Source organism: Andrographis paniculata, unplaced genomic scaffold (genome assembly GCF_009805555.1).
Source record: "Andrographis paniculata isolate CXL003 unplaced genomic scaffold, ASM980555v1 Contig9END, whole genome shotgun sequence".
Taxonomy (NCBI): domain Eukaryota; kingdom Viridiplantae; phylum Streptophyta; class Magnoliopsida; order Lamiales; family Acanthaceae; genus Andrographis; species Andrographis paniculata.
In genome coordinates, this window is record NW_026137639.1 from 724,899 (window position 1) to 983,523 (window position 258,625).

General features: G+C 34.0%; 39 protein-coding genes, 2 long non-coding RNA genes, 1 other non-coding gene and 1 pseudogene across 65 annotated transcripts; 24 read left to right on the plus strand and 19 right to left on the minus strand.

Annotated features, from left to right (window-relative positions):
• The first annotated feature begins 388 nt into the window (after nt 1-388).
• LOC127244092 (uncharacterized) lies at nt 389-9,130 on the plus strand. Of its 3 annotated transcripts, none has more exons than XR_007837089.1 (19): nt 389-1,182; nt 1,281-1,377; nt 1,488-1,541; nt 1,660-1,712; nt 1,903-1,936; nt 2,222-2,294; nt 2,638-2,729; nt 3,531-3,605; nt 4,023-4,114; nt 4,881-5,010; nt 5,104-5,193; nt 5,563-5,628; nt 5,954-6,045; nt 6,212-6,277; nt 6,379-6,445; nt 6,819-6,907; nt 7,081-7,204; nt 7,457-7,564; nt 8,369-9,130. XR_007837089.1 is itself a non-coding variant. In XM_051264415.1 (18 exons), the coding sequence occupies exons 1-18, from the start codon at nt 1,124-1,126 to the stop codon at nt 7,499-7,501; spliced, it is 1,395 nt and encodes a 464-aa protein (XP_051120372.1). In that variant the 5' UTR covers nt 389-1,123; the 3' UTR covers nt 7,502-7,561. The 3 variants fall into 3 exon arrangements, 1 of the variants encoding a protein (XP_051120372.1); XR_007837088.1 differs by lacking the exon at nt 8,369-9,130 and adding an exon at nt 7,781-7,893; XM_051264415.1 differs by lacking the exon at nt 8,369-9,130 and having other exon boundaries at nt 7,084-7,204; nt 7,457-7,561.
• Nucleotides 8,327-13,066, plus strand: LOC127244093 (LOB domain-containing protein 4-like). The gene is made up of 4 exons (XM_051264416.1): nt 8,327-8,444; nt 9,117-9,183; nt 10,803-10,996; nt 12,435-13,066. Exons 1-4 carry the CDS (start codon nt 8,394-8,396, stop codon nt 12,777-12,779), a joined length of 657 nt encoding a protein of 218 aa, XP_051120373.1. The 5' UTR covers nt 8,327-8,393; the 3' UTR covers nt 12,780-13,066.
• Nucleotides 13,067-13,424: 358 nt separating this feature from the next.
• On the minus strand, nt 13,425-16,974 carry LOC127244091 (uncharacterized). Of its 2 annotated transcripts, none has more exons than XM_051264413.1 (4): nt 16,253-16,974; nt 14,751-15,034; nt 14,435-14,662; nt 13,425-14,306 (listed from the first exon to the last, which is right to left on the minus strand). In XM_051264413.1, exons 1-4 carry the CDS (start codon nt 16,707-16,709, stop codon nt 13,845-13,847), a joined length of 1,431 nt encoding a protein of 476 aa, XP_051120370.1. In that variant the 5' UTR covers nt 16,710-16,974; the 3' UTR covers nt 13,425-13,844. The 2 variants fall into 2 exon arrangements, with proteins under 2 accessions (XP_051120370.1, XP_051120369.1); XM_051264412.1 differs by having other exon boundaries at nt 13,425-14,336; nt 16,253-16,972.
• Nucleotides 16,975-23,292: 6,318 nt separating this feature from the next.
• LOC127244009 (transcription factor bHLH122-like) lies at nt 23,293-25,597 on the minus strand. Its single transcript, XM_051264280.1, has 6 exons — nt 24,653-25,597; nt 24,240-24,394; nt 23,994-24,146; nt 23,835-23,900; nt 23,685-23,753; nt 23,293-23,598 (listed from the first exon to the last, which is right to left on the minus strand). The coding sequence occupies exons 1-6, from the start codon at nt 25,149-25,151 to the stop codon at nt 23,542-23,544; spliced, it is 999 nt and encodes a 332-aa protein (XP_051120237.1). The 5' UTR covers nt 25,152-25,597; the 3' UTR covers nt 23,293-23,541.
• An 8,839-nt stretch (nt 25,598-34,436) lies between these two features.
• On the plus strand, nt 34,437-39,167 carry LOC127244354 (uncharacterized). Its single transcript, XM_051264843.1, has 7 exons — nt 34,437-35,944; nt 36,032-36,221; nt 36,965-37,068; nt 37,191-37,293; nt 37,386-37,690; nt 38,130-38,435; nt 38,599-39,167. Exons 1-7 carry the CDS (start codon nt 34,715-34,717, stop codon nt 38,947-38,949), a joined length of 2,589 nt encoding a protein of 862 aa, XP_051120800.1. The 5' UTR covers nt 34,437-34,714; the 3' UTR covers nt 38,950-39,167.
• A 47-nt stretch (nt 39,168-39,214) lies between these two features.
• Nucleotides 39,215-39,925, minus strand: LOC127244359 (zinc finger A20 and AN1 domain-containing stress-associated protein 5-like). Its single transcript, XM_051264846.1, has one exon. The coding sequence runs from the start codon at nt 39,765-39,767 to the stop codon at nt 39,363-39,365; it is 405 nt and encodes a 134-aa protein (XP_051120803.1). The 5' UTR covers nt 39,768-39,925; the 3' UTR covers nt 39,215-39,362.
• An 864-nt stretch (nt 39,926-40,789) lies between these two features.
• LOC127244357 (AUGMIN subunit 7-like) lies at nt 40,790-46,257 on the minus strand (annotated as a pseudogene).
• Nucleotides 46,258-46,342: 85 nt separating this feature from the next.
• LOC127244356 (serine/threonine-protein kinase Nek6-like) lies at nt 46,343-49,244 on the plus strand. Its single transcript, XM_051264845.1, has 12 exons — nt 46,343-46,911; nt 47,012-47,078; nt 47,151-47,216; nt 47,332-47,378; nt 47,478-47,523; nt 47,603-47,683; nt 47,786-47,828; nt 47,900-47,949; nt 48,020-48,151; nt 48,227-48,300; nt 48,380-48,431; nt 48,499-49,244. Exons 1-12 carry the CDS (start codon nt 46,793-46,795, stop codon nt 49,108-49,110), a joined length of 1,389 nt encoding a protein of 462 aa, XP_051120802.1. The 5' UTR covers nt 46,343-46,792; the 3' UTR covers nt 49,111-49,244.
• A 46-nt stretch (nt 49,245-49,290) lies between these two features.
• LOC127244355 (pentatricopeptide repeat-containing protein At2g22410, mitochondrial) lies at nt 49,291-51,951 on the plus strand. The gene is made up of 2 exons (XM_051264844.1): nt 49,291-50,655; nt 51,213-51,951. Exons 1-2 carry the CDS (start codon nt 49,306-49,308, stop codon nt 51,921-51,923), a joined length of 2,061 nt encoding a protein of 686 aa, XP_051120801.1. The 5' UTR covers nt 49,291-49,305; the 3' UTR covers nt 51,924-51,951.
• Nucleotides 51,952-52,842: 891 nt separating this feature from the next.
• On the plus strand, nt 52,843-55,244 carry LOC127244057 (cycloeucalenol cycloisomerase). The gene is made up of 8 exons (XM_051264355.1): nt 52,843-53,041; nt 53,137-53,276; nt 53,897-53,980; nt 54,048-54,089; nt 54,185-54,295; nt 54,400-54,591; nt 54,672-54,769; nt 54,869-55,244. The coding sequence occupies exons 1-8, from the start codon at nt 53,035-53,037 to the stop codon at nt 55,053-55,055; spliced, it is 861 nt and encodes a 286-aa protein (XP_051120312.1). The 5' UTR covers nt 52,843-53,034; the 3' UTR covers nt 55,056-55,244.
• On the minus strand, nt 55,124-60,369 carry LOC127244053 (uncharacterized). Its single transcript, XM_051264351.1, has 12 exons — nt 60,000-60,369; nt 59,723-59,790; nt 59,125-59,208; nt 58,692-58,985; nt 58,178-58,317; nt 57,608-57,695; nt 56,911-57,090; nt 56,498-56,659; nt 56,001-56,194; nt 55,700-55,850; nt 55,458-55,623; nt 55,124-55,335 (listed from the first exon to the last, which is right to left on the minus strand). Exons 1-12 carry the CDS (start codon nt 60,367-60,369, stop codon nt 55,280-55,282), a joined length of 1,953 nt encoding a protein of 650 aa, XP_051120308.1. The 3' UTR covers nt 55,124-55,279.
• Nucleotides 60,370-60,503: 134 nt separating this feature from the next.
• On the plus strand, nt 60,504-64,920 carry LOC127244056 (uncharacterized protein At4g17910). Its single transcript, XM_051264354.1, has 16 exons — nt 60,504-60,606; nt 60,710-60,773; nt 60,860-60,911; nt 61,025-61,140; nt 61,826-61,899; nt 62,033-62,105; nt 62,194-62,283; nt 62,765-62,838; nt 63,026-63,113; nt 63,221-63,347; nt 63,450-63,554; nt 63,731-63,860; nt 63,941-63,992; nt 64,150-64,194; nt 64,345-64,443; nt 64,528-64,920. The coding sequence occupies exons 1-16, from the start codon at nt 60,560-60,562 to the stop codon at nt 64,678-64,680; spliced, it is 1,389 nt and encodes a 462-aa protein (XP_051120311.1). The 5' UTR covers nt 60,504-60,559; the 3' UTR covers nt 64,681-64,920.
• Nucleotides 64,921-65,134: 214 nt separating this feature from the next.
• LOC127244054 (uncharacterized) lies at nt 65,135-69,294 on the minus strand. 2 transcript variants are annotated; one of them, XM_051264353.1, is made up of 10 exons: nt 68,871-69,294; nt 68,493-68,567; nt 68,010-68,063; nt 67,598-67,676; nt 67,444-67,508; nt 66,761-66,844; nt 66,496-66,579; nt 66,158-66,309; nt 65,877-66,027; nt 65,135-65,707 (listed from the first exon to the last, which is right to left on the minus strand). In XM_051264353.1, exons 1-10 carry the CDS (start codon nt 69,258-69,260, stop codon nt 65,300-65,302), a joined length of 1,542 nt encoding a protein of 513 aa, XP_051120310.1. In that variant the 5' UTR covers nt 69,261-69,294; the 3' UTR covers nt 65,135-65,299. The 2 variants fall into 2 exon arrangements, with proteins under 2 accessions (XP_051120310.1, XP_051120309.1); XM_051264352.1 differs by having other exon boundaries at nt 65,136-65,707; nt 67,384-67,508.
• An 8,953-nt stretch (nt 69,295-78,247) lies between these two features.
• On the plus strand, nt 78,248-82,672 carry LOC127244259 (nuclear transcription factor Y subunit A-1-like). 2 transcript variants are annotated; one of them, XM_051264717.1, is made up of 6 exons: nt 78,248-78,554; nt 79,450-79,760; nt 81,300-81,406; nt 81,516-81,581; nt 81,754-81,906; nt 81,996-82,672. In XM_051264717.1, exons 2-6 carry the CDS (start codon nt 79,481-79,483, stop codon nt 82,338-82,340), a joined length of 951 nt encoding a protein of 316 aa, XP_051120674.1. In that variant the 5' UTR covers nt 78,248-78,554; nt 79,450-79,480; the 3' UTR covers nt 82,341-82,672. The 2 variants fall into 2 exon arrangements, with proteins under 2 accessions (XP_051120674.1, XP_051120673.1); XM_051264716.1 differs by having other exon boundaries at nt 78,250-78,554; nt 81,745-81,906.
• A 28-nt stretch (nt 82,673-82,700) lies between these two features.
• On the plus strand, nt 82,701-83,686 carry LOC127244260 (uncharacterized). Its single transcript, XM_051264718.1, has 2 exons — nt 82,701-83,081; nt 83,293-83,686. The coding sequence occupies exons 1-2, from the start codon at nt 82,820-82,822 to the stop codon at nt 83,526-83,528; spliced, it is 498 nt and encodes a 165-aa protein (XP_051120675.1). The 5' UTR covers nt 82,701-82,819; the 3' UTR covers nt 83,529-83,686.
• Nucleotides 83,687-87,217: 3,531 nt separating this feature from the next.
• LOC127244077 (calcium-dependent protein kinase 8-like) lies at nt 87,218-90,373 on the plus strand. 2 transcript variants are annotated; one of them, XM_051264391.1, is made up of 9 exons: nt 87,218-87,408; nt 87,790-88,340; nt 88,436-88,559; nt 88,658-88,801; nt 88,906-89,058; nt 89,146-89,261; nt 89,347-89,514; nt 89,601-89,834; nt 89,926-90,373. In XM_051264391.1, exons 2-9 carry the CDS (start codon nt 87,834-87,836, stop codon nt 90,061-90,063), a joined length of 1,584 nt encoding a protein of 527 aa, XP_051120348.1. In that variant the 5' UTR covers nt 87,218-87,408; nt 87,790-87,833; the 3' UTR covers nt 90,064-90,373. The 2 variants fall into 2 exon arrangements, with proteins under 2 accessions (XP_051120348.1, XP_051120349.1); XM_051264392.1 differs by lacking the exon at nt 87,218-87,408 and adding an exon at nt 87,428-87,490.
• Nucleotides 90,374-91,056: 683 nt separating this feature from the next.
• On the plus strand, nt 91,057-93,395 carry LOC127244076 (protein trichome birefringence-like 1). The gene is made up of 5 exons (XM_051264390.1): nt 91,057-91,808; nt 91,888-92,080; nt 92,375-92,568; nt 92,648-92,806; nt 92,890-93,395. The coding sequence occupies exons 1-5, from the start codon at nt 91,057-91,059 to the stop codon at nt 93,266-93,268; spliced, it is 1,677 nt and encodes a 558-aa protein (XP_051120347.1). The 3' UTR covers nt 93,269-93,395.
• A 354-nt stretch (nt 93,396-93,749) lies between these two features.
• On the minus strand, nt 93,750-93,852 carry LOC127244477 (U6 spliceosomal RNA). Its single transcript, XR_007837201.1, has one exon. It is a non-coding gene; the product is annotated as a U6 spliceosomal RNA (small nuclear RNA).
• Nucleotides 93,853-95,213: 1,361 nt separating this feature from the next.
• Nucleotides 95,214-98,652, plus strand: LOC127244075 (sulfite reductase 1 [ferredoxin], chloroplastic-like). The gene is made up of 8 exons (XM_051264389.1): nt 95,214-95,535; nt 95,958-96,740; nt 96,826-97,122; nt 97,229-97,426; nt 97,559-97,693; nt 97,801-97,917; nt 98,021-98,179; nt 98,272-98,652. The coding sequence occupies exons 1-8, from the start codon at nt 95,356-95,358 to the stop codon at nt 98,476-98,478; spliced, it is 2,076 nt and encodes a 691-aa protein (XP_051120346.1). The 5' UTR covers nt 95,214-95,355; the 3' UTR covers nt 98,479-98,652.
• Nucleotides 98,597-99,127, minus strand: LOC127244079 (photosystem II 5 kDa protein, chloroplastic). Its single transcript, XM_051264393.1, has one exon. It carries the CDS (start codon nt 99,050-99,052, stop codon nt 98,729-98,731), a length of 324 nt encoding a protein of 107 aa, XP_051120350.1. The 5' UTR covers nt 99,053-99,127; the 3' UTR covers nt 98,597-98,728.
• A 1,772-nt stretch (nt 99,128-100,899) lies between these two features.
• On the plus strand, nt 100,900-103,576 carry LOC127244218 (uncharacterized). The gene is made up of 5 exons (XM_051264656.1): nt 100,900-101,416; nt 101,502-101,813; nt 101,971-102,153; nt 102,639-102,857; nt 102,939-103,576. Exons 1-5 carry the CDS (start codon nt 100,964-100,966, stop codon nt 103,329-103,331), a joined length of 1,560 nt encoding a protein of 519 aa, XP_051120613.1. The 5' UTR covers nt 100,900-100,963; the 3' UTR covers nt 103,332-103,576.
• A 102-nt stretch (nt 103,577-103,678) lies between these two features.
• Nucleotides 103,679-106,812, minus strand: LOC127244220 (phenylacetaldehyde reductase-like). The gene is made up of 6 exons (XM_051264657.1): nt 106,557-106,812; nt 105,716-105,885; nt 105,114-105,305; nt 104,713-104,875; nt 104,154-104,340; nt 103,679-104,028 (listed from the first exon to the last, which is right to left on the minus strand). The coding sequence occupies exons 1-6, from the start codon at nt 106,666-106,668 to the stop codon at nt 103,872-103,874; spliced, it is 981 nt and encodes a 326-aa protein (XP_051120614.1). The 5' UTR covers nt 106,669-106,812; the 3' UTR covers nt 103,679-103,871.
• A 3,200-nt stretch (nt 106,813-110,012) lies between these two features.
• Nucleotides 110,013-112,289, minus strand: LOC127244187 (phenylacetaldehyde reductase-like). Its single transcript, XM_051264613.1, has 6 exons — nt 111,983-112,289; nt 111,384-111,553; nt 110,772-110,963; nt 110,524-110,686; nt 110,266-110,452; nt 110,013-110,194 (listed from the first exon to the last, which is right to left on the minus strand). Exons 1-6 carry the CDS (start codon nt 112,086-112,088, stop codon nt 110,044-110,046), a joined length of 969 nt encoding a protein of 322 aa, XP_051120570.1. The 5' UTR covers nt 112,089-112,289; the 3' UTR covers nt 110,013-110,043.
• Nucleotides 112,290-112,303: 14 nt separating this feature from the next.
• LOC127244185 (ABC transporter G family member 15-like) lies at nt 112,304-116,589 on the minus strand. 3 transcript variants are annotated; one of them, XM_051264608.1, is made up of 9 exons: nt 116,177-116,589; nt 115,657-115,736; nt 115,101-115,556; nt 114,894-115,016; nt 114,418-114,549; nt 113,942-114,226; nt 113,452-113,721; nt 113,250-113,357; nt 112,304-112,726 (listed from the first exon to the last, which is right to left on the minus strand). In XM_051264608.1, the coding sequence occupies exons 1-9, from the start codon at nt 116,469-116,471 to the stop codon at nt 112,364-112,366; spliced, it is 2,112 nt and encodes a 703-aa protein (XP_051120565.1). In that variant the 5' UTR covers nt 116,472-116,589; the 3' UTR covers nt 112,304-112,363. The 3 variants fall into 3 exon arrangements, with proteins under 3 accessions (XP_051120565.1, XP_051120563.1, XP_051120566.1); XM_051264606.1 differs by having other exon boundaries at nt 112,306-112,726; nt 115,095-115,556; XM_051264609.1 differs by having other exon boundaries at nt 112,307-112,726; nt 115,095-115,556; nt 115,657-115,740; nt 116,177-116,283.
• Nucleotides 116,590-118,164: 1,575 nt separating this feature from the next.
• LOC127244186 (exosome complex component RRP45A-like) lies at nt 118,165-121,856 on the minus strand. 3 transcript variants are annotated; one of them, XM_051264611.1, is made up of 11 exons: nt 121,726-121,856; nt 121,426-121,579; nt 120,875-121,084; nt 120,532-120,627; nt 120,326-120,440; nt 119,978-120,058; nt 119,704-119,892; nt 119,240-119,490; nt 119,088-119,146; nt 118,697-118,979; nt 118,165-118,526 (listed from the first exon to the last, which is right to left on the minus strand). In XM_051264611.1, the coding sequence occupies exons 2-10, from the start codon at nt 121,560-121,562 to the stop codon at nt 118,714-118,716; spliced, it is 1,404 nt and encodes a 467-aa protein (XP_051120568.1). In that variant the 5' UTR covers nt 121,563-121,579; nt 121,726-121,856; the 3' UTR covers nt 118,165-118,526; nt 118,697-118,713. The 3 variants fall into 3 exon arrangements, with proteins under 3 accessions (XP_051120568.1, XP_051120567.1, XP_051120569.1); XM_051264610.1 differs by lacking the exon at nt 121,726-121,856 and having other exon boundaries at nt 120,326-120,443; nt 121,426-121,717; XM_051264612.1 differs by lacking the exon at nt 121,726-121,856 and having other exon boundaries at nt 120,326-120,443; nt 121,430-121,573.
• A 497-nt stretch (nt 121,857-122,353) lies between these two features.
• LOC127244381 (RNA-binding protein Y14A) lies at nt 122,354-124,845 on the minus strand. The gene is made up of 4 exons (XM_051264887.1): nt 124,500-124,845; nt 123,886-124,022; nt 123,179-123,324; nt 122,354-122,685 (listed from the first exon to the last, which is right to left on the minus strand). The coding sequence occupies exons 1-4, from the start codon at nt 124,762-124,764 to the stop codon at nt 122,634-122,636; spliced, it is 600 nt and encodes a 199-aa protein (XP_051120844.1). The 5' UTR covers nt 124,765-124,845; the 3' UTR covers nt 122,354-122,633.
• Nucleotides 124,846-126,907: 2,062 nt separating this feature from the next.
• LOC127244034 (glucan endo-1,3-beta-glucosidase, acidic-like) lies at nt 126,908-128,750 on the minus strand. The gene is made up of 2 exons (XM_051264323.1): nt 128,583-128,750; nt 126,908-128,066 (listed from the first exon to the last, which is right to left on the minus strand). Exons 1-2 carry the CDS (start codon nt 128,677-128,679, stop codon nt 127,108-127,110), a joined length of 1,056 nt encoding a protein of 351 aa, XP_051120280.1. The 5' UTR covers nt 128,680-128,750; the 3' UTR covers nt 126,908-127,107.
• A 6,704-nt stretch (nt 128,751-135,454) lies between these two features.
• Nucleotides 135,455-140,806, plus strand: LOC127244182 (uncharacterized). Of its 2 annotated transcripts, XM_051264601.1 has the most exons (11): nt 135,456-137,482; nt 137,739-137,966; nt 138,048-138,168; nt 138,409-138,561; nt 138,669-138,901; nt 139,066-139,135; nt 139,219-139,425; nt 139,500-139,726; nt 139,828-139,906; nt 139,984-140,121; nt 140,199-140,806. In XM_051264601.1, exons 1-11 carry the CDS (start codon nt 136,074-136,076, stop codon nt 140,376-140,378), a joined length of 3,045 nt encoding a protein of 1,014 aa, XP_051120558.1. In that variant the 5' UTR covers nt 135,456-136,073; the 3' UTR covers nt 140,379-140,806. The 2 variants fall into 2 exon arrangements, with proteins under 2 accessions (XP_051120559.1, XP_051120558.1); XM_051264602.1 differs by lacking the exon at nt 140,199-140,806 and having other exon boundaries at nt 135,455-137,482; nt 140,004-140,127.
• Nucleotides 140,807-141,507: 701 nt separating this feature from the next.
• Nucleotides 141,508-149,452, plus strand: LOC127244052 (uncharacterized). 5 transcript variants are annotated; one of them, XR_007837087.1, is made up of 5 exons: nt 141,508-141,696; nt 141,831-142,345; nt 143,355-143,466; nt 145,380-145,608; nt 149,064-149,452. XR_007837087.1 is itself a non-coding variant. In XM_051264347.1 (4 exons), the coding sequence occupies exons 1-2, from the start codon at nt 141,588-141,590 to the stop codon at nt 142,292-142,294; spliced, it is 573 nt and encodes a 190-aa protein (XP_051120304.1). In that variant the 5' UTR covers nt 141,509-141,587; the 3' UTR covers nt 142,295-142,345; nt 143,355-143,466; nt 145,380-145,668. The 5 variants fall into 5 exon arrangements, 4 of the variants coding, with proteins under 4 accessions (XP_051120307.1, XP_051120304.1, XP_051120305.1 ...); XM_051264347.1 differs by lacking the exon at nt 149,064-149,452 and having other exon boundaries at nt 141,509-141,696; nt 145,380-145,668; XM_051264348.1 differs by lacking the exon at nt 149,064-149,452 and having other exon boundaries at nt 141,509-141,696; nt 145,419-145,668.
• A 342-nt stretch (nt 149,453-149,794) lies between these two features.
• LOC127244089 (hexokinase-3-like) lies at nt 149,795-154,709 on the plus strand. The gene is made up of 9 exons (XM_051264409.1): nt 149,795-150,440; nt 151,608-151,755; nt 151,840-152,022; nt 152,182-152,256; nt 153,086-153,241; nt 153,341-153,439; nt 153,526-153,653; nt 153,756-153,837; nt 153,956-154,709. The coding sequence occupies exons 1-9, from the start codon at nt 150,169-150,171 to the stop codon at nt 154,331-154,333; spliced, it is 1,521 nt and encodes a 506-aa protein (XP_051120366.1). The 5' UTR covers nt 149,795-150,168; the 3' UTR covers nt 154,334-154,709.
• Nucleotides 154,225-158,934, plus strand: LOC127244090 (metalloendoproteinase 1-like). Of its 2 annotated transcripts, XM_051264411.1 has the most exons (3): nt 154,225-154,340; nt 157,755-158,011; nt 158,522-158,934. In XM_051264411.1, exons 2-3 carry the CDS (start codon nt 157,793-157,795, stop codon nt 158,789-158,791), a joined length of 489 nt encoding a protein of 162 aa, XP_051120368.1. In that variant the 5' UTR covers nt 154,225-154,340; nt 157,755-157,792; the 3' UTR covers nt 158,792-158,934. The 2 variants fall into 2 exon arrangements, with proteins under 2 accessions (XP_051120368.1, XP_051120367.1); XM_051264410.1 differs by lacking the exon at nt 154,225-154,340 and having other exon boundaries at nt 157,434-158,011.
• Nucleotides 158,935-160,763: 1,829 nt separating this feature from the next.
• Nucleotides 160,764-163,497, minus strand: LOC127244292 (uncharacterized). The gene is made up of 7 exons (XM_051264764.1): nt 163,316-163,497; nt 163,082-163,198; nt 162,301-162,750; nt 161,838-161,977; nt 161,635-161,755; nt 161,262-161,402; nt 160,764-161,142 (listed from the first exon to the last, which is right to left on the minus strand). Exons 1-7 carry the CDS (start codon nt 163,373-163,375, stop codon nt 161,029-161,031), a joined length of 1,143 nt encoding a protein of 380 aa, XP_051120721.1. The 5' UTR covers nt 163,376-163,497; the 3' UTR covers nt 160,764-161,028.
• Nucleotides 163,498-163,518: 21 nt separating this feature from the next.
• LOC127244293 (uncharacterized) lies at nt 163,519-166,084 on the plus strand. Its single transcript, XM_051264765.1, has 4 exons — nt 163,519-163,827; nt 164,002-164,104; nt 165,410-165,578; nt 165,829-166,084. Exons 1-4 carry the CDS (start codon nt 163,759-163,761, stop codon nt 165,890-165,892), a joined length of 405 nt encoding a protein of 134 aa, XP_051120722.1. The 5' UTR covers nt 163,519-163,758; the 3' UTR covers nt 165,893-166,084.
• A 1,052-nt stretch (nt 166,085-167,136) lies between these two features.
• Nucleotides 167,137-168,502, plus strand: LOC127244011 (transcription factor BEE 3-like). The gene is made up of 6 exons (XM_051264282.1): nt 167,137-167,499; nt 167,578-167,694; nt 167,772-167,837; nt 167,927-167,995; nt 168,075-168,152; nt 168,245-168,502. The coding sequence occupies exons 1-6, from the start codon at nt 167,137-167,139 to the stop codon at nt 168,365-168,367; spliced, it is 816 nt and encodes a 271-aa protein (XP_051120239.1). The 3' UTR covers nt 168,368-168,502.
• A 9,704-nt stretch (nt 168,503-178,206) lies between these two features.
• LOC127244004 (uncharacterized) lies at nt 178,207-180,155 on the minus strand. Its single transcript, XR_007837080.1, has 2 exons — nt 179,299-180,155; nt 178,207-178,597 (listed from the first exon to the last, which is right to left on the minus strand). It is a non-coding gene; the product is annotated as an uncharacterized LOC127244004 (long non-coding RNA).
• A 4,045-nt stretch (nt 180,156-184,200) lies between these two features.
• LOC127244065 (protein CHROMATIN REMODELING 5) lies at nt 184,201-197,349 on the plus strand. 2 transcript variants are annotated; one of them, XM_051264373.1, is made up of 31 exons: nt 184,201-184,641; nt 184,980-185,707; nt 185,828-185,895; nt 186,381-186,821; nt 187,142-187,369; nt 187,474-187,557; nt 188,360-188,419; nt 188,506-188,609; nt 188,811-188,862; nt 188,943-189,006; nt 189,165-189,258; nt 189,369-189,456; nt 189,532-189,666; nt 189,836-190,027; nt 190,114-190,181; nt 190,502-190,595; nt 190,720-190,844; nt 190,926-190,989; nt 191,304-191,516; nt 192,156-192,398; nt 192,497-192,607; nt 192,830-192,916; nt 193,050-193,229; nt 193,424-193,504; nt 193,596-193,829; nt 194,659-194,814; nt 194,914-195,091; nt 195,278-195,459; nt 195,834-196,172; nt 196,249-196,342; nt 196,423-197,349. In XM_051264373.1, exons 2-31 carry the CDS (start codon nt 185,077-185,079, stop codon nt 196,842-196,844), a joined length of 5,112 nt encoding a protein of 1,703 aa, XP_051120330.1. In that variant the 5' UTR covers nt 184,201-184,641; nt 184,980-185,076; the 3' UTR covers nt 196,845-197,349. The 2 variants fall into 2 exon arrangements, with proteins under 2 accessions (XP_051120330.1, XP_051120331.1); XM_051264374.1 differs by having other exon boundaries at nt 187,145-187,369.
• Nucleotides 197,350-200,188: 2,839 nt separating this feature from the next.
• LOC127244022 (serine--glyoxylate aminotransferase) lies at nt 200,189-202,899 on the plus strand. Its single transcript, XM_051264298.1, has 6 exons — nt 200,189-200,306; nt 200,996-201,210; nt 201,383-201,667; nt 201,767-202,133; nt 202,221-202,431; nt 202,625-202,899. Exons 2-6 carry the CDS (start codon nt 201,006-201,008, stop codon nt 202,760-202,762), a joined length of 1,206 nt encoding a protein of 401 aa, XP_051120255.1. The 5' UTR covers nt 200,189-200,306; nt 200,996-201,005; the 3' UTR covers nt 202,763-202,899.
• Nucleotides 202,900-203,040: 141 nt separating this feature from the next.
• On the plus strand, nt 203,041-208,195 carry LOC127244020 (homeobox-DDT domain protein RLT1). Of its 4 annotated transcripts, none has more exons than XM_051264294.1 (9): nt 203,041-203,880; nt 204,716-204,823; nt 204,913-205,551; nt 205,723-205,802; nt 205,994-206,434; nt 206,514-206,576; nt 206,663-206,774; nt 206,984-207,063; nt 208,082-208,195. In XM_051264294.1, exons 1-9 carry the CDS (start codon nt 203,871-203,873, stop codon nt 208,172-208,174), a joined length of 1,626 nt encoding a protein of 541 aa, XP_051120251.1. In that variant the 5' UTR covers nt 203,041-203,870; the 3' UTR covers nt 208,175-208,195. The 4 variants fall into 4 exon arrangements, with proteins under 4 accessions (XP_051120251.1, XP_051120252.1, XP_051120254.1 ...); XM_051264295.1 differs by lacking the exon at nt 208,082-208,195 and adding an exon at nt 207,306-207,497; XM_051264297.1 differs by lacking the exon at nt 208,082-208,195 and adding an exon at nt 207,306-207,497 and having other exon boundaries at nt 206,663-206,769.
• Nucleotides 207,799-212,185, minus strand: LOC127244023 (signal peptide peptidase-like). Its single transcript, XM_051264300.1, has 12 exons — nt 212,030-212,185; nt 211,558-211,665; nt 210,839-210,954; nt 210,571-210,722; nt 210,369-210,454; nt 209,310-209,437; nt 209,107-209,157; nt 208,920-209,006; nt 208,751-208,820; nt 208,525-208,661; nt 208,349-208,426; nt 207,799-208,074 (listed from the first exon to the last, which is right to left on the minus strand). The coding sequence occupies exons 2-12, from the start codon at nt 211,595-211,597 to the stop codon at nt 207,997-207,999; spliced, it is 1,023 nt and encodes a 340-aa protein (XP_051120257.1). The 5' UTR covers nt 211,598-211,665; nt 212,030-212,185; the 3' UTR covers nt 207,799-207,996.
• Nucleotides 212,186-221,554: 9,369 nt separating this feature from the next.
• Nucleotides 221,555-224,329, plus strand: LOC127244409 (protein LATERAL ROOT PRIMORDIUM 1). Its single transcript, XM_051264940.1, is given in 3 exon segments — nt 221,555-222,632; nt 222,635-223,346; nt 223,457-224,329. Coding segments are annotated over 3 exon segments (1,161 nt in total). The 5' UTR covers nt 221,555-222,548; the 3' UTR covers nt 223,822-224,329.
• A 4,699-nt stretch (nt 224,330-229,028) lies between these two features.
• LOC127244407 (rho GTPase-activating protein 6-like) lies at nt 229,029-236,289 on the minus strand. Of its 3 annotated transcripts, none has more exons than XM_051264937.1 (23): nt 236,168-236,289; nt 235,893-236,085; nt 235,663-235,699; nt 234,832-234,908; nt 234,567-234,634; nt 234,406-234,484; nt 234,150-234,294; nt 233,941-234,057; nt 233,370-233,447; nt 232,818-232,873; nt 232,665-232,734; nt 232,457-232,544; nt 232,147-232,390; nt 231,792-232,004; nt 231,364-231,708; nt 230,886-230,932; nt 230,714-230,774; nt 230,550-230,633; nt 230,358-230,471; nt 230,126-230,277; nt 229,935-230,001; nt 229,639-229,851; nt 229,029-229,456 (listed from the first exon to the last, which is right to left on the minus strand). In XM_051264937.1, the coding sequence occupies exons 2-23, from the start codon at nt 235,944-235,946 to the stop codon at nt 229,259-229,261; spliced, it is 2,607 nt and encodes an 868-aa protein (XP_051120894.1). In that variant the 5' UTR covers nt 235,947-236,085; nt 236,168-236,289; the 3' UTR covers nt 229,029-229,258. The 3 variants fall into 3 exon arrangements, with proteins under 3 accessions (XP_051120894.1, XP_051120892.1, XP_051120893.1); XM_051264935.1 differs by having other exon boundaries at nt 232,457-232,547; XM_051264936.1 differs by having other exon boundaries at nt 232,457-232,547; nt 236,159-236,249.
• A 2,543-nt stretch (nt 236,290-238,832) lies between these two features.
• LOC127244434 (uncharacterized) lies at nt 238,833-245,833 on the plus strand. Of its 2 annotated transcripts, XR_007837195.1 has the most exons (6): nt 238,833-239,320; nt 239,398-239,494; nt 239,634-239,835; nt 242,423-242,678; nt 245,263-245,372; nt 245,563-245,833. It is a non-coding gene; the product is annotated as an uncharacterized LOC127244434 (long non-coding RNA). The 2 variants fall into 2 exon arrangements; XR_007837194.1 differs by lacking the exon at nt 238,833-239,320 and having other exon boundaries at nt 239,328-239,494.
• Nucleotides 240,916-242,561, minus strand: LOC127244433 (rust resistance kinase Lr10-like). The gene is made up of 2 exons (XM_051264982.1): nt 242,417-242,561; nt 240,916-242,298 (listed from the first exon to the last, which is right to left on the minus strand). The coding sequence occupies exons 1-2, from the start codon at nt 242,478-242,480 to the stop codon at nt 241,049-241,051; spliced, it is 1,314 nt and encodes a 437-aa protein (XP_051120939.1). The 5' UTR covers nt 242,481-242,561; the 3' UTR covers nt 240,916-241,048.
• Nucleotides 245,834-258,625: the final 12,792 nt, after the last annotated feature.

Genomic DNA, 258,625 nt, shown 5'->3' on the forward strand with positions numbered 1-258,625 from the left:
GGAAGTTTGAAAATGTGATTTAAAATAGTGTATTATTTGAGAAAAATATAGTATTTTCAAATAATCGTATAATTCAAAAAAAAAAAATTGAAAAGGAAACATATTTTAAGGTTTTTTCTTACTATTAGTGTAGTAGAGTAAAATCCTAATTTAAAACAATGTGTAGTAATTTAAAACATGCACATATATATATATATATACTTTAAACAATACAAATAGAATCGTATATGAATTTAAAACACATTAGTAATTTACATATATATATATATATATATCTTAGTCATTTTGTTAAATTTTTTATTATTCTAAAGTATATAGGGTATGTTTGTTTGAAGGATTGGTGTATATTTCTACTGTGTTTGTCATAAAATATCAAATCAAACACATATTTTTATTCTTTTATATTATATTCAAAATATCACACAAATCCATTTATCTCACATCGTACTGTTTAAATTTCAATTCAAAATTTAAATCCCCGAAACACACCCTTACATAATTTTTTAAGTAATTATTATTATTATTTTTTGGTATGGATCGTATCCGTATTTTTAATTAGCTTAATCAGCACTACGGATTATTAGAAGATTCTTCCAAAAGGAAAACTACTGCACTCCCTCGTTTTGTCCCTTTCCGTTGTTTCTTCTGTCAGAAACAAGATTCTTCACACACACATACGCACGTGTCTGTGTGTGCTTTTCATCTTCAGTTGAGAGAGCACTGCCCGTTGCAGGTCTACTTTATCTGCGTATGCAATAACCCACTGTACGCCACGCTTCCCATTTTGTACATCGGAGACCGTGCCCCATTCTCTGCCGCCCTTTTTTTTCTGTTATCACTACATTCTGGAAGCCTCGGAAAGCCCAGTGGAAGAATCACAATGCCAAACACGACTTTCCTCAATTTCTCAGCGACTTTATTTTGTTAAGTTTCAACAAAACACGATTTTAGTTTGAAGTCCAAAAATGAACAATATAATAGGCCCATCAAGGATGGACTCCCGTCTCGAACTATAATTTTGGCGGGAAGTTGATAAAAGGCCATTTTGGAGCCTATCGAATTCGTCGCTGGTTCGGGAGAGGAGAGGAGAGGAGGCTGGAAGCAAAGCTCTGTGATCGAATTCATGGAGAAGTATTTGGTTCCTGCGAGTGAATCGACGGAGAAACCGAAGTATGTTAGAAGGTAATGTTCAGGAATTGGAGAGATGGTTTGGCTTTACTTGTATTGTATTGTAGTGATTTTATTTATTTATTTTTTTGAACGGGTCGATGTAATTTTAGGCCTCGATGGAAGCGAAGCCTTGTGGAATTGAATGGAAGATTTGATCCGAGCTATAGACATCAGCTGTCTACCCTTATAATTCAATCGTATTCCGAGGTCGGTGTTGTTCGGTTATAATTTTGGAAGTTAGTTCTGTGAAGTCGTTAATATTTTGCGGTATAGTATTCACTGATGTTTGTTAAACATTTGGTGGTAACTACTTGTAGATTGGACTGTTCCCTCATAGATATCATGTCAATGGAGAGCCGTGCCCGACGCACGTATGATCTTCTGTCGACTAATCTGCTTGTATTTCTTATTAAATTTTTGTTTATATATATGTTATTGATTTATATTTCTGGGGAATATCTTAAGACTTGTGATTTTTGGTTCAAACAGGCAGAATGGTTTATGAATTCTGGAAGGAATGATAATTCAAGTGCAGTTAATAGGTTGTGTTCATCTTTATTTCTTATTGGCTTTTATGCACTGTTGAGAGCAATCACATCCACATCCACATCCACATTCACATTCAACAAATATATATATATGTATATTCGAGTGTTCTTCTGTGTCTGAATCTCTGTGTGTTAGTGTCAAACTGTTTGTGTCTTGCGCTAATCAAGTGTTTGGTTTTTTCAGGCAAGGTGTCTCATCTCTTGAATTTGATTCCAAGGTGACAAATGGATGTTTATTTCTTGAATATTTGATAATTGAAATACGAATTCACATAATATTATTTTAGCTAGCCATATCACTCTATTTTTTTCCCAGTAGCTTTATACATAAAAATATTGCTACTATCACTTGATTAGATAGCTGACGCTCTTGAGTTTGATGTCAAGAACTGGTATGTGTTACAAGGAATGTCTATAATGGCGGAGTTGTATCCACTCCCCATGTTAAAAAAATTCATTGCTACCAAGCAAATTGCTCACAAATTATTGCGTTGTTTTGATAGGGTGTGTACTTGGCATCTGTAACAAAATCAGGTTGCTTAACTGTGCATGACTTTGATAACATTCAAGCCTCAAGTAAGTTATTACTTTGCCCCGAATATATAAGTTGATGCGCAATAATTTAAATGGCATGTGATGATATTGTTATATTCAAATTCAATGGCTTTTACTCTGAAGCTAACCATCTAACAAAGTCATAGCACCACTATGCTGTATTTGTTCTAACCAACACACACTAATGGAACTTTTTGTATCGGAATATATAGTTTTAATACACTTTGGTAGAATATATTGGATATATATATATATATATATTTGCAGTTTCAGTTTTTTGCTTTTTAATTTTTTTACCTATGGCACCAAGAGAACTACGGAATCCTTCATAAACTAAATGTTTTATTGCTTATTTATCATTTAGGGTTGGTAGAAGATGAAACAAAGCAGGTGATGCACTTAGCTACTCATCAACAACTTGATGTTGTCCGGTGGAACCTTGCAAACCAAGATGAGGTCTGATTTTTTCTTGATTGTTTGTATGATGCACAAAAGTGCTTATGTGATTTTTTGTCATTTTCAATCAATTGCATTTGACTCCTGTATCATAGTTAGTAATGTAATTTTATCATACATCAATACTTTTGCAACTTAGTCCAAGTAAAACTTAGTTTGGAATCATTGAACTGCGTGTAATGTTCAGAAAGCTTTGGTCATAATCTGAATCTAGGATGCCTAATTTCTTAAGCATATGTTGAATCACGATAATTACACAGCCATGCAGTTTGAGTATAAACGGAGGCTTCTCTCTTTGAGAGTTGGAATTCTTTATACATGCAGAGAAGTGCGCTGTTTAGATGATTCTCTGTATGTTTCAGAAGTTTCTTTCATGTCATTTCTTATGGACAAAGCATTTAATATGCCCTGTTTGATTGTTATATCCTTCAAATTGATTTTTGTATCTCTCTCCAAAAAAATTCAGTTAGCTTATTGCCTGTTTTGGTGTTGTTTCTCTAGAAGCCTTTTACTTATCTATTTACTTGAAGATTTTGTATCATGTATGGATGTGGTTTGTGAAACACGTGTATCCATGAGTACCTTTGTCTTACGTTCCGATTATTTCTTTTAGTTTTTAGGGTTGATCTACTTTTTTCCCGGGCATGCAAAATCAGAAATCGTTTTTAATATATTACTACTTGAAGAGGAGGAGGGGGAGAGAGAGAGAGAGAGAGAGGCTGGTGCAAAATTTCAGTTTGTTATATCCAGAAACAACCCTTTAACCCCCGTGATGTCTTGTATTTAAATTTGTCATTGCAGATTGCGTGTACTTCAATGAAGAGCAGCGAAGTCCATATTTTTGACATTGGGTATATCTCACACGAACCGATTGAAGTGAGTAAATATTTCTTATGTCAGTGAAAATCCGGATATTGTTTTTTATGTAGTACTGTAATAATTCATTTCATTTTGATCCTTAATTGTGGGAATATAAAATCGAAATAATAAAGAAATAAAAATAAGAAAAGAAAATAAAAAGAAAGAAAAGAAAAGAAAGAAAAGGACAAAAATCGTTTTTTGATGTACTATTAAGGATAAACGCACAGCACATATGTGAACATGTGTATGTATTTGAGAACCGTGGTCTGATTTATTTCGATGAACAAGATGTATAAGTTATGCAGATCATCGAAAATGAAGAAGCTAATGTCTTGTATAAAATTGTGCAGGACTTACCATTAACCCCTAAATGGAAATCAGGATTGACCACTAAGTATAACAACTACATTCTCCTTTGATTTCTTTGTGCAGATCTTGAGAAAAAGACCTAGCATTACTGTTCATGGTTTCAATGTTCAGAAAGGCTTCTCCGACATTGCTTTTTCATCTGAGAACAATTCCAGGTCCATTGCACGTCTCAATCTTAATTATAAGTTCTATTTCTCAAATTTAGCACAATCTGTAAGCTAGGTAGAGCGTTCAGTATTATAACTATGAATGTTATAGCTTTTGAAGTATCAACGAGAGAAAATCTTGAATTAATAAATCCTTTGGACTTTATGGCATTTTACACATGCAAGTGGTAAGGGGTTGGATAGCTCGAGGTGTGTCAGGATATATAGTTAGAGGATTGTTTGTTCCTTTTGGGTTTATGGGTTTGAGTTTTGGTTTAACTAATGGCTTGTGATGTTTTGTATTTGAAAAAAATTGTAATTTTTATTGGGGTACATCAAGTCAAGGCACACAAGGATATTACTCAGTCTGCTATTTGACTAAATGAGGATATTGATCGTTCCATTTCATTTAAGCCTAATACAGTTCTCTTACAAAACCAAATATCACTTCCAATGAACAAACTCTACAAAGGATCTCTCTGTACTCGTTTTGGAGCAACTGCACTATATTAGGTTATTCACTCACCTTCGCTCTACTCCCAACTGTCAGAGTAGGCAATAACAAATTTTCTAGTGTCCTAATCCAGTAAAGAGATATGATGATCGATATCTTCTCAATTCAACACCCAGCTAGGCTAGTGCGGGGTGTATAGGTCTCTTGGCCATTATTCATATATTGGCTTAAAGATCAATTGACTTTTCTTATTGTACTTATTTTTATTTTTTAAATAAGCTTTCATGTGGATGAAGCTAAATATAATGTAAATCTTAACAGATTGTTCGCCTCTGATAGTAGTGGTACAATCAATATTTGGGATAGAAGACTGAGTGATCTTCCATGTTTGCAACTCAAGACGAATTCTTCTGGCTCACTTAATAGCATCAGATTAACTGCAGATAATGAAGTGAGGTTTTTTTGACAAAGCAATGTCGGTGAGACCAAAATAACAACCAGTCTTCATGTTTACCATCTGATGTAATGGGCTTCTTTGTATCAGATAATTTATGGAGCTAACAAGCAGGGGACTATATATATGTGGGATTTACGTGGAGGAAGATCACATACCACATTTACAAACCATAAGGAGGTATTGGTTAATAGTTCTATATTTTTGCTCCATAAATTTGCAGACTAACCTTCCATTGTGCAAAGAATATCTAACTAGATAAACCAACACATTTGCTCTCTACCCATGTCACTATTATGTAAATATGTTCTTAAAAAAACATGAAATATGAACTATTTAAGGTTCAAAATGTTCCAATAATATTTCTATGACAGTTGGATTGGATTAAATTGCAATGCATGATGCTTTTAGCATAGTACATAGTTTTATACCATGTCAAATTTTATTAATTGAGTCCTTTAACAAGCGGATGGTTTACAACCAAAATTACTTATCAAGCTTTTCAAAATTTATTTTGATTAAACTATGACTTGTTTGTTGTGAATCCAGGAATATTTGTTTCCTTTGATAACAGTTAAGTTGGCACATGAGCTGGAGAAAATATCTCATTTGAAGGTATGAAAGCTTGTATGTGTGAAATTACTATTTATACAAAGTCTATTAGAATTTTTTGTTTCATCTTAATTTCAATGTATTTTTAGTGTTTATAGCAGTTTTATCACACTGTTTCATATTATTTTTTGGAAGTGATGGATGTCCAAAAGCTCAATTTTCCCAGAGGGGAAAAAGTCTTTTGTTATGTTTACTTTTCTATTTTTCAAGTCTGCCTTGAGATAGTATATCATGTTTCAACATAATATTGGTTTCAAAATATTTAATTTATCTTTGTATGCTGGTACTTGTTGTAAGCCATTTCTTGTGCTCTCATTTTTGTTCCCAGGCTCAGTCAAATATTGTTCCAAAGGAAATACACTCTATTGATTTTGATCCATCCTGCCCTTACCAATTGGCTTTTCATCTCGATGATGGGTGGTATGTTGGATATGAGTGCATGTTCTATTCTTTTAATTTTTGTCAAGATAGAGTTGGTACCTTGATTATTTCAAAATTTCATTGTAAATATTTTAAATGCACCTTTATCTATTTATTTTTAATTTTAGAACTGTAGAATCTTCAATATGATGCTCCATGTTTCCAGGTCAGGTGTCCTGGACATCAACAAGTTACAAGTTACACACATTCATTGCCCTCCACCTGCATGGTTGTAAGTATACTCAATGTCTTTGAACTCGAAAATGGTTCAAAAAATAATTATCAACATATTGTTGGTTTCAACTCACCATCCATGTTTTTTTGAACAACAAGGGATGAGTCCAATGGTTTCACCAATCTCACTCACTTGAGAAGGCCATGTTGGCTTCATACGAACTCAGTAAGTCCTATAAATTATGTGCACTTTTTTTTTTTTTTTTAACACACACACACGGGACTGTCCAGATTCGTACCCCGGGTCTCAAGCCCCCTTAAGGGAGGATGCAACCACTTGGCTATAGCCAAGTTGGCTCTTAAATTGTGTACTTGACTGTACAAAGAATTATATACTATTTCCTATTGCTATCAGACTATTCATTCTACTGATTCTTAGGAAAAAGGAAACATGTAATCAACCAATCGGAATATTTAGTTATGAAAATCTTAAGCAAGCATTCAGTTGGATTAGAAAGATTTGGACTTGAAGATTTTTTGTTTTTCATTTTAGCTCTGGATTTTGCTTTGCCGGTGTTTATGTTGGAGTTTTTGGGCAGGTTTATGTTGTTGGTTCATCATCCAGTAATGGAATTTATCTTTTGGATTTCTATCCAGACAGCACTTCCCCCTGTCATGTGGATTACAAGTAAGAACCCCCTAAAAGCTTTAGGCTGTTTTTAGGGTAGCTTCATCCTTTGTGTTTAGTTTATCTGTGAACTCATTCTTACTCAGAATCTTTGTAGCCCTTTGGGTTTGCAAAGTGAGATATATAGTTTGCTGCATATCTTGAGGCTGTTGCTATTTTGAATTTGGTGCTAGTAGTGAAGAGAGCGCCAACCAAGCAACTAAACAGCATAAGCAAAACAGATTTTTGCCATTATCCGAAAGTGTTACTGCATGTGTAGCTCATCCCCTGAACAACACAATTTTAGCTGCAACCAAGGTACACCTGGTTAATTTTCATGCATGTTACTGACTTTGTGTCTGATATTCAAATGTTGTGATTTAGTTTTAAAATTTATGCATCTTATTAATTTACTGTCCCTCTTTTGATAATATAGTTGATTGTTTGTTGGAGACATGTTGAAAATTAGTAACAACTTGGCTAAAGTAAATAAGAAACTTCCCAACCAAATGCAAATGAGTTTTCTGCAAAATGGCATTTTATATTACCCAGGCAATTCTTTTCCTTCAGGCATCCTCACTGATCGTGATTTCTCAATCAAAAGTGTCATGCTAAGCTGCATAGTATGTAGGGCAACTACAAACCGAGGAGTCTAAGTTGGCATGCCAGAGTCATAAGGTAAATTTGCAAGTCATGGGAAGAAGTCTACCTTGTTCAACAGTTACTTTGAACACACCAAACAACATTATATGCAACTTTTCTCTCAATACCCCACTTTTTCTCAATTGAATATAAATAATCCAATTTGCAAGTAGTCTTGTATTATACTTGTACCTTTGGACATATTTTTGCTGATTCTGTATCGTACTTATTCGTCATATTTCTCTATTCCAGTGTTTTGCTTGATCATGAAGCAGATAATGTGCGTCAATGTAGGGCTAATTTCATGGAGCCCTTCCAAATATAAGCCAGTAAAGACGTTGAATGGATATCAATTGTAAATAATGGGATGAGTCTATATATGTACAACATATTCATTGTACTCTATTTGGCAATGTTTTGTCTGTGTGGTAGAGGTCAGTAACCTGCATCAATGATAGAGTATAGACACACTACATCATGTCAATAAGTGCCTTTTTACCAATTCATTTACCTCTGCACGAACTGTCTAGATGTCAACTCCTGATATATATATATATATATAGTGTATAAATTTATGGGAGAATGTGTTCAATGGAACACAATGGAAGTGGAAGGTTTGTTGTATCGACAACAACAGTATTGGCGCTAGTTAAAACACCTTTATGAACAAGTTGGCTTGGTCTGTACTAAATACATTTAAAAAAACCATCTTTATTAACCACCTGAAAACACCTTTAGTGCGCTGAAATATTCCAGCTATAGCAAAACTGTTGTAGATTTGTTTTTGCTTATATTATTTTGTATTCTTGCATCTGTTATTGTTTATTAATCTTTGCGTAGACAAGAAGTAAACAGGATTCGTGAAATGATTCTGAGTAGTGAATACACATGTTTTTGCTCTGGGCTCCATTATAAGGTATGCTTTCTCATCTTTTTATGTATTTAAATTCTAAACAAAGTACAGGTGTTTTGTGACATTGGCTTCGTATGAGAGCTTCTGATTAAACACTATTCTAGTTTTTGCTCATATTATCTATTTTCTTCATTTTATATTCTAAGCAATACTGTATTTTGATATATTATAAGTACCCTCCTGCCACCCCACCACCCATCTTCCACTTTGAGTTGCATCAGTTTGCTCAGATCTTGATAACAATTGACAACAGTGTTAGATGTGAATTTTGTAAATTTTGAAATATCATATACATTTAGAGGCAGGTGCATATAGTAATTTGTTGATCTTTTACTCAGAATCATAAAAGTAACAATATTTGATTTTAGTTGAAAGAAGCATCTCCCTCGTGTATGTGATCTTTTCTGCTTGTATAAGTTTCATAAATCTGCAGTGACATAATCATGTTGCACCAAATTTAACTTTTCATTTTCTTAGAATACATGATACTATGTAATTTTGTTTTCTTTTCATTTCTCATTTTACTTTAAAGCAAAATCTTATCCTGATCTTTGTGATGTCAGTACATAATATATTTAATATTCTTTAAATAATGCAAGAAAACAAATGCTTATTAATAATTAAATGTTAGTGATCCAACCGCCCCATAAATATTATTAATTGTTATTATCTCAGGGAGTTGCGCGTCACTTCAGTAGGATTAGGCAGATATTTATTTCTCATGGACTTGCTACTCTGACAGGTACAGTTTAGGTACTTGACCTCAAATTATCTTCTGTCTATAATATATATATATATATATGACTTTAATTCTTTTTGTATTTGAAGATTTTAGAAGTAGTTGCTCTATAATCTATTTACCTAGTACACGCTTGTGTGCGTGTGTAGATCATAAGAACCAATGACCCCATTTGCCAATTTTTGGTTTCTTTCATGTAAAGGAACAATGAACAAATCTTGGCATGCCAATGGGGACAAAATGGGATTCTTGTGTTGGTCGCATGTTTCCCACCTCTTGCATACAAAATGACTAAAAAATATGCATGGCAGGATAGAACAATGAAGCCCTTCACCATATTCAATACTTACGTTAGGAGTTAGGACACTTTTTATCAATTACACACAATATTTTATTTTTGAGATCATGGAGAATACAATCAAAAGCAACATGCTTAGTGGAGGAGGCATGCAGGTAATAATACTAAGGATCCTAAACAAATGGAACATGCAATCTCTACATGAACTTAGACCATGGCCCATTGCTGCACTAATTATTTAACTTTAAGAAAAGATAGTGAAATCAAAAGTGCACTAGAAATTTCAGTTTTTTCTTTTGTAAATGGAGTAGTCATTTCCTGTCTTACCAAATGGTCCCTGTAAATATTTTTGCTTTTTATTACTTTGTTTAAATATTCTATGTGGGGTTTTGATTATGTCATTGCATTTAGTGGGGCTTTAAGAATGGACAATATTGTATAGAAACAAGGGTTCGTGTTATAGAAACAAGTCCCTGGGAGTGCTTGCAAGTTGCAATTTCTTTTCATTGTTTTGGATATGGCTTTGGAATGAAAAGAGGAAGTAGAAGATCTCGGTTTGTTTGGGCTGACCATTTTAATTGATTTGAATGTAACTAACAAAAACATGCCATTTTAACTTTAGGAAAAAAGGGGTAGCATTATATGGATAGAATGGTTGCTATCTGTTTGCAAAATTGGTCAAAAGTCAAAAGTGATGAATATATAAACCCTAACTGCTGCAACTACCATAGGAATCCCATAAAGTGCTGCCTGCCTGCCTATTCGTCAACTGTTTTTATTTATTTTTTCTCATTTTTGAAATTACTGTATAAAAAATATAATGGTCAAGAAAAGAAATTAATTAGATGTTGATAATTGTTTGTAGAGTGTGCAATGAATTCCCAGGTTTTGGATTTGATTATATATATGGTTAGTTGGGAGACATGAGAAAGTAAATAAAGAATAGATTGATTAGAAAGATTAGTTAATTGTGTAAAGAAGGAACCCCCACAGGCACAGCACATTGGACGATGACCGCTTTAATTAATTGCAAGTTTCTGTTAAGACATCATTATTATAGCTCTCCTCTCCTAATGTGATTATTTTAGAGCAGCAGCAGGAGTCACCGTCACTAAACCATTCTCGCTACTTCACACAAACACACATGTAGCATATGTATATACATATATATATAGACACTGATGAGTGGCATCCCCAGATTGAGAAAATACACTTGTGTGTGTTTGTAGTACTACATATCTATAGGAAGAAATATTTGATCATATACATTCAATCTTCATATATATATATATATATATATATTGATTGGTTGGAATGAGGTCAGATGCAGGCGGCAGAAGTAGAGAAGCAGGTGGTGGAGGTGGAGGGGGTTCGTCCCCCTGCGCGGCCTGCAAGCTCCTCCGGCGAAGGTGTGCACATGACTGTGTGTTTGCACCTTACTTCCCTGCAGATCAACCCCATAAGTTCGCCAGCGTCCACAAGGTCTTCGGTGCTAGCAATGTCAACAAGATGCTCCAGGTCACTCTCTCTCCCTCTCTATTTGTTTATGATCAATTTGGTATGATAATAATAATAATACTAAATGAGCAGCCAGCTAAATTTGTCTCACTTAAAACGCCCAGATTAGAGTCTTATCTTATGTGTTACTGCTCTTTAATTAAGTTCTAATTCAACCAATATGTATCTATATATATATATATATATATTCAAAATTAAGCAAGTTTCAGAGCCATTTTCATATTCGACTGTGCGAGAACTAGCTGGTCTGATAAACTAAATTAAACTGAACTCAGTTCAGTTCATTTAGAGTCACTGCTCAAAATTGAGGACTTAAACACACACACACATATATAATATAAAATATTAAATGCATGATCTTAATAATTATGGTTGTAGCATAAATATTTGTTGGGGATTCTGACAATCTTTGAGTTGTTTTTTAGTCGTCTGGAGTCTAAGTCTGGTGGTTGTTACTACTAAAGCATGTTTTCCCTTTTATCTTTTTGGAGAGACAGACAGACAGACACAAAGGACTCAATCCACATATAATCTTGTTTGCTCTATAGTAGTGTAGTATTTGATTGATTAATTAATTAATTAGTTAATTGCTTTAGGCAGCACTAAAATATGTAGATGAACGTCAAAAAAGAATTAACAATGTCACCTCATTATGTCACTTTTCAAAATTCATAAATATAATTGCTGGGATGGGATGGGGTGTGATCATGTCCCATCCCAAGACTTTGGGTCTTTTCACCTCTATTTTTGTTCCTTTTAAAATATTTAATGTTCAAATATTATTTTTAATATTATTTTAAAATCAACACTATTCTATACAATCACAATTAGAATGTTGATTAAAACAAATACATTTTCTTAATTAATGATAATTTTAGTGTGATTTGGTGTTTTTAAAGTAGTAAAAATAATATGATTTGAAAGAAAAATGAAAAACCCCAAAGCTTATAACTACTATTAAAGTATTAGTATTGGTTGTGTTGCGTTGTGAGGAGAAATATCAATCCATTGAAAGCAAACGCTTTAGTTAATTATGGACATTGAGAAATAATAATAATAATAATAATAATAATAATAAAAGAGTGAGTGTTGGTTCCGTTCCGTTACTATCCTACCCTATCTTATGGACCATTTATGAGTTGAATTGAATTGAAGTGAAGTGATTATATACACATCCTTATTAATGCTTATGCTTCATTAAAAGAAGAGTTCCTTAGCTTGCTTCCTATGGACCATTCATTCATTCATTAATTTAAACGATTGTGATATTTCTCCCTCCTTCCATTATAACATCACCAAACCATAAGGACCATTTACACACATACACACACATATATATATATATATATGCTCAAGTAAGGCCTAATCATCATCATCATCATCATCATACCTCACATTTCCAGGCTGACATTAAGTAACACTATTATTTCTGCGGCAGGAACTGCCCGAGCATCAAAGAGGTGACGCGGTGAGCTCCATGGTGTATGAGGCGAATGCGAGGGTGAGGGATCCAGTCTACGGTTGTGTGGGAGCCATCTCATCTTTACAGCAGCAGATCGACATGCTGCAGGCGCAGCTCGCCCTTGCGCAGGCTGAAGTTGTGCGCATGCACGTCCGCGTGCGCCAATTCTCATTCTCAAATACTAACAATAACTATTCATCCTCTGACAAGGATGCCTCTCCTTCCTCCCTGTCTCATCATCAGCCCAAGTCCCTTTTTACCATCGACATGGACATGGATATGGACATGGACGAAGATCGTCACGCCATTTGGCATCATTGAAACTCCGGCTACGACTATTACTACTGCTACGACTACTATTGCTATAAAAAATGACATCTGGATTGTTTTTCCACCATTTGTCGCCGGGTCTTTTTCTTATATATATATTCTTCTTTTTTTAGCGCTTTTTGCCGCTTTTTGTTTTGTGTTAACGAGGGCGTCTTATAACCACCTGATCACCATTGCTGTTGTATAGCTATATGAGTAGTTTTTAGTTAGTGCATTTGGTGCTGAATGAATTAATGATTAATATGAATATGAATATGGCTTTGATTTATTGTAAACAAGAGGTTTGGTGTGACTTCCTTTGTTTTCCTGAAATTTTGGTGCCTTATTATTGCAAATTATGTTCAATCATAACACATACATGCATTGAGAATTGAGATTGACACAAACTTGTGAACCAAAAGCATCAAGATTTATGGATAGCCAGCCCCTTTCAAGTCTATGTGAAGTTTTTAAAAGTCGAATTAAACTTGCATGTTATTATATAAACAAAATTTATTAGTTATAGTCATAAGACATGTCTGTAAATTGTAATGCACATAATATTGTCGTTATCCAAGTTCACATCTACAAGCATCAATCAATCTCCAAATCTATTGAGGATAAATCAAGTTTGAAAGAAGTACTTGTACCAAATGATTTCCCTTTTTCAGGAATTGAACTTGAGTTTAAACTTCATCAATATCCTTTTGATTTAGCCCGCAGGAGTTGTCCAACACATCTTTTATCCATGTAAGTTCCCACAATCATAAATATAGATGACTCGATAACCCAATAGTACAACTTTTGGACATTACATACAACAGCTCCAGTGTTGTTCTATATTTACAACAAAAATGAAGTAAACAAAATCAGATAATAACAAGAAAGAGCACCAGCAGAGCAGCATACACACAACACATAAAATTAAACACACACACACACACACACATTCCCTAATAATCCCTAACAATTCTCTATAACTATATTCAAATTTTGATTCTGATTCCCTAATTATAAATAAAAACATAAGTAAATACTGAATTCGTGTGTGTACCTGTCCCTGTCTCTGTCTGTCAGTCAGACCCAATTGTTCTTAAGCTCAAAGTCATGGAAACGGAAAGAAGTCTCCCCCGCAGTATCTCTCGACATGTTCATACCTGAAGAAGAATCTCCATCACCATCTCCATCTCCATCCCCATGTCTATCTCTATCCAACTCCACTGAATCCATCTCCTTGTTCAAATGTGGCGGCCGAGTCGACATCGCCCGAGCCCTGATGCTCCCTACGTTCGCCAAATTCGCGTTCCGGTCCCACAGGAACACGTGCATGATGATCGGGACGCGCGTGTGCCGGTGCAGGGACAGCTTCTGGCTCAGAGAAACTGTGTCGAAGCACCGGATCGCGCCCGTTGTAGAGACCATCCACGGCAGCACCTTTTGGGTCGATATGCGCGATACCACCAGCAGCCTGGAGGTTCGGGATGCCTGTTCGTGGAGGCTGCTCAGCCCCGATCGGGTGGACGGCACGTCGTCCTTTCCCTGGATGACAGATGATATGTATATGAATCCCTGTTCGTTGAAACGCGACACGATTAATTCAGGATATCATATATATATATATATATATGTGTGTGTGTGTGGATGGATGTATGGGAGTTGTTAATTACCTCTTCGGTGCGGCTGATGGCGAAGCCGAGCTTTGTGTCGGTGTCTTTGATCCTGATCTCGATAGGAATCTCCCCTGCGAGAGGGGAGAACCACATTCGAACAGCTCTCACGACGCCGATGTCAACGCCATGGTAGTCCTCGAAGCCGTACAGGCTTGTGTTTGCGAGATTCGATAAGTCGGAGAGTGAACCAGCATTCACCGTGGAGGAGGCAGTGTCGCCGGATATCTGAAACCAAAACCAAACACTCGATAATTTAAAAAAGAAAATTGTTTGGGCAGTGAGTTTATGTGTAGCAAACTAGAGTTCCTTGCACCTTGGTGAGAAGGGATTCGGTCTGAATGTTCATAAAGACAACGGGAACTCCGGACTCCTGAGAAGCATTGATCCACGAGTGGGCTCGGGCAAGAGTGTCTTCTAGATCGTTGTACCGGGAAGCAACTTTGTCGGAAGCCTTGGGCAAGAAGAGAATGGAGTAAAAGCTGCTTGAGTTGGGAATGGACAGCATCTCATGCATTTTTCTTTCCCATGGATACGAAACGTATCCGTCCTGCAATGGAGTCCTTTCGAGGGCGCTGACCATTCTTACGGTTCTTGAAGCTAGAGGAAACAAGAAATTGAATCATCAATGCCTGATCAGTTCCCATCAAGTTCAAGTCATACATACAGTTAAATTCCATGTTACAGAGAGGAGAGGTCAAGACAGATATCCAAAAGTGCCAAAGTACTTGTGATAATAGAGATAAGATCATGTTGAAATAGGCAAGGGAGTTATGATTACCATCAAAATGGAGAAATATCAAAGCTGAAAATGACATCCACCATAGAAAAGAAACGTAGACCAAACCATAACAGCAGCAGACTGGAGCAGGTAATCGATAAGTTTATTGCATATAAACAAGACTAGCTTTCAATTCAGTGTGTACATACATATGTATATGCATAGAACAGATAGCATTCAATTTATAATCTAGCAATGATGGATTGATTAGAACATGCTTTTTGGACATTTTCCATAGGAAGCACAACAAAACAGACTATTCAAAGATAGTGCCCTTTCTCATACTCCTTTCATATCCAACCTTTTTTCCCAGTTAAAAAGTGGAGAGATATTATTCCTAGGTACTGTGGAGAATAATTTTTGGAAACAAGATAGATATATGACCCTGGTTCAGACAAACAGAGGACAACTTTATTTTGATCCTAATGCACTTGTAAACTAGATCAGAATATGCTATGTTATCTCTGTACCTCTCACAAATAGCTTTTGAATCAGATTACATACATGAAATGGTTGGTAAACCTAATGCATTATACTTGAATTCAAATTCGGACAATCTTTTCAAACTCAATAATCAAGCTTGAAAAGTATAAGTCAATAAGAACATGCATATATATATACTCAAAAACATCATACTGTAGTTTAGAAACTCACTAAAATTCTATATGAACAGCTAAACTAAAAGTACTGAGCGATCCAAATAAAGTTTTGCTTAAAACTGCACGTGAATTTGAGGTATATGATTGAATTCTGCAGTATTAACGTTCAGGCAGAATCATGATGTTTACTGAATTTATGAAGCAGGAAAGACGTGTAAACTCCAACCTAATTGCATTCAATTTCTAGGGAAATTTCGTCATGGCGTTCACAAGCACAGATAATTGACGACTACCTAACAGAAAAAGTTCCAACAAACACACGTGTTTTTATGCAAAGCGGCGTGGACTGTAAAGTCGCGTTTTACAATCACAAAAAGCGTGGTAGCAATTCGAAGAAGGAAAGGGAAAAGTCAACAGCTAATACCGTCTTCTAGATACCTTGCAAATTCAAGCACTCGCTCTCCGTCCGATCAATGAATCCGACGGCGTAATTCGGATCGTCGATGGCTCGCAAAACGTACAGTCTCCTCCCCAAAAACTGCTCGCCGCCGGGGACAATACACGCCTGAAGCTCGGCGTAGTCGTCGGAGCCGCGCCTGACCCTAACCTGAATCGAAGTCTCCTTGTTTTTGAAGGAAGTGTGGAGAATCTTCTGGACGCCGGATTTACCGTTCCTGAAAGGAGATCGTATTGTTAGGTTCCCGATTTTGATCTCCTCCACTATGTCGCCGGTCTGGAGCATGTCGCCTGTCCACTCCTCCGCCTTGGAACTTCCTTTTAAGCACTCAATCGACAAAACGACGGTGGATGAGCCCTTCGCCGGCGACGAACTGGATGAGGAAAATTGAGAGCTGTCAGATGAAGACGATGAGTACACCGATCCATCCATGGTCATTTTTTGCAGGAATGTTTCCAATGAGACAGTAATTTGTACGCGAACCAATCAATTTTTCAGGTCATCAGAAATTTCCGCCTTCTTTCGCGACGATTGGTGTGAAGTTTGAGCACCGGAGGAGGAGACCTTGTGTTGAGAAGGATTACGTAAAGCTGTACGTATGTATGTATGTAAATAGGCAGAGAGAATGAAAGGAGTGATTGGAGAAGAAGGAGCTGAAGTTAGTCAAAAATGGAGGAGATATGAAATGATTGACATTTGGACTCGCTGTATAGCACAGCACACCTATAGTCTTTTTCTTTTTTTTCTTTTTATAAATAATCATAATTAGAATTGTAAAATTATTTTCGAAATATTTAACCAAAAAATAACCGCTATACATTTTCATTCATTTTGATACTATTGAATTTTTCAAAAATATCAAATCAAATATTAATTTTTATTTTTTTTCAAATTTCCAAATTTTAAAAAACATGAAAAAAAAGGACTTGTAATTAAACAAACCCGCTCTACTTCTACATTGGACATTTATAATTTTATTTTTTCAATTTCTTTTTGTTACTATTTTTAATATATATTGTAATTATACAAAAATATTTAATGCGACAAAAAAGTAATACTAATATGTAATATAGATTTGAATTAAACAACGAAAAGATAAACAATAATAGTAATATATATTTATGTTTGGTACTTAAAAAATATATGAAGTCCCTAACAATGACTTCATTCACAACTTAACAATATTTATCCAACAACTGACTACGAAATTCCACAAATTATTGTAATACTATAATAATAAATATAAATAAAATAATATTTTTAGGGTTATTCAGACATACCTCATTCAAGGTATAATAATAATAATAATGCTAATAATAATAATTTATAAAATAAAATAATATATTTAATTAAAATAGTACAAAATAATTTTTTTTAAAAAATTGTCAAGTAAATGCACGCATTTTTGTTAAGTGTGTTGTTATGCCTTTTTTTTTTAAAAAAAAAAATTATATATATATTTCATGTAAAATATTTTTCTTCCTAGATAAATGTATTATATTTTGTTCATTTATGGTTTTGTTTTAATATTTTGGCGTGAAAACTAGTTCCTCAATGCGATATTTTAAGTAAAAGTATTTATTGAGTAAAAATATTATTGTATTCTTTAAAAGTTATATATTATTATAATAAATAATTTATTATTATTATTATTATTATTATTATTATCACGTGTTGTTTTCATGATTTTTCGGTAAAAATATATGTTTTTTTTTTTCATAAAATATCATCTCTAAATAATATTTAAATATATATAATAAAAAATAAAAAATAAAAACATATCAAGAAACCACAGCCTTAATTAAAATGTCAACTTGACAATTAATTTCCATATTTAAATACAGATGGGCTGGTTTTCATAACAGTCAAAAGTATGAGGAGTATAAAGAAAACATTGACCATGGCAATACACAAATATGGTGATAAAAATGTTGTAAATTTATACTCTTTTCATTCGGTAATGGAATGAAAAATCATATTTAAATATTTATCTATTATTATTTTTTAAAATTAAGAATAAGATAAATTTAACAAATAGATTTTAAAAGATAAAAAAAAGAAAGGTTTGACAAACGAAAGGGATATAATGTTGGCAATTTTTATATAAATTGATGACTGGAAAAGTCTGCACAAATGAGAAGTTGCTCAATAGTTTCATAAAATTGCTCGAAATATTAGTGCATGAGGTGTGTTTGTTTCTTGGATTTACATTATTCATCCAATTTTTTTTCCTAAAAAAATATCAAATTAAACACCTATTTTTTATTTTTTATATTATACTAAAAATCAATTTTACATTCAAAACATCAAATCAGTACCTATTTATATCACATAATACAACTATTCAAATTTAAAACTTTTACTAATTCACTCAAAATCCAAACCCCCAAACAAACACACCATATTTTAACGAATTAAATTTATAAAAATATTAATTATTGGATGCTTAGGAGTTTGTTTGTTTAAAAATTATATATAAAATAAATAGCGAACGAGAGAATAAAAATAATATTTATTTATATTTCTATTGTAGTACTCCATCTGTTTCAAATACCGTGTCTGCTACATTGTAGACACTGTATTTTACGAGGAGTGTAATTAGTAGATAATTAAGAATGTATCAGTGAAAATAATTATTCTGTAATATAAATAATTATAAATTAAGATTAAGGTAACTAATTAGTTTAATTAAAATAAAAAATAAAAATAAAAAATTTAAAATGAGATTAAAGTGTGTAATCATTTTCAAAAAAAAAAATAACATGATGTGTGGAATGGACAAAAACGGCAACATGAACATAATATTTGGGACGGAGAGAATAATTTATTACATACACTAATTATTATTATATTATTTACATAAATTTATATATTATATATAAAAAATATATTTTCAAATTATTTTACAAAACAAACAAAGCCAAAGTATCCTTAGTATATAGTATGTGTCCACAAAATTTTCCTTTGTTTAAGCTTTATTTTATTGCTATTTTAAATTTGCTAATATTTAAAAATTTCAAATTAAATAGTACCAATTTGATTTAACTAAGAAGATTTTTATTATATTAAACACGAGGGTTGACTTTACGACTATATATTTTTCTAGTCAATTCAAAAATATTATTATCTATCAAATTAATATTTTTTTTATATGACCTCTTCTTAAATCGAATTCTTTTATTATTATTTTATTATCAGCAATATAATAATATTTTATATTTTTTTATATATTTATATAGTACTATAACTTATAATAATAAATGCTTCATTTATTTTGCATTCTTTTAAATTTTTTAATATAATTATTATAAATTTTAATAGTAATACTTATAAAACAGCACCTCAAGCTTTTATTTAAATCAAAATTAGAAATATATATGGTAGAAATAATATTTTGATATAGTTATAAATTGAATAAAAAAATATTACTTACTCCGTCCCGTGTAATATGGGTGTTAATAAAAATAATTATTATATAGTAAAAATAATAATATATTAAAATAACTAAATAATTTAATTACAATTACAAAATTGTAAATTTTAAAATTTAAATGAAATTAAACGGTATAATTATATATTTTTTTAAAAAAAATAATAAATTATATGAGACGAAAAAAATAAAAAATAGAAACAAATTATATAGGACGTGTGAAGTAAAAAATAAATACAAATATAATACTTTCTAAGATACTCCCTCCGTCCCAATAGAGTTGTCTTGTTTCCTTATCTAGTAATTGTTATTTCCACTTTATAACAAAATTATTTTTTACTTTTCCAAACTACCTCTAATTATTACTCTAATATTCTTTTAAAATCATTCAAAATGTAAAAATATTTTAATCTTTTACCTTTATTTTATACTCACTTTTTACCCACTCCCAATAAGATTTTTTTTTTTTTTTTTTAAGGATATATTAGAATTTAAAAAAAAAAAATAAAAAAGAGACAGCCAAATATTATAATATTATAATAGCCAAATAAATGAAATCTTTTATTTTCTTGGGATAATGTGTGTGTGTGTATATACACATAGACGCACTAAAGTCATAAGAATTTGAGCACTTGTGATAACCATGTCCCAGTTCTGGAATGAAATAAAAGTCAATTTTTGGATAATATTAATTTAATCAATGAATATTATTATTATTATTATTTTATTTTATTTTTCTAGAACTCTCTTTCACCAAAATTGACACATAAATATGCACACAAAATTAATGTGATAGCGCAAAATAAAAATAAAAATAAAAGTTAAGCAAATAAAAACATATGATTACAGTAAGAAGAAGAAAAGGATTGAAGTTCAGCCCATTACTCTTTTTTTATTGTATTCAATATATAGACAATAATTATTTCTTTTATCATAGATTTGTACTAAATCTAAATATATATATATATATATATTCCCAATGTATTTAAATACTTCATCAATAAAAAAATCATTATATAATAATAAAAATTCAAATTTAATTGAACTGATGTATTTAAATCCAAAATCTTTGATTCAAATATCAAAAACTTTAAATATCTTGGTTAAGTCCTATCGTATTTAAGCATACTAACGTATTGACTCCGCAGTATAAGTAAAACCATATAAGATTGATGCATTTGATTTTGAATGTCTAATTCATCATTTATTTATATTTAAAATATATATATATATATGTATAAATTGACTGAATTGTATTATAGAGAATATAATGACAGGTCTAGCAGAGGGAATAATATGTTGAATTTAGTTTGGCATGCATTTGAAAATATTTCCAATATTTGACAAACATGTCTCTCTCTCTCTCTATGTCAACTTCGTTACATTATTTTCCCGTGTCTGCTATTATTATTATTATTATTATTATGAGCAAAAATTAAAATTGATCCCAACCAAATTCTATTTTTTCAGTCTCATTAAAAAAATAATTTGTTTTATATAGAAAAATAATAATAATTACTTCATTCGTCCACGAACTAATGTCCTACTTTCCTATTTGGGATTTCCAATAACTATTGTCCTATTTCTTTTTTTTTAAACACAAATTTTACATTTTTACCCTTAATTCATTTATTACTTTTAATATCGACAAATTTGTCCATTCATAACAAAAAACAATCACTTAAAAAATCGTACAAATATACTTTAGGACAATAGAAATTGGACGGAGGAAGTATTTTTTATGCAAATTGCAAAATTTTCAATGAAATATGCTTATGTGACCGCAACAGACATGTTTATATAGTCATCAAGTCTTGTTTATATTAGTGTTCAAATACAACTATATTCATTACGAACATACCCATATTTGAATATACAACACCCCATGTATCAATGGACGTGTCACAACACGACCATGTTTTCAACAGTGGCGGAGCCACATAGGGATTCGGGAGTCCTGAGCCCCCCGGCCGAGCCATTATTTTCGTTACTACGTCAATTATATTGTTGACTATATAGATATTTATTCGTTTAAATTCGTAAATTTTTTTATCAAGTTAACATTTTTATATTGTTTGAATACGTTAAAATACAACATATATTTATCATCAATTTCTCTTAAAATAATAAATATGTCTGATTTTTTTACCTCAACAAAACTTTCAGCCTTTCGGTATAATAACTTTGGCTCCGCCACTGGTCTCCAGTGAACAAGCCCGTGTTTGTATGTAGAGACAATACTCCTATATCAATGAATGTGTCGAAAAATGACTGTGTTTCATTTATAACACGCCCGTGTTTGATAATTAGCTCATTTTAGATTTAATTCTAAAACACGGCCCACGGCCGGTTTATATAATATGCATATGTGTTTCAATTAAAACAATTCCAATAAATATGAATTATTGTTACATTCGAATTATCTGATCATAATATAATTATAGTTACTTAAACACATTAAATATAATATTAAACTAATAACATATCATATTTAATGAAAAAAGCCATAATATTATGAAAATCGGTTTAAGTGTGTTACATTAAAGAAACTAACAATCCGTCACACCGAATAATTCAGGTATATGACGGCCGTGTACAATTAATACGGTTGTGTTATGTGATTCGGCCTGGTTGTATCCAGGTTAACAGTTATATCGATCCTGTTACTTTAACGATAGTGATTTTATTAATTTTTCAACGATAGACCTAATATTAATTATAACTATTTATAATAAAATTAAAATGGATGTATATTTTATATTTCGACTAATATTAATGAATTTAAATTTAAATTATATTGAAACTAATACCATAATAAATATAGTCGTTGGTGTTGGGTGGGATTGACAAGAAAAGACAGAAAGCATGTGTGAAATTACTGAAATATAGGTGGGGAGTTTCAAACAACCCCGCCTGCCAAAATTTAATTGAAGTTTGTTGGGGGATCTGATTTCAATTTCATATACATATTTAAAATAAAAATATTTACTTTGTATATATATATATATAAATAATTTTTTTGTCTATGCATTCAAACATAAATTATACATTGTGTTTTTTTTAACTATGCAACTCAATTTTCGCTTACAAAGTATTATATTTAAGTTATTATTTAGATAAAAATGAAAGATCAATACAAATTATATTATTCAACTTGATACTTTTTATTAAGGTATATTATTTGATAAGGGCGGAGAGAATATTTATTAAGTATAATAATATTGGTGTTAATTTTTTGAATCAAATATTGATATAGATTTCGATATCATAAGTGTATTAGCTTAAAAAATAGTTATATTTTATATAATAACAATGAAAAAATAAGGAAAAATAAAAAAATATGATAAACAAAGGAATAAATAAATAGTAAAATGAAATTAGACTATTTACACTTTTAAAATTCGATGCAAAGTATATATTGGATAAACTCTAGACCATACATAAATAAGGCTAATAAGATAAATCACATATGTAGGAGGTCATGTTAGAGAGTTTTGAAAATATTTGTGGAGTGGAGCCCTTAGTCTGACGAATGAATTTTGAAGAGAAGCAGGAAGGTTTTAAATAAAAATATACATAGTTTTATGTAATAAATTAAATAATATTAAAATATTTTATTTGATGAAACATTACACCCGCACAACCACAAACATTAACTCACTTACATGCATAAATACATACATACATATATACATAGGTAAGAGTTAGTTCAGCAGCTAAGAACATCTTCTTTAATGGAAAACACAAATATAATCGAATCGAAACGAATCGAACCGAACCGAACCGAGCTCGGAGACACAACACTCCCTCCATACATTCTTACCTTAATCATTAAGATCTCTACGGTTTCATTCTCGCCACCGGGCAAATGCACTTGGCGCGGTTATCAGACAACGTCTATAACAAGAGCAAAACCGCGTATTTTATAGTAAGCGCCGCAAATGAAAAATTAACAACGACGAATCTAGACTTAGAAAATGCACCTGCACTTGTTTCTGAAGATCCTTAATGTAATCCACAGCCAAATCCAACATATCCGCCGTGCTTGTTTGCTGAAAATCGCAAAAGTATCAGCAATCTAGCGTCGCAAAATCCATAGTAATGCAAAATGTGCTAAAGAAAAATGACCTCACCCTGTCCATATTCGGCACAAGTTCTTGCAGCTTCCTCGTGCGATCGCTGATCTTGTTTCTTCTTACCTAAAGGAGAAGATCTTATTACATCCAAAGCTCGAGCAATACTACTAATGCAAGAACAATGAAAGAATCAATCATTCATTCGATTGTACAAACCCTTTCAGCAATGCTACGAGGGTGAGTCGCGCAACCCCTCTTGGCCCGAAGTTTACAGGGCACCGAATCTTGCACCAATTTTTCCAAAGCAGATTTAGGTAAACTCAAGTGATGAGACAATGGAATTGGAGGTGGTTTTCCGAATTCGGTTTTCTGCTCATTACAGCTGAGGTTTCATCATTCATATCAAGTTTATCATATAAAGATCGAATGAAGCAACCGATAGGAATATACAGAATACGAAACCTGATCTTCCGAAGATATCACAGAGGTTTCTGCATCGCCCTCGGTTAGCCCTTTGATGAAGTCGTCGGACAGGATAGTCGATTCGTCCCATGGACTCATTGGAAAATCGGGGATGTAATTGCTATCGGTGCGATCTTCGCCGGGATGTCCTGTGCCTGTGGAATTGTAGGTCAGGAACATAAAGTGTGCATTCAATGTAAAGATTGGATTTAATGAACATCATAATTGCCAATGTTGTGTGTATATATGGAATTTGAATTTGATCACAAGAGTTCTATGATTTGAGCCATTTTTGGTGTGATTAAGATGATGTTCTTAGCTACTTTAATTGCAAATATGTATTAAGAGATAACAGAGAAGGGCAAAATGAAGTACTATAAATTGAAGGAACATGAGGAAGAAGAAGGTCTTACTGATTTCGATGTTGATGGTGTCGAAGAGTCCTGCAGGTAAGCTGCTATGGCGGACGAGGCCATGGTTTCCTCCGCTGCTGGCGGCGACGCTTTCCGATTTGATTGAGACTGGTAATCTATTGTAGGAACTTTCCGCGGCGGAGGTGAGAGGCTGATGAATTGCAGGGGAGGAATAATCGATGTTCTGTGGCCGACGCGGCGGTTTCTCGGCGGAAGCCTGTTTCTTCCGCGGCGGCGATGACGACGGATTCAGCTGCGAGGAGGTTTCCTCGATCGAGACGGTGCTGTTCATAAACCTAGCGAAGATTCGGTGCGCCTCAGGACTCGACGCCCTAGGGTTAAAAACCGTCGCGAAATCGTCGGCGCCAAATCCGCCGCCGCCGAGAGTATCGGCGGTGTTAAGAATACTTGCGAAGTAAGAGCTCGGCGCGGATCGGAATCGCGTCAAGCCGGACGCCATCGGCGGAATTTGTTGGTGCTGTTGCTGGTAGAAATCCATGGAAAAATGTTCAGAAATTCAAACCAGACGACTTACAGAACCGAAAGCTTCAGCAAATCAGTGAGGTGTTCCGATCTGTGATTCCGATCAAGCTTTTTGGATTGAAACGGAAAATGGAAACATCGAAGCAAACCAGAGCGGAGTAAACTGGAAAAAAGCAGAGGCCAGATTGAACATCAGCTTTTCGCCATGAAAAAAGCAGAGTCCAGAAAAAGAAGGTTTCCAAGGAGAGGTGAAAGTAGTAAAATGGAAAAGGACAGGTGGCGGCGCCGTGGTGGAGATGGCGGTGGCGTCGGCCGTTGATGACACTTCACTGTGAATCAATCCAACTTCTGGGAGATGTGGAGAGGGTTAGGAAAGCTACCGGGACTTTCTTGTTGACTTTTCTGTAGGACCCACAGCTCCATCAATGATGGAAAGGAGACCGGTCTCTGGATTGTTCGCCCAGGAGTTCGGGTCCCAGGAGTTTCCACAAATAACCTGCTTCTGGACAGGTATGCCTTTTCCTTTTATAGAGAAATTAAGGGTGTGTTTGCATGAGTTTGAATTTTGTTAAGAAATTTTGTTACTAGAAAATTCATATCCCAACAATTTTAAATTAAAATAATTATATACATATATATATATATTTTGCTTTCTTATTAAAGTAAAGTAAGTATTTTATAGATATATAATGTAATAATTAATAAAATAATGTAATATATATTTTAAAGTAAAAATATTAAAAAATATAAAAATAAGTATATTTTGTTATTAGTTAAAAAATAATTATTAAAAAGTAAAAAATTTTAATTTAAAATATATTAAATAGATAAAATAAAAAATTACTTTATCAGTCTTTTTAAGTATGTTTATTCGATCAGACACGAATTTAAAAAAAAATAGATAAAAATAAAAAATTTTAGTAAAAAATATAATATTTTGCTACTAAAAAAGAAACGAAAACATATCTGAAATAAATATTATGATTAAATAATTTTCGAGAAGGAGATGTAAAATTAGAATAAGATATTGATGATGGTGTGATGATCAATCAAATCCAATAGAACAGGTGTACGTGTAGTGTTAGGACGGGGCCCACATCGTAATTATTCTAGAATTATTGTAGGTACGCTATAATAAATTAACTGAAGTCAAATGTTCAAGTGTAGATATGGTGATCTTCAGGATGATTGTTTTCTAAATAAAAATACTCCTTCCTTGCCAACTTTTTTTTTTTTTTTTCATTAGAAATAATGATATTAAATTAATTAATAACAGTAAATTATAAAACTATTATTTTATTATTTTTATATAATATATAATATTAATAATTTTAAAATAAAATTTAATATATATAATTAAAAAAATAGAATATGTATCTAAATATTTTAAAATTTATATATATATAAAATATGCAATATAAATATTACTTTATAGAGAATAAAATTTTTTATAAGATAAAGTAAATAAAAATTTATTTATTTAATTATAATTAATCGTAAATTAATTATGTAAAAATATAGAGTTTTAAATATAAATAAATAAAAAAATTATTTGTATGAAAAGATATATAAAGAAAGAGATTTTGAATGGTATCTACATTTATATTCACTCCGTTATTTGATTTTTGCGTCATTGTACTTAATATTAAAAATATCTTTATATTTGAATGATTTACTTTTAAAATATCATTATATTGTCATTATAATAGACTAATAAATATATTCTTTTTTTTTGTTGATTTGTACTACATATGATAATTAATATTCAAATATCAACATGCAAAGAATCAATGGTAACCTTACAGCGGGGAACGGAGGGAGTATATTTATTTATATAGTTAATTAAATTAATTTATATTTATTAAATATATATTAATTTAACAATTTTTTTTTAAATAAAAATATATCAATTATTATAAAATAGAAAAAAATAAAAAAAAATGTCAATGGTTACTAGATATAGAGTATTGAATTTGTTTATTCAATAATTTTTCATTGGTATAATTCAGCGAGTATTAAATTTATTTATTCAATAATTTTTTATTTGGTATAATTTTAAAACATATTATACAAAAGTATTTTGTACATTTTATAATATTAATACGATTTTAGCATCTCACATAAATAAATAAATATATATTACCTAAAAACACAAATGAACCCACCCACTCTATGTATTCACATTATATTATAGGAAGCGATAAGATGTGACGTAAACATTATTTTACATTATATATATATATATTTATTATTATTAATTTTTTTTATGTATCATATGTTAATGTTGTCCATCTTTCCTTATCAACAGTTTCCATCATACTCGCCTTTAAATTTATTTTAAATCACAATTCAACTATAATACTCTCTTCGTTCACAAACTAATGTCCTACTTTACGTCTAACAACTGTTATCTTATTTATTTATTTTTGTTAAACACAAATTTTACATTACCCTTCATTCATTTATTACTTTTGATCTCTACCATACAATTAAGGACAAATTTGTCAATTCATAACAAAAGATAATCATCTAAAAAAATCGTGCAAATATACTTAAGACAATAAAAATTGGACGGAGGAAGTAATAAAAGAAAATATATTATATAAATATAAGTGACAAATAAAGTATATATTATTTATTTTATATATTTTCATAATATTAATTAAAAAATATCAACAAAAATTAGATGAACGAACTGAAAATACAATATTTATTTATTTATCTGTGAGGAGAGGGTAGTTGTTCAAATGTTGAGGTGGTTGGCACACAATTTATAGCACTTTAAATAATAATAATAATAATAATAATAAGTCCGATTAAGAGATATTTCGAAGAGCTTGTGTAAGCCATAACCGCGTCTAAGCATTTTTTTAATTAAGTATGGTGTATACAATTAAGATTTTATTGAATTTTAATAAGTTTATAAATTGATGTGAATTTAAAAATTTTATTAAACTTTGTGATTACTTTAGATGATATCATTCATAAATTTGAGTGGACTATCTATTTATTCTTATAGATTTCACAAAATTGATAAGATTGTGTAGTAATTTATTTTATTGATTTATATGATTTTCATTAAGTCATATTAAGCAATTTTGTATCTTCTTCTTCTTTTTCTTATTATTATTTTCATTGTCATCATCTCCATTTTCATAATGTTATATATTGACTTTTTACTTAGTATTAATAATACTCATTTTTTTAAAAATAAATTTACGATTATTTGAAAAACAAAAAATAGAAAAAAAATAAAAAAAAATTTAAATCGAAAGTTTCTAAACGCGACCCAAAAAAACGAAACTGAAACCTGCGAATACAAATCGAAAAATGTGACTTAAAAAGTTTGGTTTCGATTTGAACTTACTGCCTAATGTTATTTTTTTTACTAAAAAAAAAAAGTATTGGGTTTGTTCTTTCATCGAATTTATTGTGTTTGTTTGGCTCATTTTTTTTTTCTCAAAAAACATCAAATCAAACACCTATTTTTCATTTCTTATATTATACTAAAAATCAATTTTACATTCAAAACATCGCATCAACACCTATTTATATCACGTGATACAACTATTCAAATTTAAAATTTTTATTATTCAAATCTCAACTTAAAATCCAAACACCCAAACAAACACACCCTTGTGTTTCTCCGGATTGTTTTTTTTTTTTTTTTTCGTTCCCAAAGTATTAGTCGGTGGTGTCCAGCCCATGTGAGATTCTTTGAGGTTTTGTGTTACTTTAACAATGCTTCCGAGTCTACTGTGTTCTATTAATTTTTCCAATTATTTTTTGTTTTTTAAATTTTATATATTTGATTTGTAATATTTAAAATTTATCATTATATTATAATATATAACCTATAAAAAAAAATACATGTACACAAATATCTATATATACAAATATTTTATAAAAAATAAAACCAAACCCAACTAATTTAAAATAGGGCAAGTTATTATTTTAGCACATATGTTGAATAGCTTAAAACTTAATTATTTTAAATAATATAATTCAATATTATTTAAACTTAAGGATTGGGTGCTGAAATTGAAAATTCTAACATCTTATCCAAATTTAAGTTATAAGTTCTACAAAATTTGTCTTAAATGATCTCTTATGGTTGAGTTTGGGAAAAATTAGTTTGAATTTGATATTACAATAATATTTGGTGTGATATGTTGTGAGAGATAAAAATGTATTTTTTTTTGTGTCTAAATGATAAAATTTTTAAAAAATAGTTAAAAAAACATTATCCAAGATTCTGTTTAATAATTTTTTTAATATTTCAAAAATAATATAATACTTTATTAAATATATATTTTTTTTGTTTTCAGAATATATTACATAGATACTTAATTTTTTATTTCAAAAGCCAAAAACTTTCGAAACTTTTATTTAAGTCAACTCTAAATACTTAATTCATTGTGGATGGTTGTTATTAAATTGAATTTTGTTGATGCCACATTGTATATAAATAGATATAATATGATATAATTAAAAATATATACTATTTATATTAATAATATATGTTGATATATATTGTAGTATATATATATCTCTATATATATCTATATTTATGGTAATATATCAATATGTATATATACGACGATGTAACTCTAATTTTAAGAGAGAAATGATATTATTCCGTTAATTCTAACATAATATTAGAGCACTGATTTTTCCCCGTATAATTAAATCACACTGCCCGTTCTGTTACCTATCTTTCCGGCGATCCTCGATCTACACCGCCCCCACCATCCCACCATCAGATGCGCCATCGCGAGAATGGCCGGCACCCGAAATTTCATGGCGAACGGCGGCGTGTGGCGATCTCACGCGCGTGATGAAGTTTCGCCGTCGGATGCTTAGGCGGCGCGTGACAGCGCGTGCGGTCACTATAGGAGAAGTTGCGCCTACGGCTAAAGCTATTGAATCATATATTGAAAGATTGGAGGATTGGGACAGTAAGAACCATTAAATTCTTACCTGGTTGCGCAACACTTTCACTCCGACGATACATGTGCAACTTGCCCAATTTAAAACTGCTAAGGCAACGTGGGATTTCTTGGCAGTCCGCTTCTGTGCTATTGGTTTGGCGCACTATTATCAACTATGGAGTACACTTCATAATCTGAAACAGGAACTTGGACAATCTATCAACGACTTTCTTGCGCAAGTGCAACCTCATTGGCTTCGGTTGGATCAAGCTGAGATCAGTCCGAATCATCTTCGCCTCATTCAGGTCTTGGTGGCTTTGCGTCCAAAGTATGAGGCAGTTTGTGCCTCCTTGTTACATCGGCACCCACTTCCTACATTGGATGCAGCTATTTTGGAGATTTTTTTTTTTAGGAAACACGTATTCATGTCGCCAAGGCTCCTCCGCTTGATTCTGCTCTTGCGGTCACCGCCCGACCACCTACTCAGAGTCGTCAACTCCGTTTTGTAAAAGATGTCAGTCTTCTCATCACAACTTCGGTCACTGCCCCAAAGTGGAGTGCCACTACTGTCACGTTTTAGGTCATACTATACAGTATTGCCCAACTAGGCCGTATCGCTCTGGCAGTAGTAACTTCAAGGCTCGGCATGTTCGTGGACCTCCTCATTCTAGTACCTCATTTGTCACAACCTCTGCCACGTCTGCGTTTGCGCCTCCTACGATTCAGGACTTTGAGGCTCTCCTTAAACAGGTTCTGTCTTTCAATACTGTCATGTCTACCACATCAGGTACCTCTCTTTGGTATTTTGATTATTCTTGTAGTAATCATATGACCTCTGATATATGTCTTATGACCTCTACATCCACCGCACCATCTCTTCCACCTATCCTTACCGCAAATGGTACTCAAATGTGCAAAACCCATACTAGACACACATCCACCTCATCTTCATTTCTCCCTGACACCTATTGTATTCCCCAATTAACATTAAATTTGATCTCAGTTGGTCAATTAGTTGATCAAGGTCTCACAGTGATTTTCTCTTCTTCTGGTGTGCAGGTTCATGATGCGCAAACCGGGAGGACGCTCGGAATGGCCAGAAGACGGGCCGCTTATTTGAGCTTGAGTCACTTCAGCTCCCTCGTCCCTCTGTTTCTGCTGCCACCACCTCAACACCATCATGCCTTTAGTGGCACCATCGTTTCAGTCATGCGTCCTCAAATAAACTCAGGTCTTTGATAGTCAGGGTCTTTTGGGTTATGTCGGTTTTTAGTCTTTTAATTATGTGGATTGTTCATTGGGGAAACAACCTATTTTTATCATTCCCTCATAGTACTTCTGTTGTGGATACTCCGTTTTCATTAGTTCACTCTGATATTTGAGGACCTTCCCCCGCTGTCTCTATGAATGGTTCACGTTATTTCGTGTTTTTTTATCGATCACTACTCTCGCTTTACGTGGATTTACTTCATGCGACACCGTTCTGAACTCTCCTCTATTTATATGGACTTTGCTAAAATGATACATACCCAATTTTCCTCCACTATAAAAACTCTCCACAGAGATAATGCTCTTGAGTATACAGATTCTACATTCCTTCGTTTCCTATATGATCAGGGTACTGGTGTAGAGGGCTCTTGCTCGTACACCTCTCCAAAAAATGGTCGCGGCGAATGTAAACACCGCTATATCTTCGATACAGTCCGCACCATTCTCTTATCTGCCTCTTGTCCGGATTATTTTTGGGGGGAAGCCGCACTTACTGGTGTCTGAAATATAAATCGTCTCCCTTCTTCTATCATGGATAATGTTAGTCCATTTGAAAGACTATTTAATCGAGCCCCTGATTAAAGTCTTCTCCGCCCCTTTGGTTGTGTCAGCTTCGTCCTCCTCCCTCCTCATGAGCGCACCAAGTTAGAACCTCGCGCGCGTCTGTGTTCCTTCATGGGATACGGGGTAGAGCATAAGGGTTATCGTTGTTGGGATCCTATTTCCAATAGGTTACGTATTTCTCGTCATGTCACATTTTGGGAGAATACCATGTTTTCTACCTTGTCCCACTTTCGAGTTCCTTTGATCGTTCTTCTCCGTTCTTTACCTTGTCCAATCTACCTCTATTTCCTTCAGACGACGTGGCTCCATCTTCTGCTCCTAACGCTGTCCCGGTTGCGCCTCCTGAGCCGACGCTGATCCCTGAGCCCATTACTACTCCCGACTCTGATCCGTCACCACCACTAGATCCTGACACTACTTCGACTTCGGACCCTGATCCTGGCCCTCGCCGTTCCACTCGGGTTAGTCATCTCCCTACTCACTTACTCGATTATCACTGATTCTTTGCCACCTCTTCCCACCATGAGCCCAGGTCCTTTCGTGAGGCGTATGCGGATCCGTTGTGGCGGCATGCTATGTTTGAGAAGTTATAGGCTTTGGAGAAAACTCACACGTGGGATATGGTTGATCTTCCTCGAGGCAAGAAATCTATCGGTTGTAAGTGGGTATTCCGGATAAAAGCATACTATGATGGATCCATAGAGCGCTGCAAGGCTCCTTTTGTAGCTAAAGGCTACACTCAGGAGTACGGTATCGAATATAAGGAGACCTTTGGCCCCGTTGCTCGTCTCACCTCCGTCCGTTGTCTTATAGCTATCGCTGCCGCTCGTCAGTGGCCCCTACATCAGCTCGATGTCAAGAATGCATTCCTACATGGTGATCTATCCGAGGACATCTACATGTCTCATCCTCCTATTTTCCCACGTCCTTCAAGGTATGTAAACTTCGTCATGCTCTATACGGTTTGAAACAGGCACTTTGAGCTTGGTTTTCAAAATTTAGCTCTGCTCTGCTCCAGCTTGGATTTACTTCCAGTTATCATGATTGTTCTATTCACTCGACGCGGGTCCGCTGGTGTTACTATTCTATTACTTTATGTTGATGACATGATCATCACATGAGATGATCAGTTAGCGATCTCTGAACTACATGATCATCTCCACAACCACTTTGAAATAAAGAGCTTGTGGCCTCTTCGGTACTTTCTCGGTCTTGAGATCTCCGACACCTCCAACGGGTACTATCTTTCTCAAGCTAAGTATGCCTCCGACTTTCTGTCTAGAGCAAGTCTCACTGACTCTAAGATCGCGCCTACGCCTCTTGAGTCTGAATGTCGCCTTACTCCGATGGATGGTGCCCCTCTCCACGATCCTACCTTATATCGCCAGCTGGTGTGAAGCTTGATATATCTAACTGTTACTTGACCTAACATTGCCTATGTTGTTCATATTGTCAGTCAGTTCATGTCCGCTCCTCGGACGATTCATTACTCTGCTATTCTGCGGATTCTTTGGTATGTCAAAGGCACTATTCTCTATGGTATCCATTATTCAGCTCGCTCGTCCTTGGTTTTAACTGGGTACTCTGATGTTGATTGGGCGGGAGATCCCACCGATTATCGCCTTCTGGCTTTTGTTTCTATCTCGGTGATTTGTTTATTTCTTGGCGCAGCAAGAAACAGACATTCGTCTCCCGGTCCAGTGTGGAGTCTGAGTATCGAGCTCTTGCCGATACTACTGCCGAGCTTCTATGGCTTCGATGGCTATTGGCTGATCTCGGTGTGTCTCAGGCCTCTGCTACCACTATTCATTGTGACAGTCAGAGTGCCATGAAGATTTCGATGAATGATGTTTTTCATGAGCGTACGAAACACATTGAGATCGATTGTCACCTTGTCCGTCATTACTTTGCTAACGGCAACGTCTCCTTGTTCTCCACCTCTTCTACTGATCAGATTGCTGATGAATTTACCAAGCCTCATTTACCCAGCCGCTTTCAATCGTTCTTAAGCAAACTCAAGCTGGTTTCCACACTCCCACTTTGAGTTTGTGGGGATATTGATATACATTGTAATATATATATATATCTATATTTACGGTGTTGATATATATTGCAATATATATCTATATTTATAATAATATATCAATATGTATATATACGACGATGTAACCCTAATTTCAGAAGAAAAATAATATTATTTCGTTAATTCCAACTATATATAATATAGGTATAATACATGATACGTAGTATATACCATCATTGTTTTCAGTACAACGGCATTATTGTTGTGACGTGAAACAGTTTTAATTTAGGTGTCAAACAATTTTCGAGTGGGTCTTTATCTGCCTTAATTTCTAATTTGGGCTTATTGAGGCCCAATTTGTGATTTCGAGCTTTGATAAATGGACCAAGTTTTTAATTTGTTTAATAAAAGCCAACGTGGGCCCAAAAGTATGTGGCCCATTTAGATGGCCTAACCTCAGGAATTTTATTTTTAAATATTATACACTTCATCAAATGAAATAATGAATACTGAATAGATAATAAATTGCAGAAGGGGCATGTCACGTTAAGCAATTTCAAATTGATCCCTGCCCTAAATCTCAGCCCTTTTCGAAACTGGATTACGCCGTCGACGTCGATCGGAAGCTGCCCCCGCCCACCTCTGCGTTCTTCCGTCCCCAATCCGACGTCTTCCGGCTCCGGCGTATGTCCTGATTAATTTCAGCAGTGTCTCGTTTTCTAGGTCGGGCGGGGGAGGTTAGGTGAGGTGTGATCTTAGGGTTTTCTGTAATCTTTCGATTACATATCGATAATGGCTCGTAGGCATCACACTGATTCCAGTAGCGGAGAGGATGAGAGGCGCGTGAGTAGGCGTAGACGTAGCGAGAGTTTGGACGAGGACAAGAGAAAGAGGAGGGGTACGGATAGTGATTCAGAGAGCGAAGCATCGGAGCAAAGAGAAATCAGGCGCGACGATAGGGAGAGGAGGAGAGATAGGAATGATGACGAGAGGCGAGAGAAGGCGGAGAGAAGAAGGGGCGAAAATGGGGGCAACGGAAGTAGGGATTTGGATCGTGATAGGGATTCTGATGGAGATGGTAGGGGGCGGCGAGATGATGATAATCAACGGGGTCGGGAGAGCAGGAAAAACGAGAGGAAATTGAGGGATGGCGAGGATGACAATGGCGACTACAGACACGTTGAGCGAAGGAGGCGGAGAGATTACAGTGACAGCGATGAGGATGATAGAATTGGCATCAAAGATGGGAAGGGGGAGAGAAGTAGGGATAGGGAGAGGGAGAGGGAGAGAGACAGGGAGAAGAGGGATAATGAGAGAGACAGATATAGGGATAGGGATTCCAGGACTGATAGGTGGGAAAGAAGCCGGAGAAATGAAGGGAAGCATAAGGACGATGATGAAGAAGAGGAGGAGGAAGGGGAGTACAGAAGCAATAGGGATCATCGTAGAAACGAGCAGCAGCGGAGGGATAGAGATAGAGAACGAGAACGAGACAGAAGACGGGACAAGGATGGTGGGGATAAAGAAAAGAGGAGAAGAGATACAGAAAAGAATGAGAGTGATATGAAAGGAAATGGGAAGGAAGAAAATGGTGCTCCTGCAGTACGGAACGCCGGCGGGGATGTGCCAGTGGATCCAATTGCTAACAAGGGGAGGAGCGGCGGGGTGTATATTCCGCCATTTAAGTTGGCGAGAATGATGAAAGATATCCAGGACAAAAGTAGTGTTGAATATCAAAGAATGACTTGGGATGCTCTGAGGAAGAGTATCAACGGGCTGGTGAACAAAGTGAATGCTAACAATATCAAGAATATAATTCCGGAGCTGTTTGCGGAGAATCTGATTCGAGGAAGGGGTTTGTTCTGCAGATCATGTATGAAGTCTCAAATGGCTTCTCCTGCTTTTACAGATGTGTTTGCTGCATTGGTTTCTGTGGTGAACACTAAATTCCCGGAGATTGGCGATCTTCTGTTGCGGAGAATAATATTGCAGCTTCAGAGGGCATACAAGCGCAATGATAAGGTTTATTGTTGGTGAATTTTTCTTTGTGATAGTAATGCATATTAGTCTTGTCATTTAGCTTAATGGTCCCATTTTAATATTTTGCAGCATCAACTAATTGCTGCAGTCAAATTTATTGCTCACTTGGTGAACCAACAAGTAGTTCATGAGCTGATTGCTCTTGAGCTTTTGACATTGCTTTTAGAGAAACCGACTGATGATAGTGTTGAAGTGGCTGTTGAGTTTGTTACAGAATGTGGATCCATTCTCCAGGATCTTTCTCCTCGAGGATTGCATGGTGAGTCCGAATTCATACCAGTTTTCGTTATTTGTTATTTCTCCTTATGATGTTGGTACGATAGAGTTTTATAAGTTGTTATTCTTTCATGCAAATGTATGTGTGTGTATTATATTATATATATTAAAGTGACATTTACAGCTATGGGTGGATAACTTTTTGAGTTATGTATGCCACAACGAATCAGTTCTCTCTGCAATTTTGGTATTTAGTTTTTCTTTGTTTGAGTAAATGTATGACTTCTGCTGTTTCATTTTATTTTATTTGAAGCTACACCAAGAATCCATATATGGGGTAATGTCTATGTTATGTTTCAAATGACGCAAAGAAACTGTTTTATCCTTTGTCCACTCATGCTGTTCTTGTTTCCATGCCTTTTAATCAGCTACCGATTTCAGAATTGTATGTGATTTTACTGTTGGATGGCTTAATGATCGATGCCAATGAATTGCTGTATTGTCCCCAATAATGTTTTTGCTGCTTTGTTTAATGCTAGCTCGTCAATGAATGTATATATGAGTGGATACTTATCCGAATGATTTGCCATTTCAACATTGATTTCATATGAGTTGCACCTCTCACCAAATGTCCTTGTTACCACCTTTGTAATGGCTGCTTGCATGATAAAGATTTACCAAAGTAACATGCCTATGTAATTAATCCCTTACCGTACTCATAGTGTTAGTTCATACTTTATATTGAATAATCACTTCTTTTTCCTTTTCTTTTGGGGGACCCTACAGGTATATTCGAAAGATTTCGTGGAATTCTTCATGAAGGAGAAATTGATAAGCGTGTTCAGTTCTTAATTGAAGGCCTCTTTGCATTGCGGAAAGCAAAATTTCAGGTGAGTTTCAAACAGAATGATACCATTGGAAACATAATATATAATATCTGAAATGCATCTTGTTTGCACTGATTTGGAACATGTGTTAACTTTCAATCTCTCTGTGGATGCGATTTATGAAGGGGCGTGGTGCTGTTCGACCTGAGTTGGATCTAGTGGAACCAGAGGACCAATTAACCCATGAAGTCTCTCTTCTTGATGAGATAGATCCTGAGATCACGTTAGGTATATCTTGGCAATTACCCACTCTTCTTATTTTTGCTTTCATCTTTTTTCACAGTACGGTAATAACTGGTTTTCTTTTTACTGCTCTGCAGATATCTTTAAGGCAGATCCCCAATACCTAGAGAATGAGAAGCGGTATGAAGAATTGAAGAAGCAAATATTGGGTGAAGAATCTGATGATGAGGCAGATTCAGGGTCAGATGAGGATCAGGAGGACGAGGATGAGGATGATGAAGAATCCGATGAAGAGGATGAAGAACAGATGAAAATAAAGGATGAAACAGAGACAAATTTAGTCAATCTTCGAAGAACCATCTATTTGACAATCATGTCAAGTGTTGACTTTGAAGAAGCTGGTCATAAACTCTTGAAGATCAAACTGGAGCCAGGCCAGGAGGTTCGTATACTTTCGCTCTGTGAAATAAATTTCCATAGATTATTGGTTGAATGGACTGCGAAGTTTTTATTTGAGTATCTTTTATCTATTGGTGAAATAAACCAAAAGAAAATTGGGAAAATATGGTGTCAATTCTACCGTCCTACAGAAAAAAATTGCATTTCTAACCTGAAAATTGCCGCCTCTTAATCGCTTATTTCATGTCAATTTTGAGTGTACCTTTCTCTTCCCCAGCAATATGTTTTATGCGGATTATAAATTCCTGGAAAGTGATGCTGCCTTTTATTAGGGTAACTTCCGTGCACATAAACACTTTTCTGGTGATAAGTTGGCTAGTATTTTGTTAGTCAATATGTTACAGCTTTTATGTTTTTCATTTTCTAGCTATTCCATGTATATAATATATAGCTGTGTGATATTGTTTTGGTGATCGATGCAGATGGAGCTCTGCATCATGTTGTTGGAGTGTTGCTCTCAGGAGAGAACTTACCTTCGCTATTATGGGCTGCTTGGGCAGCGGTTTTGTATGATAAACAAAGTTCATCAGGAGAACTTTGAGAAATGTTTTGTCCAACAATATTCCATGATCCACCGACTCGAGACCAATAAACTGCGGAATGTGGCCAAGTTCTTTGCTCACTTACTTGGCACGGATGCATTGCCTTGGCATGTTTTGGCTTACATACGATTGACCGAAGAGGACACAACGTCTTCTTCCCGTATTTTCATTAAGATCCTCTTTCAGGTAAAATTCATCACTTTTTAATCTTGCGAATCTTAAAAAACTCTTACCTTGTTACTATGGTGCACACTATGTTTTTTTGCTTATGTACTACTATTATGTATTTGTTTAAATGAATCCTTTCCTAAAGATCATCGAATCCGAATTCATGTGATTTTAATTGCAGGAACTGTCCGAGCACCTGGGAATTCGCTTGCTCAATGAACGTCTCAGCGATCCTACGATGCAAGATTCTTTTGATTCTATTTTCCCCAAGGACAACCCGAAGAACACAAGGTTTGCTATTAACTTCTTCACTTCAATCGGGCTCGGTGGGATCACGGAAAACCTCCGGGAGTATCTCAAGAACATGCCGAGATTGATAATGCAGCAGCAGAAGGCTGTCCCCGAGTCTGATTCAGACAGTTCCGGTTCAGATTCCGATGGATCTGGATCGGAATCAGAATCTGAATCATCGAGCTCGAGCGACAGCGAGGATGACAAGAGGAGGAAGAAGAAAAAGAGGCGACAAAATTGAGGATGGGCAGCAACATTTGTATCCACAGCTTTGCATTCAATCTTGTGATTATAGTGCAATGTATTTCTTTATATGCTTAAATTTCCTTATCAAATGCACTTAAGGCTTTGTTCTAAGTTCTTATGCAGGTGTTGTTTCTTGTTGCTTTACTTTTTGATTTATTACCCAAATTTTGTGCCTTTTTGTTTTGTCTAATATATATAATTGCAATTCATATATACTGAAGTGGTGAATTTAATTTCTTATTTTGTGATTATTGGAAGTATTGTTGTAGAACTGTGAAAAAATTGCACTCATATCATATGTTATTGTTACAGCGTGAAATGACAGTAATAGCCCTATGCTTCAATCTGATTTACACAGCGAAGATAAGTCTCGCCCCCAAATGGCGTCGTCTTCCTTCCTTCCTTCCTTCATACTTTTAGGAGTTTCGCCGCCCTAACCACCGGATTCTCTCTGGCGATCGCCTCCCGACCGGCCGCCTTGTAATCGAAGCTACAGTCGTGGCGATCCGAGTATCTGTGCTCGGAGCAGAAAACGTCTCCGCATCTGCACCGGAAACCGATCAAGCCGATCCGCTTCCTGCAGCCGGAGCCGGAGCACCGCGTCGCCTCTCGCGGTCGCTTCCTCAGACCTTCGCCTCCCCCAGGCGGCGCAGGATCGCTTTTTGTAGGAGAAGCGGCGGAGGAGCAATTCCTGCGGTCGCACGCGCCTCGATCTGAGATGTCCGGCGACCTGGAGGCCGGAATCGGTGCGCAGACCGGTATGTTGTCTGGAAACTTGAGTTCGGTTTCTTCGATCTCTCGCTTCTGCGCCATATGCAATAGTTTAGATTTGGTTTGAGGGATGGGAGAATTGAGAAATCTGAGGAAAAAAGGAATCCGAGGGATTGATTTTGTTGTTTGTATAATAATATTATAAATGGATTGGTGGATGGATTTTTCAAAGCGTGGGGTGGGTTGGGGTGGGGGAGAATGAAATGAATAGTGTGTGTGTGTGTGTGTGTGACGAGGGGGGTATGGGCACCAGGAGTTGCTGGTTCGTGTAATGACCGAAATGCCCCTCTGACTACGTACATTGCAAATTGCATACAGCTAGCTAGAGCTCTATTCACTCTATTATGATCCTGGACAGATCTGCGCCTCTCATCTTTGGGATCATGATCAACGGCGTAGATTTATCTGGACTCCGGTCCCGGGGCTACCTTTATTTAAATGCGGCTTTGGATATCAGCCGCCCTGACCGACGTGGTTTCGCATGGGCAGAGATAAAGGTGAGGTTGCTTTTGTCTTTTACTGACTCACTAGATCAACATTTTTTTCTTAAAAAAATATATACATATATTTGGAAAATCTTTAGACAAAGCATTTTGCGTGTTATTTGTTTTTTTTTAAGCGAAAAAAATACTAGTATTAAATATAATATATTACTATAAATTGAATTGTTGTACTCTTCAACTACTAATAGTTAATAGTTTGTCTTCGAGTTAGGAAGAAGTCTTATATAAATTGCATACTACAATGTGAAAACAGAATATATTTTCTCTGCCAATTTCTACAACACAAGACAAGAAGATAGAGAGCAAAGTTCACAAGCCCAGCGCTCTGCTCACCAAACCTGTTAGATCATTCTCTGTCTGCTGAAAGGTTACATAGCTGTGTTTGTTTGGAAATTTGAATTTTGAGTTGAAATTTAAATTGTAAAAAATTTAAATTGGAATAGTTGTATATTTATGTGATATAATAGATATTAGATGTGATATTTTAAATGTAAAATTGATTTTTAGTATAATATAATAAATAAAAATAAATATTTGATTTAAAGATTTTTGGGTGAAAAAATTTAATGAATAATAAATTTCGGAGAAAATCCTCCAAACAAACCCACCGTTATAGTGCACTCGAAAAATAACAATCACAGCTAAACAATTAATAGGATGATATTACTAACAATATTACTGCCTGCCAGTACACTAATCCACAGCTACGATATAATACAACTAATCCAAGCAACAATTGAAATATAAGTTTAGACATAGACTTAAGGGTGTGTTTGTTTGAAGGATTTTGGAGGATTTCCACTATTCATCCAATTTTTTCCCCCCAAAAACATCAAATCAAATACCTATTTTTCATTTTTTATATTATACTAAAAATCAATTTTACATTCAAAACATCACATCAAACCCTATTTATATCACATCATATAACTATTCAAATTCAAAATTTTTACTATTCAAATCCCAATCCAAAATCCAAACCCCCAAACAAACACACCCTAATGTAGGTTTGAAATAAATTTATAATAGTAGTAAAAAGATCAGATATTTCATAAAAGAGAACAAGTATTTGATATATGTTGTCGAAAAAGTTGTTATCGATGAATAATGACAAAAGTTCCAAAAGCGTGTGCGCAAAGGTAGACTATTTTATCACTTGCCATCCATTACAAGTTACAACTACAACAAAGAGTCAATACGGGTGTGTTTCTTTAGCCCCAAAACTCCAATTTTTTACTATTTGATCTCTGTGTTCACGTAATATTCCATCTAAACATTATTTTAATATTAAATTCAAACCAAACTTTTTTCCAAACTTATTAAAAATTTCGACAAGACTGATAGTGTAGTGGTAATGGTAACTTGAACTTACCTTCAGCATTGAGCCACACATGGATATATCTCCCCCACTGTCCCTGTCCCTGCTCCCTGCTCCCGAGCAATAGATGCAGAAAGAATTCCAAGATCCCGATTCAAGAATGTCACTGCATTCTCACACATTGAAATTATTCTCATCACTGAAGAAGGCTCGCCTCCGACTGCTTCAGAAGACCCCACTGCTACTGCTGGCATGGGAATCCCGAAGATTCTTCAAATTTCCTAGAAACTGTCGCAAGAGATTATAGACAAATAAATAGTTTACCATCCTTCTGCAAAAAGGCATCGTTATATGTTTCATCGTGATGGATGGATGGATTTGTGCACTCATCATGGACTCTTGTCCGAGTATTCAACCAAATCGACACTTACAAAAAAAATGAGTAAGTGCAAAAAGTTTCATTCTTCTTCAAATACATCGTAGCCACAATATGACAACTTTGAACATTCAAGACACAAATGAAATGAAAAATTAAAGAAAAGGCGAGCGTATATATAAAAAAACTATTAAGAGTTTTTCCAAGTCGGAGATGGTAAAATGAACAAATGGCCAACATCGAAAAGGAAATTTACAAATACAAGAAAAGAAAATTTAAGTTTAAGGTAAGACAATAGCTCCAGCAAGTTGAGTCCTACCTCACAAGAGAATACATAAACAGTGGGTACCAAAATTCGTAAATCTTCATTTTGAGCAAAACTACATTCTCTACACCGAATAGCCTACTTATTTAGACAACATTAAAAAACAAATACTGAAGTACCTTCAAAAGCATCTTATGTGCCACCAATAATCGTTTTGCAGCTGGTCCAAATCCATGGAGTTGAGGAACCTCCATCATGTGTGTCCACGGGCGTAGGGCATATCTTAATATTAAGAAGCGACACTTACATACTACAAAAATAAAGTTACCCGTGTGGATCTTGCAATATTATGATTTGATCGTTTGAGACAAACCCTTAACAAAAAAATGGATAAAAACATCATAGAAGCCATGTGAGTAATAGGCACAAGAGCTAAGGTCAATAATAGTAATCTGTCTTGAAATCAGGACTTAGGCAATCAGCAGAACCACACAATGCAATATGGGGAAAATTAAATGAAAACAAACCATGGTATATATTGTATTAAAAGATTTTGCAGTTTCGAGAAAAGATTCCAGATGTGCACGTAATTTTGCTTCAACCTCGACATAATCTTCGTCAGGGTTATAAGGGTGCTACAAAAATCAATCATAATAACAATCAAATGCAGTTTATGACATCAGCATCTCTAAGAATAATTAATCAATTTTATGCTAGACAAATAGGGCCACAAATGTAAGCTTGACAAGAACCTTCAATGCTAGATCATCAACATTCAACCATCCCTTGAAGGTTCAAAAGTCTGTTTGATTAATCTGAAAGTTGTTTCTTCAAATCAGATATATCTGGCCTACAAATGAAATTCAATTGATAAAAGAAAAAAAATCATTAAATCAGCCAAGCACAAAACCTTCTTCTTGAAGTTTATCCTCGAAACACATACATAAAGCACATCACAAAGCATTACAATTATTGCATATAGCTGGCAACTCAGGCCATTTTGTCCAAGGAGCAATCATAGGAATATGAATCAAAGCCCTTGAGAACAATGATAAATATAAAAAGCATTTTAACTTGTTTGAATTGCTAAAGGGAAAACCTGCGGCAATATGCAAATCAAACAGTCCCAGAAACAACAACAAATTCAAATAATTTAACTGAAATGTCATAGTTGTATATCATAGCCAGCATCAAAGGTAATGGGATTTCTCTTGCATTTTATCAGTCATAAATATCTTCTACCCACGTACTGTCTGTGCACACATAAGTTTCATACGGAAAAAAAGAACCATAGCATATAACTTGTTGAATAACAAACTTATCACCATGTCCAGAATCATACTTCGTAGTGCAAAATCTTATTACACAAAAAACCAAATGAGAAATGACTTCACTAGCGGAAAACCGTCTATAAAGCCTGAATTTATACTAGTGTCTTTCACATCTGCGACTTTTGAAGATCAAAAACATTCTCCTCTATTTTAGTATAGGTTCGTGAGAGAATTCTTAACGATCCAATTTTGCAAGCATTGTGGAACATAAAAGTTAAATAGTTGAAATCAGTGCTGCTAAAGAACAGAAAAGGACAGAGGCAGCAAGCAATGAACTCATTCTTGCAAGACAATTAGAGCAAACTTAGTTGTAAAGATTTTTAAAAAGTATTCATGCAGCATCATTCTTCGGGAATGAGTTGAATATTCTTTTAAAAACAAATCTCAAACTAGTACTATTTCTTATGAATCAAGAAAAGAATCTAAACAAGAATTATATCTTACAACGGATATATCAAATGGATCTGCACATCAGCAGGAAACAATTTGCATTCTTCAGAAAAAATTTGAGCTTGTTTTTCAGCAATGGCATCAATTAAACTATATGTCTTTTGCCACCTGTTCATCAACACTAGAAAAGGTAAAATTGAGTAATATTAGTCACATAGTTAATCACAAGGACACAATAAAGAAATTGAAGATACCCTATATCAACATAATTGAAATATACCCTATATCAACATAATTGAAATACATATACACCTCCACTGAGGATTATCAGCATAAATGCTTGCCTCCACAAGATCTACAATTAGACAGAGCATTTCAGTACGATCTTCATAACTCCCTTGACCCTACAATAAAAGAAACAATGACTTATTGCCTGGGTTGGGAAAAATGGTAAAGTTAATATTTATTACCATCACAGTCCTACCAAGCTATTACGGATTTTTTTGTCACTAGAATAAAGGAGTTTTTTGTCGTAGAATATGGTTTCTAATTGGATTTTTCCTATTCATGCTCAAATGCAAGATACTGACCACCTAAGAAAGCCTAGATATCAAACAAAACAAATCAGTGTTATATGTGTATGCATTTACATAATTCACGTAACACGAACTCACTTGGATGGCTTCGGTATCAATAGTAGTTGCAATACCCAAAAACTTTGCAATCTCTGCCAAATCTACAAAGTTATACAGTATCAAAGTAAGGCCAATTACACAGAATTCAGACATTTTTTTTTTTCAATAAGAACAACAGCACACGGTGAACTGAAGGATTTCAATAACAGTTTTGAACTAGTATCAAATAAGCTGATTTTCAACATATATGGTTAAAACCCCAGAATACCCGTTTTATTCTGATCTAAATCACGCGTACTTTAATAAGGGGCACATGTTCGGATCCTACATTGTATCCTTGAGGTTTCTTCATCTCGATCCACAGTATCCCCTTGAAGATTCTGCTCCGAGAATGGAGACTTATCACCCAATAATCTGCATAACCAGACAACAATAAGCCATAAACAAAAACTCTCTATAAAATTGCAGCACAACATAAATTCCAGAGAGCAATGCCCCGAACTTGAAGAAGAGCCATTCAAGAAGGGCATGGCGTTCCATGCCGGCGGGGCATTTTTTTTCTGAACCAGTTCCATTTGCTTCGATGCCATACTTCAACTGAATTCAATCCTCCAATGAATGTAGAATCGAAATTTATTTATTACAATTCGAAATAATTCAAAACACACTAAATCACTACATAGATCCAACATTTATGAGATAGCAATTCCACAGTTCATGAGATTAAGAAGCATTAAAGCATTAATGACTTACAAAAAATCTAAAACCAGCAGATGGCCAACAATGAATTCAGACATTAAAAAACCTTAACCGCCATTCAGAATCCAAATGCTCTGCTACAATGGTAAACAAATGGATTTCAGTCCAAATAATTTAACCTGCAAAACGAAACCGCATATGGAAAAAGGGGAAGATCAAGATCCAAAATCGAAATAAAAATAATGCGCAACAGTCGAACGAAAATTAAAACCCTAAATCAACAACTGAAATATTAAACACGCATAAACATACAATAGGAACCAAAAGTACACACACGCATGCATCCAGTAATCAACACCCCAAATTCACCCCTACAACAATAAACAAACCGAAGAAACTTACCATGGAATTCACACGTTTTCCCACCAAAAACTGCCGAGTTTATCGACAATGCTGGAATCGAACGATGCACTCTGCAAAGCAAATGATTTCCACTGGCGTTGAATCCACGAGACCAGAATCGTTTCTTTGATTGATAACGATAATCACTGTTCTCTTCTGTAACAAAACTCCTTTCATAAACTCACCTAGTCACTACTATTTCTACTTTACCGATTTTACCCTTCGCCTTCGTTCTACTTCCGCCCGGGATCAGCAATGGCAATTCGGACAATTCTCTGATTCGTCATCTTCACTGTTCCTTTCCCACACAAAAAAAATTTGAATGTAGGAAAAACGTAAGAATCCAAAACCCTGGTCCAGCCAAATGCCGCCATCAATCTTTTCCACGTACAGCTATGATTACGAACCCACCAAAATTAGACTAATAACAGTGTTCAGATCAGAATTAATTACTCCAAGATTTGGTTTGGCTCTTTTAATTTCAAGATATTGCAGGAATGGCACTGGAATGCTCCAATAAAACATGATCTTGACAAAGAAAGAAATTCGAAATAAAAAAAGAGTACAGGTTGGTTTCAGTATTGAAGATGAAAATGACACACACCAACCACAGAGTGGGAGCATAATTACACGTATTTGTGATGTGTATATGTATATGTATATGTATCTGTAGAGACAAGCAAACCTTTGCCTTTTCATTCAAATTAGGTTTCCCTTGTTTAGTACTTTACTTTTCCATCAAATCTTCCCTCCCTTTTAATTCAATTAAAAATCCTCACAGTACAAATTTTTCTTGGTTCTTCTTCGCTGGTATGTCCACTATTTGCCAGGGGAATATTTGGATTTGTTTATTTTAATTTTTAGGTTTAGTTTTCTTCTTCTGCATTGAATGCTCAGCTCCTGTCATGGCCGTTTCATGATTCTTGAATTAAATGGCCAATTCTTGACTTTCTCTGTGATCTCATAATGCCAAATTGTCTGATTCAGACTGCATATAAATTCAGCTTTTATGGTTGCTGCTACTGCCATTGCAATCTGCAGTGAGTTACAGACACCAAGGAAGATAAAGCTGAGAAGATAACAGAAAACCTATACATATATATACACATAAATACATACATGTATCTATTTATATATGTTTAAGCTATATGGAGACGGAAAACAGCAAAAGAAAATCAACCATGGAAGAGTACCAAGTGGTGGAGCAGATTGGAAGAGGAGCTTTTGGAGCCACTTTTCTTGTTCTTCACAAGACTGAGAACAAGAGGTCATATATATGTATATCTTCATATATATATATATGTATATATTTATATTTGTAGTGTTGATTGTGATTCTGATACTGTAAGAATGTTTTTTGTTCATAGGTATGTGCTGAAGAAGATTCCTCTGGCGAAGCAAACTGAAAAATTCAAGCAAACTGCACATCAAGAGGTCGTCACCATCTCTCTTTTTCAATTTGATGATTAAGGAAGAACCACCTAATCTTTTTACCAATTCTCTCAGATGCTACTCATGGCAAAGCTTAGCAATCCTTACATCATTCGGTACAAGGATGCCTGGGTCGAAAAGGTATATTATATTATATACTAAGTTTCGAAAACAGATGACATTGTCTGAGAATCTTCGATTATTGCTACCTCTTATGTATGATGATGATCCCTGCCTGATTGGGATTGTGAATTAGGACTCCTTTGTCTGCATCGTTACGAGCTACTGCAAAGGCGGAGACATGTAAGTTTCCGGCAGGCAGCAAGCTTGTTTTGATTGATTACACCTTTTTTTAAACCTATCTGAATTCACGCTTGATGAAATTGTCGACTGTTTCCTAAGGGCGGAGCTGATCAGAAAGGCTCGAGGAGTGCATTTCTCCGAAGAGGTAAGAACCACGAAACAAAGCATTTCTGAAGCTCGAGACATGACTGATATTTCCGGACATGGTTTTGTTCTGTTTATAGACGATCTGCAGATGGCTGACTCAGTTGCTTTTGGCTTTGGATTACCTGCACTCGAATCGTGTCCTTCACCGCGACCTCAAGGTGTGTTTTTTTGTGTTTCTTTTCGTAACCAATTCGATCTTAATCCTCGGGCATGGCAGCCGTGTTTTTATACATATGTTGTCTTAACCGATTTGGCTTCAGTGCTCAAACATTTTCCTTACAAGAGACAACGACATCAGGCTCGGTAAGAAACTCGAAAGCCTCGCCTACTATGATGTGCTTATGCGGTCTTTCTTACACGATAAAAACTTGTAGGAGATTTTGGGCTAGCGAAGCTGCTCGACAAAGGCGACCTTGCTTCATCGGTACTATTGTTCGTTTGTTTCTGCTTCAATGCGACGACTGATGATATTCTGACAAAGTTTTCGTTTTTAGCTCGTGGGAACACCAAACTACATGTGTCCGGAGATCTTAGCAGACATCCCATATGGATACAAATCGGACATTTGGTCTTTAGGCTGCTGTATGTTCGAAATTGCCGCTCATTTACCTCCTTTTCGGGCATCGGTAAGCTCTAGTCTAGACGATGCTTGTCACAAGTTAACATAGTTATCGAGAGCTGTAAGAATTTCGATCAAACAGGACATCGATGGCCTCGTCAGCAAAATAAATCGATCAACCATTTCGCCTCTTCCAACATTGTATTCTTCGTCCCTGTGAGTCGCGGCCCTTCTCCTTACGCATTTTGTCTATCTTCGTAATTGCAAGAAGTAAGCGAGATCTTCGATGTTGTAGGAAGAGACTCATCAAAAGCATGCTTAGGAAAAGCCCGGAGCATCGCCCGACGGTGAGTTAAACTGAATGCCAAAAATGAAGAACCAAACTCATCTGATGATGTCTTAAAACTTGTTTAGGCTGCAGAGCTCTTGAGGCATCCACATTTGCAGCCATATCTCGCTCGGTACAGCAATTTGTCGCCGGTCTTCCTCCCAGTGAAGTCTGAAGCCGAGTCAAAGTCCAGGCCGTCGAACAGGGACAGCAAGCTGAACAAGAAAATGCAGATGATCAAGAAATCAGACGACGCCACGAAAGAGGACAAGATTCCATCAAAAAAACATCTGCCTATGGATTCAGGAACAGATTCCCTTTCGCCGGATGAAAGCAAGAGTAACGTAAGCCTTGGATCATTGTCGGAACAAGAAATGCAATCCAGGGACGAAAACCAGAACCTTAACGCGGCAGCATGTAATGGCGACGAAAATTCTCCCAAACTGAACCTGGCAAGAATGCCGACCCCTTTCCTGCCGAATGATCTCATCAAAAGCGAACATGTAGTCGAAGAAAAGGCGCAGGCGATGGAGTCGTTGCTCGAGCTCTGCGCGCAGCTTCTCAAGCACGAGAGGCTCGAGGAACTCGAGGGCGTGCTGAAGCCATTCGGAGATGAATCTGTCTCTTCTAGAGAAACTGCAATCTGGCTGACAAAAGGCCTGATGAACATTCAAAGATGTAATCAAGAATTAGCTTAGCTTAGCTTAGATTAACAAACAGTGGCACTTCTTGTGATCAAATTCTTACCATTTGATCCTGTGATATGTTCCTGTGATGACTCAAATGGAAGTTCTTGACGTAGCCATTATCCATTGATCATAGTTTTCTTCAATTCTTTCTATTTAGTTTCCAAGACTTCAAATTTAGCCTTTTTTCTGATTGCTGCTGGTCTGATGCTGTCTCTCTTGTCGCAACGACGTCGTATTCGCAAGCCATTTTCAAATCCTTTCCGATCGCGCCACACTCTCTCTGCGTTGCCACAAAGGAGAAAACGGCCGAAGAGAATTTGCGACGGCGCAGCAACGGAATGGAATACTACGCATATATTTGTGACTTCGAATCCCACGCTCTCAATTCTGGAGACCAAATGCAAATCCCTCTTCCATCTCAAGCAAATCCAGTCGCAAATGACGGTCACCGGACTGGCTTCCGACGGGCTGGCCTACAGCAGATTGGTAGCCTTCTGTGCGCTCTCTCCGGCGGCGGATCTTAATTACGCGAAGAGATTGTTGTTCGCGATGGAGAATCCGAATGCGTTTTCGTGGAATGTAGTGATTAGAGCCGTCGCTGATAGCCCCGCTCCATCGCATGTGTTTGTTATGTACAAACAAATGTTGGCTGCCGGCGCCGGCGCCGGCGGTGGTTTTGGTCTGAGGCCTGATCGTTATACTTATCCGTTGCTGTTCAAAGCCTGCGCGAATTTGGAGGTCTTTGATTTAGGGTTTGCGATTCTGGGGAATGTATTGAAAATGTGCTACGATAGTGATGTGTTCGTGAGGAATGCTTTGATTCATTTCCTGGTTTGCTGTGGAGAGCTCGAGGCTGCGCATAAGGTGTTCGACGAAAGTCCTGTGAGAGACTTAGTTTCTTGGAATTCTTTGATCAATGGCTACGTTAGGAGTGGGAGAGGGGAGGAAGCTCTGAGAATATACAGGCGAATGGAGCTCGATCCCGACGAGGTTACGATGATCGCTGCAGTCGCAGCTTGTGCGCAGCTGGAAAATTTGGAGCTCGGCCGCGAACTCCACCAGTTCGCCGGAGCTAAAGGGATGAACATAACTGTTCGATTAGGTAATGCTCTTGTTGACATGTATGCCAAATGCGGCGATCTTGATTCGGCGAGGGCATTGTTTGACGGGATGGAAGAGAAGACGGTGGTGAGCTGGACGACGATGGTCGTCGGGTATGCGAAATTCGGGTATTTGGATTTCGCTAGGAAGGTATTCGATGCGATGCCGGAGAAGGACATTGTTCCTTGGAACGCGTTGTTGAGCGGTTACATTAAAGCGCAGCGTGGGAAACAAGCGTTGCGATTGTTCCATGAAATGCAGGCAACGGGAGTCGAGCCGGACGAGGTGACAATGGTTTGCTGCTTATCTGCATGCGCGCAGCTGGGCGCACTCGATGCTGGAGTTTGGATTCACGGCTATATCGAAAAGCACGCACTCTCGTTGAACGTTGTTCTCGGAACGGCGCTAGTCGATATGTACGCGAAATGCGGGAACATAAAGAAAGCATTGCAGGTATTGTTACCGTAGAGCTGTTAACGAGCCGAATCGAACAAAATTTTAAGTGTTCATATTTGTTCGTTAACGTTCGCGAACAAGGCTCGTGTTCGTTTGTTTGTTAACGTTCATGAACAAAGCTCATGTTCGTTCGTTAAGCTTTCGAGCTCGACTCGTTAAGAATATTTATTGTTGGAGTCCGAGTTCCTATTCGATTCGATTATGTTCGATTAAGTTCGTTCGAGCTTATTTATCTCACTTTTTAAAATTTATATATAAATTAAAAAGGAAATTTGAATTTAATTATTTTAAATTGATATTTTATGTATTTATAAATTATAATTATATATATAATATTTATAATAAATATATTATTTTGACGAACTGCTAGTTTGTTAATCAAACGAGTCTGTTTATGTTGTTCGGCTTGGCTCGTTAACGTTCACAAACGAGCTTTAACCGAACTGAACCAAGCCAAGTTCACGAACGGCTCAGTTCGTTTAACAGCTCTGATTGTTAGATGATCGATCGATCGAGCATGAAAAGCCGTACATCTAAATCGTTTAATTCGACAGGTGTTCCGCGACATCCCGGGAAAGAACACGCACGCGTACACCGCGATAATCGGCGGGCTGGCGCTGCACGGGGTCGCGCAGGACGCGTTATCGCTCTTCTCCGACATGATCGACGCGGGCCTCGCCCCGGACGCGATAACGTTTCTCGGAGTACTCTCGGCATGCTGCCACGGAGGGTTAGTCGAGCGGGGGCAAGAGATATTCTCCGAAATGGTCTCCGGGTTCGGGATTCGTCCGCAGGCGAAGCACTATTCGTGCATGGTCGACCTTCTGGGCCGGGCCGGGCTATTGAAGGAGGCGATGGCGACGATCGAAAGCATGCCGATGGAGGCGGACGCGGTAATATGGGGGGCCATGTTTTTCGCGTGCCGGATGCACAAAAACATCGAGATCGGGGAGACGGCGGCGGCAAAGCTTATGGAGCTCGATCCGGGGGATAGCGCGATATACGTAGTGCTGGCGAGCATGTACCGGGAGGCGAATATGGGGGAGAAGGCAGACGAGGTGAGGAAGACGATGAAGATGAGGGGGGTCGAGAAAACGCCTGGATGTAGCGCGATCGAGGTCGACGGAAAAGTGTTCGAGTTTGTTGTGAAGGATGAGTCGCATCGGCGGCGTCGGGAGATCTACCAATGTTTGCTTAGCCTTTCGGGACAAATGGGTTCTGTCTCTTTGGGTTTGGTTTGGAAAGATTTAGATTTTGTATTTTAGTACTGTATTTTATAATATATTTTACGAGAGAGAAGAAAAATTTTGTTTTTAAAAATACATAGTCCAATTTGAGAAAATTTTATTAAAGAAATATACTTTTTGTCTAACCCAAAATAGTTTAAATAATAAAATTTAAAAAAATTTGTAAAATAATATATATTTTTAGATCATCAAATTATTATTATGATTTTTTTAGTAATTATAAATGGAATATTAAATAAAAGGTAATAATCTCTTTTCGTCTTACTTGTGTGTATTTTTCTATTTTTGTCCTATACATTTATTTTATTATTTTTTAATTTTAATTAAATTAATTGATTATTGTTATTATATACTCCTTCGTCCTACGTACCATGTCTAAGTTGCCGTTGTCGTTTCTGTCCGTCTCACCTACCACGTCACTTTTTTTTTAAACGATTATACACTTTAATCTTATTTTAAACTTTTTAATTTTATATTTTTTTAATTTTAATTAAACTAATTAGTTGTCTTAATTTTAATTTATAATTATTTATATTATACGATAATTATTTAATGATTTAGTAATTATATTCTACAGTAAGTAAAATAGAAGTAATAATTGAAACCGTAAAAATAATTATATATTAATTTTTTATCTTTAATTTATCAAAATTAATAATAAAATAAATTTAATAAGCAATAATTAAAATAAAACAAAAATAAAATTGACTGATAAGAGTAAAAAAGTACCTTTTATTATTATTTTTTCATTAAAAAAAATATTACTTTTATTATTATTCTTTTTGTTAATTTTTATGCAAATTTGGAGGAGGTGAGAATGTCCGCAGGAACAGCGCGTGCCTCGTAGAGCATAATCTATTAATTAATTAATTAATTATAAACCCTAATAATTTCACTCTAATCTAATTTAAACTAATATACTATAATCTCCTCTCTTTCTCCTTCTCTCTCTTAATTACGTCCACACTCTTCACTCTCCCCTTGATCTCGTAATTTTTTAGTCCTCTTGCATTCTCATCTCTCAGTTTCTTCATTTAAAATTTCCAATTGAAACTATCAAGATCGAATCTCGGTACTTAAATCAGTGCAGTACAGATCTCATTATACCCGCCCTCGGAATTGCAGAATTATGGGAGGTAGGATTTTGTGTAATTTCCGAATCGGAGTCTATTAAGACTTATAGTTTCTGTTGTTCTAATCCGAGTGCTGTGTGGATTCATTCAATCTGCAGGTACTGTAGATAGCTCAACCTCAAATCGATGGTTGGCCGAAAATCCTAGCAAAAGATGGGGCGAAATATTTTTTCTTCTCTATACACCATTTTGGCTCACCCTTTGCCTTGGCATTGTTGTTCCCTACAAACTCTATGAGGTAACTAAATATATACATACATATATGATGTATATGTATATGTATATGTATAGTTTACTTTGATTTTTTGGGGGAATTATTAGGATAATTGTATAATTACCTGTTGTATCGAGCATTGCTTCATTTGCTGTGGATGGTGAACTGCAATTCTGCAAATGTTCTATCTGATCTGATCCAATTTTTCGTAGAAGGATTTGAGCATGTTATCCTGCAATTTTGGGTAAAATTTTTGTTGTCTGTCAGACTTGGGAAGTTTCCAGAACTTGATGGCTGTTGAGATTATACCATTTGGTAATATACATCATAATTGAGCTTAGTTTAATTGCCAATGCAATGTTGATAATAATATGTTGTGCAATGTATTTGTTTAACTAAAGAAACCATTGTCACATATCTGTTAGCGCCATCGAAGAACTTGCTAGTCCGAGTGATTTATCGAACAATAGTCTAGCACTATTTATGTAATACAGTCTCGATTTGTTGATATGAAACTCGGGAACTTTATGCGCGCAATGTACTACACTATGTCTCAAGATTGGTATATTTCCGCGGTGTTTTAGTCGTTCTGATATTGCAACATTTGGTGAAAAACTGCACTGACGTATGTCGACTCATGTCAGAAATTCACCGAGTGGGAATACCTATTCTTGGGACTCCTATCGGCGCTTCCTGCTTTTCTTATTCCTATGATTCTGGTCGGGGAGGTAAGCTGAAGATCAATTATCATTTCTGTATTGTCAGACACTTGTGTAACAGTGCTCTTGTTTTCAGGCAGATCGAACATTACATTGGAAGGATCGTTATTGGGTGAAAGTCAGTATTCGCCGTTCTTGTCATTGTCTGTCAATAATTATCGCGCATCTTTGATAGCCTACCCTGCTGTAACTCGAAAACTGTTGCTCTGCCAGGCTAATCTGTGGATCATACTTTTCAGCTACGTCGGGAACTACTTTTGGACTCACTATTTCTTTACAGTTTTGGGTGCTTCGTACACATTCCCGTCGTGGAAGATGAATAATGTAAGCTAAAGATTTCTCCGTTCAGATACTTTTGAAACTTTTGACACTACCGTCGTATCAAATACTTTTTTTCCCTCTCACAACCGTAACACGGCTTTTTGTAGGTACCACACACGACTTTCCTTCTCACCCATGTATGCTTCTTGTTCTACCATGTCTCGTCAAATATGACGCTCCGTAGGCTCCAGCATTCCATCGCTCACTTGCCGGAGAGGACACAGTGGCTCTTCAAAGCCGCCTGGATTCTAGCTCTGTCGTATTTCGTAGCATATTTGGAGACCGTAGCCATTTCTAATGTAAGCAAACTTAATATTGAATTGCGTTTGTTCGATGTTCTCACCACAAGGAATCGGTTGTATGCTTTGTTTGAGTGCAGTTTCCTTATTACACATTTGTCGATCGGGATTCCATGTACAAAGTTGGCTCCTTGTTTTATGCGATCTACTTCTTTGTCAGCTTCCCGATGTTCTTGAGGTAACCATCTGTCTCTTATGTGAATGCATATATATATAGAGAGAGACACATTACCTGGTAGATCCCGATGGTAGTTGTTTGTTTTGCTATGCGGCTCAGGATCGATGAGAAGGCAGACGACAAGTGGGACTTACCGAGAGTGGCGATTGATGCTTTAGGTGCTGCAATGCTCGTGACCATCATACTCGACTTGTGGCGCATCTTTCTTGGCCCGATTGTGCCGGTTCTGGATCCCAAACAACACACTCAATCAGGGCTGCCCTGGTTCCCTGGAAATGCTGCTTAGATCCCTCTCTGTCCTGCTCAAGAACTCTACTCTTTTACATTTTCTTTAGTTTCTGGAACATCTCATGGTACCTTTGTTGATGAGTGATTCAATCCTTTTATGTACGTACGAGGTTAACGTTGCCAAAGTTTTCGAAATATTGTATAGGTCCTTATTACAATCCACACAACAAAGCCGATCCCTGACGAAGTTGCGCCTCTGTATGGATTCTATGTTTTGTGCATTTAAGCTGTTGCTGCCAACTTCCGGTCGACTAATGTCCTGGCGGAAGAATCCCTGCCTGGAAAAGAACGAAACAGCAGCGCACATTAAATGATAAAGCATCGGCTTTTACTATCCATGGCAGCATTTGTAATCAGCTACAGCAAAAACATAACCAACCGATGATGCCTTTAAACTTACCATCATCTTTTTCAGATTTTCTTCTGCTGCGCCATAGAAGTCGAATAGGTGTGCCAACAAAGCCGGCATTTGTTCTCAATTGCTTCTCCATGTATCGCCGGTATGTTTCAGGGAAGAGTTTTGAATCATTCACAAAGAAGACGAATGTGGGTGGCCTAATAGCTGCCTGCAAAGAGTATTAGAAGAAATCAATGTCCCTTGAGGTACTAATGGCTTACATTATCCTCGCCTAGCTTACGCACCTGAGTACAGTAGTAAACACGGCCCCTTTTGCCGCCTCTAGTCCGCGGAGGTGACTTGAATGCAACAGCCTCTCGTATCACTTGATTCAATATCGCTGTTGATAACCTCCTAGATCGCTCCTTTGCAACCATAGACGCAGCCACAACAATCCTATGTATTAAAGAGCGAAAAGGTAAAAATTGGTAAATTTTAAGGATTGACTGTGCTGGGATTCAAGGACGACGAATAAACTACACAGCTTGCAAAAGTTAGTAAGAGACCTTGTAGTTTGATCAGGCTACCAGTTAAGAAAAAACTCACTTTTCAACGCTTTGCCCTTGTATTGCAGTTGAGTACACAATGGGTGCCCAGTTAAGAATTCGGAGCTTGTTTCGAACATCTTCCTCGTAGTATGTAGCTGTTTGCTGATTCTTGTTGGGTATGGTGTCCCATTTGTTGACGACAATTAGGCACCCCTTGCCTTCCTTTTCTATTCTTTCAGCAATCTTGAAATCCTAGGAAGTAAGGAAGACGATGGAGAAGAAAAGTTAACAACTTCCAAAGAACACAAGTTCAAAAATAAGAGTGAAAATTTGAGATGACAGATAAGCCTAGTAGATCTGAAAGCTATTTTCGCAAACAATACTTGAAAAAGCAGAAGATGTGGAGACTGATTTTGTAGAGTGATATGGCGCTCCACCCCCTTTCTACTCCCGTAGCTACTTAAAATCCAAAAGCTAAAACATACCAAACATACGAACAAATAGCAAGCCAAATGTCGGATAACTGAAAAAGAAATGGTAAAATGTGGGCAGTACTTGCTCTGTTATACATGCCAGAGCTTCAATGACAAGGGCAACAACATCAGAACGGCGAATGGCACGAAATGCTCGATTCACAGACAGAGCTTCTGTGGTGCTACCTGACGAAGCTATAGCAGCCTTTTTTCTGATACCAGCTGTATCTATGAGGCGGAATTTCTGCAAAACAAGATAATCATACAATTTAATACTACATAGTTATTAAAGGGAGAATTAAACATTTTCGATTCTGACAATTTCCAAGAGTTCTGCCATAGCATGAAGGGAAAACAAGATGGCATAGGTCGAATGAGAAAGGGATAAATGGAATTCTCTTGGTAATTGAATCAAGACTGAAAATAAACGCATAACAAATATCATACTTACTGAGAGGTAGCAAGAAGACGACCTCACTGAAGAATTGGACTAACCTGACCATCCGAACCTGTGAACTCCATATCAATGGCGTCACGAGTGGTTCCACTGATTGGGCTGACAACTGTCCTATCCTCCCCAACCAGGGCATTCAAAATACTGCTTTTGCCCACATTTGGTCGGCCTACTATGGCCAGAGTCGGAACATATTCTTCAATTTCAAAATTTGCTGTTTCCTGAGTAATCAATAAAATAAAAATTTCAAGTTGATTCTATAACCTGGCATCTAAAAATAGGTATCTAGATTTTATTCCCATTTAAAATAGAATGTATTTCTGCACCGATGTGTCATACTATAAGACAATTTTTATCTTGGAAAAAGTATGATTTAAGCATATAATTGGAGAGTAGATGCAAGCTGACATAGACAGCAGGTAGTATTGGATTAGGAGCTGGCTTTCTAGACATTTATTTAAATACAATGAACATGTGAGCAAGAACCATACATCATGTTTCGTGATACTCAGTAACAAGACTTCACATATGAAAGCTGAAAACTAAGAACAATTTTTAGGTTAAGATCATTGGCAAGAAACAAAGACATCAGAAAAACTTTCGAAAGCACAGTGACATTGCATAACAGGCAGAGTTGAGCACACCTTAGCTTACATAGAAAATCATTTGGATCAAAATTTTCTAAACTCAGAAAAAGTAGAGTGGCGTGCATCACTTTCAATATGTAAAGAAAATCACCTCGATTTTCTTCAATTGAGAGCAGACCAAGTTAAGAAGCTCCCCAGTTCCACTTCCAGATATAGCGGATATAGGGAGCGGTGTGAACCTAATAGGTCACACAAGAAATTACATATTAAATTCCGCTTACGATGAAAATAGTAAAAAATAGTATGTGTATATAGTCAAGCTGAACCAACTTAAATTCTATAGATACTATAACACCAAATGTAACACAAGAAGCAATAACAGATGTATATATATCTTCAACAAGATCATGGACCTTTGATAAAGCATTCTAGAAGTTGATGTCATCCCACCCTAGTTTACTGTCTCTTCTTTCAGGGATGTTGAGAACCATGTGAAAGATGTAATGAGTGAACAAAATATATTCATTGACATCACTGGAATTTTTATACTTCAAATGTTAAAACCTAGACATTGATGTCATCATGGTCCTTCCTTTTCTTTGTTTATTCAAATATTGTTTGGAAGACTCCAATTTAATTGAAAGATCTGTATGACTAAAAAACCCAAGCATGACAAAAATAATCAAGATCACACACATAAAATTGACTAGTCACTGCTCACCCTAAAGCCCAGAATTCGGATGCTTGCATAATCCCTTTACGAGGTGATTCACATTTGTTGACAGCAAGAATAATGCATTTGTGTGAATAGTTCTTGCGTAGCCAATCCCCTATTTCAATGTCTGCCGCAATTAGACCTGCCTGTTAACTCCTTGTTATAGATTCTTCCCCAATGAACAATACTTATGCCCCAGCAAACCAATAAATCATAAAAAGGATAACACATAGTAAGAATATAAAAAGTGAAGTCCTTTTTGTTTCGAAACTCTTTCAAAAGGATATCCTGATATTAGATTTTATTCTCTCCCTCTCTTCTTCTTCTTTCTTTTTTAAAAACAAAAAAAATTAGAGAAGGTTTTTCACTTCACTATTCCAACAATGAAAAATGTCACGGAAATCAATAACCACAACAGAAATTTCAGGATAAGTGTGTACCTTAAGATCCACCCGTATACTAACATATGACAGAAAAAATGTAAATGAGATAAATACATCACCACCATAAAAAATCATACCTGACCATCGACAAGAAAAATGATGACAGATGCCTCTTCCACAGCAACAATAGCTTGCCGCTCAACCATGGAAGGCATTCTTGCAACAGCAGCCTCCCTGGAAGCAAGTGGAATCCCTTCCATGCCAATGGTTGTTGATATGGCTAGTTCTTCCATAACATCATCCTGGGACTTTGAAACTGTGAGTACACCCCCAGTATCAATTATCATAAATTCATGATCTCCCCAATATGATCTACCATATAGCCGATCCCTAGTAACACCTGGTTCATCAACCACAATGGCTTTGTTTCCCTAGAAAATAGGCAAGTCAACTAAGTGAATATCTACTCTCAAAGAAAAATAATAAATAACACTGAAATAATTTACCAGAAAGAGAATATTTAAGTTTCAGGTAAGTAAAGACAATTGTACCAGAGGCTCTGATGCATACCCCAACAAGACGATTAAAAAGTGCTGATTTACCAACATTTGGCCTCCCAACTATAGCAACCCTCGGAAGAAGATGATCAGGAATCTGTGGATGAATAAGCACATAGACAAGTAAATTACCAACACACCAAAATACAACAAATTATGAAAATGAATACAACTTGAAAGATTATTATATGCATTATTAAAATGTATGGTCATACAAAATGCCTGCAATCACTAGTTCCATATCATTGAACTAAATCTCCTACTTTCTTTTTAAAACTATGATACAAGTCAAGATCATGAAATTTCCACTTTTGCAGTGATAATAATGTGATATATCAGCCATGTCAGTGTGTAAATCAAGTAATAGGTGGAAAGCAAAGGAGGTTATGCTCCTAGAAACTTAACCTTAAAGTTTATACATTATCTGACCTAGGAATGCCATGAATTTGAACACATTAATTCTATAGAGGTAGTAACGAATCAAAGCATGTGCATCGGTGATCAATGAGTGGCGTGCAAGAGTTTTAATGTATTTTGAATCTCCTACCGAAGAAATGTAGAAAACATTAAAATAGAAGAAAATGTTATATAAAGAAAACAAATTTACTGACATTGCTGGTGGTACTCATCTGCCTCTTCTGCTTTCCCCGAGTTCGTCTTTGATTGGATATTTCATCTTCTGAAACCATCAATTAATTACATATGGATGACTATACTTAGACGTGATGAACAGAAAAGTCCATAAGATCTTGAAAGAAATCACAAATTATCCATGGCAATCCCCTTCGAAGGGTGTGCTCACTTCACGTATTCGAAACAAATGACATATAACACATTCTCCATTAAAGAAAAAAAAAAAAAAATGCAAAAGAACACACAGAAACCAACCAATGCTCAATTCTCGAGACAATGAATCAGAGAACTCCTTGACTGCTTGTTTGGCCTCTCGCTCAAACTCTTGAACATCAAAACTCTCCGCTTCCTCCTCGTCCTCGGGCAACCAGTCTTCTTCCACATCAAGTTCTTCACCAGCTTCCCTTGCTAACAACAAGTCTTCGTTTTCCGCTTTGCTGCAGCTGCAGAAGAAACAACAGCCCCCTCGCAAAGGAGCAAGAAATGGCCCCCGAAGGCTCAATTGGCGGCGGAAGCGAGAAGAGAGTGAGAAGGCAACTGAAGTTGGCAACGATTTAGGAAGAGGGGAGAGCAAAGAACAAGTGTTGGTGGAAAGCCCCAACGTCCAACAATCCACAGAAGCCATCAATGGAGGAGACCACCACCCAAGGTTTACGGTTTATCCTCCCCTCCACAGCTTCTCTGCGTTCCAGTACGGATGTGTACTTGAATTTACGATTTTACCCTCATACAAATTCGAATACGCGCGTAGCACCCACGCGAGGTCTATTTTACCCTCCGCTCTGCTTGCTTCGGCCATTCCAATTCCGATTCCCATGGAGATGACGGACTCCCTCAATCCCAACAGACATCTCAAAGAACTGTGAGTACAGCATCATATGATATCTACTCTACTCCTCATTTTCTGCATTTTATATTTCCTCTCTTTGTTTTGTCTCACATTGGAGATCAAAAATTCGTGTCAGATTTGTGAGCAACTTAACTGGTTCATCCAAGCTCGAAATTATCTTTCTCATCACAAACCTTTCTGTGAGTATTGATTATCATATATATATATATACTTGTTTTGTTTATGTTACCCTGTTATTTTTGTAACTTTGCTTCTGCTCTTTCAGATTTTGATTCCTATAAGGCATTGCATCGGATTTAATAATGGAATCAATTCGGGTATGTACGCCGCCATGAACGCTATCAAAATTTCTATCTTAGAATCCACACTAAAGTTAGTCCTATGCATGCCAAAATATCTGGTTTTGTTTATACCCTCTTTGTTTCATTAGGTTCTGTAAAGAAGGACGACAATGCAAATGGCATTGGGAAGAATCTACAAGCCTATGTTTTGGCTTTGATTGTTGACTTTCTCTTCATTGCTATTCCTTATATTTTATTCATGACTGTAAGTTTTTCCTTACCTAAAAAAAAAAAACGCAATCTTTCACTCTTGCTGGCAACTCAATTTGTTTTAGTAGCTTCTGTATCTCTATCAGATGATTGAGTTACAAGCACTTGCAGATGGAAAGTTTTTGGTTGTAGCTTAAGAAATAACATTTTATATACTTAACCTCGTCCAGAAGAAGGCTCCAAAGTTGACATATTGTCCAAGAGTTACAGTCCATGTGAGAAACTTATGAGTTATGTTCTGAAGTTTCCAAAAACAAATACTCTGGATGGTCAAAATAAGTAATAGTAGTATAGGCAAAGTTGCTGCTGTATGAGGAACAAGAGGACTCTGTATGTGTTTTAAAATATTAATTAAATTTGAAGAAATGATATAAACTGTTTATGCATATTAATGGTTTTCATGTATGAGATTTTAGCACTTAATAACCCTCAAGGGAATTCAGATGTGTTATCAGTAAATTTTAAATTGTTTGGGATATACACCAAGATAAGTCTTCTAATTTTGTCCACACTGTAGGCGAGTATATCATTAATCAGCAGTGGAGACATTTCTCTTTCAATTAGCAGCATATCAAAACAAGAATCTTAGCTTTCTTTTTCATAAGTAATTTATACTTGCTTTTAATTTTTTTAACGATCCTCTACACTTTGGGATATGATGATATTTAATCTGATGACAGGTTATGGCAGAATGGACTTATGGAAGCACAATCTTAGTAATTCTACTGCTGCTTTTCCTGAAAACATTTAATGGGTAAACTCGTGAGCTCTTTATGTATTTATCTGAAATTTGAAGTCTGACAGAGTTTTTAGACATTACTAGTTGTGCATAATGGGAAATTTATTAGATGGCATTTAGCTGGAAGTAATCTAATCTTCTGCAACAGAAACCAATTTTCATTGCAGGAAGGTGGTATGGACTCCATTAGGGCAAACATCTCATCTTACAGGGTTTCTGTGGTATGTTATTAAATGGACAATTTGCGGCAATTTCATCTTTGATTTTGGTGTTTGTTGATCTCTTTGATGTTGATGGTATCTATTGCAGATGCTTGTGACGTGCTTCTCTATTTTGGCTGTTGATTTTAAGATATTTCCCCGAAAATATGCTAAAACGGAGACTTATGGTACTAGCTTGGTGAGAACTGGAGCACTGAATTTTGGACATCTTTATCTAATTAATCGCTTGCGCTTATAGGTTCTCGTATGAAACTTCATTTCTTCTGTCATAAAATCAAATCTCCTTACTTGAGTGAACACAGTTTTAGTTCAAATTTAAATAATTGAAAGCTTTATGTTGTATGTTCATAATTCCAATAAAAACTGGTTATTGGTGTTTGTTTCAAATTATTTTGTACTTTGAAGTTGTAACTTCCCCAGGTAAGATTTTGGCAAAAAATTTGGAACAATTGCTGTAATTTGCTTAAAATGTTTTGGTTTTATTCTCTCTCTCTACACACTGAATATGTACCACGCATTAGATATCTTTTCTCAGACAATAGAATAAAAAATATTTATTCCAGGTTGCAATGATTTGGTTTTAAATTGAATTCTTGATCCAATCTTTCTTATTCTTCTATTTTTTATATATTTTATTTATTTATTTTTGTCCTGGACAGATGGATCTTGGTGTCGGGTCATTTGTAGTTGCAAATTCCTTGGTTTCACGGCAGGCTCGTGGCATCACAAACATGTAACTGTTTGTCATTTTCTCTGTCTTTTTTTATTTATATGGTTTCTTATTTAATAATACCACTAGTAAGAGTGATGGATACTTCTATCATTTTCCACTTTCTGCTACATTTTTGTCTAAATTATGATTTTTATCCTTGTGTTTTCTACATGTCTGATTAATTTGTTGTATGTCCATGTCTATACAGGTCAATAAGAAATGCTCTGAGTTCAACTGCTCCGTTAATCATTTTAGGAACTGCCCGACTTATTTCAACAACAAGTGTAAATTATCAGGTTCGATCCACATGTAGTATTTTCTTATTTCGAATATTTCTCATTTATTGTTTGTATCCTACCCTTACAAACTTTCCGGTAGCAGAATAAGTAGATTGTCTATACAGGTTCATGTTGGGGAATATGGAGTCCATTGGAATTTCTTTTTTACTCTAGCTGCTGTGACTCTTCTCACTTCAATTATCAATGTTCATCCAAGTAACTGCGGTGTTTTAGGTTCATTAATCCTCATTGGTAAGCTGCATTCTTTCCTTATATTAACCCTTTGAAAACTGTATAATTAATGTGATTTGTGCTTTAAAAATTAAACGTGGGATGAACCATGTGTTATACTAGGGTATCAAGCTCTACTGCTGTTTGGATTGAGTAGATACCTCCTCTCGGAGGAAAGGGGTAATGACATCATCAGCCAAAATAAGGAAGGAGTTTTTAGCATATTTGGTAAACATTTTCAAGTAAATTATAGCTTCTTTTTTTCAAAGACTAATGGAAACTGTTGTTTTTTTCAACCCCACATTTCAGGATAAGTATGTGAAATTTAAATCATACATTGTTTTCCTAAGATATTGATTTTATAAGTTTTTGTTTCATAATTTGTTATTTTTCATTGTCTTCAGGGTATTGGGGTATGTATCTTCTTGGAGTCAGAATAGGAAGATATCTTTTCTTCGAGGATAACATTGATGCAAGGCTAAAAACCACGAATTGGACGAGGACTAGGGCCTGGGCGCTTAGCCTTTTTTTCTGGTATGAGAAACTGGTTTTGCTCTTATAATTTTCTTATTCATATGCCGGATGAGTATTTAAATTTCTTAGTGTTCTCACAGGTCAATCACTTTACTTCTTGACTGGTTTGTCGAAAGAACATCTCGCCGAATGGTGAATACCATGCTGTGCCACTCTAAATGCATTTCTTATTGCACTGCAAACACGAACACCTTCTGTTGAGGCATTATCATTTAAACCCCCCATCCCCATCATCACCCACCCCAACCCATGCACTAGACGCTAAATGACAAAATTTACTTCTGTGCAGTGCAACTTGGCTTACGTTTCTTTCTCATTGGCTGTTTCCCTTCAGGTAATTGTTTCATTTTTGCTTTATGATCCAACTACTGTGTTAAGCCGTAGTAGTGTCGCAATAATAACGACAACTGCATGGAGGAAATTAACAATAAAGAAAGTCTTGTACCGTACTTTTTCATACAAGATATGCTGCCTTATCTGTCAGGTATTAGCTATTATGATGATGTCTGACTATGTATCTGGATGTAAAAGCTCTGTTCTAGAGGAGGCATTCAACCGAAATCTGCTGGCATCATTTCTTGTGGTACCTATGAGATCAATTTGCAGCTTTGGTTCTTCTCTGCCCATCCCCATTAGAGTGATGTGATTTTGTGTTTAATTGTTGCAGGCAAACATACTTACCGGATTGGTGAACTTGTCGGTTGATACGCTATCTGTATCCGAGGTTTCAGCACTGGCTATTTTATTTGCATATGCGTTTGTTTTGATTTTTGGTATAGGATTTGCTGGTTTTCTTGGTATTAGGTTGAAGTTCTGGTAATGGGACATAGTCATATATATATATATGATAAGATATATTTGGAGCTTTGGATTTAGGGGCTGAATATGAATGGATATTTTGGTATTATAGATAGATATCTACTCACTATTAATACACTTTCAATTAGGCCTACTGAAGAGGATGATTTGATTGGGCACATAATATGTAGTTTTTTCTGCAGATTTTTGCAGTTGTTTTGTAGGAGGTGAATGAATGAGTGATGGAATTTTATATTTATTATTATAGTATTTTTATGTGCTTGATTGGAACAATGAGGTGATGATAAATTTTCAATTAGCATTCTAATGGTATGGAACCGTTCAAAATTAATTTTTTTTGTTAGATTGTAATATTAAAATAACAAAAATATTTATAATAGTTTCATATAATTATTAGAAGATTTTGTACAAAATTTTCAAATACAGAAGAAATATAATTTTTATATATAAACAATAAAAAAATGTAAGAGAAATAATTTAAAAGCTATTTAAATTATCATACTTTACAAAAGTATAGCGCAAAAATAAATTACAAAAGATAAACATCACATTTCAACCTTTGTTTCTTCATTTCTCATATATATATATATATATATATAATTTGAAAATATGTAGAGAAGCTAGAAGATTTGTGTAAATTTATCCAGGAGCTGTTGGATCCATTTTAGAGGATAGGCCTTACCGGACACCATTGATTCATGCGAGGTGGATGCAGCAACAGTAAGCCCTGAATTTGCCTTGCCTCTGTCCCGACTCTCCGCCAGCATCACTTTAATCTTCACCGGCTTCCCGAGCATCAACTTGTCTTCCATTCTCGCCATCTCTTGTGCCTTGGCACAAACAGGAAAGCCATCTGAGTCCAAGATCACACCAGATCCGATGCAGGTCGACCCCTGGTAGAAGGCGGCAAACTGACCCGCAGCCAGACCTTGATCGTCTTCAGATAATTTGACAACTGCAGTCTCGACACCATCTTTGTCGACTTCTATTGATACGTCACAAGTGTAGAAACCAGGGCTGTGCCTCACCTGAGATCGAATAAGATTTGCTGGTTAGATGCCGTGATCCTACCTCCATAATCGTAAATGCATTGTTAGATCAGATCATTATAGTATTTCGATTCATTATCGCAGCTCAAAATGTGTCAGCAATGATATTGAACTTATTACGTGTTCGGATATTGACAGGGCATTGTACCTTGCATTGGAGATCTGTTATTTCTTGTGGAGCAGAACCGTTATACCATCGTAATGATCCAACGCGAAATGTACGTCGTCTCTTGTCTACTGAAAAATAGTTTCTTGACACAAACACAACATTATGTTCCACATCTTTCTCGACAACATACCTGTGTAATAAGCAAGCAATAAGATCAAAATCCCCGACTAGTCTCTGTGACTGGGGTGAAATACGAACATTTCTATTTATATTTAGCACAAATCAAGTTCAAGATGGGAAGATTCGAGGAGAAGTCGTACCAAGGTCCACCGGGAAGGCATAAACCTTGACGCTGGCCAATTGTATAGAACCAAAATCCTTTGTGTTTCCCAAGAAAATCGCCCGTCTCAGCTTCTAATATCACACCTTCTTCCTCACCAATGTGTCTAGCAATGAATTCACTGAACTTTATCTGTATACAAAACATGCAATAGGTAAAAGATGGGGAATCCTGGAATTAAGGAGGATCCAGCCTTGATTATGACAGCTAAATAAAGCAGTCCATGATCTGAAGCCATAATCGAACTCAACTGACAAACTCATATTGCAACAGTTTCGACTTAAATGAAATGTAATCGCCGTGGCAACTATACAATACCTTCCCAAGAAAGCATATTCCCTGTGAATCCTTCCTATCTTGGTTAGGTAATTCAAATATTTTAGCAAGTCTGCGAACCTCATCCTACAGATATGGGATATGAAAGAACAGAAAGTTAGCAGCCGAACAAAGAAATCCAAATTACACTTGGCAATGGAAGTGGAGAAGAACTATGGAAAGGTTCAAACAGAGAATTAAAAAAAATGGAAGAAGACAGGTTAATATGATGTGTGTGGAAATACCGAAATACAAAGTCCCACCTGACCTTTCGGAGACATCCAAGAGGGAAGATAAGTCTTTTAAGCTGCGACTGTGAAAGATGAGAAAGAAAATAGGTCTGATCCTTAACCTGAAACATTAGCCAATACTGGAGTAAGGCATCTAGAACACCATTTTTATTAGAACAAATTGCAATTGGACACACCAAGATTCTGCTAAATTTTTATTATCCCATTATTAGATCGAAATCCCTATCGGGCCCCTAGAATATAACAATGGTGATAATACAGCTACAATTTGAGAAGTTCTAATCAACATATGTATGTATGGTTTAGTACATACTTCCAGTGGGGTTGCTATCCCCCAAATCATCGCCATGTCTGCTACAACCAAGGTCCCCACCCCATTTTTTAGCTTCCCCTACATCCTAGTACTCCTGTTAATAGAATCTTCTTACTCATTAAAATGGGTAAAACTCCGACTAAAAGCCCCAGCAATTGTAATTGTAAGTCAACCATGGGAGTCTACCAGAAAATTTTAGTCTACCAAGGGGATCCCAATAAATTTAGCAACACCTCGCGGTTTCGATTTGCAATCTACCCACTTGATTTGAAGAGAACCATATTCAAACTACCAAAGATGTGTCCAAAGGCTCTATAGCTCACATACAGGATCTTTTGACAATTCCAAAGTAGAAGTCCCATTTTCGCTGTTGTCAGGGTGAACTACCTTTGCATAGTGTCCAGATGCAATGAAATCAAATTTCATACTACTTATTGCATCAACAAATGCACCTGTAACAATAAGCCAACCACCTTATATATTGATGTTAAGCCAGCAAGTTAGGAAAGTATAACTAATAGGACTACAGTATAAACCAAACCAAATTTTATTCTTGTATTGCAAAGGACATCTGGATTTGGAGTTCGGCCACATCGGTACTCATTAATGATATACGATACCTGAAAAACAAAAAAGAAATCATTATTCTGAAAAAGAAAGAAATTTATATCTACAAGCAATCAAATTAGCAGCCGAGTGCGATACTAAAACACACACAAACACCAGAAGCAAGGAAGCATTCATTTTCCCCCCACAAAACTACCCAGTACCGCAAAAACAGCAGGGGAGATTTGTTAGCAACGCCTAATTTCAAGCCAAAATGGCGTTGAACCAAATCTTGCACCGCTAAATGTTCTGAAGGATGGAGGATTTCATGCCAGGGATGTGTATACAATGAGAGAACAAACACATAAGGAAAACTAAAAACAGAAGAAAAAAGGATCGGCACTCACCACATTATTCCAGTATTCATCTGTCAAATGGACAACTTCCAAGGGTATATCAACCTGAAGCAAGATATCATTAAAATTAGCAAGTTTTAACCGGAAAGCATCCACTCCCACAGCCAGTGCTTGGGAAGATGCATCACACTTATTAAAGGATCACAACAGCCCACTAATCTAGAACATATCTAGGGTATGGCATCTTCACCACAACAAGGTCCAGCCATCATAACGCCAAAATTTTCATATTGATATTATTAGACAGCTATTATATTTTGATACATAACTCCATCCTGTCAACAAGCATAGCTACTGCATTTTGATTGCTTCAATTTTGGAAAACAAAGGAAATACAAATTGAAATGTGACTCATAATTATAAGGAATTTCACTCCAACCTATATGTATATATACTTACAAGAAGTCAGAATTTCCGCAAAACCCACCGAGCACATATGTATATTATAGAAATGAGGAATCAACAATCGGATACCTGATCACAAACAGATTTTGCGTATCTCAAATCTTCTTCCCATGGGCATTCTGACCAATAATTCTCAAAGTCTTCCTACAATAGCACCAATGTCCAAGAGTAAGTAGAGTTTCCAGTTTCACATAGTATTACAAGAAGACTTGCTACCACGATTCACGAATTTCATAACTTATGTATTTTATCCTTTCTCGGATTAATTTTTAATAAACACAAAAAAGCTAACCAAGAATTTCACGCACAGAACTCGTAGCCATTGCGACATAAAGAATCTCGTAGATATAGGAGCACACTACACTCGTACAACAAGCAAGAATAACACAACAGCACTCAGCAGAAAGCATCACTTTATTATTCAAACAAGAACGCGGAATGCCATACTTGGAACCAGATTTTGAGGTAGAAAGCAGTGCAAGAATGACCGGCGGCGTGGAGGAGGCGAAGGGCGACGCTGCTGTCCACTCCGCCGCTGACAAGAACCGCCACTTTGAGCGGCCTCTTTTCCGGTAAGGAACACGACAAGTACCCAGGGTCAATAGTTTTCCAGTTCTCCGCGGTGGAGGAAGCTGAGGTGGATTCTAATTCCACGGATGCACAAGAGATAGATGAAAAAGGCCTCGAGATCCGGAATTGAAGCTGAATTTTAGAAGAAAAGTGAGGAAGGCGGCGTCCGATACCGGCGGTGGCGGTAAAAGGGTTCTTGCGGCGGAGAAGGGATTTCGGGTGGAAGTAGAAGGCCAGCGACGCCATGGCCGTACGGACTAACGGCATTATCCGTCGCCGAATTTTTGCCTACCCCTATTTTAATTAAGCATTTAATTGAAGATTTTGTTTGAAACTATATAATGAGACAGGCCCAGTTATAGATAAGCCCATTTAATATCTAAATGATGGCCCAATAGTAATGTGTTTGTTTTAGAAGGTCTTTAATAAAATTGAGAATATGGACTGCTGATTTTGATTATTTATTTATTTTGAATATTTAGTTTGTGTTTGGTTATGATTTAGATTTTAATTTTTAATTAAGGTTGAGTTTAAATAATATTTTAATTTGATATTTTATATATATAAAAAAAAAAAAAAATACTCCTCCGTCCCATAAATATAGTCTTAATTGGGTTGGACACGTTGGTAATAACTTATGGATAAAAGACTTTTTTTTTTGCTAGTTTTACGGTGATATGGTTATTTATAAAAACAAAACTATTGTTTTGAAACGGACAAAAATGATAAATAAGACTATTGTATTAGGACGGAGGGAAGTAGTATACTTCTAGTTGAAATAGTATGAATTAAATATAAATTATTTAATTTAAAATAAAAAAACAAACAAATCCTTAGACTCTATCTACTTATGTTTTGACATGTTGGAAATTTCAAAATCAATCATTAAGGGTGTGTTTGTCGGGGTTTGGATTTAAGTTAGGATTTCAACAGTAAAAGGGGTTTGGATTTAAGTTAGGATTTCAACGGTAAAAATTTTGAATTTGAATAGTTGTATGATGTGATATAAATAGGTGTTGATGTTTTTTAATGTAAAATTAATTTTTAATATAATATAAAAAAATAAAAAAAATAAGTGTTTGATTTAATATTTTTAAGGGAAAAAAATTAAATGAATAATATATTTGGGGAAATCCCCAAACAAACACACCTTAAAAAGAAACATCACATATGTGTGTTATTTTGGCCATTATATGAAAATTTATTATATTAAGGATTTGTTTTTTCTAACTTTAAATTTAAAGTTTTTACTATTTGAATTATGCGTTTTTTGAATTTTTTTTTTTTTACAAAATATCTCTGTCACAAGTTATTTTAATATCAAACTAAATTCAAAATTTTTCAAACTACATCAAAAGAAACGTATCCTTAATTTTTATAATTTTTTATATCATACATTATTTTTTCTACATTTTCATATCACTATTTAGATTTAAAGTTAAAAATATTCCAATAAAACATACTCCCTCATTCCCGCGCCTACCATGTCCACGTTGTTGTTTATATCCGTCTCACATTCCATGTCACTTTTATTTTCTGAAAAATAATTATACACTTTAATCTCATTTTAAATTTTTAAATTTATTTTTTTAATTAAACTAATTAGTTATCTTAATCTTAATCTATAATTATTTATATTATAAGATAATTATTTTTACTAATATATTCTTAATTATCTACTAATTATATTTATCCTAGATTTCCGTATCTACAATGACCCAGACATCCAATCTGTGACGGAAAAAGTATCTATAAATTTAAAATATTTAAATATATTTTTAAAATTTAAGTATACATATTATATCACTAAGTTAAATACTCTTCTCATTCATAATAAATTGAAAATTAATAATACTATTTATTTGTCAAAAGGGTAAATTAATTTTGTATACTCCCTCTGTCCTATATAATATGGACAGTGTTACCGTAAACACAAGAATAAAAATAATTATTGTATATTAAAAATAATTATAAATTAAGATTAAAATACTTAAATAGTTTAATTAATATTAAAAAATTAAAAAATTTAAAATTTAAAATATGATTAATGTATATAATTATATTTTTAAAAAATGAAAGGACAAATTATGTAGGATAGAGGGAGGAGTATATAATAATATTTATAATTTATGTAAAAAATAAAAAATATTTTAATATTAATATATAATTTAATTATTTAAATAAATCTCTTCGCAATGCAAGCCCGCCTAAATTATGGACTATGGCAAATGCCTTCACACATTTATCCAATCAATCCATGCCACGTGTTCTTCCATTAACCGCAGCCCAACGCACTCGGTTCATGTTAGCAACCGCCAACCGCCCTCAAGTTTTTGAACTGAAATGCCGCCGCCGCCGCCGCCAGCCCTAATCAGCTAATCTTCACGTGGAACATTGCTGTGGGTGGCCGGCGTAACTTAGCACCAGTCCATCCCCCTTCATTCTCAATCCAAACTTGTATCCACCGCTCGATCAGAATCCGACGGCCCACATTTTTCGTCGTTGTACAATTTTTATTTTTTATTTTTCTTTAAAAACATTATAGGTAATAACTAATCACATTTGCGATTGATTAAAAAAAAAAAAAAGTCCTAAAAAACCTAAAAAGAATAACAACAAACAAAGAGTAAAAAAGGGCTTTGTTAAAACCAATGCCCTGTCCGATTTTGCATCAAATTTAGGGCAAAATGAAGAAATGCCCCTTTTAAAATTTGAATTCCAAAGTGGCACAAATAAATAAATAAATAAAATTCCACCAAAGCCCTTGGACCATATTTTGAATTTTGCCCAAATTAAATAAATGAAAATTTGATAATACTAATTTCGTACATACAAAAAGTACTAATTTTGAATTCTTAATTTTATTTATTAAATCAGCAAGTAACATTTATTTTTGACATGATCGAACTTTTGCTTAAATTAAGGATCCCTAATCATTATGTGCAGAAGCGGGCAGCCAGCCCGGGACTGCCCGCTGCCCGGAGCACTTCCTTTTCATATAAGTCATTTTAAGCTCGCGAAGCTTACCTCCAAATTTCAGGCCTTCAAATCGTTCCTTCCGTTTAATTCGTGTTCTGCTGAATCTTTCAATTTCTCATCAATTGTAGGTTCGCACCACTTGTTTGATCTCCGTTCTTGTTTTTATTTGTTCAATTTTGCTTTCACTGGTTCGAATGATCATATATGCTTCGATCCATTGTTTTTTGGTGAGTTAGGGTTTCTGGTTCGTCCAAATTAGGGTTTCTGAATTCGTCTCTGAGGATCTGTCCTTGGGGCATTTCATCAGTTATCTTTGTCCGTCAACAACTGTCATTACTTTATTTTCTTCAGTCAAAAATGGAGGATGCTTGATAAAGTATAACCACAAGTATCCTAGTAATGGCTATTCTGTTTCCCCCCTTTTCCATAGCCATCCAAAATTTCGCTTAAAGAATCCAGTTATCCGCAGGAATAAACCCTACCTCACTTTGGCATAATTCTCCCCCAAACGATGGGTCCATATTGTAAGAGAAGAGCAAAATCCACGAGGAAATCGTCGCGAAAGAAGAAACTTTCCAGAAACCAGTTTAAAAAATCAAGCAAGCAGGAAAGTTCAATTTCGCCAGCCAAATCCCCTGTTAGGCCATCCATTGATTGCTCCAATGATCCGAAAGATGCAGAGTTGTGTTCGAGGAGCGAATGCTCCACTCCGAAGGCCGAAAGATTCAGAATACCGGAGATCGAAACTTGTCCGCCAGCACCTAAGAAGAGGCGAGTGATGACAAGCTGTTCTTTGAGGAGGACCTCGATTGCATTCTTCACTCCACCAGATATCGACCTGTTCTTCAAATTGGCTCTGTTCGGTATCCCTGTTTGATAGCATACTTGCAACGTGCTTCCATTTATATATATGAAAATCGATATATATATATATATGTTAGGGTAGCTAGATTGTAGTGATCTGTTTTGGATTGGTTTTATCAGTTGTGCAGTTATCCTGTTTTTGTGTAGATATAGATCAGTGTGAGGATCTGCCTAACTTTTTTTCCAGAGTGATGATCGTAATTTTGTTGTAGCTTTTAGGCCTTTCTCAGCCCTGCGACTGAGCCGGCTTTCGCTCTGTAGAGGATTTACAGAGCTCGCCCCTTCTGTTTTAATGTCTTCCTGGTGTATTTCAAACTTTTGAAAATGAATGCACTTTTATCTATTTCCATCTATTGCAAGTTTTGGAAAGCTATTCGATTATGCTTAGATTAGATATGGAAATTTGGGGTTAAATTGATTGCATTGATAAGAACCCTAGATGAGCTGAGCTGAACTTGGCAGGAAGTTCTTGGATGATAGACTACACTAGTCCATCCATGGAAGACCCTTTCTTGCATAAATTTCTTTGGATCTGCTATTTTGACCTGGTTGCAATTAAATTGTAATGATCTGTTGTTTGTGGTAAGTAAACTAGGGAGGGGCTTGAAAGACATTATGGATTCATATAATGTGGTAGAATCTGATATTTGAAGTAATTCTTCCATGGAATAATACATACAAAACATTGATTTGATTTAATGGTGATGAAGAAAAGCTCTGGGGAAATTGCTGACAGGGTTCCTTACTTGGTTCTTTTTTTCTTTTGGACATAATTTGTTTGAATTGAATTGATGTTGTTTGTTACTTTTCTTGTTGTGGGGTGGGTGTCTACATGTCGGGCAGGGAATCCAATGTACAAAACCTCGTGCGGGTTGGGGTGGGGTGGGGTGGTCCAGCCTCTGTCAAAGTTAAATTGTCATCATAATTTATTTATGTATGTGTTGTACGTATGTATATGGTTAGAGATATGCATGTGATGTGGTGCATTGTATTAATTTATACCCGACTTACTGACAGGGACTGGATGATGGGTTTGTGTCATTTTACACAATTTTTTTTTTTAATTTTTTTTTATTTTAATGACGTGGGAACCCGCAGCCGCTATCCGTTGTCTTCAGTCAAATCTAATACCCTGCAAATTAGGCTGAACAGACAAATTTAGGCGAACCATGTGTGACAGATGATCTCACATGATCTCACGGTCACAAGTTCAATCCCGTGCCACCAGATCATCTAACACTACAAAATTACTAGAGTACTATGGGAGTATATTAACACTAAGCTTTGTGTTCTTTTTGCGGTATTTGCAAAAAAATTTCCTATTTAATTTTTCTTTATTCTAAAAAATATATATATTAAATCAATTAATTATTTTTTTATATTATAATATAAATTTATTTTATATTTAAAATTTTATATTAATATTTATTTATATTACGATTAAACAATTATTTAAATTTAATTTTTTTATATTAAAAAATTCAAACTAAAAAAACTCAAGCCCACGAACAAACACACCGTCACATGATATGATTGATTTCAAACATGACCAAGGTTGATCTTATTACATGTCATTTGTTAATACAACATGAATGCGCACACTCTCTTCTTTGATTTGTCATTGTTATTATTATTATTATTTTGTTTTTAAATTAACCCAATATGAATATGACATGAGATAATTAATTTGGGTCAATAATTTCGATATAATTATATATACTGGTCAATACAAATTCGATGCGTAATAAAATATAAATATACATTACGTTGTATACTTTTTCTGTCCCACTAATTTGTCCCTTTGACACCTAAGTATTATGTAACTAATAATAAGTAATTAAGAAATGTATTAGGATTAAAATGACCAAGTAATTTAATTTAAATAAAAAATTATAAATTATTAATTTTTAAATATAATTAAATTGTATAGCTACATTTTAACAAATAAAAAGGACAAATATGTGGGAACAAATAAAAAATAGAAATAGTATATAAATTAAGTGTGATATCTTTGACGGATTGTAGCGCAAGAAAAAATATAGAGTGAACAAATCATTTGTATATTAATATTTACTGTATTATCGTCCTGTAATAGATGGCCTGGTGGTACAGGGTTGAACTTATGATGGGTTCAAATCCCTGATGTTTCAAGTCATTCATCACACACATAGTTCCCCTACTGTGATTCGTCGTACTAATTATTAGGTTTGGTTTTTAAAAATATCTTTTACTGATTTATATTTTTTTAATATTTTTATAATAAAATATATATTTTTGTAATTCCCTTGTCAATTCCAAATAGACTAAATAGGATGAGGCTTAGAAATTTTCCAATTGATAATTAAAGCAATAACAAGAGTTTTTCATCATTTGAAGAATATTCAATCATGCACGAATAATTAAAAATATTAAATAAAAAAATATAATAAATAAATAAATAAATAAATAAAAGCATGTGCATAATGATGAGATGAATAAAAGAAAGAGGCAAAGGCAAGTTGCATTGAGTAAAGTTGATGGATGATTTAGGCAGACTGAACACAATTAATAATGTTGTTGACCCTTTCAATCTTGATGCCCCACTTCCGTCTCTATAATTGCCTCTTTAATTTATTTAACTATTTAAACAATTTTACATTTTAGTGCTTTAATTGTGGTTCAGAATTTAATTTGAAATAAATATTTTATTTAAATAGTATTTTTATTTTTATTTTGGTCAGTATCTAATATATTACAAAAATATCATTCAAGTATATTAATATTACTAAAACTTCGTAAAAAAATAAATGTATAGATAGATATGAGAGGGAGGAAATATATTTTTATTGAAATAAATCATTTATCCATAGGTTTGTTTGTTTTATTAAAAATATAATACTCTATCCGTCCACTTACAATGTTTACATATTTTTATTTTGGGACGTCCAATTACAAAGTTAACATTTCATTAAATACCTTATTTTTTTTTTACAAATACCCTTACTTTACATCACATTATTACTTTTACACAAAAAAGTAAGGACAAAAATATCATTACATTACTTTTAACTACTTACTATAATTAAAATACTATTATTTTTTAAACACTGTGCCAAAAGTTAATGTAAACATTGTAAGTGAACGGAGGGAGTAGGATAGGATGTGTTTACTTGTGAGATTTTGGTTTTGAATAGTAAAATTTTGAATTGAAATAATTGTTTGATGTGGTATAAATATATATTGATGTGATGTTTCAAAAGTAAAATTTAATTTTAGTGTAATATAATAAATAAAAAATAGATGTTTGATTTGATATTTTTTAGGAAAAAAAATTAAAATAGTAAAATAGAAAAACAAATATCACATCACTAAATTATTAAAAATAATAAAAATAAATATTTTAATAATATTTTCATAATTTACAAGAAGTACTAACAAAAATTCATAAATTTATATATATACACCCAATTTACCTATAATGAATTGTAGACAATTTATTTTGGCTTTGTGCTTGAGTTTTATATTTTAATTTTTTAATTAAATACTTGTCGAATGTAATACTAGCCATATTTTATCTTTTGCATTATTAAATACTTTTGTGTTTGTTCGGGGGATTGAATTTATTTTACACTATTCATTCCATTTTTTTTCTCCAAAAATATCAAATCAAACACCTATTTTTTAGTTTTTATATTATATTAAAAATCAATTTTACATTCAAAACATCACATCAACACCTATTTATATCCCATCATACAACTATTTAAATTCAAAATTTTTACTATTCAAATTCCGACTCAAAATCCAAACCCCCAAACAAACACATTATTTGTATATTTTGCATTTCTATTAATTTTTTTTATTATTATTTTATTGTATTTTTGTTTAAATGAACAGGGATTTAGTTTGAGTCAAACTTGTCGTACAAGTTGTATTCTTCTTTAGGTCCACCTTTTACACAGGTTGAACATCCCGACAACTCGTTTCACAATAACTTGATACATCAATAAATAATAAAAAAATATATTTGATTATATGAGTTTAATAAATAATACTCCCTCCTATTAATATTAGTCAACGAGAATTTTTAAAAAAATATCTTTTATTTAAAAATATTTCTGAAAATTTCGTTGAAAAATAAAGTAAATGAAAAAGAAATTGTAATAAAGTGAACGGTATTTGCTGTAAATAAGTGTTGAATTAAGGGCGTGTTTGGTACAGATAATAAAATTGGAAATGAGAGTAGAAAATAAAACTGAAGAGAAATGAAATTAAACAGGGAATAAGAATTAATTTTGTTGTTTAATAAAACAGAAAATTTAGTTAAGAAATATAAAAAAAAATGTAAATATATGAATGATTAAATAAGAATAAACGATGAATCGGATAAAAAGAGAGTTTTAACGAATGAGAATTTATGAAAAATATTTTTGATAATTTTTTTTTATTTTATAAATTATATACAATATTTTTTAAGATTATATTTTAGTACAATTTCTTAAAATATCGTAAAAATTAAATACTTTAAAAATAAATTAAATTTGTTTTTTGTAAAATAGGAATAATATAATTTAAAAAAAAAAATACAAAAATTAAATAGTAAAAAAAATTATAAAAATTAAAAAATATATATATACTAGAACCTCATTTCTCTCAATTTCTCTCTGCATATGGTGGGAGAAAAATAAAAATAAAGAAATAGAAATGATTTATTTCTCAAATTTTATTTCTCTGACTCAAACAAACAAGAGAAATGATACCATTTTTATTTGTCTGACCTTATTTCTCTGTACCAAACACAACCTAAAGTAATAATTAAATGTTATTTGTTGATTTTGTCAAAATTAGTAACGAGATAAATTTAGTGGACGGATTAAAAAAAAATTGAAATAAATTTGGCGGCCGGAACCAGTACTATTCTTCGAATAATTATATTATGTTAATTGTTCAATTATATTCTAAGAAACGATTATCAATTTCAACAATAATTAATTAGATTCAAGTGAAGTTTGGATTAGTCAAAACTTGCCATTAACACATGGCATGTTTTCTTTCTTAAATTTAATATATATATATAAATGTTTTAATAAATATTTTAAATTAATAAATGTATACAAACACAATGACTATTCAAACTAATGGGCCCGAATTAAACGGGCCTGTCAAAGCCCGCTCGTTTATTCAGTTTAACTTATAGCCAGTCCAGTACAATTGAAAATAATAAAATACTAATAAACACTAAATTTTAATATAAATAACAATAATAAAAAAATATTATCGCGAGACAACATTGGACTGGGGAGAGCAACGTGGCACAGAGTGGGGCCCACCACGGAAGACACGCGTCCACATATATCTCAAAAGTCCGGGAAATAATGATAAAGTCACCTCCAAGGGTACAGATATTTTATAACCCGCAGGTGACTAGAGAGGAAATCATCGTCATCATGCAAGGTCGGGTGACGCAGCATTCGTGCCACCACGGGTGACGTTATGGACCTCAGCTGAAACACCATCCCCATTCCGGCCCCTCAGTTGAGTTGACGCGCAGCTATTGTTATTTCTCTCCAATCTTTCCTACTACTACTGCAGTTTCAGTTTCTGCGCCTTCCGATTCTGCGATCTTCGTCCGCGTCAACGTAGGGGTCGGATTCTGGCTTTTCGGAGAAGTTCTGGTGGCTGCAGTTTTGTCGGGATATTGTGCTGATCGTAGTTGTTTGTTCGTCGTCGTCTGATTTGGTATTTAATTTTGTACTTTGATTTTCACTTTCCGTCGATTACGCTGTTAATGTTTGATTGTGATTGTGGAGACCTCTCTTTGTGTATTAACGTAGATGTATGTATGGGATTGGTTTTAGAGGAAATTAGGTTTGTGAGTGGAGTGTTCTTCCGGATTTGTGATACGCATTCTGTATTTTGTCCATGGCGGGTGTTTTGGTGCGTGAGGGAGAGTTCTGATTTTTTTTGTATTTCCATGAATTGGTGAGCGATTTAATGATTATTGAATTTTTTAATTATTGATTTTAATATTTTACGAGAAGGCGGATTTCACTATTTTAGTAGATAGGTTTGAAGGGGAGAGTTGAATTTGGAAGATATGAAGATTACTCGAAGTGTGAGAAAGGGAGAGAAACCGATTCAATGCATGTCAAATGGAGAGTTAGTTCATCTTTTTCCATTTAGGCATTAAAATGAAACTGAGATTTTACTGAAGTGATTCCTCTATCATATGAATACAGCTTTCCGACGACAAAGGCCATCATACCTAATTGAGTAGTTGGAATCAGATAATTGTGTTCTGAATCATATAATTGCCAGTGTTTGGAAATTTTAAATTGTAGACATTTGTACTTTTAATATATTTTAAGAGGACTTTCAAATACTTTACAAGTTTAAATCAATGTCATTTATGCTTGAAGATGTTGGATCTTGTTGTTTTGTGAAGTTATGGCCTTGCTAGGAGAGATTGTGATGTGATTTCCTTCATAAGTTATTTAGTTCAGAGTTAAATTTTGCATCCCTTTCTGGAGCTTTTTTATGTTTCACTTGGTCAAAATGGAGATGCTCCATTACTTGTAGTCCATTTCTACTGACTAGGCTTGTTTTCTGGTTTGCGAATTCTATGATGAACTAGGATTTTAATTTCTTTGGAAGAATAAGGGAGCATGCAATCCAAGTCTAACAGTGCCAATCAAGGAGAAGCTAGCCCTTATAATATAACAAATTTCAGTGCATGCACGGAGCCTTGGCGGAAGAGTAATAGATATAATTCCCTTTCCCATGCATTGATGAGCAGAAATGCATCTGAGTCATCATCACTCGAGCAATCTGCTGATGGTCAATCGCACTCTGAAGGCGGATTATATGAAGAAGATGAATATATTGTCAAAGAATCAAAGGATGATGGCAACAAACAATCTCCAAGAACTTTACCACTCCAACAAGGTACGCTTGGGAACTTTTCGACTGAATCCTCTGTCCATACTGTTTGATACCACTTATCTTCATAGATCCTGAAGGAAACAAACAAAGAAGCACAGCTGGTTAATAAAATAAACAAGATTCAGTTGTTAACTATCACAAACATGGAATTTCCATACAACCTGTATGTGTCAAGGATGTACAAGTTCTTTTCTTCTCAAAAGATGTTGGCACTACCTGAATTTCTCTGTTAAGCGGGTTTGTTCGTCGTGCGCAGCCATATAGGTTTAATGGTCTCACAATCCCTAAGAGCATGCATTATAGTAGTCTCGGCTTTCTTGCATCTTGGACAGGTGCTCGTATATCATCGTAACGCCCTTAATGCTAGGGTTTGGTTCTACTTATTGTCTACAGAGTTTGGGACAAAGAGCAAGTAGTCTTACAGTTGCCTGCCCTCATTCCCGAGTACTAGCGGGTACGAGGGCTTCCTCACGTACTGCTGTAGACGTAGTAGAATATGAGACTTCGGGGGTTTCTACTCTATCTACACTTTTTATTTGGATGTCAGCTTTATAGCTGAAAAAAATCCTCCTTTAAAAGACTTTATCTACTAAGATCTTGTTTATTATCCCTCACTGTCTTCATTTTATAATGTTTTTTTTATGAAGACTACATACCTCAAGAATTATAATACTATATACATGAAATATATCTAATCTACTAAATGATTTTTAGTGAGCTTTTGATTATAGTTAAATCCTGTCAAGCTAGGTACTGTCTCATTTGGGATGGCATTTAGCAATTAGCAGGTAGGACTGAATCTCCTTACCTGATATTTTATAATACTATCCTACCCAAACCTGATACGAATTTGGATTCAGTTCTGACCTTGCACCTTACATGAAAAACATTAGCATGTTATGTGCTGTCGAAACCGAGATAAATTAGATTGTGATACTACTTGGGAATTTTATTTTCTACAATTTAAAATGTATATTAAAGTATATGTATGCATGATTTTAATGTATGAATTCAGTTCAAGTTGGACTTGACACTACCCTGGGACCTAATTTGAACCCAATTCGATACTTGAATAATTAGATTTGACAACCGAGTGAGTTGGGTTCGGTTCAGACTTCAGGTATTAGATGTGTATGGATCCACTGGAATCACTACATTTCATCTTCAGTCAATGTTCCATTCTCCCTCCCTTTATTGTATCTTCTTGCACAACAGATTATACTCTAGATATAATAGGTCGACCCTTCCATGTTCCAACTTTCCATAGCAGATCTGATACATTTAAGTTCTTTTGTTATTATGCTTGTTATTGCACCTCACCGGATCTAATGGTTATGTGTATTGGGAGTCCAATAAACTGATGTTAACTCCCTTAGTGACAAACTAGTGGTTTTCTCATTAGAATGAAACTCTGCTCCTTTTATTTTTTGAAGTTCAAGGAGACAATTTCACTTTGGACTGGCTTGTCATGGCAGGATGGTATTGAGCATTTTTGTTGTCTTATTTTAACCGCATATATATACCGATTCATTTATTTGACAGGATCTGATAGAAATTATCATCCGGAAGTGACAAATCTCCAGCAAGATGGACATCCCTTACAACCTATGCCTGATGAGAATATTACACAGCCGGCGCAGCTTGATCTTGTGAGTCACTCAATTAAGTTGTCACATATCCAAACTCGTTGACTACCAGTCTTGAAAATTTTGACATATTACGGCACCATAATTATCTTGCCTTTGCAAAAATTTTCAGGCTTGTGCATCTAATCCATATGATCCGTATTATGGTGGGATGATGGCAGCTTATGGTCAACCTTTGGTACGTAATTGAGAGAAAATCATTTCACCTGATCAATATTTCTTACAGAACCTCTCATCCCTATTTACGACGAGTTTGCATTTTCGGGCACACCCTATCTGATCTCTGTTCAATGGACATTATTACAAGAGCCTCAATTAATGTATTTATTCCTTCAATCAAGGTTCCTCAGGTATATGATGTTCATCAAGTGAGGATGCCATTGCCCCTGGAGGTGGCACAGGAGCCGGTTTACGTCAATGCGAAGCAATACCATGGCATCCTACGAAGACGGCAGTCGCGTGCTAAAGCAACACTCGAAAAGAAGTTAACAACATCACGGAAGGTTAGACTTTCCTACTTTCTCAACCTATATTATGACATCTTATAGGGTTCCTCAAGTTTGGGCACTCAACATATTTTCCCATCTTACAGCCTTATCTCCATGAATCCCGACACCAACATGCCATGAGACGGGAAAGAGGTTCTGGAGGACGTTTCGCAAAGAAGTCCAATGCAGATGCTTCCTCCAAGGGAGCTGGCTCCAGCTCTGTAGCTTCACCACAATCCAATAATTCATCAGCTTCCAAACCAGCATTCTCGGGAGTCGAATTAACAGAAGCTCAAGACTTATACAGTTCAGATCCTGGAAGCTACAGAAAGCCAAACCCCCATCAAGAGCCAGTATATCACTCCCGGCAAGGCACCAACCAGGAAAGCCTTGCTTCAGGACAGCAGTGGGGTAACATTTCTTCGAACCATGCACTCGCTATGCAATAAAATCGGCACCGGTAAGAACAGGGAAGTCATTACTGCTGGTTACTTTGCTTAAATCCCAGCGCGGCAACTCATTCTTGGCTGTTTTTTAATCACTCCGGGGGATGGGAACTTTCTCTATAAATATTTGTTACATATTTCCATTTAGGATTAGAATCAGCCAGCACTAGTATAGTTATTATGATTTTAGTGAGTTAATAATGATGTTTCCAGTCACAAGTATAGTCTACTGTATAAATTTTCATGCTTGATTGTTGTCTTGTATGTCTAAAATGTATCTACAGCAGCTGGTTAGTCCTTTTTACAATAATAATAATTAATAATTTCATGTGACTTTTCTGGGCCTTATGTACCCTGGGCTGGGCTCATTGTAGTAAACAATAAGCCAAGCCCATAGGAAAAATCAACAAGTGTAGTTTTGTTTCTCTTGAGATAATTTGTTTGTGTTCTCCAGATTTTTATCTTTAATTTGTTTATTGGAAATGATTCTTCATCCTCTTGGCTGGAATTGTTCTTGTCCTCAGGGCATTATTCCCTTTGGTTCACCCATTTCCATTAGAAACAATGATAGTAATATTAGTAATAATGGATTGAAGAGAAGAGGTAGAGGAGAAGTGAATTGTGGGGTGGAGAAGGATTCGGAGTATGAAGTAGACCCTGAAAAGGCCAGGGAAGCTTTGAGGCAGCTTGATGAGCAGCTCCAGTCTCTGTCCAAGAAACAAATCTCTTCCCCAAAGATTAGAGGTAACTAAACTTAGTTTTTTTTTTTTTAATTTATTATATTATTATTGTTGTTGTTGGTTGATGGGTTATCTTTTTTGGTGATGAGGGGATGGGTAATTGTCTGTAATTTGAGTGAGTGATGATGGTTCTTGGATGGATAATGGATATTATGATATTATCCCTCCCAAGAGAAGCTATGAACATCTTCATCTTGATCTTTTGGTTTTGACAGCTGTGGACATTGAAGAAGGGAAGATTATTGGAGATAAAGTGAAAGGGGAGAGTGAAGAAGAAGGTGTGAATGTAATAGAAGAGATTCCGGATTCTTTGTTGTGGTCTGTAGCAACAGGTTTGATACTTTTTACCATCTTCTACAACATACTGTTTCTCACTGTTATAAAGCCATCCATAGATGGACCTCCTCCTCCTCCTCAGCAATTGCAGGAGGGCTTCTTGGATGAGCCATGACCATTATTTATTTTTTAATCATTTAATATTGTGAATTTCAGTACAAAGTTGTGGGCCTTTTAGGGCCCATTATGTGGCCCATTTAACCAAGAGCTAATATATTTTTATTTAAAATATTATGCCTAATATCATGTTAAATATATAGTATCTTCCATTCAGTATTTTACTATTTCCAAAACTTTTTATGTGTATGTATCTTGATATTGTTTAGAAAATTGGCAGTATTTATTTTACGGCAGTAATTCCAATTTGGGTATGAATTATGAATTAATTGTATGGAAGTAAGGTGGGGTTTTGTATTCGTTATTAAATGCGGCAATGCATTCCAAAGTTCAAACATTCAAACTCTAGGACACGAAATTCTTTATGAGACAACGAATACCAAACGTAGAAAGAGTCCTACAAATTGCCAACTCACTCACTCATTAAATTTCAACCCAATCAAATGAAGATGGAATACATACAATACACCCCTACCCCTCCCTCCGCAAGGGGCAGATAAGTTAATGCTGTAAAAAAATAAAATAATGTCAAAATATTATTTTAATTTAATAAAAAATAAATAAATTAATATTTAATTTCAAATCAACAATAAAAATAAATCAATAAAAAATTCTAAGGGTGTGTTTGAATTTTGAGTTGAGATTTGAATAATAAAAATTTTGAATTGTAATAATTGTATGATGTGATATAAATATATGTTGATGTAATGTTTCGAATATTGAAATATTTTTTAGTATAACATAAAATATGGGTGTGTTTGTTTGGGGGATTGGATTTTTAGTTAGGATTTGAATAGTAAAATTTTTTGAATTTAAACAGTCGTATGATATGATATAAATAGGTGTTGATGTGATATTTTGAATGTAAAATTGATTTATAGTATAATATAAAAAATGACAAATAGGTGTTTGATTTGATAGTTTTTGAAAAAAAAATAGAATGAATTGTGAAAATCTAATCTAATCCCCAAACAAAACACCCAAAAAAAAAAAAAAATGTAAAACACGCACTAAAAATGACCTAAATGAACACAGTAGTTGTGAAAGAATATTATAAGGTGTTTTTTAAACACTTTTGAAACATTTGTAAATATTCATCAATAATAATATTTTTTAAAAAATATCGAATCAAATTTATTTTATTATTTTACACAATATTTTATCAAATATTATTTCTTTTTTATTATTTAAAAAAGAATTAAATCAAATTTACGAACAATTATTTATATTACATTAAATAATTTTTTAAATTAAAAGTTTTATTATTCAAAATTTCGTACCCAACTCTACTGCCAAAAAAACAAACACAGGAAATTGTAAGTCATGGGTTCAAATCCCCCATACTTTAGGTCACCTGCCACACATGCCTCGCCGGGTTTCCACGTCAAAAAAAAAAAAAAAAAAAAAGAGGAAATTGTATGTAGTATTAATTAATTTTGTACGAAGGATGTTGCAAATTGTCAATATGCAGAGAATTTGTCAATAACATAAAGTATAAATGTACCCACATTATATATATATATATATACTATCTAATAAAATAATAATAAAAAAATGTCAATATCTAACATGACTTCATTCAAGTGCTTGAACAACTCAGCTTATTAATATAATAATAATAATAGTATCACTGTAGCATTTACTAAAATTGTTATGGTAAATTTATTAATAGTTGAATATAATATTTTCAATGAAACATAAATGTTAAATATAATCTTATTAAGCTATAATTCGATCCATTGATTCGTAAAAACTACAAATGTGTTCGTATTTTTATACTAAATATAAAAAATAATATATTATATTTAATTATTACTCTCTCCGTCCCATGTAATATGGATATATTACCGTAGACACGAGAATTTATGTAAAATATAATTAGTAAGTAATTAAAAAGTGTATTATTAAAAATAATTATAAATTAAAATTAAAAAAATTTATAAAATTTAAAATGCGATTAAAGTACATAATTATATTTTAAAAAATAGAAAGAACAAGTTATGTGGGACGAACAAAAATAGAAAATATGAAAAAATTACGTGGGACAAATGGAATATTTTTTATTAGTGAATATAATATATATTTTATTTATTGTGTTGGTATATATATATATATATATTAAAAAATTCAGGAATATATCACCAAATTAAAATTATATGTTTTTTTTCTTTTTTTTATATATATACTATTTGATTTGAAAATTTAATTTTGAATGTTTAAATATATGATGCTTTATATATAATGTATCTTTATTAAAAAATATGAAATAATAGTAATAAAAAAAGAACCAAATTTCAAAAGGATAGAGTCTTAAATTTCTTAATTTTTCTTTAACTATATAATTTTTGTGACATTTTACAAAAAATAGAAAATAAAATATTTTGTATGGTAAAATATTATATTGAAATTAAAGTTAAAAACCAAATTTAATACTCATCTCTCCCGTAACAAACTATCAATTTTTTATTTTAGTCTGTCTCATAACAAAATATTCAATTTTTTTTTTTATATCTATCTAACGTTACAAATACTCTGACACAATATATTATATTATACAAGTGTCATTTTGTGAAAACAAACGTAGTTATAAAAGGAATGGAGTACTATAATTTCACCATAAACCATGGACTTCATTTTTATGATTTACTATTTTAAAACTATATAATTTTAATAAAAATATATAAAATTTACATACAAACAAATTATTTTGTCTCATAAAATATTATAGATATGGTAAATAATAATAAAAAAAATATTTTGAATTGAAACGAAATAATTATTAAAGAAAACGAAAACTGAAATTTAATATTTCCTCTAAATTGTCATATTTAGCTTAGGTACGAAATTCTAAATATTGTGTAATTAATAAATAATTAAAAAATATATTAGTGAAAATAATTATGATTTAATAAAAATTAAAATTAAAATGATTAAATAATTTAATTAAAATAAAAAATATAAATGATGAATTTTAAAATATGATTAAAATATTTAATATTTTTTTAAAAAATTATAAATTATATAAAACGGACGAAAATAAAGAAAAAATTAAATGGGACAGTACTATCTAATTTCATTATAAACCATTAATCTCTTTTTTATGATTCACTATTCTTAATACTACTTCCGTCCCATGTAGCATGCTACACTGTATATACGGTATTTTAAGAGGGGTATAATTAGTAGATAATTAAGAATGTATTAGTGAAAATAATTATTCAATAATATAAATAATTATAAATTAATATTAAGATAACTAATTAGTTTAACTAAAATTAAAAAAAAAAACAAATTAAAAAATTTAAAATAAGATTAAAGTGTGTAATCATTTAAAAAAAAAGTGACATGATACGCGGGACGAACAGAAACGACAATATAGACATGGTATATGGGACGGAGGAATACTATATAATTTTATTATTTTAATAATATATAAAATTTGAGTGAAACATTGTTTAAAGTTTTCTTTCAATTTTAGTTTTTACTAAATAATTTACTATATTTATTTAAATTATTAAATTTAATATTCATTGTTAAAAAATAAAATACTATATTAAATAATTATTTTCAATTAATAAAAGAGCAGTTAACTATAAATAACGAAAATTTGTTATTAGTATTTTCTTTTGGGGGTTTCTATAGCTCCAAAAAGTAAATGAAATATATAAACGAAGAAGAGAAGGAAGTGAATGGGAAAAGGCTCTGTAAAGAAGCTTTTTCACTCTGTCTCTCTCTCTTCCCATGGCGGATTCACGCCTGCCTTCATGTGTCCTTCATTTTCACATCTTCTAATTTATTGTTTTCATGATTGCACCGGCTGCTTTTGACCGCCATTCTGTATTTATGCTGAAATTTTGAGGAACTGCTGTATGCTCAAGGTGACTGATTCATTTAATATTTAATGTTTTTGTTCTTGTTATAAACTCCATGGATTTGCTGGTTTCTCCGTATAGCTTGAATGTTCGTTGTTTTGAAGTTTTTGTTAGTTAATTGATCAGTGTGTTTATGTTTATTTTTTATTTTTTTGAAAAAAAAAAAAATCAATCGCGAAAATTATTGAAGTATTTAAAAAATCTTCGAGATTTTTGTTGCGTAGATTTAAGGAATAGTAGCTTTCGAGTGGGAAAAAATAAAACAGAGATTACATTTTCTTCTTCGAATCTGATAACAATGTGCAGTGAAATTTAGATGCTAGATTCAAATTTCAAGTAGCATTTTCCCTGATGTGTTTGACTGTACTATGAAAAAAATTATCTCAGGGAAAGGAATAAATTATAAGAAGGGAAAACACTTCTTCTGAGCCATGGGAAATTGCTGTGTGGTACCTGCTGCTTCTTCAGATCCCAAGAAGAACAGGAAGAAAAAACCAAATCCACATTCAATAGAATACGGTGCAAATCATGGATCTGTTGACAAAAACAAACTAGTTGTGTTGAAAGATCCAAATGGCCACCGCATATACGAGAGGTATGATTTAGGGCACGAGCTGGGGAGAGGCGAATTCGGAGTTACCTATTTGTGCACTGATGTGGAGACTGGGGAGAAGTTTGCGTGCAAGTCAATATCTAAGAAGAAGCTGAGGACTGCAGTGGATATTGAGGATGTCAGGAGGGAGGTGGAGATCATGAAGCATATGCCTAAGCACCCAAATATCGTGAGCTTGAAGGACACTTATGAAGACGACAGTGCAGTGCATATAGTAATGGAACTCTGTGAAGGCGGGGAACTGTTCGATCGGATCGTGGCCAGGGGGCATTACACTGAGAGAGCAGCTGCATATGTGTTGAAGACCGTTATGGAAGTGGTTCAGGTTAATGATCAAAGATCAATGTTCATTTGTTGCCTTCGACATTACAATGTTCAATTCTGTCAGAATTTTCTAATTACTGGTTAAATATTTTGCAGGTGTGCCATCAGAATGGAGTGATGCACCGTGATCTCAAACCGGAGAACTTTCTTTTCGCAAACAAGAAAGAGGCATCTCCACTAAAAGCAATTGATTTTGGCCTATCGATATTTTTCAAACCGGGTAAGAATCATCGATCTTGGTGTTGATTTCTTTTAACATTGAGGCTTGTTTTGGACAAACTGCATATCTTTAGTTTAATTTGTTGTTGTGACTTTTAGGCGAACGGTTCAATGAGATTGTTGGCAGCCCGTACTATATGGCCCCGGAAGTTCTAAAACGTAACTATGGTCCAGAGGTTGATGTTTGGAGCGCCGGAGTCATTCTTTATATACTACTTTGTGGGGTTCCTCCTTTCTGGGCAGGTTGGTTCGACTGTTTTTTTTATTGGCGTGTAATCACATTTAAATCGTTCTGCAATGCGATGTACATTCTACATTTGTTCGTTTAAGCTCCTGTAATGGTGCAGAAACCGAGCAAGGAGTCGCTCAAGCGATCATTCGATCTGTTATTGATTTTAAGAGAGATCCTTGGCCAAAGGTTTCTGACAATGCAAAGGATCTTGTGAAGAAAATGCTCCATCCTAATCCTAATCGGCGTCTTACAGCCCATCAAGTTCTCGGTAATGCTCGCCCGGCCTACATTGTAACATACTCGTCTGCGCGTGTTTTTGACTGCACAGAGGAAACTAATAGTACAACCATTGCAGATCATCCTTGGTTGCAAAATATAAAGAAGGCACCCAATGTCTCGTTGGGCGAGACAGTGAAGGCTCGGCTCAAACAATTCTCGGTGATGAATAAGCTCAAGAAAAGGGCTCTAAGGGTATGCGAACGATTCTTCACACATTTTCATATATCGAAACAAAATGTAATGATCTAAGAATGAAAGAACTGCTCACATTTTGTAGGTTGTGGCCGAGCATTTATCCACGGAGGAAGTCGCCGGAATCAAGGAAGCGTTCGATATGATGGACTCTGGAAAGAAGGGCAAAATCAACCGCGAAGAATTCGCTACCGGTCTCCACAAACTCGGCCATCAAATACCTGAAGCAGACATTCAGATTCTCATGGAAGCCGTAAATTTTGCTTTGTCGATCTCCATTTTATTCCTTGCGATGTCAACCTGCCTATTCCTGCTCGATCTTTACTTTCCTGTTTCCAGGCTGACGTTGATGGAGACGGGACATTGAACTACGGCGAGTTTGTTGCTGTTTCCGTGCACCTCAAAAAGATGGCCAACGACGAGCACCTACACAAAGCATTCGCCTTCTTCGATCAAAACCAGAGCGGATACATAGAGATGGACGAGCTTCGCGATGCATTGAGAGACGAGGAAGACGATGGGAACAGCGAGGAAGTCATCATTGCCATCATGCACGATGTCGACACAGATAAGGTCAGTCAATAAATCGTTGTTTCATTTAGTACTAAAATGCTTGCACGAAATGAGTTGTCGTTCGACCCCCAAATGGTTTGCGAAATTACAGGATGGGCGAATAAGCTACGACGAATTTGCAGCGATGATGAAGGCCGGAACCGACTGGCGGAAGGCTTCGAGACAGTACTCACGCGAGAGATTCAACAGTCTTAGCTTGAAGCTAATGAGGGATGGATCCATCAAGTAGGAGGAGGAGGAGGAGGTAAGCTCATATATAATATGCCATTGGTAGCCATACTCGTTTCCTTAAAGTCGCATTTTGTTGCTTTTAAAATCGCATTTCTAAGAGTGATATGTTTCTCTGTGGCGTTGCTACTATATATGTAGATCGTATGTTATTTCTTTTCATGTTTTTAAATATAGTATCTTTGATTATTTTCATTTTTATTGTTATCATTTTTTTGAGATTTGATTGAATTTTAATTCACTCTTGGGTGAGTTAGATTGAAGTTGAGATTTGTTATCAATAAATAATTTTATGGTGTATTTGGTAGTTTATCCTCTCAACTTTTTGTTTATGTTCAAATTTTTTGAAAATAAGATTGTGTTTGTATGCCTACTGTTTTAGTTATTTTTTGTTGTGAATCAGGGACAATTGTAACAATATTTATAAAAGTGGTATTTATTGTATCTCTGTATTAATTTGTACTATTAAACTATAATACTTCCTCTTCTCTTTTTTGGAAAATGATTAAATACTTTAATTTTATTTTAAATTTTTAAATTTTTTTAATTTTAATTAAATTAATTAGTTATTTCAATTTTAATTTATATTATAATTTAATTATTTTTATTAATATATTTTTAATTATCAATTAATTATACTTATCCTATAGTCGGAGGTAGTAGTATTTAAAATGTTTAAGTATGTATTTTAAATTTATTTTAGTTAAATATATATATTATGTAAATAACATGTTAAATTTCAACCAACCAACAATCTCAAGTACTATTTGATACTCAAAGAGACCCTTATATACAACACCATTAATGTCTACGTATATATATATAACTGTAACCATTTAATGTCGTTAATTTATGAGAATATCATTAACTAATCAATCCTACGAAAATGTAGTAGTAATTTCATTTCTATCTCTACTCTAACATCTGCAACAAATTCATCTTCCTCCTCCATTCCAATGTCTTCACAAAAGCTGTTGCATTTCTTCCCCCACCTATGATCGATCATCAATTCCTCCTGCAATTGCAATTGCTTAATTCAGAGACGCCGCCAATGGAGGACGGCACTTCTTCTTCTTCTTCATCATCATCCTCACCTACATTACCCACAAGCAAATACATCCCCAAGCGACCTTTCCCACCATTGAAGGTCCCCAGCAATGGCGTCGCTTCGGATCTCAAAAAGGCGCTCTTCTCGCCGACTTCCCTCATAATACGCACCCCCACCTTCCGACCTAATTATCGATCTCTATACTTCGCCTGTCTATTCACCACCGTTTTCCTCTTCTGCACCGTCCTCTTCCTCTTCGCAAATCCCCACCTCCACCATTCCTCTTCCCAGTGGTTCAAAAACATGCTCGCTCGACGCCCCCAATTACCTGCCTATCTCCCCGATTTCATCTTCTACGACGCCGGCGGCGGCGGAGAAGGAGGAGGAGGAGGAAAATACAAGATCTCCGCCGCGAAAAGCAACGAGACAGAATTGGAAGGGAACCGGAATGGCAAGGGTTCGGAATTGGGGAAAATTGGGGGAAACGATAGAGGCAGATTGAAAGACAAAGCCTGGCTGGAAATCATGAGCAGATGCGACATATACGACGGGAAATGGGTGAAGAATGACCTGGCTCCATTGTACGAGAGAGGTTCGTGTTCATTCATGGACGAGTCCTTCAATTGCCACAGAAATGGACGTCCCGAATACGCCTTCGAAAGGTACAGATGGCAGCCCCACCATTGCAACACCCCAAGGTAATTTAATTAATTATTACTTACTTCCATGGATGGATCTGTAAATCTGTTCTCAATGATTTTGTGGTCGATAGGGCAGATTGAAGGGGCGGAAAATGCTGAGACTACTGCGAGGGAAGAGAATGGTTTATGTGGGAGATTCGATGAACAGGAACATGTGGGAATCATTGGTTTGTTTACTTAGAAATTCCGTCAAGGATAAGAGCAGAGTGTTCGAGGCTTCTGGTAGGACTGACTTCAAGAAAGAAGGGGCTTACTCTTTTCTGTTCTTGGTACACTGCAGATTCTCTATGTATTTCTTGTTTGAATTGAGATGATGATCATCGATCATGGCTGCATTTAGTATTGATCTTCTTCTTGTTTGATTGCATTTAGTATTACAATTGTTCGATAGATTTGTTGTTTGAATTGAGATGATCATCGATCACGGCTGCATTTAGGATTGATCTTCTTCTTGTTTGGTTGCATTTAGGATTACAATTGTTCCATAGATTTGTTATTTGAATTGAGCTGATCATCGATCATGGCTGCATTTAGGATTGATCTTCTTGTTCAATTGCATTTAGGATTACAATTGTTCGATAGAGTACATAAGGTCTGCCTTTCTGGTTCAAGAATGGGAAACGACGCTAGCCAATGGTTCGAAGAAGGAGACGCTAAGGCTCGACCTGCCCGAGTCCTCTTACGATACGATAAAAGATGCAGACGTGCTCGTGTTCAACACGGGAAACTGGTGGACACATGAGAAAACATCGGAAGGGTATTTATTCGATTCATTTCAGTTTTCTCCATTTATCTATTGGATTTTCCCATTGTGAATTCTGTGTATGTCTTTCTAGAAAAGGATACTATCAAGAAGGCGACAATGTCCATGAGAAGCTTGAAGTCGAGGAAGCGTTTGCAAAAGCAATGGCGACGTGGGCGAGATGGATCGAAGCCAACGTAGACCTGAATAAAACTCACGTCTTCTTTCGAGGCTATTCGTTCCCACATTTCAGGTCATCTTATTACCGCGATTATCTCTTTATCCTCGATTGATATCTTGATGTCGTCGTGATTATGCTTTTCTTGTGTCTTTTAGTAAAGGGGAATGGAACACCGGGGGAAGGTGCGACGACAAAGAGCCAATAGAAGACGAGAAAGAGCTTTTAAGTGCGCACGAAATGAAACCTTCGATACCTTTGATGCTGGATCGGGCAATGGAGGGACTCAAAATCCCGGTGTACTATCAAAACGTGTCGCTGATGACGAATTACAGAAAGGACGCGCACCCTTCGCTTTTCCGGAAGCCAAACATGACGGAGGATGAGAAGAACTACTTTGCGACGCACCAAGATTGCAGCCATTGGTGTCTTCCGGGCGTTCCCGATACGTGGAACGAGCTCCTGTTTGCGCAACTCTTGATGATCTACAAGCAAAGAAGATTGCAACAGCATCAAGAACAGCAAGCACATTTGTAGATTAATTACAGAATCTGATCATTCAATGAAGAACTATTTGAAATCGAAGAAGAAGAAGAAGAAGAAGATAGCTAAATTTTCACATGTAGTCTGCTAATGTGCAAATACATAACATTTGATATCTGTAGGAGATTGATGATTGTCTTCTCAAAAATTAATTCTGTATGAATCGGAAAACAAAATGACAGATTTATATTTATGTAAATATATGTTCATACTCTTCGTTTCTTTGCAATGCAATGGATAGAAGATTCAAAATTATATTACTCCAACAACCTCAGAATCATATAAATCCGAAGAAATTTGGGAACCCTAATACTACAGTGAATCAAATCGAACTAATTGGAGGAAACAGCAAATCACAATCAGTCGACCAACAATGGAGCCGTAAACCCTAAAAATGAAGAACTCATTTACCGACAAGGGGAAGGGGAAGAACACACAAAAAAAAAAAAAAAAAAGAAAAAAAAAAAGGGAAAAAAAAAATTTGGACCATTTCTCGATTTATGCGTGTCATCCTTGCGCAGGGGCCATGCTAATCTTCTCTGTATCGTTCCAATTTTATCGGATGTCCCCGAAGGGACGAACTGTAATGTCCACAGCTATTTAATAAAGAAGCAGAATAACTTCTGTTTTAGCAGTGTGGGACAACGAGAAATAATTGGGCCTTTATTGGGCTTAGGAATTTATTTATGGCCCAACGTAATAATATTTATGTAAATCAGTTTAGTTAATTTAATACTGCTTTGCAAATTACAATTTAAACCTTGCTGCGTTGACCAATGAAATTCTATATGCTTGTTTGGTTTTATTTGGATTTAAATTGCTTATTATATTTTTTGATATAATATTTGATAAGATATTTTTTTAGAATTTTGGATGATTATTTTATCACATCACATAATTAATACATAGATTATATACCATAAATAATTTAATACTATTTTAATTACGGTTTTATTTATTTTGTAGGATTAATTAATTCAAGTGTCCTAAACTCCTAATAATCATGGTTATGAAATAATGAATTTAAAATAAAAATAATGACAATCTATATTATAGATCCTTTTTGTAATAAAGGTATAAAATTACATTTTCATTGTAAGTTTGATTTGAAAGAAAGAAGATAGAAATAACTTTTTGATGTATTTCTTTAGACTTTGAAATTGAATGTTGAAATATTAAAAATTTGAATAAAATTATATTATTTGATGTCATATAAATTAATATTTGATAGTATATTTTGAATTTAAAAATATTATTAATTGTTTTCAAGAAAACAATTTAATGAATACAAATTTTAAAATTAAAAGAAACAAACAATTATGTCATGAATATATATATTTTTTATTTTATTTAAACACACCAATTGTTATTTTCTTTTTTTTTTCAAAAAAAAAAATGTCTTGTATAGATTCTATTCAATTATTTAGTTTGATCTTTTGTAAGCCTATGTAGGGAGAGTGAGAGAAAGACCATTGCATCATTAGTAATTAATCTACATAAAATTGTACAAAACACAATTAAATTAATTCTTTGTGCCAAAATATTTATTAATTACACTATACTTCATTTAAATTAGTTCGTATTAACATTTTATTTTATTTTATTTTTGTATTACATTATAAGTAATATCAACAAATTAATTTGAAACAAAATATAGTATAATTAATTAATAGTGTTCATATTTAATAATAATAATATAAAAATTATGTTTGACCTTTGTTCGTCAATGAAGCAAAGATTGATCAACGAGCTACCGAATTTAAAAATAAAATATTTAGGTTGTATTATTTTAAAATATTAAAAGTTTATCTTGTAATTAAAAAAATTAAAAATAAAAAATCTACACTCCAAAAATTTCAATTTAAAACCTTAATTAAAAATAAGATCTCGTGCCAGACACGTGACTGTGCAAGCAGTGTAACTGTAAGCACTGATGGTCGCCCTTTGGCATTGTTCATCGGCCACCACCTCAAAAAAGTTCTCTCAGTCTCAGCCCCACAAATCCTGGAAGAAGATCCTTTGCTAATCTTCCGCCCGAAATTATCTTCTGCGAGCTCCCCTTTACCCAGGAATTCGGCTCCATGACGACGTCGTTCGCCACTGCTACCGCCGCCGCAATCGGCAGGGATCGGAAGGTTCGGCATCTCGGAAGCTTCAGTGAACTGAGGAGTGCTTCCAATTCTCTATTGCTTGTTAATCGCCCCTTTGTTTCCCATTCTTTTACTGCGGGATCCACCTTCCTTGTCCGAGCGGTCTCCACGGTATGGACAATTTTATTCTCCTGTTTTCGATTCCGTAATTTATCATCCATTTCTATTTGAATTCTGCATTTCACTGATTTTGTGATTATTGCTTGTGGTGTGTGGAAGTTGGATAATTAATTTCCTGTTGAATAAACGGCAGTTATTGAAGGAAACCTCGTGTGGCCTTGGTAGATTGTTAGTTAATGCTGTTATTAATGTATAGAAATTAGGTTTCCTGAGATGCTCGTCATTCTTAAATGAAGTCCTAATTGTTTGTCGTTCGAATTACTGGTATTGTTCCGTTAATGCTGTTACTAATGTGTAGAAATTAGGTTTTCTTAGATGTTCTTCATTCTTAAATGAAGTCCTAATTGGTTGTCATTAGCATTACTGGAATTGTCATTCATCTGCATTTTCTCTGTTGCTTTCATTTTCTGCAGCCTCTGAAGCCAGAAACATCAACGGACCAAAAGCGAAGCAAGGTCGAAATCTTCAAGGAGCAGAGTAACTTCATAAGATATCCTCTCAATGAGGAGATACTAAATGATGCTCCTAATATCAATGAGGCTGCAACACAATTGATCAAGTTCCATGGCAGCTATCAGCAGTATAATAGAGATGAGCGCGGCACCAGGAGTTACTCATTCATGCTCCGTACTAAAAACCCTTGCGGGAAGGTTTCGAACAAACTCTATCTGGTCATGGATGATCTTGCTGATCAGTTTGGGATTGGAACACTTCGTTTGACTACCAGGCAAACCTTCCAACTCCATGGTGTTTTGAAGAAAGACCTGAAGACGGTGATGAGTACCATCATCGAAAATATGGGGTCTACACTTGGTGCATGTGGTGATCTGAACAGGAATGTTCTTGCTCCAGCATGTCCAATTGATCGGAAGGATTATCTGTTTGCACAGGAAACTGCAGAAAATATTGCTGCATTGTTGACTCCTCAATCGGGGTTTTACTATGATATGTGGGTGGATGGAGAAAAGATTATGTCTTCAGAGCCTCTGGAAGTAGTGAAGGCCCGAAATGATAATTCCCATGGTACAAATTTCCCTGATTCACCCGAGCCCATCTATGGAACTCAGTTCTTGCCAAGGAAGTTCAAGATTGCTGTTACCGTACCAACGGATAACTCTGTGGATATATTTACGAACGATATTGGTGTTGTTGTTGTATCTGATGCTGATGGGGAGCCTCAGGGATTTAACATATATGTAAAATTTATACCTTTCTACAAGAACTTATTTCTTGTGTTTCATTGAGGATCGGTGAATTGACACTGGTTATGGTGCTGTGTAGGTCGGTGGTGGAATGGGAAGAACACACAGATTAGAGAGCACCTTTGCTCGGCTAGCAGAACCTCTGGGTTATGTGCCGAAACAAGACATTCTTTATGCAGTGAAGGCTATTGTTGTTACACAAAGAGAAAACGGGAGAAGAGATGACCGCAAGTATAGCAGAATGAAATATTTAATCAGTTCATGGGGGATTGAGAAGTTCAGGAATGTTGTTGAACAGTATTATGGAAAGACGTTTGAACCTTGCCGTGAATTACCCCAGTGGGAATTTAAAAGCTACTTGGGATGGCACGAGCAGGTCCCCTCGATGTTTACCTTTACTTTTTACAGAAAATTGTTTGCTTTTGTAACATTGTAATGTTTTTCCTGGCTTTTTTAGTTGACTTTGCTAATGGCTTTTGTAGGGAGACGGTGGGTTGTTCTGTGGTCTTCATGTTGATAATGGCAGGATCAAAGGGATAATGAAAGAGACTCTGAGGCAAATAATCGAGAAGTATAATCTGAATGTCCGCATCACGCCCAACCAGAATATCATCTTGTGCAATATTCGACAAGCATGGAAGCGCCCCATCACTACTGCTCTTGCTCAGGGTGGCCTGCTGGTGAGCTCCCAAACTATGATGAAAATCATCCATCTTTTGCTAAAATGTTGTATTCCTTTTAAACATTCGTGCTCGTTTGAGGTTCACCGGTGTTAAATGGATATTTATCTAACCATTCTCATGTTTGCGCAGCAACCTAGGCTTGTTGATCCTCTCAACTTGACAGCAATGGCATGCCCGGCCATGCCACTTTGCCCATTGGCAATCACCGAAGCTGAGCGTGGAATACCCGACATCCTCAAGAGAGTTAGAGCTGTATTCGAGAAGGTACTTCTCTCATTCTCAGAATACATTCTTCGACTCAAGATGAATCAAAGAATTGTGGCATTTTCAGATACGAGCTTTGATATGAAGATATTATCGTCTTATTCTAGGTCGGTCTGAAGTATAATGAATCCGTTGTTATTCGGATAACTGGTTGCCCTAATGGCTGCGCAAGACCATACATGGCTGAACTTGGACTCGTTGGTGACGGTCCAAATAGCTATCAGGTTAAATCATGCAGTTACATCTAATGTCTTATCATATAAAAAGTCGGGAGAGGAAATGAGAACCTACAATTTAACTGAAATAACTTCTCATGTTGCGTTGCAGGTTTGGCTCGGTGGAGTTCCCAACCAAACTGCATTGGCAAGAGTCTTCAAGGAAAAGGTTAAGCTACAAGATCTTGAGAGAGTTCTAGAACCTCTGTTTTATCACTGGAAACGCAAGCGAATTTCCAAAGAATCATTCGGCGACTTCACAAACCGTATGGTATGGCGTGCTCTTATTTGCAAATATGCCTATAATCTCTTAGGATTCTCTGCAAGTATGATTATATAAAATGAATCGATATCTCCGTCCAGGGCAATGAAAAGCTTCATGAACTGGTGGATAAATGGGAAGGGAAGCCATTGGGAGCTTCGAGGTACAATTTGAAGCTCTTTGCTGACAAAGAAACATTCGAAGCCATGGAGGCCATAGCAAGAGTCCAAGACAAGAGCGCGCACCAGTTGGCCATGGATATAATCCGAGAATACGTTGCATCCCACCAAACCGGCAACTCTGAGTGAACAAACTACTAAAGATTCATCTGCTCTTGCCCGAAGATTCTGCAATGCGCTGCACGCCATTTTGTGAGTAGCTTTCACGTGTTTCAATCATGTATCCTTTTTTTGCCTAAAGCCCGTATCGAATAAACATTTGCTTATTTCATTGCAATGGAAGAAGGAAAGATTGAGAAAGAACACACTGCTCATTTCACAGTTCATATTTGACATAACATGAAAAACCATCTCTAGTAAAGTACAGGTGCAAAGATGATCAGTTGTGACAAATCCGAGCCGTGGGCATTGTGACACAGATTGGCGCGTACTTCTTCCGAGCCTCCAGACTGCCGCGCTTTGGCTCATCATCCGCCATGGCAACTTTAGCCACCGAGCAAGCGGCTGCCATTGCCACTGCCAGCATGAGCTCCCTCCTACGGTTGCTGCTGCTGCTGCTGTGCTCTCTCTCCACCTCAGCCTCCGCCGCCGTCTTCTTTGCCCTCGCCGCCGCCGCTCCGCGGCAGGTGGTGGCAATGGGCATGGGGATGGGCATTTGCTTGGTACTACTCAAGAATGAACCAGGCATGGTCATGGAAGCCATTGTTACAGCTTCTTGTTTGGTAAGGATTTTTTTAGCAATGAAAATTTTGAATAAGGGCCTTTTTTGGATCAGTTCAGAAATAGTTCATTAGTGATGCACAAATCTTTGATATATTTTCTTATCCCAAAAGTTGGATCTTTTTCCAATTGTTTGCTGCCATGTGTTGACCTCTATCTCCCCCAAAATTGGTGGCTCTCTTACAACCTACACCTTTTTTTTTTTCCCTTAATGGGCTTCTCAAGAAACTATATGGGCCCAGGCTTTAGTGATATGGGCTAACCTCTTTAGGCCCAAATGAGTAAAACCCAACACAGTCTGGCCTTGACATGCCAAGCTAAATAAACACAACACACAGTATATTATCGTTCATTGGGAAGAAATTAAATTTGGCAATCTTGGACTTTGCCGTTATAAATACTAAACAGAAAGATTCCAGGGGCCCTTTGAAAGATCACATTTATTCATTGACTTTGAAAATTCTGACAGGGAAGTAAATACAAAATAAATAAATAGTAATAATAACAAGAAGAAATCCAACAATAACAGTTAACATGGTACAAAAGAACACAATCAACACAAAAATCAGAACATTTATTTATAGTAACCCCATTATGTCCATTTGATTGAATTGAATTGAATTGAATTGAATTGGCGTTATTCTGTGCTTATCTTGATGGTACAAATGCTTCTGCCTGCCTCAATTGGCATCAGACAGATACACCACTGCCTACACTTTCAAATCAATGTTTTTGTAGCCCAGTTGAGTACTGGACGAAAATAAAATCAAATAAAATAAATCAAATCATCTGACACTATATATATATATATATGTATATATTCTATCCAAATTATTGGTCCCCAAATCTCATTTTTTTTAAAATTTGAATTTCTCAACATGACTTTGCGAAATTAATCTCAGTGATGTTCTTGTGGCATTGGAACTTGTTTAGCTTAAATGAATTAAAAATAAAAATAAAATTGGGAGTTTCAGAATAATATGGATTAAAGAAATCCCTTTATGAATAATTAATTACAGTCATTTCTTCATAATGGCTCAATTAAGATATTAATAGTTGAGAAATCAAGGAGGGTTTTTTTTTAAAAATATATATAATATATATATATATATATATATTCAAGATTTGTATGGCCCACTTGAAATCACTTCCTTTGGAGTGAAGTGAATTGTGTTTTCACCTGGAAACATGATATGGAGCAGAATAAAATAATTATTAATTTTTAAAATATAAGCATAGTGTGATAGCAGGGAGTAAATAAAAATTAAATAGCCTGGGTTGGAAAGCAGGACATGCAGAACCTGAGGCATGAACAGTCATTGTATGGCTCAGCATTAAATTTCTTGTAGCATGCACCAGTTGTGACATTCAGAGATTTCTTCATTCTATATGATAATAATAATATATATAATATAAAAGTTAAATAATTAAAAAATGATTCTCGGGCATTGACTAAGACACACACACATATATATATATTAATTCTCTTTTTTATTTAAAAATAGAAGTAGAATAAGATTTCAAAATTATAGGTATGACATAAAACGTGTTTTCCTAAATACTAAAAAACGTCAGACAAACAGACAGAGAGAAGCTACCACTAAAGTCGCTATTCTGAATTTAGAAAGGGTATTTTAGACATTTCATTTATCTCAAAAGCGTGCTTAGAAGGCAAGGAGGGAGTAATGGTAGAGTCGCTGATTTGGAAGAATGTGCGGAAGGGTATTTCAGTCATTTCACAAATTACGGCATTATATATATGACAGTAATATGTGTAGTAGTGTCTGTGTCAACCGTTATACTCAACCCTCTTTCCGAAAGGGAAAGCTCACAGTTAAAAAAAAAAAGAGAGAGAGTATTGCCTGGAGGAGGAGAACCAGAGCTAGAGAGAGCCATGTCAACTGTCTCGAGAAGAGCCAAATGGCATCCAACGCCGCCTCCGCCTCCCAGTCCGAAGATTCTCCACTTCCCCCGCATCCGGAGGACCCGCCGCAAGCAGCCGTGCGCACCACGGAGCCACCGGATTAATCCTTTCATGGTTTTACACCGGAGGCACCTTGATTCAGGAGGAAACGTGAAAAATATATGCATTCAAGGAAACGAGAGTGATTTGCAGTCTCCTGTTGTTTTTATGAATCGGAGTGAGAGGAGGACTGGAGTGGAGGAAGGAGGAGATGGCGGAGTTGATAGTAGGCTCGAGGAGGAGAAATGGATGTTTCAAGCGGAGATACTCAGAGCGGAGTGCAATTTCCTGCGAATGGAAAGGCAATTTGCAATGAAGAAGCTCGAGAGAAATAGGATTAAGACGGAGAGGACTCTTCGATCGGCCGTCCAAACACTCATATCTGTTAGTTAGTTATTCGTTTTACGTTTCATTTTCTTCAATTTGCGAGTTTTTTTCACTTTGCTACAATTTCACTTTTGATTTTTAGGGGAGGAAGAAGATTTTCGAAGGTAGGAATGTGAGTACAGTTTTGGAGAAGGAGATCGAGGATTTATCAGAGAAATTGAAGGAACTGCACAGGAGCTCAAGAGCACGAGACGACGCAATTAGAAGCTGCAGCAATTTCGACAGAAAAGCCTGCCTTCTGCAGCGCCAAATAGGAAAGCTCGGGCAATCACCGGACGAAACTCCTCTGAATGAATTACAAGGATTCAGTGACTCAAACTCGTCCTTGAATGCATCTCATGAAACTGATAAACAGAGCACTGTTACTGTTTCCACTAGCCAAAAGTGCACAGAAGTAAGAATCACTTCTCTCCTCTATTATAACTACGCCGATGGAAAGATTAAAATTATTGTAGGATTAGGTCAGTTGAATGCATGCTAGGGTTTTGATAGTCTTCCCTAATTGTAGGATAATTGCATGAAAGGATTTTAAATAGAAGAACAATTTGCAGGTGGATGAGCTGAATAAGAAAATGGAGGAGGGACTGTCAAAGGGAATGATGTTAGAGAGAGCACTGGAAGAAGAACAGTATGGTTCCATGCTTAACAGTGCAACCAATGGCATTGTTGACAGCTCTGTTTCTGATTCCGAGGGAGTTGTGTGTCCCAATTTGTCCAATTTCTCAACCAGACAGGCAAAGTTCCAGTCTCTTCTTTCTCTTACCTATTTTAAAATGGCTTTTCTATTAAATGAGTTCTTGAATTATTAAACAACTTTGTGGTATCTATTATTACTGTACAGCTTTGAGGCTAATCTAGTATTATAATTGTACTAAGTATGTCTGGTTTGGTTGCCACACACTGCCCAAAATCCACTCTCTTTAATTATATTAATACTCCGAAATTTAGGTTTGGAGTTTGGACCACTCATATTGATTGTATTAATCTTGGTTTCAGTTCTCTTTGTGTTTTTCTATTCTTAATGTTACACTTCCAGAATGTGTACCTTTCCTCAGCCCTGACATGTTTAAAAAATATGCATTTCAAAGAAAGTGTCAAGGCACACATAGTATAGATTAAAACAAGCATTCAGCATCGTTAGTGTTATGTTGAGATTAAGGTTTTTAAGTTCTTTAATAACTCCAAGATCTTCTAAGAATTCCATACTTGGGCTTTGCAGGAATCGACAATACCCGATGACGGAAGATGCTCCGGGCACTGCAGGATGATTGTTCACCGGGTTGTTGAGCAAGTTCGAGCCGAGACAGAACAGTGGGCTCAAATGCAAGAAATGCTGGAGCGTGTGCGTGGAGAAATGGAGGAGCTGCAGGAATCCCATGATTTTTGGGAAAAACATGCACAAGGTTCAGCTCAAGAGATTCAGTGTCTTAAACTAGCTGTAAGGGAACCTTCAAATCATCCTACAAAACACATAAAATGGCACTCGAAAATGGTCTTAAATCCCTCTTTTGATCTGCAGGTGGAAGAATGGAAAGGCAAAGCTCTTAGTTATGAAATCAGAGCGAATGAACTCCATCTAGAACTATCCCTCCTTCAAGAGGAGCTTCGAAGGGCTAAAGCAGAACGAAAACCAACGCGCAACAAGGAGGCAAAGACAAACACAAAGATGAAGGAAAACCATCCCACGACCAACGCCAAAGAAGAAATTAAAGAGATGCAAATAGTTTCTTTAGGGAAACAAATTGCAAATGAGAGGAAAATGGTGCTTCTTCACTTAAAAGACGACCAAAAAGACACAGAACATTCGTTCGATGGAAGAAGAAGAAAAGCATACTCCAACAGGAGTGGAGTAGCCACCCTGCAACGCGCACCATTGCAGGATATCGGAAACTCGGCAGCACTCCTAAGGTAATTTCAGCAGTAAGTAATAAACTATCCAAATAAAAGTTTAGACAATGGTCAAGAGAAAATGAAGAATTGAAAGCATGCCTCAAATCTTTCTTTTCATTTGCCATTCTTTTTCTACTAAAGCTTTCTCACCAATAAAATAGCCTTTTAGAAATACAAACTTTAATAAGTCACCCTTTTTCAAATGTTAAACCTATGGTAGTCCCTGGGAATGGGCAGAGCCAAAAATAAATTAAACCTATAATTTGTTAGTACCAATAAAACACAACTTTTTACTGTAACATCATGCGCAAGTGCAGCAACTTGTTCTATAGTTCGAAAATTTTCAAATATTAAACCATAAATGCATAGTTGCACACACAAGCATTTGAAATCATAACGGGTACGCCAAAATTCCAATATCATAGATAATACCAGCACTACAAAGATCTGGGAGGCCAAGCCTTACTTATTCATGTGCTCTAAAGAGAGCTATATATAGGTTTGTAAAGATTGAGCTAATTAACTTACTCGAATATGGCTCCAACGGTTGGCAATAATGGATTCAAGCAGTCAATGTGGGGGCGAAGAAGTTCTTCTCTATCAAGCTCTCGACAGTCTCCTTGATCCCTTCTTTAAGAGGGGTGTATTCGACGCCTAGAGATTTAGTCCTCTCCTTTGAGACTTGGTATGTGGGCACAAATGGCTTGTCATCAGCACACCTGCAAATAGAGTGGATTTGTAAAAAATGATGAAGGAACTTGAAAGATTCGACATAGTGGCTTGAGTAAATAGTTATATTAATATTTACTATAGGTTCACATGTGAATTTGAGGTAAGGACTTACTTTTCCGGGAGTTTAAAGTTAGGATAAAGTTCGCGCAATATTTTAACAATTTCGTAGTAGTGTGCGACGCTCTCCACCAAGCAATATCTTCCATTGGCCGAGGGATTCTCATATGCTAGAATGTGTGCCTGCGCCACATCCTTGACATTCACCCACCCAAAGGTGTTGTTTGGGAAAGTTTCTGCGCCTGCAAAATTTCCGAGACAGCGGAGATAATCAAGCTAAAGATTTTAATATCACAATCCAGAAATCCAATATTAATTAAGAGAATAAAATCCAACAGAACAAGAGCTTTCAGCAAGAACTATTCTAGATATTTTGGGCATTTTAGCATATAAACTTTTGTTACAAGCATAAAGAAGGGCTTCCACAATTGATCTGCAAATTTTGACTATCTTGTTTTTAGTTTCATCAACTGATTATGTAATTTCATTTACTATACAGTTCCAACAAAAGAGAGTAACTATGGCGAGGACACATCAGAAAATGAATTGATAGCAGTAGTTAGGCATGTTCCGAAGTTTAGATTAAGTATAAGAACTTGATGCAAGGTAATTACCATTAATCAAGTTCAAAATTGTAGCTGCGCTTGTGTTAAGTGTTGGCTGCAACAGAGGGCCAATCACCATTGCCGGGTTTATAGCAACCATGTCTATACCCTTCTCTTTCACAAACTTCCAGGCGGCATCCTCGGCCAAGGTCTTCGACAGTACGTACCACATCTGGTAGAAGCAAAAGAACAAAAACCCATCTAGTAAAGCAATCAGTCAAGGGTTTACTAATCAAATCAGTGATTACTGATAACAAATCATTGATAGGGCAGAGTTAAGATTGTTGCTCGTCAATTTGTTTCAATAAAAAGATGTCCATTTAGTGGAAATGATCCAAATAAGTATTGATAATAGAGTGTGTGGTCACACTTTCTTTAACATTTTAGAGGAATAGGAATAGAACATGGACCTGCATCTGCTTGCAAACCTCTGGAACGGACCACCAAGTCTCATCGACTACCACTTCAGGTGTTCGAGGTTTACCGTTGTATGCAACTGCAGCTACTGAAGATGTCAATACAATCCTTTTGACGGATGGTGTTTTCGCACAAGAGCCGAGAACATTGAGCGTCCCCTTTAGAGCAGGATCGATCAATTCTGCCTGAAAGAAGTGAAAAATAAGTGACAAATGATTACGTTAACAGGATGAAACAAGCTATTCCAGAAATGTTGATGACACCGTAATAAGTTGAAAGATTAAATCCCCACTTCAAAATCATTAGAAGAAAACTACACATGCCAGCATTACAAAATCATATAATTAAACTTAGTTCTAACTCCCATTTCTCTTTCAAATCTGTCACTAACGGTCCAAATAGTAATACCCGAGACAGGCTTTGTGAATCATGTAAATAACAAATTAGTGGCTGTTACAAACAGCAACCTATTTCATGATCTTTTTGTAAGAGATTCTCAGTTTCTCTGTAGAGCCCTAAAAGCATTGATTCGATGACTATAACAATGGAAACATGTTAGGGAGGGAGGGGGAGAGAGAGAGTGAAGATCAGAAACCTGTGGATCAGTGACTGCATGATAAAAAGGAGAGGCAGTATGAAAAACACCTTCACAACCCTCAACCAAGGCATCGAAGGATCCTTCATCTAGCAGATTTGCTTTCATTAAGTGAAGCCTTTCCTTGGCTCCATCAAGTGCAAGCAGGTGCTGTGTCTTCTTTGCATCGTCTGCACATTATTTGATATTTTTAATATCAGGACATTCAGGAAGAGAAGTAAGTCTTCATCACCGTTAAATGTATCAACATGTTAGATCCAATTTCTTCTCATGAAGGATAACATAGAATATATCAAACAGATGAAAAATGCACAAACTGATTTCCCGCCCCCTAGAGAAATTTCTACACAAACTATGGCAACTATCACCCCAAAAAAACTCTCCTGTAGATCAAGAAGTAACCTGAATATTATGTTTCCTACATTTTTTCACCGTGTTTCAGTAATTCAAGTATCATTTGCAATATATGGTACTTGTCCAGAAGCAACACAAAATTGAATGCCAGAGAAGATAACGAGAGATGATCTTCAATTCTGGAAGAAAAAAAATTCATATAATAATCCGTTTGTTTAGAAATTGACAATTCATCACACCCAAATGTGGACCAACATAAACTCTAACTACCTACCTAGCTAGTTTCTAGGACTGTTTCTCTATAGGATGTATTCGAACATCTACTTATGGAAAATAAAATCAATGAATTAAATGAATCGAACAAGGGAAGCGAGACAATCAATCTTCCATATCCATGTCTGTAGCAAATAGCGGTTCATTGAAGCAGCAGAAAAAGCATAAAGAAGTAAGAAAACAAAATTGGAGTGATTGGCAAGGGTTTACTGACTGGGATCACGAACAGATGCTTTGACGGTGTAGCCTCGCTGGAGCAAAAATTTGACGATCCAGGACGCTATGTAGCCCGATGCGCCGGTCACACAAACGGTCTTCGTCGCCATGCTCGTTCTGCTGCTGCCGCTGCTCTTCTGGCCGACGGATATTTATAGCGGGGGAGAAAATATCACGCCACACCGAGCTGGTTTTTTCTTACACTATTTGGAGTGATTGGAAAGGATTGTTTGATTGTGTGTTTGCAGTGTTTTAGTTTGAATATTTTATTTCGCGAGGAATGGTATTAAATTAAATAAATAAGACTCTCCTCATCCCTAAACAATATATTCTCCGTCCATAACAAAATACTATATTATATATATATATATATTCTAATTTATAATATATTAAACAAATATTATTATTTGTATATAATACAATACTTAATAAGAGTAGTTTAATCTTTTTACTTTTTACTACTGTATCTATAGATATGGGACAGAGGGAGTACTATTCATTTTTATATTACATTTAAAAAAATTATATTCTGTCAATTTGTATATAAATATTTAAATATTAATTATTATATTAACATATAATATAAATAAATAAAAAAAAACTTTCTTATGAAGATGGAGATGATATTACCATATATTTATATTATATTAAATAATTATTTAAAAATTTAAATTCAAAACTTAAGATTAGTATAAGTACTACAAGTAATTACTTAATAGTAACATTATGAGAAAATAAATTTCAATTAAATAAATATATAACACATGAACTTTCTTTATTTTTATATCATCATAGATATTCTTTTATTTTAAATAAAATTTATTAAATTAAAATATACTTAAAAAATATAAATAAATTTAATTAACTACATAATAATATACTAATTTAAAACTCTTTATTTCTATCTCTCTTTAAAAGTAAGTATTTTAATCTATATTTAAAATTTTACATAAATAAAATTAGTTTATACTAACTATAAATAAATAAAAGTATTTTTTATTTATAAAAATGTACTTATTAAATATTTAAATACATATTTTAATTTTTTTAATTATATATATTAAAATTTATTTTAAAATGATTAATATTATTAATTATATAAAAAATAATAAAATAATATTATAATTTAGTATTATTAACTAATTAAATATTATTTATCAATAAAATAATTCAATTATTTTGAAATGAAGAAAATATATTTTTAAATATTATTTAAATACAAAATAATATTTATGAACTTGGCTTTGTCCTTTTATAATTTAAATTAATTTAAAATAAAAATATTAATTTAAAAATTTATTTAAATAATATTTCAATATAATATTTTATATAAAAAACAATATACACTTTTTATTAAAAATCATGTAGAAATCATATTTTTCATTTAAAATAATAATAATAAAAAAAAAAACACATCCATAGTATTTAAATATTTATGCAGTAGAGATGTTCTCGATGCCGCCGGCCGATGCGTGGGGAACTTTTCCTCTTCTTTCTTAATATTATTATTATTATTATTATTTCAAACAATTTGATAACTATAGTCAATTGTTTTTAATAATATTTAATTATTATTATTATTATTATTATTATTTTAAAGTAATCAGTTTTTGAAAAAACAATAAATATTAAATAACTATATCTTATAATTAGCTATTAATAGTAAAAATTGAGAAGACAATCATAAAAATAATAAAAAAGATGACTACAAGAAATGCTCTATAAAAATATTACATTCAATAAATAATCGATTAAAAAAAATAATAATAAAAATATTGCACGTTTTTTAATTCTTAAATCTTTCTTGCATGTAAATAAGGAAAGATTACAGCCTACATATACTCGAACGTTACTTTCTTAAATATTTCATCCGTGTAGATAAGGAAACATTACAGGCTATATATAGTGAACGTTAATCTATCTTCTTACTTGGTTAAGATAAACTTGTGACAAAATCTCCATGGCGCAGTTCCACCGTCGTACTTCTCTGCAAAGCCACTTCTTCTTTCTTCAACAGCTTACTCATGCCCATGGCTCTGACTACGCCCATCAGAATCACTTCTCCCGACGTCCCGCCGCCGGCTTCTATAACAGGGTCGAAGATGAAACTGTGATCCTTGATGCTGACGATGTCTGGAATGGGCATGCAGACTTTTCGAGAGGCCGGACGAGATTTGAGCAGGTGGACGAAACTGCAATCCTTTCGGGAGGATCACGTAGAAACTGGGGTCGGCGAGAATATGTGTGCAGTATGTCAAGATAATTTGTGATCGGAGTATCACATTGGCTGTATTGCGGAATGGCTGCAACGGAAGAACACTTGCCCTCTCTGCAACGCCATTGCCGTCACTGTCGCCGGAGAAGAAGCTAGGGCAGACTAGTAGCTTTGATGTTCTTAGTACGTGATATTAGATAGGATTTGATGAATTTTGATATGGATGTCAATCGAATTAATTGTTCTATAAAATGGTTAATTTTCCAATGCATTTTATAACAGCAACATCAGCACAAGTGATGTTTCTTCAATTTCAATTCACAGAGCTGCTTCAGAAAATCAGCATAAGTCCATACTCGAGTACAACAATGAGCCTGGAAAAGTGTGGACTATCATTTACCTCATCTTCACTTTCTTCAATTTCAATTCAAGTTTTTTCTTGATAGACTCAAACTTAAAATTAAAACCTTTATTATTCATGTGTCTGTTTTTAAATTTCTATTTCAAATAAAAACACGCTATTATTAAATATTATTTTCCACTCCATTTACTCGTAAAATTATAATACTTAGTTAGTCTGTCTCACTTACTATGTCCATCTTTTCATTCTCGTCAGTCTTACTTATTTTGTCATTTTGAAAAAATTTATTTACTTGAATCTTATTTTAAAAATTTTAATTTATATTTTTTTAATTTTAATTAAAAAAATTAGTTATATTAATTTTAACGTATAATTATTTTTATTATATGATAATTATTTTAACTAATAAAAAATTATTTACTTATTAATTATACTCTTATAAATTTTTGTATCTACGGTAGAATAGACATATATCTTAGACAAATAGAGTATTATTTAAATTAAAAATAAAAAAATAATATCAAGACCCAAATTAAAAAAATAAAATAAAATATGATGGATTTGAAAAAAATTAGTTTAAATTTAATATTAAAATAGTATACGACGTAATATTTTGTTTGGAGAAAAAGTGACGGCAAACCTTTCAAATTACATACCCTTAAATAAAATAACGAATGATGAAATATTTTTTGAAATTATAGAATCCAAATAGTAAAATATTTTTAAAATTACATACTACAATAAAATACAATACAAAGAATCCCAAAACAAGAACTCAAAAAAGATCTCAAATTTGACGAATTCTTCCTTCTACAATTTCCCTTAATTTCATTTAATTTCATTCACCTAATTCTAATTCAAGTTATATATAATTGAAAATTGGTGACATTATACAACAGCAGAGCAGACTTACTTGGTGGATTTGAAGAATTTCTTGTCCTTAAGGCTCTCGACAGTCTCCCTGATACCTTCTTCCAAAGGACTGAACTCAACTCCCAACCTCTCTGCCTTCTCTCTCGACACCTTGAATTTCGCCTCATACGCCTCATCATTTGCACACCTGATGATCATCATGGCCCAAGAAATCATCATCAAGATTCATCATTAATTGAAGAAGAATTGGATACTCACCTGGAAGGGAGCTCAAGCGTGGGGTAGAGATCCCGCAATATGCTCACCACTTCCGAGTAATGCGACACTCTCTCCAGCAAGCAATATCTCCCGTTAGCCGAAGGATTTTCGAATGCTAGGATATGTGCATTCGCCACGTCCTTTACGTTTATCCATCCTACCATTGTGTTTGGGTACGTCTCTGCACCTGCATATAAGTATATCAGATTTTAGACGAATCGTGGAAAGATTTCCGAGCTTGTGGCAGCATTGGTTCACCGTTTATCAAGCTCAAGATTGCTGCGGAACTTGTGTTGAGAGTTGGCTGCAGTAATGGTCCGATCACCATTGCCGGGTTGATGCTGATCATGTCTATGCCCTTTTCTTTCACAAACTGCCAGGCTGCATCCTCTGCCAACATCTTCGAAAGAATGTACCATAGCTGCTTCAAACAACAATATTCAATCTAATCCAGCATAATTGATCAATCTGCAACAAAGCCTTTAATTGTAGAAATTGAAATGGACCTGCATCTGTTTGCAGTAGTTGGGATCTGACCACCAAGTCTCATCAACTACCACATCCGGCGTTCGAGGTTTGCCATTGAAGTAAACTGCAGCCATGGAAGATGTCAACACTACCCTTTTAACCGAGGGCGTTTTCGCGCACGACCTAAGAACATTGAGAGTCCCCTTTAAGGCAGGATCAATCAATTCCCCCTGAGTGAAGTGGACAGCCAAATGTTAGAAGAATTTGTCCCACAACATATAAACAAAATCATTTCCTATCGAAAACAAATGAACATAGGAAACAAGTTGTTAAACTATCAGGGAAACTACTGCAGCAAAGCCATTGTAGAAAGAAGGATGCATATCAAATCCTTCCGAAAAAATACAGACTAAGTAGTAGCCATTCGATGAGTTTAACAATAGGAAACAAGTTTTTGAACCATCAGGGAAACTACTGCAGTAAAGCCATTGTAGAAAGAAGAATGCGTATCAAATCCTTCAGAAAAATTACAGACTGAATAGTAGCAGTTTGATGAGTTCAACAATGGCGTGCATGTATCATTGCTGCCGCTAATTCTTAGACGATTCGTAAAGGAACACCTTAACAATGGAAAGAGAGACAGCAACAACCTGAGGATTTGTGACTGAACTGTAGAAAGGGGAAGCAGTATGAAAAACACCGACACAACCATCGACCAGGGCGTCGAAGGAGCCTTCTTCCAGTAAAGTTGCTTTGATCAAGTGAAGCCTCTCCTTGGCTCCATCAAGTTCAAGTAAGTGCTGTGTTTTCTTTGGATCATCTGCAGATACCATTGAATCAAAACCTAAAATTATTAGCTTCTGAAGCATTCGATGGACTCCTCGTGCGAACAACAATACCTACAATTCATCGTAAAAATAGACACTAGAGGAGCAGCAAAGTTATCAATTCTGCAGAAAATTTTGCAGTAATTTGTGCATCTTCTCAACGCCTCAAATCCATCAACAGTACCGAAAACAGCGATCGTGTACAGGAAAATCACCAAACAGAACCGAAAAAACGTGAAAAGTAGACGTATTATTCAAAACTCCTGCGCACGATCGCGAAAGCAAAAAAAAATATCTCGTGTTGTAGAACAGAATTGCATCAATCAAACTCACATCGCTAAAAAAAAACGAACAACAAGAGGATGATGGATCGGATCGACAAAAATCAACTCGAAATTAAATCAAACGGTCGTCGAACTGACTGAGATCGCGAACCGATGCCTTCACATTGTACCCACGCAACAGCAAGAACTTGACAATCCAGGAAGCAATGTATCCCGAAGCTCCCGTCACACACACAGTCTGCATCGCCAAAATCCCGTCCGCAAACGAAGAACCGCTTCCCCTTTCTGATCGCAGCGTTCGTTGTTCTCACCTGTCGTCTTTCAATGTCCATCGTACACAATCCAATCCAGGCCCCCCGCCTAGTGACGTGGCATCCCAAAAGATGACGTGTCAACTCCCCGGCCCCCCAGATCCCGATCTTCCACCCCACCCCACCCCAAAAAAAGAAAAAGAAAACAGAAACATGTATAAATACATATATAAAGAACAGGGTATATTATCCATTACAGTTTCTTGATCTATTTATGTTGCAAGAGGGCTTGAGCAGAAGGTGAGGAGGCAGCATTGTTAATATTATTTGCAAGAAAATTGTGGTCCTTGTTCAAGGAAGGTTGTTCTTGTTTGTTGAGCCGACGCAAGGTGGTGGTGTGATAGAGCGAATGGAGGAGCACCATGGCTCTGGTTTCCCTGAGCTTGAGGAAGATGCAGAAGATGGTTCTGTAAATAAGAACAAGAGTATATATTGCCACCAAATCCCACCACTTTGAATGATTCAATGAGATCCCCAGCATCTCTTCCAGCACATGTTCACCTGTCACATTCTGCCCGCCGGGAAACATCGGCCCGAACCTCATTCCGACCATGTCGTTCTTGTACCCTCCCTGCAATTACAGCATTTATTATACTAAACATCATTAATTATTATATACTCAGTTAAAGTTCCTTTAAATTAAATAATCTATTAATTTATTTCACTTAAATATATTTAATAAATGTGGACTTTTAGATGCATAAATTTCAATAACTTATTAATCCCGATGATGATGATGAAGCAATTATAACAAAGAGAGACTACATCCCTCGGACTCTTAAGTCTTATTACTTGTAACATTAATTATTATATGAAAATGTATTATAAATTAAAAAAAATGACAAAAATATTTATATTGTAACGATATTTGTGCAAATTTCTTTTATAAATACAAAGGTTAAGTACAATGCAAAACATAAATAAGACTATGAGCGTCAAACACGGAAGGAATATATATTATGGTCCCAAGTCTAATGTAGTATCCATTAACTTGTATATTTAAATCCGACAACCTAAATAGAATTATCTCAATTATTTCAATACAATTTATAATTTAATTCTTGATAAGTTCTAACAGATCGATGAATGGGTACCTGCAATGCCCAAGCACCGTATCCGATGAAGGAAATCGGGTACCGCCACACCGGCTTCGGGAGGTCCGGCAAGAGTCGGAAGAAACCGGCGGTGAGCATCATGATCCCCTGCCATATTCGAAGCTATTAGGATTACCTCGACTTTAACAAATAATGCAAAACGAATATGGTAAAAGAACAAAAAGATGGTATTTTTTTTTACAAGAACTCCTGCGCCGGTCATGATCCCCATCAAGAAGTTGGGAACCAAGGCAGCAACGATCATCATAACGCTCTCGACCATCGCGATGGATCCGAATATGTTGAGACAAAAGAAGACATATCGAGACACCCCTGCATCGTACACCATGAAATAAGTGATCGTCCCGGTGGCCATCGACACTGCCACGAGGAACGGAAAGGATGCGAGGAAGTTCGACAGTATGAACACCGCCACGCCGTAGTAGCCATTCAACCTTTCCCGCGAAAACACCTGTTTGCCGACACACATTTTGCTATAAACATTGTCAAGTCACTCCAAGAAAATAATATTTTTGTAATGAATTTTTTTTTGTCTTAAAATCCACTTTTTTAGTTTCTAATGATATTTTCACATAGCTAACAATAGCTGTTTCTAATTTTTATTACAAATATGTTTTTTTTATTTTTTGTAGTGAGTCGAGCTAAATTGTTAGTAGGAGCTTTTTGCATACCTTCATTTCTTCGACAAAAGATGGGAATCCGCCGATGGACATGAAAGTCATGAACCCTGTAATGAATCCGCCGCAAGCTCCCCTAGCAAAGATCGATGTATAGCTCGTGCCCACATCGTAGAAGATTGTCCCCACACATATTGCCAGAACAGTGTAGATGGCTATTCGGCACCAGTAGTATCCGACATCTCTATACATGTTCTTGAACGACCTTTTCGTCAGCGTCGAAAGCTGATACAGCCACTTTGCTTGGCTTCCTTTAACACCTTTAATCTCTTTCCCTTGCTACATACAATTTGCAAGAATTCAGCAAATCTCGTATGTGAAAATATTTTATGAAAATTTAAAAATTGCACTATTTTGATTATCATCTCAAATCTAAATAATGCAAAGGCCAAATCTAAATCTAAACTTGAGTAGCTAAAATATCTCAACATCGAACTCTACAGGTGAAGCTAAAATGTCGAAGAACTTACAATGGAAGACATTTTTCGAAGCTGCAGCCCGGCCTTCTTCGCATAATCCGAATTCTTGTATTTCTCGACAAGAAGAGCTTTTATATCAGCCGTCGCCAAATTCTCCAACGGCTTCGACGATTCCTCTGTTTCCTATCATTACATACAGTGTTTCCTTTGATGTAGTTTGGAAAATTTCGGTTTAGGTTTGGTATTAAAATAATACTATATGATGTGATGTTTTGTAAGAGGAAAAAATATACTCCCTCCGTCCTATAACTATATACCCGTTTGTTTTTTTGTTGTAGTTTTAGAAATACTTGTGATATAAAAGTAACGACATTTGTGTAATATATTGTAAATTGTAAGGGCATTTGTAATATTAGATAGATAACAGAACAATTACTAAAAAATAAATGAATACTTTGTTATAGGACGAACTAAAATGAAAAAAAATGAATAGTTTGACAATCCACATTGGATGACATGATTCTTACATGGAGTCTCTGCGAGCCTCTCAACGTCGCCGTCACAAGGTCGAAGTCGGCGTTGATGCATCGCAGAAAATGATCCGAAGGATTTCGCTTCGTCGGACAAGGGAATCCGGCCTCGGCAAAGAACTGATCACGGCGGCAATTACAATGTCCGATTTAGAACTATGTAAACATACTAAATTTAAATCTTAAAAACAAACACACCTTTACCGCCATTTTCGCTTCGCCAAAATAGACTGTCTCGCCTCCGGACAGCAGGAAAAGGTCATCAAACAGCGCGAAAACTTCGCTGCTAGGCTGATGAATGGATGAAACCACAGTTCTTCCATCGCGGGCGAGATTCTTGATGGCTTGAACGACGAAGAACGAGGCTGCGCTGTCGAGGCCAGTCGTGGGCTCGTCGAGAAACAGCATGCGAGGGCGGACGAGTATTTCGAGAGCGATGCTTAATCGTTTCTTCTCGCCGCCGCTTATCCCTCTCGACTGCCATGTTCCGACCTGACTGTTTGCGCATTCTTGAAGCCCGACTTCCGACATAGTGTCCTCTATAATACTTTTAATCTCTTGTGTGGACATCCACGATGGAAGCCTTAAATGAGCAGAGTATGTTAGAGTTTCTTTAACTGTTAGAGTTCCCAGTAAGACATCTTCTTGCGTCACATAAGCCTGAATCAGTCCAGACAATAAGAAGATGTAAAGATCAGACATGCTACAATCTTGTTAGGATTATAAGGATCAAAGCATATATCGATTTTTTTGTACTTACAACGCGGCCATAATCCAGCCTCTGCTTCTTCCCGTTGAGGAGAATGTTCCCTGTCATTACAACGTTTTTCGACAATCGACCTGTCTTCCCAAGAGTAAGCTCATTAGAGAAATTTTTTTACCATCAGCAAATACAGGTTACTACGTCATTTAAAAAAAAAAAAAAAAAAAAGAATAAAAAATGCATTGAATAAGGCACCGCCGGCTACACTAAACAGCAATAAATTTTGACTTCATTGATCAGCTGTCCTATTCAACCACTTCTCCCAGCTAAAGATTAAAATTAAGGCACATTGATTTCACGAAGAACAAAATCAAACTTACATATATATATATATATATATTTCATCCCTAATAGACAATAAGTAAAACAATTCACCATCAAAACAATTGATCAGAACACAACCTAATGAGTAAATCCAATCATATTACAAAACAGCAACTGTTTTAAGACTAAGTAAAACACTACAAAGTAGCAATCAAGTTATGAAGGAATACTTTATACTATACAATATACCTACCTGCTAATGAATCAAGAAGGGTGGATTTTCCGGAACCAGAAGGGCCCATGATGGCGAGTATCCGGCCAGGCATGGCGAAGCCGTTTAGTCCATGAAGCAACTTCTTCATAGATCCCTTCCTAAGATTCGGGAGCACCACTGTCAAGTTCTGCCAAACTAAATAAGCTTCGACAACACCGTTAGACTGATTTCCTGTCTCAATATCGTCGCCATCATCACCACCATCGTCATACTCACAACGACTAGTAGTGCAGGCGGCACCGCCACTTTTCACCACCTCAATTTCCAGAGCCATTAAAGAACACACAAACCTCAAACCAATGGATCCAATCAAGAAGATGAGTTAGAGAAGAAAAGTTTTTAAGTTAGGGCCACTTTCTCTTTAATATCTAACTAATTCTGATAGTTGAACCAGAAATTTCTTTCTGTTTGGATTGCATTTATAGAAAGGGATTCTTCCAACTGTTAAGGAGAGTAATAGGGGCTGCATGGCTACTTTCATGTGTAATAAAAATCAATCATAAATAGGGCTAAAGCATTTAAAGACAACTGGCCCCAAAACCATATGAATGTAAAGTTAATATGTGGAAGTTCCACATGCATGAATCATTGAAGCTATATGTATTTTAATGGCTACTCTTTATGAATACACAACAAACTTACTTTCAAAGAAGTTAAGATTTCAGAGCTCTGTAAAGGGTACTTTCTTTTTTATGGAAGTGGCAAAATGAAGAGACTGGTTCAGTTCTTGAGGGCATTTATTGAGACAGCAAGTTGTATGTTCATTATTTCAGTACAAGTACTTTTCTTGATCATCTTATTGAGTGCCCATAAACTTGCAGTGGCGATGATGATGATGATTCACAGAGCCTAATCTATAGAATAGAGTATAGGATTTTTGGTATTGTACCAACCATATAACTTAGTTGGGAGTGAAATAATTATTGTTGGGAAGTTAGGACAAGGCATGTTGAATGTATTGATACCTCTTAGGATACATAATATATATATATATATATTCTTGCCGACTAATCTATAGAAATATAGACTTACTTTACAATTGGGTATGTGCAAACTAACTAACCATACCTATCATCTATGAAGCCACTTTGAGTTAATATTTTTACTGTTTTCTACTTTTGATAAATCATTAATTTTTCTTGTAGGAGAGAATTTAGTTATAATTTCTTACCTACAAAAATAACAATGACCAAGAAACTTTGGGCCTGTTTTGCTGGCTTTCATTATGATTTAATAAATAATTATAAAAGGTTAGTTTTGTGATGTGTCGTGTTTGTGGCTTGGAATTGGGAAATGAAATGAGAGAGCGTGTTCTATGTACGCACGCTTCTTATAAAATCGTATTTTAAAATCTGCCCTTACAGATATCCCACATCGGAAACTGAGTCTTTCTAAGACATGATTATATATCACTTTGGCAACTAAAGATGTCGCCGAGCTTTGTAACGGGGGCTTGTAACCCAAGTGGGGGCTATAGGATGTTGGGACATTGGACCTGCCTACTGGATCGGGTCTGACTGGGCTTTAACGGCCCGCCCGCTCCAAGCGAGGAGTTGGGCTTTGTGGATTGGGCGAAGGCTCGGGCCACGTTGCCTTTAGAGTGGAGGGCACCGCGTCAGGCTGGTTTCACAGAGCAGCGATCACCTCCCACTCTTGGCAGTGGAGGGATAACGGGTTGTGTCCATCAGGCCCAACAGAATCCATTGGGCTGGCCCAAATCTGACCAACGTCTTTTTTAAAAATTTATTAATTTTTTTGCAGGCTGCTTTTGAGTTTGTACCTTCTTCATCTGACGCGTGGAAAGTAGGGCGATTCGGGTCAAAGGTTTACAGTGATGCATGCATGTTCGATCTTTTCAAACTCAATGATAACACTTTGTATTAGCTCGTAATGTAAATTATCGTACATTAATTGCATTGAAATATTAAAACTGTCAGTGGCGATCCAAACATTAGAGTATCTTAACATCAGAAGTCGAGATCGTCGAATTTTATAAATAAATTTAAACAATAAATTCAAAACTAACCAAAAATGATTATAACAATCTACACAAAGTAACAGTTCAGTACAAACAACGTTTAGATTCCCATAACACTTCTTTACATCACGAATCGATCATCCTAAACTGTTCCATGCAACTCTTTTTACCTCCTTAAATTCGGGTTCAACCTTGATCTACATGCCTGATCTCCGTCATAGTTGTCTGCAAGAATTGCAACGTGATCGATGAAAATATCCAATTCCCGTGGCCTCTACCGAGCTATTGCAACTATAGTCAGTTACAGACATTTCAAACTGGGACAATCAAGAATTCGCAAATGCGCTGTTCCTGCACCGCAAGAAATTTAAGTAACACGACAGAGACTTCGAGAGAACACTATGTTGGAACTTCTCATGATCGATATATAATGAATTAAAGATTATCAAAATCAAACTTTGATTAGTAGGAAGCAACATTTTACCATTAGGTACTTGACATACATATATGTATTTAAGTACCTTAAAAACGGATGATGCTACTTGATAAAAGTTTTCTTCTTCCTAAGAGATTTGGGCTTGACGGCATCCTTCAATGTTTTGGCCTTAGATTGTACATCACCTGCAGCTGGTGGCTCTTGCGGTAATGAAGTTATAGATTGTACATCACCTGCAGCTGGTGGCTCTTGCGGTAATGAAGTTATTGTATCTGCATCTTTGATAGGTCGATCCATGGTTGTGTCTTTTGGCTTCATGGGTGGTGTTGAAGATACTGATACATCCATTGTATAGGGAGTCGAAGAAACTGCAGAATGTGAGGTAATTTATTTTTCCTTATGACGACTAAAATGATAAGGTAATAGGTATAGAGACTGCACGACAATGACGGATGACGATAATAACATCAACATACCTCGTGACGCCAGGGACGCCTTCAATTCTTCAGCATTGACACCTCTAGAATACGGATCCCTGCAGAGGATATTTTCATATCGAGTAACTTATGGAACACTTGGTAAACCAATAAAAGTTCTGAAAATAATAAAAAGATAGAAAACACTATACCAGCTAGACGGGCCGATAATGGAAGAGCTCGGTCTCTTATCAGCTAGACTGGTTGCATCTTTCTCTGATGAGTGAATTTTAATGTCCTTTCCATCACTTTGACTAATAATTCCATCGGTTGTTTCCAATCTAAGTTTGTCCATCTCCTTCTGTATGTTTTCATCTCCTTTCCAAACAGCTGCGCTTACATCAACAGAATCAGTGTACCGTTCGATCTTTCTCAAAGCTCTTCCTGTGTTGTACAACTCAACCTACGAGGAAAAGGACAACTTTCAAGAGCAAGAAGTACCCGAACATTTGAAATCTCATCATACATGACATCTGGTGCACCCCCGACCACATGATTTACTCTCATAACAGATTTATACAATCACCAAGTCTCAATAATAGAAGAAAGGATTGTCATTGGTTGGAGAAACAAGTAATTCAAATAGCTACTCAAAACATTCTTGCAAAGTACTGACAGCGTTCTTTATTTTGCCTGTTATATCAGCAGCTTTAACAGATGCAATCCGCAAGCATTGCACGATAACACTCTGTATGACACCTTCTCCTCCAGCTTTTTGGATAGCGCACACATCTCCATTTGCATTCAGTGTAGCAGTCAGTTTCCCACCCATAACAGCTTCTTCAAAGTGCGTAGGGTCAAGAACCTAGTTTGATGCAAAACACAGATGTGATGCAACCGGGAAGAAATCCCAGTTAAGGTCGATAAGTACACAAAAGGCGCTAACTTACCAATCTAATTTCGCTACCAATAAATGCAAAGGTTACTGCTATAGGAAGGTGGTGCAAAATCAATGGAACTGGTTCTCTCTCCTGACAGAAAACAAAATGTATTTGAAGCTGAAATCAAATTCACAGGCATTCCACACCACAAAAGCCACTAAAATGGCAAGCAAATGACTAAGACCTGTCAATTATAAAAGAAAAATCTTATGTCTTCGATAATTAAAGGGTGAATATCATATTGTACATACAAAAACAATTATTACCATTCCAGAAATAAAGAACCATGACAGGTTACGAAATAAATATAAGTAATAATTTCAATTGCACCAAAATTGACATCTCATGGGAACTGACCTCTGGGGGAAGTATTTTAACTTCTTGACCATCTTCTCCTTCTAAGGTGCACTCGGGCCGTCTGAATGTTAACAGTGCAGCCAGAGCAGCAATATTGGCAGCATCAACAAGATTTCTGCTATCAGGCCAAAACGGATGAATAAGCCGGCTTGTAGAAAGTCTACTATTTTTATGCAAAACATAACAGCATAAGTGAGAATCCCAACCCGCCATTGTCTATGATGTGGAGATCAATTCGAATAGACCACACCCATTTTCCTGCAAAAACACAAAGAGATTCCATGTCCACAGCTTGGCTTTCCCTGCACCATTACTTCCCATGATTCAATAAAAGTTAAAACATAACTTCTCAGCTATTTACTTTTCCAACAAGAAATATAGTTGTTCTTAAAAAAAGGCCTGAACAAAATCAGGCAGTCAAGATATTTCCATATTTCAAAATAGTAGTAAAAGTGCAAAGACTACCAATTTGAGGCTGAACAAAACCTCCAAATAATTTAACAATCAGGCTATAAAACAAGAATAGGATAGTATCATATCATGCATTACCTCAATCCACGATCAATTATTCGTCCCAACTCCACAGCATGTTCACCAGGACGACCTGATTCGAATGAGGGATCAGCCATGGGAGAGAACTCAGTAAAAATTGCAAGAGTCCCTTCATTGGGACGATCCCGATAAGGTTGTACCAATTGGGAAGTTACAAACCCCATTACACGAGTCTGACCGAGCTGCACCTCGGATGAGCCATCTTCGCTGTACATACACCGACATTCCAATACCATATGAGCACACAAAGATTGAAAACAAAATGATAATATAAAATTCTATGACCACCTCTTCTTAAATCTTACTCTTCTACAAAGTTCAGGGCTTAAATGCCAACAGATATCAGAAATTCAAATGTAATAGCTTTCCACATGAAAAATCTAGACCACGCATCTAACATGGATTCCAAATGCTACCATGAATCACAAAAGCGGCATTCGTGCGAGTTTTCCAACACATTACTACCACAAGAAGCTTAGGGTAACCAAATCAGAACTACTATAAAGCTCGGAAAACTGTGGCACAATCAGTGCGTCGGGAATGCTCACCTACCAAACTGGATGGTCACGTTTCTGTAATCAAAAGGTCCACGTCCATCGATTCTGACGTCCGAAAGCAGCGCCGTCTCTATAAATTTCTTCTCATTCACAGTCATCCGCCACGTATTCGCCGATCGCTGCTCCATGTCTATACCCTTCAATTCTGCAGAGCAAAGAACACTCTATTTCCAGCGACCAACGTATGATTACTAAAAGAAAATCAAACAAAATGGCTATCCAGGCACAATCAATTCAATTGCTTCCTTGAAGTGACCAACCAACAATTGCAAAGAAACGCAAATTGATTACCCGGCGTGTGTGAAATCCCGTATACAGTCTGACGGAGTACCTCGATAGAAATCCTGTGTATCCGGACGTCTTGATTTAGGGTTTTTGATTGGAAATTTGGGGGCGCGTAGGCGCAACTCTCTCTCTCTCTCTTTTTTCATATATAATAAATAAATTTACCACTGTTAATTGTGTTGGGATTTGAATTTTAAATTTGTTTTTTAATAATAAAAAATGTAAATATGAATAATTATGTAATTGAAGTAAAAACCTATTAATATAAAATTAATTTTTAATATAATATAATAATAATAATAAAATATTTATTTTGAAATTTTTAAAAGAAAAAATATATATATATGAATAATAAACGTTCTTAAAAGAAACAAACGCCACCTAACGTAAATTTTACACACGCAAGCAATTGAATAGAGCACTGCATTTCGTCGGAACTTAAAAGTTAAATGTGGATACGTAAAAAATATTATATTAAGTATGAATATATTATGCTTTTTTATACAAGTCATGCCACCAAAAAGCACAAAATATATAAAATATCAGACTAATTTAGGAGTATATCTAACACATCTTTATCACATCATACATACATTTTCCTTAATATTTTACTATTACCAAAACTATCTAAAACTCTTGCAAAAATCCTATATAAACACAACTTTTTGCAAAATATGTCACACACAGTATTAAAAGGTAGGTCTGCAGAGTATTCAGCTTAAAACTGTAGACTACAAATAAACACCATCCAAGTGATATAATAATAATACTTGATGAAAACATCTATGGATGAGAACACACAACAAACTCCCAGAAAAAACAAAAATCATACAAATGTCAATAATACGAAATCGATGCAGAGTCATGTCTTCACTCTAAAACCAAATACGAAATCCACACCAACTCATGGCATGCTACCCCCGTAATCCCCTCCTCGGACTCCTGGAACGATGCCCGCGCGGCGATCTGCATAAACATTAAGCAAAAAGCATGAAATACAAATCAAGCACCGGAATGATGCAGGTATTTCATGTTGGGTCTTTGATTTCCCTGCAAATTCTTCAGTGGAGCCTAAAAATCACACTGATGTGCTATCCCACCAGGTCATTATCATTTCATTTTTAGATAAGAAATAACCATCAAAATGCAATGACTTCAGCAATATTGTAAATAGTATATGATATCTGTTGGTAAAATATTCAGCAAGATTACTTGTTCACTTGCTATTCCTTGAGTTAATGACTTTCAATGTTCAGTTTTTACCATTTACCATATATCTAATGCTCCGCTCCAACTACAATGAATTAGGATAGATGCCCCCCCACATTAGAGTATACGAGTCTATACGAAAATTCAACTCCTCTTATATTTACAGAATTTTAAATCTCTAGCTTTTTTTGTTTGAACAACTGAAATGAAAACAATCTAATTTTAAACATGCAATTTCGAAAGAGAATACCTTCTCCTCATGTTCCTCCTTCTGAATGGACCCTTGCTGAATGCCCAATCAACATTTATGATCTGGGTAAGCAGTTCAGTTCCATTTGTCTCCCTTATAGCTCGCTGTGCTTCTTCATACTTCTCATACTCAATTAGTGCATAGCCCTGGTAAACATCAAACATTAAGATCCAGCTATAGATAATTGTGAACAGAGATACGAGTTTTTCCAAAAGTATGAGAAACAAACATAGATGAAAAGAAGAGCTTACACCGTAGCATGTTATGCTATTCCACTTCCAGAAACAATACTTTTAATTAACTATATAGGACATAATCTACCGAACAACGGAGCTGCTCAGGAAAGTTCAGTTAAATTTGGGCTAGTCATAGTATAACATATTCAAATCAGTCTTATATGATTCCTATATGAAGCCATTTTGCACTTGCACCTAAAGAAGTGAAAGGAGTTTCAGCTGCTTTGTCATAGGGAAAAGTGCATTAGAATCCATGCGTGAAAAATGACTGTAGGTTCAGAATAATCTCTACTCTAAATCATTCAATAAATCTGAAAGATCGCAAGATTCAAGGAAACTATAATGCTAAATGAAATTGCCAAGATGAAGATTAACATAAATATAAATGTAGGGCTAAAATATTAAGATATATTCACAGCAGAAGCAGAAGCATCGTAAAAACAAAAAAAAACAAAAAAACAACTAAAGTACCTTCACATAGCCCGTCCTACGGTCAAGATTCAGGTGTAAATTCTTCATTTCTCCAAATTCACCAAATGCATTTAGCAGGTCCTCCTCTTGGGCCTCTTCATGAACTCCAGCGACAAGAATAATCCATCCTTCAATAGCTACAAGAGTGCAATTATAATTAGAAGCCACATCTACTGATCTACATCCAGAAATGATGCTATCAAGTCCAAAGTTCTTCTCAAGTAAATAAACTACCAGATTGCAGTAAGAAAGCAACATTACAATGAATTCCCAACATTCTATATTTGTATAAAGCTTAGGATTGCAACTTTCTCTATGCTAACTACTTGTAACACTCGAACTTTCCAAAAACACACAATACTGCAAATTTCGCACACCCCATCACGGCCAATTAAAATCCAAGATTCTCAACTACATTAGGTTTCTCATCACAGCACAGCAGCGTCACAACTCTAAAATATGTACCCACCCAAGGACACAAGCACGATGCAAATATATGATATCACAAGAAATTTGTGTAAATCAGTACTCCCTCAAGAAATGTATATATAATAACATTACGAAAACAAGGGAAAACAAACAACGACGGCTTAAATTAGGGTTTAGGAACCGACATCTTTCTGGACCAGGGCCCCCTCCTTCTGAGTCGAGAGTATCGAAGCGGGCCGACATGCGAGCCTTGCGGTCGTCTTCAGCAGCCGCCTCATCTCGGAACCCTCGCCCCTTCGTCTTCTTCGGAGCGGTCGACGAGCCACCACCAGTGATGGCTGACCTCAGCCGAGGGGCACTTCGACCGGGGGAGCCATCCCCGACGTCCTCGTCCATGAGATCATCCTCCTCTGGCTCGAAATCAACTGCCTCTGCATCCGCGTTTGCCATTAACGCTTATCGTCAAGGATCCCTGCGATTTCTTCTCGATTTAGGGATTTACAAGAACGTGCGAGGGTTTTCTGTGTAGAAGTTTTCTCCACGTTTTGGGTCGGGTCGTATTTATGGGTCACGACCATTTTAAGTTACGGGCCCAAAATTAAACATAGGCCCAGTACAAAATTATTTATATGCACAGTTTAATAAAGTTTATTATACTCACTTTGTCTGCGATATTTATTTTCACAGCATAAATTTAGGTGAATGGTATTAAGTGGGTGTTTGCAAATAATTTTTTGAATAGCTTTTAGCTTATTGAATAGTTTTTAGCCGTTTGACCAATCAAAAAGCTAATTTAGATGTTTGGTAAATTAGCTTTTTGGAATAGTTTTTTGGACCCAAAAAACTAATTTTTGAAAAGCTAACTTACCCAACTTTTTGAAATATGTAAAAAAATTTTATTCCTTATATGCCGTTAAAAATTTATTATGGATTTTACACAAATAAATATATTTTGATTATTTATTAATTATATTAGAATATTTTATTATAATATAGTTTTACTTTTATAAATTTAAAATAATAAATTTTTATATAAAAATTATTTTAATTGTAAAATATATAAATTTATTAAAATCAACATAAAATAGAAAATATAAATATTAATGATTTATTTTTATATTAAAATTACATTATATAAATTTTATACTAAAAATAAATTAAATAAATTAAATTTATTGAAAATTATAAATATAATGAAAAAATCGATAATTAACATAATAAATATATACACGAAAAATTTATTATTTTATATTATTGCATCATTTTCAATAGAAAAAGTATTTATATATTTTAATAAAATATATTATTTTTTAAAATTTAACTATAATAAAAATAAATATTTTTATAACATTTTTACAATTTTCAATAACTAATAACAAAAAATTTTAGACAATTCTAAACTCAAAAGAACGTAATTGAATATATTAGAAATAAAAATAAAATAAAAATATCTTCAATTGTCATTTTACGTATAAACAGCTAATATCAAACAGTTGTTTTACCAAACATTTTAATACAAACAGCTAATCGAATCAGCTAGTCAAACCAGCTAATTGAATCAGCTAACAGCTATCAGCTAGTTGAATCAGGTAACAGCTAACAACTATCAGCTAATTGTCAAACAAGCACTAAATATAATAATTTGATAATTAAATAATAATACTCTATAAAAGAAAAAAATATATATTTATTTAAATAATATAATAAGATGAAAAATAAAATAAAAATAAAATATATTTACTTATAAGAATATACTAAAAAGAAAATGCAGACTATAAAAAATATATTTATATCATATGGATATATATTATTTTTTTTATTAATATTAAATGAAAATTATATAGATGATAACTTGTCGGGTGAACAAGTGTTTACGCAATAAAATTTAACAACTTGATTTTCAATAAATATTACTCTTTTTCGTTTGATCTAAGAGTGAATATATATTTTTATTAGTTTGCTTGGATAAGGAGATATATACATACCATAAAATAAAAACATTTAGGGTGTGTTTGTTTGAAGGATTTGTAAAGATTTCTAATATTCATTCAATTTTTTTCCTTCAAAAATATCAAATCAAACACTTGTTATTTATTTTCTATATTATACTAAAAATCAATTTTACATTGAAAACATCACATCAATACCTATTTATATCACATCATACAACTATTTAAATTCAAAATTTTTACTATTCAAATCCCAACTCAAAATTCAAACCCTAAAACAATCACACCCTAAAATAATCAACGAGCTTATTCACTATTTTTTTATAGTACGATTTTTTATAAATATTGTTAAAAAAAATATATAATTCTTTCGTTCCTTAACAATTTATTTTGATTCGTCTTGTATCTATATATTTTTTTAAGTAACTATATCAACTATCTAATATTACAAATATTTTTTTAATTTATAATATATTACACAAATATTATTTAATTTATATCATATAATACTAATAAAATTAGTTTAGTCAATATAATATTAATATTTATAAATTTCGTATAAAAAATAAATAGATAGATATGAGACTTGAGGAATTATATTGTATACATAGTAACCTAATATAAATTAATGAACAACATAATAATACGGTAAAAAAGAAAAAAGTTTAATATAAACCCAAACCTCACCACGATCATCCATTCAAAATAACAGGCCCGAAAGCCCAAACAAATCTGGGCCCGGCCCATTTCTCATCTTCTCCATCCTCTCCATTCAAACAATCTCTCTCCCTCAACACAAATCAATACATACACATACATACACACATACATAGATATATATAGTCTAAACATTGAAGAAGGAGACTTGATACTTGATCTGCTTGGATGGATAAAAGAGCCCGAAATGCTGCTCAGTTAGGGCTCCGGGCTTCAGATTCTCATCAAACATGGCGAACAGGTACGTCTCGATCGCCTTCCCTGGCCTCTTCGGCGTCCCATTCCTCACATGTGCAATCAAATTCCTGTAATAAGCGTCGGCGTTCTCCATCGTCGCCGCCGGCCCGCCGGCCGACGGCCACCCGCTCTCCGACACCACGACCTCCACTCCGGGAGCTCCGGCCTTCTCCGTCGCCGAGTACATGGAGTCCACCATGGCGTCGAAGAGGTTGCGGTAGACCAGAGGGCCGTCCCGGACCACGGAACCGGGACCTCCGGCGAACAGCGCGTAGGCCAGAGGCACGTTGACGGGATCGCCGATGTGGGCGAAGTAAGGGTAGATGTTGGCGAGGAGGGGGGAGTTCGTCTCCGCGAGGAATTGTGCGATCGGGTGCATGAAAGCCGGGTGTTTGAAGGTGGCGTTGGACGGCGGGTAGGAGTCCCGGACCAAGGCGGAGAAGGTGGCGGTGGAGACCTTGATTTGGCGGTGGAGGTTGAGGAGGGTGAGCTGGCGGTGGAGGGCGCGCATGGCGGGGAGGAGGAGGGGGGCGTAGCGAGAGGTGTCGGGGCTGTCGGGGTCGATTTCGTTGCCGACGGCGATGTATTTGACGGTGGTGGCGGGGTGGTGGGGGAGGAGGTGGGTGTGGAGCCAGTGGGCGGCGCCGCGGTCGGATTGGAGGGATTGGAGGTCGGAGTTGGGAACGCCGAGGATGACGTGGATGTTGGAGGCGCGTAGGGCGGCGAGGGTTGCCGGGTTCGGGTCGTAGATGCGCATTCGGGTAATCCGGTGGGCTTTGTAGAGTTCCACCACCTCTTGTTCCGCCGGGAGGTTGGACCCCACGCGGCCGTTGCATACCCCAATAGATCCTAAACAAAAAAATAATAATAATAACAAAATTGAGTATTTGATAAATTGATAATAAGTCCGTTCACTCAATTTAAACCATTTTTTTATAAATGTTATTAAAAAAATATGCATATAAAAACAAATTTTGCTTATCATTTTTGTTCGTCGTAAAACAATAATTTTATTTTCATAAATACTAGTGTTATCAAAAAATTATCTATATTTTTTCATTATTATTACATATATGCCACTATTTTTTACTCTAATACACCTTTACTCATTTTTTTTACCGATTATTCATATAATATCAATATTTTTTAAATTTAATGTCCAACCCAAATAAAATTATATTCAAGAAAAAAATATTAATTTTTATATTACTAACACAATTCACTGTACCACACACACAAAATTAATTTATTTTAAAAACGTCGAATGAACATACTAATTATATAAATAATGAAATTAATTTAGATGATTTAGCAATACTCGCACATATAATTTTAAAATTAAACCCTAGATTTAGAGAGAGAGACCTTGGTTGGGCGGCGGCAGCTGAGACATGGCGGCGTCGGCGAAGAAAAGGATTAAAGTGTGGAGGAGGAGGCGGCGGCAACGGCGGCAAGGCTCCATAGAGACAGAGAGATAGAGAGGACAACAACGTATAATTAAGGTTGTAGGAAGGTGGGAAGTGAATCGAGTAATATATATATATATATATAGGGTGAGATGGAAATGAGAAAGTGTATGCATGTAATTATTTATGGAAAAATAAATTAATTAATTAGTTGATTAAGTAAGGCAGTGAAATCAAATCAAATTAAATTAAATTAATGAATTGAGATATAGTGGGAGGATTGGTGGATGGAGTGTGCCGGGTCTAGAGCTGGCAACGAGTCGATTCGTGTCGGGTTGAATACTTTAAACATGTTAAATTACTTGATCCTAATTCGATTCGTTTATTATCGTGTCGACCCGTTTATTATTGTATCGGGTTCGGGTTGACTCGTGTTGACCCGTATAAATAATTAAGTCGAATTTTTTTGACTCAAATTAAATAATTTTTTATTATGTTGTCGTTTTATGTTAGTTTTTATTGGTTTTGAAATTAAACTTAGTTTAAATTAATTTATGAGAAAATTATTAAATTATGATTATTTTACATATATATATAAATAAATATATTAATAAATATTAATATATTATAATCTGGTTGTCGTGTCGGGTTCGAGTTGAGAGTCTCAACCCTAATCCGACCCGTTTGCTATCGTGTTGTCAATCCGTATACATAATCGGATTGAAATTTTTGACCAAAACCCATTTATTTCGTGTCGGGTCAGTTTTTGCCAATTCTAGGCTGGCCCTCCTACATATTCTCTTCTGTATCATTTGCTGACTAAATCAATTGAATTCATAACATTACATATTCCATCTGCCGCGTCAACCACGAAGATGATATCATACATATGTATATAAATAAATATATTTGATATATTCTTTCAAATTAAATAAAGATAAATCTTATTTTAATAAAAAAAATATATAAATAATATAATATTTTTAATATATATTCAAGTCGATATTAATAGAGGTTGGAAAAAAACAATGTATGTAATTAATGTTATGGAAACAAGCTTCAAAACACAACGAAAATATTGAGCGACGGTTACCTAATAGTTGAATATAAGGTTTTATGGGGAAAAAAATAAGTTTTTTTTTATATATATATATATAAATAATTACTAAAATTTTATTTTTATTTTTAGTTTTTTCATTTCTTATCATGTAAATTTTCAAATTTTCTTTGAACATATTACAATATATATTTTTTTTAATAAAATATCATGTTTAACAAATATGTCAATTAAAAATAAATAAAACCCAAAATATATGGCTATGTAGAAATTTTAAAAGTTTGTATTTTTTATATCTTTTTTTTATCTACTCAATAAAAAATCAACAATTTAATAAAAAAAATATTATTTATTATATTAGAAACACAATTCACCTTCATGAAAAATACATTCATCCCGAAATAAAAGTGAACAAACTCCTGATTTTTTTTAATACCTTTTATTTATTTCTATTATACAATATTTCTTTATTTGTCTATGTAATTTTTTTTTTATCATATAATTTGTATTTTATTTTATTTTTTGTTTTATTAATCTTTTCAAATGAAATTAATGTTGAATTTGATGTCTGAATAATATTTTTTGTAACCAAACAAAGAATTAAAATAAGTTTAAAAAAATCATCCATGCACAATAACAAATTATGGATTGGTTTTATTACAGGTTTGTATTTGTATTTTAAATATTCCCTCTACTTTTGCACTTTAGTTTAACAAATAATAGTATTTTAATTATAGTGAAAATTTTAAAATAATGTTAAAAAAAATTGTCTTTATTTTTTTAGTGTAAAAATAATAATATGATAGTAAAATAGAATTATTTTTTTAAAAAAAAATTAATAAAATAGACAATTCAAAATAGAAATATATGCATTTTCTCTAGACGAAGGGAATATATATAATCGTTGCATACAATATTATCTAGAAAAATGATACATTTTAATAAGAATATGTAAAGTTTGTATGGTAATTTGAAATTAATTAAAGTAAAAGTATTGATTTAAAAAAATAATATATTTTTATTGAAAATCATGTCAAACAAATAATAATAACCGGAGACTCAAATCATAACCAAAACAAAATAAGTAAAGATTGTATGATAAATACTCCCTCCGTCCCACATAATTTGTCCATATTTTTTATTTTCGTCCGTCCCACGTAATTTGTCCTTTTCTTTTTTGAAAAATTGATTATACACTTTAATCGTATCTTAAAATTTTAAATTTTAATTTTTTTTTTAAACTTTAATTAAACTATTTAGTTACCTTAATCTTAATCTATAATTATTTTTAATATATAATAATTATTTTTACTAATATAATTCTTAATTACTTACTAATTATATTTTACCTAAATTATGATATATACAGTAATAGGTCCATATTATCTGGGAAAGGGAGTGTAAAACAAAATTCAAAACATATATAGCCCTTGTTTTGAAAGTTTCATAGTTATATTTTCATTTGGGGCAAGAGGGGATAAAATGACAAAGACTTGACCACTTCATGGCAAATTGGTAATGTACATATTGAAATACTTATTATATGTATATTGGAGTATGTCTTCTTCTACTAATATACTAATATATATGCTCAACTTGGGTGAAAATTTAAGTTTCAATTTACAATGCTATATAAAAATAACCTATTAAATGTTTAAATTTCAATAACTTTTCCAAAATTTTAAAATTTATATCAAAACATAATTTTAAAAATAACCTCAATCAACTAACCGATAATGATAATAATAATAAAAGGTAACCAGAGCGCACTCGAATAATAGCATTTGCGAATTTTCATATTATAAAATAATAATAATAATAATAATAATAATAATAATAATAATAAATAAATAAATAACTTAATGATATGGGGTGAATTCGTGACCGTAAATTCATGAGTTCAAACCGCGAACAATTCCGAGTCTGACCGTGCATTATTGGTTTTGATGGCACTTCCAACTGTCCTGTATTTTACTATTTATGGTCATGTTCTTTTGGTATTTTTAGATTTTGTGGAATTTTATGATTAATTGTTGAAACTTATATAAGTATTTAGTGAAATAGATTTTTTTTTTCTTTCCCTTTTATTGATGTTTAAATATTTTATTAAATAAAATGATATATTTTATATATAAGGAGTATTTATTTATTTATTTATTGAAATTTATATAAAATATTTAGAAAAAAAAAAAGAAAAAAACTTTGGACATCTATGACTCTATTAATTTGTATGTGGGGTTTGAATGTTAAGGTTGAATTTTGTAAAATGTGTTGGTCTTTGGGATTTATGTTTTGTATGGATTATTTGGTAGTAAATAATGATAAGAGTGTGATACGATTAAATAGAATCGTTGTTTTGTAGTATTTAGTAGTAAATAATTAGTAGTGAAATTTAAAATAAATTGTAAAAAAAAAATATTGATGTATTGTATAATAATATAATTTAAATCAAGTATAAGTTAAAAAAAAAATAATAATAATAATAATAAGAATTAAAAATTTAACATTAAATAGAAATATACAAAGATAAGCATTTGTGTTTTGTAGGTATAAGTTCATAGATTTTATAATAGTAAGTGTAGGTTTAAACTATATATATATATATATATATATAGATAATAGCATATAAATTCTACGTGGTTCGAAAATTCCATAAAATCTATTTGTGATTTCTAAAATGTTGCAAAAAATACTCTCATCGTTAATATTTACAGGAGATTGTATTGTACACGCGATCACTGCGTGTGTTATTGAAAGTTACAAAATTACCTTTTTCCTTCTCCAATAATTTACTTAATTATTTTTCTTCTCATCCTGTGCTTGAATTTGGGGATTTCCAGTCTCATTGGATTTTCTCTTCCGATGATAAGTCAGACTTCACTCTTCCCTATTCTAGTCGCTGCCTCAGCCTCTTCTCTCCACCGCCCGCGCCGAGTCCGACCGCTACGACCATATTCTTGTTTTTCGCCCAGACCCAAAAATCAAACCTGTCATGCTGCCCATCTAGATTTGGTTCTGCGTTGCTATTAGACGAATTACGGGTCGGGTCAAGTACGATTTTTTCGAAATTGGGTTGGTAAGATCGCGCCTAAAAAGAATTGGAAATATGAGACGAGATATTTTTTGGGTGATTTTCATTACTTTTATTTTGAAGAAATTTATTTGATTTAATATTAAAAATTTATTGTTTCAATTCTATTTATTTTATCCACATTTCTGATTCTTCATTCCCAAATTCTATTTTTGTGTGTGTTTTGAATTGAAGATTTATGATATGGTTTTTTTTATTTAGATTACACTCAAATTTGATGTTACAATGCAATTAGAACAATGAGTGTTGTTGCAAAATGTATTTTATACACAAAGATAGAAAAATATATAGAGAGAGATGGTGGAAAGGAAGAAGAAGAATTATGTAAATAGAGAAAGAAGAAAAAGATGCATAAGGAGGGAAGAAGAAGATAAGGGAAAGACGGAAGATAGAAAAAAAAAAAATGAACGGAGAAGAAGAAGATGGCGCAGGGACGAACAGGCCAGGAAGAAGAATGTAATTTAAACAGGGGTATAAAAGGAGTGGACGAACGTGCAACATTTTAGAAACCACAAATAGGTTTTATGAAATTTTCGGGCAACAAAGTTTTCAGCAAATTCACCAAATCTATATATTCTTTCAGTCTCATATTTATCTATCTATTTATTTTTTATACAAAATTTTAAAAATATTAATATTATATTATGATTTAGTAAAAATAAAAGTAAAAAATACTAAACTAACCTTATTAGTACTGCTGTATGATATAAAAATAATGACATTTATGTAATATATTGTAAACTGTAAGAGTATTTGTAATGTTAGTAGATAGTACAATTACTTAAAAAGAAAATAAATATCTTGTTATGACACGGACTAAAATGAAAAAAATAGATAGATTGTTAAAGAACGGAGCGAATATATTTTTTATTCATTCATAAATCATAATAAATCAATTATTCAATACAAAAAGTTATTTTTTATATTACTAATATAATTCCAGGTACCTAACTTAAAAATTATATCCATATAAAATTACAGCTCGAACAAATCCGTATTCTCTATGCCATTCAATTTTATTTTTACTACAATATTTTTTTAGATTGTCATAAAATAATGTTATTTTTTTTAAATAAAAAGATATATTCCTTCGATCATAAAAAAAATAAACTTATTTACTTTTAATACAAATTATAATATTTTTTAATTTTATAATAAAAAATAGTAGTATTATGATTTTTTACTTGAAAAAATTAAACAAATTTATTTTTTATGACATATGGAATATTATTTTTTGATATTTTTATACTATAAAACACAAAAAAATATATATTCACACTAAAAATAATTTTCCAAAAATATGAAAATACCAATATAGTAAAACTCCTACCAAATCCTACAGACAAATAGAATGTATAGAGCAGTAGAACAATAATCCGCCTGCTAAATGAATTTTTATACTTTTTATTTAAATCAATTGAAAAATAGTGTGGTCCATTTCACTATATAATCTTTAAATAAATTCTATTTAAATAACAATATACTCTATTATGTTTTCAAAAATTTCAATTTTACGAGTAGAATTAGGGTGTGTTCGTTCGGGGGTTTGGATTTTGAGTTGGGATTTGAACAGTAAAGATTTTGAATTTGAATAGTTGTATGATGTGATATAAATAGGCGTTGATTTGATATTTTGAATGTAAAATTGATTTTTAGTATAATATAAAAAATAAAAAATAGGTGTTTGATTTAATATTTTTTTAAAAAAAAATTGAATAAATAGTATAAATCCAATCAAATCCCCAAAACAAACACACCCCTGAGCAAAATTGAAGTGGCTTGCGCACAGCACATATTCAAATATAGGCCCAAAATTAAATTGGCCCTGTTTGAAATACTCTCTGGTAGCATATATTATGTCAAAATTTTCATTTTTGTTCTCTCACATATTATATCATTTTATATTCTGATAAAATATTTATATTTATATTTTAAATTTTATACTCCTTCTCTCCAGATATAAAGTATATATATTTCTATTTTGGGACATCAAATTACAAATTAAATATTTCATTAAATATCTTTTTTTTTCACAAATACTTTTACTTTACATCACATCCTTACTTTTACACCAAAAAAGAAGGGCAAAAATGTCATTTTACTACTTTTAATTACCCACTATAATTAAAATACTATTATTTCTTAAAAGTGTGTAGGGGTATATTTTTTCAAATTTTGTATTAAACTAATTAGTTATCTTAATATATAATTATTTATACTATATTGTATATTTTTAAGTATTTATTAATCATACTATTTTTAAATTTTTGTATCCACAATAAATATGACATTATAATTGAGACAAAGGGTGTATTGTTTATTATTACTTCCATTCGACTCGAACGGTCTTATTTCTTTTTTGGATATTTGAATATTAATTATTATATAAAAACGTACTACAAATTAAGATAAAATGACAAAATACTTCTACTATATCTTATAATACTACTATTATAATGATATTTGTGCAAAAACTTATATAAATATAAAGATATTTTTAATGTTATATACAATAACGCAAAAGATAAAGGATATTCTTAGACTCGGGCGTATAGACTATTTTTTATAATACTCCGTATAATTTTTTTATTTAAAATAAAGGAAAAAAGAAAAGACACATACTGAACACAGTTATATATCAGTTGCATTTATTTGGAGACAACCTTATTTGATGGGAAGAGAAAGATTGAAGGTGGAGGAAGACAAGACAGACAGCCCACCTCCATCTTCCTTGATTCAAGGAGAACTAATTTGCCACTTGTTTCTTTCTCCCCCAATTTTCAATTTAGGGTTTAAATCACATTTGACGGACAACACCCTTCTTCCAAAAAAGATCAAATCAAGACTCCTCTTTTTCTAACCAACAATCCACCTAAACCCACCCCAATGTCGTCCAAAATGTTCAATCATTCTCAGTAATTTCGTCGATTCTTAATTAATCGACTTTGTTCTTTCGTTTGACCATTCGTTTGATTTTTACTGCTGGTTCGAAATCCAGAGTGTTGGTCTGACGTGTCCGTTGATCCCTTCAAATTCAATAATTAATCTAATCAAGAACGAGAGGGATATGCCGGTCGTGATTCGTGCGAAAGGACGCTTTTCCATTTCCCACTCATCTGATCTTAGATCTTCCTTCCCGCGGAAGTAATCGAAATTAATTTCCCCCATTTCTGCATCTATCTCTTCTCGATTCTGCGAAGAACAAATTATGATCCAGGAATACCTCCGATGCTGTTGCCGATCTTCCGGAGATAGATAGATGATCGGGATCGGGATCCATCCGGCGCCGGAGTTGATGACTTATGTCGCCGGCCATCGTTGACTTCCACCCACCGCCGTCGCCGTCGCCGTCGCCGTCGTCTCGTAGCCGTCAGGTTTATAATTCGAATTTCTATTCGTTGAACGGCGATTGTTTTGAGCCGTCGGATCGAATGGATCCGAATTTCGGGTTCAGCTCGCCGTCATTGGGCGGCTCTCCAAAGCCCCCCGCCGCCGCCGGACTTTCCCGTCCGCCGCGGTTCGCGAAGGTTCGGAAACCCTCGGCGGGTCACCGCCCCAATTTGTTGAGGTCCGTGGTGCCCGTAATCGGGTCGAGTTTCAACGATTCGGGCCGCGGCGATGCTTCTAGACCTAATTTGGAATCGAATCAACAGAATGTAGGCTGTGGATTTGTGTTTGGTGCAAACAACGGTAATCGGACTGATAAGAGCGATTCAGCTAGCAATCAGACCGACGCCATTGACGATGAGAAGAAGACGAGCGATGCTATGGGGAAATTGGAAATTAATTCAGTCCAATTCGATGGTGGTAATGTGGATGAGCTCCCAACCGACACGAAGAATTCGAACATGGAAGAAGAGCAGGGTAAAGACGACAGAAAATTCGAATTCAGTTTCGGTTCCAAGCTGGAAGGGGGTACATTGCCGCAAAGCATCGAATTCAAGACGCCTGATTTGAAGACACGACCATTGTTCGGTCCATTGATGAAAATCGAGGCGAAGAAGGAATCGAGTAAGGACAGTGGATCAAGGAGAAACAAAGGAAAGGGGAAGGTGAAGGGGAAGAAGAAGACTGCCATGAATTTCCAGCAAGGATTTGTGTTTCAGGAAACTTTGCAGGAATCGCACACAGAATCGTATGGATTCTTCACGCCGATGGAGCTTTCGCCGCGCGACGAGGTGTGGGGAAATGGTAGTTTTTCGAGGGAGAATTCGGTGGGATCGGAGGAGTCCTCAAGTGTTGTCAATGGAGGTGCTAACCCCGATAGTCCGGAGGAAGACTCTGTTTCCGTGGCCGAGAGTGAAAGCTTCAAGTCTGCAGCCGATGAGTTAGATTGCAGCACGGCTGATTTGTTTGTTTTCGGAGCAGAGACAGGGGGAAGCTTGAAAGTCGAGGAACAGAACGGTGATGGTGAGTCAGGATTGATGAAAGATGCGACGCTGCAGAGTTGTTTCACTTTTTCTGCTCCGTCCTGTTCTTTAGCGAATAGTTCGGTGTTGATGAAGAAGAGAAATCAAGCAAAAACTAGTCCTGATTCATCTATTACAGTAGCAGGTTATGAAGATCCGCACGCTTTATTGCAGCTCCGGTCGTTTCAAGTTTCGGGATCATCATCATCATCTCGAGAGCATAATGAATTGATTGCCAAGCAATGCTCTGATGCAGCATTCAGCATTGCAGGGCAGGAATCTTGCGAAACTTGGCGGTTGAGGTGTGTATTCATTTACGCCTCGATTATTTCGTTCTTTTAATTTATGGAATCGAATATAGGTAATATAATAGTGTTTCAATTTCATGAAATATCTATCAGCTCATTCGACATTAAAGAAGTCTTTGCGACAAATCTATTCCTTCCCTATTGAGAAAAACATTTCACTTGCAAAAATCTTAGTGTAAACAAATCCAAGTTGTGTTTACCGATATGAATCTTTGTCGTATTTATCAATCATCGGTTCATTCCATGTTAGGGGGAATCAAGCGTATGCGAAGGGGGATTTCTTAAGAGCCGAAGATTGCTACACTCAAGGAATTCGCTGTGTGTCTCCGAACGACGAATCTAAGGCTCTAATGTTGTGCTACAGTAATCGTGCTGCGACGCGCATATCGCTTGGAAGGATCAGAGAAGCATTAGAAGACTGCATCAGAGCTTCTAAATTAGACTCAAGTTTCCTGAAGGTGCAAGTTCGAGCTGCCAAGTAAGACATTTTCCTTTTTACCTTTCGGCTGTGTTAGAAAATTATTTCTATTCCTTCGTGACTTGTTTTTCAATTTTGAAGCTGTTACCTTTCCCTAGGGGAAGTTGAGAATGCAACTCTGCATTTTACCAAGTGCTTGCAAGATGGTCGTGCGGAGAATAAAGTTTTTATTGAAGCTTTGGAGGGACTTGAGAATGCAAAGGTGGATGAACTTTATATCGATGAGATTAGGAGTATTTTATGATCATGCGCGGTCAAGTATATCTCGTAAATACTATCATTTAAGTACAAGAGTTTGTAGTTAGTTTTTACATGTGGCCTGTTTCTTCGATGCATAACTCATCAATACCGTAAATGTCATCTCCATGTCCAAAATCTGGGTTTCACCCTAACAAAAAGTACGAGTCACTTATTTTCTGTTCTTCATTAAACTGGCTTGCAGAAAGTTGCAGAATGCATAAAACAGGCTGCCGATCTTTTGGGACGGAGATCATCTGGTGATGTAGATTGTGCTGTAAGTGCCATTTCTGATGGATTGAGGATAAGCCCTTATTCGTATAAATTGTTTCAGATGAAAGTCGATGCTCTTCTTTCGGTAAGGACTCATGTCTAGAAAACATCCTACTTGCTGGCCTCTTTCAAGTTGTTAATACACGTATGTCTTAAAGGCGGCATTGTTCCACTCTCTTAATAAAATTACAGCTGAAAAAATACGAAGAGCTGATACAATTCTGCCAGCAGACTCTTGGTTTGGCAGATTCAAATTTTCAGTGTGGTGTTGACGGCGTCAAAAGTTCTGATGTAAAGGGGCCTTCCTCATTCAGGATCTGGTGTGTATCGTTGATCGTAAAGGCCTATTTCTACCAGGGAAAACTCGAGGAAGCAAACAGTTACGTGAAAAAGCAAGAGGTATCTGCTGCATCACTCGTGCAACGGTAATGTCAATATGGTTTGTCTTTAAGAGCACTTTTAACTTTTCTTTCATCGAATTTTGTTGATCTCTATTGAATCCTCAGTGGAGATGACATTTGGTTTGTCTTTAAGAGCACTTTTAACTTTTCTTATCATCGAATTTTGTTGATCTCTATTGAATCCTCAGTGGAGAAAGCCGGTCCCTTGAATCTGAGATTCCTTTGGTTGGCACCATAGACAAGTTATTAAAGCTTAAGGTAAAAATTTGATGATTGTAAAAATTTGATCTTGGCGGATGAATGCCGAATATTTTGACGATGAAAAAACCTTCGCTTTCTAGGCTGCAGGAAACGAAGCCTACAAATCAGGAAAGCATGCCGAAGCCATCGAACATTACACTGCCGCAATATCACAGTCTGTCGAGTCACGTCCTTTTGCAGCAATATGTTTCTGCAACCGTGCGGCTGCAAATCGCTCGTTGGGTCAGATCATCGACGCCATTGCAGATTGCTGCATTGCAATCGCCCTCGATGGGAGTTATTACAAGGTTTACAAAAAGTTCTCCGGTCGTTATATAACCCTGTTTGAAAAACATTCTCACGGGACTTTGTACCGTTGCAGGCCCTGTCTAGACGAGCCGCGCTTTATGAGATGATCAGAGATTACAGTCAGGCCGTTGCAGATCTCCGAAAACTTGTTTCTCTCCTCACCAATGAACTAGATAAGAAAATAAATCAATCCGGTAACAAAACGGAGTGCGCCAACGAGCTCAGACAAGCTGGTTTCAAACTTTCGGAAATGGAAGAAGCATCTAGAAGCGAGATTCCCTTGAATATGTACCGCATTTTGTAAGTACTTTTTTAATCCTCATCCGCCATTTTAAGACATTTTGTTCGTCGACATTGTTGAATTGTCAGAATAGTGTATTTAACTTCCTGCGTCGTTACAGGGGAGTTGATCCGGCAGCTTCAGCATCCGACATTAAGAAGGCTTATCGCAAAGCCGCGTTAAAGTATCATCCGGATAAGGTTTGAAATATATACGCATATACATACATATAGCTTCATTGATCAATTCTTTATTTACGAGACATTTATCGATGTAGGCTGTTCAATCCTTGATTAGAAATGAAAACACGGACGACGTCATGTGGAAGGAAATAGCCAAAGAGGTACATAAAGACGCAGACAGGCTCTTCAAAATGATCGGAGAAGCCTACGCAGTGCTTTCAGACAGCGCAAAGGTAATCACAATCGTACAATACATACACGATTCGCATCAATTCCTCGCATGGCACACAATCCTTGTTTCTTTTAACAGCGGTCGAGGTATGATTTGGAAGAAGAGACACGAAATGCGGCAAACCGAGGCAACGGAAACAATCCGATGAAGCACCATTCGGATATCCATTACAGCAGCAGCAGCCGGCGAAACTGGCACGACCCTTGGAGGTCATTCGGAAACTCCTCAGAAAGAAGCCACTACAATTGGTACTCGTAAAAACTACTTGTGCATATTTCTTGCACGGCATTTTTAATCATCGCGGCTACAGATGAATCTTGACGAGGCCATGCATATCATGTTGCCTTTTCAACCGGCTGGAACTGGCTTCGGCGTCCGTTCATCGTGCTTGCAGCCTCTGATGCGAAGAACAGGTGAAAGTGTGGGAGACTGACCCCAAAGGAGGTAGAGGAGAGACAAGGATTAGGTCTGGCATATACATATATATATAGAGAGAGAGAGAAGAAGAAGAAGAAGAAGAAGAAGAGGCATTTGATGTGTTCGATGTAGCTAATAATAATGATAAGTTGTAACTAAATTTTTTGTGTTTGTATTATGGAACAGAGTGAGTGTTACAGCGACACTGATATATGTTGTATGTTTGTATCTGTGAGTTATTAAGTAATAAAGTGGAAATTTTTAATGTATGTATTCGGTTTATTATTATTATTATATTTTTATTATTTCTATGATACGAGAATTTGCAATCACTATTTGAAAGTGCGGTGACTGTGTTTCTTTCTTTCTTTTTATTTTTTTGAATTAAAATAATACTATTTAATATGATATAAATAAATATTTGAGTTTGAGTTTAAATTTGAATTTTAAATAATAAAATTTTGAATTAAAATAATTAATTGATTTTATATAAATATGTATTAATATAATATTTTGAATATAAAAAATTGATTTTAATATAATATAATAAATAAAAAATAATATATGTTTAATTTGATTCGAGGGAAAAAAATTATTTAGAATAGCAAAATAAAAACCCCACAAACAAATACACTATTTTTTATAAAGATAAAAGATAATAAAAATGTAGCTCTACAAGATATGACCGGTTGGTGTGATGGTTGAATTTGTGAGCATGAGGTCAAAGTCTAGTAACTAATTAATCTTCACAATTAATGACAAAAATTAATTTCACCATCCATGATCATTTTGATTTTGGTATTTACTTAATTAGGAAATTAATATTAGACGCAAGGAAGGAAAGAGATAAACTCGTGCTTTGGAAGAATGATTCATCAGCCGCAAAAGAAACATTCAAATGTGAGCTAACGTACAATCAAACCGACCTATCATCAACACATGTATGTATGTATGTATATATATATATATCTGATTCCTAATTCGAAACGTCTCTAGCCACTGGATTCATCTCTATCGCTCAATTAAACGATCCTGTTCTTCAATCAAGCTATGGGGAAGAAGATGAGGATATTCGGCGACGGCAAGATCAGGACGCCATCGCCATCGCCATCGCCATGCATGCACCGCCGATCGAGAAAACACCAGAAATCGCACAAAAGTACGCGCTCCATTCGATTCGATTCGATTTGGCTTCTTTCTTCGTTGATTAATTGTGTTTTCGAATTATGATTTGATGAATTTGGGATGGATGAATTCGGCGATTTCTGATAATTAGGGTTTCGTCATTGGCAGCAATTTGGGTGCCGGCGGTTCCGTCGTGGGAGAAGGAATTCTGCTACGAAATCGGGCGATTCAATTGGGCGAATTTTGTGCAAGCGAAGAAGCAAACCGAACTCGCGCCGAAGATCTTCGACTGGAACGACTCCGCCGCCGAGGAGGCGTTCCGCCGCGCGAAGGCGGCGTACTTCGCGCGAATTCACGGCCAGCCAGTCGATTTTCCCCAATTAGGGTTCATTCCCAGCCCTGATATGTACATCGATGAGATCAATTGGGATAACAATGGCGACGGTGAAGATTATTCGGATTTGAACGCGGATGAATTGACGGAATTCGACAAAATTGCGGATCCGAAACAGGAAATTTTCTTGGATTGGCGCTGCATTCCGATCGAGGACATTAAGCCTACTGGTTGGGTTGTCAACGTTGAAAAAAACTCCAGAGGCAGAGACTTGACAGGGATGATCGTCGGGGGATGATGAATCAATTGAAATCCTTACAGATTCGATCATGATCATCCATAAATAAAGGTTAGTTGCTAAATATGATTACTCCAATAATTGCATGCCTCCCATTCTTGAAATTTTATATTAAACCAATTCTTGCTTCTTTATGCTTAAGGGTTGAAAGGGATTCTTTAACATTCCCGTTCAAGATGCTATATATAATCTCGACTGTCTAACTTTGGCTTTGTTGTTATTTAAGAATAGATACCAAGTTTTATCTTAAAAAAATCAACTAGTAATAAGTGAAGTTGTCAATTTTATAATCTAGAAAGACTAACTATGGCTTTGTTATTAAGAATGGATACCAAGTTTTATTTTAAAATCAATTAGCAATAAATAAAGTTGTCGATTTTATAATCTAAAAGGACTAACTATAACTTTGTTGTTATATTAAGAATGGATTCCAAGTTTTATTTAAAATCAATTAGTAATAAATGAAGTTGTGAAAGACTTACAACTTATAAGCAAGAGCAGCTTCCAACCATTAGTAATGTGAGATTCTTCAACAAAAATTTGTTCTTAATGAAAATATGTTTAAAAACTATACCTTATGAGAGGTTAGAATGAAATTTTATTAGTTAGTAAAGATGTGTAAAAATTTTTATATTTTTGCTTTATGATTTTATGTATAAAATTATTATATGTATAAATCAATATTTCATTTGTCCAGTAAAAATGGAACGATTTTTTTTTAAAAAAAAAATGTTTTTTTTAAAAAATAAGAAAAGAAAATTAGTGGAGAGTATATTTGAAATTTTAATTAGTAATTAAAAAATAAAAATAATAAAAATAGTGACATTGATTGTATATAAAATATTAAATTGAAGGTAATGGTTAAATATAGATTCATTATTATTATTATTATTATTCATTTACTTTTGTGATAAATTTATGGGACTACCCTAAATTCTCATTTTCTCTAAAATAATCTTGTGATAATATAGTTTAAGGTAATAATAATCATATTTGTGACAGTGAAAATTAATTACATGTTATTTTATATTTAATCATATTTTATTTTCTTTTGTGTAAGGAGTTACTCATTGATTTTTGACATGGCCATATTTGAATATGGTTCAAATGTTTTGCAACGGAATGAGGATGACAATGTAAAGGAGCTAGAGCAGAGCGGCACATGGATCAATGTAAGTTCCACAACTCCTATATATATATATATCAATATAATCACAAATAAATAAATAATACAAAAAACTAGCATACATATGAAGAAGACAAGTCTAGTACTTTGATTATGGAAATACTAGTATTAGAATCCAGCTTTCTCATGTCATTGATAAAAAATTTGCACTTTTTTTTTTTTTTTTTTAATGACGTGAAAACCCGCAGTCGCTACCGAAAATGCAAAATTTGTACTTTGATTTATGGCCCTTTTGACTTATAATTTTTTTTTAATTAGTTACGTTGTATAATATGTTGTGGGGCCACCTTTTATATATATATATATTTATTTATTTATTGCTAATGCAAAAAATTGACCACCACTAAGCAGCAGTTTAAACATCAAAATCAACCAAAGCCGGGAGTTAAACACAAGTATTCTCATGCATGTTTTTTTTAGTACATGAGCCTTTTTGACTTCTCTAGTCTTAGGGTGTGTTTGTTTGAGATTGAGATTTGAATAGTAAAAATTTTGAATTAGAATAGTTGTATGATGTGATATAAATAGACGTTGATGTGATGTTTTGAATGTAAAATTGATTTTAGTATAATACAACAAATAAAAAATAAGTGTTTGATTTGATATTTTTGGAAGAGAAAAAATTGATGAATAGTGAAAATCTTTGAGAATCCTCCAAACAAACACACCCAAATTAATTTATCTATGTAACATACATGATATTATCTATATATATATATATATATATTATCTTTATATGTTTTCGAAGAATTTTATCTTTCAAATTTTACTGTTGGGGGATGGTATATTTTTTTTATTTAAAAAAAATACATATTTTTAAATATTATTTAGATAAAATCAAACTAAGTATTTTCAATTAAAATCCAAAGAAACACACATTTACACATTACTTTAATCTTTTATATTTTTCATTATGTGAATTCTATTAATTTGTAGAATATTTCAACTAAATATATAAAAATGATTTAAATTATCCTATTAAAATTTCACGTAATTAACAATATATGCATGCAGAATGGACAAGATAGAAGTACTGCTGTAACTTACTGTAAATATTGGCGTATTATTATTATTATTATTATTATTATTATAGATACAAGAATTTATGTAAAATATAATTAATGATTAATTAATATTTATATTAGTAAAAATAATTATTATAAAATAAAAATAATTATAGATTAAAATTAAAATAACTAAATATTTTATTAAAATTTTTAAAAAAATATAAAAATTAAAATGTATAATTATTTTTCCAAAAAAAAATGACAAATTACGTGAGAACGAACGAAAATAAAAAATAAAAACAAATTATGTGGGAAGAAGAGAGTAATAATATTAATAATCTAGTCTAGTACAATCAATTTGAGGTAAGGTGTGTTGGGTTTTTAATTTATTTTTATAATTTTATATAAATATATGTTTTTTAAAAATCAAAATCAAAATCAAAATTCAATATATAAAGCATACAATAAATACTAAAAAAATCCTAAGATATTATTGTTCTAATTTCAATTTAATTTATAAATTTTCATACATATATATGCAACGGTAGAACTAAAAAAATGACATAGGCATACTGTGAGATGAAATTAGCAAAAAAACTTGTACTCTCCCTGTTTAATTACAGTGGATAGTTAAAAATAGTGTAATAATATTTTTGTCTTTAGTTTTTGATATAAAAATAATGATGCGATGTAACGTAAAAATATTTGAAAAAAAAATTAAAATATTTAATAAAATATTTACTTTGTTATTGAATATTTCAAAATAAAAATATATATATTTTCTAACTGGCTGAGCGAGTACAAAGGCTCAAACATCATTTTCACTAAATTTTCATATTAATTTGTTTTTTTCACCAAACGGCGCCTTTCCGTGGGAACCAAATAAACAAAGACCGTTCAGAGTGACTCAAATTGGGGCCCACTCTGTCAGGTGATGCAGCAGATGACGTGTCCAGTCTCACGTGATAGGAGTGACGGACGAAATGCTACGCGGCGGCTCGGAGCAGGGGCAAAATCGGCACACAAATGATTACAGCTGTCCGAATGGGGAACCGGACACGTGTCGACTGATGGAGAGCTTTGCACAACGGCTCGTGCCGACACCAGACTCTACGCCCAATGTAATGCCACACCTAAAATAACCTACTTTTATTTTTTTTAATTATATTATTTTTCTTACACTTGCATGCCTTATTGCATCATTTAAAAATTTTACTCTCTCCGCATTGGGTGTCCTAATTACGATAAAGACGGGAATTTATAATAAATATAATTAGTTTATACTTAAAAATATATTATTATAAATAATTAACTTATAATATCAATTATTATAGATTAAAATTAAGATGACTAATTTATTTAATTAAAATTTAAAAAAATTATGGTTAGAAAATATAAAATGATCATTTTCTATAAAATGAAAGTGATATGAACAGACAAAAATGGCAACATGGACATGTTAAATGAGACGGATAGAGTAAAAAATAGTACTACTTTCGTCCCACATTGGATGTCGTGGTCACTGTAAACCGATAATTTATGATAAATATAATTACTAGATAATTAAGAATGCATTATTGAAAATAATTAACTTATAATATAAATTATTATAGATTAAGATTAAGATAACGAATTATTTTAATTAAAATAAAAAAAAATTAGAAAATTTAAAATAAGATTAAAATGAATAATTATTTTTTGAAAAAAAAAAAAGTGAAAATGAAATATAAGACGGACAAAAATGACAATATGAACATGATAAGTGAGTCGGATGGAGTATTAATTTAATCAAAATACATATGTGGCAATGTGATAAGAATTATTGTAAATTTGACTTTTTGACCAACGATATAATTCTGTTCACCAATCATGATGCGACATGTGTGCACGCCTTGCTTTTTTCGTATTTTACTTTTACCTATTATATATACATATATTTTTTTAGTGGAAAAAATATCTAATTAAAATATTGTAGTATTGAAAATGTAGAATAAATTTTCGTGAGTGAATAAATAAAACGACACTTTCTCAGGCCAAATTTTGACAATTTTGAGAATCTTTTTTATTTAATAATGCAGAGTTTTGTCTGTCTTTTATTTCCTGTTTGGTCACGTTTCATTTTCCTTTTATTTTTGTTTTTAGCATTGTGAGGATGGCTTAAAACAAATTACTTACATAGTTACATGAAATAATAATATATATATATATTTAGAAATTGATTCTATATATATATATAGATGAAATGTTTAGGTATTTCAAAATTTATAATTCAATTATAATCAATATATTTATAGATAATAAAACTATATATAATATCAATCAATAAATAAATATATCTATGTAGTATTAGCATACATAAAATTTAAAAAATGTAAGGAATTTTTAAATATAATATGTATTTTTTAAAAAATGTGTAGAAATACAATATTACAAGTAATTTTTTAAAATAATTTTTACAATATTTATACAAAATCTTTCCGTAAGGAATGACTTGTGGTATGGGAGTGAACTTGTGACCGTGAAATCATGAATATAATTATTATATTAATTTTGCTCCGATCAAAATTTAATACATTGATAACTACGTCGAAGGGAATATTAATTTATTTAATGTTTATAGTTTGCATTTTTCATAATTTGTTATGTTCAATTATTTTTTATTTTTATATTACCGTAATTATGTTGTATTCGTGTACACTATAGATATGATATTATAAAACTCGTATAATTAAGAAATAATAAAAAAAAAGAAGCATATTAATAAAAATAATTATGATATAATATAAATAATTATAAATTACGGAACTATTTAGTTTAAATTAAAGTCAATAGAATTGTAGATTAGAAAATAAAAAATTATAATTAATTTGTGTTTTTGTTTTTTTAGATAATAGTAAAATATGATATGTAGGACAAATAACAATATGAATACAAGATGTGAGAGATATGGAGTATAATATACTGTATGTATTAATTATTTTAATTTCACATTCTTTTATAAAAATATTAAAACAAAAAATATACTTCTTTCATTTCAATACAATAGTCTTATATATTATTTTTGTTCATTCCAAAACAATAGTATTGTTTCCATAAATAACCATATCACCGTAAAATGACCCTTACTTTTTTATTTTTATTACACAATTGCCATTATTTTTTACACTAAAACACTCACAAGAGCAAAAAAGTTTTTTATCCATATTTTTACTAACTACTACTAATATAATATTAATATTTTTTAAATCTCGTGTTCAGTCAAATTAAGACTATATTTATGGGAGGTCGGAAGTATAGTTTTACAAAGGAACATTCTAGATATCCAAGGAGGTTTGTGATTTGAAATTTGAAGAAAGCAATGATTACCATGAAGACAACACACATACAGAGAGAGCTCAAATGCAAATCAACAACAGCCAATCATCAACTCTATGCATGTGTATTTCTCTATTTTTATCTTTCTTTAATTTTATCTCATGGCTTCGTTTAAATATATATAAGTTTTTGAAAGTTTCAATATTTTGCAAGTAGTGTGATATATTTTATGTGTTATTTTATTAAAAAAATATATTTAATATGATATATATTGTTTTTTTGAAAAAATATAATTGTCATAAATTGGGTTAAAATTAAGTTGGAAACATATTCTCACACAAACAGAATACTGTATGTATATTTCAAATACCACATATTAATATTTATTTTAATTTACAATATATATTTTAATTTTAAATATCTTTTCAATATACTTTATTCGTCCCACATAATTTGTCTTTATTTTCTATTTTCGTTCGTCTCACATAACTTGTCATTTTCTTTTCTCTGAAAATATTATTATCCACTTTAATTAAACTATTTACTTTATTTTAATTTTAATATATAATTATTTTTACTAATATATTTATTAATTACTTACTAATTATATTTTACATAAACTCTCGTATCTACAGTAATATGTCCAAAATATATGGGACGAAGGGAGTACATCACACTATATATCTATTTCTTTAAATAAAACTCAAAATTACAAAAAAAAAAAAAAAAACTCTCTTAATTACAAAACAGTCTTAAGACATATATGTAAGTGCTAATATGATCTAATGGCTTTCATGACACCACAATATTTATCATCACCCACACCCTGTAAACATATAATAATAATAAAAAAAAATTATATTATTATTATTATTATTATTATTATTATTATTATGGAATTCAACCAATTTAGTTTGCACATTATTGAATTGAAGAATGAGCGCTAATATTAAATACTCCCATCACCTTTCTTTAAATAGAGTTGGCAAGAATCAAATGTAGCATCAAAATATCAATGCTGCAATAATATTAATAATACCATTAATAATTGTGTGTGCATATATGTATTTATTACTATTATATTTATATTTATATTCATATTTATGTTTGCATATGGGCATTCAATTTCAATATTGTGTGTGTGTGTGTGTGAATGCATTTGCCACACTCTTTTTTTAGAGCCCAAATCTAATTCGAAATAAAGTATATAAATAAATAAATATTAATATTTTATTATTATTTTTATTTCTGTTATGTGCAGAGAGACAGGGTGAGAGGGAAATTTATGGCGCCAGGAAATCAACGGTTGGATGCAGATACCTTTTTCTGATCTAACAGCTGGGAGTTAGCGGATCACAGCTGGCGCCACGTACGGTGCGCTGCACCGGATTACGCACGCAGCTAATACGTCGCCGTTTTGCCTCTCGTGCCTGTCCCCCTTTACTTTTTGTCTCAACGGCCTCGATTATCTCGGGACTTCAACTCCCTGGACTGCCTGCCAATAACTCTGGACTGGGACTACTAATGGAGCACCGCAGCTGATATGTCCATTTTGGGAAGAAGTTTGAAATTAATTTGACATTAGAAAAATCTTGGGAAGACATTGATCGATGAAATATATATTAGGGAAAAGTGAATTAAAAAAATAGTTATAGAATAATAATGTTTGTAATATGAATAAACACGCGGACAATCTTGTCACATCATTTCAATTTGAAAGGTGTACAAATAAAATCCATGTAATGTAATGGAGGAGGGTTCAAACTTCTAGAAGCAAATCAAAAATAATAACAACCCTATTTGACCACCAAAAGGCAGGGGTAAGAAGGTCTTTTCATTTTACTAGGGGAGGGATCCTATGTGGCAGCTAGTTTTTTTCAAATTTCCACGCTCGACGGTCAAAGCGGTATCCACAAATCAGGAATTTCATTTTTGTTCGAGGGTAAATCTGTCATTTCGGATCCCTTATAAGTACCCAATGGTTCGCTTTCCAAGTTCTTCGTATGAACTTTCGCCATTAATTCCTCTCTCTCCTTCCATCTCTGCGTATCGGAAAGATTTCGCTTTTGGCAGCGGTTCGATTCTGCGCTGGCGAAGGAGGGGGAGAAATCAGTAGCTGATAGACGCTGTTTGAATCCTCTGGCTGATTTTGTAGGGCTTGGATTCAGGTTCGTTTGATTCGGATGCTGATAAGTGATACGCCGTCGTATTGTGTTCGGCGGAGCTCGTCGGGGAATCCGATCGTCGAGGCGTGTTTTTGGATAGATGTTGTGGTCTGGTTTGTGGCGAGTATGGTTGATTGAATTTTATTTCGTTTTTTTGAGTTTGGGAAGTTAGGAGGGGAGTGGTGCGGCGGCGGAGGAGGCATGGGGAAGTTGGCGGCTGCTTTGGCGGCGGGGTGTGCGGTTGCGGCATGCGTTGTGGCTGCAGTTGTGGTCGGGAGGAGTGTGAGGCGGCGGAGGGCGTGGACTAGGGCGGTGAGGGTAGTGGAGGAGCTTGAAGAAGACTGCGTTACCTCCGTCGTGCGGCTGAGGCAGGTCGTCGATGCTATGGCGGTTGAGATGCACGCTGGTCTCGCGTCGGAGGGCGGGTCGAAGCTTAAGATGCTTCTCACATATGTGCATAGCCTCCCCACTGGGTACAGCTGACATGCTTCACTGTATACTTGCGGTTTTGTTTCTTTATTATGTATTATTTATGCATATGTGTGGCCATCTGTTGCATGTGTCTGGTAGTCGGCGTCTTGTTGATTTTGTCGAACTCCGAATTCGATCCTTCCGCTATATGATTGTGAGTGAGGTTTTTTATGTGGCAACGATTCCACATGGTGAATGGTGGGTATAAGTTTCAGTCTTTTGTAAATTAGGGTTATTGTCGTGTTCTGCTGCTTCCTCTGTTGTGTCTAGTAAATATTTTTTTTTTCCTTAATTTGTATACAGGTGTTAGCATTTTCAAATTGCTGTTTTCCTCGGCATTTTACGTTTTGTTAAAAGCTTTATCTTCATTTATGTCCTTACATTTTTTCTATACTGTTTAGATGTTATTTATCCAGCATGAGCAATACTTAATGAAACTGTTCATCTGTATTATCTCTCTGACATCTCAAATGTTGTGTATTTATTTTGTCAGCAGCCCCTAGGTTTGTTACGTTTGTATGCTATTTTGTAACACTCATCAATTCGGGAACAGATTCAGTGTTTGCCAGCTGGTTCCTTCATTTGTGTTTTATTGAGTTTAGCTAAATTTATATCATTTGCAGCATAGTTAATGAGTTGGTTCCCAGATATTTGACAACATCCACTTACCTGATTTCAATGCAACAACATATGTGCATTTTTTACTGGTTTATGTTTTTGTTTGTATATTAGCCTTCCTATTGCGCTATTCCTTTGTTGGAGTTTCACAATGAAGATAATGAATCCCCTCTCATATACTCATTCAAGTCTTACCTCATTTTTATGTTGAACAATAACCATTTTCATATTCTTTATCTGCAAGTTACAAAGTACTGTGGACATTCATATGATGATTGAAATTAACTTATGCTATCTTGTCTTAGTTAATGTGCCTTTTACCACTTTGATTTTTCTAAATTACTTTGTCATTCTATTGAACAATTTTTCTATTTCTTTTTATTTGCTTCCATACAAATTACGCTGGCTACTTATTCTTAAATTGATGCAAACTAGCTTATGATTGTTATTTCGGCATGCTTGGTTAAAGTTGTAACTTAATCTTGGATGGGAACTTCTTGACTTTGATGTTTCATCATCACCTCCTGCAACTAATTGCTACTTATTTCTAGGAATGAAAAAGGAACCTATTATGCTCTAGATCTTGGAGGAACAAATTTTCGAGTATTGCGGGTTCAGTTAGGAGGCGACGGATCTATTATCAAACATGATATTGAGCTCCAGCCCATTCCACAAGATCTAATGACCAGCACAAGCGAGGTGGCTGGGAACTTTTTTGGATTAATGGAATATTTGGATTTGGAGACTTAAAATACTGATGTCATTCTTGTTCTCTCTATACAGGAGCTTTTTGATTTTATCGCAACCACCTTAAAGGACTTCATTGAAAGGGAAGATGAGATTTCTGCTACTTCACAACAAGAACGGAGGGAACTTGGCTTCACTTTCTCATTTCCCGTGAAACAAACATCATCAGTTTCAGGTTATCTGATCAACTGGACGAAAGGATTTTCTGTTGAAGACTTGGTTAGTGGCATTCTGTTTAGTTTTAAAGGCCTTACATGTGTGAATGGTGATGTATTCTGTTAGTTAGCTGATGAAACACTAAAATTGATTTACTAAATTTGTGTAGCTAATAAGATGAGTGAAGTTGCTGAGCTAAGTATAACATTACTATTTGGACAGGTTGGGAGAGATATTTCTGAGTTTCTGCAGCAAGCAATAAATCGGAAAGGCCTGGATATGCGAGTGGCTGTTCTTGTATGTACTTAAATTTACTTTTAGATATTGATATTTAAATGCCTATTCATATATATATATATATATGGCTATACAGAATGGAACAAAGCCACTTTCATAGAGGATAGATTGCTAGCTAGGAGGTATCAACTGTGTCATAGCTCTTAATAGGGAGCCAATAGCAGTTTTTGTTCTTATAACTTGTTCTGTATTGCAGTAAAGGAGATGCAGCCAATGTCACTTTTACTAGAGAATAGTGATCTTGCAATAATTTGAAAATTGCCAATTCCTCATGTTATTTTTTTCTGTTTCGATTTGAGTTTGACATGTATTTTATTCTATTTTCTCACATTGATGAGCATTTATGTGATATTATTATGTGATTCCTTAGCAGGGATCTTCTTTTTAACTCACCATTGTCTTTAGGTGGATGGCTATGTCCAAGTGATGGTATATGGTGGATAGATGTTGTTGACTCTTTTCTATGTCCAAGTGTTAGTATATGGTGGATAGATGTTGTTGACTCTTTTTTTTAATCGTCGTTCTAGTCTAGTTGTGGGCTAGTTGATCTGACCACTACTACTGATTTAGGTTCATTATATGTTGTCAGTAGAAGAGCTGAGAGAGCATGCCTGACTTTTAGGTTCAGTAGGCAGTAGCTTTATAGATTTGCTTGCTTGGCTCCAGCTGGAAAGTTTTGTCCTCTTATGTAAGTAATATTGTAGCTGTGAGTCATGTGTTTTTTTTACAGTAGTAGAAGCAGACATAGAATTTCTGTTTGCATTTTGTGTTAACAATGTAAGTTCTGGTGTACTATTTTAATGCTTAAGCTGATACTTACTTTAAGCAGATAAATGATACTGTGGGGACTTTGGCTCTCGGTCATTTTCATGATGAAGACACAGTTGCAGCTGTAGTTTTTGGCACAGGTACAAACGCCTGTTATTTGGAGCGTGCAGATGCAATCATTAAGTGCCAAGGTCTAGTTACACCTTCAGGAGCAATGGTATTATTTCTATGGTGATCACCAACATTAACAAGATTATGATTTTTTTAGGTTTTCTTGATAATTTCCAAGATTCATGATATTTTAAAATGCTGTTAGGTAGTCAACATGGAGTGGGGTAATTTTTGGTCATCTCATTTGCCAAGAACATCATATGATATAGACCTGGATAGTGAGAGTCCTAATCCAAATGATCAGGTTAGATTGGGTTCTATATAGCTTGATTTCCGGATCAAAATTTCTTCATGCTACATGGGAACTGACGGGTTAGAACTTCACTGCAGGGTTTTGAGAAAATGATATCAGGAATGTATTTGGGAGATATTGTACGAAGAGTGATTCTTCAGATGTTACAGGAGTCGGATGTTTTTGGACCCGTTTCATCTGCATTACACGTGCCCTTCATTTTGAGGTGCGTTGTTAACCATTTCCTATATCTGTTACAACATAGTTCTTCAGCTGTCTTTGCTTCTATAGAATATGCATATCATTTGCTATGTTATGGAATTTTCAGGACTCCTTCGATAGCTTCCATGCACGAGGATGAATCTCCAGACTTAAGCGAGGTTGCCCGAATATTAAAGGATATCCTTGAGGTCAATCATCATCGAAATTCCATATTGACTGTTACACTTGAAATACGGAAAATAGTAGAGTAGTAATTTACACCTACACTAATAATCAAATCATTTTTATTACTTTCTTGTACTTCAGATCCCCAATGTCCCTCTCAATGCTAGGAAGCTCATTGTCAAGATATGTGATGTCGTAACCCGAAGAGCTGCCCGGTTAGCAGCTGCAGGGATTGTAGGAATACTAAAGAAAATGGGCCGTGACGGTAGTGGTGGAATTGCTAGTGGGAAAACCAAAGGCGGAGGACACAACAAGGTGAGGCGAACGGTGGTGGCTGTTGAGGGGAGTTTATACACAAACTATGCAATGTTCAGAGAATACCTAAACGAAGCTGTAAAAGAAATACTAGGTGATGACATTGCACAGCATGTCATAATTAAGGCAACCGAAGATGGGCCTGGCATCGGGGCAGCTCTTGTGGCAGCATCTCATACATCGTCGTCTTCCTCAACAGTGTAAAAAAAAGGTACACACTATTACTACTACTACTACAGCCGGGTTACACGAATACTGCATATACATCATATATATGTATGTATTATGTGTGTGTGTGTATATATATATGTGTGTGTGTGTGTGTGTGTGTTTTGTCTACTGAAATTTTTAAGATTTCTTGAATGAAAGGGTCTGTTGATATGGTCATCGTAGGTGCAATTTTCTTGATTCCATCTTAGAAAAATCTAAGATGTCTGGAAATTGTGAAGATGTCTGTTGTTGTCTGTGTGTGTGTGTGTCTTGATATGATCATGTTTAGTGGTCCCTGTAGGTTGGAAATATTCAGCTTCTATTTTATTCTATTCATTTATTTATTAAATGCAGTTGTAATTTCTGAGTATTGGAGTTTGCCTTTCTTATGAAATTTGGCTTTGCATGTAATGTAAAAAGCTTATTTTGATAATTAGAGTCAAGTTAAGTCATGTGTAAATAGACCGAGTCCATCCATCCATATCCATATAATATTTTATTATTAGCGCAAAACACCGCGGGGTTTGCATTATATATATATATATATAGATTTTGTAAATAGTACTTCCTATCAGCCAAGCTCTAAGGTTTCATTTATTTTTGTGACATATTAAAAATATTTTTATATTTTTTTTGTATAATGTTATTGTAATATTATAAGATTTCATGTACTATGTTTCAATATAATAATTAATATTCAAATATCAATCCAAATTGGACCTTAAAGTCGAACATAGGTAGCATATAGAAGGGCAAAAGGAAATGTCGTGTGGCACATAACATTGCGAGTGACTTAACAAAATTGCAAGTCGTCTACTTTTGGCTGGCACCCAACTGGTCCCGTTACCATTAGCTTTTTTTTAAAAAAAAAATATAAAATAAAAATATTGTACTATTATATATTTATTTATTTTTACAAAATATTATATTAATATTAATTGTATTATTTTTAAAGGCTTAAAAATTCAATGATCTTTAGAGCAGTAAACTGCAGAGTTTGTATTCTTAGATTTCACATTCACGAGTTTATCAAACTATTCTTTATGGACTCATACAAAAGTAGGGGGAGAGGCAAATTGATATCTATAAAAAAATGACCAGGCAAATTAATAAACTAACTACTTTTCAGGTATGTTTGACTCTGGGAGTTTTTTATTTTAAATTTTTTTACTTAAAAAATAAAATAAAATATATATTTTTTATTTTTTAAATGGCATGATTTAAAACTTCTAAGATCTAATGTAGTGATCATCCAATTCTTCAAAACTCTTTCTTTTTTTTTTTCTTTTTTCTTGGCAAAAGTTGCTAGTTGTATGTTCATTTTTTAATTTATTTTTTGTTCAATATATATTTTAAATTAAAAATATTATGCTCTTAAAAGTATATCAAAATCAAAGTCATTTTCCTTTCATTTTCTTGATTCTTACATTGCCCTGTAAAGATGGAAAACCATTCATAGATTATTTAGACAGAACTTTATTTATTTATTTACTTTGTAATTTTCAAATATTTATAAAATTAAATAAATTTAATATAACAATTAAATTTAATTATAATAATATTGTGCATAGCACGGGTTTAAACACTAGTTTTCAATATATATATATAATAAAATACTACTACATCCAATTATTATTTAAAGTAAAAAATAAAAAATCCTAAAGTGTTACTTCACAACTAACAAATATAATATTTTATATATAAAAAATATATTTTTTTTATTAAATGATCATACATATTAAATAGTTACAAATTTTGATTAAAATCAAAACTAAACAAAAGAAAAACATAAAAAATCTCAAGTCAGTCATCATATATAATGGGTCTACTATATTTGTCATATACTTTAGAGGTGTTTAGACAAAGGCCCAAGTGTGAAAGGCATAAAAAATATCATGAAAACAATACGGTGTGTTTGTTTTGTAGTTTGAGTTTGAATTTTGAATAGTAAAATTTAAATATATATTTTAAATATAAAATTAAATTTTAATATAGTATAATAAATAAAAAATAAATATTTAATTTTATATTTTCAATTTTTATTTTTTTTATTTTTTTTAAAAAAAATAGAAATCCCATGACCAAACACACTCTGTGTGCTTGTTTTATTTTAAATTTTTAATAAGATTATATCATGTTTTTTATAATATCAAATTAATAATTTATAATATTTAAATTGAAAAAAATAGTTTTATTTTAAGTTTCTAATAGGATTATATCATGTTTTATTATAATATCAAATTAAATAATTATTTAATAGAATGTTTAAATTGCAAAATACTAAATCAAATATCTGTTTAGATAATCAAATTTTTGATTATTTGATGTAAGAATTTTTATTTTTTTTTTTGTCAAAAAATTAAGGTGAATAATGACAGTTTGCAAAAATATCTTATATCTTATACGTAAACAAAGTCAATTGTCTATGATTAGAAATTTTGTTTACTCAGTATTTTCAAGATACATTGATTTTTTGTAATGAGTATTTGAATTTTTTTTACCTTTTGATTTTTGTAAAAAGTATTTTGGATTATTTATTTATTTATTTTTTTATGAATAGTAATTCAAAAGTTTGGCTTGGGTGAAGATATTTAGTAAAAAAGTAAATTAATTATTTAAAACTTGGCTAGACATGTAGGGTGTGTTTTTTAGTAAAAATTACAATTCCTCACAAATATATATATTAAAAAAATTAATATATTACATATATTTATTAATTTTATATTAGTTATATAAAGTCATAAAATGAATACTTCAGTCTTATAAATCCTCACCTATTAATTTTTTCATCAATATTTTTTATTTTTCTTTTATATCAATTTTACTTTAATAAAAAAGTTACATTATTAACTTTATAAAAATTTTAAATTCCACTCTTATAAAAATATAAGTCTTAATATTTTTGTTAAAAAATTTTGAGTATATTTTCGTATAAGACACAGATAGATGGCTTTGTTCTTTCAAAGTGTTCTTTTCAACATATTTTTTTAAAAAAATTAATACATTATATACATTCATTATTTTTATATTTTATACACAATTTTTTATACCTCACATAATATATATTTTTTTTTACCAAAAATCTCACAGAACAAACACACGTAATAAAAAAATCTCTCTAACCATATATATATATATATAACTAACTTTTTAAATTAAATATATTTTTAAAAATAATACCGTTGACCTGACCCAGTCTACAGCAGGGGCAGGGTGTCGTGCAGTCATTTGAAGGAACAAAATTAATAAACATCAAACAATATTTTTAGTATAAATATACTTATCTTGTGAGCCAATTATTTAATAATTTCTCTCTTTTTCTTTTCTTATCTTATGAAATTTATTGTGTGTCTGAAAATGGCACCAAAGCTGCTGCTGTTATTGTTTTCGGGGCTTCTTATTTTGTCATCATCAGCAACAGCAGCAGCAGCTCCTTTAGACAACATTCATGGTATGATTGGAGCCCAGAAAGGCGATCATGTCCCCGGCCTTAGCCGCCTCAAGAACTACCTTTCCAACCTCGGATATGCTAAAACCGTCAAAACTGAAATCGAAACTGACATAGCCGATGATCCTGGTACCAACCACTTTGATGACCAATTAGAGTCGGCTCTCAAATCGTATCAGTCATTCTTCCGTCTCCCCGTCACCGGAATCTTGGATCCCCACACGGTACGGTACATACATATATGTATCCTATGGCCATCATATGACACATTTATAGTAAGAAAATAAACATATCTACTCAACTATAGGTTCCTACTGTAATTACAAATATAATAAATGAATTTAGTAACTTTCATTTGTATATTTTGAGTCGAGTCATTGGTGCAATAAATGAATTATAATTATTATTATTATAAAAAATTTATATAATATTACTCATTTTATTTTATATTAGATGTCTTAGTTATTGTAGATGCGGAAATTAATTTATGATAAGTATAATTTATAGATAATTATGAATGTAATAGTGAAAATAATTAATCTATAATATAAATTATTATAGATTAAGATAGCTAATTCGGTTAATTAAAATAAAAAAAATTAAATTAAAATATTTAAAATGAAATGTGGATAGACAGAAACTGCATATGCAGAAATGGAATGAAGGGTATATTATTTCTTTATTACAAAATACTAATACCACATTCGAACTTATAAACTTAAATTTGAGTATAGGTGCGAAAGCTGAAGGAGCCGAGATGCAGCGTGCCGGACCTCACCCACGACACGAACTCAAGCACCAACACGGGGCGTTTCGAAATTCCAATTCTTCCCGAACGCTCCGCGGTGGCCGGCGACGAAGACGGCGCTGACGTACTCGTTCCCGGCGGGGACGCGGGAGGACGTGGCGGGGCCCATCCAAGTGGCGACGGGAGAATGGGCGAAGGTCTCGCCATTCACGTTCGCCTACACGTCGGACTACGACAACGCCGACATCAAGATTAGTTTCCAGGTCGGCGATCATGGCGACTGGCTGCCGTTCGACGGTCCGATGGGGATAGTGGCGCACGCGTTTCCTCCGACGTCGGGAGTGCTCCACCTGGACGGCGACGAGAATTGGATCGACGGGGTGGCGCAGGGACAGATGGATTTGCAGACGGTAGGGATGCACGAATTGGGGCATGTTCTAGGGTTAGGGCACAGCAGAGAGGAGGATGCGATCATGTATCCCACCATTTCGGATGGAGTGAGGAAGGGGATTGGGCAGGACGACATTGATGGAATCACAGCCCTCTACAGTCAGTAACTGATTAATAGGAGTGAGATGGCATGTAATATGTATAGCCTATTGTTTATTTATAATTATGGAGTAATTAAAAAATGTATTAATGAAAATGATAATAATTAGATAAAAATAATTATAAATTAAAATTTAAAAATATATAATCATATTTCCAAAAGAATAAAAGGATAAATGATGTGGACAAAAACATTATATGGGAGAGAAGGAGTAAGACACAATTAATTATGTAGTATAATCGGTTAGTATAGGGTCAACTTGTGACCATGAAGTCATATAGTTCCAAAAACCATATAATGCATTCCAAATGACCAAAGAAGTACAACCTTTCGTTTGTGGTTGATAATTGAATATTAATTATTATATAAAAATGTAACACAAATTAAGAAAAAATGAAAAAAAATACTTTTAACAGTGTCTTATAATACTATTATAATGATATTTTTATAAAAAATTATATAAATATAAGAATATTTTTAATATAAAATTAATTTCATTATGGGTGTGTTTGTTTGGGAGTTTGAATAATAAAAAATTTAAAATAGTTGTATAATGCTATATAAATTGGTATTGATGTAATACTTTTAATATAAAATTAATTTTTAGAATAATATAAAAAGATGAAAAATAGACGTTTGATTTGATATTTTTGGAAAAAAAAAATTAAATGAATAATTAAAATCTTTACAAATCCTCAAGACAAACACATCCGAATATATATATATATATATTTTTAATATCACCTCAACTTACATATATTTATGAGATATCTGAAAGTATAATTCAAATAAAGTTACGAGAGGTTGAATTTTATCTAATTCATTGGTTTGAATTATAATTTAAATTATATTTTAATATTATAAAAAATATATTATAATAGAAAATTATACCAACTATAAAACCAAAACAAACAAACCCTAATATCTTTGATAGTAGATTGTATTTTTTAATTTTAGTTGATAATGTTCATATCACAAGATGTGATCAAGATAATGGTTTGAATGGTGATCTAATAATAATAATAATAATAATAATAATAGAACATCCAATTGACTCTTAGGTCAACTTTGGTCTTTCAATTACTTTCACACAATACCTATCTATATATCCATCTATACATACTATAATATCAGTAATAAATAGACATAATATATTCACACCCATAATAACATATCCGTTTATTTTTATTTTTAAATATTTAGTATTACATTTATATATAAATGTAATATAAATATAATAGTATTTATATAATACATTATAAATTCTAAAAATATTTATAATATTATAGAAAGCAGTACAATTATTTTTTTAAAAATATTTTATTTTAGAACGGATAGAGGAGTATTATATTTCAATAATGGGTTCAAATTTCTATTATATTAAAATTCAAATCAATCTGAAAATCTTAAATTTATAAGAAATTTAATCATAAGAAACCCAAACCAAACCATTTGATTTTGATTGAATGACAGAATTTTGGATATTTTGCTGACTCAATATGTTTTCTTTAAGTTTCTACTTGTTTTTCGCATTATTCATGAAAAAAGAAAAAGAACAAGAAAAAGAAAAATCTTCTAAAAACCCACCTCCAAAATACATCTAAGAACAACCTAAATTACAAGAAAAAGGGGAAGGGAAAGAAAAAGGAACAAGTTTTGGTGCAGGCAAGATCACAAAAACACAAAACTGTTCATCACTCACTCGATGATCATATAGAAACATCAAAACTATGACTAAGTTTACAAGATCACAAAAGTTTCAACACAAAACTGTTCATGGCTCGCTCGATGATCGTAAAGAAACATCAAAACTATGATTAAGTTTAAGCAAGTAGTGATAATTAACGGCAGCTGAAGTGCAAAACTAAATTATAGAATACAAAAGCTTCCATGTGAGGTCCATCATGCATTTTGAACAGGAAAGAAAATTACCTGTAAGAAGCTCAGTTACTGCTTTGATGTGTAGATTTAGGTGCAGCTGAGGATGCCGTGACCTGCCTCAAATTGTATTTCGACAATTCCTTGTACTTCTCCACGACACCGATCAAGCACACGGTCTGTAAATCAAGTGCAGATAGACTTTTAAAAATTAAAAATCTCATATGAAATGGTAAAACTGGACCAGAAATTGAATCTATAGGTTAGGTTCAGATTCCATGGAATCCAAATTTCTTACCTTGACAATTTGGACCATTATAGTTAAATCCGGCTTGGCCAGATCGACTTTGTGGATGGATGGAACAGATTTGGCTACTGCATCAATGACTTTCATTCTATCAATGCCGGTATTTGCACGAGCATCGTATAAAACTGCAAACTAGAATAACATATAATGTTTGTGTTAGCCTTGTTTGCATACGTGATTTGCTTTTAAAGATCAATATTGAGCGTCAGATCATCTTCAAATGTTATTCTCCTCTTTCCCGTTCATGGAACTAGCCATCGGAATTTTTTAAATTCATACAAATTTTCGTATAGAATTTGAATAACAGACCAAGAATGCTTACTCAAATGATAAAAATTATGTCATGAACAAGAAATGTGCTTACCTTGCGAGGCGTCTGAGTTTCAACAGGGAAATACTTCTCAATTAGAGGTTTAATTGCTCGTTTGATTTCATCATCTGAAGTGTAGCATGTTACCTCAACTGGAAGCACTCTCAACAGAAATCTGGCGAATAACATCATATTTTAAGGTCAATCCAAATTCAGGACTCATTTGCAAGCACAATCTTTATGTAATAATAGGAAACCTTGATGAATGCTTCTTGGATGAAGCAAGAGAAGTCATCATATGTTGGACGATAGCTTTTGGGTCGGGATCTCCAGCTTTTCTCCTCATTTGAATAAATATGACACCATTGCAGCCTGAGTCGAGTTTACTGAAACGCCTCTGCCCAAGAAGAAGCATGATTACAGCTATAAGAGCATTAATATACACAGCAAAAAGAAGAGCAAAAAAAAATATATATGCTTTAAGTTTCAAAATCACTAGATGTTAATGCAGTTAATCAAGATGAATTTAAGATAAATTATCCGATGATATTAACCAACTTCTTTGTCCAAATTCCAAAAGTTTTATACATGCTCCATGAATGTAAGAGATGCAAGATCTTGATATCAATCATAGAGACATGTGCAGTTTTAGATGAACATTTAGGTATGGAAGTAAAATTCTGTTTAAGGGGCAAATTCAGGATTAATTGTCTAACTTACCTTGCTCTTATCGCCCAATTCGGCAAGCTCCTCTTCAATTAGCTTATCAATAGATTTATTCTCCACCTTCTTGGGCACATTTCCATCAATCAATTGCGATTCTTCCACGCATTGTTTCTTAAGTGGTGGCTCTACAGCTTCGGCTTCTTGATTCTCAGATTCCTCCTTTTTGTCTTGACCTTGCTTCTCATCAAGCTCACCATCCTTAGTTTCAAGCCCTGATTTATCACTTGTTTTTGCACCATCATTGGAGACATCAACATTCCCAATGTCGCCCTCTTCTTTCTTACCATCAGCATTGCCATTTTCGTCATCCTCACCATCATCATCCTCATCATCATCACTGGAAGAATCAGAGTAGGTGAATTTGGTTATCTTGTTCAAGGGCTTCACAGGTATTTCTGCCTCTACCAATTTTGAATTTGCACCATCCACAAGTTCTTCATAAAACTGTTATACAGTTTCATCAATCAGAAAACAATATTAACAAATAAAAAATTCAGCATCAAACTAGGAAGAAATCAACAGCAGATTAGTCACTAATTAAACCCTGAGCCCTAAACCCCAGAACCTACAAAAATTAGGAACTGATCAGAATCACGGCACAATACAAACCAAAAACTCCAATGGTTAAACCAGTTAAGTAGATCACCGTAAAATTCACCCAAAAAATTGCTCACAAACATAATCAGCAATCACTCAACCAAAGGCACAATCTTTACTACAAAAAGTAATTGCTTTTTCCCCTTTCTTCATTAGTGTATTTTGTTGACGAACTTACAGAGTCGATAACATTGATAGCTTCATGAGAAGCTTGGCGTTCCCTTCCACCATCACACGTTATGAAAAAACCCTCAACTCCTGGACACAAAGGATAAGCGCCCTTCCTCACCGGCTTCTGGAAAAACCAATCAAAAGTACACGCACAAAATCACAAAATCAGTTGGAAGCTTTCCATAAACAGACAAAAGAGAAACGTATCTACATAAGAAGACGTAGACATAAATATACTTACATTGTGGGGAAGGTAGTGCCTTCTCCTCTTGTTTGAGTTGGCTTTGCTCTCAGGCGCCATTGAATAACTGCACAGAAGAGCACCGGAGACACGTCGGGGAGGTTTATTAAGAGATTGGCTTATTTGGGCCTATAATATTGGGCCTTTGTTGGGCCAAATTAAAAGCGCATATATAATATATATGCGTGTGTATGGATATGTCAAGCGTGTGCCGGCCGACCAGTCGCCGCCGTCGCAGCCGCCGCGGGTTTTTTGCGAAGCTGCGTTAATCGGCTGCTGCTATCAGCGCGCTTTGTGTGGTTCTCTTCATTGATTTCTTTTCCACGTGCGTCGGATTCTCTATCTTCTCTTTGTAGCGATCGGATAATCAATTGGTTTTTGCCGTTTCGGCTGATTTGGGGATAAACAATAGCGGCGGAGGAGTTAGTTTAGTGATAGCGGAAATGGATGTTTTGGGTAATAACGACATTGATGATGTCCGGTGGCTCTGTTCGCTAACTGATTCTGAACTCGTAAGTTTAGATTTTTTGAGTGGTCCGCTCCTTCGGAAAAGTATATTCTTGTTACAAATTCTTGTGCGATATCTTATTGAATTAACTTCTCATTCTCATTGATGTATTGTTTCATCGAGAAATCCAAGTCACGAATTTTGTTCCTGGTGAGTGCTGATCTCTTTTGTTCATTAGGATTTGCTGATGGGATTGAAAACTATGATGAACATGCGAGCCAAGCAGATCGGTCACGAATATTTGGCAAAGAAATTCGACTTGAAAATGCTGCGAGCCCTAAGTATGTTTTTATTATTGCTTTGTTCGATGTTCTTGTTGGTAAAACTTGGGAATTAAGTTTACATGTTTTTTTTTTTCATCCATGGGTGAGATCTAGACTTCAACTATGTTTTTCAACGTTATTATTGTTTGGTGTGAATTATCATAGTGAATGTGATTATTTCATAAGAGCAAGAGAATAATGTAGTTTGATTTTAGGTGCATTGGCTAGGGATGAGTAATTCTTCCATTATCTGTTTCTACATAGACAGGAATTGGTCTACTTACAATGGATGTTCGAATTCGATAAACTCGTTTTTATAATATGATATCATCATTTATCAAGTTTTATGGCTTTTTGGGACAAAGTGCTTTATTATGTCTACCATGAATGTTTATTTATATTCTTAGTAATAAGCAGTGGTTAGCAATCTGAACCTGAAAAACTTCTTATCAAGAAGTCGATCAAAATTAACCCCAGATCACCGGATATGCCATAATGTTACTTAGTAGAAAAAAAACATCACGAATTTCAGGAATAGCACCTGAGGTGACACTGGTATTTCTTAGCAAAATAGGAAACTTTATTTTTTATATGTGGCGGGGTCATCAACCTTAAAGCCTAGTTTAGATTCTTGGATGGGAAATAATCCTTTTTGAAAATTTGAACATGCAAGGCGGACTTAAGTCAAAATAGGAAGATATCTAATGGAGTGTTGAGAGTGCTGCATTGAGGTCTTCAGAGCTGTACATGTTTCTTGGTGTGCCATTGACATTGGTTAGATTTGACAGGCTCGAAGCATAGGAAAGGAGGAATATTGGTCTCTATCTCAAATGTTGGATGGAAAATTTGCTTCGACAATTAATTAGCAGCTTCTAGGGGTTTCTGGATGGATAAATACATGACCACAAACATTGACAAGTTCACACATTAATCTGAGTTCTGCCTTATCTTCTGTGTTTTCTCTTTCTCATTTGTTCTAATGTGGAGAGAAACATTGCATCTAGAGCTTATCAAGATTCTTCCATTTCTGGAACTACTCTCAACATTTTATTCCTGTTGAATTGGGGAGCTCGAAACCATGAGGTCTAGAGTTATCTCTTTCACAAAACTAGCCCACAGAAATCTTTTATATAAAGCCAAATAGAGCTAAATGCAAGTGTGCAATGAAAGTGGATGAAAATTCATTTACGAAAATTCCACGATGAAGGTTAAATTCAGATTAGTTGACAGTTGGCATTCATGACTTGTTTGCTGTTTTCCCTGATAGATTGTGCTTGGTTAATTTCGTCAACATCATATTTGAATTGTTCCTTGTATTCACAGGTTTCATCTTCATGGAACATTTAAAGGGGCTGCTGAAAGATGTTCCGGCAGCTGCTGACTTTCACTGCAACTTATTGAAGGAAAGTCCATCTGATAGCTTCAGCAGCATGACCGTTGAGGATTTATACCCATACATCCATTCTGACCAAAAGAAGAGAATAGCAGACATGTAAGTTAATTCTTTAATATACCTACGCATCAGCGACACCGGGGAATTGTTTCTGTTGAAGTAAGAGAAGTATCATTTCAGATACTTAGATAAAACTTTTCTTTTTGTTTCTGTGTTTTTTTACCCTTCCTTTTTGTTTTGATTATCACAAATATTTATTGAATAACATCAAAAAGTTCCATTTTTTATTCACCTTCTGAGAAATCTTTTTTGGCCCGCGACTTTCTAAGTAATTGCATTTCTGTGGCAGGTTCCTGCAGGACATGCCTCCCTCCCGGAGATCGAAATCCGTAAAGCGAGATTCTAGTAATTGATCACCGTGGTTGGATGATATATATAAGGTATTTTTGCGATTTGCATATGGAAATCAAAATCAAAATCAAAATCCAAATCCAAATTACATATGAGATGTACCAAACGGTATACATTTGGTTGTATTGGATATTAAATGAAATTTGGGCGTCTAATATCTGACCAAGCTCAATAGAAATAAATTTTATATATAATTTATGTTGAAAATTCGAACTATATCTATTATCTAGGAGTAGTGCTATTTATATCTCTAGTCATTAAATTGTAACTTAAAGAACTCGTTTCATTTTTTTTTTCTTTTGAATATATCAATATTGATATATAAACTGTCTGATTTTTTTTAGGTAAGAGCGTAGATGTTTGTTTATAATTAATTTTTTTGGTAATTTTCTGATATATTGGGTTAGATTTGTATATAGTCAAGTTCAATTTGAGTCTTGGATTTATTGTAGAGAGAACCTGCAAAATCAAGTAGACAATACCCAGATGAAAATTAGATAACCAAGGCTCCATTATTATTATTATTATTTATTTTATTTTATTTTGTTTTATAGATATTAGGCTTAATTACTATTTAGATACAAAATATAAATACAAACCATAAGTATATGCCTAAGATCGATCAACTCACCTGGCTAATAATAAAATGACTCAACAGAAAAGGCTTTGCCCACTACTTTCTAATCAAAACCAAAATAAAAATAAATAAATAAATAAAATACCAATTAAACATATCCAAAGTTTAACAGAAAAAGGAAAAGCAAGATTCAAGAACAAGACTCCTCTATGCAGCAGCAGAAGCTGATAAAAACAATTTGCAAATTGCAAGCAATTGGCTATACAAATACAATACAATTGGTTGGTGTGGGGCCAGCAGCAGACACAACCATAAGATGGCCAAGTGCCACGTGGCACCCTATAATACATCACACATATATATATATATATTTATATAATTTTCGCAATATTTTAATCTACAACACTTAACAAATAGCAGCCAACAACTGCAAAAGCAAAGGCCAAACCAAACCAGTTCCCAAACAAACAGTACATGTAATCCTGTCTTTTTTCCTACGCACAATAGAATAGATACATACATTGCATTTACACACACACACTCACATATATATACAAAGGTTTTGGGTAATAAAGCCATCATTATTTCTCACACAACAGAAAAACACACAAACACTAATAAGCACAGGCAGCATTTACTTACCTGAGAGCACCGAAATCCAATCCCCGAATGGCTGATCACTTCTTGCAGGGCCTGGAGAGCTTGAAGCACTCTTTCTCCATACCAGACATTCAGTTGAGCCCGAGCCCTTTTCCGGGGATGATGCATCCATATCCATCCAACATCCATAGCCAGACAGGTTTCCCACCCGACAATCTTTTCCCTCATTTACAAGTATCCCCTGCAAACTCAGGACACTTTCCAAGATTGTTCAACCATGAAAACACCTCCCCTGTCCCTATTGCTTCCGAGCACGTTGCTTCCACTGATGATGGGCATGCAGACAGGAAGAGGAAAGCAATGGAATTCCCCAGTCCAGCCAACTCATCACCTCAAGGCTCTGACAATGGCATTAGGAAGAAGAATAAGAAGGTAATGTTGAGCTGAGCTCATTTTCTTCAATTCACTGTAAATTATTTGAAGTGAATTCATTTTCGGATGGGATCACAGTGCTCAGGGAGAGGGAAGAGAGGTAAAAGCGATGAGAATGAAGAGAAGCCAAGGGAAGTGGTTCATGTAAGGGCGAAAAGAGGTCAAGCCACTGATAGTCACAGCTTAGCTGAAAGAGTGAGCCCATAATCTCATCATCATTTCAAGTGAATTCGATTATGAACATATCATTAAACTGTTAGCTGTATTCTCAGGTCAGACGAGAAAAAATCAATGAGCGGTTAAGATGCTTGCAGGACATTGTTCCAGGATGCTACAAGGTGAGTACTAACTACTATGATATCAATCTTTCAAACTTTGATCTTCAAAGATTATAATTTAGTTCAGAATACCTTCTTCAAATGGGCAGACGATGGGAATGGCAGTAATGTTGGATGAAATCATCAACTACGTGCAATCCCTGCAAAATCAAGTAGAGGTAGGAAATTGATCAGCAAAATCAGAATTCAATAATATGAAACACATGGAATCTGACATAAATATGTTTTCCAATTCAGTTCCTGTCCATGAAACTCACGGCAGCCAGCACTTTTTACGACTTTAACTCAGAAACGGATGCCCTGGAGACACTACAGGTGAATCTCATAACATATCAATGAGCAGAAATAAGAGACCTGCTTCATCTGTTTATTGATCTTTCTCTTGAATTTGATGTATTTTTTTGCAGAGAGCCAAGGCAGTCGAAGCATCAAAGTTTCAGAGTGGAGCAAGCCCCGGAATTCCCTCTGTTGTGTTTGGCTCTTTAGAATCCAATCTTAGCTATTATCCTCAGCTACCACACAACAGATGAAGATTCATTCGAGTGTTTCAATCCTTTTGTCTCAATCCAAACTACATCATTCAAGGCTTGCTATGCCAAAGAAAAAAAAAAGAACAGAATTACAGATTAAAAAATATAAACAGAAATACATAGTTCAACACATAAGCTTGAAACTCGACCAATTCTTTACAGCAAAGTGTATAATCTATTGATGAAATGCATGAGTTAGTTGCGAATATTGTAATAGTATCTGTGCAAGTATCGCAATCAGTTACTAATTAATGTATAATCAAATGTGTAGTCTTAACATACATTTTGGTCCTATAGCCTCAAGATCATGAGTTTTTCTTGCGTCATCATCACTCACAATTATTAGCAGATGCCTGGTTGGAATTTTCCTAGCATTCTGCCCTCAATTATTATCATCATCATCTTTCTGTTGCTATTTGAAGAACCTGTTTCTATTTTTCATTTCATTTCAATTCTTTGGGGGGTCTTTTCTTGAGTGGATATCTTGTCTTGTCTTGTTTTGGTTTGTCCTGTGCCATTATCTTCAGTAGCAATCACCAAAGAGACAATACCATTAATATATTGAAAGAAGTAGGGCCATCTACAACCATTCCATTAGCAACCACTTTGGAAGGAATCATATAATAAAAACTATGGAATTAAAATACATAGTTTAATTAACAGTCACTCTTGGCATAAAAATTAAGACTCTATTTACATACACACTTTTGAAAGTTTTGTTACTGTCATGGATGGTAATTTTTTCAAAACATATCACATCATATACCAAATCTTTTACTATTTGCAAAGTTTTCAAAACTTCAAAACTCCAAAAACTTGTATCTAAAATGAGCTTAATTTACTAAATTTCTTGGCTAGCAAACATAGGCTATGTTCTTTTGCAATAATTTTTTTATATTTTGTTAATGTGCAATCTTCGCGCTTAAAATAATATATTTATATATTATTTCTCACAAAATATAAAGTCAAACCACTATGCAAATACAAAACACAAACATAAACACAAAACAAGTTTGTTTTAGTCACTCTAAGCACAAGTGTAGTCTGATTATAGTCTCACATCACCAACAAATATATTAATATACATTTAAAATTCTGTTTAAAAAATCGATTTATGTTAATTACATATATATATATATATATTTATTTGTATTATATAGAATTTGATTTTATTAAAAGTTTTTAAAATATTTCAACACACATTTTAAATTTATATTTTATCGAATATATATTACTTTATAACCCAAACAATATCTCATTCCAAACAGTAAACCGAACTTGAAGCTATAATATGAAACAATGACCAGACAACCAAATGCACCCTAAGTTTTTGTGCGTGGATGACCCCTTGAAAAGTATATCAACTTTTGCCAAAAATTATTCGATAACCACCTCACCTAAATGTTCTTAGGTGTCAATTAGGCATGTCATTTTATGGTTAACTTATTTTTAATTCCCTCAGCATGGGAAAATTGCTGACAAGCATCTTACATACCTATGGTGTGGACACAAGTGCAGGGCTAATGAATCTCCTTAATAATCAATTCTAGGAATGAAGACAGATAGTGTCAAAGGTTAAGTGCATCAGTAATGTAATAAGTAGAGAAAGAGATTTGTTTTTTCAAAAGTAAACAAGATTTTGAATATGGAAGACAGATGTAAAAATCCCTGTGATGAATCAGATATATTAGGAACTGTAAGTTCACTTCTGAGACATTCCCTCGTGCAGATATCTTATTTCGATTGATTAATTCTACCTTACACATGCATCAAACAATGTATCCTCCCCAGCTGTTAGGTCATTATTCAGTGGCATCTATGCACTCAATCATAATGACAAAACATTTACTCTTATCCCTTCACAGCACTTAAACTGAAAAAGATTGGGAAAAGGATTGAATAGGAGGAAATAACACATCCTTCCAACAAACAAACAAGCAGCTGGGGCCTAGAAAATAATGCACACACTAAATCTCATGGATGTAGCCAATTCATTATAGAAATGATTGAAAAGAGTCTATAATGTATTTCTCAAATAATAAAAACAATGAAAATCTGTTATCTGTGCCATACAAGGCAGATGCAATGCACTCAAGAGAAGACAGCCTAGAATGGGCCCTAGGTTGTCCTAAAGAGAATGAGCAAAGTGGGATCTCCCAATTCTCAAACTGATAAGAGCTTACAAACCTTTAGGGCCTCATTGAATTCATTCTCTCACATTGACTTTCTTTTGACTTCTTCCTTGGAGCATGTGCATGCACAAGGAGGAGAAAACCAAGATCAATGGGCCCCACACCAACAAATTGGATAGTGCCGGATTAGCAATATGGAATAAGGGTCACAGTTGAGAGTATGTATCAGGTGGGAGATGGGGACAGTGTGTTGTGGGCAAGTTCAAGGATCCAAGTTATGCTGTCAATTCCGTGGTAAGAGTGAGTCAAGTTGTGTAACGGGTTTAGAATGTTGTTACCGACATCATTTGATTTCTAGTACGTGGTGTGAAGCTGAAGATTAATAAAGGTTGATAAGCTTTCTGGTGAACAACAGACAGGTATTTTCTAGGAGTGCTTTTCATCTGTCATAAAACTATTTGTCCCTTCTCATCAGTAACAATGATACACACAAACACACACATAAATTAGTACCTGAACACCATATCTTGGATGGACTCGAGCCGACTTTCTGTCACTTGAAACCATTATTCCAAGGGAAAGAAAACATGCAGGAGATTAGAACTAATGGCGTCTAGTGTCAAAATTAACTTTCATGAGATGAATTCTTGGACGGGCATCCATGTATGACTCAAGTCGACCTAAAAGAAAGTATGCTACTTGCACAAGTGGAGCAAACCAGGCTTCCTACACTGAATAGGGAGAAACTCAGAAACAAGACTTATTTAACTAGCTAATATTTTGTTTTGATTATCCAATTTACAACCAATTTTATCAAATTGCCCCTTATAAAATTCTACATAAACTTCACTATTGCTTCTCTCCCAACTTTCTTTGTATTCTGCCTTTTTTTCCATGTGATCTCAAAAGTCTCCCCATATTTTGGCTCTCCTTCAACGAAAAATCAATATGGCGCTTCCATCTTGCACATGTGGTGACACGACTCCACTTACACTATACTACTAACGCCAATTCACATATAAGTAAACGATAAGCATGCTATAATCCCTCTTAATTACTTACATATATAACAAACCTGTTAACCTGCTATAAATTTTTTTCTCACCAAAACATAACATAATTCAACAGTAACGTGTTAACATTCACCAAAAGGATCTCAAACCATATCAAAAACTACACAATCGACATACTATTTATAACAACACTATACCACTTCTAAAACAGACGTAATATAGAACAACGGAAGCAAAACAAGCCACGGTCCTGCCCACAGGTCGTCATCTATGTACACGGTAACTCAAAATGCCTGTAAGAGCACCATGACTACTCCAGTCTGACCATCACGTCATATATCATCAGGATTACCTACAAGGCATAAACTGAGTGAGATTTATAAATCTCCGTAAGTAGAAATTATGCATGATGTGAAGTTTATCTCAAAATTCTTAATATGCAGAATGTGCTCTCGTTTGAAATCACCAATTTATTTATGAAATACTCTCCAGGGCCCCTAGACACACTGTTATACACCGGAAAGAGCTCAATATCCACGTATTCAAATCAAACGGTGGCCTACACCAGGTAGCCTACACTAGGTTTCCTTGCAAGGTTTCCCCGGGTCGCTTCTTTCCAGGTCGCCTCTTCCGAATGCATTGTTTGTGCATTGTATGTAAAGTCACAATAGACGGTGGCCTACACCAGGTAGCCTACACCAGGTTTCCCCAGGTCGCCTCTCCCGCCCTCGGTGTATAATCCGCGGTCTAACATAGTAAAACAATCTTATTCCACTTTAATGCATGATGTGCATGCTTAATGAAAGTGCGATGCAACATATTTCACAATATACAGATATTATTGAACTCACTGGTTCAAACCACATCAATTTTGGAGCTCACAAACTCTTTCAACATCAAATATAGAGTTCACAGGCTCAACCATATCACATACAAAGTTCACAGGCTCAACCATATCACATACAAAGTTCACAGGCTTAAACCAATTTATATACGGAGCTCGCAGGCTCAAACCACATAATCACATATTACAGTTTTCTGATATTCACATATTATCAATCAAACATAAATAACTCACAAAATAATATATTTATGCATTGTAGTTGCAAATAAATTTCTACTTACCTGAAATTCACCAAAAACGTCAATAACTTTAACTCTAACTCTTACAGTCATTTTCACGATTCCAGTATCGTATCTAACAACAATTAATTACAAATATTACCCCAATTTACTAAATAATTATTTCTACTAAAAAATTCCTCTACTTAGTAAAATAGCAATAATTTGTGAACACAAAGAAATACCTAAACTAGGCTTTTAACGAATTCGGCCTAAAAATATTTTTTTTTTTTCTTCTTGTTGCCTCAGCTCTGCCTTCTCCCTCACTTCTGCTATTGAAGATAGAATTGATTGAGGTGGGGGCTGGGGATTATTACCCCCCACAGCCTTAATTTTATTTTTTTTATTATTATTATTATTATTTTATTTAGTTTACTTTTTATTTAATTACTACAATTAATTTTAAAGTGATCTAAATTTAACTTACATCATTAATATCCAAATAATTTACCCAACCTATTTGTATCCTTTAAAACAGGTAAAACATATATCAAATTATAAACAATTTAACATATAAGTAGTTTACCAGCACCTAAAATATGAAATATGTATTGGCCAATACATGTGGTTTCAAGGCATAATCTTCAAATTATATTATCTTCTTTCATCTTTAAATATATATTTGGTCCAGTTCTCATTTATCAAATTGATAGGTTCATTTTCACTTTTAATAGTATAAACTTTTCGCATAACTATTCATTCTTCCACTCTTCTTACAAGTGTAAAGAAAATTAATTTCACAACCTCAACTATCATTCCTTTGCTAGATCTTGGATCTGTTTATCAATCTTCATACAGCAAAGCTTTCTGCTGGTGAATAAATCCTACTAATAATATAGCAGTAACAGCCAGTGCCCGTGTCATGACATTCCCATCAAAACTCAATTCACAAAAGTATTCCTAAAAACAGAATGAGCAGAAAATTGATTTCATCCTATCAAATTATCACTTAAACAAGAGATTCAGACAACTAGAAAACTCAGATTTAGCAGATTGGTGAGATTCAACCACAATTTTTTCCAGGCTCTGCTACTGAATCATTAAAATCTTGATCATAACAGTCATGTCACAAACTTTATCCTCCTAAGCTTAAACGAACACAAGTTGGATCCAAGCGTACTAACTAATTCATCCTATGTTTTCAATGACAATGGCAGGTGGTCCCTCTCCCTCTAGTTGGAATATCTGTGAATCAAAGCCATCAAAAAGTAACAACTGCAGCCCAAAGTCATTATTTTACCCGAATATGGTATCTTAGATACATTTCTTGATGGCTGGTCACAGTTTTCTGAAGGTTGGTGCTGACATCTTCATCAAAATGTATATGTGAATGCTTGACCCTCTAATTTACAGGTGAGGAAACTAATCCAATCTTGCATTGAGCAATGTTTTCCCTTAGAACGCAAGTAAAAAAATAAGAATCACGCAAGTAACACAATCAGGAATGCAACATTAGAGCAAATATGAAGTGAGAAAGGAAACTCAAAACTGAAAGTGTTTAGTAGATACTAGATACTGCCCGTATAAGCAGTACTTTTACAGGTAGATAGGAGAAAGCACTACATATGCCCCCCTAACCCTTTTTCCACTTTCTAATATTCTTTAGTCTCGCTCTTTTCAATTTCAGAAACTTTTGTCATGACACAATTCAATAGTTTGAAGGAGAAGGCCTGATTGTGATTGAATTCTGTTAGGTCTTTTGTTCCAAAATTTTTATAATGTAATCTCACATTGCTCCTTTCAATTTATGTTACCATGTTTTATAAGGGAGGAAGGGGAACAGTTAGCAATTCCAGAAATAGGAGGCCTCAAAAAAAAAAAAAAAAAACACTACAAAAGGATTCAAGACTTAGAACATGATGAATTTGCTTAGAATTTGTATGACTAAAATCCTCTCTCGTTTCATTTTTCAACTCATCCCAATAAAACCTGATACTAAATATTCAGGAGAACCCACAATTGACAATTGGAATGTGTGGTCGTTGAAATATATCTGAAAAATATAAACTTTAAACTATTTCAAGAATTTTGGCATTGGATTAACGACTATAAATCTTAAATGCAACACCAGCAAAGGTAATGAATGATGATGAAGACTGAAGCAGAAAAAAAATAGAAGACCGATTACATACATAAGTTTAAAAACTGTATTATGTTACAATAACATTTGAATCTGCATTTGAGATTAATTACATATAATAGAACTTTCATTTGAATGTTGTGTTGATACTTATTTTTTCAACATCGCCTGAATTCATCTTCAAATCTTTATTATGAGACTGTATTCAAAGATTTCAAACTCCAGTATATGGAATCAACAGGTATGCCCAAAAACTCCACGGTTCAGAATAAACAACTAATTAGACCGTAACTCACTATAAACAAGAATTCATGGAAACTAATAATTTGAGAGATATCATTGGTTTTGGTTTGTTTGATGTAAACTGCGCCGCATTATAATGTTTCACTTTCATGTCCCCTATTTTACCATTTTGAAAATACGAAGCAACTCATTGAACTAAGTGTATCTCTAGTTATTCAGTGAGTTGTCAAATGCCAGAAAAGCCACCAAATCGCAGCCTTGAAAAACAAAAGTTACAAAACTTTCAATATTAGCATGAAAATTGAACATATAAACATTAATTATATAGGACAATATAATAATCATTATAAAATAACTTGAAATTGAACATGATAAAACTATGAGTATGAAATTGAACATGATAATTGTTTAGGAAAGTAAGAAAAGAGAAATGTACGAGATTGTAAGCATATCTTGCAAAACCACTGTGAGCTCAGCTACAACCTCTTCAATCAATATCAAGTTTGAGATTACAATAGCTGAACTTCTAAGTATAATATTATTCCTCCCTAGAACCAATGAAGCTAAACAAATTATGAATTTGAAAGTAGAGAATGTTCACTCCTATTACAGAGGGCATATATGTATATTGATACCAATGATAAAGGTTGGTGCAAAGATTCATCATACTGAGACAATTTAATTAAGACAAAAGAAAACAACTAACAACACAAATAGAATTGAGAAACCTAACTCATGTACAAGGCAAGATCTTATCGATGAATTATAAGCATAAACAGGGATGCATACCATCAATAAATAGATAAATATATATATATATATGTGTGTATGTATTAGTAGAGAAGTGGACAAATCATGTATATCAGGGTACTTTCTTGATTGCGCATGATCGTACACTCTCACTAAGAACTACAGCCATAACAAGAGCCTAGCCTTCAGAGGAGACACCAGTACTGAATTTTAATGCAATGCCCTGGCAATAATGCAAAGGATCAACTCACAGGCTTGTTTGCATTCACAACTTCGGTTGAGAATTTCTGCATAGCAACCTTTTTTCACTAAAAGATCTGAATACAAATAGATGGAAAGAATGGTGTAATGAAACAAAGAATAATGAAAGACAATTGAAAACAAAAAAACGAAGAAAAAAAAAAAAAAAAAGAGGAAAGAAAAGAGCAGCTCAAGCTTCAAATGGCTACTGTTTGCCTTAGAGGCCTGGAGCATTATTTTTACCTAAATAATTATAATACTGAAATTAAAAGCAAACAAACAAAATGCTACAATTTGAACCCCTCGGGAAGAAACAAAAGTAAAGGACATCGCTCTTACATGAATTTGTTTGCATTTACAGCGTCATTCATTTAGCAGAAACAGAAGAAATAATTTTGAGATGGACATAAAACTTTATCAAATCTCACCACTCTTAAAGATAATACTGCAGAAAATAGGAAAGATCAAGCATATTAGCCAATAGGGAGCGATTAGAGCAAATTACACATAAAGAGAATGGCAGCCCAAATATCCCATCAAAGAACATTTCATAGAAACAAAACCATAGTATACAAAGTTTCATCCATAATATCCTGCAACAGACATATTCTGCTACCCATATTTTGCAACACTATATGAAAGAACATTTCTTGCTTGAAAAGCTTGCTACAGTTTACAGTCTGCATGCAATCCACACGTGTCCACATTCTACAATGACAACATTTCATAGAAAAAAAACCATAACATGAAAGTTTCGCACGTCATAAAAAAAAAAAAAAAAAAAAAAAAAAAAAAAAAAAATAACATGAAAGATTTAATAAGTAATATAGCTATAACATTATAAATTATTCAATGAAGATGACACAAAAACATGTAAAATACTCACTTGTTTGGGATTCCCTTCAATTCAAACTCCAGAGAACATTGCTTTCTAGTTCAACATTGATGTGAAGCCAGAGCCAGCATCACAAAAGCAGCCAAAGTCACTTCAATCCAATTGTTTATGTCCTTGCTCTAGAGATTTATCTCTATTACAATTGGCCCTTATATCACTGATAGCATCAAATTGCCTATCTATCTTTCTATGCATTATTGTTTTTAATCAAGCTATATTTGATGTGAAGACGACACTTGGTGGTCATGTTACATTTTTAAATTGTGTTTTAGCTAACTTGTGGACTTTTTTGGGCAAAGCAAGTCAGAGCTACAGCAAAAATCTCAAGTACCATTATCATTGTGAATCTTTCAAGTTGAAAGTTGCATTTATTGGTGAAATATCTATCCAAGAAGGAACTGCAAGTAGTGTTCACCACAGCAACCATTTGCTAACTGTGATAGTTGTAATCCTACATAGTTTGATAATCTTTGTTGATTTTCATGCATGCAATACTATATTGGAAAGACCTGGGTAGTTTAGTCTAGAACTATCTTTTAGTGTTCTTTCACAGAACCTAATTAACGACCCCCATAAATTATATAAAAGTCTTTCATATTTTTCACAATTCAGGAATAGAGCTATTTCCCCTATCCCACGTTAACTTCAAGTTAAAGCATATATTTTACAAAAATCGATAACCAAATAGTTTATTATAAAAAAATGAGTCATGTAGTGCTCCTTTAGTTAAAGGGTTAAACTAAATTCTCAAAAGTATGTACCACAAAGGTGATATAATTTGTAGTCCACTAGAAGAAGAAAAAATAAATAAATAAATAAATTTACATGCCTGGCCCAAAGCAATGCAACATCAAAAACCCTGCATTCCAGGCAATACTAATATTCGAATCTAATTGCAAGAGCAAACCTTTTTGTTCTTTCTATTTTGCCTTCATCGAGATACTCTCTCCCATCACTCTCAACATAGGTAACGTCATGCACAACATGACCTGAGGTTTGCATTTCCCTTTTCCTACAGAAAGCATAAACAGAAGCAGATTGACCACCATTCTTCCTTTGAACTAGTGCTTCACTCTGTGTACTTCTAAAATCTTACATCTTCCAAATCTTCAGAAATGATGATTCTTCTTAATCCTCAAAAGAAGTTATGGTTTTCTTCTCACAAGTAGCTGATGCAATTGATTTGAGTTCCCTGTTCCGGTTAATATTACAACCAGATTGTTTAGGCTTATTTTTCTTAGAGATCCATCTTCAACTGAGATATCCAACCCAACATCATCAGGATTATCTTCTACAAAAGAGCTATAATGCACCTAACATTACATCACTTAGCAAAAAAAACAACCAAGATAGTGCCACTTGCCAAAACCAAAATAAGGGTAACAAGTGTAAAACAAGGAGGCAAGCATTAATTTATAACTGTGCCAACTACGCATTGGTGATAGGCCACAGAATGAATGTTCACAAAAGCTTCATTCACCTGTGCCTGCTTGTTGCCCCATTATCAGGACTAGAATATCATCAGGGTCATCTTCCACAGTGAATAAAAGTGTATAACTTTGAAAATGAATGATATTTATATCAAAAAACAAGTAGGTCAACCCAAAAAAACTGCACTGATCACAAAATACAAATGAAATAACACATCTACAATCTTCATCTTAGTCGTACTCCTCATGGTCAACAGACTCAACACCTTCATCATATTTCCCACCTTTCAATGTGCTTGATTTCCTGGATATATGCATTTTGGAGCTGCAGGGTGAAGCAGAAGATGCAAGTTAAACTCACTAAAGTTGTTTGCAGTTCTAAAAAGATCCAAAGCCCATTTTGATCATTCCATAACACATCAGACAATGTGTCATTTATTAGTCATCGATTTGATTTTTTTTAAAAAAGAAATTATTAACATTTAACACTCCCTATTAGCCATGTCAATATCTAGCTAATTTGCTATCAGTTGTACAATTGATCTTTACAATTGAATGTTTAACCATGGCTGTTCCTGCTTCCTTGGTCTTGAATCTATAACAGGTACAAACAAATAACTAAAAGAAGAGTTGTAAAAATTATATATTTGGCACCACATACATTATATAAGATAAAGAAAAAGCAAAATTTCCACAGAACTAGCTGTAATAAAGCAGATAGCAACCAAAATATAATAAGAACAAGCTGCACAGGGATACCCAGTTATCCACCATGAAAAAACCTAGACCACGCTAGATAATTAGCCTGCAAGTCATCCAAGTTTCTACTTTACTGCTGGGACAATATTTAGAGAAGGAACATGCTGTGAGGTCATATTCACAATATATCCGTATTTGAGAACCTAAACCACCCTACATAATCAGCTTACAAGTAATCCTCCTAATTCATTGCTTGGGCAAAACAAAAGAGTGTTAATCCTCTTTAGCAAACTACCCCAAAAATAACAGACATGTCCATGAACTCACAGATCCGATGACTTGCAGTTGCAGACGCCCACCACCAGCTTTGTCCCGGCATAAATCAGCTCGAGCTTCTTTCGGTAACGTCCATTTCCTGGATATTTCAGCTCCCGCCACCAGTCAATCCCTTTCAAACAACTGTGTCCCAATCCTCACCGCCATCTCCTCCACATTCGTGGGAAACTATGATAGCCTTATCCATACAGCCATTCGCCAGTTCCACATCCTCGGACTCATTGATAACCATTTTCGATTTTCCACGTTACCTTTTCGGCTCCCGAGCCATTTTTCGCCCACAGGACCATACTTTCCCCACTTTATTAATCATTTGGAAGTTCATTATTTTTGCAGTAGCGGTGGTGCTTAAAAAAGCCCTTGATTTTTGTATCGGCTTGTCTTTCCTCCATTGTTCTTGTCGTCTCAAACTTCCTTTCTTAGCCTCCAATCATATGCTACAACAGACTCCTGGTTGGTTCCACACGTAATTCACCATTAACAAAGTCCCTCCGGGAAAGCGCACTGTTGGCTTAGCTGTTGTCTTTCTTCACTGAATTGTTCACCTCAAGGCAGCACTTGCCGCATCAGTCAGAAGTTATAGGGCTCGATCTTGGGTTTTTACTACTGGACGCTAAGGCTCTTGAAGCGGGATTGACAATTCAGGGCTCGTCTGCTTCAAAATCGGAATAAGGTGAAGTCGCTTCCGCTTCCACCTCCTGTCTGGAGTTGTTGTCTCCGGCGGGATTCTGCTTCCCTTCTCGGGATCGAGATTCGTCGAAGAATGGTTGAGAAAATCGACTCAACTGTTAAAAGAAAAAACCACCAAAGAAGAAAATTATCTGGCCTTCGTACTAAGTACTTCCTAGTTCCTACTCCGTCCGTCCAGTCAGATGACGGTCTCTTTATCTGTATTTTAGATAATATTTATATATTTATATTTTAAACCATATAAATTAAAAAATTATTAATAATAAATTATAATATTTTATATATTTTTGTTTAAGATATTATGGCACAGTTAATTAAAAATATATTAATATAATTAAAAAATTTAAAATATAATTAAAATATATAAACTTTTTTAAAAAAAATAAAAATTTTAAAAAATAAAAATAACATAATACGTATGATAAATAATAATGAAAAATATAATATAATATACGGAAAAGTGGAGTATTATTTTATTATTTTTTAAATAAATAGTATTATTAATATTTAAAATTTTTCTCTCATTATATTTTAATAAAATATATATAATATATATATTATTTTATAGATAATGAAAATTTATATTCATCTGACTTAATTTGTCCATTATTTTTTATATTCATTTGTCCTTACTCATATCCGCTCATTACTTTCATAATTTTATAAATTCATAATAACTATTTATTTTTATATATTTTTATTGTCTAATAATATATAAATAATGTGTATTATATAATATTATATTTCCTTTGTCCAATGAGAATGGTACCATAAGTTTTGTGCAACTTGATGTTTAAATATTAATTATTATATTAATATGTAGTATAAATAAAAAAAATTGAAATAAAATATTTTTATTAGTCTCTTGTAATACAAATACAACAACATTTGTGAAATTAATTATATAAATATAATGATATTTTTAATATTAAGTACAATGAGACAAAAGATAAATGGTGTATTTACTATGGAACGGATATAGTATTTTAATTTAAAAATATTAGTCTATATAAATTGTAATAATATTATATAATTTTTAATATTATTTTGAAATACTAAAATTATTCGAATTCGTGAAATTAATGACATTTAAAAACTTGAATGATTTAAATGAACTTGGATTGATATATTGTTCAAAGTTGAATATACACAAAAAATATATATATATATAATTAAAAAATATATAGATGAATGTGATATTTTAGAATAAATTTGAATTGTATTTGTATAAATAATTGTTGATAATTAAAAATTTTAAAATTTAAATTTAAAATTTGGGTAATGATTAATTAAATAATACTTTTTTATTTTTTTTTAAAGGTAATGAGTCTTTTGCGAATGTAATAATTATGTGTTATTGTATTTTTTAATAGAGGGAATAAATATTGTTATAAGAGCCTCCGTTATAAAATTAATTAGTTAATAAGAGTATCTATTACAGTCCATGTCTTTACTGCATTAACATTTTTATCTATTTCATTTACCTCATATCTACATCAATATTCAAATTACTTCTTTTAACATCCCTTAACATCATCATTTTTATCTATTATCTTTACAATTTTATAAGATTAATAATAATTATTGATTTTTATATATTTTAACTATCTTATAATATATAGATAATATTAATTTATATAGACTATAATAATATTATATCATTTTTTATATTATGAAATATTAAAATTATTTGAATTTGTAAATTTGTGGCATTTTAAAACATGAATAATTAAAATAAATTTAGATTAATATATTGTCAGAATAAATTTTTGTTTTCAATAATTTTGTTAAAGAGTTGGTTGAAAATATATTGAATATGAAATTTAAAAAACTTTAAATGTTGAAATTTGATATATAAAAAATATATATATATATTAAAAAATATGTAGGTGATTCATGATCTTTTAAAATAAATTTAAATTTGTATTTGTATTTGTAATAATAAATTATTGATAAATTAAAATTTTTTAATTTCAAAAAAATAACCGACTTGTATGAAAAATAAATTTTAAATTAGTAAACATGCAAAACAAGTAGGGTGTTAGTAGATTTATAACTTTGAGCGCATCATTCATACCCGAACGTCAGGTCATGCCTTGTCGACCTAGTTTATAAGGGCTTTTCTTTTGAATGATTTTTTTATAAATATTATTAAAAAATATATTATATTTATATTAATATAATATAGTTTTTTTAATAACAAATTAATAATTCAATATTTTTATATACTAAACTAATTTTTCATATCTAACTTAAAAAATACATGCATAAAAAATACAAAATAAACAAACTCTAACACTCCACTAAAGTTGGCGGGTAAATTTTATGCCAAATACAAAAGTAGCTTAACCTAAGGAGAATTGTGTAAGTTATAATACTAACCAAAATATTGTATTCATATAAATAAACAAGATTTGGTGTAAAGATCAAATAGGAGAAGTGGTGGTTTGACTTATCACAAAAATATAAACAAATAAATAAATAATGTGTATTTATAAATTTAAACTTTTCGATAAGACGGTCATTTAATATTATTTAATATGATATCAGAATTGAGACCATCTAACGTAATATTAGAGTTGGAAAATTCATGTGTTAAAATTCCATTAGTGAGGGGCAATGAGATGACCGTTAGAAAAACCGTTACATCAAATCACTAATTTGTATTATTATCAAATTTTTATAAATATGAAGCATGAAATCAATATTGTTTATTCCGTATAACTTTTAATAAAAATATATTAATTTTTCTGACAAAATATCATAAAATACTATTTTAATACAAATTCAAATTAATATTTTATTGTAAATCAATTTAAAATAACAACCAAACAAATGCATACTCTATAATTAGTTGTAAATTGTATAGTACTTGGCCCTTAATTTAAGGGGGAGTTTGGTATATGAAAATTGTGATAGATTAATAGAAACAATTTTATTTTCCTTATTTGTTTGTTATTTTAAATTAAATTTTGATAAATAATTTATTCCTCATAATTTTTTTTTTCCATACACGAATAAATATAAAGAATTGAAATTGATGAAGAAAAAAAAAATTGTCTCAGATTATTTTCATTCAATATTTAAAATTAAATTTTTTATTATTTCTTCTATCAAATATTCTTTCGTCTTTGTATATATACACACATGAATAAATGAAGATTAATTTTATGTTATATCTATCCATCTATCTATATATATATATATATTTTAATTGATTTTGGATTTAGTTGTTTAGTATTTTGATTTGGACATTTTTTTTTTAAATGTAAAGTATAAAAAATTGTGTCGATAATATAAAAAATAATATTTTCTTTTAAATATTAATTTTTGTGAAATGATAATATATATATTAAGAATTTTATATAAAAAATAATTTAGACAAACAAACCCAAATTTATTTTATCAAATATAATAATTAATTCTTATTTATAATTCTATTTTCATTTGTTGTTATTTATTATCTATATCAAAATACATCTTAGTACCCAAATCTATTACTCCTTCCCTTCCTAATAATTAATTTATGTAAGTTTGCTTGAATACACAAACTAAAAGATAATACTAATATTTTTTAAAATTAAAATAAAGGTAGTTAAAAATTAAAGTGAATTATTGTGATATAATGTGATGATATAAGTAGAAGAAATATTAATGAATTATTTACTACTATTGTTAAAATAATAATAATAAAATTATTTATTACAAATAAATTATGTATAAATTTAGAGAATATTAAAAAAATAGTAATATAATTATAGTGAACAAAATAAAAATATATATATATCATAAAAATTTATAATACCTTACACACTCGAATCTTATTACATTAAGAAGTAAATTTAGGCTGTGAATATTTTTTGAAAAATAATTTTATATTACTATTCATTTTTTGACAGTTTCAAAATCAAAACACACAATTCATTTTATAAAATTTATATTATATAAAAACAAAAATCTAAACAAGTTTCTCCAAAATGCGAAATCGCGATTGGCCCGACCCCTTCATCGCACGCTTATTCACTTTCCCAAAAAGCGCGTTTTCGGATCGACGCAATGCACCACCCGCTAATAGAAGTGGTACCGGACGCTTTGATGGTGGTACCCTGGCAGTAAGAAATCCCCCATTCTTAAACGCAGCCCCTAATTTTCTGCCTGTCTATATATATATAACTCTTAAGATTGCCCTCTTTCTTTCTGATTATCCCTTTCTCTCTCTAGAAATAACGCGAGACGCTATACGCTTACACGCCCACCATCTCTCAAGATTTCCCTCTCTCTCTCTCTGTCTCTCTCTCTCCCCCAAAATTGTTTTTCTCCTGTTTGTGGGCATCATCGGCTACCACTGGTGGAACAGACGAATCTAATCGAATTCGTCGATTGTGATATTCGCGGCGCGTGTGAGGGGAGATTGCGAATTAGCGCTTTCCAACCCGCGACCCAAATCTCGTTTCTCACACAAAAACCTGTCAAACGGTATCGTTTTTTAAACCTATCTTTCCCGCCGCCGGCTCGACAGTGGTCGACAGCAGCCTGTCCCCCGGTGATCCGGGAGTTCGAACCACGAGCCCCAACTGGATTTACGGAAATACCCTTGATTGAATTGTGTTTCTTCGCGTCGCTCCTTGTTCTGTGGGCGTAGAGGTTAGTTTCCTGGAAGGAAATTGAGCAATCAGCTTGCCTGTTAGGTCTCCGTGTGTAATCTCGAGTCCGATTAGGGTTTTCCCGAATGCCGATTTAGGGTTTTTTTTTTTTTTTTGGTAATTGATTGCGCTTTTGAGAAATTTTTGGTTTCTTCTCGGATTTTGAGTTCCGGGGTGCCGATCCATATGTTTTGATGTGGAGTTTGTACAACTGTTGACGCTAATCAATTTTTTGTCGGATTAACCACTTTCCTAATCGATTACGGAATTGCTGTATTTGTTTCTTGTTTCTTGGCTACCCAACTTACCGTATGCTGTCTCGTTTGGTTTTTATAACAGAGCTTCTTGGAGGGACCATTATATATAAGTCTACATATCTTTCTGGAGATCAATTGGTTGTTTTTCTCTTCAATCAATTCCATGCGAAGAATTGAGCATGGCCTTCTTTAGAAAATTTACAGATGGAGGTGCGGAACAAATTGAAATGAGTGAGAGAAATCATCCGCATCCGCCATCCGTGAGAAACAGTAACTTTCATGACAATGCAGCAACCAACAATAAGGAAATCACTGAGAATGCCAGTCAAATTACGGGAGAAGATACAAGCAGTAACATTAGGCTAGGAAACGTACAGCCTCCTGCCAGAGGAATTGGTGTGGGAGGGAAGTGGGGTTCGACATTTTGGAAGGATTGTGATCCCGCTAGACATACTGGAGCCTCAGAATCAGGGGAGGAGTCCAAGAGTGGGACAGATAAAGGGTCTGAAGGAGAAGAGTCTGATGGGGCAGAGGATAGGATGGTATCTGAAAATGAAGTGACAAGAAAAGGTCATCAGATCGTTACAGAGGATGACATGTTGTCCGATGAGTATTATGAGCAGGATGGGAATGATCAGAATGAGTCTTTGAATCACCATAGAGCAATGAATCACTCCAGTGGGTTTAACTTGAAGGCCCCAATGCAGGCTGCGGCTCCCAAAAATATCTCCAGGAAATCAAAGGCATTGAAAGGCAAAAAATATGATAATGAAGATGTTGACTATGAGGACTCCGATGATGATGAAGATGGTAAATGCTGCTATATATCATTTGTATTTTGTCTGATCTATGGATTTTTTTGTTTATGGCCTACCTTTCTGTAGACAAATTTTTTCATTTTCAAAGTTATGCCGTCTTTTTTACCTGCAGAAGATGACCCTGATGATGCTGACTTTGATCCTGACTTTGGGGCAACAAGCGGTCGCAGGGGAACAAAGGTTCTCATAATTTTATGCTTTGGCCAATGCATAGTTGGGATAGATTTAAATTGATGTGTGGCTTACACTAGTTACTAGTGTTTGGATTTTGGCAAGTGACATCATCTTGGTTATCTCTTTGCTAGGTGCTATGACTGTGTATGCTTTGTGTGATAGTTTGGGATATTCCATGCAAACTGTCTTTGATAGACCAACTTGCTGGCAGGCCACTGTTTAGATTTTTCCTTTATTTATTTATATTTACATGTGTTAGAGAAATGAGAAATTGTTCTGCTTCCTATGAACTGGTGCTCGTTTCAAAGTTGGATATGGTTTGTTTGATGGAAGAAAGACTTAAACTTCCTTATATATTTTGCAACTGCTATGATATGGTCCATTTCTGTCTCACTGCTAGTGCTGCTTAATGAATTGATGTAAAGAGCACATATATTTTTATGTGTACTGTTTTGTATGTGATCTAAGTTAAATTCCTTTTCCATTGCCAGGAAAAATACCAAGATTGGGATGCTGAAGAATCTGATGATGAGGATAATATTGATGATGAGTTGGATATCTCGGATGAAGACGATCTCTACTTTAAAAAAAATAAGGCTAAACAATCTGGTAGGCATGCTCGAAATTTGAAGTCTAGCAGGGAATTTAAACCGGTTGCATCATCCACTCGTCCAAGAAAAGCCAGAACTTATTTTGAGGATTATGAAGAATCATCACTAGCTGAAGACTCGGAAAATGGAAGTGATGAAGATTTCAGACGTCCAAAGAATGGAGCACAATTTCAGCGGAAGACTGGTGGTCGATCAACTTCTGTTAAAGTTCCCTCTAGAAACAATGAACTGCGAACTTCTGGTCGTTCTGTGCGGAAAGTTTCTTATGTTGAGAGCGATGAAAGTGAAGATCTGGATGAAGGCAAAAAAAGGAACCAAAAGGTTTGTCCTTGCCATTGGATACTTGTATTAATATTGCCTGGAATGCTGGGTTTATCATTGTATACTTATTTTTGGCCAGTCATGAATGTTTATATTTTTCTCCCAATGGATTATAAATTTATTTTAGTTTGTGTTAAAGATTTTGACAATTTTAGTTTTTCATTTATCTCAAGGAGCATAAATGTGATAGTTTTTTCTTTCCTTTCTAGTGATATAGATTCATTAATTAATTGATGTTGTAACCTTCGTGAGTTATTATTTATTTTGTTGCAATGAACTAGTTCCTCCCTGTTTTGATGTTTGTTAATACTATTGTTAAGAAGGAAGAAACAGAAGAAGAAGACAGTGACACCATAGAGAAGGTATTGTGGCATCAACCCAAAGGCACTGCTGATGAAGCTTTAAGGAATAATAAATCTGCGGAACCTGTGCTGTTGAGCTATTTGTTTGACTCAGAGCCAGATTGGACTGAGATGGAGTTTTTAATTAAATGGAAAGGGCAGTCACATTTACATTGCAGATGGAAGTCATTTTCTGAACTGCAGAATGTGAGCTGTTCATCTTGTAGCTTATCATTATCATGTTTACAGTATTCTTTAGACCATTATTTTTTCACCCTTAAAGGAGGCCTAATATTTTGTGTGATTTGCAGCTCAGTGGTTTTAAGAAGGTTATAAATTATACCAAAAAGGTTGGGGAAGATATAAGGTATCGGAGGATGGTTTCTCGAGAAGAGGTAACAATGATTGTAATATTGTCATATCCTGAATATTTGCTTTCGTCTGCCTATGTGTTTTCCTTGAGAGCGTGTAGGTAATATGCTGGATTCATGGCGGCCATATACAAAAACTAATATTATGTTTACTTGAATATATACAGTTTTTGCTGTATCTTTTATTTGTCTTAAGTACGACCTTTTTAATTCAATTAGAAGATAATCACTTGATGATAGGTGAGTTGCGATTATTAAATGTGACATGGTGTTTAGAATGTGCTGCATCTGAGATGCTTAATGCCAGGGATGTGCATTCCTATTGTGATTGATAGCCTTAACCAAACAAGACGTAGCTTTTTACTGCTAGTTTTAAAGATATGTAGGGCTATTGCAAATTTTAAAATTTAATTTATTTACAAATTGTGATTATAATTTTTTTTTTTTGTAATACCTGTTGAGCTATTCATCCAATTTATTGCATTGTGAAGGGTCTCAATCAGAAAATGTTTTTAAAATTTCCCATGTGTATGCTAAAAATGGTCCTGTATGCATCATTTCCAGCACATAGAATGTGATGCCCTATATAATCACCTTTTCTCTTGGACCAAAGGAAATAACCTACACTCGCTGCTGGCTTAGATTTTTATCTGTATCCATCATCGCGTGTGTCTTTTGTTGAAATTTATGCCTTCTGATTCTATGTTGATGGCGAGATGTGTTCTTGATCTAAAAATTTCCTATTCATGAGATTCATCTCCCTCTCAATCGTTCCTGTGATAAATATCCTGTCTTTCTGAATTTTCCTTCCTATAACCTGCGCTAGATTGAGGTGAATGATGTCAGCAAGGAAATGGACCTGGATATCATTAAACAAAACAGCCAGGTGTGTTTCTTATGTCCCAGGATCCATGTCTTTATGTTTATATAGATGTTTTTAGTTGTTGATGCATTTTCGTTATTTGTACTCAGGTGGAGCGAGTGATTTCAGACAGAATTATTAAAGATAGTTCGGGTAATGTAGTGCCAGAGTATTTGGTCAAGTGGCAAGGATTGTCCTATGCTGAAGCTACATGGTAATAGAAGAATATTTTTATTTTTCTTTGATATGCTTTCTTTCAGCAGAGTATTGCTTAATTGGATAGACTGCAGAATCTTTGGCATGGATGTTATTTCTGTCTATGTTTCCTTTCCATATAATGGAATTGAAATCTAATTAGGGACTGCATCTCAGATTATGATCATTATTAAATGTTTCCAATTTATATATCTTGTAGGGAGAAGGACACTGATATAGCATTCGCCCAAGATGCTATTGATGAGTACAAGGTATTATTGTGTGTTGTGAATTTATGAATCTACTTACGGCTATAGCATGCTTGATTAATCATCATGGTTGTTGGATGCAGGCTCGAGAGGCTGCAATAATGGTACAAGGGAAGACTGTTGATATTCAAAGAAAGAAAAGTAGAGGTTTGTATCCCCAGAATGAACTATGATTCATGATCAACTGGTTCACTTGGTTTCTTTTATTTTGTTGAAGTTTCATAAGGCCTTTAAATTTTAGCTATACTCTCCTTCACAGGTGTCTCATTTTTCTAATGTGATTATCATATGATTATTTTCCCCAGGAAGCCTCAGGAAGCTTGATGAGCAGCCCGAGTGGTTGAAAGGAGGCAAGCTTAGGGATTATCAGCTTGAAGGTCTGAACTTTTTAGTTAACAGGTGGGGACTTGGTTTTTGTTGCCTCTGATAAAACAAGCTTCATCCAAATTTTATTTACTCACTTCCAACACCGATGGCAGTGCCTGATCAATGAATCTTTTGCAGCGCAGCTGGAGAAATGATACCAATGTTATTTTGGCAGATGAAATGGGACTTGGTAAAACTGTTCAGTCAGTGTCTATGCTTGGTTTCTTGCAGGTACTTTATGCTGCTGATCTTCCTATTATTTTATTTCCAATTTTTGTGGATTCTCATGTAAAGGCTCCTCTACAGAATACTCAGCAGATTCAAGGACCATTTCTTGTTGTTGTTCCTTTATCAACTTTGTCAAACTGGGCAAAGGAATTCAGAAAGTGGTTACCTGAAATGAATGTCATTGTATATGTTGGAACACGGGCTAGCCGGGAGGTAGGTTCATATGTTTTTCCCCTTTTTGTTGTTTTGCATTTGAAATATAAATCATTTATTTAGGAATTTGTAGATGTACTAGTTTTGATATCTTTTTTTAGAAGTTTAGCTACACCTTATCTCCCTTTATTCCATCTCTGCAAATATACTTATCTGTATCTGGTTGCAGGTCTGCCAGAAATATGAGTTTTACAGTGATAAGAAACCTGGCAGGAGTATAAGGTTTGATAGCCTTCTAACCACGTATGAGGTATTACTGAAGGATAAGGCAGTTCTCTCCAAAATCAAGTGGAACTATCTTATGGTTGATGAGGCACATAGGTTGAAGAACAGTGAGGCATCATTGTACACAACATTAGCGGTATGGCACTTTAGTTGGTTTGCGGATTTTTTTGGCTGTACTTCTAGAGTTTCTTGACTTTTGAGTAAATGACTTTCCCTTACCAGGAATTTAGCACAAAGAACAAATTGCTAATTACTGGCACTCCTCTGCAAAACAGTGTTGAAGAGCTGTGGTAATATGTTTATCCTCTCATAATTCTTTTTTGGTTTGACTGTCTTCTGTTCTAAAAGGTATTTTGATTTGGATGCAATTAAATAATTTAGGCAAATATCTTTCTCTGTAAACAGTAAATTGTGCATGTAAGTGTTTCTTTCCAAATGGGAATTACTGTGATTGATTCATTGCAACAAATCCGATTATTTGTATTGTTTATCCGTTGATTGGTTCTGATTATCTTTTTAGTCTTACTCTTGGTTCTTCTTGGTACGATTATAATTTGGTTTTTGGGACATTGATTTGTGAAGGCGCACTGATCTGCCATATAAATTGCAGGGCTTTGCTTCACTTTCTTGATTCGGATAAGTTTAGGAGCAGGGATGACTTTGTTCAGAGGTACAAGAATCTAAGTTCGTTCAATGAATTGGAGGTATGCTTTCTTTCGCTCTTAATTTTATCTTATCGTCAAGCTCTACCACATTGATTTATTTTTGTGCAATGACTAGCTTTTGTAGTTCAGTGATAAATTTAAGCCTTTTTTTGCCTTGATGTAGCTTGCTAATCTTCATATGGAATTGCGGCCTCACATTCTTAGAAGAGTTATTAAAGATGTTGAGAAGTCATTGCCTCCTAAGATTGAACGTATACTGAGGGTTGAGATGTCACCACTTCAGAAACAGTGGGTGGATTTGAACTAAAACAAATTGTTGTCTTGAGTTATTAAACGCACTTGTTTGATTCCACATTCGTGAACTTACAGGTATTATAAGTGGATTTTGGAACGCAACTTCCATGATTTGAACAAAGGTGTCCGTGGGAATCAGGTTATTACTCTTCTGTTTCTTTGAGTTCTTCAACACGTTGCAATGCTTAAGCTTCACATATGAGTTTTAAGTGATCCCTCAGTGTTTTTTTTTTTTTTGGTATTCTCAACCTCCCATGAGTTTTCATGGTTTTTCATACTTTACTTGCACCATGGTCTTAATGGCAAACTAAATTACTTTTCCATCTTTATGTAATTACATGGAGCATTCATACCTCAAAATGGATCATGAATGATGTGCTTATAAGTTTGTATTTACTGGATATGAAGAAAAAAGAGGTATTGCTTTTAAATTATCACTGCTAAATTATGCAGGTTTCACTTCTGAATATTGTTGTGGAGTTGAAGAAGTGCTGCAATCATCCATTTCTGTTTGAAAGTGCAGACCATGGTTATGGTGGTGACACAAATTCTCTAGGTAGCAGTAAGCTTGAAAGAATTATACTTAGCAGTGGGAAGCTGGTCTTACTTGATAAGCTGCTCACGAGATTGCATGAGACAAATCACCGTGTCTTGATATTTTCTCAGGTTTGCACACTTCAAATCTATTAATACTGTATTGCATCTTCTACCTGAGCATCTTCTGTTTTGAAGCTTCTATTTTTTGCCAATAGGACTTGTGATGACTCCGTGAAAAGGTTTCTGGATAAGCTTGTGAAAAATAATGTTTTTGACTGTTTCGCACTTTGTGATAATAATGTTTTTGTTTTTTTTCTTCTGTACCCTCAATTCTTTTTGCATAGTTTGCCTAATTCTCATGTATGTATGGAAACATTGACTTTGTAGCAAACTCTTGGTAAGTTCTTTTACATTTCATGTGGTAATTTATATTAATCTATTTTTGTTATGGTATGACAATCAATTTAAGGTGGGAAGGAGAATAAAATCAAGTTTTGCCTGCGATTTCCTCCATTCCCTTTGGCTTTCATATTCCACTGTCCATCATAGCCTTGTTATCAACATACTAGTACTTATCAATAGGTTTTATTTCTTACTGTTGAACGGATTGAAGCTTGTAGAAAGTAGTGTGGAAAGAGGACTACTCTGCTAGGTTGAAGTAGATCAATAACAGTGGCTTGCTAGTCTAGTTTTAACCTTTTCAATCTTACCTGATTTTCCTTCCATTATAGGACACATAAAAAAAATTATCCTATTGTGTGACCGCAGATGGTCAGGATGTTGGATATATTGGCAGATTATCTATCGATAAAAGGATTCCAATTTCAAAGACTTGATGGTAGCACCAAGTCTGAATTACGGCAGCAGGCTATGGATCATTTTAATGCTCCGGGTAGTGATGATTTCTGCTTTCTTCTCTCTACTCGTGCTGGTGGTTTGGGTATCAATCTTGCAACTGCAGATACAGTTATAATATTTGATTCAGATTGGAATCCTCAAAATGACTTACAGGTTTGTGGCAAATGATCCTGGTTCCACACATCTCATGTTTCATTGAAGTCCAATTTCTCGCATCACTTGTTCTTAACAATTATTATCTTGTTAATTAGGCAATGAGCCGAGCTCATAGGATTGGACAGCAAGAAGTAGTTAATATTTACCGATTTGTGACCAGTAAAAGTGTTGAGGAGGATATCTTGGAGCGTGCTAAAAAGAAGATGGTATGCAGTATTTAAGTGCCTAGCACTTTGCAGTCTGATACTCATTTTCATACATAATTTTACTTTTATATATTATGTAAGCTGGTTGATTGTGATGTGCTATTGCAACATTTACAATGGTCACTTGTTTCACATCTCATTTATATTTCAAAGTAGTCTTTGTTAGATGTTGGTGCCTGTTTCTTGTTATAACCCCTCTCATATGATATTTTTTTATTTTAGGTATTGGATCATTTAGTTATTCAGAAGCTGAATGCTGAGGGTAGACTGGAGAAAAAGGAAGCAAAGAAAGGGAGCACTTTTGATAAGGTATGTTACTGAAGTTAGCTTAGGCTGCTTTCATGATATTTGTGCCTTCTCTATTTTTACTTCTATTAATGAACCGTGCCATATTTTTCTTAGACTTACAGCTAAGTTCATCTTTTACTTTCTGTTGGAATAGAATGAGCTTTCTGCAATTCTGCGGTTTGGGGCAGAAGAGCTTTTTAAAGAGGATAAAAATGATGAGGAAAGCAAGAAAAGGCTTCTCAGCATGGATATTGATGAAATTCTTGAAAGGGCTGAGAAGGTTGAAGACAAAGTAACGGAAGAGGAAGGGCATGAATTATTGAGTGCCTTTAAGGTTAGCATACTGCATCGGTATCGTCAAATACTTGTACCATGTTTTCTTTTGGAGTTTTAAGTTGTCCAATTATTATGTTGTAGAATTTTGGGTTAGTGGTGTCTCGGTATTTTATAAATGCAGACTGTTATCTGTCTTCATAATAAATTTTTAATTGATTTGGTTCTTTGTGCTCATTGTTGCACCATATGTAGGTTGCCAATTTCTGTAGTGCTGAAGATGATGGATCTTTCTGGAGTAGAATGATAAAGCCAGAAGCTGTCTCACAAGCTGAGGTCGGCAAATTAACTTTGTAGATGCTTGCTGTGGTTTATAATAATCTCATTTGGAGTAGTAATTCTTTATGGTTTCCTATATATCATTTAGGATGCTTTAGCTCCCCGAGCTGCACGAAATATCCGAAGTTATGCAGAGGTTAATCCAACTGAAAGGACTAATAAAAGGAAAAAGAAGGGAGTGGAATCTCAGGACAGATTGTCCAAACGACGGAGAGCAGATTCTAGTTACTCTACCCCTGTGCTTGAGGGTGCTACTGCACAAGTGAGACACTGGTCTTATGGGAACTTACCGAAAAGAGATGCTACTCGGTTTTTTCGTGCGGTAAGGTTATTTTATTAATAAGTTCTCTAAATAATTTCTACTAATATGATTAGAAACATTTTTTCTGTAGCTAATATCTTTTAGTGGAATTTAATATTCTTGAAACTTGAACAATACTATAGAATTTCATTTGAGTATATTTTTTGAGAAGATTTCACTGTTTCTCATTTGTCTGATTATGTGTTGAATGAATAGTGGAAAATAAAAATGATGAAACTAAGGTTCTGGACATCCCACATTCCCATGAGGTGAAGTGCATCTTAATGCTGATGCAGTTTCTATCTTGGATGTGATACTATAAGATTTTGATTTGAAGTACTTGTTATTGTTTGGAAGAAAAATTACTGTTCTGTGGCTATGGTAAAAATATCTTATATTTAGAGAGTATGGAAGGGAGAAAAGTAAGAATCTAGCAAGCTCCATCTCTCTTCTATGACAATGACCAAATTACTAGGAATGAGGTTCTATTTGAACTTAGACTATATGAATAACATAATTAGATCTAAATGGAGGAGTAATGCTTTTTTTTTAAACATTTATCTCATTTTTTAAAAGGACTGTTAGAACTTCTGATATGGTGAGATTACTAAAAGTTGATGCTAGCCTATTTGAATAATTATTGGGCTCATATATTTACACAATAGACCAATGCAACACATAAATTAGCACCACTCCCTTCAGCTTCAGAAATTTGGTTCTGGTGTAAAATGAAATTTATAAAGGTATATATGAGAAATTTGAAGCAGAATAGAAACATTACGATGCTTCAATTTCATCTCATAAATTTGTTCCTTGTTAACGTTTCCTTTCTTGTTGTGGACGTACACAGGTTAAGAAGTTTGGGAATGATAGTCAAATCAGCTTGATAGCTTCTGAAGTTGGTGGAATAGTGGAATCAGCGCCTACTGATGCTCAAATTGAACTTTATGATGCTTTACTTGATGGTTGTAAAGAAGCAGTTAAAGGAGAAAGCTTTGATGCAAAGGTTCATCATAATTTTTATATTATTTGTAATGTAGAGTTGGATAAAGAAGAAAAAAAATCTCCACATATGTTTCCTAAAACCTGTTTAATTATTTTTTAGGGTCCGCTTTTGGATTTTTTTGGTGTACCTGTTAAGGCTGATGAAATGTTAAGCCGAGTAGAAGAACTTCAGCTCCTTGCCAAGCGGATTAGCAGATACGAAGATCCTGTCTCTCAATTCAGAGCCCTTGCTTATCTCAAACCATCTACATGGTCTAAAGGCTGTGGCTGGAACCAGAGTAAGAAATAAAATTTCTTTGTTTGCTTTTATTTCCTCCCCAATGTTGTCATATAACTGGCTGTTTATATTTTTATTTTCCTCCTCTTTGGGAGTGGTGGTATCTTGAGTTGCATTGTGGTGAATATATGTAACTTTGCTGTATTAATACGGTTGGTTACATAACATTTTCTCTTGGTACGATCAGAGGATGATGCAAGGCTGCTGCTTGGAATATATTATCATGGATTTGGCAATTGGGAAAAGATAAGGTTGGATGAAACGCTTGGTCTTACGAAGAAGGTAGCACCTGCAGAACTTCAACATCATGAAACTTTCTTACCTCGAGCACCCCAACTGAAAGAACGTGCATCACAGCTTTTGGAAATGGTACACTGATTATAATCTTATTTTAATCTATCTTATCCCATGAATTTGATGTTAGAACTTAAATTTTATGTTTTAAAACATTACTTGTTCATTGATCTGATAAGGTTACATCAGAACCAAATCTTTGGTGACAGACATTTTAAAAAAGGCAGCAGCATCTATGTGTGCTTCTTTTGCATCTTAGGCATTACGATCTTGGGATAATTAGTGTGATTTCTGGAGTTCTGTGTAGCCTAAGTCCCCAAAGTTCACTTGAATATTACTGGACCTGTTTGCAGTCACTCCTTAGTGCAAATTTAGTCCAACTTGTTTGGTGGAATAATTGTTGTTTTAAATTGTGGATTGAAATGTCACGTCCTACCTCATATTCTCAGGAGATTGTAGCAGTTGGTGGGAAGAATACAAATGGGAAACCTGGTCGAAAGAATACAAAGAAACAGAAAGAAATGATTGTAGCTGCCCGCGGAAAAGGCAGGCAAGAGAAGTCTGCTTCTCCTAGTCTTCAAACAACACGGAAAAGAGCTGCAAAATCCCAGAAAAGTGAACCTTTAGTTAAAGAGGAAGGGGAAATGTCTGATAATGATGAAGTGTATGAGCAGTTCAAAGAAGTGAAGTGGAGGGAGTGGTGTGAAGATGTCATGACAGATGAGTTAAAGACTCTGAAACGTCTTCAGAAACTACAGTCTACCAGTGCGAATCTCCCCAAGGAAAAGGTAGGTTGCAATATGGACAACCAATTAGTTTTATCAATGCTTTTGAAATATAGGTTCTAAATAGCTATGATGCCAGGTTCTCTCCAAGATTCGAAATTACTTGCAGCTCATTGGTCGAAGGATTGACCAAGTTGTTTCAGAGTATGATCAGGAGTCCTATAGGCAAGAAAGTACGTCTTCATTTGAACACTTGTTTCAGAAATCTTAATATTATGTGAGACTGCTACAAATGTAAATATTTTGTTTTCAGGGATGACCACACGATTATGGAACTATGTATCCTCGTTCTCAAATATGTCAGGGGAGAGGCTTCAACAAATTTACACGAAACTTAAGCAGGAGCAACAGGTTGGCGGCGTTGGACCATCTCACCTCAACGGTTCTGCTGCTGGAACTGCAGCATTCATGCATAGGGATCTAGATATCGGTAAATTTGAAGCTTGGAAACGTAGGAAAAGAGCTGAGGCTGATGCTTCTCATATGCAGCAGCATCCTTATCATCGTAGACCACCTCCTCCGAGTAATGGGACCTGGCTACCAGACCCAAATGCCTCTGGTATTCTTGGACCACCTCCGTCTGCTGATGGTAGACAATACAATAACGGGAGGCCTTACAGAATGCAACAGCCTGGCTTTCCTCCTAGACAGGGTTTCTCATCCGGCATAAAGTAGCTCTTCCATACATCAATGAATGGCCAAGGACTATGCGACTGTGGTGCAAAGCCTACAGGTTCTAGTTCATCGGCCATAACTGCTCCCTAGCAATTTGTGTTCTCATGATTTTAGACCATGAGAATACCTATTTTGCTATATGCCTTCCTTTCAGAGTCTTATCTGAAGCTGCCCTATAGTACTGAGACTGCAACTTTCGAAACATTTGAATGAAGAAGATTCTGGAGAAACTACCCCCTGATCTTTGTAGGCTGAAATGAAGAGAACATACATGGAAATCCTCGACAAATTCTTTTTGCTTCAGTTTCCCATTAATTTAGTGACAACAACTTTCTTTTAAGGATATAGCAGATAGTCCACAGGGTGCTGTGGTCATTTCTGATGACGCCACCGCGCACAGACATTTTTGTATGTATAATGGTGCTTTATACAGTGTAAATGACACAATTTTGCCCAGTGAACTGCTGAAATCTTACCAAGGCAATTCCAGATTTACATTTATTTACCCTTCTGTTTCTTTTCTCCCTCCCCCCAACTATTGCATTGCTATGGATCATTCAAATTTGCATTAGTAAAGAAATACTAATAGTTTGTGTTGCAGATTTTGATATTGCAGGTATCAAAATCGTTCGATATCCAGCCCTGATGATGGTGAATCATTTCTTCACTCCAATTCACTAAATTGCACTGTAAGTTCCTCGGCACATAAATAAATACATACATAAATAGAGGAGATATGTTATCTTTTTGAATATTCTTTTTTATGCACTGAATCTTGGTGTGCCCCTTATGTGTTTTTGCCATGGATGTTTGCTTGTGCAATCACTGTCAGGTTTGTGTTTTGTAAATTTCTTCCATTGTAGCTGTGATCAACTTGGGTTGTGATTTCTCTCTGTTCTCTCTCTCTCATTGAAGGTTGTTTGGATGTATTATAGGTAGAATTTAGGTTCTGTTTTGGCCTCACAAAGTAAAGAAAGGAGTAGGGACAAGATGATAAGTTTGTTGCGTGGCTTGTGTTTCCATCAGCCAGCCATGGGTGTGGTTGAAACCCCCTTTATCACATTATCCCTCTTCCCTTCTTCTCCACCTCTCACTTTCTACCTCTTTTCTATGGCCCCTGTTAGCTTTCTCCTATTTCGGATTTTTTGTTGATTTTTTTTTTTTTTTTTTTTATGTATTCTGTTCATCGTATATCTAGGGTGTGTTTGTTTGAGGTTTGGATTTTGAGTTGGGATTTGAATATTAAAAATTTTGAATTTGAATAGTTATATGATGTGATATAAATAGGTGTTCATGTGATGTTTTGAATGTAAAATTGATTCTAGTATAATATAAAAAATGAAAAATAGGTGTTTGATTTAATGTTTTTGGGGGAAAAAATAGGGTGAATAGTGTATTTAAAATTCAATCCCCCGAACAAACACATACCTAATATTTCACTTCATATGTTTGAAAAAAATCTTACAATTAAGGTGTGTTTGGTTTGTCCAATGATCTTACCTCATGTTTTGTAAGAAAAGTTACTATTTTTTTGAGAGCATGAGGGGTTTGCTTTGTTTGGTTTCGAATTTTAGTTAAATGATTGTTTTATAATTTTGTTAAGAAATGATTTTTTTTATTTTTTTTTGTTGGACATTGAGTTGAATAATATTGGTTTTGATTTCAAATCAAAATTAAATATAATTTGTACAGTAATAAAACATAAAAAGGGTTATTATTTAAAAGAGCATAGCTTTGTTATTTTATTTATTTGACTGTAGTTTGAAATTGATTTGAAATGAAATATTAATTTGAGTTTTTTTTAAATAATATTTTAATTTGTTATATTGTGAAATAATAAATATATTTTTATTAAAATTGTGTGGTAAATAATGCTATTTGATTTAAAAATTATAAAAGAACAAAAATTAATATTGGCTTGAGTTTACTGAAAATTAGTATTTTGATGTTCATGCATTTTGTTAATTAGTGTTAATAAGTACTTTGTAGGTTTTTGTTTTTATTTATGTGATTAGGTGTGTAAAAGTTGAAAGGGAAAAAATAAAATTAAAAGAATTGTTTAATAATGAATTTTTTATTGAAATAAAATATGGTGACCGTTTGTATTTATGTTTGTATTTTTATTATTGATATTAAATTTCTCAATTTAGTTTAATATGGTAAAGTTGGCTCTGATATTTTTATGTTCAAACACCAATCTAAAGTAGTGTTGGCACACTTGACGTGACATACACCAAAAGTCAATTGTATTTTACAAAGTTGTTGCTATTTCTGGAATCCACACATTTTTATTTTACTTTTATATTTAACAAGTTTTTTTGAATGACCGAATTAATAATATTGGCTTATTTTTTATATACTTTAAATTTTATAAAGTTTAAATTATTAATTACAATGACTATAATAATGATAATAATTTTTCAACACTTAAATAACTTAATATAAAATATTTTCAATTTTATTATGTTACACTAAATTATGCATTAATAATTTAAAATTTAAAATACTATCACGTCGTCTTGTAAAAAAGTATTTTTTTTTACTTTCACTATTGCATATAAAATGTCTATTTTTTGTTTTACATAATTTATTTGTTTTTAAATATTATTATATATTTTAAATATTATAATTTATAATTTTTTAAATTTTAATTAGCTATTTAGTTATCTTAATTTTAATTTATAATTATTTTTATTAATATATTTTTAAATATATACTAATTATAATAAAAATAAATATATATTACAATTAAAATAGCTAAATAATAGTATAATTAAAATTATATATTATAAATAGCAAACCAAACCGAAGGAAACATACCCTTAATTTATAAAAGATGTATAGATTCCACAATTTGGTCTCTTTTGTTTATAAGCTTCATTTAAAATTTTATTATTATTATAATCATTTAAATTCTAATATTCTAAATTATTTTACTATTATGTCACTTTCTTTATAAACGAGGGAATATTAATTTTTAAATAACATCATTGTTAAATGTAAATTTTTATATAATAAATAAGTATTTTAATTAATAACTCAAAGTTTATGTAATATAAATATCAAAAGAAAAGTTTTTACTATTGACAAAAAGTAGTGCTAAGATTTTAAAATATCTGTGTAAAAAAATCTTAAAATATTAAAAAAGAAATATTAAAATATATTTAAGGGAGAGTTCCTGTAAAATGGGATAGAAATTCTTCTAATTTTATGTATATGACGCCGTGTTATAATTTTAATTTATAATTATTTTTAATTTTAAAATGACGTCATGCCTTTTGCAAGCACTTATCTGCCACGTTAGATGGGCGCGTGGGGGCCACGCAAGAGCCGTGGTTGGCTTCTCCCGCGCTCTTATAAAATTTTCCTCAGATTTCCTTCGCCATATTCATCCGTTCACTCCTTTCCACTGCGTGGGGCGAAGCAGAGGCCGCCGGCGAACTCCTGCTTCCACCGATCGAGGTATCCCACGCCTTTTATGCTCTATCTCACCTCCAATTTCTACACTTCAATATATATATATATATATATATTCGTTAGATGTATGTTGTTTCTAGGCATGCATGTGGTATGTCGAGAGAGAGAGAAAGGAATATATGGATAGATGGTTGGAAGCATGTTTTGGTCGTAGTATTGAATCAATTGGAAATAATCTGTAGTCTGAGTATGTGAGTGAGAGTATTATCAGAAGTTGAGCTATGAACAGGTATAAGAATAAAAATATGAATCTGATATGTTTTGATGACGGTTATTTTTTACGGTGTGAAAAATCGTAACCAAACATGGTAAAAATTTCTCGCGAGGGGGTGGGTGGGTTGGAGATAAGGAAATATAGTAAAGAATCAAAGCGTGTGCAACTGTGCATGCTGTTTTCCCCTGTATCGCTCTCGTGTTCAAATTTGTTAGACGTTATGGTGGATCTGTTGTCTGCAATCTCTCTAATAGAAAGATCCGTAGATGAACAGATTTGGTATGCTAGAGAACTGAATAAAAAGAGCTTGAAATGAATTCTTAACTGTAGTACTTCCTAGTCTAGTCCAGCGACTGGGTGGGTCAATAATCTATTGTCAATATTTGTGTTGTCTTCTCAAGTTAGGTGCTCTAAGAAGTTTGTGTTTATATGAGCTTGTGTTCTGTGCTTTCATTTTCAGCCAAGGGAAGATGGACTACTTCAATGGACCGGGGAGGAATCACCTCTTTGTTCCGGGACCTGTTAACATCCCGGACCAGATTATTCGTGCTATGAACAGGAACAATGAGGATTACCGCTCTCCAGCCATTCCTGCACTTACAAAAACCCTTCTGGAGGATGTCAAGAAGATCTTTAAGACCACTTCCGGAACTCCTTTCCTCATTCCAACCACAGGTACTTTCTAGTATTTCATATGTTTTGATTCATCTAGCTAAAAATGGGTTACTTTTGTGTCTAGGCAATATAATTTTCTTTGATAGGATGCACACTGATGAGAGTGGTGGTCCTTTCTTGTGGATATCCTTGTCTGGTAATTCCTTGTGATTGAGGTTGTTATCATGAACAGGAACTGGGGCGTGGGAGAGTGCATTGACAAACACATTATCCCCTGGCGATCGTATAGTCTCTTTCCTTATCGGCCAGTTCAGTTTGCTCTGGATTGATCAGCAGCAACGACTGAAGTTCAACGTTGATGTTGTTGAAAGTGAATGGGGTCGAGGTGCTGATTTTGATGTTTTGGCTTCCAAGTTAGCAGAAGACAGAGCACACAGCATTAAGGCCATTTGTATTGTGCACAATGAGACGGCAACAGGGGTCACCAATAACTTGGTTACTGTAAGAAACTTACTCGGTAAGCATCAATCCCTTTTAACTTCCTCCTCAGTAACTGAATTTTTAGGGTGCACTAGATCCCATGGCGCATGATGTGTGAATTTGTATACGATTTCAGATCATTACAACCATCCAGCACTGTTGATGGTTGATGGAGTATCCTCCATCTGTGCCCTAGATTTCCGGATGGATGAATGGGGAGTAGACGTCGCTCTCACTGGTTCACAGAAAGCTCTTTCTCTCCCCACTGGAATGGGGATTGTGTGTGCGAGTCCTAGGGCTCTAGAAGCCTCCAAGACCGCAAAATCAGTCCGTGTCTTCTTTGATTGGAGTGACTACTTGAAGTTCTACAAGCTGGGCACATATTGGCCATACACACCTTCCATTCATCTCCTATATGGCCTTAGAGCAGCCCTTGATCTCATTTTCGAGGAAGGACTTGAAAACGTGATCAACAGGCACGCTCGCTTGGGTAAAGCAACAAGGTACGCCATTATACAGTATATATATCATCATCGTTAGTAGTAGTAAATTTACTTGTATATCTTACTGTATTTGTGCTGAAATATCAGGCTTGCAGTGGAGGCATGGGGGCTGAAGAACTGCACGCAGAAGGAAGAATGGGTCAGCGACACAGTCACTGCTGTGGTCGTCCCATCATACATTGACAGCGCAGAAATCGTTAGAACTGCATGGAAGCGCTACAACTTGAGTTTAGGATTGGGTCTCAACAAGGTTGCTGGGAAGGTTTTCAGAATCGGGCATCTTGGTCACCTTAATGAGGTATGCTTTCTCCCATTATATATGCTTTTGAAATATTCAACTTTTATCCAAAACTTTCGCCACAAAGATGCACAAAACCACACATTATATAGAAGTGACAGTCCGTCCACAAGACGTGCATGTGTGTGGCCAATTTCTTTCGTGCCAATTTCTGATATTTGTGTGTGTGATAAGATTTATGCAATTGGTGTAGTTACAACTTCTGGGTTGTCTTGCTGGGGTGGAGATGGTCCTGAGGGATGTGGGGTATCCAGTGAAGCTGGGCAGTGGGGTTGGGGCTGCTTGTGCGTACTTACAGAACACAACTCCCTTGATTCCTTCCAGGATTTAACGATGAATTGTACTAATAGCTACTGTTCTGCCTGTCTTCTGTGTTTATATACTGTAAAAATTTGCACAAACCTCATGTTCTCAGGCTTTGTATTTGGTCCTAAGTGTTTGCTTAATATAAAGTGTACCCTTCTGTCATCCTGCTCAGGCTCTTATTCTTTCTGGCATGATTTTTGGTGTTATCTTACAAAATATGGTTTGTTATGATAGTGGAAGATGTAGGAATGAGTATATGTTACTTTATTGATCAGTGTTGTTTAATTTAAGTAAATAGAAGAATTATAAAGAACTAGAAATGTAGAATACGCATAGTTGCCTGATGATGTCAGCATGATAGAAAGATTTTGGCCTAGAGGGTTCCAGTGGGATGAATATCCCATAAAATATTCAATGAAATGCGTACAAAGTAAAGTAGAAAAACCCAGAACGTCAAGAAATATATGCATATGCAATCATCTCTGTCCATATATGATGAGAAGATTGAAGAAAGGAATCATAGCTGTAGGTCAAAAAACGATTCACAGCATGTGGATATGGCATAAGGAAATTTTTGGTGAATTATTATTATCACGTCAAATTCAAGAAAACCACAACCCTAAAATCCTGAAGTCCTGTGCTGTGATTTACATATTTGGGTGCACTTAAGAACTGGCATTTAATTATGGTATTAAAAGGCCAGAAAGTAATGGATTTGGGAGTTAATGCAAAACCCACAAAGTGACAGTGAAGGAGAAGAGATCAGAAACGGAATAATCTTAACACAGGGGAAGGTTTTTGCAAATCAAAGCTGAAAAAGATTGCGAAATTGACAGCAGAAAGAAAGAGGGGGCAATAATTATTAGCCCAGGCCAGAAGCAGCAGAAAAGATAACTCAATTCTCATTTGGGCAAAGAGTTCTCACTCCCTCTCTCTCTTTCTCTTTCCATCCCCACACCCAATTCAGATGTAGATTAATTTTCTTTCTCATATAGCCCAAAAAGATTCCCTTCCTTTCTCTGCTTAGAATTCCTTCAAGTCTCAGCCAAGTCGAAGTATTGATGGGCCAGTAGTTGAAGCAAACGGAGAAGGGCTGAACAGGAGTCAATTCAGAAACTCAAAACAGAAGAGCCATGGAAAAAGGTATGGTTTTTTTTTTTAATTATTTTTATTTTGTTAGTTTTTTGTTTGGGATGCAGATCGAAGTTGACTTGTGATACGGTGCTGATTACTTTGATTTTACTTGGAATTTACGAGACTTTTGATTTTGGGAGATGAGGGTTTGTATGGCTGATGTGAACTTCTTCGACATTTCTGCTTGCAACTTTTGTGGGGTTTTTGCAGAACTGTCTGCTTTGTTTTAATGCGTTTTTATTTACTTTTGGAAGAATGGGCAATTGTGCAAGTATTGCTTGAATTTGTTTGTGAAAATAGTGTTGGAAAACAGATGGATGAGTTTGAATCTTCGGGGCTATAAGATTGGGCCTCATCTTGAAGTTGCCGTGTTTGACATTATTCAGATTCTGATTTGGATGTCGTGCGAAGAACAAACTGGTTATTACAACAAATCGAAGTGAACATAGGATAATATATGCATTTCATTAAACTAGACTAGGAATATTCATGGATCTTTGCTTTACAACCTCATTCCCCCAGTTTGCAAGATTTTGTTGATCATGTTGGTTGTTGTTATCATAAGTTGGAAAATTAGAGCCAGAATGCTCTTTCAAGATTCCAAGGCTTGAAAATTCATGGGCAGAGGATCCTGCAGCTTGTTTGTGCAATCTTTTCATTAGTGTTCGATTTGACACTTCTACTGCAAGAGTGTAATGCAGACACAAACCTAAAAATTACACATGAACAATTTACTGGTTTTTGAGAATTCAGTTTTGATTGAATTGGGAATGTAGTGTTAGTTGATTGTTTATGCCCCCTTAGCTGCTTCTCTCAGTCATGTTTTCTGCTCTTTGTTATTTAGATGGGTCCGAGATGCCTTCTGATGATGGTAAAGCCAATCTGGATAAGAACAGGAGAAGGACTGTGAAGACACCTGCTCAGGTTCAAGCATTGGAGAAATTTTATGAAGGTAGATTACTCATCTTGTTATGTTGTATCCTTCTATTGATGGCTTCTCTTCATGCAATTGTCGGATGAACTCATTGCTTCTTTTCTCAGAACATAAGTATCCTACTGAAGAAATGAAACAACAACTTGCTGAGTCTATAGGATTAACAGAGAAGCAAGTTTCTGGGTGGTTTTGCCACAGGAGGTTGAAGGACAAGAGGTTAATGAATGGGGAAAATCACACCACTGGAAGGCAAGATCGGTTGAGTGGGGTCATACAGGATCGAGTCAGTGGGCACAGGCAGGATTCTTGTGGTAGCACAAAACAGGGAAATGAGAGGAATTTGGATACCAGGGAAGTCGAAAGTGGAAGATTGACTACGAAAGAATTCTCAGCTCCAGGGCTTTCACCTATCATACCGAACAAAAACTACAATCTTGTGGATGATCCATCTTCAGGAAGCAGTTCTTCATTACGAAATATGTCCAACCATCAGAATGTGGAACCTTTCGATGCAGCAACTGCAAGGCATCTGACACCAAAATTTCCAGCAGATGTGAAGGGTTTGAAAACTAGGCCTGGCCCATCCGGCTATTTAAAAGTGAAGGGTCGAGTTGAGAATGCTGCTGTAACAGCAGTCAAGAGGCAGCTGGGAAAGCATTACCGGGATGATGGACCTCCACTTGGTGTTGATTTTGATCCACTTCCTCCAGAGGCATTTGAATCAGCAATGCAGGAACCAGTTCAAGGTGTGTGTTCTGGTTATTGGATTTCAACCCCTTGTGTATTTTGCAAATTCTTTGTTCTTCATTTGGACAAATATCTCATTGACATTATCACACCTAACACTTTCTCAATTCAATCAACCATTAGGGGGTTTTATAATGTCAATTCCTAATACATGTATATTTCCTGATCAGGGGCTTACCATACTGGAGAAGTAGTGATCCCTACTTCAGCCGACGCCATGAAAAGCCACCAGGATCCCAAGTTTGGAATGGTGAGTGGTTTTCTATCTCACTTCTTTCATGTTTAATTTTCCTGTGGGTTACTGAACAACATATTTAAGAGGTGCGCGCAGTTTCTTCTACACTTTGCCACACACTAAAGTCAGCAACGATGAAGATGAAGTTCTTACTATATGATCTACAGTATAGTTTAATATCTTTAATATAGTGTTATTCCTTACAGAGCTATGAATACAGTTCCAGCCCTGCATCCTACATCGATCGAAAAAGTCATAAAAAGAGATGTGGTGGTGATATTCCTGACAGCTACATCAACAAAAAATCTGGACTTTGGACTTCTGTGTCCAATGGTGTTGCTTATTATCCCGGAAGCAATTCTTTCGTTAAATTCCCTGGAACTCCTGATAGGCATATAACTGGTGGTCATAGTCGAGATGAATATGAGACAAAGCCCAGACCAGATATTGAGAACTTGAGAATTGCTTCAATCTCAAATGATCCACATCTGCAAACTTATGGAGGGAAAGTGGGAGAGGAACGATTTCGTGAGTATAGTGATGTCTACAGAGAAAATGGCTTTACTGATCACTCCAATCCGACCATGAAAAGAAAGGAATGCGACCGCTATTCAAGGGATGCTTTACTGTCGGGACAGCCTATGAAGGTTGAAAGCACTGACTTTCATTCATCCCCTCATCATTAAATCTTGCTGTGTCTGACATTGGCGCTGATATTATATGCAGAATGACAACAGGAGGGCAATTGATGAAAGTCGAGTCAAGATCCCAAGTAACAAGAAGTTAAATGTGAGTTTGTTGCCTCTCTTATCATCGATCGATATTTGTCTTTTTTGGTGGAATTCCAGTACAATTATATATATACATATGTGTAGGCTAGAAAAAGATTGAGGGGAGAATTTAGTCCAGTAGAGCAGCAGGTTCTTAAAGCATCATCATCATCAGTGGTGGATAAGTTAGCATGGAGCGACCAGATCATGAGGTGCGGTACGCCATACATACATAATATTATAATACATGTTTTATATTATGATCTTTTCTATTCATATTTACGATGCCTCTCAATGGAACCATTTTTCAAACCACCTTGATAACATGATCCACTAACAAGAGTTTGTTTTGTTTTATCTTTTATGGTTTGGGTTTTCTAAATAGACTGTGATTATTGTGTGGTGTTAAATGTTGTTGTAATAAAGGTGTGGAACAAAAATGGAGTCGAGCGATGAGGAAAGCGCAGAAACAAGTTGTTCAGTGGATTAAAGCAGCAAGCAAGCAGGTAGATACATACATACATCCTAGTATTGTTAATGCTAATGCTAATGCTCATGGAAATAATATGTATAATCTCTTGTAAATGAATTAGTAATTAATTTACCAATTCTCTTCTTATTTAATTTTCCTGTCTTGAAAGACAAGTAATTGTATGTGAAGATCTTGTCTTGGGCTATTATTAGACCAACGAACAATGCATATATATATATATATATATATATATAAGAATGGCCTGGTGGTGTGTAGGTTGGACGTATGACAGGTCACCTGCCATGTCTTATCGGACCTAGTTTGTAAAGTACCATGTTCAGAGACGGAAAATGTGAGGAGGAGGTAGTATAATATAGGAACCCGAGATAAATGTGGGCTCCTTTCACTGTAAAAGTTGTCCAAGTTCACTCTTTTGACAGGCCACATCCCTTGCGGACAATTTTGTTATCATTTTTATTCTTCTTGGTTGTTTCATTAAATCATTTCATTTTCTTCAAACTACTATTATAAAAATATATATATATATATATATCACTAAATAAACACCCCTTAAGTTACTTCCAATAGAAAAAGTGTCTTCAATGGGGAGAAAAAAAAAAGGGTGTTTAGCTTTGGCAGGATGCATTTTTGCATTATTTATAATTTTATTTTTTAAAAAAAAGAAAATTATCAAATCAATCATCTAACTAAATTTAAACTTTTAGTAAACAAAGAAAACTTGCGCTATCAACATTTAGCCAGAAAAAACTTCCCAAACGGTAAAACTCGATAGAAGTTGTTTTGCTGATCATCAAAATCTGTGTTCACTTAAGTTAGTCTGTTTGTCTGTCAGTTCTACTTTCATAAAATTCCTTGTAGTAAAGCAAAAAGTTCACAAATCTCTTCCAATGTTTTTTTTCAAGTAAATCTGGATTTTTAAAACTCACACAAAATCAACCAATCAATATCATTCTTCTTTCTTGCTCGAATCCGCATCAGTTTCTTCAGCACTAGTCGCTGTTTTCGACTCATCAAATGCTAACACCTGCCAGGAAAGACAGAGTCGGGTTAAAGACACGGCAAGCACAGCTAGCCGTGCATTATCAAATTTAATGGATCGTGGTGGTGAAGATATGTTTGGTTAAAAGGATACATGGTAAATTCAATTCAATGCAGGATATTCTGTCGGTGAAATTTCATAGATTATACTAAACTTCCGCTCTATCACGAATAAATAACACATTATATCTTTTAAACAAAACATGGTTTTTAAGTGTATAGAATAAGGTAAAAAGAAACAAGAATAGCAGATGACTTACAGGTTTAACTTCACCATTCCATATGCAATGAGCTGCCAGAAAACCGATAACCCCAGGCACAATATACAACAGTGCAGGCTGGAATATATTGAGAGTGATAATTCATGAGATCATCAGCATTACAAAATAAATCATTCGTATGATATGTGATCGATGAAGAACATAGATACACTCACCTGTGCTGCTTGGAACCAGTTCATTACTATGATAGTGGCGATCAAACCTGCAGTGTATCCTAAAAACGCGCTCTTAAAGTACTGGCTCTCTTTCCCTCTGGACACATCAAATCTTAGTGCTAACGCTACAAAAATTCCTGTGACATGTATTTTCACATTAATGCATAACAGAAAATATTAACAGCAACAACAGTTGGAAGCGGAAGTCAACAGTCATTGTCAGTACCAGGGATCACTATATCACCAAGCCCCAACATTGAAAACGGGCGTGCAGCATCACGGGTTGGGAATAAAAGCTGCATAAAGTGAAGCAGGCTATATTAAACTAATTCAGTGACACTGAACAGCATTTTTCAGCATTCCAGGAAGACATGCTATGGATTCAAAGTACTGACCTTGATTGGGGCATCGAAAGACTTAGCTACACTAACCATGACAGGGGTAAAAAAGACCCAGAATATGTCATATACAAAAAGCCCAGCCTGCAACATTACAAATTTCAGTCATTGACTAAAGAAGAAACACATGAATTTGTGCAAATTTTCATCCATCATTAAATAAATTCACTTTTTTAAGGCTTACCAAGAGAATAGCACCAGTTTTAAATGAGCCCAGTGAAAGCATTTCAATTCCCTGAAATTGTTTTGAGATTTAGAAAATTATGAAGACAAACACTAATCAATGGTAAGAAAGCTTAGCTTTCCAGAAACAAGAGTTTCAACTTCATACATTTGAAGTCCTACAAAGATGAAACATACACTAGAAACTTGTGAGTGCCATCTAACCTGAATGCAGAATGCAAGGCCCAATATATTGTTGGCCAGCCAATGCTTCTTAGAAGCATACCACACGCAAAAGAAGGTTCCAGGAATAGCAGCAACAACTTGTGCTTTAGTGAACTCAACCTCTACAGCTGTGAAATAAATGTGTAAAGATAAATCTCATTCTGCAGGATAGGAGCAATACACTGTCAAGAATAAATCAAACAGAGAGCTTTGAAGGAGAGCCTAGATTTCTAAGAAATTAGGCGCACATATGTGTGGTTTAGACTCATTTGAGTGAAATTATTTTAGTTAATCTTCTTAGTAACCAGGATTCAAAACATATGCCATCCACTGACACTAGTCTTGCAAAAAAGGCCACGTCACAAGCACGCTTTTACAATCATAAAAATAATAATGACAATTTTAGAGTTGCTGCATCTCAACAGCTCAAAAACAGAACATCAAACAAAACTATTGGAGAGAGACTACATAGGAGGATACAAAAATTAAAAAGACTTTGCAGAATGTTCTAGTTACATAATTAAAATATATTGTTAAATATAAAATCAGTATATCAGGTTGTAAATTCGGCTTGACTAACCAAAATCAAAAAGAAAAAATCTTTGGCTTCAGTTCAATCAGTTAAGAAAACCATAAACACCTTAGGTAAAAACCTAACATCCATGAAATTCGACCAAGAAATCATCTTGTTTTCGGCTTCAAATACACTTACTTATCGTATCCAATAGACATCTCCAAATGACAGTAAACAAAACAAACACATGTGAACCCACTAAGCAACCCAATCATACAATGAAAGAGTGTCCTTCACTTTAGAACAGTAAGATCACGTAAAATTATCTATTTAATCTAATTTTGATGATGCCGAGGCACATTCAGTTCCATTCTCTGGCAAGAGAGAGGGGAGGAAATAAAATGCCTCAATGATATTTGCGAGTGGCAGATGAAAAATAGTGACGAAGACACACACAAGTGGATACATCAGCAAGAAACATTTGATATCAGAGTATAGAGGATTAACAAGGATATAGCAGTTAAGAGTTATTAGTGGGACCATACAGCGGAAATATGGGAGACGCCAGATAATGGGATTTTCATTCCATGCAGTGGGCAGAAACCTTTTAATTGCAGGAAGTAATGTTGCCCTGCAGAGTTCAGAACAAATACACAAGCTTATTAGAGAGAGCTGCATCTTGATAAAAACACCATAACATATTAATTACATAATATATTATCAGAAAAGCATGTGTGGAATACATACGAAAGAGCAGCGATCCCAAGCACAAAGAAATAGCATGTCAAGACTGCGTTGACCAAGTCTTTAGACAGAAATTTGAAAAGCAAAAACAGTGAAAGCAACATCGCACTCCCAACCAACGGGAAGCGCATGGCATGTTCTCTGGACATAGACTCCTGAAAATTTTCATAGCAAGAAAAGCCAAACACATCACCAAAAAAATATAAATAAATAAAAAGGCCCAAAGAGCACAGCACTAAACCATTTACAACCATTGAGAAGTTTCACTTACAGATGGGGGAGTTGGCTTGACAGAGCGGTAGCAACCAACATATACGGTTAGACATGCTGTCAAAATGACATTTAAGTTCGGGTCTACTTTCACAACAAGTGGGGCTAGGGTCAAAGCTGCAGTCAGTGATAGAAATCTTGGTCACAATTGTTTCAACACATAACATACTGCAAAAAAAACTACATGGATTTTATCCTACCACCACACTTCCCAAAAATCTTTAATTATAAATCATCAAATGGCATACAAACACAAGCATTCCACCATACTTTCTTTAATTATAAACCATCGTATGACATACAAACACGAGCATTCAAGTGAAATATAATGGTCATCATGCAAGTCCAAGGAACCATAAGTCACAATTAGAAACATACAGATTTTTAAACATTGCTCAATGCTAATCAAACCTTAAGATATACCTATAACTATATATCAATACATAATGTATTGCCTACGGATCCTAGCATAAATGAAAATACCCAAATTCAAAAAAATAATGATAATAATGAGAAGAGATGTCGAAATTTATTAGAATTAGTTATACATTATTTGAGTTCATTACACACCAGCAGTAAATTACACTACCAGAGAGAACTGGGCAGCAAAACCAGTAACATAAGTAACTGTAGATGTTCAATTTACGATCGCAAAACACACACACACATAGACAACAACATTTCATTATTCAAATCCAATTGAACTCCGTCATGTCTTACCTGCCAAAGCCAAATTGGCGAGACGCTCATTGTTCTTCATTCTAAATCTTCACTTGTGATGTATCCTTGACTTTTCTCCAGAAAAACTACAAAATTAGCAACCCAAATCTGCACGCCCACCAAGAAACAATCAAGACAGACTCAACCAAATAGTGGCATTTCCAAGAGTCCCCACACTAAAAGTCAAACAGCAATCAAGTATTAACTTCACCCCCAACTCGCTTCGGCAAAATGGCCTCGGCGCAGCAATTAAGGTCCCAGAAATGGGGAAAACATCGTTTGGAATTTCAAATGAACAAGTTCACTATTATTCTTGCTAAGCCAGAGAAATCTAGAAGTCAACAAACAATACATCCTTCAATCCTCCATAAAATTTCATTCCACTCACATAAATTCATCGACAAACACACACACACGTGTACATACAGAGACAACATACGCACAAAAACAAACGGAATTTGCGGGGAAATACCTTCAATCAAGAAGAAACTGATTGGGCTTGGGTTTTCCTGCAACGCACAAATCTACAATTTCGATCTGGAGCTCCTTCAGAGTGCGCAATTTCACGCACTTGGGAAATTGGGGTTTTGGATTTTCCACAGAGAAAACGAAAGCTGGAAAATCTATAATTTTATCGATTAAAAATATACATCCCAAGCCCGCATGCATCACTGTATTGTACCTTTGACCCGAAATCACCCCTACTTTTCACGCGTCAGTAGAAGGTACAACTCAAAAACAAACCGCCGGTTCCCTCATGCAGTGCCACGCCGGGCCACGTCCGCGGAGCAGCGCTGGCCCAATCAGAACACACCACGTCAGACTGCAGGAAAAATATCTGAGAAACAAAAAATTAAATAATTTTTTAAAAAAAAATGTTGGTCAAATTTGGGCCGGCTCACTAGATTTTATTGGGCATGAAGGGCACAGCCCGTTATCCTTCCACTGCCAAGAGTGGGAGGTATTCGCTGCTCTGTGAAACCAGCCTGACGCAGTGCCCTCCTCTCTAAAGGCCACGTGGCCCGAGCCTTCGCCCGGCCCACAAGGCCCAACTCCTCGCTTGGAGCGGGCGGACCGAAGAAGCCCAATCAAGTCCGGTCCAGTAAACCGGCCCAACGTCCCAACATCCTATAGCCCCCACTCGGGTCACAAGCCCCCGTTACAAGGCTCGGCGATATGCTATTTGCCAAAAATGATATATAACCTGGTCTTAGAAGGGCTCAGTTTCCGATGTGGGATATTTATAAGGGCAGATTTAAAAAACACGATTTTATAAGAAGCGCGTGTGTGGAGGTGGGTCCAGCAGCGGTACAGAAATCAGGGGACAAAAAGTACGGCAGCAGGAAATCGTGGAATGCAAAGACACGCTTTCTCATTTCCCCATTCCCAATTCCCAGCCACAAACACGACACATCACAAAATTAGCCTTTTATATTTTTTTATATATAAATAATGCTTCATTCCTTTCATATAATTTGTCCGTAATTTCTATTTTTATTTGTCTTATATAATTTATTATTTTTATTTTTAAAAATATAATTATATATTTTAATGATATTTTAAATTTTAAATTTTATAATTCTTTTAATTTTAATTAAATTATTTATTTATTTTAATTTTAATTTATAATTATTTTTATTATATTTTTAAATTATTTATTAATTATATTTTTGTCTACAATAATAAATTCATGAACGGATAGAATATTATTATTAAATTATTAAAATAAATATATATATTTAGAGAGAGACAGAGACAAGCAGCGGTGGGCTCGAGGTAACCCCTCGAAACTCGAGACTGTAATTTTTGTATCTATAATTATATTTATATATATAAATATTTGTATTTAGTGTAGATAGAATGAAAAGCAGTGGGGACTGACAATAGCCGTAAACTACTACTTTGTAGGTGCAGAATCATGCATGCACTAGATCTGCCCCCTGCCCTTGACGCTGCCCGCCCCTGCCCGGCCCCGCCATCTGTCACTCACACTTCCTTTACTACTACTACTACCTTTTTTCCATTTTATTTTTGTATTATTTGTACCATTTATTTTTCAATTAAAAAAATAATAATAATAATAATCATTTCTCCACATGACTTCATTAATTTTTTATTTCCTACCTACATATAATGCATGGAAATGATATAGTAGCATTTAGATTCATTTAAATCGATACTATATGATAACTAAATTTGTTGGAGCACTTAATTATTTAATAATTAGTGAGTGATTATGCTTAATCACTTTACATAATAGCCTTTTCCCAATGAATGATTAGGTGTCACAACCAAATTAAAAAAATAATTGGAATAAGGAATGTCCTCCAACAATTCAGTGCTCAAGGAATATAAAAGTTGTAGCCCTATAATATTAATAATAAATATTAATGAATAATTAATTATGTGTATATTATATGCAATAAAATAAAATAAAGATATATAGGTGTAGCATAGTACCATTTATAATTAAGGTTGTCTCCCAATAGAGCTGTAATAATGTTATTTGGTTATTAGGGTTTTAGTTGTAGTGCATGATTGCCAATGAGTGTACTACTTATGCATCATTTCTTTCACACTTTTATTTAAAAATTAAAATTAAAATTTAAAATTTAAAAATTAAAAATTAAATCCCTTTTCATTTTTGTTTATTTTATTGATGTTTTTGGACACTAGATGTAATAATGTACGATTAATTACAAAGATTTGCAATAACAATATTTCTAAGAATAGTAAGTTCTAAGTCCAATGCTAGACTTCTTTCATAATTGTTTATTCAACCTTTACACATTCGAAAGCAATCACAATTACATGAAAAATATCACAAACACAATATATAATATCACATTTAATATTTATTAAAAATAAAAATTCAAACCAAATTAGTTCACAAACAATAAATTATATATTTTCTTCACCACTATTAAAGTATACATTTTTTGTATATTCAAATACAATATATCTACTTCAAATGAGTGTGAATACATTATAAAAACAAACAATCAAACTTATATTTGTCTAGAATAATGTTATAATATTAAATTAATTAAACGTTATTACCAAAAAAATTACATTAAAAGCTACATACCAAATACAATTAAAATAGTACAATATTCACTACACTCGTACACCAAAAATAAACATGACTTAACGACATAGGAATAAAGTAAATAAATTATACATACTTCATATGTTACTTAAAAATATGTTCAAACTATTAGACATAAATTTCAATATAAAAATATATTTTTTTTCTTATAAAGAAATAGATAAATAACATTTTTATTAACAATGTAAAAATATTTTTAAAAGATAGATAAAAAAAAATACAAATTTAAGTAGAAAATAAAATACTACATAAAATTGAAAATGTTACTCGAAATGCATATTTAGGAAGGTGTAACAAAAGGGGGCTGTTCATTGGTGCAGCGATAATAATGGAAGCATGATTGACACCAGACAATTAACACTTCTCTCAAGGTGCATCATCCATATAGGGATCCACTTTTATATCTACATTTATTTAGAGCTTCCTCCCTCCGTCTCAAACATTGTGCAATATTTGTATTTTGACACAAAAATTTAAGTGGAGAGTATTAAATATGGTAGTTTGAGATAAACTAATATTAAGTAATGTAATTCAAGAGAGAAATGATTATTTGATTTTTTACTTGAGTGATGTTACGAGATAAAGCGAAGTTTATATTAATATATGTATATAAATATTACTCCCACTGTCTTAAAAGTATAGTCTTATTGGATTGGGCACGGAATTTAAGGAATATTGATATTATAGGGATAGTTGGTAAAAAGTAATGATAAATGACTTTTTTGTCCTTGTGAGTATATTAGTATAAAAGTAGTGGCAATTGTGTAATAATAATGAAAAAGTAATGATAGTTTTATGGTGATATGGTTATTTATGGAAATGAGACTATTATTTTGGGACGACCAAAAATGGTAAACAAGACTATTGTATTGGGACGGGGGAGTATTAATTATTTCTAAATTTGAAATTGTTGTAGTGAGTTTGAGAAAACAAAAAATGAAATGTTACATGGTGTCTGGGACGAAGGAGTACTATATTACACTACTTTTTTACTCTCTGTCCCAGAAAATATGGGTATATTACTGTAGATACGAAAATTTAAGTAAAATATAATTAGTAAGTAATTAAAAAATATATTAGTAAAAATAATTATTATATAATAAAAATAATTATAAATTAAGATTAATATAAGTAAAAAATTGAATTAAAATTATAAAATTTAAAATTTAAAATGTGATTAAGGTATATAATCATATTTTTTTAAAAAAAGACAAATTATGTTAGACAAACAAAAATAAAAAATATAAACAAATTATATGGGACAGATGAAATATTTTCTTTTTTATATACATATATCAAAAAAATTATTTTACTCCATGAAGGAGTATTTTTTTAAAAAAACAAAAAATTCAACAATACTTTAGAGAAATTATACGAATGTGGATTTTTATTTTATTAATTTTAATTAAAATATTTAATTATTTTAATTTTTATCTACAATTACTCTTACTATATAACAATTAATTTTAGTAATATATTATTTTAATTATCCACTAATATATATATATATATATATGACAATTTAGTCGGGCTAAAGTGAGTAATATAATATTTTGAATTTAAAATTATTTTAATGAAAAAGATTAAATAAATATTAGAGGTACTGGAAGGTCAGTCCATTCTGTTGTCGTCCTGTACAATAGTCAACTCTTGGCAGAGAGTATGGGAGGGGAGGGATAGCGACTTTTACTCACTTATCCATCAAACAAATTAAAAGCGCGATATTAAAGTTGCTATTACTTACTAAACACGATTATACTTTTCATACGTGTATGTTTATTTGACATGATTTTTTCAAATTTTACTATTTAAATTATACGTTTTTCGAAAAAATATATATTTTTTAATCTTACAAAACATCCCATTAAATATTATTTTTATATCAAATTCAAACTAAATTTTTTCCAGACTCGTAAGAAAAAACACACCTTATATTTATTTTTAAATGATATTGGAAAAAATTAATATGAAATTGATCAGATGCATTGCACCGTACGGAAATTTTTAGGGTTTTCAAATTTGTATAATTAATTAATTGGAAGAAAACGGGGAAACGTGTCGTCATGTTGCATTGGGGCATTTCAATTCTCATTTTGTTGCCAAATTAATTTAATTTGATTGCTTGCATGCATTAAATTTAAAATATATATAATATTTTCTTTGTCTTTTAATAATTTATTTATTTTTTTTATTTTAATTCGTTCCATAATAAAATATTTATTTTTTTTAATAATTGTATTATTTACTTAATATTACAAATATTATTCCAATTTACAATATATTACTAAATGTGATTACTTTTATATCATACAATTATCTTTATTTTCACTTTATTTCAATATAATATTAATATTTCTAAAATTATGTGTAAAAAACAAATGAATATATAGATATTGAATGGAAGGAGTATATATATTACTGTATTATTATCAAAATTTTATATCGTAATTGGAAATTTGACACGGTACGTTAAGTATGGGATGATTGAAGCAGAATGAACTCAATTTACATCATTTTTCATGGACGTGTCCACTTGTATTTACACTTTCAGATTTTTGGAGTTTAACTTATTTTAAATATTACTCCCTAAATCAATGAGCATATTAAAGTATATACGAGAATTTAATTAAATATAATTAATAAAATAATTATAAATTAAGATTAAAATAATTAAATAGTTTAATTAAAATTAAAAAAAATTATAAATTTTAACATTTTAAATAAAATTAAAATATAAAATTATATTTCTAAAAAAAATGACAAATTATGTGGAACAAACGAAAATAAAAAATAAAGGCAAATTATGTAGGATGAGGGGAGAAATACTTTCTCATGTCTTTCTAATGTACTATAAAATTTAAATTATTTTTACTTTTTAGTATAAAAATAATAATTTAAAGGTAAAATATAAATATTTGTGCCAAAAATTTGGATATTTGTGAAATAGTTAATTTGTAATTAGACAATTAAAAGTAAAAATATATATATTTTATAAGTAGACGAAGAGAGTAAAAAACAAATATTTTATATTGAAATATTTCTTTCGTCTCATATTTATGTATTTGCTTGTTTTTTACACTTAATTTTAGAAATATTAGTATCATATTATTATATAATATAAATATAGGTAAAAAACTAAATTAACCTTATTAGTATAGTATGATATAAATGTAATGAAATTTGTATTATATATTTTAAATTAGAATGATATTTGAAATGTTAAGTAATAGTACAGTAAGTGAAAAAGTAAATGGATGTTTTGTATGAGAGGGATCAGAATAAAAATAAAAAAAATAAAAAAATAGATAGTTCGTTAATGGACAATGAGAGTATTTAAGGTGTGTTTGTTTGAGGGTTTAGATTTTCAGTTGGGATTTGAATAGTAAAAATTTTGAATTTGAATAGTTATATGATGTGATATAAATAGGTGTTGATACGATGTTTTGAATGTAAAATTGATTTTTAGTATAATATAAAAAATGAAAAATAGGTGTTTGATTTGATGTTTTTGGGGAAAAAAATAGGATGAATAGTAAAAATCCAAACAAATCCCCCAAACAAACACACTGTTTGGGGGTTTGGATTTTGAGTTGGGATTTAAATAGTAAAAATTTTGAATTTGAATAGTTGTATGATGTGATATAAATAGGTGTTGATGTGATGTTTTGAATGTAAAATTGATTTTTAGTATAATATAAAAAATGAAAAATAGGTGTTTGATTTGATGTTTTTGGAGGGAAAAAATTGGATGAGTAGTAGAAATCTTATTAAATCCCCCAAACAAACACACCAGTGTTTTTTTATAAAGATTTACAAAGTTTATACTATTTATCAAAAAAATTCCGAAAAATATAAAAACAAATATTTATTTTTCATTTTTTATACTATTATACGTAAAATTAATTTTACATTCAAAACATCACGTTAATATATTTATATCACCTTACATCACCGTTTCAATTCAAAAATTTTATTATGTAAATCTCAAACTAAAATTCAAACTCCCAAACAAATATATAGTAGTGTTTTTTGGGTTTGTTTACTAGATTTGTTTGGTTGTAATATGAAATTAATTTGAAATAATTAATTTATATAAATTGTTGTTTCAATAATATTTTAGTATATAATTTTATAAAAAAAAAAGTATGTATATTTTTTTTTGGAAGACATGCCAAATAAATAATAATTATATGATTTTGAAAATTGAAATCACACTTAAACAAACTAATATCTTATTTAGTATTTTGATTTTACTTAAAATGTAATTGTTTGTCAAATAAATAATATATTTATATAAAATTGAATCATTAAATTACATAGTAAAAATAAAAATAAAAATAAAATTACAAGTAACAATTTATTTATTTATGTACTCTTTTTAGGTAATACAATTTCTCATAAATATTATTAAAATAATAGTATAATATATATACTTTATCTACTAATAAATAAATAATATTTAATACTTTATCCGTCATAAAATTATAATTTGAGTTGAGTTTGGCACGAAATTTAAAAAATATTGATATTATATTGGTACTGGATAAAAAGTACGGGCAAAAGATTTTTTTGTCATTCATATATAACGGGTTTATATGGTTGTGATTTTTTGCCATTACAATAGTCTTGTTTACTTTTTTTTATCTGTCTCGAAACAATTGTCTTATTTTCATAAATAATCATATCACAATATAACTACCTTTACTTTTTAATTATTATTACACAATTGTCACTATCTTTTACACTAATACACTCACAAAAACAAAAATATCTTTTAACTATACTTTTACTCACTGTCAATATAATATCAATATTCCTTAAATTTCGTGCCCAACATAACCAATACTATAGTTCTGTGACGAAGGGAATATTAATTTTAGTTTTATTTATATAATATTTTGATATGATATTTTGAAAAATAAAATGATATATTTTTATTGAAAATTATGTCAAGCCAATAGTATTTCTTTATGTCCCATTTATAATAACTCATTTTATTTTCTATTTTATTTTAAAATTAATTTTATATTCAAAATATTATATCAACATTTATTTATATAACATCGTACAACTATATCAATTCAAAATTTTTACTATTTAAATTCCAATTTAAAATTTAAACCTCCAAACAAAACACCCTAAGTGGGATGAAGGGAATATACTATAGAGTTAATGAAATTGATTTATATTTGTTAAGTATATTTAATTTTAATAAACTTTACAAAAATATAAAACGGAATATTAATTTTAGTTTAAAATGTTAAAAAAAAAACCATATATATTTATATATCAAAAAATGCAAAATGAACAAATCCAACATCTCTTGGGGTGTGTTTGTTTGGGGATTGGATTTTAAATTATTATTATCATATTTTTTCTCTTAAAAAATATCAAATTAAACACTTATTTTTTATTTTTTATATTATATTAAAATTTTATTTTATATTCAAAACATCACATCAACACCTATTTATATTACATCATACAATTATTCAAATTCAAAATTTTAGTATTTAAATTCCAACTCAAAATCCAGTAGTCCTTACAAACACACCCTTGATTTGTTCATTTACTTGCCCCACAAATCTCTCAATATATTTTTTTTACTCACTTTTTTCAATAAATATTCAAGTTGTCCTTCAATTTACTTTCATTTTTATTTTTAGTGTTGTTTATTAAATTTATCGTATTATTAATTTTTATAAATTAATAAATTAATATTTAATTATTAATATTTTCTTCGACAAATGTTACTGCATTTATTTCATTTTATCTTCAATTTTTTTAAAGAAAATTATAACTAAGTTTTAAAAATGGTCCAACATTTTTTTAAAATCATTTTTAATAAAATATTTATTTTAAAAATTTATATGTCGGACACAAATACTCTCAAAGATAGTATTGTCTCCGTTCGGCTCTAAGGTTTCATTTATTTTTTTTTGTATGTTGATATTTTAATACTATTAATTATTATATCAAAATATGAAAAAAAAATTTGCAAAAATATTCTTATAATACTAAAAGAATGATCTTTGTATAAAAAAAATAAATTTATTATTAAGTATAATGACACAAAAATAAAAGAGATTCATTATTTTTTCTCATCAAATATTTGAATAAATATATTTTTTTATTTACTTGTATTATTATTATTTTTATTTTCTATAAAATAATATCCATATTTTAAATATTTTAAATAAATATTAAAAATTTTTAATCTACGTATTAAATTTATTTTAAAATTAACAATATTATTAATTATAAAAAAATAATCTAACTAAATATTATTTCCTTAAATACAATATCACTAATAAAAATATCAATTATCTTATGATCGGAGAAAGTATATTTTAATAAATAAATATATATATATATTTATTCTACTTACCATGTTATCTTTTTACTAGTTTATGAGAGTGTGTTTGTATGTGGGATTGAATTTTAAATTTATTATTCATTTTATTTTATTTTTTTAAAAACATTAAATTAAATATTTATTTTTTATTTTTATATTATACAAAATATCAATTTTATATTCAAAATATCACATCAACACCTACTTATATCACATTATACAGCTATTTAAATTTAAAATTTTTACTATTCAAATCTCCGAACCCCAAAAATCACACTCTAAATAAACTTTTCATAATATCCCCTCAATCCTTTTTATCAATCACAATTTAATATTGAAATACTACTATTATTTTTTTATTCTCCATATTCATTAAATTACATGCTTATAATTTTTGGGGACAAAAAGAAGTATATAAATTAAAGAAAGCTTGAGGGGAATATAAAAAAGCTTTAGCTTAGCTTAGCATGCAAAATTAGGGCTTCCCAAATGCCCCACGCAATTAACACCCATTTCCCACCTTTATGCTTTCTCTCTCCAATTATCACTACTAAATACAAATCTAATCTAGAGAGAGAGGGGTCTGGTCTGGTTGGGTGGGTGGGTAGAGAGAGGTGAGGTGAGGTGAGGTCTCTGGTTGAGGATGAGGGGAACCCACCTCACAATTTTCACTTTCTGAGGAATTTTTGATGATGGAGAGAGAAAGGTCGGCAGCAACAACACCAACGCCACAAAACACTCAACAAACTGTCCCTCTACTGCTTCTTCTGCTTCTGCTCCTCCTCTTCTAGTCTCTCTCTCTCTCTCTCTCTCTCTCTCTCTGTGGGGGTCTCCTCTGTCAAACCACTGTTCCTGCCATTTTGGGCCTTTTCTCGCGACTCGCTTTCTGCTGCCATGGGAACCCCCCGACTGCAGCTTGAAACACCCTTTTTCGGAAAATAATCCAAAGAGGAGGCAGCGCAGCAGCAGACAGACAGACAGCTGCAGGGAGGTTGGATTGATTAGATTCTGTGGTGGGGGCGAATGAATTGAAGAACAAGGAAAGGGGAGGAGATCGATCAACTCATCATCAGTAATTTAAGCAATTGTTTGATTATCTTAATTTTGGCTGTGTTTTGGGGGGTTTTGGTTCGAAGTTATATTACCCTCCCTTCCCTCGAGAATTTCAGAGTCCCACGGTTGTGGTTTTCTATGGTTTGATTTCGAGGGTTCGATCTGTTTTAAGATATTTCGTGGGTTTTAGAGAAGAGAGGGAACTGCAAACCCTAATGCCAGTGATGGAGACGTTCGGGGATTTTGATTTTATATGTATCTGTATGCATAGATAGAGAGAGAGAGATACCACTGTGTTTTTATCTTATAGTTTTTGTGAAGGATTTTTTTGAAGAAGACGAAGAAGAAGAATCGATTAGTATTATTAATCTGCAGTTGTGGCTAACAATCGGAGGCTTACTTCCGACTCCGGCGCGTTCGCGGATTGGGTGGCTTCGTCGGCAGCCGCGGCGGGGGACCTCTCCTTAGGCTTCAATGCGGGCCCCACCGACGGGACCGCCGGCGGGAACCACAGCGGAGCACCCGCTGGAGGAATGTGGCCCTCCGCCGCCTCCGCCAGACACGTGACCTGCGGCCTCCCTCCGGAGTTCTACTTCGTCGCGCCGGCGGCTTCCTTCCAGCACCATCACCATCAGGAGTCGTCGGCCTCCGCCGCCGCGGCGGCGACTACGATCAACTTCGATCCTCATTCGCTCAATCCTTCCAACGCGATCGGCGTTAATGTGATTCCTCTCCTCACGGCGACTCCATGCCTCGCGCAGCCGGGAATCTCCGGCGGACCAGATGACGATTTGTTCAACAGCGCACGCGGTCGCGCCGCAGGAGGCGGCGGCGGCGCGATGCAGCTGTGGCAACAGCAGCAAGGTCAGAATTCGTCGCCGTACCTGAGGAAATCGATGATTCTGGAGCACACGAGCCTCCTCCAATCGGGAAGCGGAGCAATCGGAGGTTCTTCCTCCGTCGGAGCAACGACCTGTCAGGATTGCGGTAACCAAGCGAAGAAAGACTGTACGCACAGGCGATGTCGAACTTGCTGCAAAAGTAGAGGCTACGACTGCGCGACGCACGTGAAAAGCACGTGGGTTCCTGCAGCACGCCGGCGGGAGCGCCAGCTCATGGCGGCGACGGCCGGGTCTTCCCAGTCCACTTCAGGTACAAAAAAACCTAGAATCGCCGGCGCCGGCGGATCCCAAACCACCACAACCGCTTCCCACACTTCAACATCCAACACCACTCCGCCGCGAAGCTTCGACACCAGTTCCAGTCAACAAGGTACGATTCATTGCCGCTCGATCATTTTCCATCTCTTAATATAGAACATTTTTAAACACTCGGAAAATGTTCTTCTGTTTCTATTTAACCCAAATTCACTTAACATGTAGAAGCAAGTTTTAAGGATTCATTGCCAGGCCAGGTTCGAGCTCCGGCGGTATTCAAGTGCGTGAGAGTCACCGCCCTTGATGACGGTGAAGACGAGTATGCGTATCAGGCGGTGGTGAGAATCGGCGGCCATGTGTTCAAAGGTTTTCTATACGATCAAGGGGTTGAAGGAAGGGACGAACTTCCGAACATGTCGGAGCTGCATTTAGGCGGCGGCGGCGGCGGTGGTGGCGGCGGAGGCGGAGGCAATGGTACTGGTAAGAATGGGGCGTCGTCATCATCTCCAGTTCTGGATCCTTCCGATATCTACGCCGCCTCGGGCGGAGGGCTGCTTGGAGGATCAGGCTATGGTAACCCAATAAATTAAATTCGATTTTCAATCAGAGGTGTGTCTGAATTCCCTCTGATGAAGACATTTTTATTTAATTAATTGTACCTTCCCACTGTTGGCAATAGGATCTTGACAATTCTCTTCTCCAGCCAGCCCTTCTTTTTTGTTGTTGTATGTATATCTGAGTTTGACCCTTTTCTTGAAATGGCTTCTGCATCTTCTTCCTCAGAACCCCTTTTGCCATTCCTCGAAGGGTAAAAAAACAAAAGGATAAAACTTCCTTTTTCTTACAGTAATCCCTCTAAGCATTGTCTATATCCATGTTGTATCAACACATTTGCATCTAATATTATGCCCTAAAATGTTCATCACTTGGTTAAGGCCTATCTTCTTCTGTATGCATCTTGCCTTCATTGTTTGTTTGCATAACATAAGATTAGCTGTATGCTTAATTTGATGTGAGTTTTTTTTTAATCTTTTCATCAAGTTTACTACATGTGAGTTCGTTATCTTATGTGACTATCTATGTATCTATATGTGTATGGTTTGCTAATAATGTTCGTAACAGTCTTATGGAAAAGGTAATCTGATCAGGGAGTTGAGCAATTATTGGATTGGAATTCAGTTGTTGTAATGTCGCTGTCATATATATATATTAGTGAAGAAATGCGAGCAGTAAATTGGATTTCACTTTCGGCTCCTCTTTAGTGCCTGATTGATGATTGCATTGCAGTGACATAAATGGCTTACTTATATTGTCTTCAATTTATGGCTGTTGTATTTTGCAGTGAAGCTTCTCTATATGCTCTTGAGTTAAATATTTTGTTAATGGTTGTTGGTTGGTTCTATGGTGTTTTTCTTTATTTCATGCTTAATATAATTTGTTGATACATTATTGATGCATTAATTTCTACTAGCCACCTTGGCTTAATGCGCTTCCTATTGATGACACTAAATAGTTAGGTTACCATAACATTATTTTCTATAATGAGAGCTGAACTTTAGACGTAAAATGGATATCGATTAGCTATTCTACTTGTTCCAACTTTGTTTTTAGATGTAAGAAGATATAAAGATGCCATTGTTGAAATTCTTGTTGATGAATCGATCGGAAAGGGCTTTTTAAAGTTCATGTTCATTAACCAATAAGTTTTGCGCCATCCCTAGCTAGCTCATGATCAAGTATGACCCAAATAAGAAGCTTTAGGTTTGCTTCTTTTCTTGGGTCGATAACAACTTGAATTGTGAATTATTGGCTGGATTAAATTAATGGTGGCATGCATGTATTGGAGTGGACAGTCTGTTTTGTTACAATGTAGGGGCAGCAGCTGTGTTTATTAATGGTGAGGAAGATCTATGTTGGTGCATGTATGCAGTGCAGCATGGATCAGAATATATGAGGACAGCAGAAGCCTGGTTTGTGTATCCAAAAGCGTAAAGGTGAGCTTGATTTTTATGTATAAATATATAATTTAGCTTTCTTTAATTTATAGTGTGGTCTCATGTGCTTCTGTGTCCCTTTTAGTTATTATATATGTGTGTCTGTAATAATTTGTTATTCCCATCTGAGTTTGGCAGTAATGCACTATGTCATGTCATTAGGAAACAGTGAGTGGAGGCCAGTTGCGGGCTCTACTACGTGAGTGTGTGTGTATATGTGTGTATATATATTCTTTCTTTTAATAATAAAAGAAATAAGAGGAGTTATTATATGATAAGAGTATCTTATTATTGTTGCATGTGTGTGGTGTGTCCCTTGTCTTTCGGCACACCATAGGATAGGATACGTTTACTCTTGTCTGTTGTCATCAATTGACAATATTATACATATATATATATATATATATAATTTGGTGCATTGAGTGTGCCTGCCCATGTCCATGCCCATGTGTGTGTGTATATACGACACCTAGGATTTTAGGTGGAGTGTAATAACAGGGAGATTGAGAAGGTTTGGTGGATTAATGTTTAGAAGAAAAACCCTTTCTTTACCCTGTAAGGTTTTTGAAGATATGAACACTAGATATTGGGAAAGATGAAGAAGTGTAGTTGTTTGTTTTCTTGATTTCTTCTCTTCTCTTTTCTTTTCAGAAGTGAGTGAGTGAGTGAGTTTGTCTCATCATTTGTTATATATATATATATATATTTGAATATGTGATGTGGTTTCATCAAGTTCTTGATTTATTGAAAGCAGTAGTTGTGGTTTAATAAAACCAGGCGGCTTCATTATCTTCTGCTAAGTGGCTTCACAGACAGACAGACAGATAGATAGATAGATAGATATCAATGCATGCATATATATAATGATAATGATAATGTAGGTTGTTATTAATTAGAGGTTCTTCAATCTTCATTGATGGGTTGTGGTTGTCGACATTGCCAAGCAAGGTTGGGTTGGGTTGGGTTGGGTTGTAGCTTTGGTAACTAACTAGGGTTTGTGAGTGATCTGAAGTGAGAGTTGAGTTGAGTGTTGATTGATGATGAATTAATGTTAATGTAGTAGTGGAATTAAAGAGAGTTGATTTGATTTGATTTGATTTAAATTAAATTAAATTAAATTTGATTGTGAAATCATTCATATTCATATTCATATTCATGTGGGTGGTATGATTGAGGTTGAGAAATTAGGATGAAAAAAACAAAGAAGAAAATTTAAAGGGAATGGGAATATGGGGGCCAGGTCCAAAGTTGCTCCGGAAACTTTGCATCCTGTTTCTTCCTCATTTCGTATCATAATAAATATATCTTATATTATATTATATTATATTTTTTGATGGAAATTGGAGACCGTAAAAATATATGAATTAATGAATACTACAATACCGCATGAGCAAGCAAGCTACCTAGCTAGCATGCACTTCCTTTTCTTTTATTTATTTATTTTCAGAAAAAATAATAATAATAATAAGAATTGAGAAGGGTTAGAGTGGTGGTATATATGATTAATTTTAAGTCACTATAAAAGAAATATATGCAAAAATAATTTATACTTTTAATTAACGTATCATGTATATATGAATATATTTCTTACCTAAAATTATTATTAATGGTAATATTGTATTGATTTATATTTTTTATGTTAATTTAGATTTATGTGCTAACTGTACGTGAAAGTTTCTCTGAATTATTATTATTATTATTATTATTATTATTATTATTATTATTATTTATATATATATATATCTTTATTGTTATCATTTTATCGAACTCAGTTTGGGATTTTGTGAGAAATAGTGATGATTTAAATTAAAATATAACTTGATATAGTGTTTTGGAATTGATGGTTAATTTTAGTACTATATATAAAATTTTAAAAGAATTTTTTTTTTGTTTAATATTTTTTAGAAAGATTAAAAGTAAATAGGCGAGTTTGTTTTGTTTTAATTTAAAAAAGAATTATTAATTTTAATTTTGATTTAAATAGTATTTTAATATTGTTATATATATATATATGTGTGTGTGTGTGTGTAAAAGTTAATATGTTTAACATGTTGAATAGTATTGTTTTTTTAATTTGAAATAAATATGTAAACACACTCTTAGCTCCAAACATACTGTGTGTGGTGAAACATCTATATCCTGGGTTCGTTTTTTTTTTTTTTTTTTCGTTTTACTTTAGATTGTTACAATCATACATACAATTATCATTTCTGTATAAAATACACTATTTTATGTAGTATAACATTATATTTTTAAAAGTTTTTCTCTAAACACGAATAGAATCAAATGTATAACAGCACAACAAGGCAAATCTTGAGTGTGCTTTGGGTAAATTCCTCGTTAAATCTGTGGTAGGTGAGACATCGGGACTCACAAGTCCACCCGTACACCACATATCATTCATTATTTAATATTTTAATATGATATTTTATAAAAAAAATTAATGTATTTTTATTAAAACTTTGTTGATTTCAGTTTGAAATTAAAATATATATATATATATCCATATCTTGTGAAATACAAATAATTAAGGGTGTATTTATTATTTCGTTATTTTTAAAGTGGAAATAGTTGTATAAATATTTAATATTAGATGTACTCCATCGGTCTCAGTTGTTATTTTTCATTTTCGTCTGTTCCAAACCAAAGTTATCATTTCTTAATTTAGTAATCGTAGTACCTATTTAATATAATAAATATCATTTCAATTTACAATTAATTACACAAATACCATTTATTTTTTTTTACTACAATCCAATATAATATTAATATTAAAAATTTACTTGAATCTTTTCAATTGGAGAGAGGGAGTAACATATTTTAAAAGAATTTTATACATTTTTTATTTGAGGTGAATTCGAAGATTGAAATTATAATGTTGAGATAAACTTAAATATATTTAATAATAGTTAAACAAAATTATATATATTATATCATAAATAATATATACAATTAAAATTTAATACTTTCTCCATCCTATATTACATAGATGTCATCACCTGGTCTTTTTTTTACCTTTACTTATGCTAAGTTTAAAATATAATACTAATATTTCTAAAACTGAAAAAGTAAATAGATAAATAGATATTAGACGGAAGAAGTATATAGTTATAGGTAAAAAATGTATCAAATTATATAATTTATCTAAAATTATAAATGGTATTTTAGGTAAGAAAAAATAATTATACAATGCTGTCCATACAATCATATAAAATAAATATTATATTAATTAATTTATTAAAATAAATTTTGAATTATAATTTCATCATTCAAGGTAACTATATTAATGTTATATGAAGCAAATTAACCAATAAGAAAACACGAACATGGTGATGATTTGGATATGTTAAATCCTTCATTTGAATATATTAAATATTCAAATTTTAGATTTTGAATGGTTATTTAATGTATTCTAAATAAGTCATACAAATTTATTTTTTTATAATATAAATAATAGATAATATTAAATTTAATATTTTTAGGATTTTTTTTTTTTTTTTTGATATATAGTGAAAATCATATGCATTGCAAAAAAAATGAACACCGCAAAATCCACCATAATCATTCATGATCACTGCAAAACACTACCAAACACATCTATTATACTACATGCAAAAATAACAATTGAGAATTCCTATTAATGAAAATATGTATGTAATTTTATTTACATGTTATTTTAGAAAAAGAAAGAAAAAAAAAGTTCCTTGTCTACTTACATTATCATATATAAATAAAAATCATATTAGGACAAAAAGATATGTTAAAAAAGTCATGTTCAAAACAAAACTTGTGATATTACACTCTTAAAATGTACTCCCCACATAATCACCAAAATTTCTGAAACAGAAAAACAACCATGGAGATATATAAACAATCTGTACAAAACTAACATCAGATCAGATCATCAATATATATATATATATATATAAAAGATAAACTAACACTTATATATATATATATATATAAAAGATAAACTAACACAGAAGAGAGTGATATATGATATATGATGCAGCTTTGGCAATGGTTGGTGGTGTCAAGAAAGAGCAGAAGTTGAGGCTTTGTACAAAGAATCTGATCCATTTCCATGGCATTGCCTGCTGCTGCTTACGTCAATCTTCTGCAGCTGTTCTATCAACTGAGCTCTCCTCTCCTTGAAGAAGTTGAGCCGATTCGTCAGCTCGGCCAAAGTTGACGATGGAACCGGCCGATGATGATGATGGTCAAGCAGCGCCTGTGCTTGAATGCAGCAAAGAATGCAACACGGCTTATATGCGCTCTCGCGGCGACAAACAACCACTCTACATATCTATCTATCTACTTCATGTGTATGCTGTGCTATCCCCGGACTTAATTTCATATTTCGTATAGCAATACATGCACATATCTCCACATTCATATCAGTTTTATCCTTACCTCGGATGCTCTTGATCGAGACGCCAGCATGTATGCGCTGTAAAAGTCACCCTCAGGTGGCCTTGGGGATGCTGCGCCGCTTCTAGATTCGCTGTAGTTTGTCGATTCAATTATGTGCTTCCGGAAAGAGAGGCTACTGCTGTTGTTAGAAGAGGATGGTTGTCCTTTGCTGTTCCTCAGGTTTAGGCCCGATGATCCCTGCAAGCATGAGAGCTGGAGGAGGAGTGGAGTTACGTCGAATTGATGCAGTGCAAAACTATCGTTCCGTAGCAGGAAACAGATTAATCGAATCTTACCTCTGTTCTTTTATTTTCATGGTTACAAACAGCACGCGGAGTGTCAAGATCATTAGTTAAATATTTCCTGCATGTAGGTTTAAGCCGATTCAGTTGAATGGTTCAAGGGACAATGAAAGCTTTGATTAAGTTGAATGAGAACAAAATCATCAGTTGAAAAGAACATCAGATTTTAGAAGCATTCGACTTACTGCTGTGGATATCGATCACTTGTGACAGGAGCGTCATACTGATACTGCTGCTGCTGGTGGTGGTTTAGCTGATGATGGAGTTCGGCAACTTTTTGCTTCAATCTGACCACATCCGCCTCAGTCGCAGCTATGTCCTCCAACTCGGAAATTGTCTTTTTAGTGAAGTTAAGGTTTCAGCATCTAAGACAGATTAAATTGATTATGGTGACTAAACAAATAATTCAACACTGACCTTGGAATCCACGGCACAGAAACTGGAAATGTGCTGAGGAGACAGGCTCAGGCCGACTTCAAGAGCAGCTCGTAGATCTTTCTCCGCTTTCAATTGCGCGTGCAATCTTGACACCTGTGTAACAAAAAAATCGAACATCAATTATGGCTGGAAGTTTGATGTTACACTTAAGGTTTCAGACCAAACACTTACATCTTGTTCGAGTAGCAGTCGCTGCTCATGTAATGCTTGCTTCCGCTTCTCCAAACTAGCTTGTAAAATTGCATTACCTCTCGCCTAACACCATTCAAAGTTTAATATTATCATCCAACACAAATTTAACATCCTCTGAGATCTCTCCAAAAGTTAATAGTTACCTCTTTCGCAATCCTCTGCTGCAATTGATTCTTTGCCGCCTCTAGTCTCTGTATGGAAAGCCTATAAAAAGAAACACGGTAGATTTCACACGAGGATGTCAAGGTCCACTCATATAAGAAAGTTCAGTATGCTATACAGTGACGAGTAAATATAAGAAAAGATTAATCTTACGCCTCCTCTTCAGAAAAGTCGATTGATTCTGTTGGAGTTCTTGTTCCCTGAAAATTGCAAAAGATACTCTACATATCAGCTTTATTTTTAAGACCTGATATATGAGACCAAACAAAAACATCAGTGCTGATGGATCTATGCATTCAATATGGAAAAACTTATGTTAAGAATGAATAAATGAAGTCAATAGATGAAATCGGTAACAGTGATCATGTAATATCCAACCACCATGAGAAATATCAACAAAAAGGAAAATGAGGCAAACAATAACATTTTCTCATCTAACATGGTTCTTGAAGAATAAGCTGAGACAAAAGAGAATCACATTGATCAAATTCAGGACAGGTTAGCATTGCTATTTACACTAAACTATAAAGATCGGTGAGCTCCATTAAACCTTACTGCAATGGTTATCAAAGATTTCCTGATATATCATAGTTAACATTCACATTAAAGCAAACGAGGACAGGTAACTCACTTTTTTTTTTCTCCAAAATATCGACTTCTTGGATCTACTGTTAGTCTCGGATTGGACGGGCGTTGTTAGCTTTTCAGCATATATTTCTGGTCTAGAAAAGGATTGATACAGGCGTGGATCCATAGATGATAACATGTCTCCAAGCAATCCCTGAGGCTCATCCACATGTACTTCTGCGAGGTCATCCATTGGAATTTCCCGCGTCTTTTTTTGTTGGCCACGTCCCTCATATATTGAAACAGGAGAATTTCTTGACGTGCTTGTGTTAGATTCTGGATCTAATTTTAGTGCAAACGAACGACTAAGCACAGAAGACTCATGGAGTGGATCAAAGTTCCTCGTGGCCTGGCATTGGCAAGAACTGGAATGTTAAGAATGTTGTCAAGGAACTGAAAAATGATATACAGAGGAAAACACCTGTTCAGAACCTTATTATATTTGCTAAGATCGCTGATGGGAGAACCGCTGATTCCGCTAAAATTTCCACTGTAACGACGATCATAATCTGTGTCTCTGACGTTGCGATCATTATGATAGCCATTAAGTTTTGTGTTGGAATTTCCATCATCACTTGTATATTCTCTTACACTGTTCCCAGTCTGAGAATATGCAGAGGACACCGGGCTGAACAGATTATCATCCTGAAAGGGAACAAAAACCAACAAATTAACTTATGTATAAACCCAAAAATTCCCAATGCCTAAATTAAAGGGTGGGAAAGCTTCAGAAACCAAGAATTCTGATATTTCGAAACTGAAAAAAAAAAAAGAAAGAATTATTTACATCAAAAATATTCTCATACTCCTCCAAAAGCATTGTTATAATTGCTTGGGCATGATTAGCAGCATTGGCAGCCGCCACAAGCTGGGCAGAATTATCTCCATCCATGTTGTGGGATTCCCCTAATTCACATTCACCTGTAAACAAGGGTCGAAATAACAATGGTGCCATACATGCAGCAACAGCAGATGGAGTCATCCGATTCATGGTAGCATGGGATGAAATCACGAGCATCATCTTAAGAATTCTGTAAACCATAGAAATGGAGCATGTGAGTATAAGAAGATTGGCAAAATTAAATAAGTTCTTGTACCTGTGCAATAGGCGTCTATTAGGTTGTGGTAGGGCTTCCTGTATTGCTGAACGCATTGCATTTACCCGAGCTTCTTTCCGATCCATTCCTGCTTAAGACAAAACATAAAGACTTTAATGATGTAAGAACCTTTCCAATGGTAGGATAGTAAACAAAGTGCCTGGAAAGTTAGTATGCTTCTATAAATAACAATGTAAGTGAAACTCACTATGGGCTTCCAACAAAGCATAGCAACTCGATGCAGGAACGGGTGATGAAGGTAGCTCCCGGAGAGAATGCTTAAGGAAATGGGAAGTATTTTAATAATATTAAAGGAAGAAGAATAATATAAGAAAAAAGAAAGTAAAAAAATCATTCAAACCTTCACACAATCACCAATTACATGAGCATCTTCATGGGGACCAAATTCAGTCTTGCCTACAGTGATGAAAATAAATAAATAAAAAGTATTAGCATTCAATTAGGAATGCAAATGCTATAACATGGGAAGGAGACAGCACGTTGTGGATTCTTTGGTCTCTCACGAAATATATTTACATTACATGCATGTATGATTTCTCCATCATTTATAGAAGAGCAAGAGAGAAAGAGACCAGAAATTAGCCACTTAAAATGTCTACAAACAAAGCATGTTTACCAAGAACAGGATTTGATTGTTTAGAATAAAAGGCAAATGAAATTACAACATGGAAAGATTCGAGCACATTCACTTGTGACGAGGAATTAAGCTTGATAAATGGCAAATCGGCAATTATCAAATTACTACCAAGTTGAACTAATATATAATGTCGGAACCTCAAATTCATCTATCATATGTGGTTAAACCCCTATTACATGTCCACCAAAGAACCATTACTATATTTATTTTTTTTAAAAGAAAAGAAAAGGCAATAAATATGTAAAAGCAAAATACCTTGTTCAAAAGCTTCAATTCTTTTATATACTTCCTCAACATCTGCAGACAGGCGTAGAATGCCTTCTATTTTGATTCCTGAACCATGATAGCAGGAATCAGACTATACACCAATGGGAACCAATGAAAATGCATGTTTGTCGATACTATGAGGCTTTGATGTGATCACAGCATGGAACAAACTTATTGCTGTAGTAGTAAGTAGACATGTCACCTCATTGTTTGTCAGCGAGGGTAGATGTGGGTGCTCTTTGAAATGAAAAAAGTACATTGAATAACAAAAAATTATGGTATACATGCATTAGTGTATTCTTAAATGACCATATCGATAAAATTGGTAAATTTTAAATATTACAAAGATAATCAAATTTTGAGAACAATTTTCAATTATCTTATTTTCTTAATTTTTAACCAACAAATAATTGGCCAAAAGCAAAGAAGCCCCATGCTTCATTGTAGCTAAGTCAAATAGTTGAGGTGAAACCAGATTATAGAGACACCATAATCTCATGAGAAACTATTTTGAAGGGCTTCATTGCAAGAAATCCCAAATGGAAACCCAAGAACTTACCATATTTTTCAAGAAACCTCAGCGCTTTCTCTAGAAAAGATGGGCTTCCATCTATATCCTCTAATGCGAGCAACATTGGACATCCAATGGCAGAATTCACCAGACGTTTGGTTCTCCCTGCATAAGAAGGACCCATCAGGACTTACAGTTGACAAAATTTGACTAAGGTTTGTGGAGCATGAACAAAAGAAATAATTGTAGGCACAAACATCGACAGAAGGACCCCTCATTAGCATCATTAGTGTCACTTCTAAATATTCCGCTGTCTCCCACCACAAGAGCAGCATTCGGTGCTTGTGCCAGAGCACGCTCAAGGGCATCTTTCCACTCATAGAGGTCCTCAACTGATCCTGCCTGGGGTTTGCATAAGAAATGGGAGAATATCCAATTATTCGCAAACACAACAGAGGATAAAGACAAGGAGTCTAGATAAATGAGAGGAAGTCCATGTCTAACTTTATGCACCTTAAGAGTGAATGCTCGCCCATCGCGTCCATCAGGAAATAAAACAGTTATCAGTTTCTTGTCTTCTCTAACAACAACACTGCATATAGGAAGAAAATGTCAGCACATTGGTAAAAAAAACGGAACTTGCTGAATAGAACGAGATGCCTTTTAATTTATACCTCCCAGAATTATTTATATCAATACCGCCCAATGTCATGATTACTCCACCATTACGTGGAGGTGCACTCTGCACAATAAACTCCCTTTGCATTAAAATAATAAAAAAAAGGTAACATTTAACTGAAACTTCAATGCATTAGCATTGAATGAAACTGCTCACCAAACACTGTATTCTTGGTAAAATGATGAATATTGCGTAATCAAATGTACAAGGCAGTCATTGAAAAAGGAAAAAGGATAAATGAGGATGCATGCAGTACTTACTGGATCATTCTTGTAGAAAACCAGAGAAGTGCGTGTAAGGACAAACCATCGCCTCTTCCAAGATTTCCACCCTAAGCCTGTTAGAAGCTTTATAAGTTGGTTTTATGTGATTGAAACAATAAAGGCATAATTCTCTGTTTGTGCCAACAAAGAGACATAAAACCTAGCCAAACTTTGCTGCTTGTAAAACATATTAAATGTATAGTTTCATATGTGTTCATAAAGAAAAGGACAAAAGTTAACAATAGTTCATCTATCCTCTGCCCCACATTATCAAGTCGACGCACAAATTATAATCCTCTGTATTTGGATCAGCTAATCAAACCTAACTGTTTTGTCGCCATTATTTATTGCAAACAAATCAAAATGCCACATGCAACAATTACATTTCAGCTTAACCACACCTATGTTAAGCCCCACTTCAGAATACAATTTCGACAAATAAGCTTTCACTGCAATTTCCGGATTGCCAACTGATCTAACCTAAAGCTTTATGTTATTAGGTAGATGCAATAATTATAAATTTATTTATAGTTCATTCCTCCGTCACACACACAACCTATTTGCAACAATCTCCCTGACATCATATCAAAAGACCACTTGTCCGTCACCCACACTAGAACCCCACCTGGCTCCCGATCTCATATCATATTGACAGCCGCATGTCTACATCGACTACAAGCTTATCATAGCATTTTATCTAAATTTAATTCCTCCTACGTGTAAGGTACATTGCAACCTCAAATAAGTCATTGTGAACAAACTGTAATGCTACCGACTTTAATGGTCACATAATACTGATTAGTTCATCAAGAGTCCAGAAGAACATACCTCTAGAAGATATCAGCAGGGGCCCGCTTTTGAACACCTGCAAAAACATTCAAAAGTTAAGCTACAATCAAAACTCCCTTGATAAGCCATCATGCTCGAAGAAGGCTTCTCCCGTACAGAAAATAACGCAATCGGAAAACTCGAACAGACTGTAACTGATCAAATTCAACTCCACCACGACAATCAATTGATTAAATCTGACTAAAAAAACACAGAGCGGAAACCATTACCGTGTTCGAGTTCCCAATACGAGGGCGCTCGAATGCCGCGGGAGAAACCGACATAGCGCTCCCCCTTTTCCCTTATCAGTTGAAGGCAAACATCTCTACCGGCCAAATCAACCTCGAACCAAACGGTCGGACACGATCTACGCGGCGGCGACAGATGAACAGTCCACCACTGGATTTTCCCCCCTTTTTTCTCCTGTTTCAAACATTTCAAAATTTAAAAGAAACGACAAGGACGAAATGAATAAATTAATCCACCGCACCCGCACCGTAGCTACCTTCCAGAGCTGTCTCTTTCTCCAAACTTTTCACTCTGCGATTGCGATTGGCGACAGCGGCGTGGCCTCGAAGGGGTGAGCTGGTGCTGTAATGGCGGTTGTTAATAAGCAGTAACTGCTGCAGAGGCTGGCGATGTTTTTCTAAGCAGTGTGTTGGGGAGTCCTGTGTTTTCAGCGCCAAATGAATCTGGACCGTTCATCGCATTTTGGGTTGATGGAGAATGTTCGACTCCCTGGAGCTCCTGAAATTAACAATAAACAATTTGCTTGGTTCACTTAACCTACCCTTTTAAAATAATACTGTACCAATAATTTTTTTGGATAATTTTTTATATATTTGTGAAGGCTGGTATGTGATTTGAGAACATAATTATTGGTATAAAAATATTAAATGGATATTAAATGTAATTACCTTGTTATATATGACAGGTGCAATTATTAAGCGTTAGTTGTTTATTTATGATTTTTAATTTATTAAATTTTTTAAAATATATTACCTCCTTTTTATATGGAGTGTATTATTTGATTTTTTATACGAAAATTGAGATGAATAATTGGAAAAATAGAATAATTTTAAAATAGAGTGTAATTGCCTCCTTGAATAATTTAAAACTTGTAATAAGAGAAAAATATATTTTTTATTTGAATAATATGGTAAAATAAAATGTAATAAGTTATTTTATATTTAGAAATAATATAAAAGATTTTGTACAGATAAAAAAAAAAATTACAAAATATTAAGACAATAAGAGTACATTGTATTTACAAATTCCTTTTTGAATGTTGATTCATAGGGTATCTCAAATTATTTGGAGTTCTATTTTAATCTTTCTATTGTTATTCAACCATCGATAAATATATATTATCAAAATATATTGTTTCCTATACAACTAAACAAACTCATAATTCATTTTATTTTTTTTAATCTTACGTTTTTTTGCTGAATAAAAAAATAATATTTTTTTTTACTAAAAACAGAAATACAATAAATTTAGATGACATTCAAAAAAGGAAAATAATATTTTCTCCGTCCCATAAGTAGATATCGATTTCCACTTTGCACATAATTTTAAAAATATTAGTATTATATTGGGATGTAATAGGAATAAAGTAGAAACGACTAAAATAACCTTATTAATATGGTGTGATATAAATGTAATGACATTTGTGTAATATATTATAAATTGTAAATGTATTTGTAATTTTAGATAGATAACCAGTTACTTGAAAAAAATGAATATTGTAATATATTTGGATGACGAATAAAATAATATTTTTTTCAATATATATATAGGGTTTGTTTATCATTTCATTTGTATCAAAATTTTAAATCTTATTAATTAGATTCTGTATTTTTAAAAAACATATTTTTAATTAATTTTTTCAATAATAAAAAGTAAAATTCGTAAATAGAAATTATCTTCGAATTTGATAAAATAAATATCTGATATTAAGAATCTCTAGACACGGTACAATACATAAATAAACTAAGAAAATAAATACTACAGATTGAAAAAGTAAATCGTGATCTCCAAAATCAATTCACTGAATTTGATGTCGATTGAAGATTAGAGATGTTTTTGCCAGTTGCGAACCCCCTCTTTAAATATTCCCTGAAAAACGTTTTGGAACGTCGTCTGTTCGGTTACAACAACCGCCTTCAACCACCCACTAAATCCTCTTTTATTGATACGTGTCTTTAACTGTCTCACCAACTCCTCTTGCCAATTACAATTACAGGACTTAATCGGTTCAACGACCAATCCAGATACTAACCGGTCGCTAGACCAAAAGACTCATTGGTAGCCCAATCAAGCGACCGTCCTTCAATCGGCTGATCAACCATTCTAGACGATTCATTGGTCGCCCAATCAAATGACCAACTGACAGCCCTTTCAAGCGGCTAAACTACTGTCTGACCAAGTGACCAGCCAATCGATCAGGCTATTAACAAGTCGCTTAATTAAGCGACCAATTAACAGACCTTTCTTCGACCCGACCAATTAACAGACCTTTCCTCGTCTTTCTTCGCTCAACCTCCTTTTGACCGACCTCCGTGTCGTCCCCCATCTTTCTTCGCCCGTCTTCCTTTTGTCCGACCTCCGTGTCGTCCCTCGTCTTTCTTCGACCGTCTTCCTTTTTTTTTTCGAACCCCGTATCGACAGTCTCATCTTTTTTCGTCCGACTTCATTTAAGACCCTATACATTATTATTATTATTATTATTATTATTATTATTATTATTATTATTATTATTATTTGTACTCAACACATATACAATATAATTTTTTTTATAAAATATCACATTATATATTATTTCAATATCAAAGGTAAACAAAAAATTTATAAATCAAATTAAAAGAAACACACTCTAAAATTGAAATTTAAAATATCACTATATATGCTTTGGGTATATCTTGCATTACTTATAAAATACTCAATTTAAAGCATTCACAAGAAACTTGCTGAATTTTTTCTTTTTTCTTTTTAAGAAATTAGGGTTTTATTTTTTTTAATTTGATTTTAGTAGTTTTACTTTGCAATTGTAATTATTTAAAAAATACATATTCGTTCACAAAAGTTTGAATTAAAATAATCTTTTGGTGCGATATAAATAAATAAATAAAATAATTATGTGTGATTTAATATTTTTGAGATTTTCTTTGCATGTTGGTGCCATGTACTTCAGCTCCAACCGGTGAGAGACGCACAACGTAATCTCCGGCGGCCGGAGAAAAAAATACTTGAGGAAGTTTAGTTTTGAGTGGTGTAAGGAAGGATCAATATTGAGCCAGAAACAGTAATGGTTTGGTTTCGACACTAAGGAATGTTTTAGGGAGTTCCAAGTGAGAGCTGAGGAAAGATTGGGGAGGGTGTTCGTTGAATTCTACCTACAGCTTCGAATTTTGTAACGATTCTATCCATATTGGGTGAAGAATGTAAAATTTACTTACCTGAGGCTGAGAATGAAGTAGTAGGCTGAGGTGGTTTGCACATTGAATCTCCAGCTTCCTGAACATGCTATGCTAGCAGTCGCCAAGATAACGAACAAATAAGACAAGCCAAGGTCGGTGGGTGGGTGATTCACTGATTCCCATTCAGTTGGAGAAAACATTAGAGTTACGGAGGCCGAGCATCGGCGTTTTTCACGGAGGTCGGGACCCTTTTTGTTATTTCTGAAAATTCAATTGTTTGTTCTTGCTTTGATCAGTGAAATTGGAGTTTAATCAGCCCGTGCAATCTCTCAATAACGTTGATTTTCGGCTTTGTTCGTACGTTCGGCTGGCGCACATTGAATACGCGCGAAGCGAATTGTGATTTCCATGAGGTATGGTGGGGAAGTTGAATTCAGTGTTGGTGTTAAACTTTGCTGCATTTGATTTGTGTTAGCTCTCTTTCCATTAGAGTTACGTCAAGAGCAAGTACGATCTAGGGCAAGCAATAATTGATTGAACCGCGTCTTGCAGTTATAGGACTTGTGCGAAAGAATTCAGCATGAATTGATGTGCGTTTTCTTCCGGATACGTGTTTCCGATGGCCGAGAAGACCAATACCTCGATGAAGCACAAGGTTGTGTGATTTGAATAAGCATAGGTAGACATTATGAGAGCCTCTTCTCGATTAGGTGTGAAGCGCATTTCCAGATGAAGCAATGGTAGAGTCTGATGAGTGAGTTCCACCTGAACCTAAACTATTTCTTCCTTAATCGTACTATCTTGAAATGACTTGTTCTCTATCTTTATAATTGGAATTCGTTATGATCTCCCTAAAGACTCTTTGAATGACCATTGAAAATGGTAAGTCAAGAGTTAGGAGGATTAACTTAGAACTGGCATGAATTTGAGGCCTCTTAGGCGGGGAGTTCTTGATTTTCCAAAGCCCTGGGTGAAAATTTAGGTGTTGTAGTCAGCCATGAGAGGGTGCCCCTTTCGCCCTTTGCCATGGCGGCCCTGATCTTATATCATGTACATAAAAGCTTATCAACTGACCGAAATGAAAATTGTTAGTATTTGGACTTGTTAATCTACGTAAAGCTTAATAAGCTGTTGTAATTATTAGAAGCACGGGTGGCTCTCTTAGCACGGTGATGCCGTGAAGTGATTATGCACACTCAAATTTATATTAACAGCTTTACTGGGTTCCCCTTCCTTATCATGTAAGGTAGCTGTAAATTCATAGTCATGGAGTTATACCAACAAGCTTTCAGGTAACCTCTACAGACGTGAATTGCTAACCTCTGAAACATACATAGCACAATATCACCCCTGAAATTAGATATATATGACCACAGCCAGATGATCTGTTGCAGAATCGGTTAACAACACAAATGGATCATTTGGGTACTGCTACTTTTATATTTGAGTTTGTTGCTGACTTGTTAGATGATGAATGCTATATGGAACTACACAGCCATGCTGTTTCTACTTACTGGAATGTCTCTAAACTTCTTGTAGTGGTAGGTGAAATCACAGTTTATCAGGGGTGAGGATTTTTTGTGAACTGAGCGAAAAGATCTGTTGAAATTGTATATATGGCACATCAGAGCTTTAGTTGAGGAATTGATTAGCAAGAAAATTGAGCCATTCTGACAATTGTTCAAGTTCTTTTCGTACATTATTAAACATGTTAAAACAACTGTGTACTTTCAACAAAGTCCTTTACCAGATGAAGGAATATCATCTTGGAAAAAGGTGCATCTTACTACAACTAATTAGAGTAGTAAGTTTGCAACCAATTACATACTATGAGTGACATGTTCAAGTTTGTTCTTATTTCCTCTTGGATTGTTTCTAACTCAACTAACATTTTACACAAACAATCTAGACAAGTTGCATAGATGCTACACAAACATAAAGGCAACTAACCATCTGTTGCCTGTGTTTTATGACGAGGCGACTTGTATTTCATACTTGGCCATAATGGTAGTGGTATCTTTATACCAGTATGAATTTGATCCATCACTTGTTGAAAATCCTGAACCACTGCCAGAATCACTTGGCGGCTTCAGCGCATTTGTCCCAACCGAAAACAAGTAGTGAAATGGCTTAGGTGGCTCCATAATGTCCACTCCTCCCTCCAGCATTTTAACCACGGCACTCATTGGTGGCCGTGTTCCTGGGGAATCTTGGACGCACCATAGCGCCACCTTAGCCATTCTCTCAGCCTTAATCCTATCCTTCTCTTCAATCCCACAAGCTTCTATCAACGATATTAGCTCCCCTTTTTCAAACTCTTCCCACACATGCTTAGGAAACCAGTCAAGACTATCATCTTCCCCTCCACCTCTAGCATTTTTTCTCCTCCCAACTATCTCAAACAGCAGAATCCCAAAGCTGTAAACATCACATTTATAGGTTATGGGGAAGTTCTTCAGCATAAATTCAGGGGCTGAGTACCCGAGAGTGCCCCTAAACCCTGTGATGGTAACATGCGTATCATCTCTGTCACTGAGCTTAGCCAGGCCAAAATCCGCCACTTTGGGCGCAAAGTTGGCGTCAAGAAGTACATTCCCAGGCTTGATGTCATAATGAATGATTCTCTGCTGACACTCCTCGTGTAAGTATGCTATCCCTTTTGCTGTTCCTATTGCAATCTCGTGTAGCTTCTCCCATTCTAGTTCGCGACTTTCGCTGAACAAGTGTCTGTCCAGCGATCCATTTTCCATGTACTCGTAGACAAGGGCACTCATGAACTGGTCATAGCAGAAACCATACAGTCGCACCAGATTGATATGATGAGTCCTGCCAATGGTTCCAACCTCAGCCATGAACTGCTCCTCCACATTATTGTTTGCTCCTCTGTTTAGTACCTTGACTGCAATGTTCACACCGTTCGGGAACTTCCCTTTGTAGACTCTCCCAAAACCTCCGGATCCCAACGTCATCGAATAGTTCTCTGTGAAAGTGCAGAGTTGCTGTGCGGTGAACCGGACAGGCTTCTCCTCAGCCAATTCCTTAAAGAATTTCTCCATCGTTGGGGCGTCCACCTCCCAAACTGTTATCATGTTCAATGGAGGCGGCGGCGGGGCAACAGCTGCCTTCAGTTCCGACACTATTGCCTCCCTTGCTTTCCTGGCGCAGTAGCAAGAAACCACTCCGATGCCGAATAATATCACCAAGCCTATAATTATACCTGCACGTTGTAAGAAAATTGAAAATGTGATTATATGCAGATACATGTATGCAAAATCTTGATTTGGATTGAATCATATAAAAAGTTAATGATATGCTGTTTTCTTTGTTTAATTTACCTGCAGCGGTTGCTCCAGGATTGCCTGAAGGTGGAGAGCTGTAATAAGAAGTAGTATCAGACATAGCTGATGATGCCAATTAGACCACCTGTGGTTTGGATTGATTATTCAACATCAGCAAAATCTGACGTGACATGAGTTGTATGTATTCATACACATGTATATATACATACACATATATGTTTTGTTCAGATTATTTGATGGAGGGAGGCTGCAGACTACAAATTTCAAGCAGCAAACTTCTAGGAAGGAAAGCAAAAAGGTAAACTGCTCTCCCCCTTTTTTCTTTTTTCCTAATCTTGATCACTTTGCTCCAAGAATTACACTTAATGCTTTTATTGTGTGGTGCTTGTGTGTATCTGTGACTGTGAGAGATTAATGTGCATATGGGAAACTTTCATGAAGTTTCAGTACGTTGATTTGGTCTATAACTTATTTGTGTGAAGACAGGACAAGACACTCTCACTCAACAATTACCATACTTGACTTGTTCAATGCAGCTTTGAATACAACTTAGGCATTTTTCTGACTAAATAATGCATATGGATATTATTTAGGATATTCTGGTGAGTTAAATACGAGTTGAAAGAAAAATTAAGATGTCCTAAGCTTGATAACATGGTTGGTAATTAGCAATTAGGGTGTGGTTAGAATGCTAATAATTGATTGATTGCTTATACATTCGAGTAATTCTACTTTACTGCTCTTTTTTGAAGGATTTTTAATGTAGTTGTTTAAGGTGCAATGCATTTGTACTTATTGTTACATAAGGAATAGGGTGAAAGATGAAAATGTGTGGAGTAAATATTAAGAAGTGAAAACAATAGAACAAAAGGTCCATGTCACTGACCTTGTCAAATTTGCTCAATCATGATATAAAACTAAAACGTGTCAAATGTTGATGAATCTGATTTTCTTTAATGAATTTCTTGAAAGGAAATGCATGGCTTTGATGATTATATATCTGGGTGTGTGTGAAATATAAATTACTGGAATAGTGGAATGGAGTCGATGAATTCGAGGTTTCCTTGAGGGTTCCTTTGTCAAATTGTGTTGACTTGGCCGGCATAATATTTAATTTCATTATCCCCACCTCTCTTTATTACTATTGTTTTTTGGTTTCATATAATGGATATATTTATTGTTCTAGACTCTAGTTAACATTGCAAGTCAACTATCAAAGTTAACCGAAAATTCCAAAGAGCAATAATTTTCATTTAAATTGCTTGTGTAGGATCCTTCTGTCATATTGACCTATTGACCTGTCGCACTGTCAATCAAATATTTCACCTACTCCGTGATCACAATTTAATGTAATATAGGGGAAGGGATCGTCTCCACAGGGATTGTGTGATTCACTCTTTCGTGTTCTAATGCCGTAAATAAAGGAGAATTTTTCTTTTATTATCTAATTAAAATAAAATAACAAAGCAATTAAATTACAGGGGAACTATAAAGGGATGTCTGACTCAAGGGATTATGCAGTTATGACACTTGTGTTCTATCATTAATTCAATTAAATTAATTCTACCCCTAATTAAGCAAATAAACCTAGGTGCGCCCATAACAATATTGTCTAACCGCATTGTAATCTAGAAAAACCCAATTCAAAACAATTACTACCTAAGAGAAGCAATTAGATTTGATTGTCTAACCCCCGGGAAGGAACTATTCAACCCGGTTGTCACCTATTCAAGTGCGAATACAATTACGAATATCCTACTTGAATTGACTTTAGATTATCAGACTAATTTAAATATCGGTGCCAAAATATTCAATCAATCTAACAATCACAAACGCTACTCTCAGAATTAGACAAATATTGATAATAAAAAATAACTTTTATAAAGAAAATCAAAAATTTCCAAAATAAAAGAACCAAAACATTATCACCCCTCAAACCAGAAAAGTATCTACTCCATAATTAAATAACAAAGAACAAGAGAGAAAAAGATGAAGTTATAGCGGGATGGAGAAATCTTCTCTGTCGATTTGCTCCTGCGCTATTTATGGATCTGCTCCTGTGCGTATCTGCCCTAGCCGTTCTCTCTTTTTAAACGTGTGATCCTCCTTTTATTTAATATTTGCCCTAATGGGCTTTTGGGCCTTTAATTAATTTTATTTCATTTTTCTGCCAATTATGCCAAATTTAATATTTGGCCTCTGCACACAGCAAATAAACAATTCGCATATAAATTAGGTAGAATCTAATCAAAATTACCCAATTATCGCATATAATATGAATATAAAACGCATGCGATTTCTAACTATTACAAATTCAAATGCTTTATTGTCTATTGTGGATTGTGTTGGCTAGAGTGTAGTATCGTAAATATGAACATAGTGGATTGATTATTGCCCAGTGGGCAAATTGGGAAATACTGAACTGAATTTTTTTCATTTTGGATTTTCCATTATATATATATATATTTATATATATTTCATTATCATTGGATTGAAGCTACACTTATTTAAAGTGAGCAATGGGGGTTGTGAGTTCCATGATTAGGCCCAGTTATTCTCAATTAAAGTACTTTCTTGCTACTAGGCAATTAAGTCTATGTCCAAAAATTACACAATTTAAATTTTAGTATCATAAGAATATACAAATGAAGCATCTAGGAATTCATTACAGTACACCTTTGTAATTTAAGAGCAATTATTGGTTTTGGATTTTAAATTTCAAAATATACAATTTGTTGAATGCCTTCAATTAATTCAAAATTCCTTAATGGTATTTTAGTATAAATTTTCTTTCATTTTGCAATATGAAGGATTAACCTCTGACTTTTTATTGACGATTGGATTGGAATCTTCATCGTATATCGAAACCTTGTTGGAAACAGATTTTAGAAAGGAAAGGGGACGCAATAATGTGTTCGAGTTTGAACAATTAGTAGTAGTAGTAGTAGTTTGAGCTACGAGCAACGGCAGCTTCAAGAAAATGGCACTCCCGGTATGTATTATACATTCATTCTGTCATTCAGATCCATATTGATATACATCTAAACAGAATGGACAGAAAGGAGCATGTATCTACACACAGCCTTTCAATATATCATCAAGGACAATCCATCCACTAATCACATTGTTCATTTTTAACCATATATGCCCATTATATCTAATGAAGTATCTTCTTTTCTTAGGTATATGATCATCGAAGAACTCAAGGACATTAATTAAGGAGACCCTTTCCAAATTCGATGCTGATAATGTAAGCGAACATCTCACTCCTTTGTAAATGCTTCTACTTTCATGCTTAGAATTATTATCAGAAGTACTAATTTAATACAAAGAATAAGTTAATTAAGCATCGAAGCAAATTCGACCCATATTCTGCACTTAATGTTAGTTTGCCTACACAATCATTGCACATCATAGGATTTGTTTACTTTAACGGATTAAGTAATTTGCATGTTATGAAATTATATGAGTCAACTATGAATGAGTTTGTAGCCATGATGAGGAAAGGTAATTAAACCCACATATGATTGCGAAAATTGTTCTTCTATATATATATATATATATATATATGCATGAGGCTAAAACAACGATGATTTCTTCTTCTTTTTCTTCTTCATTATGAGAGGAATTCAGGTACTTGTTTTAGGACTTAATATATATTAGAGCAAAGAAGGAAGAAAAGAATCAATATGCACGAGAAAGCTTCGACGGTTTATTCAGTAATCGAGTTGGGCGTTAAATAGCCACTACAAAAGAAATAGCAGTTTCGAAAAAGTCTCAACAGACTCAACAAGAAGACCTATTCTACCGGTCACTTATTATGCAGAAAAATAAATAAAAGATCCACCCATAAATCTCGTTGACCCTTCAATCCCTCCTTTAAACTGAATGCGGCAGCAAGTAGTTTATCTTTGTTGCTTCAATCATTCCAAGCATTTTCTTCAACTTCACGAATTGCTCTACCTTTATCGGCTTCGTCAGAATGTCTGCAACCTGTTCTTGTGTTTTGCAATACTTGAGTAGCACTGATCCCTTATCCACTAGCTCTCTTAGAAAATGGAACTTCACATCTATATGTTTGCTTCTTCCATGAAAAGCAGAGTGCTTAGATAATTGAATAGTCGAAGTATTATCACAATTGATCACAGTACCTCTTCTTCCATTTTCACCAAGTTCTTCAAGCAAGTTTTGAAGCCATATGCATTGACTTGCACAGTATGCAGCTGATATGTATTCGGCTTCTGTGGAGGACAATGATACTACAGGTTGTTTCCTTGAAGACCATGATACAGCTCCTTTTCCAAGCAAGAAAACATAACCGGATGTACTTTTCCTATCATTAAGATCTCCAGCAAAATCACTATCCGAATATGCGTCCAATTTACCTTTTCTTTCATTGCAGTAGAAAATTCCAAGCTGAGTAGTTCCTCTGATGTATCTCAATATCCTTTTTGCTGCACTCCAATGAGTTTCTGTTGGAGAGGACATGAATCTACTGATGAGACTAACCCCATATGTTATGTCTGGCCGAGTAGCGGTTAGGTACATGAGACACCCGACAACTTGTTTGAACATTGTTGGGTCAACTTTTGGACCTTCCTCATCCTTCAAAAGTCTTGTTCCCGGCACTATGGGGTTTGCTACCACATTACTGTTTTCCATTCCAAAACGAATCAGCACCTCCTCTGCATATTTGCGCTGACAAATGAAGATTCCCTGATCATTTTGTATAACTTCGATTCCAAGAAAGTACTTCATTCTTCCCAAATCAGACATGTCAAACTCACCCATCATTGAACGTTTAAAATCTTCGAGCGTAGCTGGATCATTCCCTGTGTAGATTAAGTCATCAACATAAAGACTTACTATTAAACGTTCACCTCCCTCCTTCACTTTAATAAACAAAGTGTGTTCATTTGTGCATTTCTTGAATCCTTCACGAGCAAAGTAGGCTTCAATTCGACTGTACCAAGCCCTCGGCGCCTGCTTAAGACCATACAACGCCTTGTGTAGTCGATAGACTTTCTCTTCTTCTCCTTGCTTCTCGAATCCCATTGGCTGCTGCACATACACTTCTTCCTTGATATCTCCCTGAAGGAATGCACTTTTGACATCAAATTGAAGTACTTCCCACTTGTTCTTTGCCGCTATAGCTAGAATAAGCCTGACGGTATCCAAACGAGCTACTGGGGCAAAAACTTCTGTGTAATCAATTCCATATTGTTGCGCATACCCCTTAGCCACTAATCTTGCTTTGTGTTTCTCTATTTCTCCTTTTTCATTTAACTTTGTTTTGAACACCCACTTCACTCCTATAGCTTTGGTCTCCTTTGGTAGTGTGCACAACGTCCAAGTGCCATTCTTTTCAATAGATTTCATTTCCTTTGCCATTGCTTCTTTCCACTTCTTATTTTTCACAGCTTCTTGAAAGGTTACAGGGTCATCTTCTATCATCATCATGACTGTTTCGTCCTCAGATAGTTCTCCCCCAGAAACATAATCCACCATCCATGTGGGAGTTGTGCGTGGCCTTCTTTCCGGGGCACTCGGAGTAGTGCATTCCTCCTCTTCTCCTGAACCTGTTTCTTCTAATGAGCTTGCTGATTTTTCTGCTGGTGTTGTGCCAGAATCACTTTCTCCTTCCGATGAGACGTCAACTGGCCTTTTCTCATCATCTGCGTCACCATTATCTCCACATGTAATTGCATTTGGGATCACCTCAGCAGTACCTTTTTTCCAGTTCCAGCCATTGTTTTCTTCAAAAACAACATCTCTGCTGATACATATTTTGTTTGTTGTCGGATCAAAGAGCCTGTATGCTTTAGACTCCTTGCTAACACCAATGAATATGTGAGGTCTGCTTCTGTTATCCAATTTTCTTCGTTTTTGATTTGGAACGTGTACATGTGCTAGGCAACCAAATACCCGAAAATAATCAACTTTTGGTTTATTGCCACTCCAAGCTTCTTGAGGCGTCATATTTTCTACAGCTGACGTTGGGCATCTATTGAGAATGTGAGTGCACCAATTCACGGCTTCTGCCCAAAACTCTTTTGGCATTTGTTTTTCATCCAACATAGTTCGAACCATATTCATTACAGTCCGATTCTTCCGCTCGGCGACACCGTTTTGTTGAGGTGTGTAAGCTGCAGTTAGTTGGCTGTTGATTCCTTGGTCTTTACAAAATTTGGCAAACTCATTTGAGTTGAATTCACCTCCTCTATCTGTTCTAAGACAGAGTATGCTTGTTCCGGCTTCTTTTTCAACACGTACTTTGAAACTCATAAAGACATCAAGAGCTTCCGATTTCTGATTCAAGAAATACGTCCAAGTTTTGCGTGAGAAATCATCAATAAAACTCAAAATATACCTCTTGTTGCCATTTGATGTTGGATTAATGGGACCACATATATCTGAATGGATCAGTTGCAACTTCTGTGTTGATTTCCACGCGCTCCTTTTTGGGAAGCTCTCCCGATGTTGCTTTCCTACCAAACAACTTGAGCATAGCTTTTGTGGAATTTTTATCTGGGGCAACCCTTCCACCATTTCTTTAGTTGATAAAGCAGTCAACCCTTTGTAGCTTAAGTGTCCAAAACGGCAATGCCATAGGTGTGACACTTCTAAAGACTCAGCCTTCATTAACATGGGGAACTGTGTTTCCATTTCAGCAATGAAATAGAACATCCTGTTACCACTCATGTCTGAGTTCATAATCACTCCTCTCTTTGGATGGTAGACCTTGCATGTTCCATTCTGAATTAGCACTGACAAGCCTTTCTCTTGAAGCTGTCCTATACTCAACAAGTTGGTTCTAAGTTCAGGTATATAATATACATTTGAAATGACCTGAACATACCCGTTTACTTTCATGCGCACACTCCCTTTTCCTGTAACTGCAATGCGGCTATCGTTCCCTAATTTCACAGTGTGTTTGAAATCCTCGTCCAATTCTGAAAAACACTCCCGATTACCACTCATGTGGTTGCTGCATCCAGAATCCAGAAACCATACCTCATCTCTCGTGGCCTTGTTCCCTTCAACACATGCCATAAGGAGCAATTCTTCCTCAGCATCAGTTTCAATAAAGTTTGCCTTATTTCCCAAAGTAGGACACTCATATTGGAAGTGTCCTAATTTGTGGCAATTATAGCACTCAATGGTCGCTTTGTTTACCGGGTGCCTCCATTGTCCTTTTCCTCGGTTGTTTCCTGTTATACATCGACCTCTACCTCGACCTCTTCCTCTGAAATTTTCATTTGTCACCTTTAGTACCTGTTCTTCCTCCTTTATGATTCTGCGAAATTTCTGTTCATGTACAACTAAAGAGCTTTGTAGTTCATCAACACTTAGATGATCAATATCTTTTGACTCTTCAATGGACACCACAATATAGGTGAATCTCTCGGTGAGGGTTCGCAATATTTTCTCGACAATCTGAGTATCTTCCAAGCGTTCGCCGTTGTTGCGCATATTGTGGGCAACCAACATCACCCGGGCAAAGTACTCTGTGATTGTCTCGCTCTCCTTCATCTCGAGAATTTCGAACTCTCTTCGCAATGCCTGTAATTGAGATCTTTGTACCCTTTGACTTCCCTGGTACTTTTTTCTCATTGATTCCCAAAGTTCCCGAGCCGTCTCCTTCTGAAGAATTGTCTTTAGAATGCTCTTGTCAATGGCTATGAATAAATAATTCTTAACCTTCAGATCTTTCAATTTCAATTCTGCTCTTGCACTTTTTTGTTCATCGGTCTCCTTGGCTCCTTCTGCAGGTTCCGTATAGCCAGGATCGATAAGATGCCACCATTCTTTTGATCGGAGTAGGTTCTCCATCAGCATCTTCCAATGGTCGTAGTCACCGTCGAATTTTGGGATCGTCAGTAGGTTCTGCCCTTCATTCGACATCTCTCTCTTTTCACTCGTGTATTCCTCAAATTCTAATCAAACTTGCTAACCTGGCTCTGATACCAGATATTAGAGCAAAGAAGGAAGAAAAGAATCAATATGCACGAGAAAGCTTCGACGGTTTATTCAGTAATCGAGTTGGGCGTTAAATAGCCACTACAAAAGAAATAGCAGTTTCGAAAAAGTCTCAACAGACTCAACAAGAAGACCTATTCTACCGGTCACTTATTATGCAGAAAAATAAATAAAAGATCCACCCATAAATCTCGTTGACCCTTCAATATATATATCCACACAGTTAAGTAGCATCAGATATATATATATATATATATTATACAGTTTCTCATATGAACATGTCTGTGTGTGTGAAATCGTTGAAGCTTTATTATCTTGTCTTGTTGTCTGGTTGTTATCATGTAGAAATTAGAATGATGAAATAGATATAATGGTTAAAAGTTTAGCTGATTTAGAATTTTTTCGAGCCTATATATATATATATATTTTGGGATTGTGAAGATTGTTTTTTCCTCTTAAAAAGGGAATTTGGAGGAAGTCAATAATAATTTTACTTAAAAAACTTTAAATTATAATATACACATAATTTATGTATTTACATGTATTAAAGTGTTATTCAACAAATATGATCTGCTCGCGTTGCACTGTTTTTTTGATGCAATAATTTTTGTTATAACTTTTTTTTACTTTTTAATTTTTTTATACAATATTTTGTATCTTTTTTTATTTTTTTAAAAAGAATTGCAATTGATAAATAGTGGCGAAGAACAAAGTGATCATATATCTATTTAAAAAATAGATTTGTTATAAAGGAAAGTTGTTATAAAATGTCCCGTAAGGGATTACCTGGTACTGTAGGGGTTGGATTTGTGACCTTGACGCAATTTTTCGTACTACACAACAACAATCAAAGCATTTTTCTATGTATAGATTTTACAACACACCAATTTACTCCAAGCAATAGACAACAAATAGTAAACATATCAATTTCTCAATCAAATAGCAATGGTTTTTGCTTTTTTCTTCTTTTTTTCTTTTTGTGAATAATAATAATAAATATAAAAAATCTCAAAGGAAACATAATTCTTTTTTTAAAAAAATATATATATATCATATGAACATGCTATTATATGCAATGTGGTGACTCATTTGTGTGGATATAATCAAGATAATACATATATATATATATATATATATATGAATATGTATATGATCTTTGCTGTGCGGTCACAACTCACAATAGAAAGCAAAAGGTGGTGACACCAAATAGATGAATTATGAATTAAGTAAAATGGCAACATTAATATATTATAGTGTAGACAAAAGGTAGACAACCAAATTAAAAACCAACACCCAATATGAAAGTGAATGTGATTTTGCTTTGGGAGACAAAAGGATTACATATGTCTAACTCCAATAATTTATTCTTATATATATTGTTTCTTATATTACAAAAAAAATATAGCATATCAATTGTTGGGCTTCCTTTTTATACGAGCATTTTTTTATAGTTTTATATATTTTTAATTAACATTAATTTTTTCAAAAATTATTATGTTAAACATTTTTTTTTTTATTTTTTATAAATCATCACATTAATTTTATTTGTTTCTTTTTGGGTGTATTTGGTTGGGGCTGGATTATGAATATATTTAAATAATTGTTTTATATGTGATGTTTAGAATCCAAAATTATTTTAATTTTTTAGTATAATATTCTTTCAATCCACTTAAGATAAACATTTATTTTTATGCACGAAATTTAATAAATATATCTATTTTAACTATAATTTTTTATAATTTTGGTATTTAAATAGTATTATTTTATCCTATAATATGTAAAATTAATGTAAGAATATCGATGTAAAAAGTATAAATGAAAGGCTATTTGTAATTCATAATAAAATTAATATATGCTAAAAAGAAAATGTATACTTAGACAACAAAAAATAACAAAATATATATTATCTATTGAATGAAAAAGTATAAAAAATATAAGAATGTGTAGGAAACCATAATATACTTTTATAAAAAATTATGATTATTACATAAAAAAAAAAGAGGCTAAACAATTATATTACATATACAATTATACTCCCTCCCTTCAGTCAACCTTTATTTTCTTTTTTATCCGTTCCATATAAAAACGTAAATTTTAAGTAGTGAAAAAATTCAAGAGAAACAAACTCATGATATATTGTTTATATTATATATAATATGCAATAATTTGTTGACAACGTAAATTTTTTTTTTGCTCTTATATTTTAATTTGATATAATGATATTGATGTAAATAAATATGAATTTAAAAATATTTACAATATATAGTATTGTTAAATTTATTAGAAATGAAATGTATATCTTATTAGGTGATAAATTAAAATGACAAAATATATACATTGTGTGAAAATGAGATAATATTTTTACTAGATGTTTGTTGGTTTTGTATTTTAAATTTTTTAGTTTGTTTAGAACATTTTGTCAATATATATATATAGATATAATAATAAAAAAATTAAAATAAAACAAAGTAAACGCTGTCTTCTTTTTATTTTTTGTGATTTGAATCCATTATTCTGTTTAACATTTGTCAAAAAAAACAAAAAGAGTATTTAATAAAATTATTATTTTTTAATTAAATAATTAAAAATAGAAATATATATATTTTTTGCTTTAAGGCATAGAGTAATATTTATGAAAAAAAAAAAGAAAAAGGAGAGAGATAGAGAGAAGTTGGTTTATGGAGTGTGGTTTTATTTGTTCCTTAATTTGGGGAGATTTGTAATGGCCTAACTTTTAACCTAATTATATCATCAAAATAACAACTTTTAAATATATAATATAAATAAGTTTTCATTGTCAGTTACATATTTAAAATAAAATTAAGATTCCATAAATAATCGTAACTTTGGTATTATTCTATATATATATATATTATTATATTATATTATATAGTATGCTTTCTGTGCCAAATATATTATCGGATATTATTGCATACTGACAACATTGCACATTTTAGGACATATTTGGGGATACATTGAACTTGCTATAGTCACACTCACTCTCACATGACCAATTTTTTATAGCCGTTGATTAATAATATTTTGGTATTTCATATTCTTTTAAGGATAGTATATATATATTGATGGAATCAACGGTAAAAGTTTGAGGCAAAGTCGATTTTTTTTTATTGATTCAATGTTGTTGTTTTTTATTTATAGTACATGTTAGATTATAAATCTAATTGTGGGTTAAATTTAACTATTTGGGCTATCAATCAAATTAAGTCTATATTAAGTGATTTATTAATTTATTAGGCTTATATGTATTTAGTAAGTGCGAGCCTCCTATGTGTAGAAATCCGATAACTTATTAATTGGATGATAAGATCGGATATAAATAGGGTTGTATCCCAGATCTAGACGCAAAACATCCGTTACTTTCCATATATCATCGTGGTAGTAACAGTAGAAATCTAGCGGTTCTCTCTATGCTAGGAATAAGGTTAGATCTTATTAGTTTTATTTCTTATCTCAATTATTAAAACACCGTAAACTCCTGATAAGTTCCAACAATACACCCTGCAAAAAACAGAAACAAATTGAAAAATTTAAATGTTTTAGAAAAAAATTCAACAAAATTACATAAAATTTAATATTTTTTTATTATAAAAAATAAAATTTAAAGACTAAAATTCATAAATGGATAAAATTCTTATGATTTTTTACATTATAAAATAAAAAAAAAAATTAGGAAAGACAAATTACTATAAAATACATAATTTTATTATTTTTTATATAAAGATTATATATTTTTTGAGGATTAGAGATCCCGCCCATGTATTTTCGCCCTGTATATACCTTGACAGTACATTACAAAGAGATAGATCTATACAATATAAATATAAATATAAATATAAATATAAATAACAATAGTCGTAAAATATTAAATAAAAATATGTAATTGTGTTGTATAAATACATTTAATTTATATACTGAAATAAAGGTAAATTATAATTTTTTTTTTTTTACTATGACACGTGATTAACATAATACAAATATATTACATGAATTAATAATACATAATATAGTCATACATAACATATGAAATAAAGACATACAATATATAATAACACATACTCCATTTGTCCCAAAACTATAGTCTGGGTTGTGTTCTGCACGAGATTTAATGAATATTGATATTATATCGGTAGTGGGTAAAAAGTACGGGTAAAAGACTCGTTTGCCCTTGTGAGTGAATTAGTGTAAAAAGTAATGACAATTCTATAATAATAATTAAAACGTAAAGGTAATTTTATGATGATATGATTATTTATAAAAATGAGACTATTGTTTTAGCACGTCGATCGAAAGAAGGATTAATTTTCAATTTTCTTATAGTTTTTGTTGAAATACAACACATAATATTATTCAATTTATTTAATCCATATGAAAAGCCAATAGAATTAATTTACCCAATTCTAACACAGTAACTATTTCGTGTAAATATATATATGTATATTGTTACCCAATGTTTTAAATCAATAATGCATTTTGATATAATAATATTCCTCTTTCACAATAGAAAAATATATTTCTTATTTTATTTTGTCATCCATCACAAAACATATATATTCAATTTTTTATCCATCTCTACATATTCCTACAATTTAATATGTTTGCAACAATATTATCTAATACATTTTCTAAAATAATAATAATAATAATAATAATAATAAACTTATAAGAATACTATTTCGTATTCTCAATCAAAGCAATTATTTCTATACATAAAATTATAAATTATCTAAATTCATGAAAAAAAAAAAAAAAAAATTGTTATCTTACTACTAAATGGGGATATATAGTATAAAAATATAAATAAAGAAAATTTTCTATTTACAATTCCTATACGTACATAGATCTAATATTCCCTCCGTTCTTGGTTGGGCGACGTTTGCTTTTTGCACGTAAATTTTTTAATATTAGTATTATATTGGATTATAGTAAAAAAAAGACAATAATACCCCTATTAGTATGGTGTAATATAAAAGTTGAAATGATATTTATTATGTTAAGTATGTAGTATAATTACTAAATTAGGAAATGATAACCTTGTTTTGGGACGGACAAAAATAAAAAATAGTAACTTTTTAATTGGTCGGAGGGAGTACGCTTCTATTGTAAATTTTAGTTAATAGATTGTGTTTATATTATTATATATTTCTTGAAAGTGTTGCAAGGCGATGAGATTTAAATAATAAAAATTAAATAATAAAATATTAAATTATTTTTATTATGTAAATATGTATTGCATATGATGTTTATAAAAAATTTTAAACAAAAATAAATATTTTTATAATATTTTAAAAACATACATTTAAATAATTTTTTTATCCAAAGTAATTTCGAACACAGGCAAATAAAAACCTTAAACTCATTTATGTGTTTTTTTTTTCTTTTATTATATATAAAAATTTGCTGCCGTTATTATTATAATATATTTTTGCTACACCACAAGATGAATTAATTTAAGGTGCGTTTGTTTGGAGGATTGGATTAGACTTTTACTATTAATTTCATTTATTTTTTCAAAAAATATCAAATTAAATATCTATTTTTCATTTTTTATATTATACTAAAAATCAATTTTACATTCAAAATATTACGTCAATATTTATTTATATCACATCATACCACTATTCAAATTCAAAATTTTTACTATTCAAATCCCAACTCAAAATACAAAACCCCCCAAACAAAACACATTGCATATGATGCATAATACTCCCTCAGTCCCAGATACCATATCCACATTGCCGTTTATGTCTGTCTCACATACCATGTCACTTTCCTTTTTTGGAAAATGATTACACACTTTAATCTCATTTTAAACTTTTTATTTTTTTTAAATTTTAATTAAACTAATTAGTTATCTTAATCTTAATTTATAATTATTTATATTATAAGATAATTATTTTCACTAATATATTTTTAATTATCTACTAATTATATCCCTTCTAAAATACTGTGTCTACAGTATAACAGACACGGTACCTGATACGGATGGAGTATTTGATTGCGTTACATTGCATATGATGCATAATATTTGATTGCGTTACATTAAAATCATCAATGTCTCTATGCATCACAATGTTCAGAGTACGGATTTATTATTTATAGTCGAAGCCACGTTTCAAAATTTTGGCCAACAATAATTTGACGATGTCCCATATGTGGGGAACATATATTTTTTTAAAGATATTATTTTATTTTTCGATGCATCAGATCTTGACACTATCATCACAAGATATGCAATAAGTTTTATTTTATTTTCGAATTTTGTTTCCGTTGTAAAGTCGCTTTATTATTAACTACAAATATTACTTCCTCCGTCCCATATACCGTGTCTTATTTTAGGAGGGGTATAATTAATAGATAATTAAAAATATATTAGTGAAAATAATTATTCGATAATATAAATAATTATTAATTAAGATTAAGATAACTAATTAGTTTAATTAAAAATTTTTAAAAAATTTAAAAGTTTAAAATAAGATTAAAGTGTGTAATCATTTTCTAAAAAATAAAAGTGATATGGTATATGAGACGGACAAAAACGACAACATGGACATGATATGTGGGACGGAGGGAGTAGTATTTTGTTTGGTTTTCAGATTTTTGAGCACATTGAACCTACAAAAGCAAAAGCGCTAGACACAAAAACGTGACATATTAAAATCGACTAAAAGAGCCGCGCTTTCAGTAAAAATTGTACTCTCTCCGTCCCAAACGAAGTGTCTTATTGAGGATTGGCACAAAAATTAAGGAATAATAGTATTTAATTGAAAGTAGGTATAAAGTAGAATGTAAATGGCTAAAATGCCCTTGCTTTTTAAAGGATCTTAAAGAGTATGTTAGAGTAATAATTATGAGTAGTATGGAAAAATATGAATAATTTTGTTATAAAGTGGGGACCACGACTATTAAATAAGAAAACAAGACAATTGTTTTGGGACGGACGAAAATAGAAAAATAAGACAAATCTTTTAGGACGGAAGGAGGAGTATATTATTAGGGTAAATTTTATAATAACCCGTCGCCTTTCAGTAAAAATTGTATAAAATACTCTATATTTTGTTTATGGTGTAAAATTTAATTGTGTTAATATAAAGTTTGCACAAAATACTTTATTGTCTAAAATTGATATTTGATTGTAAATATGAACTCAATAATGTAAGTTTTATATAAATAAAGAAATAAAAAATATTTTAAATTAATTTTTGAATAAAATAAATAATAATTGATTAATCATTTATTTATAGTGTTTTTTAGATAAATTGTTATGTGATTTTTTCAAAAATCATAGAAATAAATAATTGATCAATTATTTATTTGTTTTATTAAAAGAATTATTTAAAATATTTTTTATTTTTTATTTGTATAAAAATTGCATAATGTAGATCTTTATTTAGAATCAAATAAACTTTGAACAAAAATGATATTTTGTGTAAAATTTATATTAACAAAAAAAAAAGGTTTTCTGTAATAAATAAAACAGATGGGGTGTATTTATTCGTGGATTTTAGTTTTTAAGTTTGAATTTTTGAATTGTAAAAATTAAAATTTAAATAATTATTTGATGTGATATAAATAGATGTTAATGTAATATGTTAAATGTAAAATACATTTATAGCATAATATAAAAATATTATTTAATTTTATATTTAAAAAATAAAATAAAATCTAAATAATAAAAATATATAGTAAAATCAACAAAAGAATATAGCTCCGATGTTTACTAAAAGATAAGGTTATTACTACATTATTATTATTTATAACACTGCGGTGACCTGCCAGCAAACCCAAATCTTTGATAATATCACCGACCGTGATCGTAGAGATCTTTAAAGTGATACTGTCTGTCACCAACCGGGACGGGTGATTTTATTATCCTCCCACAGCCTGAGAAAATTTAGGCAGCAATAATCACTCTTTTGTTAGTACTAGTATATTGTATTTTATTTAAATAAAATTATCCTCAGTCAACTTAAGTAAAGGAAATAAAGAACCTCGCCGGAAACTTCTTGTATTAGTCAATCATTGACTTCCATTCCCGGCCACTGACTTCGGCGGCGCCGGAGGCGGCTCACACCTCCGCCGCCCCCACGTGTTTTTTTGAGTAATAAATTTATATAAAGTAAACACACAGACTATACATTTTATTGAAGTTTTCAATATGCATATTCAAAAAAATTATTATATCAAATATACTTTTTTTTTTAATTTGAAATATTGAGTGAAAAAATATATTTTCATGCAAAATAT

What these genes read in the sequence shown, in the direction of transcription:
- LOC127244054 (XM_051264352.1), bottom strand. Translation starts at nt 69,260, where the DNA reads ATGCCGTTAGTCCGTACGGCCATGGCGTCGCTGGCCTTCTACTTCCAC. An exon ending in ACCTCAAAATCTGGTTCCAA is followed by an intron (nt 68,568 to 68,870) that starts GTATGGCATTCC and finishes GTGCTATTGTAG; the next exon opens with GAAGACTTTGAGAATTATTG. An exon ending in TAACAGATCTCCAATGCAAG is followed by an intron (nt 65,708 to 65,876) that starts GTACAATGCCCT and finishes ATTCGATCTCAG; the next exon opens with GTGAGGCACAGCCCTGGTTT.
- LOC127244009 (XM_051264280.1), bottom strand. Translation starts at nt 25,151, where the DNA reads ATGGATTTCTACCAGCAACAGCACCAACAAATTCCGCCGATGGCGTCC. An exon ending in CACCATCAACATCGAAATCA is followed by an intron (nt 24,395 to 24,652) that starts GTAAGACCTTCT and finishes ACAATTCCACAG; the next exon opens with GCACAGGACATCCCGGCGAA. An exon ending in ATCTTCAGAAACAAGTGCAG is followed by an intron (nt 23,599 to 23,684) that starts GTGCATTTTCTA and finishes CTCTTGTTATAG; the next exon opens with ACGTTGTCTGATAACCGCGC.
- LOC127244034 (XM_051264323.1), bottom strand. Translation starts at nt 128,679, where the DNA reads ATGGAGCCTTGCCGCCGTTGCCGCCGCCTCCTCCTCCACACTTTAATC. An exon ending in GCTGCCGCCGCCCAACCAAG is followed by an intron (nt 128,067 to 128,582) that starts GTCTCTCTCTCT and finishes TTTTTTGTTTAG; the next exon opens with GATCTATTGGGGTATGCAAC.
- LOC127244052 (XM_051264347.1), top strand. Translation starts at nt 141,588, where the DNA reads ATGGGGAAGAAGATGAGGATATTCGGCGACGGCAAGATCAGGACGCCA. An exon ending in ACACCAGAAATCGCACAAAA is followed by an intron (nt 141,697 to 141,830) that starts GTACGCGCTCCA and finishes CGTCATTGGCAG; the next exon opens with CAATTTGGGTGCCGGCGGTT.
- LOC127244293 (XM_051264765.1), top strand. Translation starts at nt 163,759, where the DNA reads ATGGATGTTTTGGGTAATAACGACATTGATGATGTCCGGTGGCTCTGT. An exon ending in CGCTAACTGATTCTGAACTC is followed by an intron (nt 163,828 to 164,001) that starts GTAAGTTTAGAT and finishes TTTGTTCATTAG; the next exon opens with GATTTGCTGATGGGATTGAA. An exon ending in GAAAATGCTGCGAGCCCTAA is followed by an intron (nt 164,105 to 165,409) that starts GTATGTTTTTAT and finishes TTGTATTCACAG; the next exon opens with GTTTCATCTTCATGGAACAT.
- LOC127244355 (XM_051264844.1), top strand. Translation starts at nt 49,306, where the DNA reads ATGCTGTCTCTCTTGTCGCAACGACGTCGTATTCGCAAGCCATTTTCA. An exon ending in ACATAAAGAAAGCATTGCAG is followed by an intron (nt 50,656 to 51,212) that starts GTATTGTTACCG and finishes TTAATTCGACAG; the next exon opens with GTGTTCCGCGACATCCCGGG.
- LOC127244076 (XM_051264390.1), top strand. Translation starts at nt 91,057, where the DNA reads ATGATCGATCATCAATTCCTCCTGCAATTGCAATTGCTTAATTCAGAG. An exon ending in CACCATTGCAACACCCCAAG is followed by an intron (nt 91,809 to 91,887) that starts GTAATTTAATTA and finishes TCGATAGGGCAG; the next exon opens with ATTGAAGGGGCGGAAAATGC. An exon ending in CATGAGAAAACATCGGAAGG is followed by an intron (nt 92,569 to 92,647) that starts GTATTTATTCGA and finishes ATGTCTTTCTAG; the next exon opens with AAAAGGATACTATCAAGAAG.
- LOC127244020 (XM_051264294.1), top strand. An exon ending in ATTGGAGAAATTTTATGAAG is followed by an intron (nt 204,824 to 204,912) that starts GTAGATTACTCA and finishes TTCTTTTCTCAG; the next exon opens with AACATAAGTATCCTACTGAA. An exon ending in AATGCAGGAACCAGTTCAAG is followed by an intron (nt 205,552 to 205,722) that starts GTGTGTGTTCTG and finishes TTTCCTGATCAG; the next exon opens with GGGCTTACCATACTGGAGAA.
- LOC127244356 (XM_051264845.1), top strand. Translation starts at nt 46,793, where the DNA reads ATGGAGACGGAAAACAGCAAAAGAAAATCAACCATGGAAGAGTACCAA. An exon ending in AGGATGCCTGGGTCGAAAAG is followed by an intron (nt 47,217 to 47,331) that starts GTATATTATATT and finishes ATTGTGAATTAG; the next exon opens with GACTCCTTTGTCTGCATCGT. An exon ending in ACATTGTATTCTTCGTCCCT is followed by an intron (nt 48,301 to 48,379) that starts GTGAGTCGCGGC and finishes TCGATGTTGTAG; the next exon opens with GAAGAGACTCATCAAAAGCA.
- LOC127244075 (XM_051264389.1), top strand. Translation starts at nt 95,356, where the DNA reads ATGACGACGTCGTTCGCCACTGCTACCGCCGCCGCAATCGGCAGGGAT. An exon ending in ACTTGGGATGGCACGAGCAG is followed by an intron (nt 97,123 to 97,228) that starts GTCCCCTCGATG and finishes TGGCTTTTGTAG; the next exon opens with GGAGACGGTGGGTTGTTCTG. An exon ending in TTGCTCAGGGTGGCCTGCTG is followed by an intron (nt 97,427 to 97,558) that starts GTGAGCTCCCAA and finishes ATGTTTGCGCAG; the next exon opens with CAACCTAGGCTTGTTGATCC.
- LOC127244089 (XM_051264409.1), top strand. Translation starts at nt 150,169, where the DNA reads ATGGGGAAGTTGGCGGCTGCTTTGGCGGCGGGGTGTGCGGTTGCGGCA. An exon ending in GTCCTAATCCAAATGATCAG is followed by an intron (nt 153,440 to 153,525) that starts GTTAGATTGGGT and finishes ACTTCACTGCAG; the next exon opens with GGTTTTGAGAAAATGATATC. An exon ending in TATTAAAGGATATCCTTGAG is followed by an intron (nt 153,838 to 153,955) that starts GTCAATCATCAT and finishes CTTGTACTTCAG; the next exon opens with ATCCCCAATGTCCCTCTCAA.
- LOC127244218 (XM_051264656.1), top strand. Translation starts at nt 100,964, where the DNA reads ATGTCAACTGTCTCGAGAAGAGCCAAATGGCATCCAACGCCGCCTCCG. An exon ending in CTAGCCAAAAGTGCACAGAA is followed by an intron (nt 101,814 to 101,970) that starts GTAAGAATCACT and finishes AACAATTTGCAG; the next exon opens with GTGGATGAGCTGAATAAGAA. An exon ending in TTCAGTGTCTTAAACTAGCT is followed by an intron (nt 102,858 to 102,938) that starts GTAAGGGAACCT and finishes TTTGATCTGCAG; the next exon opens with GTGGAAGAATGGAAAGGCAA.
- LOC127244065 (XM_051264373.1), top strand. Translation starts at nt 185,077, where the DNA reads ATGGCCTTCTTTAGAAAATTTACAGATGGAGGTGCGGAACAAATTGAA. An exon ending in ATGTCACCACTTCAGAAACA is followed by an intron (nt 190,845 to 190,925) that starts GTGGGTGGATTT and finishes GTGAACTTACAG; the next exon opens with GTATTATAAGTGGATTTTGG. An exon ending in CGAATCTCCCCAAGGAAAAG is followed by an intron (nt 196,173 to 196,248) that starts GTAGGTTGCAAT and finishes CTATGATGCCAG; the next exon opens with GTTCTCTCCAAGATTCGAAA.
- LOC127244433 (XM_051264982.1), bottom strand. Translation starts at nt 242,480, where the DNA reads ATGTCTGATACTACTTCTTATTACAGCTCTCCACCTTCAGGCAATCCT. An exon ending in TCCTGGAGCAACCGCTGCAG is followed by an intron (nt 242,299 to 242,416) that starts GTAAATTAAACA and finishes TACAACGTGCAG; the next exon opens with GTATAATTATAGGCTTGGTG.
- LOC127244186 (XM_051264610.1), bottom strand. Translation starts at nt 121,562, where the DNA reads ATGGAGCAGCGATCGGCGAATACGTGGCGGATGACTGTGAATGAGAAG. An exon ending in ATTATCGGCCCGTCTAGCTG is followed by an intron (nt 119,147 to 119,239) that starts GTATAGTGTTTT and finishes TATCCTCTGCAG; the next exon opens with GGATCCGTATTCTAGAGGTG. An exon ending in GGCGTCCCTGGCGTCACGAG is followed by an intron (nt 118,980 to 119,087) that starts GTATGTTGATGT and finishes CACATTCTGCAG; the next exon opens with TTTCTTCGACTCCCTATACA.
- LOC127244079 (XM_051264393.1), bottom strand. Translation starts at nt 99,052, where the DNA reads ATGGCTTCCATGACCATGCCTGGTTCATTCTTGAGTAGTACCAAGCAA.
- LOC127244022 (XM_051264298.1), top strand. Translation starts at nt 201,006, where the DNA reads ATGGACTACTTCAATGGACCGGGGAGGAATCACCTCTTTGTTCCGGGA. An exon ending in TACTGTAAGAAACTTACTCG is followed by an intron (nt 201,668 to 201,766) that starts GTAAGCATCAAT and finishes ATACGATTTCAG; the next exon opens with ATCATTACAACCATCCAGCA. An exon ending in CGCTTGGGTAAAGCAACAAG is followed by an intron (nt 202,134 to 202,220) that starts GTACGCCATTAT and finishes CTGAAATATCAG; the next exon opens with GCTTGCAGTGGAGGCATGGG.
- LOC127244090 (XM_051264410.1), top strand. Translation starts at nt 157,673, where the DNA reads ATGAAATTTATTGTGTGTCTGAAAATGGCACCAAAGCTGCTGCTGTTA. An exon ending in GAATCTTGGATCCCCACACG is followed by an intron (nt 158,012 to 158,521) that starts GTACGGTACATA and finishes ATTTGAGTATAG; the next exon opens with GTGCGAAAGCTGAAGGAGCC.
- LOC127244260 (XM_051264718.1), top strand. Translation starts at nt 82,820, where the DNA reads ATGATTCTTCATCCTCTTGGCTGGAATTGTTCTTGTCCTCAGGGCATT. An exon ending in CTCTTCCCCAAAGATTAGAG is followed by an intron (nt 83,082 to 83,292) that starts GTAACTAAACTT and finishes TGGTTTTGACAG; the next exon opens with CTGTGGACATTGAAGAAGGG.
- LOC127244259 (XM_051264716.1), top strand. Translation starts at nt 79,481, where the DNA reads ATGCAATCCAAGTCTAACAGTGCCAATCAAGGAGAAGCTAGCCCTTAT. An exon ending in AACTTTACCACTCCAACAAG is followed by an intron (nt 79,761 to 81,299) that starts GTACGCTTGGGA and finishes TTTATTTGACAG; the next exon opens with GATCTGATAGAAATTATCAT. An exon ending in AGTTAACAACATCACGGAAG is followed by an intron (nt 81,907 to 81,995) that starts GTTAGACTTTCC and finishes CCCATCTTACAG; the next exon opens with CCTTATCTCCATGAATCCCG.
- LOC127244093 (XM_051264416.1), top strand. Translation starts at nt 8,394, where the DNA reads ATGATTCTGAGTAGTGAATACACATGTTTTTGCTCTGGGCTCCATTAT. An exon ending in GCTCTGGGCTCCATTATAAG is followed by an intron (nt 8,445 to 9,116) that starts GTATGCTTTCTC and finishes TTATTATCTCAG; the next exon opens with GGAGTTGCGCGTCACTTCAG. An exon ending in ATGTCAACAAGATGCTCCAG is followed by an intron (nt 10,997 to 12,434) that starts GTCACTCTCTCT and finishes TTTCTGCGGCAG; the next exon opens with GAACTGCCCGAGCATCAAAG.
- LOC127244011 (XM_051264282.1), top strand. Translation starts at nt 167,137, where the DNA reads ATGGCTGATCACTTCTTGCAGGGCCTGGAGAGCTTGAAGCACTCTTTC. An exon ending in TTAGGAAGAAGAATAAGAAG is followed by an intron (nt 167,500 to 167,577) that starts GTAATGTTGAGC and finishes ATGGGATCACAG; the next exon opens with TGCTCAGGGAGAGGGAAGAG. An exon ending in TTGTTCCAGGATGCTACAAG is followed by an intron (nt 167,838 to 167,926) that starts GTGAGTACTAAC and finishes TCAAATGGGCAG; the next exon opens with ACGATGGGAATGGCAGTAAT.
- LOC127244220 (XM_051264657.1), bottom strand. Translation starts at nt 106,668, where the DNA reads ATGGCGACGAAGACCGTTTGTGTGACCGGCGCATCGGGCTACATAGCG. An exon ending in AGGTTTGCAAGCAGATGCAG is followed by an intron (nt 104,876 to 105,113) that starts GTCCATGTTCTA and finishes TGCTTCTACCAG; the next exon opens with ATGTGGTACGTACTGTCGAA. An exon ending in AACTTTAAACTCCCGGAAAA is followed by an intron (nt 104,029 to 104,153) that starts GTAAGTCCTTAC and finishes CTCTATTTGCAG; the next exon opens with GTGTGCTGATGACAAGCCAT.
- LOC127244092 (XM_051264415.1), top strand. Translation starts at nt 1,124, where the DNA reads ATGGAGAAGTATTTGGTTCCTGCGAGTGAATCGACGGAGAAACCGAAG. An exon ending in TCATCTGAGAACAATTCCAG is followed by an intron (nt 4,115 to 4,880) that starts GTCCATTGCACG and finishes AAATCTTAACAG; the next exon opens with ATTGTTCGCCTCTGATAGTA. An exon ending in CAATTTTAGCTGCAACCAAG is followed by an intron (nt 7,205 to 7,456) that starts GTACACCTGGTT and finishes CTTTTCCTTCAG; the next exon opens with GCATCCTCACTGATCGTGAT.
- LOC127244023 (XM_051264300.1), bottom strand. Translation starts at nt 211,597, where the DNA reads ATGAAGAACAATGAGCGTCTCGCCAATTTGGCTTTGGCAG. An exon ending in ACTGGTTCCAAGCAGCACAG is followed by an intron (nt 208,427 to 208,524) that starts GTGAGTGTATCT and finishes AATATATTCCAG; the next exon opens with CCTGCACTGTTGTATATTGT. An exon ending in GGAATGGTGAAGTTAAACCT is followed by an intron (nt 208,075 to 208,348) that starts GTAAGTCATCTG and finishes CTTTCCTGGCAG; the next exon opens with GTGTTAGCATTTGATGAGTC.
- LOC127244292 (XM_051264764.1), bottom strand. Translation starts at nt 163,375, where the DNA reads ATGGCGCCTGAGAGCAAAGCCAACTCAAACAAGAGGAGAAGGCACTAC. An exon ending in TCCAAGAAGCATTCATCAAG is followed by an intron (nt 161,756 to 161,837) that starts GTTTCCTATTAT and finishes GTTATTCGCCAG; the next exon opens with ATTTCTGTTGAGAGTGCTTC. An exon ending in TAATGGTCCAAATTGTCAAG is followed by an intron (nt 161,143 to 161,261) that starts GTAAGAAATTTG and finishes CTTGATTTACAG; the next exon opens with ACCGTGTGCTTGATCGGTGT.
- LOC127244185 (XM_051264606.1), bottom strand. Translation starts at nt 116,471, where the DNA reads ATGGCTCTGGAAATTGAGGTGGTGAAAAGTGGCGGTGCCGCCTGCACT. An exon ending in GAGGCTCGCAGAGACTCCAT is followed by an intron (nt 114,550 to 114,893) that starts GTAAGAATCATG and finishes ATGTAATGATAG; the next exon opens with GAAACAGAGGAATCGTCGAA. An exon ending in TGACCGGCGCAGGAGTTCTT is followed by an intron (nt 113,358 to 113,451) that starts GTAAAAAAAAAT and finishes CGAATATGGCAG; the next exon opens with GGGATCATGATGCTCACCGC.
- LOC127244091 (XM_051264412.1), bottom strand. Translation starts at nt 16,709, where the DNA reads ATGACCATGGATGGATCGGTGTACTCATCGTCTTCATCTGACAGCTCT. An exon ending in CCGAATCCCTTCTCACCAAG is followed by an intron (nt 14,663 to 14,750) that starts GTGCAAGGAACT and finishes TTTTGGTTTCAG; the next exon opens with ATATCCGGCGACACTGCCTC. An exon ending in CCATCAGCCGCACCGAAGAG is followed by an intron (nt 14,337 to 14,434) that starts GTAATTAACAAC and finishes TTCAACGAACAG; the next exon opens with GGATTCATATACATATCATC.
- LOC127244077 (XM_051264391.1), top strand. Translation starts at nt 87,834, where the DNA reads ATGGGAAATTGCTGTGTGGTACCTGCTGCTTCTTCAGATCCCAAGAAG. An exon ending in ATCGATATTTTTCAAACCGG is followed by an intron (nt 88,560 to 88,657) that starts GTAAGAATCATC and finishes TGTGACTTTTAG; the next exon opens with GCGAACGGTTCAATGAGATT. An exon ending in TCAAGAAAAGGGCTCTAAGG is followed by an intron (nt 89,262 to 89,346) that starts GTATGCGAACGA and finishes CACATTTTGTAG; the next exon opens with GTTGTGGCCGAGCATTTATC.
- LOC127244056 (XM_051264354.1), top strand. Translation starts at nt 60,560, where the DNA reads ATGGAGATGACGGACTCCCTCAATCCCAACAGACATCTCAAAGAACT. An exon ending in TTCTCATCACAAACCTTTCT is followed by an intron (nt 60,774 to 60,859) that starts GTGAGTATTGAT and finishes CTGCTCTTTCAG; the next exon opens with ATTTTGATTCCTATAAGGCA. An exon ending in TGCTGGCATCATTTCTTGTG is followed by an intron (nt 64,444 to 64,527) that starts GTACCTATGAGA and finishes TAATTGTTGCAG; the next exon opens with GCAAACATACTTACCGGATT.
- LOC127244407 (XM_051264935.1), bottom strand. Translation starts at nt 235,946, where the DNA reads ATGTCGGTTTCTCCCGCGGCATTCGAGCGCCCTCGTATTGGGAACTCG. An exon ending in AGTGATCGATATCCACAGCA is followed by an intron (nt 230,002 to 230,125) that starts GTAAGTCGAATG and finishes ACCTACATGCAG; the next exon opens with GAAATATTTAACTAATGATC. An exon ending in CTCGATCAAGAGCATCCGAG is followed by an intron (nt 229,457 to 229,638) that starts GTAAGGATAAAA and finishes ATTCAAGCACAG; the next exon opens with GCGCTGCTTGACCATCATCA.
- LOC127244182 (XM_051264601.1), top strand. Translation starts at nt 136,074, where the DNA reads ATGTCGCCGGCCATCGTTGACTTCCACCCACCGCCGTCGCCGTCGCCG. An exon ending in TTGAATATGTACCGCATTTT is followed by an intron (nt 139,727 to 139,827) that starts GTAAGTACTTTT and finishes GCGTCGTTACAG; the next exon opens with GGGAGTTGATCCGGCAGCTT. An exon ending in TAAAGTATCATCCGGATAAG is followed by an intron (nt 139,907 to 139,983) that starts GTTTGAAATATA and finishes TTATCGATGTAG; the next exon opens with GCTGTTCAATCCTTGATTAG.
- LOC127244187 (XM_051264613.1), bottom strand. Translation starts at nt 112,088, where the DNA reads ATGCAGACTGTGTGTGTGACGGGAGCTTCGGGATACATTGCTTCCTGG. An exon ending in GTTCAGTCACAAATCCTCAG is followed by an intron (nt 110,964 to 111,383) that starts GTTGTTGCTGTC and finishes CACTTCACTCAG; the next exon opens with GGGGAATTGATTGATCCTGC. An exon ending in ACTACTGCAAACAGATGCAG is followed by an intron (nt 110,687 to 110,771) that starts GTCCATTTCAAT and finishes TGTTTGAAGCAG; the next exon opens with CTATGGTACATTCTTTCGAA.
- LOC127244053 (XM_051264351.1), bottom strand. Translation starts at nt 60,369, where the DNA reads ATGGCTTCTGTGGATTGTTGGACGTTGGGGCTTTCCACCAACACTTGT. An exon ending in GTCTCGAGAATTGAGCATTG is followed by an intron (nt 59,791 to 59,999) that starts GTTGGTTTCTGT and finishes TGATGGTTTCAG; the next exon opens with AAGATGAAATATCCAATCAA. An exon ending in TTTTTCTTGTCGATGGTCAG is followed by an intron (nt 58,318 to 58,691) that starts GTATGATTTTTT and finishes AGGAGTTAACAG; the next exon opens with GCAGGTCTAATTGCGGCAGA.
- LOC127244381 (XM_051264887.1), bottom strand. Translation starts at nt 124,764, where the DNA reads ATGGCAAACGCGGATGCAGAGGCAGTTGATTTCGAGCCAGAGGAGGAT. An exon ending in GGGCCCTGGTCCAGAAAGAT is followed by an intron (nt 124,023 to 124,499) that starts GTCGGTTCCTAA and finishes GCACTCTTGTAG; the next exon opens with CTATTGAAGGATGGATTATT. An exon ending in GTAGGACGGGCTATGTGAAG is followed by an intron (nt 123,325 to 123,885) that starts GTACTTTAGTTG and finishes GATGTTTACCAG; the next exon opens with GGCTATGCACTAATTGAGTA.
- LOC127244359 (XM_051264846.1), bottom strand. Translation starts at nt 39,767, where the DNA reads ATGGCGCAGAAGCGAGAGATCGAAGAAACCGAACTCAAGTTTCCAGAC.
- LOC127244354 (XM_051264843.1), top strand. Translation starts at nt 34,715, where the DNA reads ATGGCTCGTAGGCATCACACTGATTCCAGTAGCGGAGAGGATGAGAGG. An exon ending in AGATCCTGAGATCACGTTAG is followed by an intron (nt 37,294 to 37,385) that starts GTATATCTTGGC and finishes ACTGCTCTGCAG; the next exon opens with ATATCTTTAAGGCAGATCCC. An exon ending in TCATTAAGATCCTCTTTCAG is followed by an intron (nt 38,436 to 38,598) that starts GTAAAATTCATC and finishes TTTTAATTGCAG; the next exon opens with GAACTGTCCGAGCACCTGGG.
- LOC127244057 (XM_051264355.1), top strand. An exon ending in CGTCGTGGAAGATGAATAAT is followed by an intron (nt 54,296 to 54,399) that starts GTAAGCTAAAGA and finishes GGCTTTTTGTAG; the next exon opens with GTACCACACACGACTTTCCT. An exon ending in AGACCGTAGCCATTTCTAAT is followed by an intron (nt 54,592 to 54,671) that starts GTAAGCAAACTT and finishes GTTTGAGTGCAG; the next exon opens with TTTCCTTATTACACATTTGT.